The 288,358-nt window shown below is 34.0% G+C and overlaps 4 protein-coding genes across 10 annotated transcripts; 1 reads left to right on the forward strand and 3 right to left on the reverse strand.

Moving 5' to 3' along the window:
* Positions 1 to 6,203: 6,203 nt before the first annotated feature.
* LMBRD2 (LMBR1 domain containing 2) lies at positions 6,204 to 73,315 on the reverse strand. Of its 2 annotated transcripts, none has more exons than XM_051989861.1 (18): positions 73,054 to 73,315; positions 53,981 to 54,210; positions 53,682 to 53,776; positions 52,799 to 52,894; positions 51,578 to 51,745; positions 49,933 to 50,143; positions 37,139 to 37,213; positions 33,260 to 33,373; positions 32,786 to 32,969; positions 31,287 to 31,468; positions 30,462 to 30,595; positions 28,962 to 29,067; positions 26,065 to 26,162; positions 23,405 to 23,508; positions 16,960 to 17,006; positions 14,291 to 14,396; positions 13,306 to 13,432; positions 6,204 to 11,616 (listed from the first exon to the last, which is right to left on the reverse strand). In XM_051989861.1, the coding sequence occupies exons 2-18, from the start codon at positions 54,152 to 54,154 to the stop codon at positions 11,556 to 11,558; spliced, it is 2,082 nt and encodes a 693-aa protein (XP_051845821.1). In that variant the 5' UTR covers positions 54,155 to 54,210; positions 73,054 to 73,315; the 3' UTR covers positions 6,204 to 11,555. The 2 variants fall into 2 exon arrangements, with proteins under 2 accessions (XP_051845821.1, XP_051845812.1); XM_051989852.1 differs by having other exon boundaries at positions 13,306 to 13,435; positions 73,054 to 73,314.
* A 173-nt stretch (positions 73,316 to 73,488) lies between these two features.
* Positions 73,489 to 99,355, forward strand: SKP2 (S-phase kinase associated protein 2). The gene is made up of 10 exons (XM_051989872.1): positions 73,489 to 73,754; positions 74,263 to 74,522; positions 86,686 to 86,797; positions 88,423 to 88,566; positions 90,420 to 90,554; positions 91,368 to 91,466; positions 93,081 to 93,211; positions 95,012 to 95,063; positions 95,215 to 95,322; positions 97,339 to 99,355. Exons 1-10 carry the CDS (start codon positions 73,747 to 73,749, stop codon positions 97,550 to 97,552), a joined length of 1,263 nt encoding a protein of 420 aa, XP_051845832.1. The 5' UTR covers positions 73,489 to 73,746; the 3' UTR covers positions 97,553 to 99,355.
* Positions 99,356 to 103,063: 3,708 nt separating this feature from the next.
* Positions 103,064 to 161,583, reverse strand: NADK2 (NAD kinase 2, mitochondrial). 6 transcript variants are annotated; one of them, XM_051989885.1, is made up of 13 exons: positions 161,157 to 161,579; positions 149,080 to 149,168; positions 148,125 to 148,213; positions 147,036 to 147,117; positions 136,616 to 136,699; positions 135,166 to 135,302; positions 128,346 to 128,435; positions 126,051 to 126,129; positions 123,007 to 123,150; positions 111,591 to 111,646; positions 111,457 to 111,510; positions 108,045 to 108,168; positions 103,064 to 106,226 (listed from the first exon to the last, which is right to left on the reverse strand). In XM_051989885.1, exons 1-13 carry the CDS (start codon positions 161,490 to 161,492, stop codon positions 106,088 to 106,090), a joined length of 1,503 nt encoding a protein of 500 aa, XP_051845845.1. In that variant the 5' UTR covers positions 161,493 to 161,579; the 3' UTR covers positions 103,064 to 106,087. The 6 variants fall into 6 exon arrangements, with proteins under 6 accessions (XP_051845845.1, XP_051845884.1, XP_051845854.1 ...); XM_051989924.1 differs by lacking the exon at positions 128,346 to 128,435 and adding an exon at positions 124,594 to 124,659 and having other exon boundaries at positions 123,007 to 123,102; positions 161,157 to 161,578; XM_051989894.1 differs by having other exon boundaries at positions 123,007 to 123,102; positions 161,157 to 161,578.
* A 16,936-nt stretch (positions 161,584 to 178,519) lies between these two features.
* Positions 178,520 to 238,287, reverse strand: RANBP3L (RAN binding protein 3 like). Its single transcript, XM_051989937.1, has 16 exons — positions 238,207 to 238,287; positions 237,676 to 237,892; positions 217,283 to 217,341; positions 216,613 to 216,649; positions 215,990 to 216,061; positions 215,418 to 215,492; positions 209,364 to 209,435; positions 208,680 to 208,825; positions 206,327 to 206,430; positions 204,933 to 205,017; positions 202,963 to 203,065; positions 202,394 to 202,518; positions 199,284 to 199,404; positions 190,350 to 190,492; positions 182,350 to 182,539; positions 178,520 to 179,195 (listed from the first exon to the last, which is right to left on the reverse strand). Exons 2-16 carry the CDS (start codon positions 237,806 to 237,808, stop codon positions 179,152 to 179,154), a joined length of 1,509 nt encoding a protein of 502 aa, XP_051845897.1. The 5' UTR covers positions 237,809 to 237,892; positions 238,207 to 238,287; the 3' UTR covers positions 178,520 to 179,151.
* Positions 238,288 to 288,358: the final 50,071 nt, after the last annotated feature.

Below are 288,358 nucleotides of genomic sequence, written 5' to 3' on the forward strand. Positions count from 1 at the left end.
TACATTCTAATTGTGGAAATCTAATCCAGAAACAAAAGAATATAAGTTAATAACAACAAACTCAATTTAAATTTCCCTAGAAAATTGCTATACAAGCATATGTCCTTAGATAAGAGAATTCAAAGCCATCATCAACTTTAAAAGAAATACTTAATTGCCAACTAAGAGGTGATGGGAAATAGGAGGGGACAAACACCTGCAAATTTTATTATAGTTCTATTTGTTATTATAAAGTTTCAAGTCACAATTAAGGCTATAGTTTAAAGCTATACTTCCATGAGAGTGCCTTCAGTTAATTCCACATGATCCCTCTCTTATTTATTAATCTTTGAAGACCTCTCACACCATTCTGGATACATTTCCTCAACCATCTTATTCTCTGTCTCCAATCTCTCTGGACCTGGCTTGTCCTTTTTCTTTACTGGGGTCCATCCTTGTCTAACTGGATTTCCCTCTCCAGGTTGCTCAATCTTTCTTCTGTGGAAATCCTACTTGTATCTACAAGTCCAAATGCTCCCAACAAAACCTATTTATGTTCTAAATTTTCTTTTGTTTTCTGCTGTGCACTTTTTTCTTCTCCCTCCTTTCATGTATAAATTGGACTAGATAGCTATAGTTCCAAAATTGTTTCATCTGTGAAATTAGATGTGAATTTAGTTTCCACAAGTATAAAAATTAAATTGAAGGAGATATGTGGGACAATGTGACCCCGGACCAAAAATGACTACTCAGATCTCTCAAAGTGAAGATTGGAAGTTTTGTTGGATTCTCTTGAGAAGCAGGCAGTCCATTTCCTGAGAACTGAGAGAGGAGGCTGATTTTACAGAGATTAGAAGTGATTAAATAATAGACCATAGGAATCCATGACCCCATCCCCTTATCTACCTAATTTTCACTGCCTGCTCAATGTTTGTTGAAGTGGAAATAGCAAAGGTTTGCTAAATTCTAGTCAAGCTGATATAGTTGACTTATTGCAAGTGTGTTTGCCTAAATTAATTGCAGTCAGCTTGTTACAATATTTGCAAATGCTTTCTTGAGCTGATATGAACACTATATTGTAATGTTTGTACAGTTTCATTTTCCCAAACCCATCAGACTTTCATAAACGAAAATTTAGGTTATAGGTTCAATTTACCTTAGTTAATGGTTTTATGAGAAACCACATAATCCCTCACAATAAGGAGATTTATTTAGAAGTAAGTAATCCATTAAACCAGAGCAAAGATTTTCTTGATTACTTGAGCTAATAACTGAGGAGATTCAATCTGTATTACTTCAGGTAAGAAATCAACAAATAGAGATAGTCTGTTTGGAGATTTCTCTTATCTCCAGGCCATTAAATAAGTAGTCAGGTTCTTCTCTAAGCAGTTGAGTAAAAGTCAAGGGGTGACCTCAGGCATTTTCTGCTGGAAAAGTAAATCCTTGCTCTTCTTCCCAGAGCCTTGGTGCTGAGTCTTGAATTACCCAAAGTTATTATTCTGAGAAGTTCTCGGTTTCTTTTTTCACTCAGAGGGAAACTTAAATTAGAAAATTGAAACCTAAGGAATTGGAATCTAGGACCCACCAGGACATCAAAGAATTTATTCAGGGGTAGAGATTTTAGATTTGTACTGGATGCCTCTGGATTTTGCCCCCTAACCTTCCTTGGGTTAGATTCCAAAAGAATGTAAGGATGGAAGCTCCTTGGGAGCAAGGACTAGCTTTTGTAATCAGGGGTGGTGGTTTTAGATTTGAAAAGAATCCTAGAGACTTTTCCATCTAACCCTATAAGGTTATCTTTCTCTATAAGAATGTAAGCTCCTTGGGGGCAGGATTACTTTGTGATGAGGGGTACCTATTTATATTCTGGAGAATCAAAAAAGGGGTTTGTGCCTCAGAATAGTAAATAAAACAGTACTAACCTAATCAACTTAGGCACCCATTTTTGCAAGAATACATCTTTCCTACATTCATCAGTCAATAAAGCTCTTGGGAAGATATTTTGTTTCATACACTTTTAAATATCAAAATTCAAAAGAAAAAGAAAGAAAAACTGACTATATTAGGGGTAGTTTCACAAAAGCTATAATCAGTTATGAGTGTTTAAATTTCTGTCCTTCCAAATGTGTTTGAAATATAATCAAATGTTGTGAATGTTTCACATTGCTTTAAGTGTATATTCCTTACGTTTGCTGCTCAATTCTTCATACACTTATCAAATCTATTTCTTTTCCACTTTACTCTGTAACATCTTTCTTATTCTGTTGAATATTCTGTTGACCTTATTCTGTTAGAAAAAGAATAAAAGATTTCAATATTCCATTAAGACCTCAACACTTTCAGTAATAAAAATCTTTCCTATTATTTTGTTGCATCACTTAAGAGTAGCTCACAAGAAGCCTGATTATTATTAAGGATAAAAAAGTATTAAGGTGAGAAATAACAGTTTAGTACCAATTTTTTTTTCTGTATCATAATTATCTGTGTAATTGTCCTCTTTATTAAACTGTAAACTCATTTTGAATAGAGCTGTGGAGTTCATACCTTAGAAACCCCAGCACCTAGCACAGAGCCCTAAAAATAATAGCTCCACATTAGTTGAAATGAATTGAATCTTAATGATCCCCATCTACCTTTGTGATTTTAGCCATGTTGATTACTGCTATTTTCAAAGTTCAAATTATGGGATGACCATTACTAAAATATATGAAGTTCCAAACTAGTTTTATTCAGAACTGATATGAAAAGATGTGGTAAGTGGGAAGGAAAAGTCATGGAAATCGTTAGCACAAACCTAACATAGAAGTTGTAGGTGCACAGATGTTGTGATTTTGTGAGAGAAGGTGTCATGGACTCACTAAAATAAGAGTGAATATAATGTTCATTCTAGTTTCTATTTTGATGAATCCTTGGCTCCTTGCCAATTTAGAAAGATAAATAACCACTTATTCTGTAATAATTCAATAAAAACGATCACACACAAACTGTGCTTTAGAAAAATGACATACACCATCAAAAAAATTTGGCACACAGTTTACTGGTTATATTATGAAAACTAGTTCAAAATGGTTGCACCAAAGTTACCTACAGTCATATGAAAAATGTTCTAAATCCCTATTAACTAGAGAAATGCAATTTAAAACAACTCTAAGATATCACCTCATACCTCTCGAATTAGCTAGTATGACAAAAAAAAAAAAAAGAAAAATGATAAATGTTGGAGAGGATTTGGGAAAATTGGGACATTAAATGTATTATTGGTATTGTGAACTGATCCAACCATTCTGGAAAACAATTTGGAATCATGCCCCAAAGACTATAATATGGTGCATACACTTTGATCCAGCAAAACTACTAATAGGTCTATATACCAAAGAAAGTATCTCCTCCCCTCACCTTTTCCCTCCCCCTCCCCCAAAAAAAGGAAATGGATTTATTTGTAGAAAAATAATTATAGCAGTTCTTTCTGTGGTAGCTAAGAATCAGGAAGCAAAGGGATTGAGGAATGGCTAAACAAGTTGTCGTATGTTGTGATGGAATGTTATTGTGCTATGAGAAGTGACAAAGCAGCATAGTTTTGAATCCCCATGAAAGATCATCTGACTCCAGAATTTGTACTCATCCCATTACTGCTATTCCATCATTGTCTTGGGGATGGCACTCCTGTTCAGCAAAAAGCTCCATGTAAATAAAACACTCTGCTCACCACAAACTTCCCCCTTATATTAGAAATGGACCCTGCAGATCTCTAAATGTGTGGAGCCTGCAGTTCAATGCATTATTGTACAATACAGTTCATCTTCTGAGGATACTGAAGTACCAAAAAAACTCTTTACTCCAGAGAGTAACATTAAATGGTCATCTATCCCAAGAAGAATTTATAGAACTCAAAAAAGAGGACTTTAAAAATCAAATGAGACTGAGAAGGGAAAAAAAGATCAATTCAGAAAAAACAAGAGATCCAGAGTCTTAAAGAAGAAAATGACTCAAAATTAGAATTGGTCAAGGGGAAGCTAGTGAAATTACAAAAGACCAAGAAATAATAAAACAAAATATAAATAGAAGAGAATGTGAAACATTTAAAAAAAAATCTGGAAAACAGATCGAGAAAATAAAGAATACTTGGACCATCTAAAAGCTATGACAAAAAAAGAACTTTTGACACACTAATACTAGAAATAAAGAAAACTGTCCTAGAGTGATAGAATATGAAGAGAAAATAGAAATAGAAAAAATCCACCCATCATAAACTTCTAAGAGATCCTTCAAGGAAAATATATCATTGCTAGATTTCAAAACTCCCAGATCAAAGAGAAAATTTTACAAGCAACAACATTATCAATACCAACAATAAACCAATTAAAATATGCTCGAACTACAATAAGAATTGCAAAAGATTTATCAGTGGCTACAATAAGAGACTGTAAGTCCTGGAATACTACTTATCAACAAAAGAACTAGGGTTGTGACCAAAAACAATACACCCAGCAAAATTATCATACTGAATGAAAAAAAAAAAAAAAAAAAGAGCATTCAACAGTCAGATTTTTAGGATTTTGTCTCAAACTTGAATTCAATAGAAAAATTTGACATATAAGAGGCCACAGCAAAAATTAATTTCAAGGGATTCAATAAGGACAAATTGTTTTATATGGGGAAATATAAGCCACATATCTAAAATTGACATTAGTAATTAGGTAGTTCAAAAGAAAGATTGGGCTAGAGTTGAAAATGATGTGACTCTAAAAATCAAAGTTGTCTAGGAAAAGGTAAGAAAAAAGTAATTATATTATACAAATGAGGTATCAAGCAATAACCAACACAGAGTAATTAGATGGTGGAGGAAGCTGAAAACCTACTCACATGGGAAATGAGTAAAAGGGAAATGTACATACATACATATGTGTGCGTATCTACATGTACACATACATACAAGAAGAGCATAGCATTTCAAAATCTACAAAGAAATAAGGGGAAGAGGAAATGGGATTAGGTGGGATTATAAAAGGGTGTATAAATCAATGGGAGTGGGATAAAGTGTGTAGATTAACAACAAAGGAATAAAGAGGGAAGGAAAGGGATCATAGGATAAAATGGAGTACAGAAGGGTGTTTAGATTAACCAGAGAAGGAAAAGGTATATATATTAATAGAAATGGGATAAAGGGAGGAAAAGACAGAGGAAAATACGGAGGAAAATAAAAGAGGAATCCACAGTGGGGGTAGGGGCTCATAGGGATGTTAAGTAATAGCAAGGCAAGTCAACAGGTAGAAGTATAAGGGTTAGCTGGGATAGGAAATGAGATATATACACTTTAATAACAATGATCAAGAGTAGAATGATTAGATGTAGGGATAATAATCACTTATCTTAGACAAAATCAAACAAAGATGAAATTAAGAGAAATCTAGATAGCTATATTGTCCTACATGTACTACATATATGTGTTCATGCACATGTGTGTATATACATTATATATGTGTGTGTGTGTGTGTGTGTGTGTATATAAATATGTATACATGAATACATCACTATTCAACTGTTGCCTGTTAAGGGCAGAGGGAGAAGGGAAAAAAAGAAAACTTACAAGGAAGAAATGTGAAGAAGGACAGTTAAGTATACAATGTCTTCTATTAATCATATATGCTTTCTTTAAATGGAAATTTATTGTTACATGTTTTGAATTCTCAGATGTTCTGCTGGGCACATGATAAATTTTTTTTTTGTCTTTTTCTATTTTGTCTTTTCCTTATTTTGCATAAAAGTTTTAAATAAACACATTTTAAAAAAGAAAAATATAGATGGAGATAAATATTCATTGTCACCTGGGATTCAAAGGAACTTGGGGAATGTAAAATCAGTCTAAAAGGATATCTACCCCAAATAGGAATTCTCTCTGGAATACCATGGACCTCTTCTGGCAGTTCTAATATCTATTTTTTTTTTAATTACCACATTGTTTTCTAGAAACCTAAGAAACAATAAGAAGTTAAGAGGTTTCATCTCCCTAAATTTGGTTTGGATTTTGATCTTCTTATGATTATTCTTTTTTAGGAGTTAGTATTTGTATAGTCCAACAAAAAAAAAAATCATGAGGGAAATGTAGAAAACCAACTCTGTCAGCATAAAAGCACAACTCATGTGTGCTCTAAAAGAAAACACAAATAGAAAAGCACATTAATATTTAGTAAAATTTGTTGAGATTCAAGTTGCACAGCACTTACTAATTTTAGAAATGTTATTTTATTTCGTGCAAGTCTACAATTGCCTACATTTTAACAACTGATCAAATATACATTCTTTTAAAAAAATCATTACATCACCAATAATTTAACATAGTACAGAAAAAATAAAATTGATTTTATTGTGTCATAACCAAAATGGAAGGCTATTATGCAGAGATAAGGCAAAAGATTTGCTAGACTGCTAATAAATAGCACTTCTACAGCCTTTTCTAAATACATAATTGAATACATACTAAAGTTTTACAGCACAGAAATTGTACAAATAGTTAAAACTTCCAACCAACAAATTTTCAGATGATATGAAATTAGTCAAACAAAAGGAGTCAAACAAAAATGGGAGAAAGTCTTTTCACTAAAATTTCATGTAGTAATTAATGACTGACTGAAAATAACATTGGCATCATGCACATACATCACTATTAACTCACTGACAAAATATGTGCTCAGACTCATCAGTTAATTTACAAATTGGAAGAAGTTAATTATACTTGATTTTCATATGAACAACTTAAAATGGAAAAAGTACCACCAACATAATTGATTCAACACATTAGATTTCCAGCTTATTTTGGTAAACCTAAAATGGATAGAAGAAATGGGGGAGGTGTAATTTAATAATCTAATAAGCAAGAGAGAAAATTAGTATCAGAACACTACTGTATGGAAGGAATCATATGACTTCAAAATTTCATTTGAAAGCAACAAAATACTGTTTTCACAAAAATTGAATAGAAAAATTACAGCCAGGAATAAGAGCATCAATGTGAGAGCATTTTTATCATTATATAATTTATAAATGTAAATCTGACTGCAGGAAACTAAAAGGCAATTCTATACATCCCCAGACTTTAAATGTGAAGCATTTTGCTTGAACTTTCTAATCAGAAAAATCCCATTACACTTTTCAGCATGGTCAGAAGCAGATTCATTGTTTTACCAATAAATAATCATCATAAAAATCTATAACCTAATATGCTAAATGTCAAAGACATTGGCTAGTATCATACTGACAAATATTGAACTTTAGATGGCTACAGTTATAGGCTCAATTGCACATGTCAATTCTGCAAAAGTAAAACACTACCAAAAAAAAAAATAAAAAAGTAAAGCCCTTCTAACCACATGCCAAAAACATCAAGTTTTACTTTATCAAGTCACTGAATAAAAAAGAATTTCCAAGATAAATATATTAGCTATTTAACCTAAGAATTTTATTGAAAATAAATGTGTTCTTTTAGAATGAGATAAAACATGGCAGTGTTCCTTATCTTTCTTTTTATCAATAAACTACACATATCCTGAAAACAAAATAAAAATCCTGACATCTAAATTAACAAATTCTCTGGCAACAAATTTTTCTGAGTATGGAAAGAGAAAGAAAAGTTCAAGTCTCCTTAGCACTGACTTACTGGGAGTACTGGAATAATCTCAGGTGCCAATCACTCAAGGATATACCAGAACTCAGATACTTCTGAAGAGAGGGTCAACTTTCCAAGACTAATACTACCCATCAAAATAGCACAGAAGACCTACTCAATATGGGGTGTATTATAGTCAATCACTTGGCTAGAGATAATTCCAGTAGAGGCAGAATTACTCTTCATTCTGGGACCATTAGGAGGGGAAACAGCAATTAGTTGCAGACAGGGAAACTGAGCTCTGAAGTGTGTTTGCTTAAATCACAGATGATTTTATTTTGGGTAATGAAATTTCTGTTTAAGAAGAGAGTATCATTAGAAAGCATTCTTTTTGCAAATAGGAACATTATGATTGTAATCTAGGCTCAATATCATTACCCATATATTACCAGTCATTCTCTTTATTTGCAAGCGTAGCAACATAATAAATAATCATATTATATAAATAATATAATTTAACAATTGGATTTTATGGTAGTAACCTAGTAGTTTGAAGAAATTGACATTAAAGTACCTAAATAACATTCATTTTAGTCATCTAGCACAATGTCTCCCAATAATGTAATGTATCACTGCTATTTCAAGTAGTGGAACTGAAAGCTGGAACCCAGTTTTGTTGTTGTTGTTATTGTTGTTGTTGTTGTTTATTTGTTTGTTTTACAATCTTCAATGTTCTGAACATAGTTTCTATAACAATCATCGCTAAGCAAACTGGACAAAGATATATAAAGTTAAAAAAAATACTGTCAGTAGAGTTTTTAAAAATGATATTACAGGGAAAGCCTTAGAAAACCAATCATTCCTTAACCTCTGAAATTTAATAAAATATAATCTATTACTACGAAGATCATTTAAGTAGGATTTAGGGATTTAAGATCTCTTAAATTCTGATAAGAAGGCTTTTGCCTCTTCCAGCCACTTTCTAAATCTGAAGCATAATTAAATAAAAATCAGAAACTATTTAACAGTTTGAATTACATTATAGCAGAATAGTTTAAAAATATTTTCTTCAATATATTAGCTTTTCAAGAACTTTCCATTATGGTGCAATAAAATGAGGAAGAACAAACAATTTTTCCATTTGTAATCAATTTAATTAGCAAAAATAACTGAGATTTTGGTATTGACAATTTGACTAAATACATCAAATTACATGTAATTCAAATATTTATTATCAGAATTTAGTTCTATGCTTTATTTTTCCTAATTTTCCTAACTAAAATGGGAAATTCTTTGTCAAAAGAAACCCTTGAAAAGCTTAAATTTAGCTTTAATTACTGATGTTTATTAAGTGCCTTTTTAAAAGTAATCCAAGAGGAGGTATTCATTTAGTGATGGAATTCCAAGTAATAATTAGGACTAAGTCTTCAAGGAAGTGGAAATAAGATCTTCTAGCCCTATTACTTTGATTTAAAAATAAAGAAACAGAGGCTTCGGAATGCTAAGTCAGTAAACAAGCATTGATTATGACTCAGGTCTGTTGTTTGATGTCTTACAGCTAGTTAGCAGGCAGAACTGGGAGTAGGTCTCCTAACTGCCAGCCCAGTTGTCTTAATCTCTTGCTTTAAGGTTTCACAGTGATGTCCCTTTGACCCATAAATATTACATAGAAAAGATGATATAGTGGGGGAAAAACCAATGGCCTAGGTTTTTTTTTTTTCCCTTTAGCAAAGTGATACATAGTAACTTTAATGTTGTTTATGAAAACAACAAATCTATTACTTCCTAGCATGGGTATTATTAATTATTAGCCTAATATCCTACATCACTGACTACTCTGGGATATTGTCATTATTGACTTCATTACAATACAGAGTATTACTATCAGTGAGTCATGCTTTACACATCTGCCCCACATATAAAAAGCATAACTATAATAATAATGTTCTGAAGTAAATACCATTAGGCCATAAACTCCTTGAGACAGTTAATTCTATTTGTAAAACTTCAAATTACCTAGTACCATGGGTTTTCTGAATTTTCTCTCTTCCCTATCTACATTGCTATAGGGGAATTCATGATAAAACCTGATAAGAAATATCACTGCATTGAAGGGAAAATTTCCAAAGTAAAGCCATACGATACAAAGCATTTGCAATAATCACCAAATTATTTTCATAGGAAAAAAAAAATCACATTATACCTAAGAGTCTTGCCGGAGAGATAAGTTTATTTCCATACTAGAGTAAGGAAATAAGAGTCCACTTTTTAAAGAACATTTTTTTTCCATCCAATACTTTCAAGCATAACTTGTAATGATGATAATGATAAAAGGACAATTCTGGTTCTTTGATTCAAATTATTATAAACATTAATTTAATACCCTCACAGTATCCTTGCGAGGTAGGTAGATAGAAATATCTTCATTATATAAATGAAGAAAACCGAGGCACTGAGAGGTTCCATTTTGCCCAAGGAAAATCCATAGTGGCACTACATTCAGTACCAAAGCATCATTATGTCCTGCTTACTGATCTATGAACAAATACACTTTACAAAGGGAAGAACGTGACTCAAAAAAGAGTAAAACCTTCAATGTAGTAGGGCAAATCTTCCCACTGGCATTCAGTTTGAATGTACTCAATTTCATTGTTTTTAGAATCAGACTAAAAAGAAGTAGCTAACAGGGTTAGCCATAATCTTTTGAGTAATTGCATTACATTAAATTTTTAAAATTACATAATATTATTATTAGTTTTTAAACCTTCAGCTCCTTTGAAATATGATGACCTGGGGGAAATTCAGTTTTCTAAAAATATATATCCTACTAAATTGTGTAAGTGGAAAATATTTCAAGGATTTCATTCATTCACATTCACTTTTCAAAATAAAGATGGTGATTTAAAAATTAACAACTTTGGCTCAACCATGAAACCAAAACAAATTATTTTTTAAATTATCATATTTAACCAATAAATTATTTACAATCTATTTTGGTTTGACACGTTTCATAAACCACAATGTAAGTACTAATCTACAGTAGCTTTTGTATTAGTATTTTTTTTTCCTTTGAATGGAAAAAGCATGTGTCTTTTGTAAAAGCTGTACTGATATATACAGGCACAATGAAAAATCTCAGATCTCTTTTTCATGTTCTTTGGATATCAAAAATATTTGTCATTAATTAATGCACATAATTTTCTTGGACAGAAAGCTCAGTAGTTAATTAAGAATACAAAAAAATACTTAATTGGAAAATTTTAAACTCATCTCCATCAAATTAAAGCTATACCAAAAAAAAAAAAAAATACAAAGACTTCCACCTACTATCAAAATCTTAAAAAGACCTCTTGGTCATCACACATGCTAAAAAAATACTAATATTGCCAATTGAAATATCTTAATAATACATGCAAAACTCTGCACATCATGGAAAAGCATTGTTTTAAGACACAAGTTCTGTGAATGTAATCAATACTTGATTTCTCCATTCAATTACATATCCTTGAAAAATGCTAATAGAATATTTTCTTTTTAAGTTTCAAAACATATGTCACAAATGAGAAGAGAATTGTAGTGTACTTGATGTCTTATAGATTACTTATTAATTTTTGAATAACTTTCAGGAAAAAAAGATTCATTTCAACCACCCTGAAACACACAAATATTTTTGCATGGACTAATTTTTAATTTGAATCAAATGGACATTTCCATTATCCAATCTGAGAGAACACATAAAAAGTTGTATCATATGCAATAAATCCCATGAGACTATGGTACTCTACTACCTGATGAGAAATAAATTATTATACAAATTATAAGTTCTATATTGTTTTTTTACCCAAACTTGACTATTTTTCCACAATTGAAAACAAGTTCTGAGGGTACACCAATGTTACAAATACTTTAAACAAGAAATGACTTAGATACGAAGACTTTCAAAAATTAGTTGTCACTTAAATATTTTCAAGCTTTAGACATCATCAAATATTTTGCTTCGAGACATTGACAGATACCTTCCACCAGGTTGATACCTAAAAAAAAAACAACAAAAAAAGAGTTTACTGAAAGGTTTTAAGAAGTCATGTTTGGAAAAAAAAAATCAAGGAAATATAAACAGGAAAGAGTACCTATAATTTAACATTTCGTACACTACATTATGCAACTCACAAGCTTCTGAAAATTGATGACATTGGTCTCATTGTTCTTGAGACAATAATCTATCTCTAGATTTTACTTTCACTAGCTTATTCTCCCCATGAGATGCTCTCCCTCCTCACTTTTCAGTCTTCACTCAAGTCTCACATCGAGTCTTACTCTATTAAAAGCTTTAAGTCCTCCTTAATCTTAGTGTTTTCCCTCTTATGTTAACCATCCCCTCCCATTTATCCTGTTTGTACAGAGTTGTTTGAACGTAGTTTGCACTAGTACACTGTGCGTTCCTAAGAAGATGGGAACAATTTATTTGTGCCTTTCTTTGTATCTCCCAATTGTATTGTTAACAATGACATGTAGTTAGGTTTTCAAAAAATGTTAGCTGATTATTATGCTGACATAAGGCCTATGTGACAAAATGATCCATCAACAATTATTTAATTAGTTATATAATAGTATAACCCATTATAAAGCATCATGACAGATGGTAATATATCAAGGAATATAACATAGTTTTTGCCTTCAAAGAGTTTGTGATCTATATGAAAGATTAGAGAATAAATATAAGAAAAGTTAAATAATAATAAAAGACAATTCCATTAAAAATTTTATAAAGGAATACATGAGTTGTATTGTAAAATGGAACTGCAATGGGAATGATGGGAAGCAGTGAGATGGAATCAACAGAAGAATTACCATCAGACCTCATGTAAAGAGAAGTCAACTGACTTTCTCCAGTTTCTGTGTAACCACGTGCAAATTCCTTTACTTTCTCATGGCTCAATTTGTTTATCTTTAAATTGGAATGGCTGCAAGACTCTCTGAAGATTATCTAAGATAACCTAAATTGGAGCAGTAATTTCCTCTAAAACAGAGGCATCAAAGTCTAAACCATGTCACAATGATAACTCATAGTAATAGGAGAACACTTCTCAGTGAAAAAGGGTTTAATTACATTGTTTTATCTGTTTAACAAGGTAAGCATGTGCATAATACATTTCAGAAAGTTCAAAGTATATTTCTTGATTGAACAAAAGGTGGAATGAATCTAAAATTTTTCAGTGACTCTGAGGTAGTGCCTTTTCCACTTCATATAAATTTGATAAAAATAGTTACTAAAGCCCCACCTCCCCAAAGTCCCTTCCTTTCCCTTTCTAACCTAATTGTACTACCAAAAATTCATTTTAAAAAGGAAACAAACTCATCTTTATTTTAACTGTTAAATCCACAAAAATTAAACTTTTTTGACAAGGGTAAAGTATAGATGTAAAAAATTTTCAATGTCTTTATTTATAAATAGTAAAATTTGGTTATGTTTATAAAGTTATTTAAATTTGTTTAAATTCAAAACTATTTTTGCGCAATTCCAAGTAACATTTCAAAAATAATTTTAAAAGTAGTAGTTATTGAGTACTGATATGCTGTGATTTCCTTGATCACTCTCAAAAATATAACTATTTGGGGGATATTATAGAAAATCCAATTAAGTCAATCTAGTTAAATTAGAAGGTTAATAAAATCCTTTGAAATGGATAAATACTATAGTCAAAAGATAGGAGCAAACTCACCTTCCTGATTCAGATTCAAGAGGATCATCAGTGAAGGTTTCTGCATTAAAATCCAGAGGTTCTGCATCTTGGAGTAATTCAATTCTATCTCTTTCAGTCCGATTATTAGATCTTGTATATTTAGAAACTGCTGTAAAAGGAAGTAAAAAGGGAAAAAGAATTCACATTATTATTTCTTTTACATTAATGATTTTTTGTTTGTGAGGATAGAGTAGTAAAGTCACAATGGGCTTAAATTTTGAATCAGAGAACAATATTGTAACAAAAAAATACTACAACAGCATAGTACCTTAAAACCAGAATAAGAATATAAAGTCTCAGATGCTAAAGACAGTCTGCCCACCCAGCTGATTTTAAGCAATTGTATGGAGTTGTCTGAATGTAGTTTGCACTAATAGACTGTAAGTTCAGCCTGATACAACCTGACTGAACTTGGGCTTTTTTGGCTTGACCTTAAAAAAATCATGATGAGAAATCAGAATAGAATCTTAGTGAAAAACACATAGTACAAAGGAAATCATTCTGGATACTTAACAGGTAATCCAAACAAAGGAAGAGATTTTTAGAATAGTCAATTAGGCCACTAACACAGATCAAAATTAGCTACATTTATTTTTCATTTAAATAATTCATTAATTAGATTATTTTACGGGGGCACAATGTTAATTAATTAGTCTTTTCAAAAGCATGCAATTGGCCAGAGAAAAAGAAATGAAGCAAACCCCAAACAGATTAATCATGAGAATAAAGTGACCTGATAGGTTAGGAAAGTTGCAGACTTTATGAATGTAAGCCAAAACACTGACATTCTATGGTTTCTGATCATTCTTCCTAATGCTTCTCCTACTCTGTAGTACAGTTCCCCAAATTTATAATAAAGAGTTCTCAAATGCTCCTTCCAACTCTTTGCCCAGATCAATTCTTAAGCTCAAGATTGGCAAAGAACATTTTGTACTTCCCCAAATCAAATGCAACGAACACTTACATCTATTGGTATTGGTTTCTGAGTAGTTTGACTCCTTTGGGTCAGTATGAACATTTCTATTCCTAGTGGATTCTTCTCGATTGTTTCCATAACGCTCTTTCCATTCCTTGAAAAGAAACATACAACTATAGCAAAAATAACTCAATGAAATATATATGAATAAAAATTAATTTTGTTTCATCAAAAGTGTAATTAACTAAAAATATATAAAGATAGCAAGAGAGGCATTTGGTCTGTCCTTTGAGGCTAAGTGTATATTATGTGTCAAGTATTAAAAATACCAAGAAAGACAAAAACAGTGTTGGCCCTGAAGGAACTTAACATTCTCAAGGGATAAAATCTATCAACAGATAAACACAAGACACATATGGGGAAGTTGGACAGTAACCAGAAGAACAGGCATTGGCAACTTGGAAAAGTATCCTATAAATGGTGCCATAGGAAGCCAGGAACTCTGAGAGAGGTTCTAGAGGAAAACAGTCTGGGCACACATGTAGACAGTGCAAGGGCTGAGTCAGACTGAATACAGAATTCATGGAGAGAATTAAGACACAAAACTAGAAATATAGGAAAGGTCTAGCTTATAAAAAGCTTTTAATGCCAAATAAAGGATTTTATTTTTAATTCTGAAGGAAACAGGAAACCCGAGCGTCTACTGAGTCCAGGAGTGACATGGCCACACTTAAGATTTAGGAAAATCACTTTAAGGGAATGGACTAGAACAGGGGGAAATCAGAGAAAGGGATAGCAATTAGAAGGCCATGAGAGCCTGGGACGTTAGAAACAACAAAATTTTGCAACTGACTGGATCTCAAAGATGAGAATTAAGGATGACAATGAGCATATGAACTACTTTCAACATTCATGGGGAAGTCTAGAAGAGGGAAGGATTTTGTGGTCAAGACAATGGATTCAATTTTGGACATTTTCAGTTTGAGATACTTACAGGACTGGAGTATAGAAGAGAATGGGGCATTAGGAAGAGATATACATCTCTTGACATCTTCGGCATAGAGAAGATAAGGGAACTAACAAACGCTGATTAAAGTCACCAAATGAAATAGTAAAGAATGAGAAAAGGACCTAAAACAAAGCCTTAGGGACATCCACTGTTATGGATGAAGACGAAGATGAAGATCTAGCAAGAGAATGGGGCATTAGGAAGAGATATACATCTCTTGACATCTTCAGCATAGAGAAGATAAGGGAACTAACAAACGCTGATTAAAGTCACCAAATGAAATAGTAAAGAATGAGAAAAGGACCTAAAACAAAGCCTTAGGGACATCCACTGTTATGGATGAAGACGAAGATGAAGATCTAGCAAAGGAGAATGAGGAATGATCCACCAGACAAGAGGAGAAACCAGAAGAAAATAGCATCATGAAAACTTGAAGAGAAGGGACTATTAAACAGAAAAGGGTATTAACAATGTCAAAGGCTGAAGAAAAGTAAAGGATGAGGAGTGAAAAAAGGCCAAGTAACTCTAATAGTTTAGTTAGTGCTCACTTAATGTGTGGACTGTTCTGAAGACCTCCTTGCCCTCTCTGAAGATCTGTGGCCCTGACATCAGAAGCAAGACTGTCTATATAAGCAAGAGAGGGAGTACTAGCCTTCATAGACAGAGAGACTTCACATACCAGGAATTCTCTGTGTCAAGGAAATCACATTGTTCCTTCCTTAATTTCTTCCCCCTCCTCACAAAGAACTAGCATAATGCTTTAAGCCTATATTGTTACTTCAAGTATTATTTGTTTTGATTTCAGTAAATGAAAATAACTTATCCTTACAAAGAAGGATAGTTTTTAAAGTATTTTTCAGCTGTTTTCTCATATCGTACAACTCCTGTTTTCCAAAAAAAAATCCAAGAAAATATATACACCACTTACTATATGCTTATCTATTTAGGTTACGAGACATTACTTAAAGACTAAATGAAAACTTAAGATTGATGAGGTAATGAAAATAAAATTACCTTTTAAGAAAATCATTATATTAATATATAATTATATTTTAAAAATATATTAAAATTATTTTTCCTAGAAAAATTAAGGCACTTAGAAATACAAAGTCACATGGCACTGAGAACAACCTTCATCTGCATAAAAAAATCCTTTTAATTGGGCACTAATTAGAACTTTAGTGAAAGAAGGATTAAAGAGCAATATAATTCAACCTGCAAATCAGATCAAGAATAATTTTCACACATTTCCTGAGAGCTTGGTGTGCAGCCTTACATATGAAAAGAAGTTTTATTACTTATGGAGATAGCCATTACTGGACAAGTCTAAGCACTTATGAAATTCTGAAATTTGCTTGCATTTTTGTACCCATATGTCCTAATTCTCCCTAAACAATGCTTTGAGCATTGATAGCATAACTATCACTTTTTCTCTAAGTCTTCTCTCTAACAAGTGTATATCTTTAGGAAATATATGTCTGTATATGTGTTTATTTTAAATATTTTAAATGCTGGTTTAATAGATCTATCCCATAATAGTTTTTAACCTGTTTATATGTACAGGTAATTTTTAAAAATCATATTTAATGATTTTTAAAAACAAATCAGTTTTTATTAATATGTACCATCTTTCCTGCTTGGTCAAATGAACACAATCTTACTGTGCCTTTCATTTAATACTTTCTAAAATAGTCAATATTATACTTACTCTTCTTCGATTTTCACCTTCTTCTTGTCTTTGTCTTTTTCTCTTCTCTAGAAAGAGAAAAGTGCCAAGTTTAGAATAATGGGATTTAATTAGGACTAATTAGAAAATGTAAAGGCATTAATAAACCTGTGGTTTAAATCTTCTTTTAAAGAAAGGAAAATAAAATTCTTCACTAAATAGTACAGACTACCTACTCCAACTTCTCACTTGAATGTGATTATCTTAATATTTTTTCTGACATCTATGACAAATAGCCATCTAGCCTCTGTTTACTTTTCTCTAGCAAGAGATTAACTTACATTCTTCTTAACAGATAAACAGGAGACAAACAATCCAACATAACAGCACAGTATTAAATAACTCCATAATTCCAAATAATGGGACAAAGACTCTACTAAACACAAATTATTGGAAAAAGACTAGAGAGCAGTTTGGTTGAAATAAGGGTCAAACTAACACCTTTACCACAATTAAATTTCTATTTATTTCCAATCAGATACTCAACTTAAAAAGAAAAGGTAAATTAAAAAGTAACATTACATAACAAAAGGAACTATCTTGTATAAGTAACAAAAAATAGAAATGATAAATAGATCACTTCAGTTGTAAGAGGAAAAAAATTAAAATCAATGCTATTAAAATAAGAAGTGGCCTTTAATTAGGGAAATTTTCCATAAAAAAACTCTCCAGTAGGGGTGTGATAAACAAGATATATAGGAAAACAATAATAAATATATGAGTACAAATGTTATTTTCTTTTTTTATTATTATTATTTTCTTTTATTTTTATTTATTTATTTTATTTTATTTAATTTTATAATAACTTTATATTGACAGAATTCATGCCAGGGTAATTTTTTTTACAACATTATCCCTTGCACTCGCTTCTGTGCCGATTTTTCCCCTCCCTTCCTCTACTCCCTCCCCTAGATGGCAAGCAGTCCTATATATGTTAGATATGTTGCAGTATATTCTAGATACAATATATGTTTGCAGAACTGAACAGTTCTCTTGTTGCACAGGGAGAATTGGATTCAGAAGGTAAAAATAACCCGGGAAGAAAAACAAAAATGCAAATAGTTCACATTCGTTTCCCAGTGTTCTTTCTTTGGGTGTAGCTGCTTCTGTCCATCATTTATCAATTGAAACTCAGTTAGGTCTCTTTGTCAAGAAATCCATTTCCATCAGAATACATCCTCATACAATATCGTTGTTGAAGTGTATAATGATCTCCTGGTTCTGCTCATTTCACTTAGCATCAGATCATGTAAGTCTCGCCAGTCCTCTCTGTATTCATCCTGCTGGTCATTTCTTACAGAACAATAATGTTCCATAACATTCATATACCACAATTTACCTAGCTATTCTTCAATTTATGGGCATCCATTCAATTTCCAGCTTCTAGCCACTACAAATAGGGCTGCCACAAACATTTTGGCACAAAAAGGTCCCTTTCCCTTCTTTAATATCTCTTTGGGCTATAAGCCCAGTAGTAGCACTGCTGGATCAAAGGGTATGCACAGTTTGATAACTTTTTGGGCATAATTCCAGATTGCTCTCCAGAATGGTTGGATTCGATCACAACTCCACCAACAATGCATCAGTGTCCCAATTTTCCCGCATCCCCTCCAACATTCATCATTATTTTTTCCTGTCATCTTAGCCAATCTGACAGGTGTGTAGTGGTATCTCAGAGTTGTCTTAATTTGCATTTCTCTGATCAATAACGATTTGGAACACTCTTTCATATGAGTGGTAATAGTTTCAATTTCATCATCTGAAAATTGTCTGTTCATATCCTTTGACCATTTATCAATTGGAAAATGGCTTGATTTCTTATAAATTAGAGTCAGTTCTCTATATATTTTGGAAATGAGGCCTTTATCAGAACCTTTAACTGTGAAGATATTTTCCCAGTTTGTTGCTTCCCTTTTAATCTTGTTTGCATTAGTTTTGTTTGTACAAAGGCTTTTTAATTTGATGTAATCAAAATTTTCTATTTTGTGATCAGTAATGGTCTCTAGTTCATCTTTGGTCACAAATTTCTTTCTCCTCCACAAGTCTGAGAGATAAACTATCCTATGTTCCTCTAATTTATTTATAATCTCGTTCTTTATGCCTAGGTCATGGACCCATTTTGATCTTATCTTCGTATATGGTGTTAAGTGTGGGTCCATGCCTAATTTCTGCCATACTAATTTCCAATTATCCCAGCAGTTTTTATCAAATAATGAATTCTTATCCCAAAAGTTAGGATCTTTGGGTTTGTCAAACACTAGATTGCTATAGTTGACTATTCTGTCTTGTGAACCTAACCTTTTCCACTGATCAACTAATCTATTTCTTAGCCAATACCAAATGGTTTTAGTGACTGCTGCTTTATAATATAATTTTAGATCAGGTACAGCTAGGCCACCTTCATTTGATTTTTTTTTTCATTAATTCCCTTGAGATTCTCGACTTTTTATTGTTCCATATGAATTTTGTTGTTATTTTTTCTAGATCATTAAAATATTTTCTTGGAAGTCTGATTGGTATAGCACTAAATAAATAGATTAGTTTAGGGAACAAATGTTATTTTCTAACAAATGTAATTAAAGGATGTGAACAAGGACTTTTAAAAAACCCAACCTATCAAAAACACAGACAAAAGTTCCAAATTGCTAATAAAAGAAATGCAATAAACAACTCTGAATTTTCATCTCACACACAGAGATGACACAACATATAAAAATGTCCATGGTTCAGGGAAGAGAGGCCCATGAACGCACTCAGTCAATATATATTTTATACAATGCCTACTACTTGCCAGGCACTAAGCTAATCTTTTAGGGAGACAAAAAGAAGCAAAAGATAGTGCCTACCCCCAAGAAGCTCATAATCTAATAGGAGAGACAATTAACAAATAACTTATGTACAAAAAAATACATATAAAAAGGAAATAATAAACAGATAAAAGACACTAGAATTAAAAAGAATTAAGAAAGACTTCCCGTAAGAAATGTAAATAGAAATTAGGAGAAGAGTAACATGGTTAGACCTGTTTTAGGAAAATCATTAGGTGGTTGAATGGAGTCTGGGGAGAAACTTGAAGCAGGAAAACCTGCCAGCAAGTTACTGAATAGTTCAGGCATGAGGTAATGTTGTCCCATGCTACTGCGGTATCAGCATCAGAGAGAAGGCAGTATATTTAAGAGATGTGGCAAAGGGAAATCAACAGGACTTCGCAGAAAAAAAAAAAAAAAAAGGACTTCCTCTGGATACAGGGGAAGAGAAATAGTGAGGAACTGAGGATTACCCCTAAGTTGTGAGCCTGAGGGACTGGTAGGATGTTAGGGCTCTACCATCCTGGGGAATAACAGAGAAGATTAGAGGTGGGGAGGGTATCAGAGTTAAGATAGTAAGTTCCATTTTGAATATGTTGAGTTTAAAATTAGATAGTATGATTTAAATAAGGATCCAGGAAGAAAGATCACAAAGGAGAGGAGAAAGAATATCAAAGAGAAAGGATGGATCAATAGCATCAAAAGCTGCAGAGGGGATGAGGAGAATGAGGACTGAGGAAAGTCACTAGATTTGGCAATCTGTAGATCATTGATAACTCTGGAGAGAGCAGTTTCAGTGGAATGCTGATTGGAAGTAAGGGACTAGGAAAAACAGTGAGAGCAGAGAAGGTAGAGGGACCTATTGTAGATGATCTTTTTAAGGAGTTCAATCACCAAGGACAAAGAAGCTGTAGGATAACAGGAAGTAGAGATGAAAGGATCAAGAGATTTTTTGAAGATAGGGTACACAAAGACATGCTAGTAGACAATAGGGAAGGAGTCAGTAGAAAGAAATTGAAAATAAGTGGTTCAGAATGGGGATGACAGAGAGGACAATCTACTGGAAGAAATGATGTGGGATGCAACTACCTGTGCAGGTAGAAGCCTTAGCCTTGGTAAGGAAAGCATCTTATCATGTAAGACAAGAGTGAAGGTGAAGATAGGGACAGAAGGCATCTGAATGATAGATGAGTTCATGATAAATAGTTTCAATTTTTTTCTGGAAAACATGAGGCAAGGTTCTCAGAAAAGAGGATCAGATGAGAGGGAATCATGAAAGATTTGAAAAAAGATGAAAAGCTTTGGAAGAGTGACTATGGAGGGAACAATTGCATGATTTCTTCTGCCTCTATTCAGCAGCACATATATAGAACAAGTATATAGTTGAACTGGTTTGTCAAGAGTCAAGGTGAGGGAAAGAGCAGAGAGTAATTAGTACAAGAGGAATTAAAGGTCACAGTGTGGATGAAGAACATGGTTTTGTAAGAAAAAACAAGAGAGATGGAAAGCCAATAGATTTTTGTCAGATATGGAGTTTTCAGAATTCTCGAATGTAGAAATAGTGCATTTGTGAATGACAGCATGATCAAAATTATGAACCACTTCTATGTGTGGCTAAGATAGAGCAGAGATGGTCACAGTAAGTATGCTGAGGAAGTAAATAGTTAGGCTATTTGAGGAAGAGTCAAAATGTATGTCAAAATCCCCAAATGTGAAGGCAAGAGCTGAGGAGGAAAGAAAAAAATGTGATCCAGGTACTGAATTCAATGAGAAGAGGAATGTACTGGGGGTCTCCAGAGAATAGCTACTAGGATTCTGATTGTCTGGTAGATAGGAATTGTATCAAAAGAGGAGAAGTTGCTCAGTGATTGAAGTAAGGGGAAAACTGAAAATGGCAAAGGAGAGCAAGAAATATTTTATTGTGCTCCACCAATGACCCAAGGATAATGAGCAAAAGTGTACCCAATATTTGAAAGAGATATCAGGAAGTCTACTGAGAGAGGGGAATCACATTTTAGCAAGTTAGAAGATGGAAGGAGTAAGAAAAGAAGAGATTTAGGATGAAAAGAAGTTGCTTTTTTTTTAATGGAACAAACATTACAGAGCAAATCCTGGAAGGTGTGGAAAGAATTTGGACTTGTGGATTTAAGGGTTGAGGGAACAGTAATAAAAAATTGGGAGGCAGGCAATAGGAAATTGAGTTTGGATGATGACCTAAAACAATGTCTAAGGTATTTTTAGGGAATATTCATTATTGTGTGGTAAGCCTCTTCCCAGAAGAGGCTAGCAACAAATGAAGAACAGAAAGTCAAGATGGAAGGTCACATTTCATTACTTTTCTTCCTTCAGAAGGCTAGAGATTAGGCAGGAAAATGCTCAGGAGGAGATAGAAGTCAAATTTGAATCCTGTAAGAAATGGAACTCCCATTGACTTTCCTCCTTCTTTTCCTTCAATGTATAGGAAAAGCAGGAGGTGGAAAGTCTGAGATTAAAGGGAAGGTGACTCCTTTGCAACAGAAATAGGAGATCATGTGTGCTAACACAGATGGAACTATCACTGCTAGCTTCTAGTAGCTTTCCCTCAGGGAGCACAAGAAGCAGAAAATGAACTTTTGCATAACATTCCTGAGATAAGAATCTCCTTGGTGATTTCTTTTCTTGCTTGTAGCTTTTACTTACTTCTGAAAACTGCTTTTTAATCTACTTAAATTATGCATTTATGTGTATATGTGTGAGTGTGTTTTTGTATATACTGTTATTAAAGATGATGATTATTTGAACCACTGGGCTTTGAGTGGTTCATTGCAACAACTGATGAACCATGACTAAGGGAGGATCTTTCCATCTCTCCCATGCAGCCTAAACTTTTTAGAAGAGCTCTCTCCACTTATTAAAATATGAGCTCCTGGAGAACAGGGACTTTTTGCTTTTCTACTTGATATTATATTCTTAGCACTTAGGATAATTCACATAGTAAGCAATTAATGTTTTTTAATTCTTTCATCTACATGCATGAATGTGATTATGCACATATATGTCAGAATGCATATAGGTTTAAAGCTGTGTGTGTGTGTTTGTTGGGTATCCCAAAAGTTGTAATGCAGTAAGGTTCTAAATAAATGTGAACTATCATTGCTTTAATAGTTAATTAATGTTTATAATACAATAAATGTTTGTTAAAGTTGATTAGGTACTAAAACAAATATTCTGACAAAAAAGATTTATTAAATAGTAAAATGAAAAGTGTACCCCCAATTCATCTGCTAGGGTCTGTTTGTTCCTGCATCACTGAATTTGATGTTTTTTTTTTTTTAAGATACATTTAACTATAACAGATGAATGTTTGTTTCCAGTAATGCACAATAATTTACGCTACAGTATTTCTTATAGATAAATTTGTAATGTAGCAGTATTGTGATAAGCTTTTTTTAAAAAATGTGTAAACTTCAGTGCTTGGAATATGTTGTATTCTCTACTCCTCTAAGATGTAAATAAGAATGAGTACAGCTTTTAGAAAATACAACCAAATATATTCACATATAATATCAAATATTGACTAAGATATGGACTAAAAGTTAACTTTCAGCATTTTTCTTTTACTTATTTTAAAAATGTCTTACCTCGTCTAATTAACTCTTTTCCTTCATCAACCAAGTCTGATGTCATATCATTATCTCCCATGAATTGTTGGAAACCTAGCAGATTCAGACAACGTGTTCCTAAACTGGAAAAAAGGGAAGAGAAAAGAGAATAAAACATATATTAAATTTACACTATGTTGTAATCACATCTTAGTGGAGGTTGAGCTTTAAAGTTATCAGATAAGGACAGAAAGAAAATGTCCTGTAGTAAAAAACACCCTTGAAAAAATTTAAAATCATCCACAAAGTACTGTTTATAAAAAGGGAGATTTGGGAAGAGGCTAAGGAGACAATCTGTATCAAGAGCAAATAGAATTGCACTGAATAAATGAGGTAAATTTTATATTTAAATAACTGAATGTAAATTTTATTTTTTTCTATCCGGCTAAGTTATTGGCCTCAGGATCTCTCAAACAGAAGAAAAAACTCCTGAAAGGGCTTCATGCAAAAATATGATTACATTGTTAATTGTTCATGATTCATCAATGAAACAAAAACAGATACAAGGAAATGGAGCAAAGGCCTTCATAAATATCTCATCCAAGTATTTTAATAAAGCTTCCATTGAGGTACTATATACTCAATATATTATAAAGTCAGATAAATGTCACTACCTATAAGATACTGGGGGAGAGTTAGTTCATCTCTTTAAGACTTTTGTAAAATGAAGAGATAAAATTAGATAATTAAGGTTCCCTACAACTCTAAATATGTAATCCTGAATCCAAAAGGAATAAGAACCATTCATTAAATACAAGCAATTTGTTCAATTCTGTAAAAGCCAAACATAAGGTCAATAGCTAAGTCACAAAATGCACTAGAGTGCAGATAACAAAAATATTTGAAATATGCAAATATTTTCAGTTTTCTTATTTTTTTCTGAGAGAATTAAGGAAAATAATCCATTTTAAAATCTTCCATATATTTTTTATAGTTACAAAGTCTCCAATATTAATATAGCACTTTGCTTTCGAAATGGTTATACCAGTTCACAAATTTACCAATGATATAGAGTGCCTACTATCCTCTAACACCTACAACACTGATTACTGCAATTTTTTGTGAGGCCTCACATCTTCAAAGTTGGCAGAAATAACAAAAAAAATTTCATTATTTTCATTTGCATTTCTCTTATTATTAGTGATTAAAGCATTCTTGTGTGTGTTTATGAATGTTTTATAGTTTTCCTTTTGAGAACTGCTTGTTCATATCCTTTGGTTATCTATTGGGGAATGGCTGTATCTATAGATCCCCATTTTTACCTCTTTCTGTTGTTGCTATATCTCAGATACTGAATCCTTAATAAATAAATTTATATAAACTGTACCCTTATAACCACTTCTCTTAACCTACATGCATAATGTCTGTGTGGAAACATAAGTTTATGTCTTCTTGGGAAAAGAATACAATTCCTATCCATAAATGTGAGAAGCTCTTCTAATTTCTCTTTTTTAAACTTCTAATGATGTTTCTCTTCTAAAAATTTTTTATAACATCATTAACACTAAGATTGTTTATATATTTAGAAATTATTGTAGAATAATTGTAGAAGCAGCCCTTTCCATGGTGACAAAGAATTAGAAATTTGGGAGATGCCCATCAATTAGAATATGGCTGACCAAATCATGGTATATGAGTGGGATGGGATACTTTTGTTCTGTAAGAAATCATAAGCAGGATGCTTTTAGAAAAATCTGGAAATGTCTTACTTGACTTGATTCAAAGCAAAGTGAGCAGAGACAGAAGAATAACTGTAATGACTTAATCTCAGTAATATAATTCCAAAGGATTTATGATTTAAAATGTAATCTACCTCAAGAGAAAATTAGGAGTCTGAATATAGGTTGAAGCATATCTTTTTTTTTTTTTTTTTACTTTATTTAAAATTGCCTTTTCAAGGAGGGGAGAGAGGAGAAAAGGGAGAGAATTTAGAACTCAAATTTTTTTTTTTAATATCAAAATTTTTGTTTACAAGTAATTGAGGAAAAAAAAAACTTACGATTTAACCACATTTTCCAGTTTCCAAATGGCAGAATTGTTGACCCTCTATACCTAGAAATCTGCTTGAATCTACTTAAGAAACTTCCTGTCACCTTTCTCTATATCACTTATCACTTATAACACTGTGAACTGTATTGTCAAAAACAGAAACCAAACAATACTTTATTAATCAGCAATCTCAAGACTAGTATGTACATTTATAAAAAGAAGTTGTACATAGGAGGTATTTCACATCCTTTTTGTAAAATCTACCATTATCAGAAACACATATAAGAAGCTAGAATATAACTTTTCCTGACCTAATCCTATAATGCTCTCATAGTTTGCATCCCAATGGTTGAGAAATGAAACTAGGAGATGGGAAAAGTAGGGTAAAAAAAAAAAATCTTATTTGTAAAAAACAGAACTATTGCTAGCAAGGCTATTACTATATATTCCTCTCTCCTGTAAAGTTAGGCAGGTTCTTTTAAACAATAGAACTAGTTAGCTGCTTGAAGATGTGCTTGGAGATGACCAAAAGACATCACTTTGACATCACAGTAGATCTAATGAATATCTTAAGTGCCAAGAAAGTGAGTATCCAGTTTAGGGTGAGGACATAAGGAGGAAAATCAATGTTCATGCTTTAAGTATCTTACCTAAAATAAGTAGCAATACAGAGAATAACAACCAACATAGGATAGTAAATATAGAATCCATCAGCAATAAAAGATAATACTTTCATGGAACCCATAATCTGAAATAAAAGAAAAAATTTAATTTGATTTTTCCCTTTTATATTAAAATTAAATTCTATATTGATTGCCAGCCAAATTACAACAATAAATTTGCTTTTCAATAGGAAGAAACACAACACTAAGACCACAGATTTAGAATATGAAGGAACTCAGAGGTAAACAAAATCCAACTTCCTCTACGGTATTCAGAGAATATTATACAGGTTCTTAAATGGCAGAATTGAGATTTAAATTCAAGTCTTTGACTCCAATTTGGAGGGTTTTTTTTTTTTCAATTATATTAAGTTTCATTCTTATTAATGTGTCTGTCTATATAAACTTAGATTCCCTATTCAAATATTTACAGCAGTGTCAATATCAGCTATAACAATAACTATGTTCACATGTGGTTTCTTAATAGGAGCTGAGGGTGGGGAAAAGGGAAAGAATCTGAAACTCAAAAGTTTAAAAAAAAAAAATAATAGTTTTAAATATAACTGGGGACTAATTTATAAGAAATCAAGCCATTCTCCAACTGATAAATGGTCAAAGGATATGAAAAGACAATTCTCAGACGAAGAAATTGAAACTATTTATAGACATATGAAAATATGCTCCAAATCATTATTAATCAGAGAAATGCAAATTAAGACAACTCTGAGATACCATTACACACCTGTCAGATTGGCTAGAATGACAGGGAAAGATAATGCAGAATGTTGGAGGGGATGTGGGAAAACAGGGACACTGATACATTGTTGGTGGAATTGTGAACACATCCAGCCATTCTGGAGAGCAATTTGGAACTATGTTCAAAAAATTATCAAACTGTGTCTCTACTGGGCTTATACCCCAAAGAGATACTAAAGAAGGGAAAGGGACCTGTATGTGCCAAAATGTTTGTGGCAGCCCTGTTTGTAGTGGCTAGAAGCTGGAAAATGAATGGATGCCCATCAATTGGAGAATGGTTGAGTAAATTGTGGTATATGAATGTTATGGACTATTATTGTTCTGTAAGAAATGACCAGCAGGTTGAATACAGAGAGAACTGGCGAGACTTGCATGAACTGATGCTAAGTGAAATGAGCAGACCCAGGAGATCATTATATACCTCAATAACGATACTGTTTGAGGATGTATTCTGATGGAAGTGGATCTCTTTGATAAAGAGAGCTAATTTAGTTTCAATTGATCAAGGATGGACAGAAGCAGCTACACCCAAAGAAAGAACATTGGGAAATGAATATAAACTGCTTGCATTTTTGTTTTTCTTCCTGGTTTATTTATACCTTCTGAATCCAATTCTCCTGTGCAATAAGAAAACTGTACGGTTCTGCACACATATATTGTATCAAGGATATACTGTAACCTATTTAACATGTAAAGGACCACTTGCCATCTGGGGGAGGGGATGGAGTGAGTGCAAGGGATAATGTTGTAAAAAATTACCCTGGCATGGGTTCTGTCAATAAAAAGTTATTTAAAAAAAATAAAATAAAATCTACCTATTAAATAAAAAAAAGAAAGAAAAGATATAATGGGAAATATTTTTTTTTTATTTTTTTAATATATAAATTTTATTTTATTTAATAATAACTTCGCATTGACAGAATCCATGCCAGGATAATTTCTACACGACATTATCCCTTGCAATCACTTATGTTTCGTTTTTTCCCCTCCCTCCCTCCTCCCCCCCCCCCCCCCAGGATGGCAAGCAGTCCTATATATGCTAAACATGTTGCAGTATATCCTAGATACAATACATATTTGCAGAACCGAACAGTTCTCTTGTTGCACAGGGAGAATTGGATTCAGAAGGTAAAAATAACTCGGGAAGAAAATCAAAAATGCAAATAGTTCACATTCATTTCTATAATGGGAAATATTAAATAAATAAATATGAGATTTAAAAAATAACCTCATAGCAGACAAGAAAAATAAATATTATTCTGAGATAATCAGAACACTAGACCTGTTAGCATGACAAATAAGAAAATGAAGCAAGATTATAGGTGGAGTTGTTTTCTGAGTGAGTCTTACAGATAGCATTAACTAAGAACCTTTACTGGCATATAGCAGACTAGCTGCAAAACACAGATATTTGGGAGAATATCTCAATGAGGAGTGAGATTTAAGACTGGAGAGGATTATAGCCACAGTTATCCAAGTATTTCCTTTGTTTGTGTATATGTTTTTCTGTTATGATGATTTAGTGATTAAAAATAAAAATAATAATAACAACCCTGTAGAAGAGTGATTGTAGTGTATATTTACTGCACCTTGTATCCTATGAGTATGCTTCCTACTAACCCAGATATCTCCTTTACATCAGGCTTATATAGGCATGTTTATTATGAGATTGTAATTCAGAGGCAGTGAAAGATTTCTTATTCTGGGAAAGCACTCTAAGACTCCTTCCCACCCTCTAAAGAGTAACCCCAAGTAGAGAAACATAAATAATTAAAACTATAAGTTAGATGTTTTACTATTCAGTGTTATAGCAAGGGCTACTTGCTTCAGAGGTCAAACAACTAAATTAAAAATCAAACTAAAATGTTAAAAATTAATATATATTTTAGAATTAAAAATTTTAATCACTGGCTCACAATCATTAACTATGTAAACTTAAAGAGAAATGCTTAGTTAAAATCATAATTTCTGAACAAGAAACCACAAGGATAAGTTTCTGCTTATCACTACACAAGAAATAAATTCTAGCAGAGCTCCTCATATAAGCCATTAGTCAAGGATGTCTTTCTGAATATTATATTACAGTTCTTTTAACTGAATATGTAGTAGGATATATTCCATTTACTCACTGATGTATAAGCAGTTGGTTGAGTATCCTGGTGAGAGATTGTTGAATCCATGTGTGTCAAGCCCAAAAAATTTAGACACAAAGGAGGAGTCAAACGACAGAATAACCTGTAGTAACAAAGAGCTTTTAGACAAAGTAAAAACATAGCAGATTCCTTTTTTTTTTTTTTTTGAGCACCAATCATAGATCAACAATTGTTTATTAGATTTTTAAATTAGATATTCTACAGACATTTCAAACTCCATATGTTCTAAACCAAACTTATCATCTTATCTTCCTCCATTCATCACCCTTCTAAAATTTCTTATTTCTCCTTGCAACAGCACTTTCTAGTCTCCCAAGTTCTCAATCTTTTTTTTTTTTTAAATAGATTTTTATTTACAAACATATGCACATGAAACCTTCTATTCCAACTTTTCTCCTCTTTCCCCGCACCTCCTCCCCTAGATAGCAGGCAGTCCAATACAAAACACAGCAGATTCTTAAAAATAGAATTACAATTAGGCAAACAAATCTTAATCACTTAAAAGTAATTTATTGACAAAAGTGTCTATATGTGTTTATTCTAGATTTTGAACATTATTTTGAAAGTCAGTAGTCACAATTTTCAAAGGCTTGCTTGCTTCTGCTAGTGCTTCTTGTACTAGCTGAGATGTGCAGATGGGGCACTGCAGAGAGGGAGGTGTAGGTTCAGGAATGTAACCTTGTACTCGCCAATTCGCCTGTCTACACCTCTTTGCAGCAACACCCACTGAAATATATTCACAGGGTCACTTGTGTTGAATGCACAAAAACTACTTTGGTCATTTTTTAAAGGGATACAATAACTACAACATCCAGATGCAGATCAAGAAAGAAATAATATCAGTTTTTCAGTTCTGATCTCTCTATCTTCTTTCTAAGTTTAAGTCTTTCCTAATCTCCATCTTTTTTTGTATGCCTAAGAAATATCAACTAATAGAAATTTCATGGTGGCAAAGATTAGAGTTCATCTAGTTTAATTTCTTAGCCCTTAAATATCTTACAGATATTTTTCTTTTTTGACAAGTAATCACTTGGTCTTTTGTTGAACACTGCTAAGTAATGGGAAACTTGCCATCTCCTACAGTGGATTATTCCATTTGGGTCTTACTGTCTTATTTTCCATCTGTATCTAGGCATAGTTCAAGGTAAAGATCATCAATCCTCAGTTTAAGTCAACAAACATTTATCAAATACTAACAATATTGATATTTTAGTCTTTGAGAAAACAAGTCATTCAAATTAGTACCTCAATTCAGAACAAATTCAATCTCAGGCAGTGACGTGATATTTTTTGTACTATGCATTTAATTTTGTCTTATCATCACTATCAATAAGAATTTCTCTACCAACAAATTCATCTTCATACTACTTCACTTATTTGTAGGGTATCCCAGACAATAACATATTGGGAAGATTTATACAACAATATGTATAATGGGGATATTTTTGTGGTGATTTGTAATCACCATATACTTACATGCCACTAAAGAGAAGACTGTAAGCATCAGTCTGGTGATGTGATGCTAAATAATAATAGTTAAATACACGAATCCTGAAGACAGTAGAATAAACACAGATACTTAAGAAGAAGATGGAAAGAAAACATGCAATCTGAAAGCAAAAGAAAAATTATTGTATTTATAAACTGACTTATACAATCACAATATTAAGTAACTTTTGCCTAATCATCTCCAGCACAATTTGTAGGTTTCATAATGTTTTTTGTTGGGAAGAACTATGTCAAAACAAAATATCAACAAAAAACATGGACTTAATAGTTCATATACTACACAATAAAATACACAATATATATGTCACCCATGAATTAGATTAAAAGTATTCTCTGTATTAGATTTAAAAATCAGCATAGAGATATTACTAGGAAATTAAAATTACAAAGGGAACACATTTCAATCAGTTAATATCTATTTATAATCATAACACTTTGCATTTAGCCACCAAAGCAAAAGAAGGTTCCTGTTTCCTTGGTGATTCCTCATATAAACATTAGCTCAAAATGTAGAAATACTCAAGTAAATTTTAGCTTAAATATTTTTATGTTCTCTGCAGACTACTATGATTATTTTAGATTACTTATAACTTATTTTCAAATAACATATTAAAAGTTTTCTTGTCTTTCATTATTATTTGATAAAAGGAAAAATGAATGAATAAAAATTTATTTAAAAGATTGCACAGTTATTGTGAGGAAAGTGCTTAGCAAACTATCAAATGCTACATAAACAAGTTACTATTATATACTTATATGCACTAGAATATAACAGACAGATGTCAAACTCACTTCAATATATATATAATTGTATGTTCTTTCTGCCAGCTGTATGAAGACTGCAAATAGGGATAAGACAGGCTTAGTGCTAAAGAATGTACATTCTGACCACACGACAATCACAGAGAAGATAGCCAAAACAACAGCAAGAATTCTATAAAACCAGGGCCTCAAGAGACATTCCCAATACCATTCTGGAAAACAAAAGAAAAATAAAAGATTAAAAGAATTCATAAAAAGACAAAGAAAAAGGTAAATTAAAATGTTTTTAAGCTTTTATAAAATGTTTTATAATACAGGCTACAAAGATCATAGAGGGGCAGAACAAGGAGGCAGAGCTCTCTTATTTGCTAAAGAGGCCATAGCACAATACAACCACCTTAGCCTCAAGGAGAGTTATGTATTCAAAAAATGCGCCCTTAGATGGAGACTAATTATAGTAGAAAAGAAAGGATGACTAATTAAATTAATGAGGAAAAGGGAAATTTCCTTCCTGCCCAAAATAATCAAAAGTGAGAAGGCCTAGATTTTATGAATCCTACAGTCACATGGCATTAATAATTTATAAAGTTTTATGTGAGATTATAAATGATATATAGTAAAATAATACAGCATATGAAACTAAAATGTCCCTGAAATGTATTCATCATGAGACAGATGATTAAACTAGATTGCTGTTGTAGTAAATACAAGACAGCAAGATATGAATTTGTTTTGAATGACAAAGAAAAATTTATTTAAGTTTACACCATTTGGTTAAATACCTAAAACTCAAGAAATTATAGGTGAGAAAATTATTTTCTGATTATATAGTTTTGATTTTCATTTTCCAAATTATGACAGCATTCTTTTTTTAAAATCATCTAATACTAAAGTTCACTTCTCAGCCAGAAATGCCGCTGCCCTCTCTTCTCCCCCCCCTCCCCCAGAGGCATTTATCTATGTGGGTGTGACAGTGGGATTGGCAAGAGGCTTATAGAATTGAGGTTAGGGGAAGGGGGTGTGTAGTAGCATACACAGAGCAAGAACAAAAAACATTATGTATGAAAATTGGAATCTATGACTAAAAAAGATAAATGAGCAAATGGCACCTTAGCATGCACAAACTAAAAAGGGTTACACATTAAACACTCTTTTGTGCAGCTTAAAATAAGAACAAAGAAAACCCTCCAAACTGGTAGAATCAATTGTCTCAAGTTTTAATTACTGAAACTATAGCTAATATGGCAAAAAGAAAAAGTCTAGGCTATCTAGGAATATTTTCAAATACAGAGTTAAATATGTAATGCAGAATTGTGAAGATTACTATATTAAATGAAAAATACTATAGTAGTTGTGAAGGGTTTTTTTTTTTGGCTTAACACTGATAATTACTTATAGCACAAATGGAAATAAATGTTAAAAAGAAATAATTATAAAATATATACATAATTAAGAATAATAAATATATAAGAACAGGAAAAAAGGGAGTTAATATTAATTAACTTAGAAATTTATAGTTTAGCACATACCAATTGTTGGACTGTAGAAATACTGGATAAATCTGTTTTCTGGCTCTTGTGGTTGAAAAGTATGAACAAACTGGCGGGTAGCACTGGTTTCATTTTTGGCCACATCTTCAAGATAAAATGCTTGTTCCAAAAGAATTCGCCACTGTACTTGTGTACGACGATGTCTCTGAACTGAATAAATGACCTAGGTTAAGAGAACATGGAGTAACCAGTTAAACCTAAGGCACTTTAATCATGTGGAATGTTTAATACAAAAATTGTTAGGAAGGTTATAAAATAAATGATCTTGTTTGAAGACAGAATGCAGATGGTATCTAAGCAAATCTTGGAGAATAATATATAACCAGTGAAATGTACAAAAGACAAGAGCATAATCTAATCAAACTTATGAATCACACTTAACTAAAAATTCTACATTTGTGGGCAATAGCTATAATCTTTAATAAATGAAATAGTTAAAATAATTTCTTTTACCTGCTTATGAAGTTTAACCAAACTTTTTTCACTTGGGTAAGTATTATGTTTTTCATCAAAGTCTTCATAGTCATCCATATTTCTGCCCATTTTTTCTTGGTATTCTGTAGGACACTATTAGGAAGATATATAAATATATACATACATTTTTAAATAATGAGTACTTTTAAACATACAGAAAATAAGTTTCTCAACTTAATGAAAACATCTCCATTTTTCATCATAGCTAACTTTCTTAAAACTTTTGTTTTGTGATTGGCATTTTGGATTCAATTCAATAACAATAAACTTTTATTATACACTTATTTTGTATCAAACACTGTGCTAAGTATGGAGGATATATTGAAAAGGTATCAGCTTCTGCTTTCAAGTTCCCCATTTATTCTACTATTGAAAGATCTGACAAGTAGAACACAAAGTATAAAAGACAAGGTTGAAAGAATGGGGACAAAGGAGAAATATTCAAGACAAAGAAAATCTAGAATGAACACTTTTACCTAGTGAGGGAAAAAGGAGAATTGGGGAGGTTTCATGGAGGACAGAGTCACTTGCAGTGAGTCTTAAAGAAAGAGATAGATTATGAAATAAGAGAATGCATTTCAAGTACAGTGAAAGTTTTGTACAACTAAATGGAAGCAAGAGGTAATGGACAAAAAAATTAAGTAGTCTAATTGGAAACACTGATGAGGAATATTTAATAAGGGCTAAAAAGACAGACTGGTGTCAAAATATATCCTAAAAGCTGGATTTAAATGTATTAGGATAGATGTGAATTAAAATGAATGGAAAGGAAAGAATGAAGATATTATAAAAACTGAAAGAGGGATAAGTAGCTGAAACAGAATTATGGCAGTGTGAGTAGAAAAAAAAGAACATGAGCAAGTTGTTGAGGTGGAATCAGCAGTACTTGGCAAATGATTGGAGTGGAAGAGGAAAAGGGAAGAATGAAAAATGAGTGATAGTTTGAACCTGAATGATGAAAATGTAGGGAGAAGGGAGATGACGAGTAGTAGGGGCATCTTGAATTCAAAATGTCAGCTGAGCACTTGGGCAGAGATCCTGTCTCTGATGTCAGAGATCTGGGGCTGGAATTCAGAGACAATTTAGATCCATATATATAGATTTGAGAGCTGTCTGTAGAGAAGTAAATAACCACCATGGGAATAGACAAGATCATTAGGGAAGACAGTGAACAGAGAAAACAACGTAGGACAAAAATCTACATAGGAGTTTAGAAAAAGTCAATGAATTAGCAAAGGGGAAGCCAAAAGGTATAAGTTAAATATGGAGAGGGCAGCTAGATGGTGTAGTGGATAAAACATTGACCCTGGAGTCAAGGGAAGCCAAGTTGAAATCTGGCTTCAGATACTTAACACTTACTAGTTGTGTGATTCTGCACAAGTCACTTAAAACCCCAAATGCCTCTCAAAAAAACTAAATCAAAAACCCAAAAAGAAATCTAATCCATAAAACTCAAAATATCTTGGGAGGTTTTAGTGAACAAAATTTACATTTATTTGAGCAGAGAACCCACAGATAAGGGTATGATACCTTATGTGGACAGAGGGAAGGGAAGAGAATGAAGAAAGGAAGGAAAATAGGAAGGAGGAAGAAAGGAAGGGTGAAAAGGAGGAATGGAGGGAGGAAGAAAGGAAAAGAGGGAAAAAGGAAAGGAGGGTAGAGAAGTTAGATAGGAGAAATGGCTAGTCAAATTCTATAGAAAAAAAGTCAAGGCATATGAGGACTAAGAAAAAGGGCATGAACTTTAGTAATCGAGAGGCTACTGCTGACCTCTGAAAGAAGTCTGTGCTTTAGAACAGCAGAACCTGAAAAAAAGAATGAAAAGGATGTGGAAGTAGAAGCAATGACTATGGAAGATTGTCCAGGATCACAAGACCACAGATTTAGAGCTGAAGGGGACTCCAAGCTCATCCAGGCCAAACCCTTTCATTTTACCAGTAAGCAAACTAGAATTCAAAGGGGTCAAAGTAACAAGCCCAAAGGCATAGAAGAGGAGCAGATTAAAACCAGCTTCTATGACTCCAAATCTATTATTAATAATGAAAGAAAGAGACATTTGGAAAAACAGTGAAGGTTTGTAGGCTTCGTGGAAGATTTTTTAAAGAAGATAAGCATATCTATACACTGAGGAAATAACAAAATAGTGAAAGAATGAACAAATAAGAAGTGAATGAAGATGAAAAGAAGTGAGGGGTAATAATAGGAATGTGCCTGAAAAAAAAAAAAAGAAGAGCTTAGATTCTAGGATGTCTCTTGGCAGCCTCTTCCCCTGCAGTTGAAACAAAGCAGAGCATAGAAGTAGAGATGTAAAGAAGTTTTGGTGGGCAAGAGAGGATAAAAGGAGATGGTCTCAAAATGTAGATCAATAAAACAGGAGCTAGGGAAGAATCGAGAAATGGCTGCTGTGGGATTTCTAAGGAATAATCAATCAGAATGAATACAAGGACTGGGAAAGGTCTCCCCCACAAGGTGGGCTTTTAGCTGAATCTTGAAGGAAGAGAAAAAAGCTAAGAGGTAATTGATGAGACCAAGTCTTCCAGGAATGAAGTATAGCCAGAGATGGAGCTGTCCAGAGATGGTCGAGGAAAGAACACATAAGCCAGTGTAAAAGAATCACAAAACACTTCTAAGAAAATATAAAAAGACAGAGGTGAGAAGAATGACAAGCACATTTCTAATGCATGTAAAGAGTTTTAAGGTTTAAAAAACTGGTAAAATTATTATTTTTAAAAATCCCACTATATTCTACACTCAGAATACCACCCCCCATATAGATTTAATACCACAATTATGACCTTATACATGTTTCAAAGTTTGGAGATTTTAAAAATCCTTATTAACAAAGCTAATATTAGGGTTCTAAAAAGTAGGTACATGATGAACTCATCAATAACTAAAATTTAGGCATGTGAACAAATCTAACACATTGATTATTTAATCATGAGCATCCAAGGTGTGCTACTTCTAAACGGTTCATTTCAACCAATAGTAGAGTAATGTAGAAGATCAATTAATCCATCAATTTAAGTAACCATGGAGATGTATTCAACAGAACTGACAAAAATACCAGAGTCTTAAGATACTTATAAAAAAGAAAATGGCTAGAGTTAAGCCATGTTACAATCTTTCACCTTTACCAAAGTCAAGATAACTGTATAAGTAGCAAGACAGAGAGCTTAGAACATGGAGGGGAAAAGGGAGGATGTTCCTAAATAAATACACTGGAGATAAGTTTAACAAAATCTTCAGATAATTCAATTTTTAGAAATACCTAGACATACTTGCTCAATACTGAAACATCACAGTAGTACTTACTATTTTTTCATTTATTTCGAGCTATATGCTTCTACAAGCAATGTGAGATGACAAATGTTGAAAAATCAAATACTAATTAGAGGCATTTTGTTTTTAAAGAGAAGAAGTATTTTAACTGTAAGACAATTGCTACTCACATGTAGCAGGATATATTATCACTTTGGTTATGGCATCCCCTTTATTGCTTATAAAAGTAATGTGAAAATGTTTTGTGTAGAGCATGTTATAACAAAAGAAAACAATTTCACATAAAAACAACTAACAAGAAATTCAAGTAAGTGAAATTCTTTCCAAAATTATTAAAAGAAAAAGAATACCTTTTTATGTTATCTAGTTACCTATGCTTAAGATTGGCTATCTAAAATCACAATCATGTGATTAAAACATTTTAATTAAATTAAAACAAATTAACAATTAAAATAACCCAAATTTTTGAAAAATCTTGAAAAAATTATGACTACTTCCAAAAATGAAGAATCTTAAAATATATATATCAAGATAGAAAATAAATAAATAAAACTGCTATGATAATAATTTAATTACCTTTTTTAATATTGTATCAACACATTTCCTCAAAGGGTGGTTATACTTGATGCTTTCATTCACTTTTCGAACCTCCTGTAAAACAATAAAAATCCAAATATTTCAATTTCTTTAGAATAGTAGGTTAAACTTCAAAGGCAGATAAAACATAGATTATATATGCACAAATTACTTCTCAGGTCAAAATTTCTTAGTTTTTTTAAATTACTATGCTTATTTTGGACACTATGTTTTGAAGCCTAAGTTTGCATCAACTTTTTATACTATAATAGAAAAAGTTCCTTTCACTGAATATCATTATTGATTAAAAAGAGACCAAAAATGAAAACCAACAAGATTTTTTTAATACGCAAGCCTCTTATACCTCCATATTTTATTTTCATCATCTTCCATATCAGGATCAAACAAAAGCTTAGAAAAGTTTGTAATTGCCACAACTAGACCACAAAGACAAATATACAATAAAAAAAGGCTACAACATTTTCAGGGAACCTTTGAACTGCCACCATTCTCAATTTTTAACTGTATTCCCTAAATCATTGTATTATTAGGTAACTTCAAATATCCAGAAGATGTCTAAGAATATTTCAAGAATATATGTTTTTTAATCTGAATAATAAAAATAAAGTCCATGCACTAAAAAGCAAACATCTCACTAAAAAGACTTTTCAAAAATGTCTGGAGAAGTTTTGAAAGATCAGCTTGTTTCAGTATAGGAAATAAAATACTTCTGTGTTTTAGCATTAATGGATAACTGATAATCTTGCTTGATAAACAGTATGAACTACTTCCATCAAGTAACTTAAGAAAATTTATGATCCCATTTCTTGACAACAGGACACTCTGCTCTTTGTTAACCTAGTTTTCATGCCTGGAAATCTATAAAAGCTAGAGACCACTTCATATACAAGACAAATTTATTCAGCTGTCTTCCAAAAAAAAAGTCTTGTATAAAATTCTTGTTTATACCAGCATGTTTTTAGAAATGGAAAATTAGCAAGAGCTATGCTTCAGAAGTCAGAACTTCCTAATATAAAGCATAATTTCCTCAACCTCAATGAGCTCTAACTATATTCTAACTCACTGATTCTTCAGGATCATCATGTCCAGTACATTGATATCATCTGAAACATTTCCAAAATCCTGTACTGTTAAGGAAATTTCAATTTCTGCCCTTCCATCTCTCTCACTCAAAAATTTTCTTTCTCCTACTCAAAAGTTTGCTCACTATTATATTGATGTATGAACTTTGTTCTTCCCTCATTTTTTGCTTTATAAAGCCTCAATCTTATAATCACCTACTTCCAGAATGTCCTTTCACTCTTAAATTCCTTGCCCACTTGTCCTCTCTCCAATCTTCAATTAATTTTTATTACCACCTTCTATCCTAGAAGATATCATGAAACTAAGTTAACTAGGATCATGAAAAATAAATATTATCTATCCTAACAAGTAGACCTTTACTAGCGTAAGGTTTATGTATGTGTTTTTTATTCTCTTGGATCTTTGTTACAAGGTTAATGTATGTGTTTTTATTTACCCAAAGGGTAAGAAGGCAGGGAGTGGGAGAGAGGAAAAAGTTTGAAAATTATAAAAAAAAAAAAATTAAAGAGCAGCTTATACTTGTTGCTTATATTATCTCAAAACCTCTTGTAATCTAGGTATCAAATCCCAGCAGTTTACAGAAACAATTACCTCCAAAACATCTTATCATTAAGTCCAACTCTTCCCCACTTCCATCTTCTGAGGATTCTACAAATAGATCAGTGCACCAACATTTTTATTCTTAATATTCTTCTCTCCCTTAATGTCTAATAACTTTTTAGGAGAATGTCTGGGGTTATCTAAGTATACCATCATATCATCAGCAAAGAGTGATAATTTGGTTTCCTCATTGCCTATTCTTATTCCTTTAATCTCTTTCTCAACTCTTATTGCCAAAGCTAGCATTTCTAATACAATATTAAATAGTGACAGTGATAGTGGGCAATCTTGTTTCACTCCTGATCTTATTGGGAATGGTTGCAGTTTGTCCCCATTACATATGATGCTTACTGATGGTTTTAAATAGACGCTACTGATTATTTTAAGGAAAAGTCCATTTATTCCTATACTCTCAAGTGTTTTTAATAGGAATGGATGTTGGATTTTATCAAATGCTTTTTCTACATCTATTGAGATGATCATATAGTTTTTGTTAATTTGGTTAATATTCTCCCTTAACTTCTTGGCCAGTGCACCTTCCACTTCTCTTCCTATGACTCTAATCACTTCTTTTCTTACTCTTTTGCTGGCTTCTTAACTTTTTCTCACCCTTTTAAAAATTATTATTTATGTAAGTGTTAGTATCTTGTCCTTTATTTCATCTTCCTCCATGATCTCATTGGTTCTCATGCTTCAAGTACCATTTTTATGCAGAGTCCATTCTTTAATCTTAAAACATTATCTACTCTTCTAGTCTCAGCTCCCACTATTTCACAAGAATCCACTTCAGCTATGATTAAGCCATTTCCTTTATGTACAATACTATTGCTTCTATACCTACTTATCCTAACTCATCTTTCAAAACACAGCTGAAGTATTACCTTTCCATATCTTCCCTAGGCACCATCGTTGAAAATGATCCCTGTTTCTTTGATTCCTGATGCATATCTATAAAACAATGATCTCTATTTAACACGTATGTATTACATATCTTTTAAGTATTTCACATCTTGTATGTATTACACGTTTCCCTTTCAGTGTCTTGTCCACCTTCATATCTGGCACAAAGAGTAGTCAAATATTTCTTGTATGTTGTTTAAAATAAATTATATCTTCTAGTCTTCAACTATGAATTACACATGTATCTAAAAAACTTTATAAGATACTGATTTCTCATTATAAACATACTCTGGTAGATATACAAGCATGAACAATATAAAAATTGAATGTTTTGATGATTCCATGATTTACAGGTATCCATTCTCACTGTATTTACTGGTATAGACTACAAACTATAACTGTCTTACTACAGAGGTACATTTTTTAATGAATGAGTTTACTTCTATATCTGGCCAGGTCTAGTCATCACTCCTAAAATATTATAGCTTACATAATCCCATTTTTTCCCCCATTGTCCAAAAGGGTTTGCAATGAGATTTCTTTAAAAAGTAGCAAAGAATTATCTTTTCTTTTTAAGTCATTCTTCATACAATAATCAAAGTAATCTTCCTAAGGCCCTGATTTGACGTGGTCACTTCTCAAAATTTCCTGAGTACTCCTCTACTCTCCATCAGAAACTACCATAGGTTGGTGATTAAGGGTCTCTATGACATGTAGCCAAATATCTATTCCAGTCTCATTTCTTCTACATTAGCATGCTTCACATATTCTATGTTTTAGAGAAAATGGAACATATTGCTTCCTGCATTTGAAATTTCATATTTGTCCTACATATATAAACTCAAACTCATAATCCATGTCTGGATTATATTTCCTTCTCAGTTCTTCAGGACTCTACGAGCCTCCCTAATAGCTGGGATTGCAGAGATCTATTACCACGCCATGCCATTATCTACATTTTCCATTGTTTCCATCTCCCCTTACTTTCTAGTAGAGCCATCTTTTGTAACAATGAATAAAAAAAAGGATTGGGGGAGAGAGGGAAGAAAGGAGGAGAGAAAGTGGTTCAGCTAAACTAACCAATATATCAAGAAAATATAACACTTCATGAAGTGTCCATAATCCTCTCACCTCAATGAAGAAACAGAAATAGGTGCCTTTTCATATTTCTTCTCTGGATACTTATAATTTTGCTATATTCAATTTTCAACAACTTAGATTTCAAAAAGACCAGTACAGAAGATGAAAATAGGGACAAATCATGAAGAGAATAAGATCTTACCAAAGTGTAGAAAAATTCAGTTGAGAGTGTCAAGTGTTTAAGTTTTTAAAAAAGCCAAGGTTGTTGAAGAAAGTTTAAGACAACAAAAAAGTATTTGTTAGCTAATTTAAAGAAAAATAGAAGCTCAAAGTAAATGGTTAAAGAAAGCAAGCACACTGCTGTCAATTCTTATTTTATTTTAGCTTTCTGTCAAGAAAGACCTTTGGACTAAAAAAAAAACACCAAGTAATAAAGAGTTGATACTCAAGGTAAGAGCCTACAACTGACCTGCCTTTAATAAAGCAAGTCATAAAGACTAAATGAATTATATATCCCAAATTACTAAAAGAATTGGTAGATGATCCTGATGCATCAATCAATGAATTCTGAGAGATCACTGAGGGGACAGAGCCAAAATAGCAAACAGTGTAGAAGGTTCCCCTCTGGAAATTCTTGCAAACAAATTTAAAACATGCATCAGACTAAATCTGGATGGAGAAACCCAGAAAGAATGAATTAGGCCTTTGTTTAGCACAGGTAATCACAGGGAGACAGAGAAGAAAGTCTGCACACACTGTATTGTGCCAAGGACACAGGTGCATTGAGCACTCCAGTTTTCAGAAGGAGATTATATACTGGGGCAAAAGAGGACCCCAGACCCATACCAGGTAACTGTAATGAGGATAGATGCTAACTGGCAGCTTTGCTGCCCAGTACTCAGTTCTAAGGCAAAATGGAAGGAGATTCAGGGATGGTGCTCCCAAGTAATGAAGCATGAGGTGGTACACCAACAAAAGAAAGAAGTTTGGAAGTTGACAGTAACAATGATGATGAAATTTAGAACCCAAGCTCATATTAGGTGAGGTTCTCCTTTCCAGCATTTGGCTCATCCTACAGAAAAATACCTAAGTCGGAAATCTCAGGGGAATCTACAATTATGCTACTCTGAACAAAAAGAAATTTCCATTTGGCTAATGAGGTGGAGTCCAACAGCATCTATTTTTTTTTTTAATCATAGCTTTTTATTTACAAGAAATATGCGTGGGTAATTTTTCAGCATTGACAATTGCAAAACCTTTTGTTCCAATATTTCCCCTCCTTTCCTCTCCCCACTCCCCCAGATGGCAGGTAGACCATTACATGTTAAATATGTTAAATACAATATATGTATACATATCCATATAGTTATTTTGTTGCACAAGAAGAATCGGACTTTGAAATAAGGTAAAATCAATCTGAGAAGGAATTCAAAAATTCAAGTGGACAAAAACAGAGGGATTGGAAATGCTATGTGGTGATTCACACTCATTTCCCAGAGTTCCTTCACTGGGTGTAACTGGTTCTATTCATTATTGAACAAATGGAACTGATTTGGTTCATCTTATCGTTGAAGAGAGCCACGTCCATCAGAATTGATCATCATATAGTACTGTTGTTGAAATATATAATGATCTCTTGGTCCTACTCATGTCACTGAGCATCAGTTCATGTAAGTCTCTCCAGGACTTTCTGAAATCATTCTACTGGTCGTTTCTTTTCTTTTTTTATTTTTATTATTATTTTTAAAAATAATTATAACTTTTTATTGACAGAACCCATGTCAGGGTAATTTTTTACAACACTATCCCTGGCACTCACTTCTGTTCAGATTTTTCCTCTCCATCCCTTCACCCCCTCCCCCCAGATGGCAAGCGGTCCTATACATGTTAAATATGTCACAGTATATGCTAGATACAACATATGTGTGCAGAACCAAACAGTTCTCTTGTTGCACAGGGAGAATTGGATTCAGAAGGTATAAATAACCCGGGAAGAAAAACAAAAATGTAAAGAGTTTACACTCATTCCCCAGTGTTCTTTCTTTGGGTGTAACTGCTTCTGTTCTTCATTGATCAATTGAAATGGAGTAAGATCTTCTCTTTGTCAAAGATACATCCTCATACAGTATCGTTGTTGAAGTGTATAATGATCTCGTGGTTCTGCTCATTTCACTTAGCATCAGTTCATGTAAGTCTCTCCAAGACTCTCTGTATTCACCCTGCTGGTCATTTCTTACAGAACAATAATGTTCCATAACATTCATATACCACAATTTACCCAACCATTCTCCAATTGATGGGCATCCATTCATTTTCCAGCTTCTAGCCACTAAAAAGAGGGCTACCACAAACATTTTGGCACATACAGGTCCCTTTCCTTTCTTTTAAGATCTCTTTGGGATATAAGCCCTAGTAACACTGCTGGATCAAAGAGTATGCACAGTTTGATAATTTATTGAGCATAGTTCCAAATTGCTCTCCAGAATGGCTGGATATATTCATAATTCCACCAACAATTTATCAGTGTCCCAGTTTTCCCACATCCCCTCCAACATTCTACATTATCTTTCCCTGTCATTGTAGCCAGTCTGACAGGTATGTAGTGGTATCTCAGAGTTGTCTTAATTTGCATTTCTTTGATTAATAATGACTTGGAGCATCTTTTCATATGGTTAGAAATAGTTTCAATTTCTTTGTCTGAGAATTGTCTGTTCATATCCTTTGACCATTTATCAATTGGAGAATGGCTTGATTTCTTATAAATTAGAGTAAATTCTCTATATATTTTGGAAGTGAGGCCTTTATCAGAACCTTTGACTGTAAAAATATTTTCCTAGTTTATTGCTTCCCTTCTAATCTTGTCTGCATTAGTTTGTTTGTACTAAAGCTTTTCAATTTGATATAATCAAATTTTTTTATTTTGTGATCAATAATGATCTCTAATTCTTCTTTGGTCACAAATTCCTTCCTCCTCCACAGGTCTGAGAGGTAAACTATCCTATGTTCTTCTAATTTATTTATAATCTCATTCTTTATGCCTAGATCATGAACCCATTTTGATCTTATCTTGGTGTACGGTGTTAGTGTAGACAATGCCTAGTTTCTGCCATGCTAATTTCCAATTTTCCCAGCAGTTTCTGTCAAACAGTGAATTCTTATCCCAAAAGCTGGGGCTTTTAGGTTTGTCAAACACTGTATTATTAAGGTTATCGGCTATTTTGTCCTTTGAACCTAATTTATTCCACTGATCAACTAGTCTATTTCTTAGCCAATTCCAAATGGTTTTGGTGACCACTGCTTTATAATATAGTTTTAGATCTGGTACTGCTAGGCCACCTTCATTTGATTTTTTTTTTCATTAGTTCCCTTGAAAGTCTTGACCTTTTGTTCTTCCAGATGAATTTTGTTGTTATTTTTTCTAGGTCATTAAAATAGGTTTTTTGGAGTCTGAATGGTATAGCACTAAATAAATAGATTAGGTTAGGTAGTATTGTCATCTTTATTATATTTGCTCAACTTATCCAAGAACACTTAATATTTTTCCAATTGGTTAGATCTGACTTTATTTGTGTGGAAAGTTTTTTGTAATTTCAGCAGCATCTATTATTGCTCAGACTCAAACACAGAGTAGGAATTTGCAAAGTTCAGATTAGGGTAAGGCAGTAATCATGGTTTTGACCTTTATAGGAACTCTTTGGAAGCCACTAATGAAAAGTGAGCAGGAGGCCAATTAGATGACATCTAAGAGTTCTATTATACTCTAATTTTAAAAAATTAATGTTATTTTCCTTAATTACATGTAAAACAATTTTTTTTACATTTGTTTTTAAAACTTTTAAGTTCCATATGCTCTCCCTTCCTCCCCAAGACCTCAATGAGAAGGCATATGCAAAGTTATGCGACCATTTCCATTAAAGTCATATTGCAAAAGTAAACATAAGAGCTCCCTACCAAAAAAACAACCCCTCAAGGAAAATAAAAGAAAAAAAAAAAGGTATGCTTTAATCTGTCTTCAGAAACAATTAGTTCTTTCTCTAGGGATGGATAGCATTTTTCAATTTCAGTCCTTCAGAGTAGTTTTAAATCATTGTATTGCTGAGAAAAGCAAGGTCATTCCCAAGTGATGATGCACAGCACTGCTATTATTTTTTACATAGTACATTTCACTTTGTTTGAGATCATAGAGGAATTTCCAGGTTTTCTGAGAGGATACACTTCATCATTTCCCAGAGAACAATAGTATTCCATCATAATCACATACCACAATTTATTCAGCTATTCCCCAATTGATGAGTATCCCCTTATGCTTCTCCTGAGACCTACACTTGAAAATCAAATTTTCTATTCAATTCTGATCTTAACATGGATGCTTGAAAGATCTCTATTTCACTGAATATCCACCTTTCCCCCTAAAGGATTATACTCAGTTTTATTGGGCAAGTAATCCTAGCTCCTTTGCTCTTTGGAATATCATATTATAAGCACCCCAATCCTTTAAGGTAGAAGCTGCTAAATATTGTGTTATCCTGACTGTGGTTCCACTATACTTGAATTGTTTCTTTCTGGATGCTTACAATATTTTCTCCTTGACCTAGGAGTCCCAGGATTTGGCTATAATATTCCTTGTGATCTTGGGATTTCTTGCAGGAGGTGATTGATGGATTTTTTCAATTTCTATTTTATCCTATAGTTCTAAAATATCAGGACAGTTTTCCTTGATAATTTCTTGAAAGATGATGTCTAGGCTGGCTCTTTTTTTGATCATGGCTTTCAAGTAGACCAATAATTTTTAAGGTATTTCTCCAGGATTTATTTTCTAGCTCAGTTTTTAAAAATTTTAAAATATATATATATATGTGTGTGTGTGTGTGTGTGTGTGTGTGTGTGTGTGTGTGTATTTAATAGAGCTCTTTATTTTTCAAAATACACTCAAAGATTTTTCAAAAGTCACTCTTGAAAAATAATGTTCTAAATTTTTCTCCCTCCCTCCTTCCCCAGACAGCAAGTAATCTAAATATAGGTTTAAACATATGCAATTCTTCTAAACGTATTTCCAGATTTATCATTCTGCACAAGAAAAATCAGATAAAAAGGGGGAAAAATGAGAAAGAAAAAAACAAGCAAGCACAACAAAGGAGAACACACTATGTTGTAATCTATATTCAGTCTCCAAAAGTCCTCTGAATGCAGATGCCTCTCTGCATCACAAGTCTACTGGAATTGGCCTGAATCACCTTATTGTTGAAAACAGCCAAATCTATCATATTTGATTATCTAGCTGAGTTGGTTTTCCAATGAGATTGTTAACAATTTTCTACTTTTTCATTTTTTTGGTTTCATTTTATTGTTTTTTGATTTCGCATCAACTTCCATTTGCTCAAATTTAATTTTTAAGGAATTATTTTCCTCAGTGAGCTTTTGTATTTCCCTTTCCCATTTGGCCAATTTTTTAAAAAATCATTCTTCTCCTCATTAGCTTTTTGTATTTCCTTTTGCATCATTCTCATTTCTCTTCCCAATTTCTTCTCTACCTTTCTTACTTGATAGTCAAAATCACTTTTAGGCTTTTCCACGGCCTGAGAAGACCAATTCTTATTTTTCTTGGAAGCTTTGGATATAGGAGCTTTGACTTTGTTATCTTCTTCTGAGTGTATTTTGATCTTTCTTGTCACCATAGTAACTTTCTATGGTCAGAATCCTTTTCTGTTGTTTGCTCATTGTCCCAGCCTATTATTTGGCTTTTAAGTCTTTGTTAAAGTAAGGCACTGCTTCCAGGGTGGAGGGCATAATGTCCCAAACTTCAAGAGTTTTGTGCAGCTGTTCTCAGAGATCCTTCTATGGACCTGTTTTCAATTTTTCCAAGGTGTCATGATCCAAGAAGAAGTATATTTGAGTCACCACAAGCTCTTTTTTCAGCCCTGGAATTATGAGGAAGGTTTCTGCTCTACTGTGGTTCTAGTGTGCTAATACAATAGAATCCTTTCTCACTGCAAGTAGAGACCTCCTTCTGACTAGTTTGACCATCTTACCATCTATGGGATAAGACCTCTGGAAAGTGCTACCACCACTGCCACCACCTCTGCTGTTGCCATTGTTGCCACTGCCGATTCAGCGGCTCCCAAAGCCCCCTCCTGGTTTGCTGGTTTCCCAAGACTCTCTCATCCTAGTGAGACAAATCTTTCCTGCTGCCCTTCGAAGTTGTCTTTGATGTCTCTATGATGAGAAGTATGGAAATCACCAGTGGTGCCATTAATTCAGAGGCCCCAATAACTGTTCTGATTTACTAAAACTAGGGCTGGCTAGTGCAGCTTACAATAGGACTGCACTAGACTCCTCTTGGTAAAACAGACCTTTCCTGCTGACCTTCTAAGTTGTCTTAGGCTGGAAAATCGTTCCATTCTGACACTGAAATTTGTGAGTTCTGATGCTTTAAAATTGTTTATTCATTATTTAAAAGAATTTGGAGAAGTCTGGGGGAGAGTTCAGATGAGTCCCTGCCTTTATTCTATCATCTTGGCTCTCCTCCCAATGCTTTGATCTTAAGAAAAGAATGGTAAGAGAAGGAAAGAGGAACACATGGGGCAATAGGGAAAAAAAAGTTAGGGAAAAATCATATCATATAAAAAGAGTGGCACAAGTAGACATCTATACAAAGAAGGAAGAGAGAGTTGGAGGAAGCAGCTGACACTTGGATCTCATGCTCTACATCAGAAGAGGGAACAAACACACACAGAGACACACATGCACATACACACACACACACACACACACACACACAGTTGAAAAGAGAAAGTTTACTCAAAAGAGAAATGGAAAAGGAGAGAAAAGGTGAGGAACAATTAGAAGAAGGGTAGATTAAGGGAGAGATTAGTCCTAAGTAAAATAAATTCTAAGGATATTTAAAAATACTATATGTAGCTTTTTTTGAGGTTGCAAAGAATGGAAATCTGAGAGAGTGGGTACATTACAGAGTATACAAATATGACACAATATTATTGTACTGAAATCTTATCAGTATAAGTACCAACCACACAGAATTCCAGAGGACTAAAGATCAGATTGCCTGACATGGCAAGTATAAGATAGAAGATCACTAGCCCCCACAATTAGTGCATTTTTTAAAATGTAGATTGCAAGATAAATACTGTCATGTTAGCATTGTAACATGACAGACAAGAACGCTAATGGAATCAGGTTACATTAAGAAAGACAGAATCTGCCACCTTCACTAGAGGTCTCATCAAGAAAAAGCTGACTAACTGAACTACATTAGATATAACTTCCCTTTTAGTTGATTCTTTGAACTCAATGAAACTATTACCTCAATCATCTCTTGACATTGTCTTATGTAAATGAAACTTATCAGAGCATTAACTTTCCTATTTGCTGACTCTAAGTATAAAGTTCACTAAAACTCCCTAACCTTAGTAGTTCACTGCCAAATTAAACGAAATTGAATCCATTTTGTTTAATAATACAACAGCCTTGTAAAACAGGTAATCCAAGGAAAGCACTACATAAATCATTTTACACTACAAAAATGTGAATAACTGCTTAATACTAGTGATTTTTGCTTAATACCAGATATTTGCAAACTGTGCAAACCTATCTGAGAATATGCAAAATTTTAAGTGAAAAAATAAAGCCAGAAAAATAAATGCTATATATATGAACAGGCTTCAGTATATTATTGTCTATGACTTGCAGGCAAGAAGTAGCATTAATTAGACAAAGCACCATGGAAAACCCCCCAACAATTTTGATAAGATTTTGCACTAACAAAACAAATGTAATTAAAATTAAAAGGGAAAGAGTTATTTAACTGGGTAAAATTCCTTGCTGCAAGTTTCTTTGATAAAGCTCTCACTTTCCAAGGTGAGTATGAGGTATGTATGATTTAAATTATAAGAACCAAAGCCACTTGTCAACAAACAAAAGGTCCAAAGATACAAACAAGCAGTTTTCAAAGGAAAACTTCTTCAAATCACTAAATAATCAGAAAAACTAAAATTAAAACAATTCTTGGCAAAGAAAACAAAAAAAGGGAAAATGTTGCTCTGGGAAAACAGGCACATTTGACATACTATTGTTGGAGCTGTAGTCATACTTGAAAACGATTTGGAATTCTGCCCCCCAAAATCACTGAACTGCATATTCTTTGGGCCCAGTGAGTGATACTACTAGGCCTATAACCCAAAGAGATTAAAGAAAGAGGAAAGGTACTTTTATATATGTATATAAAAATATGACAACTCTTTTGGTAGTGGCAAAGAATAGGAAATTAAGGAGAATATGCAACATTTGAGGAGTTGCAGAGGAGTAAGATGGTTTCAGAGAAACACATGAGAAGATTTTTAAACCAGAATAAATTTATAAAAACACCCAGGAAAGATATAAGAACTCTGATCTATTACTCAATAACCAGCCATAACTCCAGAGAACAGATGATGAAAAAATGCTCTTGAAAGAGAGGTAATAGACCTAAAATGTAGGTTTTGGACATGATTAACGTAATTTGTTTTGCCGGACTACATATGTCTCCCAATATTTGGAAAGGGGAAGGTGGGAAAGATATAAATAAAAAAACTATTAATTGAAATAAAACAAAATTGAAGTTCAAAAAAATTCAAGAAATATATGGGCTGTAATACTCAATAACATGTATTATCTTAATTATCTGATATCTTTCAGATTTTTGTGAGGAGCAAATAGAGCAAGTGTGTTTTGTAAATCTTAAAGCACTACATAAATATCACGATTTTCATAATTATCTACCAACACAGCATTGGACAAATCATCTTTAAAATGTCTGATATGAGCTTTTTTTTTTCTATACCTTTTCTTATCTTCAAATTTTCTTCAATTATAAGGATGAGCTTTCCATTAGAGAGAATTTATTGGTTGTGTTGTCTGATAAAATTCAGTGGCCAACATGAAAATATAACTAGAGAGCCAGGGAAAAGGTATCTTGAAAGATTTCCCACCACCTAATTTTCAGAATTCTAAATTCCCCAGCATATAAATTCAAAAGAGCCTGACATACTAAAAGCAATTTTCTCAATGTTTTCACAGACAAAAATGCTTACTACGATTCAAGAGTATCTACTTACTTCCATTATATCCTCTAAATTCTCTTCGGCATCTGCTTTCTCAGTCATCAGTTTGGCAGCCTTGAAATATGTCTTCATAAGTAGGTACCCTCTCTTAGCTCCATTCCAATGGGACCTAGGAATTTCCACCAAGCCATACCCCAACAATAAAACAAGGAGAAACAGGCCCCACGTATTGGCAGCAGCTATCCCAATTGTTTGAAGTTGATTCCTAAGAAAAAGAAATCATGACCAAATAATTATTTCTATAATTTCACTACTTGACTATGACAGATGAATGAATTAACATATATTTGAACAACACTCAAACATAGGTTTGAATACCACCTATGCTAGAACTTGCTCCCTCTTTCAAAAAAAGGTTGTTTCTTTATCTCAGACTGCTTCTAATTATCTAAAGTATTTTTTTTAAACATTGAACCGAAAACACCATTTGTCTGAGATCTATATTTTTTCTATTTTTGGCAACAAAGCTAATGTGAGAATATATTTTACGTGATTTCATACTGTATGATTGGTATCAAATTGCTCATCATGTCACAGCTCAATGGATGAGGGAAGGGCTGAAGGGAGGAGGAGAATTTGGAACTCAAAATGTGAAAAAAAATTTTTTTAAAGCAATTCAACAAACATTTATGTTATCTAATCTCAATTGGACTCTTACTGCAGAAAAGCAATCATTTTACTCCATAATTCATTCATTATTCCACTTTCTACACTGGCTATTTCAAATCTTGTGTTCTGCTCAAGCCTTAAACAGCAGCCTTACCTTAAACTCTCTACAGAGGACTTTTCTATATATTCTATTGAAAAAAAGTTTACATTATATGCTATAAGATCTTATTTCTCCCCTTCTCATCTTCCATTGCTCAGACATCTTTCCCATGATCTCTTCTTTTTTCTCCCCTCTCAGATATAAAGAGGTTGCTCTTATACTTACCAAGGCCAATTACTCTCCATGCACCTTTGATCAAACCTCCTTCCTTCTCTTAAAGATTTCCCCTATTATAATCCTCATTCTCTCTCTCTCTTATCTTCAATTTCTCCCTATCTCCTTAGTTCCTTCCCTGCTACCTATAAATATAATCATATCTCATCCATTCTCCAAAAACCTTCACTTAATTCTATCATCTCAAGTTATTATCCCATCTTTCTCTTCCTTTTCTGGGTTAATTAAACTCCTTGAGAAAGTCACTATTTTAAAGAACCTTTACTTCCTTTGCTCTTAACCTCTTCTAATTCTTCTGCAAGAAGGTTCCAAACATCATTCAAGTGAATGGACATGTCTATTTTAGACTAATTTGACTGAAGAACTTTTATAACACCAAAGCATATTTGTAAATTAACATTAATGTGATTTAAATGTAAAGGACTTAACTTTTCCAGTTAACAACTAGGAAAATGAACCTAATAATTTAAAAAGCACAGTTAAAAACATGAGTTTTAAGATGAAATATATGTTTTAAATTAACAACATATTCTACATAGACTTCTCTTTTATAAATCACTGAAAAGTACAATTTTGTATTTTTTCCTATGAAATCTGTATTTATCTGATGCATAGAACACAAGGAAGTTTGGGGGGAAAAAGAAACAAAAACCTAAGAATACTTTTATTTCTTTTCTTAATAAGTGGTATTCTTACCATTCTAAGTGCAAATTTGGATTTACAGCCACGTAAATTAAAAATGCTCCAAAAATCAGCAAATAAGTGCCATAATAAATTGCATTCTCAATCAGTGCTGTTTTGATCTTTCCAGTAATGGAAAATCCTCCTGATCTTGCATATGATTGCATAAAAGGTAACAGGATCCTAAAATAAAAGGGGGAAAAAAAATAAAGAGTACAATATTACTTAATTTCATCTACTGGATCAGTTTGTTACTATAATAAAATAATTATCATATTCTCAAATTAAGAATATAAGAGCATATCTAGAAGGCTTTACACCCTTGTCTCTGCCAATACTAGCTCTATGACCTTGAGCAAGTCAGTTAATTTCCTCATTTTTAAATGTGAAAATTCCTATCTAGCCTACCTATCTCACATCTCATATCTGAAGACTAAATAAGATTAAATAAAAGCAAATATAATGTGATCAACTGAAAATGACAAAGTATCATATGAAAGTAAGATATTATTATATGTGAACAAGAACAACTCCCCAAAAAACAAAAACAATAATGGGATGGCATAACTATACTGGCCAATAGAATGTTTTTTGGAGAAAATGTACTTAATATATTCCATGTTTCATTTTTTTTTGAGTATTTTTAATTAATAGCAGATATGTAATTTTGCTTACATACTATGCTTATGCTTACGTACTAATCTGTATTTCAACACATTTAAGGCCTTAGAAATAATATAATTCCTATCATAAAATGTTACTTTAACAATAAATGCTACACATAAGAAGAGGCAATGCAGAATAACATAAAGATCCACCATTAGAGTTGGGATGATCTGGATTCCACTTAACCTCTGATTATGTACTAGTTTAGTGACGAGCAAGTGACTCAACTTCTTATCCTTTTGGTAATTCCATTAAAGCTTTAAGTTAAAGAACTAAGTTACATATCTGTATAAGCAGGAGTTTACACACTGCTAGTTCCCCACACCACCAAAGTAATAGATCTAGCACTCCAAAAAGAAAAACTGAGACACATTTGGATGCTAGGATGGAGTAGCAGCTACAATCATCACTGTGCTCAAATCAAAAATAATAAACTGGAAAATACTAGGCACATACCTAATAAAGAGATAATTTCTGCCATGCTATTAGCACTTGGCTAAATCCTAAAAAGGAAAATTTTATTGAATATTGGAGAGGAAGAAGACAAAAGTAAAAACATTCATCACCTACCATGTTAAAAACTGTGATGTCCAATATACAACACGCCAGAAAATTGGCATGATTCCGTCAGGGATATAGCTCCATGGCTTGAAACACGGATGTTTTCTGTTTTAATGACACCGTCACACACCACCCCCAGGGCCCAAACAAAACAGTTAAAAGCTGCTCTTAACTTAAGCCATAAATTTCATTTTATGTTAATAAAAATAGAATTTCCTACTATAAATTCTATTATAGGAACATTTCACAATCTTGCTTTAAGTGATTTCTTTAACACACTGGCTTCATATTCAATGACAGTGGCTGAAAGCTGACTAAAAATAGCACAAAAACAAAGCTTTTTGTTCTAGAAAAGAATAGAGTTTCAACCTGAAGTGCCTGCCTAATTTTAATATTAGTTTTTAGAATGATGCTTTTGAAAAGTATTACTTATAAACTTTTAAAAAGAGCCTCATGGTCAGAATACTGGAGACAATGGTGAAGTAGCTTTAAAATATTGAGTTTAGGTACTTTTTAATAAATAAAACTATTTTTAAAAATACACAGATATATTTTTTGGACTAAAAAAATATAAATTGTTTCATTTGGAAGTTTTCTAGAAATCCAATTAATTTGTTTATAATGCCCTGGTTCACTCTGAAATTGTGTATTCATTCCACTTCTTTTCAATTTATTACATTCAGTTTCAGTAGGTGTTCAGTGCAAACAGAATAACTAATATACTGAATGGACAAGTATCTAATGCAAAATAGTACCTGGCACACTCAAATAAAAAACATATCTATAGCTCTCTTTATGGAGAAAAACAACTTTTACTATGAAAAAAGTTAGATGACATGATAATGTTTAAAATGGGTAAGCCATTTTTAAATTTAAAATTAAAAAGTATTACCCTGTAACAGGAGCAGCTGTAGAGTAAGATCCAGTTATATTGTTATTTTCTGAAGGGCTAGAGTTGGCAGCTTGTTTGCATCGGTTGTATATCGTCTAAAATATTGAAAATACATTTGAAAAAAATGAGGACAAGTTATACAAATCTGCTTATATTTTAGAAAATAATCAAATTCAAAATATTTCATTAAAACTTATGTAAAACATCACACAATTTAGCTGAGTTTTTTAATATGTATATCTTAAATAGATTTGTCAAAGTGTATAAAACTGAGACACAAGGAAAATGTTTACTCTTACCGTACTGACATCCAACGGCAGGATGAAGACTATGAGAAAGCAGAGATACCAAGCAAGTAGTGTTGCAACAATTACAAGTCTATGCTGTTTCTTAAAGTCTCCATATCGATGAAGTATTAATAAAGCCAGAAAAAAGACAAAAACAATCTCAAGTCCCAAAGCTGCACCGCTCATTATTATATGCTCCCTCGGGTCAAGCAAAGCTATTCATCTGAAGATAATGACCATAACTGTAAAAAAAGGAGGGAAACAAAGGGCAATATCAGCATATAAAATATTATTCTTAAAGTCTCCATATCAATGAAGTATTAATAAAGCCAGAAAAAAGACAAAAACAATCTCAAGTCCCAAAGCTGCACTGCTCATTATTATATGCTCCCTCGGGTCAAGCAAAGCTACTCATTTGAAGATAATGACCATAACTGTAAAAAAAAGGAGGGAAACAAAGGGCAATATCAGCATATAAAATATTATTCTTAATTATCAGCTCTTACTTTTAAGAACATTGAAAAATGTTTTAATATTTTCATTTTTAAGAATATTAATGCAAAATAGAGCCCAGCAGCCTTCCTGATAGAACTGAGACCTTTACTGTTTTAAAACCTAAAAAAAGAAAATCATTTCAATATTTGTTTGCCCAGGAAAATTCAAAACAATATCATTTTGATAGACCAATTTCATCTAAATTCCAATGATGAATTACAAACTTTAAAATAAAATGCAAAGTATCTAATCTATACTTGATAAATGATTAAGTTTTTCCTCTCAACTACTACATTCTAATGCCAATCCCTCAATTATTTAGGTTAAAGGTTTGGCAAAGTACTTTTCACCCATTATCTCATTTGGTCCTCAAAGGAAGCCTATAAGATAGATAGTAAATAATCTTATTTTTTGAAAGCAGAAGGGAACAGTGGAAAGAATGTTGGATTTGGGAGGCAAGAGAGCCCTGAGTCTGAATTCTATCTCCCATACTTATTTTGTGGAATCCACTAAATCACTTAAGGTCTCTGAGCTTCAGTTTGCTCATCCGCAAAAAAAAATTTCACAAACTACATCTGTAATAGTTACTACTACAGGGTTGTGAGAATCAACAAGATAAAGTAGTGAAAACTTTTCAATGCTATGTAAAGCCACCTATTATTAAAAACATGCCATTTAATATGTGACTGAGCCATTACCCAAAAGATGCATAGACAAAAGACAATAATTTTCAAAAACAAAAACAAACCCTACAAATTATTAACAATCATATGAAAGATTATTTCTGATCATCAATAAAAACAACTGTGAAGTTTCATTTCACACTTAGCAAAGGAGCAAAGATGATAAAAGGGGAAATAGCCTATATGATGGAGACAGAAAGACTAATATGCTGTTGTAGAACTATGCACTGGTTCAGCCACTCTGAAAACTAATTTGGAATTACACTAAGAAATTCTTGCAACATAACATTTTTCCTTTTTGTTGTTTTTTTGCTTTCAGTTTGTTTTCTTTTTCATTTTTCTTCCTTTTTGATCTGATTTTTCTTGTGCAGTATGATAATTGTAGAAATATGTATACATACATATATAACATGTTTTTTTAAACATACTTAACATGTATTAGATTATCAGCCATCTAGGGGAGAAGGTGGGAAGGGGAGAAAATTTGGAACACAAGGTTTCGCAAGGGTCAATAATGAAAAATTACCCATGTATGTGTTTTGTAAATAAAATGCTTTAATTGGGAAAAAACAAAAAAACAAAAAACCTTCCGCATGGATAATTTCTTCCCCTTTTCCCCCTCACCTCCTCCACTTGATGGATATCCAATATCTGTTAATCCAATATATGTTAAACATTTTAAAATATTTGCTAAATCCAATATATGTATACATATTTATACAGTTATCTTGCTACACAAGAAAAATTGGATCAAGAAGGAAAAAAAATTGGGAAAGAAACCAGAATGCAAGCAAACAACAACAAAAAGAGTGAAAACATGCATATGTTTTAAAAAGAAAAAGCTTTAATTAAAAAAAAGGAAAAAAAGGACAAAAGTCACAAATAAAACTTGAATATAAAAACTATAAATAAAATTCATCTTAATACCATCTGACTAAAACATTAGGGAATCAAATATTTTTTCAAACTAGATATAATCATAAATACTTCCAACTGAAAAATGTTTTAGTTTTTCTTAGCTTGGTTCTGCCATAGTCTAAACATATAAATCTCTTCTCTTTAAACTTACCACCTGTCAAAATGCATCAATTATTTTATGTCTGGGTGAAGATCAGCCAGGTACTGAATTTCTTTAGGAAAAAATAAAAGTCTTATGACCCAGAAGCTGATAAACAACAGCAAAAAAGGATAGAGGACAAGGTAATAAAAAGGATCTATCACACCTGAAAGAATGAGATACTTGCCAAGAACTGGCTGTTGATAGTCCTAAAGTACCAGTGGAAAACAAGGACAATAATGATGATTGCTGGCTCAATGTGTTAGGGAGTGGTAAGGACTGGAGAGGATGGCAAGGGGTGAATTATCTTCTAGAAAGCCAGTTTTCTGTAAATTACAAAATGGAAAGTGAAAAATGAGGAGATCTAGAATGATGGGAAACTGATGATGGAAAATAAATTCAGTGTTTCTGGGAGTGAGGAGACTGATGGTTGGGGAGGGTGTCGAGTTAAGCCGGACAGAGAAAGTAGGTCAAAGGGGACTTCTCCACTGACAGAAACTCTGAATCAGAGGGACTGAGAACCCAGATATAAACATCTGTGAGATAGTCATAGGCCAGGATAAATTGACCAGAGCTTGGATGATAAGTAAGTAGCTGGGAAAGTAAAGTACTGAAAACTCCAATAATCACTTGTCTATCTCTCTCCACAATTCTTGTACGGGAGTCATAAGGATCGCTGGTAATATCTATCAGAATATATGGTATCAAGGCCTCATTCTGTTTGAGGTAGCCTCTTTACTCTTCTGAACCACACCACACCTCTCCTAGATATCTAAGACAGTAGCAGTGGTGGAAAGGATGATGGCCTTTCTTCTCTCCTCTGACTGTGGCCCTTACTTCTTGGATTATAAAGAGGAGGAGGAAGGGAGGAAAGGAGAAATACTGATTACACAGTTTCTATCTCCAGGGAAGGTAGAATAGGCACCACTTCTATAGTTCCCTATGGTATATGGGAAACCTAAGTGAATGAAGTCTCTAATTCCAGATGACTCACAGCTATTTCACTATTCCATCTCTCTCCATCACAATCCCTGTAAAAAGCTGGGGATGGGGCAAGTATGCTTTCTCTTTCCTAAGGAGCAGTGACCCTCCCAACAATTTCTTCTAGAGGTTGGGTTCTTCTTAGGGTCACAGAAGCCATTCCTTGCCACTTATGGTTTTCTTTGGGGCAGAATTCTCAGACAGAAGAACTCAGGTTATTTTTTAATAGTATTTTATTTTTCCAAATATATTGCAAAGAGTTTTCAACATTTACTTTTGCAAAACCTTGTGTTCCAAATGTTTCTTCTCTCTCCCTCCTGCTCTGCTCCCCAAGATACCAAGAAATTTGATAAAGGTTAAACATGTAATTCTTCTAAACATATTTCCATACTCATTATGCTGCACAAGAAAAATCAGATCAAAAGAGAAAAAAATGAGAAAAAACAAGCAAACAAACAACAACAACAAAAGATGAAAATGCTATGCTTTGATACACATTCAATCTCTACAATTCTTCTCTGTTTGTGGATGACACTTTCCATCACAAGTCTATTTTGGCATTTCCTTGAATCATCTCATGGTTGAAAACAGCCAAGTCCCATAGACCTACATCTCACAACCCGCACCAAAATAAGATCAAAATGGGTATATGATGGGGGCATAAAGAATGATACCATAAACAAATTAGGAGAACAAGGGATAATTTACCTAATGGATCTTTGGAAAAGGGAGGAATTTATGACCAAAGAAGAACTAGAGAACATTATAAAAGACAAAATGGACAACTTTGATTACATTAAAGTTTTTGCACAAACAAAACGAAAAGGAAAAAAATCAAAAGCAAGTAAAAAGCAGGGAAAATTTTTTTTACAGCCAGAGTTTCTGGTAAAGGTCTCACTTCTAAAATATATAAAGAACAGTGTCAAATATATAATAGAGGTCATTCACCAATTGATACAGGAGGAATTTTTTTCAGATAATGAAATTAAGGTTATCTTATAGTCAGATGAAAAAATGCTCTGAATCTAAAAAAACCTATTTTTTAATTAAAGCTTTTTATTTTCAAAACATATCCATGGATAATTTTCAACATTCACCCTTGCAAAACCTTGTGCAAAAATCAAGTGCCTTTGAATTTTTCCCCTCCCTTTCCTTCACTTCCTCCCCTAGACAGCAAATAATTCAATATATGTTAAACATGTGCAATTCTTCTATACATATTACCACAATTATCATGCTGCATAATAAAGATCAAAAAGGAAAACAATGAGAAAGAAACAAAATGCAAGCAAACAACAACAAAAAGAGTGAAAATGCTTTGCTGTGATCCACCCTTACTTCCCATAGTCCTCCCCTCTGGGTATAGATGGCTCTCTTCATCACAAGACCAATGGAACTGGCCTGAATCATCTCATTGTTGAAAAGAGCCACTCCATCAGAATTGATCATCATAGAATCTTGCTGTTGCCATATACAATGATCTCCTGGTTCTGCTCACTTCATTAAGCATCAATTCATGTAAATCTCTCCAGGCCTTTCTGAAATAATCCTGCTGATCATTTCTTATAGAACAATAATATTCTATAACATTCATATACCATAACTTATTCAGCCATTCCCCACCTGCCCATCAGGCAGCCTGATGGGCAGCCATTCAGGTTCCAGTTTCTTGCCACTACAAAAAGGGTTGAGTCCTTTCCTTCCTTTATGATCTCTTTGTGATACAGACCCAATAGAAACACTGCTGGATCAAAGGGTATGTACAGTTTGACAGCCCTTTGGGTATAGTTCCACACTGCTCTCCAGAAGAGTTAGATCAGTTCACAACTCCACCAATAATATAGTATCCCAGTTTTCCCATAACCTCGCCAACATTCGTCATTATCTTTTCCTATTTCTTTCCAACATTCATCTTAGCCAATCTGAGAGGTATATAGTGGTACCTCAGAGTTGTCTGTCTTAGTATTTCTTTGATCAATATTGACTTAGAGCATCTTTTCATATAAATAGAAATGGTTTCAATTTCTTCATCTGAAAATTGTTCATTTCCATTGACCATTTACCAATTGGAGAATGGCTTGAATTCTTATAAATTTGAGTCAATTTTCTATATATTTTAGAAATGAGATTCTTATCAGAATCCTTGAAGGTAAAAATAAGATGACATATAAGAATATAATAATATTCTTCAATATTCAATATTCAATAAAAATGATGAACAAGCTGATTTTAGAAACGCCTAGAAACAGGAGTCCTTAAACTATGGCCCATGGGCATAGGGGACTGAGGACATTTATCCCCCTCACTCAGGGCTATGAAGTTTCTTTATTTAAAGGCCTACAAAACAAAGATTTTGTTTTTACTATAGTCTGGCCCTCAAACAGTCTGAGGGACAGTGAACTGGCCCCCATTTAAAAATTTGAGGACCCCTGCCTAGAAAGATTTACATGAACTGATGCCGAGTGAAAATAAGCAGAACCAAGAATATATTTTATACAATAATGGCAAGAATGTATGATGAAAGACTTGGTTCTTCTCAGTGGTTCAGTGATCCAAGGCAATCACAATAGACTGGATAGAAAAAGGCATTTGCATCCAGAAAAAGAACTATGGAGATTGAATATAAACCAACACATGCTATGCTCACTTCTTTTTTCTGTCTCCCCCTCCCCCCCATGGTTTTTTTCCCTTTGTTCTGATTTTTCTCTTCCAAGATGACTCATAAATTATTGAGTATGAAAAATAAATTTTTTAAAAAAAGAACCAACTCCATCACTGTTAATCATCATATCGTTTTGTTACTGTGTAAACTGTTCTCTTGTTTCTATTTACTTCATTTATCCATCCATGTAAGTTTTTCTAGGCTTTTCTGAAATCAGCCTGTTCATCATTTCTTATAAAACAATCCATTACTATATATATATATATATATATATATAATATATATATATATATATAGCCCTAGTAGTCTTTCTAGACTGCTGGATCAAAGGGTATGCACAATTTTATAGTCCTTTGAGTATAAAATCTCAGTAATTTTGAAAAAAGTATTCTATAAACTCCCAAAGCAGAAGTAAATGGGAGTTTCTGTATTTCTGACCAAATCCAGGAACTTCTTCAAAGTTTGGTCAACTTTCATTGCTACACTGTGAATAATGAAGAAAACAAAAAGGAAGAAAGAGTACAGTATCATTTCTCTCTCCCTGAGCTATACAAACAAGAGTTTGATTCTGACAAATTAACTGAATCCAAGAAAAGGAATGTCACAAAGGTAAATACTGCTAAATAGCAAAGGAAAAATAATAACTGATGGAAGTTAACTGCATTAGGTACAGACAAGTCCTAGCACTAGAATAATAATTGGCAACCCCTAGGAGAAAATAAGACCAGAAAATTGTTTGCCGAGATGATCTCTGAGCAGCTAGGTAGTATGGTGAATAGAGTGTAGGACAGGGAGCCAAGGAAGATTCATCTTCCTAAGTTAAAAACTATTTTTTATATTTACTAGCTATGTGATTCTGGGTAAGTTATTTAACCTTGCTTGCCTCAGCTCCTCATGAGCTGAAGAAAGAAATGGCAAAGTACTTCAATGTCTATGCCAAGAAAACCCAAAATGGGGTCAGTAAGAGTTGGGTAAGACTAAAACAACTGAAGAATAACAACAAAAATCCCTATGATTCCTTCACTCCTTTATCAATTCTATATGCCTATGGATAGAGAATGAAAATACCTGTAGAAGAAGATTCAGACATAAATGTGTGTTCCATAATAGAGCACAGATCGTTTTCCCTAACTGAATTTGCATTGTTACTGAAGGAAAATCCAATTAAAGAGATTTAAAATTCAAGCCTTTAGAAAATTTTTATTTATGTATTACTCCTGAGCTCAAGAAGCAAGGTAGTTCCCCATTTTGCCCTTAGTCTAAAATAAAAACTCCTTTGTTTAATACTTTTTAAGTCTTTCACAATTAAGCTCCATCTTATCCTTCAAAGTGGCTTTCTCCCATCTCCATTGCTTAGAAGAGGATACTCCTCTCTGATTTCCAGGCTCTTTTCTATCTCAGTTCCCTTGCAAGCACAAACCAAGAGCCTTTCTAATTTATCCAACAATAAAACATTTCATCTCAGAATACCCCCTCTCAGAACCCTCATCTCAGAAATTACTTTGAATTTCCTTATCTGTTGGCATACTATAGTACAGCAGATATAGCACTAATTGGAAATAAGGAAAACCTGCTTCATATACTAACTAGTTCAAAGACTTGGACAGGAGTCCTCAAACTACGGCAGCAGGCCATATGCAGCAGCTGAGGACATTTATCCCCCTCACTCAGAGCTATGAAGTTCATTTAAAGGCCCACAAAACAAAGTTTTTGTTTTTACTATAGTCCGCCCTCCAATAGTCTGAAGGACAGTGAACTGGCCCCTATTTAAAAAGTTTGCGGACCCCTGAGTCTTAGGATATGATCTTCAATTTTTCTTAATCTCTTTAGATAACAGCACCTAAGAAAGGTAGATGGAGGATTATGCTTCCTCCCTGGAGTCAGGAAGTTATTTAGTTGTGTGCACTCTTAGTAATTCCATGGACAGCGAGCTTTTTATAATAACAAGAACAATGACATGAAGGAGGTACCTAGGTGGGGATAACATAATGGAGGGAGGTTACTGACATTCTAATGATATCTAAAATAGATCAACCTTTATCTTGTCAAACATTAAGAAGGAATGTCTATAAAACCTTTATTTCAAACATTAAGAGGGAAAGGTTATATAACCTAAGGCAGAATAACTACATAGGACAATTGGAGAAACTGGGTCACGACATTAAAAGGAACTTTGGCATAACAATTATCATCATTATAAATACAATTTGTACTCCCAAAGGCCTCCAAAAATGACAGTTATCCAGGTCATGGTTATGACCAATTGTTTAGGTTTCATCTCATGTTTGAGATGAAACTCAGCTTTGCTCCTCTCCTCTTCTCTTTCTGTTCCAATACAAAGATCGCATGTTCATGTTCATATTCAATGTTTTCATCTCATTCTCTGCCATTATCTTCTCCTTTTAATTTCAATCTTTCCCAACATCAGTCTCTTCCAACTATCTTCTCATTTTGTGATCAAAGCTTTAGTTTTGACCTTCCAGTAAACAGCCTGAAACAATTTCTTTAAGGATCAACTGATTTGATTTCTTTACTCAAAAAACCTTTAGAACCATAATTCTAAAGTATTGGTTATGTGGCATTCAATTTTCCTTATAATCCAACTATCACGGTCATGCATTACTACTGAAAAAAAAAAAAAAAAACTACTGTGCATCTTTCACTGTACAGATCTTTGTCAGCAAGGAAATGTCTCTGCTTTTTAGTATGTTGTCCAGATTTGCCATAGCTTTCCTTCCTGAAGTAAGCATCTCTTGTGGTTGCTTACAGAGATTTTTGAGTCCAACAATATTAAATCTTTTTCCTCTATTTCCCAAGAAGTAATAGGCCTAGTTACCAAGATCTTAATTTTTTATTTTTATGTTACGCTTCAAATCACTTTAACTTTCCTCTTTTACGGCCATCCAGAGGCTTCTTAATTCTTTTTTTCTTTCTGCCATCAGAGTAGAGTCATCTGTACATCTGAGATTGCAGATTATTTCCCCCAGAAAAGTTAATTCCACTTTTGATTTATTCAGCCTGGTATTTCACATGTTGCATTCTCCATATAAGATAAATAAATAAAGTGACAATATACAGGTTATACAGCTTTGTTATATTCCTTTTCCAATCTTAAACCAATCATTGTTCCACATTCAGTTCTAACTGTTGCTACTTGGCCCACATACAGATTCCTCAGAAGACAAGTAAGATGATCTTGGTACTTCTATCTTTGAGGACTTGCTACTTTTTGTTATGATCCATACAGTCAAAGTCATTAGTGTAGTCAATGAAACAGAAGTAGACGTTTTTTTCTACAACTACCCTGCTTTCTCCACAATTCAGCAAATATTTAGCAATTTGGTTTTTAGTTCTTCTACCTCTTTGTAAACCAGAGTGCTCTTGCAGTAACTCTTAGTTCACATATTGCTGAAGCCAGATTTGCAGACTCTTAAGCATAACTTTATTGGCACATAAAATGAATGCAATTATGAGGTAATTTGAATATTCCTTGGGATTGCCCTTCTTTAGGACTGAGACTTATATCGCTCTTTTCTAACTCAGTGTTATTTGGCCTAAATGCCACAAACTACATCTTCAAGAAAATAACAATTAAAGGTAGTATACACAATGATTTAGCAAAGGGTCATCACTCTAGCCATTCTGGAGAATGATTTGGAACTATACTCAAAAAGTTATTAAACTGTGCATACCCTTTGATCCAGCAGTGTTACTATTGGGCTTATATCCCAAAGAGATTTTAAAGAAGGGAAAGGGATCTGTATGTGCAAGAATGTTTGTGGCAGCCCTCTTTGTAGTGGCCAGAAATTGGAAACTGAGTGGATGCCCATCAATGGGAGAATGGCTGAATAAGTTATGGTATATAAATGTTATGGAATATTATTGTTCTGTAAGAAATGAGCAGCAGGATGATTTCAGAAAGGCCTAGAGAGACTTACATGAACTGATGCTGAGTGAAACAAGCAGGACCAGGAGATCATTATACTTTAACAACAATACTATATGATGATCAATTCTGATGGACGTGGCTCTCTTCAACAATGAGTTAAACCAAATCGATTCCAATAGAGAAGTAATGAATTGAACCAGCTACAACCAGCACAAGAACTCTGGGAGATGATTATGAGCCATACAATTTCCAATCCCTCTATTTTTGTCTGCCTGCATTTTTGATTTCCTTCACAGGCTAATTGTACATTTTTTTATTTCAAAGTCCGATTCTTTTTGTACAGCAAATAACTGTATGGACATGTATACGTACATATTGTGTTTAACTTATACTCTAATATATTTAACATGTAATGGTCAACCTGCCGTCAGGGAGAAGGGGTCAGGGGAAAGAAGGGAAAAGTTGGAATAAAAGGTTTTGCAATTGTCAATGCTGAAAAATTACCCATGCATTTATCTTGTAAATAATAAAAAAAAAAAAAAAGAAAGAAAAAAAAAAAAAAGGGTCATCACATTCATACTTTCACTCACTACTGTTCTTTGTACTTGAAAAGGACCCAAAACGAAATTAAGATGTCAGGGTCAATATACAGTATGCCCAAATGTATATGATCAAATCAACATGAGCTTGGAAGGCTCTACCACATACTGGAACTATTTGTGTACTTCACGTTTCTTTTGAGCTACTACAATTTTTTTTGTGGTCATAAGATTACACAATATCTTCTTTGATTTGAGAATGGCCCTGTGTCAGTCTCTCCCACATATCATAATCAATATAAAAGTTCTTCAGGGACACCTTGAAACTGTCATTGTATCCTCCTTTTTATTCTGTGTGAGTACTCTTCTTGTTTTGAGTTTTTGAGGCTAACATATATTTGACTTTTGAACATGGCCAGTCCACTGAAGTTGCACTCTGTTGTAGTGTTTGAATGGTTGGCAGTTCAGCTCAAGAAAGAACTTCAGTGTCCAAGTATTTTATCTCTTGCCAGGTGATCTTCAGAATCTTCTTACAACAATTCTAATTAATTTCAATTTAATAGCCAGAAAAAATATTTTTTCAACCAGAATTAGGAACAAAGAAGAAGAACAAATGTAAAAGTAAGGAAATGATCAACTCAGGATGATCCTTTGGAATAAAAATGAATTAGATAATGATTTTTCATTTTCATTTGACTCATGGTTCTCCAAACAAAAAACACTGCCACTAAATAAAATGCAGATACAGCAAAACTGAACAGAATATAAACAGTAAAATAAATATTTAGGTAAATAATTTTAAATTGTTTCATTAGAGATTTAGAATAATTCTCCAAACAATAAACACTGCCACTAAATAAAATGCAGATACAGCAAAACTGAACAGAATATAAACAATAAAATAAATATTTAGGTAAATAATTTTAAATTGTTTCATTAGAGATTTAGAATGTCAGCTATATCTGTGTACAGTACAAAATTGAATTTTAAGTGTTTATACTGGAAATCTACATAGTTAAAAGGGCCAGTGGTGAGAAAATTAGAACAATGGAGATTAGGGTAAAAGAATGGAAACATTTAGACTATCTGTACAGCACTAGAAATACCATCTAATTCAGTGGGGAATAAAGTCAACCTTATTGTTTTATGATAAAATTTCATAACCACCCATACAAATTCCCTCTGTAACAACTCCAGTGAGGGGGAGTTGCCTACATCATTTTCTGTTTACACAGGCTTCTCTTTATATACAACCAAAATCTGCTTCTCTACAATTTCCATCTATTGTTCTGTTCCAGTTCTGTCCTCTGAGATCGAGCAAAATAAACCTAAATTCTTAATATGAGAGTACTCCTTCAAATATGTGAGGATAGCTAGAATGTTCATATTGATTTCTCTTTTTTAGGTGTAATATCTTCTTTCCTTCAATTGATCCTCAAATGGAACAATTTCAAATCACACTCATCCCTTTGAGCATACTTAACGAGCTTATTGCTATGTTCCATAATGTCCACCACCAGGACTGGAAAAGCAGTCCAACCAGAGCAGACCATCCTTTTTTCTTGATAATATGCTTCTTTGAAATATAAAATCATGTTGATTTTATGGGAGGGGATTAAATGTCAAACTATGGAATCTATAGTCTACTAAAATCATCTTTCTCTCAAATCTGTTTTCTAGCCAGGTCTCTCCCAACAAAAGATTAAAAGTTTAAGGTTTCTAACATGGTAGTTACTTGCTTATTGTTAAACTAATATTACTACATATATATGCATACGCATTTTGAGCCCTCATCTTATATTGCAGGTTTCTAGAAAATCAGTTTGAGGCCATTTAGATCAAAGATATTAATTGAATCTTACTTCAACTGGTTATTGAAATTTGTCTCTCAAGTTAAATACTGAGAATTAGCAGTCATGTCAGAAAAATTACATATTCATGAATTAGGTAATTTTAAAATCATTTCTTAAATATTTCCAATATATCAGGCACTCTGTTAAGGACTGGCTATAAAGACAAAAAAAGAAAGTATGCAAGGATATTACATGTACATAAGTACACTTATATAGGGTATAAACAGATACATGTAAGGGAATAAATACTGTGTCAGTTATTGCTAAGCAATTCATAAAAAATTATTTCATTTGATTCTTACAAGCCCACAAAACAGGTGTTATTAATACCCTCATTTTACATTTGAGAAAACTAAAGCAGAAAGAGCTTAAATGACTTGCCTAGGTTTACATATCTGCTGAGTATCTAAGACAAATTTGAACTCAAGGCCCTAATCATAGGACTAAAGCTCTCTCCACTGCAGCAGCTTAACTGCTTATATAAAATAAATACATTTTCAATCATGCTTAAATTTAATCCTAGTTTTTTTTTCCTATTAAATTACAGCTAAGAATTTAAGGAAATGTTAAGACTAATATACCAAAATATCACTGTAGCAAAATTACTTGTATAGTTAAATTATTTCCATTTTCTTATCTCAAGTATTTGTTATATGAAAAGGGAAAAAAGATAGTCATACTTCTCAAGTTTATTTTTTTTAACTTAAATGTTAAGCCTTTACATGTTTATTGATTTTTTTTTTTTTTTAAACAGAATGTTTTCTTGTACTTTCCCCCTTCCTCTTCCAGAGAGCCATCCTCATAGCAGATATTCCTTAAGGGAAAAAAATAGAAAAAAAATTTCAATAAAATTTAACAACAGAGCAAAAAAGCCTTGCCTTGAATTAAAAATTCCTAACATTACTTCTAATCCTTTGTTTCTCTTAGCTTAGACTTCTCATTTACCTTACTCCAAAAAATGAACTCCCAGATATCACAGCCTTGAAACTGCTTTTGCCAAATTTTACTTATAAAGCCTACCAAGTTTGCAAGTTTAGTCATTTCTGTAGCTCTGCTACTAAAGAAACTGTGTTCATCTTCATAAAAATGAAACCAATATGCTTCTTTTATTTGGCTCTAGATGTTTATCCATATTTTTTCTTTTGTATACCATCAAGATGCTCCTGGAACCTCATTTAAAAGCATTACTAATCTCTTGCTCTAAACCATCTGTAGAAATGATATGTGGTGAGAGTAAGCAATTCAGATTCTTATCTGCTCCAACTCCCTTATTTTACAGAATGGGAAATATTTTCAGAAAAGTGAAGTAATTTTATCAGGATCACATAGAAGGATCAACCAAGGACCAGGAATACTACAAAACATATTCAATCAGAATTATCAAGCACAAGAAGAGAAAGAGAATACTTATTAAATGCTTACTATAGGCCAGACACTATACTAAATGTTTTACAATTTATAAGTATTATTTCATTTGACCTTCACAAAAAACATTTTACTGTTGAAGAACCTAAGGAAGAAGTTAAGTAACTAGACCAAGATCACACAGCTAATAAGCATGTGAGGCCAAATTTGAACTCTGGTCAATCTAAGTAGACCCAGCATTTCCCACACTGCCCTAACAGCTGCCCTGTGCTAACTGTTGACATCCAAAGCAAAAATAAGAAAGCTTCTAACCCAAAGGAAAGGAATGGGATGAGTATATTACATGTCCACAGCTATGGGCACCATAGAATTTACTTATGTACAGTGATAGCACAAGGTGGGAATCAAAAATCTAGGTATTGGTATGGGCTTCCACATGGAGGTAACATTTGATTTGAGGCAAAGGAGAAGAGGGAAAGCACACGGGCTAGTTTGTGTCAAAAGTACAGTCAGGACGTCATTCTGGGAGGCAGCTTAGTTCAGAGGGACAGCTAAGGTCATAGGATGATTTTGGGGAAGAAACAGAGACTAAGGGGAAAAAATTACTTTAGAAGTTTGACAAGTAATCATCTAAATCAGAGATGTGAAATCTACCCAAGCACCAGCAATAATTCCTAAACCAGATTAAAATCTAATTGAAAAATAGTTATCAAAATAAGTAAAACATAACACAACACTTTAAAATTAAGTCAATATGTGGCTTGAAGGAATACTTAAGTATAGATTACTGGCCCCCTTTTCTATTTGCATTTAATACCACAGCTAAATCATTGCCTTGTTTCAAAGATAGATCAGTGGCACTTTCAAAATAGCTTTAAATCTTTCTTGCTTTTAATGTGATCCATTTGGGATTTTCTTGCAAAAATACTACAGTGATTTACCATTTTCTTCGGCAACTCATTTTATAGATGAGGAAACTGAGGCTAACAGGGTTTAAGTGACTTGCCCAGAGTTACCCAGCTAGTAAGTGTGTGAGGCTGTATTTGACCTCAGGAAGATGAATCTGCCCGACATCAGGCCTGGTACTCTACTCACAGAGCCAAGTAGAGTTCCTCCCTATCTATAAAGGTGAAAAGGCATATGGTTGGAGAACCAGAAAGAATTAGGTTCAAGTCCATCTTCTGACATACAGTAGCTGTACAATCCTGGGCAAGAATCTTTTTCCTAGGAAACTAAAGCTACAAATTTCAGAATAGCTGTTAATGTGTATTGATAGACAAAATTCCCTATTTCATCAAAATCAAAGCTCCAAGTATATAATTGCAATAATAATAATTATAATTGAGAATTTGAAACCTATTGTTATTGTCTAAATAATTTCTCTCTAAAAGTCTTATAAACAAGATTTACAAGGAACTAATTCAAATTTATAAGAATAAGAGCCATTCTAGCTAAATGGTCAAAGGATATAAACAGGAAGTTTTCAAAGTAAGAAATGTAAGTGACCATCAACTATATGTAAAAACCAAACCAAACCAAACAAAACAAACAAAAAAAACTCTATATTAGTAATAACTAGAGAAATGCAAATTAAAGCAACTTCAAGTTTCAAACCAGCTCACCAGAGTAGCAGGTAACAAAAGAGAAAAATTACAAATGTTGGAGGGGCTATGGGAAAACAGGCATAGTAATGCATTGTTGGAGGAACTATGATTTAATTGGCCATTCTGGAAAGTAATTTTAAATTCTGTTCCCGAAATTATGAAAATGTACATTCTTATTAACCCAGCTAAACCATTACTAGGTCTATACTCCAGGAAAATTAAAGAAAGAGAAAAAAAAGAGCTATATGTACAAAAATATTTATAGCAGCATTTTTTATGGGAACTCCAAAACATAAACTTTACCAAATTGGAAACTACTCCAATTGGAAGGTTATCTTCCCATTGAAGAATGGTTTATGAAAATGTGGTGTTCAAAAGTAAACTGAACATTACTTAGCCAAAATAAAATGTTTTTAAAGGGGGCAGTTCCAGAAAGACTTGGGAAAAAAATCATGGAGTATATAGAGACAACTAGGAAAACAATTTTCCTAATATCAAAAATTGTACAGTTAAAACAACTTGGGAAAACTTTAGATTTCTAATCAACACAATGATAAACCATAAGTCCAGAAAATGATGAAAATATGATTTTTTTGACAATGACAAATCAAAATACAGAAGACATGTATTTTCAGACACACAGAGAATTTGTTTTATAAGTAATAAAATTGTTTTAATGAGGGCTTCCATTTATTAGGTTTCCTTTTTTCCCCTTAATTTGATTTAAGGTTTGGGAGAGATAGATAATACAGGAAAAAATGGCATTTTATAACAAAAATTAACTAAAAGAACTCTCCAATTTATTTCTTTTGTTACTACTTCATAATTAAAAAAAAAAAAACACAACTGATTAGTAACCTTCACTTGAAAGCTCTTCATATACTTTAAGATAAACATTAAATAATTACTATTTGTTTCATCCATCAACTGCCTAAAAAATTGCTAAAATACTGGGGAGCTCCAGAAGCTAAAGAAGTTTCAAAAAACCCAAACTAGAGTACCTAAGAAAAAAGATAAAATAGTAACCTATGTATTAGAATGTTAAGATAAAAGAATTCAGAAGTCTAAAGAACACTATTAAACTTTCAAGAAATCCTAAACTTTCTGAATTAGTTGAAGATTAACTGCTTAAAGTGGCTATGGTGAACATCATGTGAGAATAAAGTAGAAAGCCAAAGGACAGCCAATTTTAATTAAATATGCTCTTTGTAGGGTACATAACTATTTTATCCTTTAAACAATCAAATAAGTTCTACCTACTTTGAAAATTTAATTTTTAACAAAAAGTAAGAGACTCTTTCCAGAATATTCTGCTTAGGCAGGCACCCCAAATTTAAGATTATACAACATAGTGACCGGCCATTTATCTACAAGCTAAACAAATTATATCAATACCTTTGCCTCTTTATGTAAAAACCAAGAGAGAATTTAAAAGAATTATATCCTAGTATTAATAGAGATGATATCACCATGACATTATCAAAGCTAATGGGAAAAGGGTAAATGGTGAAAGTATATAGAATTCTGTACATGTAAACTTTTGAAACCAATACAGATGCTTGGAGAACTGGACATAAAGTGAATTGAGCAGGGTCAGTCCAATATAAATCAGCACCAATCTGTTTTCTTGACAGCTTTCTCTACCCACAATCTCAGCCTCACAGCAGTGCCATTATTTCTATTTAAATGAATTCTTATTATATTTGATTTTTTGATATTATTATACTATCCATATTCCTTTTAATTCATTCTACTTGTGGTCAGCTGTGATTGCCTGTTGGAATCTTTACAAACAGATTCTTATTCTGTTACATTTGTGCTCAGCCTTGCTTCCAGATATTGGTTTAACTGTTTTTGCCTCAAAGTACCTTACACTTTACATATTCCGATAGAATGAATTCCAAGAAAGACTAGTCTTATTTACTGCCACTTTGAATTCTATTTCAAGGTTCCAAGGGGTAGGCAGACCCAGGCACAAAAGCATTAAATGTAATTTGCATACTATTAACTCACTCCTTGAGGATACAAATGAATATTTTTACAACAATCCCATTATAGAAATAAGAATTATATCTCTGCCTAAATACAAAGTATTAAAGAAGTTAGATTAAATACAAAAAGCCCAAAAATTTATCAAGAATCTGTATTACTCAGATGGTAAATCAAAGTCAGGAACAATTAAAGCTTGTGGAAACCATCTACTGAAAAGTGATAGGCTGATAGCTCTGAGTTCAAAATGGATAAAAGGTATTATGGTTTTAGGTAACAATAACTTAAATAAATTGAAAAAAGTTAGGACAAAGGGTCAGGACTCAATATAATGCATAATAAATTAACCCAGGAAGCATTGGTTTATCAATGTAATAATGCTAACACTGCAGTCTGCAACACACCTGTTCCACTATTTCGGGACTTTGTTCTCTAAAGCCGTCATTCAAGGTGTTTAGAAGTTCTCTACTTATCTGTACATCAGCATTCCTATTAAGTGAGAGAAGTTTTAGGGTCTGAATAAGAGACAGAAGGCACACAAGATGTTTCTAATCATAAAATTACAACAACATAAAAATACTAAAAGAAAAAAATTCTATACTTTTTAAATAGCAAAAAGAAAACCTGGAATCAAAGATGGATAACACAGTTTTACAGAATCCCATCCTTACTTCAAGATTTTAAGACCACGAAAATTTGATTAATAATCAAACATCAGGGCAAAGAAAGAGGAGGAGGAAACGGATAAAGAAAAAGAAATTAATTGGCACTTAGTTTGGACATGTATTTTGTAGGACCCAAATAAACTTTTCCTGGAGAAGAACTGAATTACATTTAAATGCTCATTCCCCCAGTAGAGTGAAGGAGTAGTTAAATCTTCCGGAATAACCCCCCAAACCCCCAAACCCATAAACAAAAAAAGGGGGGGTTAGGAGTAAGGGGATAGTTTCATGAAAATAAAGTTAATTGCATGAGCAAATAAAGATAATCTACTTAATATAACCACTTTTAGTTTAATCAACTATGCAGAGTTAAACTAAACTTGGTGTTTGTTACCTAGCTTAAAATAAAAATAGCTAACTCAACAAGTATTGGTCATCAATATAATTTACAAATAATCATTCACAATTCCTTTTTTCCCCTATCATCACACCAATAATTTATTTTCTCGGTTACAGGCAAAATAATGGCCTCAGGGATCAAAAATTTTCTAAAAATAAAAGCGATGACCCCTCCCCCAAACACCCATCCATCCACATCCGCTTTAGAAACATTTTTATCAAAAAGAAGTAAATATGCCGGAGCAAGGAGTTTTAATTCCACGAAAAGCTTTTTCAGCTTTCCATTTTTCCGGGGAAAACCAGAAAAGTAACCCAAAGCTTAAGGGTGAAAGCCGCATTTTGGCCGGGGAAGGAGAGGAAGCAAAACCCATAAAACCTCTCTCATCAACAGAGCATCCTCCCCGCCCCCTCCACTGGGCGCGCCAGCTGCAGGTGCTCCGACAGCCCAGGAATTCGCTCGGTCATCCAGGAGCTATGCAGACCCCTTCCCAACCCCTCACCATACTGCAAGTGTCGGACTTCGAGCCCGTAAATCTGCAATTTTTGGCGCCATGCCCATGGATGGCAAATGACGCCCCCTCCCCTGACCCAACCCTCCGTCGGCGAGCTCAGGACCCCTCGTTTCTTTCCATCCCCCACCCACTCCCTGCTGCAATGTAGTGATGCTTCCTTAAGAAGGCTCGTCATTCTGGGGAGAAGCATCCTAGTTCTCGCTGCACTCCGTGGAACCGGGGTCCGCCTCCCACCCCTGACCGAGGTTGGGAGCGTCTCGGCCTCCGTCGCCTCCTCCCCAGGAGCCACTACTTCGTTCCCGGGGCACGCAGCGATCACCTCCAGGCCAACATCCCGAGGGCCGGAGGAAGCCCAGACTGAACCGTCCCCTCCAGTTGCTGCCGCCTCCACTCACCGAGGCGACTGTGCTCCCTTCAGCAGGCGCAGCAAGCCTCCGGGATCGCCATCCCCACCTCGGCCCTCATCCACTGCGTGTTCCCGGAGCCCCTGTGTGACAGTCCCGCCTGGGGCTCCGTGAGTCAACGGGCGGAAGGTCCGCGAGTACCCGAGGGAGCCTCCGCCGTCTCGGGGTGAGCACGGAGCGGGAGCGCCGAGGCAGCGCAGGAACACCGGCTGCCTTTAAGCCGGTGACATTTCTCCGCCGGCCCCCTCCTTCCTTTCCGCTTCCTGATGCAGACGTCACTGCTCTCCAGTCCCGGCTGGCATTCCGCCCCGCGAGGGCTTCTGGGTTATCGTAGGCCGGGCGAGGCTGGGGGTGGGAGGAGAGCAACGAAACAGCGCGCGAGAATTACGAAAGTGGAATGAAGGGACTGACGCAGACGGATGATTTGGCAGGAGGAAGGACCAAAGGATGGCTATTTCAAGAACTACGAATCCCAGCAGGCAGTGCTCCTTCCCCGAGGCCGCCTACCAGGGAGAGGGAAAAGGTTCCGCGCGCGGGTTGAATGGAAATACTCGCTTGGGTCTCGATTCTGCTGCTGGGCGTGGTGTTGCGGCTGCTGGTCGGGTACGCGGGAAGTTCGGGGACCCAGAGCTGAGCAATTAATGCAAGGACTTAAATCCCCTACTCTGCTCCGGCTTGCCCATCATGCACAGGTAACCAAACCCATTTGCGTTGTTGAACAGCGGATGTATGGAGAAGGAGAATGTGGATGCTATGCATCTCACCATTATCTTTACTTTTTAACCGTTTCCATTTAATTGCTTTGGGTCATTGTGAGTTTGTGAATGGAGTTTATCGCCTCGTGACTCTGGAAGCTATTATTTGGCTTCACTGCCTGAATGTGGGTGTTAAATGCATGGATGGTTCCCTTTATCCGCCTGTTTCCCTCCCTCCTTCCCTCTTTGGTAACCTAGTCTGTCTGCATGAAAAATGTGTTTTTGATAAATGCACATAAATCCTAACTGCCAGCTTTTGTCTCCCTCTCCCCTTCCCACCCCAATTTTTTAAAAGTCAGCTGTGGTATCCAAGTAAGCAGTATTATCTACATACAAGAGATGGTTTTGCAAGCCCTTATTTGTCGATTTGGCTTGGACGCATCCGGTTTTGGGAATGCTTAGTTAATAGAAAGCCATGAGGATGCAACTTGTCCATTTCCTGCAGGAAACATCTCCAGGAGATTCCCGATTCTAACAGCAATGTTAATATCACCTTCACTTGGGGATGGGATCTTAACAAGACACCAGATTTGCTCTCGGGAATGGGGGTCGCAGTTCTGGAGAAGGAAAAGGTGGACAGTGAAAACATCCCCCAAGAGCTGCTCTTAACTCAAGCTCCGCCGCCAAAAAAGCAGAAGGTGAAAGCGAAGGAAAAGGACTTCGTGATTGCCCGCAGGTCGAGGCAATCCAAAGAAAACAATTCAGGTATGTTTTAGGGCAGAGGTATAAATCTGAAAGACTGAAAAGTCTCCTTATTTTACTGCAGAACTGTTCCAGGAGCTCATAGAAAACTTTTAGGGATGATTATTAAACACCAGGTCATAGTTTCAGAGATGGAAGGGGCCCATCAAGTCCAGGTCTCAAGGCAACACAGGTAAGTATGTGGCAGAATAATTAAATCTTTCCAGATCTATTCTATTTAAGGATTTCAATATTGAGTCATTTAATTATTATATGGTGTGGGGGCAGAGCTAGAAAAAGTTGGGTTCTCTCATTTTTAATCCATACTGGCCTTGTGATATTTGGCTAGTCACAGTACTTCATATACTTGTATTGGTAGAGGGCTGTAGTTTTCTAAATTAATTAAACCACTGTTCCAGGCCCCCCTCAGGTACCCCTCCTCTTATCGACCCCCCCCCCAAAAAAAGATTACTTTAGTCACTGTTTTCAGTCTTGTCCAGGAATATTTAATATTTACATTTTCTTGGCTTGATCTGCTTGAAGATGTAGCTGGTAATTACACATTCCTGCCTTTTCATTAGGTCAGACTGAGCTTCTAGATTTGTGACATGCAGAAGTGAATGAATAAACTATGGAGAAGAGCTTGTAAGATGAAGATCCTACAGGTTTAGGCTTTGGTTTATAGTGTATAATCTTGACCTGTATTTATTCATAGGCCATTTTCCCCATAGTCTTTACAATTGCCATTGGATAAGTATTTGAGCATGAAATTGGCATAAAGTCCATGGTCAGTTAAGGACTATAGGATTATTCCTAGGATAGAGTGCCAGGCAGGAAGTCAGAAAGACTCATCTTCCTGTGTTCAGATCCAGACTCAGACATTAGCTATATGAACCTGGGTAGGTCACTTAGCTATACTTAACTCACTTCCCTCATCTATAACATGAGCTCGAGTAGGAAATGGCAAACCACTCTAGTATCTTTGCCAAGATGGTGCCAAGGTTGCTAAATGGGATCTGAGAAAATAAGATACACTAAAAAAGGCTGAACAGCTACAAAAAACTTAATCCCCAGAGCTAAGAAGCTAAGTAAATGTTCATTGGAATAAGTGTTGACTTTGCTTAAGAAATAGGAAGAGGGCCCAAAAAAGTTGTCCTGATTATGAAGTTCTGACAGAGAAGCTGCCCCTAGTCTGGTTTCCAAGGCTACTGACATTTAGAACTGGCACAAACAATTTTAGGTTATCCCTTAGGAAGAAAGGAATGCCCCAGACCCAGTGTCTATTCTTTTGACATTCTATCAATGTTTAATGGATGTTTGTTTATCCAAGACTGGCTGAAATACAAAAGATGTTATCTTTTGTGGTGGTCAAGCTGTGCAATCTAAGCAAAACACTTAATTTCTGTAAGTGGTTGTACTGGGTAGATTATTAAGGCTCCTCAACCCCAAACCAGCTATAATTGGGAGATAAACTTAGATAAATCTCTAGCTATAGGTAAGTCTTCAAATATGGCATCCTTCATTAAGATTCTTTTGAAAGGAAAATAATAACTAAATTATCCTGGAAAATAACTGCATTCACGTTTTACACAGCACAGATTTAGAGAATTAGAACAATATTGCAGCTTTTAGAAGAGCCTGTCCCTTTCAGAAAATACTGCTGACAAAGTCTCCTAAAGCTTTTTGTTGTTCTGTCTTTTGAGTGGTGTCCAGCTTCATGATCCCATTGTGAGGGGGAAAGGGGAGGTTTCTAGGCAAAATTAGTTTTGCCATTTCTTCTCCAGCTTATTTTACAAATGGGGAAACTGAGGCAAACACAGTTAAGTGGCTTGTCAAGGGTCACATAGCTAAATAAGTGTCTGAGACACTGCATGGCCTTTTATCCACTGTGGCACCACCTAGCTGCCCTTCTCCTGGGGTTTAGTGAGCCTGTTAGAACAATAACCTCCATCTCTCCCTGATTTTTAAAGCAAAAAGGTGGATACTTTTTTTAAGCCGTGATGGAAAGCATTGAACAGTATCACATTGATTCATTATTTATTTCTGGCCTCTCAACTTCTGAGTTCATAACCAACTCCCTTCTCTACTTTTCAACCACACACCTGTTCCTTCCAACCTCAGCTTCTCACAGATTTGTCCAGTTTCAGGATCTTGACCTTTTCTCTTTTTCTACTCCTTTTCATAGGCCTAAAGACAATGATGTATATTGTTATTTTTCAGTCATTTTAATTGTGTCCCACTCTTTATGACCTCATTTGTGATTTTCTTGGCAAAGATACTAGAGTGGTTTGCCCTTTCCTTCTCCAACTCATTTTCCAGATGAAGAAACTGAGGCAAACAGGATTAAGGGACTTGCCCATGGTCACCCAGTTCGTAAGCAGCTGAGGCCAGATTTGAAATCTGGAAGATGAGTCTTCATGATTCCAGACCTGGAATTCTATACACAACTGCCCTCACAGATATTATTAATTCTAACATCAAAACACTAAAAAAAGCTTTCGCTTAACTTCTCTTGCTCCATTTCTTCCCCTTCTCAGTAACACTTTTTGAAGAAGTAACTCATTCCCAAAATATTCCATTTTCTTATCATGCATACTGTCTTGGAGTCTGTTGTCTACTCTGCTGAAAGTATTCTCAAAAGTAACCATTAACCTCCTAATTGCCAAATCCAATAACTTTTTAGTTCTTACCTTTCTTGAAGTCGTTAATATTTCATAGATTCCCTCTTGCATTCTCTTCCTCATCCCTTAAGTTGATATTGTCCAGGGTTCTGAATTTAGCCAGCATTAATTTCTCCCTTAGTGCTCCTCTTAGGATTTCATCTACTACTCTTATCTGGAGATCTCTAGCCCTTACCTTTCTTCTGAATGTTAGCTACTTCAGGAACAACTTGGATCTTCCTCAAGCACTTCAAATCCAACATATACCTTACTGAACTACTTAACATTCCTACAATGGAATGTGTCCCTTGTTCCAGCAGAACTGCTCCCTATGTTCCGTGTTCTTCCTTGTGACTCCTATGTTCTTCCATGCTCCTATACCTATTGAATTTAAACTCCTTTCACTCTAAAATGCCCAACTTGGTTATTTCCATCAATGATACCAATTTTCATTTTGTCTTCTATGTTTAAAACATAGTATCTTTATTCTTTCTTCTCATCTCATGTAGCCAACAAATCTTGGTCCATGAATTTTTTTTTTTTTTAATGACATATACTTCATCATAGAATCTAGAATCAGGAAGTGGGAATGTCTCATATACATCTCTATTTCTTGGGCTGAGATTTAAAGTAGGGAAAAACAACATTAAAACTAGGCAAGTGGGCGGTGCAATGGATAGAGTTAGCCCTGGAGGAAGGCAGGCAGGAAGAACTAAATTCAAGTCCCTCCTCAGACACTTAATAGCTGTGTCAATAGTTTGCCTCAGTTTCCTCATCTGTAAAATGAGCTGGAAAAAGAACATTCCAGTATCTCTGCCAAGAAAACCTCAGATAGGGTCACAAAAAGTCTGATATGACTGAACAACAATCTGGAATAAGGACAGGAGGCAGCATTGTATACTGAAGAATCTTGGGCCAAGTTTATATCCCATCTGTGGCACTTACTATGTGACCCTGGGTAGGTATTAATATCTGGACCTTAGTTTCCTTATCAAATGAAAACCTAGACAGCCTAGAAGAGTCCTTCCAGCTCTAGATGTATATTACTGTCTATTTTGTCTCTACAATATCCTGGTCACCTGATCCCTTTTATCAATTCCCATTGGTATCAGTACAGGAATAAATTATCACCCGACTAGACAAAAGGAATAGCCTCGTAACAGATTATGTCTCCATTTTTAATCTGTCTTGCTGTTTCCAAATGAACCTTGTATCAGTATGGTTATATTCAGATATCATGTATCAAAATGTAAACTCCTTCCTCTCGAATAGAAGATCCTCAAAAATCTAGCCCATTCTACTATTCCAAGAATGTAATGTGTGCCTTGTTATGCCATGTTCTTTCCTATGTCTGGCATGCTCTCCCTTTCTTTACCTGTTGATTATCTACCTCTTAAAAGTATATATTTTTAATTTTTTTCTCCAATTACATGTTAAAATAACTTTTGATTTTTTTTAAAGTTTTGAGTTTCAAATTTTATTTCTTCCTCTTTCCCTGCCCCAGACAGTAAGCAGTGCAATATATACATGTGCAATAACAGATAAAATATTACCATATTATTCATTTTGTACAAGAAGATTCAAATAACAAAAACAAAAAATAGTGAAAAATAGTTTATTTCATTCTTTATTCAGAGAACACCAGTTCTTTCTTTGGAGGTGGATAACATGTTTCGTCATGAGTCCTTTGGAATTTATTTTCTTGGATCATTGTATTACTCAGAATAGATAAATCGTTCACAATTCATCATACAGTTTTGCTATTACAGACTACAGTGTTCTACTACTGCTCACTTCACTTTGCATGAGTTCATGTAAGCCTTTCCTGGTTTCCCTGAAATCCTACTTGTCATCTCATATAGTATAATTTTATTCTATCACTATCATATTCTCCAGCTTAAGCCATTCACCAGTTGAAGGGCATTCCCCTCAATTTCCAGTTTTTTGTCATCACAAAAAGAAGGGTTACAAAATTTTTTTTGGTATAACTAAGTCCTTTCTGCCTTTTTTTGATCTCTTGGGATAGCTTTAGCAGAGGTATTGCTCGATCGTTAGGCACAATTTTATTGTGCTTTGGGCATAGTTCCAAATTGCACACCAGAATGATTGAATCAGTGAATTAGGGTCCCAGTTTTGCCAAATCCCTTTCAACATTTATCATTTTCCTTTTTTGTCATATTAACCAATCTGATAGGTGTGTGGTGGTAGCCCAGAACTGTTTTAATTTACATTTAATTTACAATTTTTTAGTTCGTAGTGGTTTAGAGCATTTTTTTTCTATAATGACTATAGATAACTTTGATTTGTCTGAAAACTACCTGTTCATATCCTTTGACCATTTGTCAATTAGGGGATAACTTGTATTTTTATAAGTTTCTCTCCATATTTGAGAAATGAAGTCTGTGTAAGAGATATTTGTTGCAAAATTTTCCCCCAGTTTTCTGCTTTCCTTCTAATCTGAGTTGTATTTTGTTTGAATAAAAAACTTTTTAATTTGATATAACCAAAATTAATCTACCTTATATATTGTAATTTTTCTAATAATATCAAATATTTAGCACAAAAAGCTTCCTAATAACTCGGGGAGGGTAGTACTACTACATGTATTTTTAGCCTTACTTTACAAATGAAGAAACTGAGTTTCAGGGAGTTTGAGTGTCTTGTAAGTGATCAGGTAGTAAGTGGTGGGAATGAGATGTGAGTCCACCTCTGCTCCCAAGTCCTACCACTCACCTTGCTAAGCTGTTTCTCAAAGAAATGATTTCCCCGCAAATAAAGATAAAGTGTTCGAACAAGAAAATTGAAAAGCAATAAATTCTCATTTGGTCTTCTTCCCTGGTTGTTTTCTAGGGGTAGTAGAAGAGGAAAAAACCATTGTAGAAGAGATGATGTACCAGACAATTAAAATGGAAAGATGCGGAGCAGGGATGGTACATTGATATATGGGAAAACATTTTGTAAGAATGTTATTTATGGGTAATTTGTGCAAGAAGCTTTGGCTTTATTACCAGGGATACTTCCTTAGGAGAACAGATGTGGGGGAATGAGAGAAGAGAGCATAGTCTACCAAGAACATGGAGCCATAAAAATCTTAGTATCTCTCTAGCTGAAAGGGTTCCAAGAAGTTAAAGAAATCTTGTATCAAGAAGATCCTCAATAATTGATCTTTTAGCCTAGTGCCATGGAAGTCCATTGGTCATTGAAAAAGACCTACATTTGGAGACAGGACAACCCATATTGGAATCCAGGCCCTTCCCCTTAATACCTGTGTGACCAGCAGCACCTCTTTAGGGGATCTCAGTTTGCTCATCTGTAAAGAGGCTATTTCTAGCTTCACTTTAATGATTCTATAGGTCTTCAGAGATGAACAACTTGCTACCTACTGAGGCAGCCCATTCTACTTTAAGTTATCTGGTCACTAGGAAATATTTTCATTTATGAAACACAGATCTATCACTTAAAACTTCCATCCATTGCCCTAATATTACCTTCTGGAAACAGTTAATAAACACCTACTATGGGCCAGGCTCTGTGCTATGTGCTGGGGATACATAAATCGTCAAAAGATATTCCCTACCCTCAAAGAGTTCCCAATCAAAGGAACAGACAACATGCAAAAAAGTACAAACAAGCTATATATGGGGTTGATAAGAAATAATTAAGAGAGAGGAAGTGCCGCAATTCAACAAGTCTTCTCATTGTTCACGGACAGTCTTAAAAATGCTAAATAGACGCTTCATCTGTCCATCCAGTCTTATTTTTCCTTCTTCACTCTAAACATCCCTTGCTTCTTCTAGTTGTTCTCATGGAACAGTTCTTTGTTTTTTACTCCTCTTAGCATCCTCTCTGGACATAATCCAGCTTCAGTTTGAGTTTAAAATATAATGCCAGACTTTTTTAAAGCAGCTGCCTTGAAGGAGCTTTTCTGGCCACTATGTCCTAAGCTGGCAGTTTGTTAAAAACTCCAGACCCTTTACAGATGATTCTTCATTCTGTATAGGTACAGTTGCCCATTGAACCTTAGAGTAGGACTTCAGGGTAAATTTCATCTTATTAGACTTTGCCCATCATTCTGGCCCAGAGTTTCTTAATTTTTGTGTGTGTTGATCAAGTGAAGCTGGAGACCCTTTCTCAGAATAAATATATAATATGTAATAATAAAATACACAGATTTAGTTTAAAAAATTATATTGAAATAAAGATAGGATTCCCTCTCTCAAAATGTGATAGTTGGGTGGCACAGTAGATAGAGTACTAGGACTCGAATCAGAAAGCGCAGAGTTCAAATCCAGCCTCATACACTTACCAGCTGGTACTCGTGTCTGCTTTATAGCCTACTCAAATAATTTCTTCCTACCTCTTCTCTTTCTTCCTTCCCTCTCATTTTTCATTCCTTCCTCCTCCTTTCTCTTTTTCCTTTCCTCCCTCCCTCCCTCATGGTCCCCCTCCCTTTTTCTTTCTCTTCCTCCTCTTCTTTTCTTTTCCCCCTCCCTTCCTTTCTAGTTTATGGACTGCCTGAAAATCCATGGACCCCAGATTGAGATCTTTACTCTCCCAATCTCATCATTCAAAAAAGCTAACCCTGTGTCATGAGGGAATATCAGAGCAGGACTATATTGGATGCATCCTTGAGCTCAGTGAGGGAGAACTCCCCTGGAACACTTGAAAAGTCAAGGCACTACTTCCAGCGTGTCAGCATCAGCAATACAGGGAGTTTCTTTTTTTCCCATGGATGAGTTTATAAGTAAATATGAAGATATATTCCATTCCATATTACAAATGAGGAAACTCCTGTACATCAGTCATTTGCTCTTGCATAATGAGGACTGCCCCAGTGGAGGATGCATTGCTAATTGCCCCCATAGGTTTCTATATTGGGTGAAAAGAGCATGGAGCTGAGCCATTTTACCTTTTTTTGCAGGCTTTCCACCAGCCTCAGTTTAAAGAGGATGAGTCATGTGGAACTCCAAGGAAGTGCTTAAATACCTCGAGCTAGGAGGAAGCTCAGGCCATCTATTCCAACCCCTTTACAGATGAGGAAACAGACTTGAGAGATTAAGGAAAATGCCTTATATCACACTGATTGTCAGCATTAGAAATTGCATTCAAACCCCGGTGCACTGAAGTAATTTTCACAAACTACTTCTCATCTTTGATTTAGTGTATAAAAATTATATGTTTTTAAAAAACAGACAGTCCCCTACCAAGACATCTTTAGGACAAATTATGTGTTTGAAGCACTCCATCTTGGAGAATTATTCCCCCACCCCCTTCTGGCAAGTGAAACAATTCAAAGCTTGGGCCTCCCAGCTGAGTCATACCTGTGGGAGACTTATTTCATCATGTGTTTATAATCCTGACTACACCCCCCTGACCTTATATAGGAGATGACCAAAAAGGGAATTGTGCCATTTATTTGTCAAGATGGCTAACCTGTCGCTGTGGCTATTTAAACTACCCAGAAATTCAGCCCTCTCTGGAATGGAATTCTCACCACACTATTTTTCCCCATTCTTATCCACTTTGACCAGAAAGGAAAAAAGTGGGAAAGGTAGGGAGGAACCAGATTTTTAAAGGGTTTTAAATGCCAGTTAGGAATTCAGGAGGGAGACAGTAGCTATTTTGGTCCAGGCCAGCCCCCTCATTTTACAGATGAGAAAACAGATTTCAAGTAATGAAGTGATTGTCCAATATCACACAGCTTATAGGTGTAAGAGCTAGGATTCCAATCCAAGTTCTGATTCCAGTGTTTGTTCCATTTCAAGGTATTCTTTAATAGAAACATGATATCATGTGGCGCACTGTTAGACACTAAGGAGCCATTTCTCTGGGATAAGATCAAGAAAGGACATTATTTACTTAACGTACAGAAAGAACTGTACCTACCTAGGATCAGAAACCTTAAAGCACAGCAAGTAACGAGCTGGGATGTCTTTTCTCTGTACATCTTGAGTGGAAAGGCAAGCTCCTTCCAGACTAATTTTATTTCCATTTTTATTAATTTTATTATCTTTATGAGTAAGCATAAACTACTTCCTCTGAACAAACTTTGCCCAAAGTAGCTAGACTTGAGGGATAAGATTTAGGCAGGTATGTGAAATTGAACTTTCTTATGTTATAAGTAGAGTTGGCAATAGCTTCTTAACAAATTCATCTTATTTGGCCTGAGCATTTTATTCATAGAAGATTAAAAGCTAGATGGGACCTTTCAAACCTCTTGTTTTAAAGATGACCCAGATAAGGGAAAAGTGATGGTCACAGGTCTTGTTAGTATTCTTAGATTGCTTATGCTCAGGAAATTGACTTCATGTACTCTTTAAAAGGGCTGGCTGAGATAGAGCAAAAAAAATATTTCATTTTCCTTCCTCATCCTCCTTTCTCCTTCACTCCCCCTCCCCAGTAAGTGATCTGTAAGCATAGGAATTGATTGTTATAAATTTGACATTAAGTCTTGCCTCCTTCCTTAAGTAGAAATTATTAAGGTTGCCAATATGTTAAGTAAACTGGGCAATTAATTTTTCACTTTTCCAAAACATTCCTTCTCCTATAAATCAAATATTAAGTGCTTACATTATGAGTCTGGCTACAAAGAATAGAAGGATCTTATGTTCTAGTCAATGCTTGGAAATAATTAGGTACATAAAAGATACATGCAGAATAGATGAAAGATGAGTTTAGCGGCTCTAGTCGCTGGGAGCTGGGGAGGAGGAGAGGTAAAGGACAAGAAAGGTACCCTGCAGAAGGTGGCATTTAAGCTAAGTCTTGAAAGAAGCTATATATTTTAAGAGATGTAGGGTAGGGAGTCTTCTAGGTCCAAGGAACAGCCAGTGTTAACACAGGTAGAATGTGATGTACAAGAAACAATACTTTATCAGTACATTTATGGAAAGGAGGAGGGCAAAAGAAGTTGAAACTTTCTGTGTAATCACTTAAAACAACCTGCCTTATCAAGATAATGAGTTCCACATCCTTGAATTTCTTCAAACTAAATCTGGTGTGACTTAGGATGACTAGGATGTGTTGGGGAGGAAAGGGCAGAATTTGTGGGATTAGATAAGCTTTGAATTCTTTTTCAACTTCAAAATTATACTTTTTCCTGAAATATTCTGAATAATAGTGGAATTTTCCCCCCTGTTGAAATTCTTGACAGCCCAGTCAAATGTTTTGCAGCCAGAGACATGTTCCAAATAGTGTACGTGGGTTCCATAAAAACAGCAACAGAGATACTGAAATTTGTAGCCAAGTATTGAAGCTATTTATCATGTCATACAGTTCTTTCTGAGGTAGAAGCTAGTCTCAGAACATGACTGCCAGTAGAAGCCTGAAGATGTGTATGTTTCTAGTTTTTGAAGTAAGGCATATTTTTGTGGAATATCTATATAATTAGCCCAAGAGAGTCCTGGAATTTACAAAAGATTTACCAAGTTCTTATTCTATCTATTTCACATAGATTCACACATATCACATGGGTATGAATATGCACAAACTTAGACACAACATACATGTTACCATGTTTAATTAACACTTGCATGGTAACTCCCCTAAGGTGGATAATGGGGTGGGGAAGTAAAAAGGGTACCTTTGTAAACCTTAGAGGGTTATGTAAATCTAAGTTGTGTCTATTTTATATATTTATATGTCACCTGGACGAATCATTGCAACACATTTATTTCACCCAAAATGGATTGTGTTGTGTTCTCTTACTAGATCATATCAAGTTTATTTCTCATCAAGCCTCCACAATAAACAAATTACTCATCTTTGAAAAAATCAAAGCAAATAATTATTTCCAAGGCTGTTGAAATTGTGTTTTGGAGATATTTCTTTGGTCTTTGCCACTCCACATTTGTCAGCCTTCCATTTTATTATTGTGGGTGGAGGTTCTGTCTTATGTCCTTGTTCTCCTATGAAACCCATATCATATGACAAGAAGTTATAGCTGTAGTAGGAGTAAGCAAAAAACTGTTCACATAGTTTCAAAACTGAATAGAAAAATGTGTTGCAGAAGGTTGGGAGGTGGAAGGGGAGATCAATGGAATCAGCTTAACCCTGTGTCTTAGTAAAGTCCAGTAGCATTTCATTATCTCTAGGATAAACTATAATTTTGGGGGGAGGAGAGCTTTTTAAAAACAAGTTCTTCATGTATTGTAAGAGGAAATGCAGGCTAGGGTGTTTTTTTTGTTTGTTTTTTTCTGTTTTAGACTGAAGTTAATATTCTGCAGCATCATGAGAAATATAACAGTACAAAGTACATTGTATGTGTGAGCTAATAATTGATAAGTGCCCCATAAATAATTAATGCTTTATTGATTTTAGAATTCTTTGGCCATTCATGACTTGTTTCCTCTCCTCCCCCATCTTTCTGGCCTCCCTACACTTCACATTATTATTACTACAATTTTCCCCTTTCTTTCCCCACCCCCTGAACACACCCAGAGACTGGATCAGTGACACTGGCTGCTTCTCATATAAAACACTCCATCTCCCAACTCTGGGCATTTTCATTCACTGTCTCCTAATTCTGGAATGTCTTTCCTATTCATCTCCCAACTCTTTGGAGAGCTTCCCTGATCACCCTAAATTCTAGTGTATTCCCTCTCTTGAGTATTTCTAGTTTATCTAGTATTATAGCTTGTTTGTACATAATTGTTTGCATTTTATCTCCTCCTCCCTTAGCCTCTGAGCTTCTTGAGAGTGGGAACTCTCTTTTACCTTTCTTTGTTTGTCTTTCTTTGGATTATTGATTGACAATTGTCACAGCTTAAGGTGAACTCTTCAATACTCTGAGCCTCAGTCTGTTTTAAAAAAATATATACACACATATATACATATTAATATAGATTCACTTACACAGCTCCCTGACATGTGGGCTCTACTATCTTTCTAGCCTCATTATATAATCTGTCTTTCTAGTCTCATTATATAAGCATTCTGCTTTGTGCCCATACAGCCGAACTAACCTTCTCAGTCTACTTCCTTCTACAATACTTGTCTCTGATCTGCATTCTTTGACCATCCCCAATGCTTTGAAAGCACTTCTTCAATTCCTTTAAAACTGGCTAAAGTGCTCATTTGAAAATTAAGACTTTCCTTATCCTCTTCTCCCAGGCGGCTATGACCTCCCTTTTGAAACTTGTATTTATTTCAATAGTCTGTATTTATTTCATATTTATACCTACGTAGATATAGATATGTGTGTGTATTTAATATTTTCTCCAAAAAAGTAAACCTTTCTTGAGGGATAGAGGCTCTTCCATTTTTTTATAATTTAGTCCCATCCCCTTTACAAATAAGGAAACTGAGTTCCAAGGAAGCAGAATGACTTTCTTCTGATCGCCCTTATATTAATTGGCAAATCCTAGATTCAAGCCTAATTCATCTGACTCCAAATCCAGTGCCCTTTCTACTCCCTCCACATATACTTTTTTTTAATATTGTGCCAAAAGAATTTGATAGTTTTCTATTACCTACATGTGCAAATCAGAATTTTGAGGAAACAAACCTGCTCTGTTTCTGTTTTATTCAAGGAATTTCTTGGGATATGCTTCCAGACGAATTGCTCCTCGGAATCTTTTCTTATTTATCTCTGCCCGACCTTGTAAGAGTCTCCGGGATTTGTAAGAGGTGGCATCGCCTCTCGTGAGTATTTTACTGCTTTGCTTCTTTGCTTTCAGTATTTGCTGATTGGTTTCAAAAATTCAATAATACAATTCATCAGACTGGTGAGCTGATGATCAATGGTTATCAATAATCTGTGCTTTCTAAAGCCAAGAAAAGGAAGATAGGTGATCTCTTGAGCCACTGTACACTGTTTTTGTGCCTTTTTTTTTTTTTAACTCTCAGCTTACATGTAAGCTTTCTTTTGTTCCCAGATCTGTTAATATTCACAGTGTTCTTGTCTCATAGCCTGAGCCATCTGCTACTAGTGTTTTTTTTCACCAATCCTTGCAGCCAGAAATGACAGAAATCCTAGAGCTAGCCTTGCTCTGATCTTGGGCTCTTCTGTCTTATTTGCTTTACTCCATAAGAATAGTTTTCAAAAAAAAAAAAAAAATCACAGGACAATCAGCTTTGGAAGAGACCCTCAGTGGTCATATAAAAATTTCATTTTTCAGTTATTTTTATTTCTGGCTGTTTTCTCTAATTTTTTTCTTAAAGAGGCTCCCTCCAAAGGGAATATGTGCACTTCTGAAAGTCAGTGGGAGCTGCTTTTTCCATACAAATGCTAAGTATAGGCCTGAGAACACAGGGAAGCTACTTACCCAGGGCTTCTAAAAAGAACCCTGCTCTTGAGATGGGCAGTTGTGGATTTGTTTCTCTGCTAGCCAAGTGAATAAAGTATCCAGTTGGCTGGTTATGTGAATACTCAGGCTAGAGTTGTTCCTGAATTCTACCTGCCACCTTATGGTTACAAGGTTGTTGTGTTTTTTTTTTTTGTTGTTGTTGTTGTTTTTTATGAGTTTGTGAAAAGATAATTAAAAACAGAAAGGTAGAAAAAAGAATAAGTACTAATCACTGGGTTGCAAAATTTTTATTTCCTAATTTGAAATATTGACCTGAAATGTGGTAACTGGACAAAACTGAAGAACCATTTGAAGTAAATAAGTTCATCTCCTTGGGAAAGGCTGATGGCAACTATTAATGGAGTTTCAAAAGCTGAAGTCCCAAATCTTTTGCATCTTCTTCTCAGAACCTAAAATGACCAGTTCTAAGAAAAGTGATCCCTCCTAGCATCCAAGGTTCCTGTATTATCAGCCCAACAGTTTTCAGTAAAAACAGAAGAGATCATTTTAGAAAAAATATTCTAATATGAAAAAAAGAATTGAACAGCCTCTTGCAGTAGCCCCGGTATTTAATATATTTAAAAAATCTGACTATAATATGATAAATTACTATTTTTTTTAATTTTAAAGAATTTGAATAATCCCTTAAAATTTGCTATAGAGGTTTTTTTTAAAATAAGTTTTTATTGATAATCTATTTCTTACATTACTGTAGTTATCCCAAGTATCACTTTTCCTCCCAGAAAGCCATCCCATGCTCTAAAATGTTTTGAGATGCCCTTCATGATTATCTTCAACCTCAGCAAGCATTTGAGTGATTATTACTTTTGGAATTTGGGATTTTGGGAAACTTTTCTGCTAATGGACAAATGCAAATCAGACAGAGAAGTCTCAAATCAGACCCAGGGTAGTTCATTTTTTGGCTGAAAGATTTGGTAGATTTTCTAGTGTTTAAATTTCCAAAACAACTCTGTCTTCCAGATTTGATGAATCGCTGTGGCAGACCTTAGACCTAACAGGGAAACATTTACTGCCAGGGGTAATTGGGCAGTTGCTCTCTGTAGGGGTGGTTGCATTTCGTTGCCCAAGATCACATGTGGATGCACCACTGTTTCAAAATCTCAGGTAAGATTGTCCCTGCTAGGGCAGGGGGGGAAGGGAGGGAGATAATAATTATATGATTAACAAAAGGAAATGGTAGATTTTTGGAGCTGGAAGATTCTGCCATCTATTCCAGACTTCACCTGAAGCCTCTACAGCAAGGATGGGAACCTTTTTTTCTGTCAAGGGCCTTTTGGATATTTATAACATCATTCGTAGGCCATATAAAATTATCAGCTTGTAGAATTAAAGCAATGGGATGTTGTATCTAGCTTTTAGCTCGTCGCCTATGATCGCTTAGCAGATGATTTTGTGAGCCTTCTATGGCCCATGAGCAGGACTTTCTCCCGCCCTGCTCAACAGCATCGCTAGCAAGTGATTGTCTTATAGCAGCACAAAGCTCATAACCTCTTGAGTCAGTACTCTCTACTTCTGAACAACTGGAATTATTAACTTCCTACATGATTTTATTGGTTGCAGGTATTCATTCCACTGAAGGAGACTGAGGTCCTCTTCGTACTTAGGGAGACTCAGTAAAGTGATATACTGTGGCCAAAAAAAACCTAATCCCCTACCACTGACCTGAGGGGAGGCTTATCTAGATGTATATTGAATCTCAGGTGGTGGACACATAACTATTATTGGGCCCATACTAAAAGTGAGTCTTTGAACCATGGTGGGGAGCTGTCTTGTGCTAAGAGTACTTGAAAATCAAGTTCTCCTCTGTATGACAAGATGAGGACTTTAGGAGAGAGTTCCTCTTCAGCAAAAATATATTTAGAATTAGTCTAATGCTTCCCAGTGTCAGTGGAATACAAGAGCTAAGACCCTAGGGAACATCTGAGAACCTGACTTCAGCTGTTATTCTTTAATATGTTCATCTCCTAGGCCCACACCTCCCTATCTAATCTCATATTAAGCACATTAAGCCTCAAATGAGTATCCTTTTAATTTTTAGTTACATCTTTAGGACATTGGTTTTGAAGGTGTAAGTAAGTGCCTTCCAACTGACTGCTCATCAGTGATTTGTATGTAGTTTTAGTGAGCTGCTCTAGCTATAGTAGAAGGTTAAGTGTTAAGTTACACAGTTTTATGTCCCACAATAATAAACTTCTCAGTGTCTTCCTTTCTTCAGGGCTGATCTATTATCCATTACCAGTCTCTCAGTCAAAAAACATTAAGAAAGCAATAAGTATTAAGTAAGCTCTGAGATAAAAATACTGCCCTCAGAGAGCTTACAAATCTAATTGGAGGAAACATTCTACAAAAGGAATCCGATAAAAGGAGGGGAGAGGGAGAAAGGAAAGATATCAGTTAGGGTCTTGATGAAGTATCAAGTGGTTGGACCAAGTGGGACATGAAGAGATAAGTATTAGTTAAATGGAAATTTTCCCCCCTCCATTCAGAGTCCCAGGGGTAAAGGGAAACTGATGAAGGAGGAAGCCGATTTTTTAGGATGAGATTTCTGTGGGCATCATTAAGTCTACTCTGCCTCTCATTAGCAGTGTTTATCTTTACTATTAAATCAAATCCACAGTATCTAGTCATATTCATGCATTCATTTAAAAATGTTATCTCAGAAGTCCTTTCAGGTTTACACAATAGTGATAAGAGCTTGGGACTTGGTATCACAAGACCAGGCTATGATACATCCCAGATCTTTGACCTGGGAGGGAGAAGGGGGGACATATAAACTTTCCAACCTCAGTTTCCTTATCTGTAAAGTGATGCTGACAGTGCTTATACCTTTTTCCTCATCCTATTGTGAGGGTCAAGAAAGATCTTGTCTAACAAAATAGCGGGTGGCCAAAGGATGGTAATAATGGAACCTTTGTTCCATTGTTGTTTAAGTAAGGGATTGCCTTGTTTACACACAGGCCACTTCGGGTGCAGCACATGGACCTTTCTAACTGTATAATAGAGGAGGCCGCCCTCCAGAGCATTGTGTCTCGCTGTTGCAAACTACAGAACCTGAGCTTGGAAGGACTGAGGCTTTCAGATGCCATTGTCAGGTGGGTCACCAACCCTAAGTGAGAAACACACCTGCTGCATAATATGGCTGGGGAAGCCAGTGATCCCAGAGCAGATAATGTGGCAGTAATTGGATTTGTTATGCCAATCTCTTCTTAAGCAGCTGTAAATGAAAATGGATTGCTTCAGGAGTGCGAGGGCATCTCCAGCATTGGCAATACTTTAAAAAGTCTGGGAACAAAATGATTTTCCTGCTCTTGCACCCTTATTGAACTGTCCCTAAAACTGCTGTCTGCAGCACATAGAAACTTTTTTTTAAAAGCAGAATTTATTCCATTTAGATCAGCCTTATACACCATCTAATCTTTTTATGGGTTTCTGGCCTTTGATTTGAGTTTGGAGCCCTGTCTTCTGCCTTCTGATCTTAACACATCCTGAAATGTTTCTATTGCTTTTTTTTTTTTTTTTTTTTTTACTCCTTTAATGACATCTTATCCCTTCCTTTTCCCCTATTAATCTATCCTTCCTTTCTATCAGGACCTAGATTAAGATTGGCTTTGTTAAATTTTACCCTATTCTTTCAATTTCTTCATCCTTTAAGCATAGGGTCTGTATAATGCTATCTTACACTTGAGTTACCTTGGAAATCTTCTCTACTTATTTTGTGTATATCGTGTTTCATTTTCTCAAACTGATCTTCCTTTTTTTTTTTTTTTTTTGTCTTGTATATTTAGATTCCTTACCCTCCTTCTTACCCATAACATACATGTACACACACACACACACACACACACACACACACACAGAGTAAATGCTGAATGTTGCTATTTGTATATTTCTGACTTTTCTTTCAGAAATCTGGCTCAGAATTCTGACTTAGTGCGATTAAATCTCTCTGGTTGTTCCGGATTCTCAGCCTCTGCACTGAGGACTCTGCTGAGCAGCTGTACTTGGTAGGAATTGCTTTGTCATAAAGCTGTCAGACTAACTTAAAATATTTGTTCATTTTTTAAAAATTAAGAAAACTTGTTAGGGTTTCAAGTCTATGTGATTGAAAAAATAGCAGATGTGAAATGTAGAATTCAATATTTCAGACTTGTCTTTCTTCTACAATAACTTTTCACTTAAATGGATTGACTTTGCCAAACTAGGGAGATACTACATACCATCAATATAAACCTAAATTTTTATGGTGGTTCAGGTTTATTTTTTAAAATCTGTCTTTTCCCCATGTTTACTAGATCTCAGACATTTGATAGATATTGCTTAGAAAAGGAATGACAGAAGCTTATAGCTTATATAATCACTGATATACTGTATTTCCAATGTGCCTCTTAAAGAGTCTTTGTGGGATTTCAGGATAAAAAAATAATACCCTGATAAACCTATTCAAAATGGATTATTTGGGAGTGAGGTAATTCATTAGGTCTCAGGTGCTGTGTTTAAGAAGCAGTGCCAGGGGGAAAAAAACAACAAAAACTGTTTCCTTGTGAGACCAAATAATTCAGGCTTTGAATTCCAGAATGAGAAACTGAGGTAAAGGTAGATGTATAAGTAACTTTTTCTAACATCATTTTTATACAGAAGAACTATAATGATACAATCAGTTTATGTAACGGTCATGACTGCCTTGGTTTGAAAAAGGGTGTTGGATCACAAATGCCTTACCTTTTTCCTTAAAGCAGGGTTTACTTTTTTATATATTTAAAAACCTTTGTGATTCCACCCTCCTTCAAAAAAAATCAGTTCATAAAACTGACAATAATTTCAGTCATCTGACAATGAATGTAGTGATCTGTATCTGTAGTTCTCTACCTGTCTGCTGAAAGGAGGAAAGAGGTGTTTGTAGTCATATTGTTCTCTAGGACTAAAACTGGGCTTAAAATTAATCAATTTGGCTTCCTGTCAGTGTCATTTTCATTTAGGTTATTGTAGTCATTGCATAGTTCACTTAAAAAAAATTATCAGCTCACCATTAGTAGCATCTTTTCTTCAGAGAATACAATTACTTAAAAAAAAAAAAAAATCCTCCATCATTTTTTCAACCATTGGGTGTGGGGAGCAATAGGGATAAATTTTTCTTTCCCAGAATGTAAAAGTAGTTGGTGGTTATATATAAGAGTTCACTGGATTTAAATTTTCAAGTATTTCAAGGACTGTGGCAGGGAGGTGGCACGGGTAGGGTGCTGCACCTGGAGTCAGGAAGATCTGAATTCGTATCTTGTTTCAGATACTTCCTAGCTGTGTGACTCTGGTTGATTAAATTAACCCTAATTATCTCAGTTCGTTTGCAAAATGAGCTGGAGAACGAAATGGAAAACCATTCCAGTATCTTTGCAAAAAAAAAAAAAACAAAAAAAAACAAATGGGGTCACAAAGAGCTGGATAGGACTGAAATGACTGAACATTTTTGTCATTGTCCTGAACAATGCTGACCTCTCCTGTTAGAATCAGGTGAGTTGGCCTGATTTGGGGACTGTTTTACCATGCAAAGAATCCTTTCCTTGGAACCTATTCTCAGTTACTGTCTGTCTCAGACCCATCTGTGATTTCTGTCTTTTCCACAGCTTGGATGAGTTGAACCTTTCCTGGTGTTCTGATTTCACAGCAGAACACATCCAAGTTGCTGTCAGCTCTGTTACAGAAAATGTGACACAATTGAATCTCAGTGGGTATCGACAGAATCTGCAGAGATCAGGTAAATGAGAAGGAACCATCTAGTTTTAAGTGAGCAAAGTTAAGTTGCCAAATGCACTTGAGGAAGACCTTACTTTCCCTTCTCCTGACATTCCTACACATAGCCAGAATTTTTTTTTAAGTGAGTTAATTTTTCCTGGAACACACATGAGAATTAGCACCAGTTATACCCTAAGATCATTACCATTTATTTTCAGGTGCCCCTATATTTAGACATAAGAAAATTTGTTTCATCTGCTTAGAGGAAGAAGTCAGTTCTTGATTTTTCTTCCTTACCCAAAGTAATACTCTTCCATATCTTGTATTACACCTATCCTATCCATTCAGCTTGTATCCCATTTCTTCCATGCCCCATATATCAGAAGAAAAAAAATCAAAGCACATCATTATCCCTTTATAAAAGGGGGGCAAAGTGCCCTATATCTGGGACTCTTAATCAGTTTTTTGGGAAAGAACGGAGTTAACTGATGACAATAAACGTTCTGGACAAAATATTGAAAAGTCCTGTTTGTTAGAAACCCTCTGGATTATTTCAGAAATACTAGGCAGAAAACATTTCCCAAGCAGGTTTTCTTAATAATCTGGAACATGCAAGGACATACTTAATTTCAGTATGAAGTATCAGTATTGTAGTCCCAAATGTTTGACAGCCATAAAAGAAGGGAATGAGACCCAGACGGGCCCATATGATCTCTAAGTATTAGGGGAAATGAGGGTAAAGCTTATTGATCACCCAAAGGAAGCTGAAACACAAGAAAGCAGATTAACAGTAGCTCTTAGATAATAATGAAACTCCAAATTTTGTGTTACATAAGGTGTTTTGTTTTGCTTTGAAGAAAGGAATTTTTTAGAAAAAACCACCTTACCCTGAACTCTGTAGGTTCCTACTGCATTATGATGATGTGAGGCACATGGAAGTAGGAGTCAAGAGCTCGGGATTTTAGCAAATGGCTTTGCCTTTTACCTGCTCCATGATCTTGGGGAAGTCAATTCCCTTCTCCTTCAGAAGGAGAGGCTGAATTAGATCAGAAGTAGCATATTTATTGACTTGAATTATTTATATTGTATTTTTATTTATTTTGTTAAACATTTTCCATTTGTATTTTAATCTGGGTTAGGGAGCATTATGAAATCTTGTAGGCCAATGCTGCTTGCTAGTTTTACATCTTAATTAACTGATTTCCAAGCACCAACTTTCTATTTGATCCTTCTGCAAAATGGTTGCTACAAGGTATTAGAGGAAATGTGGGTGATATACATGTTTAATCAAGTGTTTCACTTAATAACTTCTAAATGAGAGATTTTATTGAGGGTAAAGAAAGGGAATAGATTGTTTTACCTCAAAACAAAAAATATATGACTAACAAATTTTGAATAAAATTTGTCCTGAACAGGTTATTTTTCTAGATTCTGAAACTAACTGGGGGGATGTAATTAGGGTTTTTTTTTTTTTTTCATAAAATTTCTTTTCATATCACGACCAAGTATCAACATTGGTAAAAAAAAAACTTGCTGCTTCTTTTACTTTTTTATATTGAAGGTGCTTTTGCTTCCAATGGTTGATGTTCCACAAACTAATTTCTATTTTAGATGCTAGGTAGAATTTTGGTCTTGTTTCCTGGTCTTATCACTGAGGTCTAAATGGGGCTATTTCAATTTTTCTTCTAAAATCAATTAATAGGAATAAAATCTTTGAGTCTATTGTTTGGAATGCCCCATTTGGAATTTTTTTTTTCCCAGAGAAAGGCAGCTGGTATAGATTTATGTTTAATTGCCTATATCTTTTTTTTTTTCTTTTTAGATGTGACAATATTAGTTGGAAGGTGTCCTAATCTGGTCCATTTAGACTTAAGGTATGAATCTTTGTTAAGTTTGTCATAGAAAGATGGAATTATCTTGGGGAAAGGGAAGAAGGATGACTTAAGGGAAGAAGTAGCTACCAGAAAGATTTCTTAGGTGATAAGAGAAAATTATTTTGGTTACCATCTTTTCACCCTCTTTTAGTGACAGTGTCCTGCTGAAGTCTGATTGTTTCCAGGAATTTCATCAGCTCATCTACCTCCAACATCTGTCACTCAGCCGATGTTATGAAATAGTGCCAGCAACCTTACTGTAAGTGCTTCCTTCTTATAAAGCTTTTTTAATGATCATTTGATTAAACAATATTCACCAGTCATCATCATTAATAGCAAAGTATCAAAACTGGCAGTAACCAAAGGCTGGTGAAACTTAGAACCAACCGAAGATTGTTGAATTTTGAAAATGTCTCAGGAGAAACCAGAAATGTATCAACAGGCTGAAGGAAGTCAACTGGGCTAAGACAGCTTTTCCTATTTATTTTCATTCTAAGTGACAGATACCTAACCATTTACCAGAAGCTTATAGGAAGAATAGAAACACTGGAGTTGAAAGACCTGTGTTCAAATTCACCCTCTACCTTTGTACAGCCACTCCACGTGGTACCGGGGTAGTGCATGAGATCTGATTAGTGAGAAGACCTTTTCCACCCAAATGGGGTCATGGAGAGTTGGGCACAACTGAAAAAAACTCAATACTGATTCTCTGCAATAACTTTTTATTGTAAATGCCCCAAACAAAAAAAGGAACTTTTATCTCTCTGCCTTCTCTAGTTGTGTTCCAAAACAAATGTTTTCTTTTTTTCAGACTTTGTACAGGGCATGTACCTTCAAACAAATAAGATACTAGAGATAATGAATGCCTAGCCCTATCAGTGTTGATATTTGGCAACCAGTCACCCTTTTCTATAAATCAAGATTTCAGTGACAGTAAGGAAATTGTTTGCCCTGTTTTCATTTTCACCTAAATCTATTTCCCCATGGAGGAAAAATGAGTTAAGAGAAAAAAAGGGGTTGGGAATGCTTTCTGTAACATGGTATTGGCTAATGATAAGCACTGATAACTACTTCCTTTCAACTATCTATTCCTGACTGGGAATGCAATGTTTTTAAGTCTGGGATAAGCTCAGTTTTAAGATATGCTCGTTTTGTCAGATTGGCTAAATTTGATAGTTAATTGTACTTTGTGAAGATGCCATTTCCTTTTAAAATCGGAAGCTCAGTTCATAAAGTTCACACATACACCATGTAGGCCATGCTAAGTAATGCTTAGTGTAATGCTAAGGCTTTACAGATTACATCTGAGCTCCTATTTGTACAGGAGCTCCTGTTTGTACAAACAGCTCCTATTTGTACCAAAAAAAATTAATTTCCTTTTGCTTTCACATAATAAACATTGCCTCTTCTCTCTGATTCTTTGACTGCCCAACTCAGAGATGGAGAAATGAAGTGAAGTGGACAAGAATAGACTCTAAATAAATATAAACTTAAGCCATTATATAACATCAGATTAGCAGCTAGTGTGCTGCTAAGAGAAATTCACATTGTAGTTGAAAATTGTAGTTCAAGCTATTGTTTTTCACTCATAACTTTGAAGAAATATTTGCCCACTAATTTATCTTCTGCAAAATTTCAGCAAAGTTGTCATTTTTTTCTGGTATCTTTGTTCTTAGCATCTAGCAGGGTATCCTGCATGAAATAATTCAATTCAATAATTACACACTAATAATTACATAGTACAAGGTGCAAGATGGTGTTAACAAAAAAGCAACACAACCCATGCTTTCTAGAAGCTTACATTCTATTGGATTTGGAGATATACAAAGACAATCCTAAACATATAAGCATGTGTGTTACATTTTGGAGGAGAGAATAGAAATCATTAACCTGAACGTGTAGGATCTGTGTTTTGTTTTGTACTTTTAAATCTGAAGAGAAGTTAACTAGAGATAATTATGGTCATCTGCTAATTTTCTTGTCTTTCAAACATTTTTCATTGGAGCAGCTTTCTCTATGGAACACATCACACGTTCATACAATAACATTCATTCAACAAAGCAGACATGTCACTTTTCATATAGTGATTATCTTGTCCTGCTTAAGTAATAGTACAAGGCAACAAATTTGCTACTATTTTTGTATTATTTTTCCTCCCTTATTTCTTGGGTTGGCTAGGGGTTGTGATAGATCACATAAAAACTTGTATTATTTGATAAGGAAACTATCATGTGGATTTATCTAGTCTAAAAGTTGTATACATTTCCCTTTCCAGTGAACTTGGAGATATCCCCTCATTGAAGACACTACAAGTTTTTGGAATTATAACAGAAAACTCCCTTCCTGTGCTAAAGGAAGCACTTCCACATCTGAAGATCAATTGTTCTCATTTTACCACCATTGCCAGGCCAACAGTGGGCAATAAAAAGAACCCAGAAATCTGGGGCATCAGATGTCGCCTGATGATGCCCAGTCCTAATAGCCACTGATATTTTCTTTATAAAGTGACTTCTATTTCCAGAAGAACAGACAAAAAGGCCCCGTTGCTTGGGGCTTCTCAATTATTTTTCTTCTGAGGAATTATACCTTTTGCCTTAACAACTGTTGGCTTGAAGTTCATTTAACAAAGGACTGCTTCAAGTCATTCACTCAAAAATCCAGGAGTGTTTTGCACTGGGAACACAACTTTTGTCAATGCCCTTTAAAAGTTTGTCTGCAGCACCATGACACCAAGTATTTATGAGTTTAAGGAAACAGATCTTTACTTAATAGTAAACGGTGGTTCAAGGTAAGTACTTCAAACCACCTTTCACATTCACTGTCAAAAAAATCTTCAGAGTGCAATCAATGCTAAGTGAATAATTTTATAGAAACTATTGCAGCAATTATACATGCTTTTTCCATTTTATTTCTGTCTTATATAGAATGGATTGGATGAACCCCAAATCACTTTTTTCTGAACTGAGTACAGAATAGAGCACTAGAATTTCTTGCTGTCTTAGGCTGGGGGAAAATCCCAACTTTGCTTTGGATGCTAATCACCGAAACTTGAGGTAATAAGAATCATGGGAAGGGAAAGCCCCACAAAAGTATTTCAAGAGCCTGGGTGGGGGGAAAAGTGTTGTTTTTAGCCCAAAGAGTAAAGTATATTTCAACTTGGTGATGGAATTTGCACCAAAAATGTTTGGGAACCTCATAAGGGAGAGCAAGTGACAGCTAGTACCTATGACTAATGAACTCAAAATCTTCTTGGACCAATTATACAAGGTTTCCTTAATGGTGTGAAGTTTTTCTAGATTCTAAAATTAGCTCTGGGAATATAATTAGGTGTTGCTTTTTTATATAAAATCTCTTATCATGACGAAGTATCAATATTGGTAAAGACTTTTGTCTCATTCACTTTTTAAAGTTGAAGGTGCTAATAACCCCTTCGATAGCTCAGCTGGTAGAGCGGAGGACTGTAGAAAGTAAAGTTGAAGGTGCTTTTGCTTCTAATGGTTGATGTTCCACAAACTAATTTCTATTTTAGGTGCTATTCTTCCTTGTCAGAGGTCTAAAAAGGGCTATTTTACCTTTTTTTTCTAGAATCAAGTAGGATTAGGAAGAAATAAATCTTTGCATCTATTGTATGGAATGCCGCATTTGAAAGAGTTTTTTTTGGGGGGGCCCATCTCTTTCTGGTTGCATTTTTAATTACCATGGAGCACTATGAAACTTCTACACTTTTATAAAAAAGGAGTAATTTCTTGACTCAGGGCAGTCTAGGAGCAGGAACCCCAACTTGAAAGCAATGATTGTACTTGTGGGGGAGCAGTTTTGACTTTTTCTATTAATGGATCATCCAGAAAAAAAAAATTATTCATATTCTTACAGTAAGAGTCAACAAATCATTTCACTTCTTCCCATCAATCAAGGAAAAACTATTTTGTTTCTATGAGTGACTTAAAAAAATCAAGCTGGGATTAATATGTTAAGTCTGCCTTAGGTTGAACTGCATCTCCACCAAGAACACTGGCAGCTGTTAAGACTACAGGAAAGAATACTTTGGTCTGGTGTTTTACAGAGACGGTTGCTCTGCTAGCCTGTTTTATGTGCTGTTACTAAGTAGTAACTATACCTTGAAAAGTTGTTTACAAAATAGCCATAAAAGATCCAGAGCATGTCTGGTGGAAGTTGAACCTCTGGATATACATCCTTTGATACTCAAGTCCGGATATAAGCTATCTTGCCAAGATTTTAGTGACTTATATTTTTGTTTTTGTTTTGTTTTTTATTAAAAATTTAAAAAAAAACTCTACACAAATGACTCATTCTTTATGCATTTTAAAACCCAAATAGTGAAAAATAACAAGGGCAGCATGTGTGAGTAAATATGTAATAGTAATTTTAAAATAGTACCAACAGAGATTAGTGGACTAAATTTAAACAGCATACCTTGCTTATATATACTTCCTTAGACTCCATCTTAACAGTCTTGCCCAGTATGGTTACTATACAAAAAACTGTCTATACGCCTCACTTTTGAATCAACAGATTTAATTTTGGGGGATAGCCCTGGCACATAGAGCTATAGTGTCTTCCCTCAATATATGTTATTTTTTCTGCACTTTGTAACTAGGCCAAACACCCAGGGGAAAGATCCCTGAAAGTCTCCTTTAAGTCTTCTGTCAGCCTAGAAGGCAGGCAACAAGCATTACAAAGTAGCTACTATGTGCCAGGCATTTTACAAATATCTCATTTGATCCTCATCACAAGTCTGAAGTAGGTGCTATTGTAACTATTTTACAGTTGAGGAAATAGGCAGAAGTGACTTTATCAGTCGCCCAACTAGTATGTCTGACGCTGGATTGGAATTCAAGTTTTTCTGACCAGGCCTGATGCTGTAAGCATTATGCAACACTAGCTGCTTCATTGGGTGGGATGATGGAAGGAATGCCTCTCTCTTGATTTCAACGTAATCAGTTTAGTTTGTAATGTTATGTATTTTATTCATTTGTAGGATTCATCATATTGCTAAAGAGGAGTCCATCATTATATAAAAAAGTTAACATTCCTTGGGCTAGAATGATGGGCAAGATCAAACATTTAGGAGTTGACCTTTTTTGTATCATAGAACCCTCTGATTTTAAGGTCTAGTGGAGCTTATGGACCCCCGGACCCCCTCTCTCTGAATTAAATTTAAGTACAAAATACAAAGGAAATCAATTATATTCAACTAAAAAAATTTTTTTTCAATTCTATATAAGAACATCTATTCTAATGTACCCTCTCTCCCCCTAGGTCCCTAAGCTTCCCAGAGCTAAAGTAAATCTCAAGACATTCCCTATCCAAAGTAGGAATACTTAGGGACCCCTAAGAGCCTCTCTAAATCTCAACTCCATCTTATTCTAATTTTTTTCATTTACATTTCCCAAGTACCTATTCTGTGAATCTTCTCTTCCAATAAGAAGCAGAGTCGTAAGATCCCTCAAAGACTATCCTGTTCTATGATATTGACAGGATTATGCAATCTTTGTCTATTTTAAAACTTACAGTGAGGAGGAAACCCACTACTTATGGCAGCCCACTCTTTTGGAATTTTGTTTTATTCCCCTACTTTAAGCCTAGAATTTCCTTGTCAATCTAGTTGTGAACCAGCAGAAAAAAACTAATTCCTCTTCCCTAGGATAGCCTTTTATATACCCAAATATGGCTATCATTTCATTTCTCCTAGAATGAGCATCTTTTTTCTTTAGTTCACTTTCATAAGACATGGCCTCCAGACAGTCAATATGCAGTTATTAAGTACTTACTGTGGTCCAGGAACCATGCTAAGCACAGGTATGTGTTTATCGTCACAAGTGTGAAGGTAAAGTCTTGTGAAGATAAGTCAGCAGTGAATTCAGAAAGCCAACCATTTTGGCTGCCCATCAGGACAATCCTTCTTGTCAAGGTGCTTCCAAAATGTGGCACCTTGAACTGAGCCCAGTACTCCCAAAAGTTCCCTGACCAGGACATAAGAAAAAGGAAGCTGTCACCTCCTTTACTTAGCATCACTTCTTAATGCTCTAGAAAAACATGGCTGCCATGTCACAAAGTTGACTTCTTTTGAGCTGCTTGTCAACAAAGCATTTATAGGCACAAAACCTAATTTTCATCAACTTTTTGGGCATTCCATCCGCATCCTCGTATAGTTAACTTATGATCTTACTTTTATTTCTATTACTTTTCACATTAAATTCAGCTTATGAATCTACCACATCAAGATTTTTTTATTTTTTAAAAATTTTAACCATCCTAGATAACCTTCAAATTTACCTGATTTGATAAGCAATCATGAAAGGTAGAAAAACAAACACCAAAAAACACTAATTGAGTACAGATTCCTGGATCATTGTAAGAGACCTTCAAGTTGATATCAACTCATTAATTACCACTCTTTGTTTTTGATCTTTTAATTAGTCAAAATGCATTTAATCATATGATGGTTTAGCTTATATCTCCATCTCATTCATAAGGATAGACTGACATGCTGAAATCCATGCTAAAAATTCTACTCTGACTTAAAACTGACTTAAAACTACTTCACTACTTTCAGAGGATATCTTTTCTCATATCTCTGAGCCTCTGTGTATTTTTCCTAGCACCACACTCAATCATCCTTTTATACAATAACTTAATATTCTATTAAACTTCAATGGTTCCCTAATGGTTCTCAGATAAATATAAATTTAACTTTTCAAATCCTTCCTTAGTTTCCAGTCTTCTTATATACTATTACCCTCTAAAAAATTTACCATCAATTATATAGTCTTTTTGTGCCTCACAGACAATACTTCATGTCCTGTCCCTTTGCCTTTGTAGTGTCTGCCTCTCATTCTTGGGATGCAGTTCTTCTTCAACTCCATCTCACAGACTTTCTCTATTCTTTTAAAATAACTCAAGTACTTTCTTCCAAACTGCCTTTTTTTATGTATTCCCTATGTTCTGTGTTCATTTACATGTATACTAACACATAATACTTGTACATATGTAAATGTACATACACAACTAGGAAATACCCAGAAAAATGGCAAAGTCATTGACACTGTTATTTGGTTCAAATCAGAAACAAAATTATTTTTATCAATGGGAAAAACATTGGTGTTGTATTACCATCTATTTTGCACACTTAGAGGACAGTGAAAATGTGCTATCTGACTTGCAGTTGAAATCTCATGTTGTCCACATTCCATTAGAATGTGAATTCCTTGAGAACAATGGCTGTATCTACTTTATCTACATAAAGGTAAGATTTGGCACATAGGGCATGCTTTTCACATTCATTCATTCTTTCTCTTCTTAGAATATCAGAAAATTTTCATCTAATATGTATATCCCCAACCCTTTTCATATAATAGGAACCTAATAAATGTCTGACTTCCTGATCACTCCATCTGAAAATGATCTTTCCCTCCTTTGAATGCCTATAGCATTTAAGATATTACCTTACTCTGTATTCACTTGTTTAGATAATTTACAACTCTAATTCTATATTCCTATATTTGACTGACTAAAAAGAAAGATGACAATTCTTTAAGTTCTACATAAAACTGCTACTTTTGTCACATCGCAGACTGCTTTTTTATTTTATAAAACTATCAAAAGTGCTCATTAAAAGCTGAACAGAAACAGTCAATTTTCAAAAGCATTATCATGAAAAGAGAATACAGATCAATTAATATGTTTCTGATGACCTACTTTCATTAACATTAAAAAAGATTTATATTCTTTGGTCACATGTTAATGACTTAATATGCATTTTGAAAGTTGGGCTACTTAAGTGCCAGAAAAATCAAAGCAAATTTTAATAAAGAACTTATTTTTCAAACAAGATGCTCTGGTAAAAGATTTTATGAAATAAATGAAAACAAGAATGAAAATGCTTAGGTTAATTTTATCTAGATGTAATTGTCAAATGTTAAAAACTGATGATGAGAAATCTATTTGAAATATAAAAATTATGAAAATACATAGGCAAATACTATATCATTTTATATTTAATACACACAATTACCAACATTCCATAGTCTTCTCCCCACCACCCTCCATAAAAGCAAAGGATATAATTTCACTTTGGCAAAATCATGTGCCCAGACTGATAGTTTCTGCACTGGCAAACTAAATCAATATGTGATTATTCACTGTGTCACATTAAAAGCAGAAGACATAATTCCCTGCTCTTAAAGAGCTTACAATCTAATGATATGAAAAAGGGACAACTTCAGATATATTATTTTTCTATATATCAATGTATATGTGAAAAAGTATGTCATGAGATTTTTTTTCTCCCAAGTTTTCAATTTTCAAATATGGAGTTAGAACTTAAGCATTTACTAAAATATAAATTTCCAAGGCATTTTTAAGGAAATGTTCTTTTCTCTAATACCCTTTTATTAGTGTCAGTAAAAATGTCCATTTGACATTTTAAGCTAGCTGTTTATAAAGATGCATTTTTAAAGTTGTTTTGTCTTACCTTCCTTAAAAAAGCTAAAAAAGAAAAAAGTCTTCTCACTTTATAGGACCCTTGTTTTATGTATACATAATTATATGTAAGTACAAATGTATGTATGTATGTACACACACACACACACGACTCACTTTTTTCTACTATTCTTTCAATTAATGCATTTGTTAATTATTATAAAATGAGCAGAAGGAACCCAATATTAATATATAGTATTTTGAACAGAAGGTTAGGTGACTGCATTGATGGAAGAAAAGATATTTTCTAAGATATTCTTAAGATCATGTCTTGGCTACCACGATACCCTTAATATACTAGTACAGAGAAATGTGTGATTAAAGTAATATGAAGTTATTAAACTTTACATTTTTGTTTGACAGGTGATAAAAATGGTAGTAAATTGAATAATATATACAACTTTGTAAAAATTAAATCACCAAGCTATTTCTGTGTGAAGAAATGCTTACATGACAGAACCAATCATTTCTACTTGGGCCAAATGCTTGTTTCAAAATTTTAAATATAAATTAACAAAATCTTTTAGTCTTTTAAGAGGGGCTGAATAATCCTTTATTATATCTAGATCATTAAGTTAATTTTATTCAAATTTAGTTTTTCATAATGTTCAAATTGCTACTTTCATATTAAACAGACAAATTTTAGTTATTTTATCTTCCTGTTCCCTCCCTATACTACCTCTCTCCTGCCGCATATAAATCACTGAAGATAATCTTACCAAAGCACATCTTTTACACTGACTACTTCCTACCCATATACAAGCAAGTCCATTTTTACCACTTTTCAAGCAGATCAGATTTTCTTGAGCTACTAGAAATTGATATTTTCTCCAAAAAGCCATCTTAAGCTCATAATGGAAACTTTAAATTGTCAAGGGAAACTTTACAGGACAAAATATTAAGTTAGGCATTTATAAAAACAATTTAAGTAGAATAGAAACTAAAGGCTTGAATTCTTTAAACAAATCAGGTCTAGTCCTAAAAGTGTTTGGGTTTTTTTCCTTAGATGAAAAAGAGCAGCAAAATAAAATTGACATTACTCACCTAATACAGACATGCTATCTTAATTTTGTTATTCTCACTGTTAGATAGTACAAAACTTTGCCTCCCTCTAACTTGGTGAGTAAAAACATGCATTGCATTGCATAGAAAAACATTTTAGTTCACTTGTATTTTTAATTACTATTTTTATTCACAAATTATTTTACTTCTAATTGCTACAAAAAAGTTTTTATTGAAACTTTTCCCACATGAATAATATGTTAATAATAGTGGGAGTACTGGAAGAATACGACTTGCTAATAAGGTGAAAATTAAAAAGTAGTTTGCATTTTTATTCATAAATTTTCATCTAATTCATAACATGAGGGGAAAAGGAGGTAAAATTATAACAGAACTCATCAACACAGGTATGTAAAGCTTGAAGCAAATTAGATGAAAACTTAAGAAAATAAAATTATAGCCAAGGCATTCAAAAGAGAATGAATACAAATGTTTCACTCATTTTTATGTTGACTTTTTTTCAGATACCATGCCCAACAGTAGATTCAAACAGTAAATGGTTTTTCTTAAGGTTAAAGTAAATTCAAATTATGCAGATATAAGCTTCATTTTATTATCACATCATCATCATCATCATCAAATTGTAAAAATGGAAGGATTATCAATGATCACATTTTAAAATCTGATTCATTATCAAGATAATTCTTGAGAAGTTATAAAGTTTGCTTTGTTATAGCAGCATGATTTTTTTTCAGATAAATGCATTTCAATCACAAGTGAACAGTATAACCCAAATCAAATAATAAATGAAAGGTTCATGTAAAGTTTTTAAAAGATGAGAGGAAACATGGGGCAGAAAAGGAAATAGGTTTAAATTTCACATTGGCCTTAAATCACTGAAGATGAAAAAATAAGGCATTATCATCACTATGTTCTGAAATTATAAAATTCTTAAAAGTATATATATAAAAAACATTCACCTATTTCAAATAGGTCAATGTCAGGATTTATAAAAATTATCTATAATCATCATCAGAACAATAAATCTGAACATTCAAGTTGCTTTTCTGTTAAAAAAAAAAAATCATGAGTTACAAGTAAGTTTGGTTTGAACAATCCTCAAATACTATTGGAAGGAGTTGGGGATGAGGGAAGAGGTGAAGGGACCCTATTATAGTTAAATCACACCCTATACATTTAATCTTTTATTTGAACCTACCTCTTTAAAAGTATTGCCACTTAAAAAAACATCTGTAGGTTAAATAGCTGGCACGAATTTTAAGATCTCCATGTAATTTTAGTCCATCAGTTTTCTTAGGCAATAAATACTTTTTTCTCAACATAGAAGTTCTCTCAAGACCTCCCAAATTTCAGAGCTGGCTTTGTTCCAAATTATAAGGAACAGCCATCAACAATTTTTTTTTTTTTTAAATGCAGTGCTATGACAACGCAGTCTGTTTCTGCAATTAAAGTATTTTTCTTGGGGGTGATCAGAATTTATTGTCCACTGAGTAAGTCCTTCATTGCTCTAGCAGCACAGTTCGAAGTTCATCATCTCTATTGACCATTATTGAAGCTATTGCTCCATCATTAAACTCAAAGGAAGTTCCTCCATCTATAACCATACAGGCATCCCAACATCGAGAACGAACACATACCCTGCAAAGTAAAGACACACATTATTGTTAACATTGGGAATAATTTTCTACAAAACAGTAAGTAAATCAAAACCCCTATCATTTTAGCAATTTGGTCATTTTGAGGCTACATAGATTAAATGTAATTGTAACATCACTAAACCCAAACTTCCAAATTAATTTTTCAAGGTCTATAAAGTTATATGAACTATCACTGAGTTCACAGGAAGTTTTGGTGGATGTACTTTATTAATGAAAGAACAAAACTTAAGATACTTGCAAAAGTAAAATGAGTTTTCATGAAAGAATATTTATAAGACCACTATATTTTCATGCTTACAAGACAGCAATATCATGAACTTAAAATATAGCCTACCAAAATTAACTCACAGATGACTAAAATATATTGTGAATGATTTATTGACCTGTAACTGTACATATATAAAGAAAACTTACAAAGTCTAAATAAAAGTGTTAAGCTAATTTTTTTCTCAATAAGGGAATGGTGAGAGGCAACGTGATGCAGCAGACCACAGTCAGGAATATGTAAATTAAATGACTAATTTTGACCAGTGACTATAAGGCCCTGGGCATAATAACTTAATCTTTCTCTGTTAAATGTCACACTTACATAATTTTTTTGCAAAACAGTAGTTGATCTGTATTATTAGGGAATTTCTTTACAGACAAATAGGTAATTACTAGAAAAGCATGAATTTTTTTTCCAAATAATTGAAATTTTCTTTCAACAATAACTTTACTTTTCTAATCTGAGAAAGCTAATATAAATTAGTTTCTAAAATAAGCCATTCATTTCTCTTTTTAATTCTAAAATAAATTTATAAGAAACATCTAGTAATTTTTAAAACTACTGTTCACTTTGGGGGGGGGGGAAGTGAAAGGAACTGAGACTAATTACTTTAATCTACTTCAAATAAATTTCTATAAAAAATAAGGTATCAATTTCTACTCGAATTTTTCTCAACTGCCGTGTTTTTAAGCTTCCATTGCCTTGTTAAACTAATAATGTTAAACAAAAACCAAAACTACCCAAATGTCATGGGCTGAGGCTTGAGTTGATGCACTGAGGTCCCAAGCACATGAGGCTAAATAGTAATTGGACCATACTCTATTAATATATAAGCTTGGAGAAAGAATGGCCTCCGCCTACTCTTTGTGCAAGTCCTGATGTGTTGTATAGGAAATGACGATTCTGGTGGGTGGAGGCAGGGGAGTGAAAAAGGAAGGAGAGGAGAGCTCAGATCTCTCTCTCTCTGCTTGCTTTTGCCATTGCAACGACTTTTCTGTTTGTTTCTCATCTTCTTTTTGCTGTGCTTTTTTTTTGCTGTGGCAGTTGGGGTTAAGTGACTTGCCCATGGTCAAGTGGGCAATTAAGTGTCTGAGGCTGGATTTGAACTCAGGTCCTCCTAACTTCAGGTCTGGTGCTCTACTCACTGAGCTATCTCCTCCCCTTCCTTTTTCACTCCCCTGCCTCCACCCACCAGAATCGTCATTTCCTATACAACACATCAGGACTTGCACAAAGAATAGGCGGAGGCCATTCTTTCTCCAAGCTTATATATTAATAGAGTATGGTCCAATTATTATTTAGCCTCATGTGCTTTGGACCTCAGTGGATCAACTCAAGCCTCAGCCCATTACACCCAAATCTTCAAATTCTCTGAAATCAGAGTATCTTTAAAGCCAATCTCTTACTACATTTGTCCAACAGGTTGTTTTTCCACTGTTAACTACAGATGAGTGAATTTAATGAAGAGCAATTCATATCAGTACTTAAAAGGGAAGAAAACAGTCATTAGTGAAACCTTACAAAACTTACTTTGAAGAGAAACAACGCTGACGACTACTTGAGAATATACGATTTACTATAGGTTCTCGAATGCTGAAAAGCATCTTTGGTTCTTCCGGACTATACAATAAAGATTCATTATATTCATTTGTTACTGAAAACAAAGAAATAAAAATAAGCATAACAAGTTTCAATGATATATGAAAAAATATAGTAGCACTTTTTCTAGTAGCTAAAAATTGGAAACTAAGGGGATATCCATGTGGAGAATACCTAAACAAATTAGGATACAAGAATATAAGTGTAGCCTAAGACAATAAAAACCATAAGAAGTACAGCCTTATTGTACCATAAGAAATAATAGAATGGAAAACTGAAAAGATTGCTAAGAATTGATATAGAGCAAAGCTAATATAATTCTAAGAAAAATGTATACAATGAAAACAAAAAACAGAGTAGTGGTTTTCAAAATACTGTGCAGGTATCCTCTGAGGAAATCCATGAGGCCAAATTTATTTTTAGAATAATAGGACAATTTAATTTCTAATAGTGGGTTCTAATTACAGAACCCACTGGATAAATAAATCCTCTTCAGGAGGTATTCAATAATTCTTTTCCCCAACATAACATAGATTTTTTATTACTCTGGATGAATATTACATTTTAAGGATTGCATCCCCCGAGGAGATCAGTATAGAGGAGAACTCTATATCCTTAACTATAAGCACCCCGTTGTCCTTGATTCATGTAAAACTTTCCAGAGTTCTGGTCCTCTACATCCCTCAATGCATTTTTTTTCCCAGTAGCCACCTTTCTGTTAATCTCATCAAATACTCTGCTTACAGTTGAAGACACAACTCATTGTTTTCCATCAAGCTGCCCCGCTTTTCTGCCAAGTGCAGGACTAGGTTTTGTTGGGCTCTATGAAGTGCCAACACCATCACCTGTTTTAGCTAATTGTAACGATCATTTTGCTGATTAAGGAGTGAATAGCGGACAGATGCCTCTAGCTCATTTCAGACACCATTTCCATGCTAATAGTCACAGTCACAGACACAGCAATAGGTGAAACAATAGGTATTCAGTGACTCTTCCTGGATCTTTCTAACTAGCATAGTAGGAGCTTTGCTGGCCTCAGAGAACACATCCCAGATTTTCCTTTTCATCTTCTCATTAATAATAAAACTGTGGCCAACTCTTCCAGTCACCCATTTTAGGTTTAGAAGCTGCTACTCCATGTTCCTTCACTGACTCAAATGGACTGCCCCATAACTGATTAGGTAGCTCCAGGTGACACTTTATGGGCTGCTATGTATGAGATCTCCAGAAGCACGGTGAATACCAAACAGACAGACTCAGATAGCTCTAGTTTAAAATGGAAAGAAACTTGGCATCAGCCCTCCATCTTCTCCTGCTCCTGATTTCTGCCCTGTCCTACCAGCTCCTTAACAAGACCACCAGACAAGAGACATTCTGAAGGGCATTAGAAAACATAGACACCTAAAACAGCCCTATGACATGATGATAATGGATCTAACTGAATTTTTTCTCATGTCTCATGAGCATAAGGTACTAGTGAAAATGTAGGTCATGTTGGTAGATGCTGTGGAGGATTTTGCATGACTAAATTCGGTCTTATCTTTGATTTTACAAATGTGTATATATATTTTCATACCTGAATCCTCCCCTGATCTTGCTCTGACTTTGAGGACCCTTTACAAGAAAGCAAGCTGTCAGAGAAAGGCCTTACTGCCTGTCAAATTTGTGGTACGTGAGGAATATACATTGAAGTAATATTGAAGATCTCAACCTTTCCTTTTTCCTGCAGCTACAACTGAACATGCCCAATGATGGCACAGACAGGCCTCATCCTTGAGATGCTCTACCTATTCTGGACAATAAATTTGTGTTTTGCAAGATCTTAGTAAACTCTTCATCCATCCTTTTCACCACAGTTAGAATACAATTACAACCACAAAGTTAGATAGACTTTTATTTTCTCCCAGGATATTCTCTCCAACAAAGATATTAGGATTTACAACCAAGACTTCTATCAATTCACTGATGCAATCTAAGCTTTTCTGCTTCATCTCTGGCTTCAGGTATGTGAGGCTGCAGTCATAAAGGGAAGTAATGATGCTGAATTTAACTTAAACAATTATTTCTTCCTATAAATTATTTTCTCCTGAGATCTGAACCAGCAGTGGCAGGAATTCAATCTGGGCTCACAATCAGTTCCTTTCTTGCCACAAGTGCACAAGATCTCATTCAGCTTCTTGATCACCATTGCATGGTTAATTGCTATTCCCTTAGTAAATATTTTAGGCTTAATAAGTGGTACCCCTCCTTAAGCCTTCTCCCAATCCCCACCTTCATTATCTTCCTCCTCCTCATCTAAGCACTTGGGTTTTCAATCATGCTTTTTCTTAGTTTTCTTCTCTTAATTCTTCCCTACAGTCTTTTTATCGAAGGTATATTTTTCATCCTTCTTCTCTGAGTCAGAGTTTAAGGAAGTAGAATCTGAACTCCAGTCATCCAAATCCTCATCTTGAAAGACTTTAGGACAATAATAAACCATAAATCCAAAAGAATGAATATGAAACATGACATTCGCCTCCTGACAGAATGGTCTGAACTTAAGAGGCATATTTTCAGATATAGCCAACATAGGAATTAGGTTTTCTGTATAATGAAACTATGTATTGAGGAGTATTATTTTTTATTTTTATTTTTGTTTTTATTATTATTATTTTTTTACTGTTCACAATGGAGGAGGGAAGGTTATAAGGGACAGATTAATAATTTTTTTTAAAAACTAAGTATTCATATTTCCCACTGCTTAACACTTTAAGTATACATCAATACATTATAAGGATTTTATATATATGTATATGTGTGTGTGTGTGTATACACACACACACACACACACACACTTACAGATAATGAAATATATCATTTTAGAAGATTTAAGTTACAAATAAACTAAAAGTCAATGGAAAAAAACAAACAGAAAATGTGTGTAGGATGTAATAAGTTGCCAATGACAACTTGTGCTTATTTTGTGGTCATACATGAATAAAAAAAGAATTGGGTCATTCATAGACAGGAAAACAGAAATATAAAATGAACAGTCAGAGTGGTACTACAAGATCAAGAGAAAACCTTCTCTGAAGGCCTGAGTATTGTATACTTGGTAGATCCTTTAAATATGACTTAGAAGGAAATGTGGACAAGAATTATAAGGGTGAAAGAGATTGGGGGATGGGTGGGAAAGTTAAAATGTTCATGAGTGAAAAGGGTATACACATTCTTAAATCTATAGTTTTATTCAAGTGACCAATATGTTAAAGTATTAATATTCTTGGCTACTAAGTATAGCATTATTTAGAACTACATCAAGCAAAACTCATCAAGTGAATGATTGGCATTATTTTTCACTAACCTTTCTCAACTAATTCCTTACTCAATGGAAAATCCAAATTTGCTTGTTCTTTAGCTGTTAGAAGAAAAAAACACTTGAATTAAATAAAATTCTTTTTAAAAATACTAGTATAAAGTAGTCATTGTGTTACTTACCAATTTTTAAAACGTCTTCTACAGCTTGTGTTGCAACCCTGTTAATATTATATGACCTAGAAACAAAATCATATTTTTTTGTTGCTTTACTTAAAATATACAAGTTCTAGAAACAGCTAAATTTTTGTAAATCTAATTTATTCTATTAGCACTAACAAATACGAGAGGGCTTTTAAAAAAATTTTAGCCAAAACTTGTGTTCTTGTGCATAAATAATTCAACATGGAACTGTAATAAACACAATAATGAGGTTCAAGGCAAAATTAAAGTCCTAAATATAAGCTTCACTTTATTACCAACATCTTAAGAAAACATTCAGACTCCAGAATTTTTCCTAAGAGTATAGTGGGCTCATATGGCAATTCTGAGGAATGAGAATATTGGAATGATTTATAAATGTCCAACAACTAAAAGCTAAATAATGCTTTTCTCTGAATAATTATGATACAAGGAAGGGGATAGACTTTTAAATTATCTCTCAAAGCTAAAATAGAAAAAAAAAAAAAACCCTACATGAGGTACAATAATATGCTTAAAAATAAGCAATTTGCTATGTCATACTATAATTTAACATATATTGTTATATTTTGGGAAACAAATCTAACCTGAAATAAAACTCATACACAAATTCAATTCAAAGACATGGATTCTACTGTGCAGCATTATATATCTGCATTCTATCCATTTAGTATCTCCTAATAATATAAATCTTACATCTATTCTTAAAATTAGGAATTTGTGAACTTTTTTTAATCAGTAATTTTACTTCAAGATAATTGGTTCCTTTACAATCCTATATATTTTATGCATTTAGAAACATTCTGAAAAGGAGCCCAAAAACTTCAGTAAAACCCTACTTAACTAATGTAAGAAAAGCAGCCTATTATTACAAGTTCTAATGCTCTAGCCCTTCTACCAAAATCGTGTAAAAAAATGTCAAGAGAATTTAAGTGTCTGAGAGCTTTAAATAACAATGTAAACATGTAATATAGAAATATGGCAGATTTTAGGATGATTCCAGGAATCCCAGAACAGGGGGAAGAATTATGGTTCAATCATGTCCAATTCTTAGGAACGCCATTGATCACAGCACACTAAGTCTTTTTATCTTTAAAAGTCTGGCCACTACATGTGCAAAAATGTTTGAAGCAGCCCTTTTAATAAGGGCAAGAAATTGGAACTGAGTGGATACCCAGCAGTTGGGGAATGGCTAAATAAGTTATGGTATATAAATGTTATGGAATATTGTTGTTCTATAAGAAACGAGCAGCAGGATGATTTCAGAAAGGCCTGGAGAAACTTATATGAACTAATGTTAAGTGAAGTGAGTAGAAACCAAGAGAACACTGTACGCAGCAAGATTATATTTCTATTAGAATGTTAGATGTGGCTCTTTTCTTTTTTTTTTTTTTTTTAATTTTTATTTTTTAATTTTTTTTTATAATAACTTTTTATTGACCGAACCCATGCCAGGGTAATTTTTTACAACATTATCCCTTGCACTCACTTCTGTTCCAATTTTTTCCCTCCCTCCCTCCACCCCCTTCCCCAGATGGCAAGCAGTCCTATATATGTTAAATATGTCGCAGTATATCCTAGATACAATATATGTGTGTAGAACCAAAGAGTTCTCTTGTTGCACAGGGAGAATTGGATTCAGAAGGTAGAAATAACCCAGGAAAAAAAGCAAAAATGCAAACAGTTTACATTCGTTTCCCAGTGTTCTTTCTTTGGGTGTAGCTGCTTCTGTACATCATTGATCAATTGAAACTGAGTTAGGTCTCTTTGTCAAAAAAATCCACTTCCATCAGAATACATCTTCGTACAGTATCATTGTTGAAATATATAATGATCTCCTGGTTCTGCTCATTTCACTTAGCATCAGTTCATGTAGGTCTCTTCCAAACCTCTCTGTATTCATCCTGTTGGTCATTTCTTACAGAACAATAATATTCCATAACATTCATATAAGATGTGGCTCTTTTCAACAGCAAGGTGATTCAGGCCAGTTCCAATGAACTTGTGATGGATAGAACCATCTATACCCAGTGAGAGGCTGTGGAAACAGTATGAATCATAACAGTTTTTTCGCTTTTTTTTTGTTGTCTGCTTGCTTTTTTTTTTTTTTTCTCTTTCTCATTTTTTTCCTTTTTGATCTGATTTTTCTTGTATAGCATAATTGTGGAAATATATATATAGAAGAATTTCACATGTTTAACATATATTCGATTACTTGTCTAAGGGAGGGAATGAGGAAAAGGGAGGGAGAAAAAAATTGGAACACAAAGTTTCACAAGTGTGAATGTTAATAACTATGCATATATTTTGAAAAAATGTTTTAAAAATACTTTAAAAATGAGAAAATTTTAAAAAACAAAAAGGCAAATATCAAGGATACAAAGATAAAAATAAAACACAGAAAAAAAGCGAAAAAAAAAAAAAAAAAAAAAAAGGAAGGCTGTCCAAGTTCATTGTTTCCAAGATATTATCTATCCATCTCATCTTCTACAATCCCCTTTTCTTTTTGCCTTTAATCAGAGTCTTTTCCAGGGAGTCTTCTCATTATGAGAACAAAATATTTCAGCTTCAGCTTCAGTATTTGACCTTCCAGTTTCTTTAATTTCAATTTCTTTAAGGATTGATTTTATTTCCTTGCTGTCTAAGGGACTTTCAAAAATAGTCTTCAGGATCACAATTTGGAAGTGTCAGTTCGGTGGTGGTACTTGTCTCTTTTTATAGTCCAACTCATGTCCATACATTACTATTGAAAAAACTAGATAAGAGATTTGACTAGAGAATTTTGTCAGCAGTCATCAATGTTTCTGCTTTTTAATATGCTGTCCAGATTTACCACAGCTTTCCTTCCAAGGAGCAAACATCTTTCAATTTTGTGGCTAGTCATCATCTGCAGTGATCTTTGAGTCTAGGAATACTAAATCTGACACCATTTCCATTTCTTCTCTCTCAATTTTCAAGAAAGTGATGGGATCAGTGGTCAAGTTTTTAGTTTTTAGTTGTTTTTTTTTTTTTTTAGTTTGTTTTTAATGTTAAGCTTCAAGCCAGCTTTTACACTTTCCTTTTTCACTTTCTTTAAAGACTTCCTAATTGCTCTTCACTTTCTGCCATTAGAGTGATTATCATTTGCATATCTGGCTCTGTTGATATTTATCACTGTTGATAATTCCAGCTTTTAAATCATCAGTCTGAAATTTCACATGATGTACTCTGCACATAAGTTTAAGATATAGCCTTGTCTTATTCCTTTTTCAATATAAATCAATCAATTGTTCCATGTTTGGTTCTGTTGTCTCTTGGCCCACATATAGGACCCATAGGAGACAAGTAAGATGTCCTGATATTCCAATTTCTTTGAAGATTTGCTATATTTTAGTATGATCCACACAAAAGATTTAATGTAGTCAATGAAGCAGAAGTAGATGCTTTTCTACAACTTCTCTTCTTTCTCCATAATAAAATGGATGTTGGCAACTTGGTTTCTAGTTCCTCTGTCTCTTTGAAAACCAGCTTGCTCTTCTAGTAAATCTCAGTTCACATATTGCTGAAGCTTAATTTGAAAAATCTTAAGCATAACCTTGCTGGCATGAGTGCAATTATTTGGTAATTTAAACATTCCTGAACATTCCAGGAGTACCTGAAACATTTCTACTTTAGCAACTTCTGGATTCTAAAATATTAGAAAGCTACAAAGCCAGACCAACTGAACAGAACCATAGAATTTCAAAGTTGGAAGAGACCTCAGTAGCCACATAATTCAATTCAATTCAAACCCCAAAGAAATTCTGGCTATAATTACCTGATAAGTAGTCATCCAACTTTCTGCTTAAAACCTCAAAGGAACAGGAAACCATCACCTTCTAAGGCAGTACATTCTACTTTTGAACAACTTTTAACTGTTAGGAAATAATTTTGCCTCTTCTATCCATTACTCCTAATTCTGGTAAATATCTGAGAAAGGATGTGAACTTAGGTCTTCCTGATTTAAAGCTCAGCACCCTACCTACTGCACTACCTAGCTGCACCCTCATTACTTAACTGCCCCACAGATGGATTACTCCTCCCTTTTCCCTAAAATCTATCTCTAATGCAGTTCAAGATCACATGAGCTTCTCTGACTGCCATATCACCTTGGTGAATCATATACTAAATATGCAGTCTGCCAAAAATGCCAGATCTTTTTCAAACTTCTATCCAATTATGTCTGCCCTTTTTTTTTTTTTAAGTCCAAGCATAAGATCTTGCATTTATCCTTACTGAAAATCATCTTAATAGATTTGAACCAATGCACTTGCCTAATGGTGTCTACATTTTTAAATACAATACAGGATTTGGCCCATGGACAGTTTGTCCATTCCTTCAGTAAGCATGTTAAGATCTTTTAGGATACTAAGAATGTTAGCAATTTCTCCCAGATTTGTGTTATCTAAAAATATGATTAATGACAACTTTGCATTTATTCAGGTTAATACTAAAAGTATTAAGTATATCAAGACAGTTTCCTGGGGCACAATCCTGGAGACCTCCTAACCAACTGACTTTCAATATTAACAATTACTCTTCAAGTCTAATAACCATCCAACCAATTCTAAATTCATATATTCAGGTTGCCTGGACTATTCCTCTCCATTTTTTCCACAAGAATTTCACTAGATAAACCAAATATATAGCATTCACCTAATCTATCAAATTAGTAAGACAAAAGGAAAAAAATAATTTACTTTTAAATTTCATCTTTGTACTGGCATCTTTTATTTTTATATCACCTTTTTTCTCAATATTTCCCTTTTTTAATTCTAAAAGGGCCATCTTTTCTAACAAGGAGGGGAGGAAAACCTACTCAACAAAACTAATCAACACATCAACCAAGATTACCATTATATACATTGTTTCTGTACTTCTACCAAGAAAGAAGAGATGTATGTTCTCATATAACTCTTTTGGTGGTTATAACCAGAAAATTCCATTTCAATTTTCTGTCATTGTAATTTCCATTGATCTTGTTATAATTTGCATATAGTGTTTTCCTGATTCTGCCTTGATTCTCTTTGTAAAATTTCACAAATCTTCCCACACTTTTTTGTATCGTTCATATTCAACATTATTTCAGAGTTGTCATATTCTCTTACAATCTTGTACCACAACTTATTTGTCTATCACCCAATTGATAAGACATCGATCTCCTTTGTTGCTATGATAAAAAGTTCTATAACCTTTGGTCTCCTTATGTCACCCAAGTTAGAAGTAGAATAGTCATTCAAAGGCCTATTCCCCCTGCTGGTCAACACAGAAGCTTGCTCTGTCTCTAACCTAGGCCAGTTTGTTCCTCCTTAGATTAGCAAGGTAGCTACTTACTTCTGTGGGCTCACCATATTAGTATAAATGTACAACTGGCTTTGATCCTAGTTCAGAATTCCCAAGTACCAATGATCAGCCAGCTTCAGCGTCCCAGCAGTAAAGATTTTAAGTGTAAATCACTACACTTAGCCCCATCAACTATTCCTGATAATCATAGCCTAGCTTTCAGCAATCACCACTTTTCTAACATTTACTTCTTTAATGACCTCTTTTGGAATCTTTATCTTCCTTCAAAACTCAGCTCAGAACCACCCACTTTCTCTGTCTCTATGAAATTTTCCCACAGTAGATACTCTCATTCTTAGAATTCTTAAAAAGAGGACATAAAGTCTATGAAGGTGTACTATTTCATTTTTATCCTATTTCAACATCTAGCATGATTAAGCTTAATCTTAGAACTATATCCATTTGCACCATTTTATAACTTTTCATATAAATTTAAAACAGTTATGCCTAAAAATCACTAATCAAGAAAATGACCAGATTTTCATCACTGGTGATAAGAATTTGTGTTATTTCCTCAGGCTTATTTTAGTTTAATAGAAAAAAATATTGAAGCAATGAGTATGGCATATATTTGTTTTTCAAATTCTATGTTTATAAAATGGTAATGTCTACTTATCAGTTCATAAGTCTTCACCTATTTCTCTCAAATTCTTAATTCTCTTTCTTATGGTGCAACCATATTCTATTACATTCATATACCACAATTTATTTAACTATTTGTCTTTGGACACCTACTTTATTTTCAAATCTTTTATACTATAAAAAATGCTAAGAATATTTTTATGTAGACAGAATCTTCTGTCTGACTTTCTTATGCTTTATGTTACTACTTTATGTAAGAGGCATTTCTGAAGAATTTGACAAAATCAGATTTATGTAAGTAAAATGAAATATACAAAAAAGCATCCTACTGCAAATCATTTTTTTAAAATTAAAGGCTAATATCTCCCAGCCCAATTTATCTTTTGTGCCTGCCTGTATTAAGCTCCAGTTATGTGCCAGGCACTATGCTAGGGCTTGGGGGTAAAAATTAAATGATCTCTTGGCCTCAAAAAGTTTACATTTCACACATACACATACCCACACCCATGTGTATCTTAAGAAATAAGCAATTTTGGGGCAAAAGTATTACTTAAAGCTTGAGAGAAGCAGGAAAGGTTTCAAGTTGAAGGTGGGACATGAGTTATGCTTTGAAGAAATCTAAAGATTCTATGAGGCAAAAATAAAAAGGAAGTGAATTCCAAACATCACCTATGCAAAACTAAAAATGCAGGGAATGAAATACCGTGTACAATGGCAATTAGCAGATAGATTTGCTTGGAACAGAGAATGCATAAAAATGAAAAATAGGTGGGAGTCAGGAAAGGATTTTATATTTTATCTTAGAGGACAGTTTTAATGAAGATTTGAATGGGGGTTACATGAACTGGTCAGCAATGTTTTGGCCATAAAATGATAGCAGCTGTGTGGAAAATGGATTAGAAGGGAGAGATGGGAACTAGGGAGCTCAATCAGGAAACTGCTGTAATACTTCAGAAGAGAAGTGATGAAGCCATCAATTGGGATAGATTCCACAGATAAGAGACAGAGATGCAAGGTATTTTGGAGGAAGGAAAACAAGATTTGACTAACAAACATATCTGAGAGAGAAAGAGTCAAGAATGATTCCAAGATTATCAACAGATAAAACTGTGATGTTTGGAAAGAAGGATACAGAGATAAAAAGAATGGATTTCATATTGGATGGCTTGAGTTTGAGATGACAAAAGAACATGCAGGTAGACAAGTCCAACAGACAGCTGATTAATTTGGCATTGAATTTCCTGAGAAATTTAGGAGTCACATACAGAGAAATAATTTGAGCCAATGAGAGAAAGAGAGGGGGAAGGAGAGGGAAAGGAAGAGGGAGAGAATATGTAGAGAATATGTAGAGAGAGAGACAAAGACAAAGAGAGAAAATGTCTCCGGTAATATCCATAGTGCATGTGGATAAGCATGATGATTCAGCAAGGACACTGAAGAGCAATTAGAGAAGTATGAAAGAAAATCAAAAAAGAATAATGTTACAGAAACTAAGAGAAACAAGAATATCCAGAAGGATGTAGCTGACAGTGTAAAAAGATGCAGGATCAATTAAAAAAAATTACTAAGAAAAGGTCACTAGATTCTGAGTTAAGAGATTACCAAGTAACCTTAGAGAGAGCAGTTTCACTATGCTAGTAGAGTTAGGAAATGAAGAATGGGAAGTTAGGAAATGAAGCCAATGAATTTAAAGACAGATATAGAGAATATAAAGAATCTGACTATAAGACATAGTAAGAACTCTCTTCTTTGGAACTATTATAGCACTTGTTTATATTGCTCACTTGACAATTACATACTCTGTAATATCAGTTATGAAAGATTATTTATTTTATCTTATTGTTCTGCTTTCCATGAATTTATATTTTGCATCAACCTAAGTATAAAATTCTTGAAGGCAGGGAATATATTATATTTCTCTGTTAATAGGCTCTCACCTCCCCAGCAGCAAATGGAGCACAAAACAGACTATCGTCTCCTCAAGAATGTAAACTCTGTCTCCAAGTGCTTTGGATTTACAAGAACTCAGGACTCCACACCATTGCACACAGATGAATGTTAAAATTTTCTTGATAGCTTCCTTTTATCTGTTATCTTCCCCTCATCTCCATTAGGATGTAAGAACTCTGAAGATAAGGATTGTTTGGTTTGCTTGTATTTGTAGCCCCAACACTTAGCATAGAACCTGGCACATATTAAGTGCTTCATAAATAAGGTAGCTACTTATCTTAAGAAATATTTTTTTGAATACTGCTATTGCTCAAATCACAATTGCTCAGAATATTGAAAAAAGGCTTTTACAGTATGTTTGGGGAAAATACTTTGTCTCCTAATCTGTTTTTACTACCTGTTACAGATAATTAATGATAATCACAACACCATATGGGAAACAGGGAGAAATGGGGGAAGCATAAAATAAGAGCTATGTGGTATTTTCTGTACTTTTTATATTATTGGTTTATGCTGCTTTTGCCTTTTAATTCTTTTCAGGGAAACACCAACCACCAATCTTTTTTTAGAAACAACTACAAAGCATTTCCCTATAAATTAAACTTGATAATGAGTTTGTCTCTTTTGATTCCATGCTTAGAGCCAGACCATTTCTGAAGAGAATTAGTGAACATCTACATTAGAGGAAACACTTTTTCACAGTCCTCAGTGTCTCTGGAAGGCAGCACTTGCTTAAAAGACAAGAGATGCCTCTTTACTTTAAATCACAAGAGTGCTTTTACTTAAATCACAGAGACACTTCATGAGATACTGTATTGATGTGCTCTCAAAGGTCTTTCCCAATCTTATCAATCCATGAGTTTATGAATGTTATCAGATACTTACAAATTCATTTCACATAATTGATTTTTACACTGAAATTTGGTGACTGTGTTATAGTCAAATTTCTTTTTAATGGAGGTGGAGAATGATATATCAAAGGAGGAAAACAAGGGGCCAGTAAAGTATATACTTAGCTAATTCATTTGTCTTCACAAATTATTTTAAATTGTCAGCAAGATTGAAGATCAAAAATATTCAAAGAAATAGTATCCTAGAATTTTAAATTTAATATATTTTGCTATAAGTTTCAAAAGTCAAATGTAGAAACTACATGACTCATACTCATCAAAAGTCTATTAAGCCAAAAAAGGGCTTAACTGCACCAACATCATGCTGATTGTGCCAAGCCATTATCAACTGATATGATAAAAGTTTTCTCTCAGAATCCAAGGAGCCAAGGAACATGCCAATAAGTATACTCACTAATGATTCGAACAGGCTTCTTTATTAGGAACATATGTGCCATCTCTGTTTGCAGCCACCCCTGGGGATATCAGCCCTCCTGAAATCCGAGATACATGGCAGCACAGATGTTACCAGAGTTTATACCAACTGGGAAAGTAGCCTAAGCATCCATAAGGACCCAAGCCCTAAAGTTGTGACCACCCTCCAAAACAATTGCTACCTTCACCCTGTTTATTAGTCACATTACCTAGGAAAATCTTGTTAAGAATGGAATAATTAAAAAATCTCTAAATGGTAGCAGTGTGTCACATAGTTCACAAAGACCTTCAAAAGTCTATGTTATTAATGATGTCTTTTGGATCAACTCAAAATGAGTGCAACAATGTCATAATAAAATATTGAGATACCTTATCAGGGTGATCCTAATTTATTATATGCAGTCACAGAAACGTCAAGATGTCTCGTATGTCCATTTACTCTTTTATTCCATGATCAATCAACCAACCACTATTTATTTTCTACCAACAAGCATTTTTAAAGATTCTCTTTTATGCAAAACACTGACTAAGAGTACTAAGGAAACAAATACAAGAAACAAAACAATTTCAATAGATCTTAACTGATCTATATATATATAGACAAATATATATAAAGTAGTTAAATTCTAGGTAGTTTGAGAGGAAAGCAATTGAAAGGAACAAGAAAAACTTCTAGCATGTAGTAATTGAGTTAAGTCTTGAAGGAAGAGAGGAATTCTATGAGAACCAAGAAAGGAAGGAGTACATTCCAAGCATCTGGACTGGCAATACAAAGAGAAGGGAGATGAAGAATTGTGTGTAAGGCAGAGAAGATAGTTTGGTTAGATCATAGAGTGTGGCAGAAGTAATGTACACCCAGGATGAAAAGACAGATTGAGGTTAGGTGATGAAGGACTTTAAAACTTAATCAAGAAACTTATATTTTATCAAAGAAGCAATAGGGTGCCACTGAGTGTATTGAAAAGAGCAGTGACTTGATATCATTGTACAATAATTTGCTTAAGATGGGAAGGGATGGAATCAAAAGCACATGTCCTCAGTATTTATGCATGCTATGTAATTTGTCCTTCTATTACTCTTAGCTGTTCTTCAGTATGTTTTTATGCTTAATTATTACCAAAAGGTTACATCTAATTTCAAATAATCAGAGAATTTTAATGTGAAAAGGGATCTCGGAAGACATCTATTTCAATTCATACTCACACAATAATCTGTTCTCTTTCTATATATATATAGGTAGCCATCTAGGTTTTTTTCCCTAAAAGGTCCCTAAGTGAAGAAAAACCTACTAAGGCAGCCCAACCCATTCTGCAATAATCTGTTATGTTGTTTTTCCTTTGTGCAATAAGTCTTTGCTCTGCCATCTGGGGACAAGCAGAATGAATCACATCTTTTATATGATAGCCCTCTTAAATTCTTAAAGTATTTACCATGTCTTTCATGAGTTCTCTTTTCCTCAAACTTAATATTCTCAGCTTTTGTATATAATTATCACAAAGCATGTTAGAGTATTGCTATTCTGACTGTATTCCACTGGAAATGGTCCAGTTTGTAGTACCAATGTGCTACCACTTTTCCCATTTCTGTTACATTTCTTCAAAGCAATTACTTTGGTACAAAGTACATAGTACTGACTCTGAGCTTCAACAATAATGCAAGAAGTAGAAGCAGATCTTCTGAGATCCCTCTACTACTATGGCAAGGATTTTTCACCTGAGGTCCTTTAACTTTTTGAAAAAATATTTTAAGAACTCTAATTCAATATAATTGATTTCCTTTGTAATCTTATGTATTTTATTTTGTATTTAAAAACATGCTTCTGAGAAGAGCTCCAAAAATTTCATCAGAGAAAAGATGTCTATCCAAAGAAGTCTATCAAACAAAATATGTTAAGAACTCATGTTCTCTAGGCAATATGGATTACAGGATCCAGAGTTGGAACAGACCTTAGAAATCATATATGCCAATATTCACTTTAAATACTAGAATACTAAGACTCCAAAAGAGGAAGTATCAGGTCCAAAGTCACACAGATCACTTCTTAGGAGGGGCAAAAATGTTAATAATAGATTTTTTCTTTTTTTCTCAGAACCTTAAGAATCCCTAATATAAGACATCCAAATGAATTGAGGTACTTAACGACCATTAACAACTTAAAAGCAAAATATCTAGTTACTCACCAGGCTTTTGATCCTGTTCCAGTACACAAATTGAGTCCTGAACTCTTCTGTTTTTCCCAGGGACCATCATCAATTGATATTTCATAGTAGGAGGCCCTATGAATTGAAAACGTAAAACTGGGTTTGCAGGATTTATAGTTCACCCTAAGTAAAACAGAACACAGCCCTCTATTAGAACCACTGAATTCTAAATAAGTTAATTCTAAATAAGGTAAAGGTATGCCATGACACTGACTGTGACACTAATTCAATTTTTGTTTTAAAAAATTAAATTATCTCCCACCTTGTCTAGCTCAATGTTCCCTTTTTTTTTTTTTTTGCAATCACTTATTTCTAATGGAAGATTCTTCATGTAATTTTTGGAGATAATTTTATTTCCTATTCTCAGGACATCTAGTAAAATAACTGACTTCGTTACTAAAAAGATTAAACTTTTAAGTGGATTTCATTTCTCCAAGGAAATGAATATTTATTAAATACTGCATCTAGCAGTCCTTGAATTAAGTTAAATGAGAACTGCTTACATCTTAAGTGATTTACTACATTTTCCTTTAAACTAGAAAAAACAATAATATTTGGTTACAGTCCAAAGAAAATCTCAACTACTTAAACAAATTTAACAATGTAGCATTAGGTAAAGCTGGCAATGAAAATAGCATTTGCTCTTAATAGATGTATTATAATTTACAAATCTAGAATCAAATGAGTTACCTTTGCCATAAAAAAGTGAAAGTGAAACTTTTTAAATGAAATGCATTTTTGAATGATTTCCAACTGTTTGAAAATTTCTGAAAGATGACATTATTAGTTGCACTGGATATTATGCCTGGCAGAGAAAAGTAATCATCTTAGCAGAAGTTAAGAAAAAAACCTTTGTAGGTGTAGCTTTTTAATCAATTAAACACATATATCACATTGGTGCAAAGGAAAGAACAATCTTTCAATACAAACTTTTTCATCATTTCTGGAAGGGCTCAATTTGGGTCAATATCTCACATATCCTTAATTCTTCTTACAAAAAATATAAGATTCTGCTCTCCTCATATTTTTTTTTTAAATCATAAATCTGTTTGATCTCTGTAGAAAATGGAGAGTGAGGGTGGCACAGGTGGCACAATTTACTACAAACAAGGCCAGCATAAGCAGTAGTAATAGCTGTCACAATACTGAAAATAGAGAGAAATAGGATTAAAGGAATGTTTGAGATATGAGGTGCAAAAAGAAGAGAAAGTGATGCAATACACCAAAAGCATCTAGAACTAAAATGGAGACCACCAGCACAAGCCAAAATGTCTTGACATAATAGGAAATTTAAGGGAATGGGGGAAGTAGAAGAAATTAAAGTAGATGGGAAAGAATTTATTTAAAAAGGTGAGAAGGTGGATTGGGACACAGCAAGACAACACAAGAGAATGGTGATAGATTAGAGTCTGGGGAGGGCGGAGACTAAGAATAAGAGAAAAGGGTACAGGGGATAATAGAGATTATATCAGGAAAATTAATGTCATTATCACATGCAGGAGTATAACAGGTTAGTCAATCCTCGGAATTTTGTTCCAAGAAAATGATTTCTTAAAAAAAACTCACAGTCCCTTAAGAGTGGTTATACCTCTTCTTACACTGTCCACAGCGACAGTCCAAGAATGAGACATTCTAGGTTAGGACAAATGGAAAAAAATGGGCTTTGGGGGCTTTAGGGGTTAAGTTCCTCACTTTAAACATACTTTATATGCTTATCAATAAGACATAATTATTAAGAATATATAGCACTTTGAAAATATAAAATACAGAGCAACCTCACTATAATATGGTCAGCATCTGGGTCAATCAGACATTTTGTGGAATAAAAATCCTTTAGATAACCAAAACCTCTTGAATGGGGTTGAAGATTGAACTAACACACACTAAATTTTACTCAAATGAATGGCATCACAAATCAATAGGCTATAATCTTACAAAGTACAGTGCATAAAACGTCTATAATTGCAGGCTTTTATTTAATAATGGGAATGATAAGCAAAGAAGAAAAGAATCCAAAAAAGCAACCTGAATCAAAAGAAGGAAGTGATACTAGATGATTCCTTTCAGGGATAATAACCTATGACATTATGAAGGAAAAAGGAGTCTGGATAGCACAAAAGAATTTAAAGGAGGAACTTTCTTCAAACTTCAAAGTTTTCTCTTCTCTTAAATACAGAAACCAGCTTTATCATTAAATAGAAAAAAGAATTTTCTCATTTTATTATTGCCAGGATACAAAAATATACATTACTGATTATATTTCATTTTAAATTCATTAAGCCTTATCAACATTTATCTTCATCCAATAATTTCCCTACTATTCTGAAATATACAGATCAAACCCATTAAAAACACAAAAGAAGATATCCAAATTTACTAGGTTGGCATTCTGTTCCATACATTACTTCCTGAGGTAAGTGGACATATAGTCTGAAAAAAAATTTTTTTCTCACTGCAAATATCAATTGTAACAAGATTTGACCTGCAGCAAATTACAGATTTTATATAATTATTGGAGAACTCAAATATGTACCAAGAGGAGCTATAAATCGAGTTCCTAGTGATTGCTAGGAAGGCAAATAATCATCCAAAGAGATAGCTGTAAGTCTCTATCTCCAACTCCTTGCAGTAAAATTAGTAAAAGGAAAAGAAATTATACATGTACTGGAAGTGCCATCAACAGCCAAATCAATTTTATATTTTATATATCCATATATTTCCTCAGAACAATAATGTTCCCCTGGTATTTTCTAAATCTGTTATGAAAACCTGAAGAATCAAAGTCTGAAAGCAACCAAAATAGAGGAATAAATTTGAAAGAAAGAAGAGGATGAAAAAATACAAAATTAAAATGAAATTAAAATATATATTCCATGCAAAAACATTAATTTACCAATTAAAACAAAGGGTAAAAAGGAGGATTAAAAAGTTTCAAATGTATGTTTTGAAAATTTAATGAATTTCCAAAGAACTATGTAACAAATATAAAAATGACAAAATTAAGAGCAGAAATTTTAACATACCTGGATGACAGACTTTCCCCAATGAAGACTTCATTTAGTGCTCTTACTGGCAAAAGGTATGGCCCAGAAACCTCAGCTCCTGCAGGCAATGAAATATAAATGGCCAAGATATTTGCTAATATTAACTACATATGTATGTATATATGAATGTATGTGTATAGATACATACAGGAATGTTTTAACATGAAATTTTTATTTAATACAATTATTCCCTATTATTTTAAATTCTGGAAATATGTACTTTAAATACATATCAATTAAATAAATTTCTCCTGAGATCAAATTCAAAATACCAGCCTTTCTCTAATAAGGTAAATTACACACATACCCACATCCTCTATCTTCAGTATGTCTTTACCAACTTTTTAATACTGATATCTGACTGAAGTCCTAGTAACCATATTTGTTAAGACATTTTATTACAGCAGCTGACAAGTGAAAACATTTTACTTTCACAAGCAAAGTAAGCACAGCTCGCCCTAAAAACATATTTGAAAGTTCAGACTTATAGAAAGGTAGTAATGTTATTAAAACAACTCTTCAATTTACCATTAAATCTTATTTTAAATCATTTTATGATATTTATAATTCTATGATAAATTCCCCTCACAAACATCATCTAAATTATAAAAATTCTCTCCACACAACTTTTAGGGAATGCACAGATATATCAAGACACACATATTATTTAACACCAACCAATGTATCTATGTTAAGATAAAAAGACATAAATTTACCATTTTCAGCACCACATAAAAGACATTCAAACATTTCACTATATTATTTTTCAGATGCACATATAAAAACAAATCTTTACCATATAAAGAGCAAAGCATTTTGAATTTTGAAAAATTCTGTCAAAATCTCCATACTTAGAGCACATTATCCATAGATCTATTTTCTTTTATCTTAACATGTCACTAAAATAAGTAAAGCCTCCACCAAACTCAAGAACATTCTTTGGATCAAAGATTTAGGAATTTGAAAAGATTGAGAAGTCATCTAGGCCAACCCCCTCATTCTAGATTGAGGCTCATGGGTTTAAGTGACACATTCACACAAGTAACAAGTGGCAAAGCCAAGATTCAATCCCAGTTTCAATAACAACAACAAAAAAAATCCTCCTTTACTAAAAATAATACAAAAAAAAACACAAAAGGCAAAAGATATCAAAAAGCAATATTACATTCCAAGCTTTCTTTTTTCTCCTAAACACAATCATAAAAAGTCATGTGAAGCAACAAATCCTATCAATAGAAAAATCATGAAGATCAACTCAAATGTTACTCTTTTCAAAGATCAATATCTGATTCTCCTGGAAATGAACAAATTTGCTTATATATTTCTGGTTATACTTATCTATTGTTGTATTTACTATTTAACTAACTGTATATAAAAGACGCTTCCAAAACATGCACATGCCTTGCTTAATAACTTTTATATTATTTTCTGAAAAAAAAAAGCTGCATGTATTTTGTATATCATATCTTCCTACTAAACCATAAATTCTATGACAGACAAGAACTTCATTTTTTTCAAAATTTATCTTATCCTGCCGTAGGCAAGAAACTTGTCACAAAAAGGCTTAATTCAAAATAATTTATTAAGTACTTACTAAATTCAAAGTACTCCACATGCTGGGCACTGAGATTTGAAGACAAAATAAACAATAGCCCCTGCCTTCAAGGAGCTTATATTCAATATAATGAATTGATTTGATCTAAAGATACTTCTTTACTATCAAGTTTAGAATGTTGGAAGGATATCATAAGTATATGTAGACAATTCTTGTATTTCCCTACTCAAAGATCCATTCAATTCATTTATACTACTTTCTTGCTACAATTATCTACTAACTTCCAGATACATTCTGACTTTAACATTTGGTTCAATCTTCTCTATCCCAGTTTCATACAATTAACATCAAAGACTTTTTAAAGTTCACACTGATAACCCTCCTACCAATCAAATCTCTCAACTCTTTTAATGTCATCAACTCCAACAACCTTTCCATTGCAGCGCAATCACCCGTAGCCTATAACCACCAGAACTGTATCACTTCCAGAGTAAATGACCATGAATAATCAACAGCCTATCTTCTACCTCTTCTATTAATCAGCTACCTTTAATTTTTTCTTATAGTGACCTTTAATCTCTCAAAATATTTTTCCTGTTATTCCAATCTAGCTCTCCTACTCTAGTTTGCTTTTCCTCAAAACTCTATGAAGCTTTTACCCCATATTTTTCATTTTAGTATCTCACTAACTACTCCCTAGAATCCCTTGTCCCACTGACCTTCTACTGTTCTCGAGCTGCGAATCCTCATTCCTGGGTAACCCCCACCATCCGATTTCTGTGTTCCTGCTCCAGGGATGTTGAGTATTGCTAGAGAAAGTCACAAAATTAAACTGATTTCACCCACTACAAATTTATATCACATAACCTCCACTAGGCCCTCACTACTATACAACAAACCTTTACCCTACTGTGTTTATTTTATCACAGTCAAAGGAGTAAATAAATAGAAATCTAGGAAAGAAGTGATTTGGGTTGAATAGTACATTCAAATAATGTAACAGTAGTAATGTTTACGTGGAGAAAATTCTCTGAAAAATGTGTTCAACTAGAGAAAAGAGAAAAGATTAAGGAAAAATCTTGAAGAGACTGTAAAATCTTGACATGAATTCACTACTAGGAAGTAATTTGTTTGTTTGTTTGTTTGTTTGTTTTAAAAAGAGGTTTATGAGATATGGTGGTGAATATTATTGATTGTATAATGAGAATAAACATTCAAAGATGAACATAACCAGAACTATGAATGAATGACAATCAATGAGGAACAACTCCTGGGAATCTTAGCATTAACATCACTACTCTAATATAGGAAGGTCCAGAGAACTTTGAAATTCCACTTGGTTACAACATCTAACTCTCCTACTTTCTTTATAAAACAAAGCTTACTATTTTTATATTACTGCTTGGTACCTCAATTCATTTCTCTTCTTGTACCAACAAAATACAAAGATCTATGACATAACAAAACTATTTATATTTTAAACTAATACATTTTAATAGATAGAACTCATCACTGATTATAGGAGTGATTCTCAAATTAGCTAAGTAAATTCAAAATATCAACGTGTTAAAATAAAGTTCTAAATTAATATGAAATGAAAAGTAAAATGAGAAAGATGGATTACAACTAAAACATCAAACTGTTTTAGAAAATATAGATGGAGGGATAGCCATTAACAGATAATTATAATTTCCTAAATTTTAACCTATATAAATATGTTGCCACAGTGATGAGATGAAAGGGCCCAGAAATTAGCCTCATTTGGAAAATAATTTATTTTACTAAATAGAGAATATGAACTCATTTTTACTGAGGAGGATGGTAAAAGGAATAGGCAGTATTGCTTTAAAAACAATTAGTAGTGGCAGGAACAAATTTATAGAAAGTTTGACCACAAACTTAAATGAGAAAAAAATCAACCAAAGAGAAGTGATGATGAAATTTGAAGGAGAATAACACAAAGCTAAAACTGGAAAAGATCTATGACTTTTGTAACAAATTGCTTTTGACATCAAGGTCATTGGCGCAACCATATTTGAAATCTATCAGTCCTATCTATTTTACATCAGGCATTAAAAATTAAGAAATAAGATGGAAAAAATAGCCTAAGTCAAATAACACAATTCTGAGAGCATGGGAATCAATTCTCAAGGAATCTGACAGAAGGATACTCAAACAGAAAAAATCTTGAATCTCATCAGAAACTACTGGTTTTATGATTCCCTAATCCCCAAACATGACCTTTGTTGAGATTAAGTAGGGACATTTTTATTATTAACATTCATTTGTCAATATAAACCTTAATATATGTAGTTTTTTTTATAGTTTTTCTATAGTTTTATAGAGTCATTATGCATGAGAAAATGTCAATTTTTCCATTTAGTACGAATGAGAAAAAGCCTAAGATTCTGCAAACAAAAGGTAAAACAAACTTGTCTGTCCACTACAAGGCCATGCAAAGAAACTCACAGCCTTCTCAAACACAAACTTAGGATAACTGACAGTATCAGCCATCAATTTATTCCAATAACAATCAGGCTCATACCCTCTTCCCAACTCTCATAAATTCCTCACAGTAGATATTCCAAATCATCTTTTCTTTCCTTAAACTTTGTAGCTAATGATCTTGGCTGAGACTATAGTCATTTTTTGACATAAGCTACCTCACACTCCTTCTTCCATATCACAGTATCTCATTGTTTTCTCCCATCAATCAGCTTATTCCCTCTTAATCTATGAGGATGAGGTAGACCTAACTGCTTGTCACTTGTGACTATTTCATCCCCTCCCATTTACTCAATCATTCTATTCAGGAATCCCTCCTCTTTCATACACATTCAGCCTATGGCCAGGCAGCAAGCTGTCCCAAACCATTCTCAAATAAAGAATTACAAACTATTAGCAATTATAACAAAGACTGCTTCATATAATAAAAAAATACAAAACAACTCTGAGGCTTCACTTCATACTCCAAAAATTGGCAAAGATCATTTCTACAATAAAGGAGCTTTAAGAAAACCAACATAATGCACTACTGGCAGATGTATAAATTAATCCAACCAAAGAAATGTGGAATTTTGTTACCCTCCCCCCCAAAAAAAAGATATTTAAATGCTCTGTGTTATAAACCAGAGACTCACACCACTAGGTATACATATACCCCAAATTAAGTCTGGGGCACAGCTAACAAGAAAATGGAAACCAAGTTCATACCCAATGATTGGGAAATGGTTAAAGAAATTGAAATCCATAAGCATAATAGAATAGTATTATACTGTAAGAATAACAAATATAAAGAATTCAGAGAATTATTGGAACTGTTATATAGTAAAGAAAGCAGAACCAGAAAAATACACACAATGACCACAGTAATGTAAAGGGAATGATCACTAAAATTAAACTGAATGTTGCACAATTAAAATGACCAACAGAAGATTTAACAAAGTGTAGCTTTCTCACTTCACTATAGAAGAGAAGGACTTTGAGGTATGCTGTTAGACTCAACTAATGTGCTGAATGATTTGGCAGAACTTTTTTTTCCTCTTTTAAAAAAATTTGCACATGGGATGCTTGTTGGATAAAGAGGCAGAAGGGATATGTAAATATATAGATTGATATATAAATACACACACACACACACATATATATATATATTCACATGTTTTTAATGAAAGTGATGTAAACACATAATATACTATAAAAGTACCACTTGTGGGATTCAAATATTACAGTCCTGGATGTGGTATAGCCATATTCCCCATCCAATTATAGGAAAAGTTCTCAAAGAGAAAAATGAAAAGATATTTACAAAGATAAAATTCACTAAAGCAATAGACAGAAAACTTTAAGGCATTAAAACAAAGAAAGTAAAAGCAGCATGATAAGGTCAAGGGAACACAGGGAAGAAATCTGTATGAGAGGTGACAACTGTGAAAATATAGAAGGATGACTACCAAGATAGAGGAAAGGAAGAAAAAAATACCAAAAGCACAGAAAAAAGTTTAGACATAATACCCAAAAGGATGGCTAAAAAACATCAAAAAGGTACCAACATATGTCTACTTCCATCCGTATGAAAATATACAAAGGTGTAATGAATAGAGAACTGGCCAGAAATCAGAAAAATCTGAGTTCAAGTTTCATCTGTACCACTTATTGTGTTAATGATCTTGGGAAAGTCTCAACCTCTCAGTGTTCTAAACAACCCAGATTCAAAATTTCAAAAAGATGCTGAGCTCCACTGGTAGAGTCCAAAAACTCAATATATCAGTAAAGTAACAGGTCCAAATCCTAATACTATGAGATTAAAAGATGCAAGTTCCTTGGGGACAAGGTCTTCTTTATTAAAGGCATTCTATAAACATTTGTGTAAAAAAGTTTAAAGAATTTTTTTAAAATTTTAAAGAGAATCCCCTATATACATATCAACAAAGAGGATAATAGTAGAGAACAGTAGACTTTTGTAAACAACATTCTATAGCAGATCATATCTTTACCATTACATAATTGTCTGAAAAATAAGAGATAAAGATTCCCCAGTGTTCATAGTTTGATTTTTTAAGTGCATTTGATTTGGTCAAGCTAAATGCCCAGTTAATAAACTATTCCAACAAGTTAACTCTCAAGATTCCTTGAAAGGCATAAATATCCTTGTTAATGACCTGAAAGTCAATAAACAGAAAGAAATTTATAAAACAAGGAGATATTTTCAACAAAAGTGCTTTTCCCTTTGATGGAGGAGAGCCAGCCAAGTGCAAGTTTAAGAGGGGATCTCTATGGATGGTAAGATATTATTCACTTTTTTTTTTTTATTTGTGGATGACACAGTGTTAGAAGTATTACTGAGTTTCCTAAAAAGCACAAATTATGACTGGCAGACCTTTTTCACTCTCAGATTTCTGGAACAGATAAGACAAAGAGACAATGAGCTAGGCTCAAAATTAAGCAAGAAAAGAGTAGGCTAGATTGCCCCTAAAAAATTGAAAAGCTCTTTTAATGATCCAAACTTCTTCCAGAAACACTCTTTAAAAAAAAATACCAATGTTCTACTAATGTTATTATATACCTAGGAGACATGAAATATAGCCTGAAAAAAACCTGAAAATGAATATTACACATAGGGTAATCAAGGCACAAATGATAGATATGAATAGGCTACAATGTATTAGGAAGAACTTTGGAGTAGTAAAGGCTATAATCAGGGGAAAACATAATCAAAAAAGAAGATGAATTGGTTTTATAGTGAGAGTGAAAAACAGAAAAAAGATCTAGTGGTGAAACTGTGGGAAGGACAAAGGCAAAGAGACATAGAGATCTGAAATGTTTCATGGCTGTTCATTATCACTGAAGGGCATATCGAAATTGATGAGATCAGAGATTTATTTGAGTATGTTTAAGAGACAATAAAAAGAAAATTAAACCATCTCCCTGTATCTAATTTAGAATGGCATGGCTCAATCTTCTAAAACGTCTCCACTGGATTTATGCCTTTCAAATGCCCCACTCTCCCCTTTCCCTTGCCAATATATATCTTTTTAGCAGTTATTTTATCTTTTTTTTTTTTTAATAAAAGGGTGGAACAATACCTTTCAAGTGTTAAACACCTGTTACTATATAGCCTGAGAGCCATTGTAGCAAAAATATTTTCCTGAAAATAGTACACAGGCTTACTTTAAATTTTACCTCTTACCATGTCTCTAGATTTGTAACAGCGATAAAATTACAGCGGAAAAATATAAGTATAAAACTATTTGCCATAGGATGACTGAAGATTATCTATAATTCTATTAGTGTTAGTTTTCTTTAACTAGAAAGAGAAAATAAATTTGGGGTGGAGACACTTCAAAACATTTGTAATAAAATGAATTAACACATATAATCTAGAAGATAAGTACATATAAACCCAATGAGATTTTTATTTCAAAGGAGTTACATGCCATGCAGATGGTAGGGAAAAAGAAAAAGCTTTTATATATTTAAAGGTTTATCAACTAAGTCTAGCCTCAATGTCTTTTGATGTTACACAAGTGATACTATATCATCCCAGTCTATTATACTACAATTTGAGGTCCCACAGTCCCTCCTAATTGCAAAAGATTCAAATGTACAGCCCAGCAATAGCTTAGCTAAAATTCAGTGAAGGAAATAAAAGATTGTATTTTATGTAGACTCAATTCATTACAAGTCTTATTATGTGTCAGGCACATATGCTAGTTACTGGGAATATCAAGCTAGAAATAAAACAGACCCTTCCCTTTAAATAACTAACATTTTCTGGCAGGTGCTTACATGCTTACATTTTGATCAAATGTCAGTAAAATGCTAGATTATATGCTGCCTCCAAATCATCATTCAATTAAACAAACATTTACAAAACATTTGCAATTTAGAAGGCATGTGTACTAGATGGCAGAGACAAAAGACAAAAAAAACCCAAACTATCCTTGAGTTCAAGAAATTAATTTCTACTGGAGGGATACTGATCTTATGCAGATAAATATAAGGTAATCTGAAAAGGGAAAGCATTCTAAAAAGTAGAAGGGTTTAGGGAAGATATAACATTTGAACTTATCCTTCAAGGAAAAAAATTCCAAGAGATAAGTTGAAGAGGTAGTACAATTCCAGAACAAAAAAAAAATGATGCTGGTACAAATGTATGGGGAACAGAAGACAACACAAGTTTGAGATATAATTATTAGTGTAGTTAATGTATCATAATACATAATACATAATGCAGAATGTATCAATTGGAGCAATGTGAAATATTACTGGAAAGAAAAGATGGAATTAGAATGTCCTAAGCTACAAATTCTAGGCTTAAGAGTATACATTTTATCCTAAATGCAGCAGGCAACTCTGAGCAAAGGACAGATAGTCAAGACATGCTTATGGGGGAAAGAAAAAAAAAAAAAACTTTGGCAATTGTGTTAAAGATGGATTGGAGAGAGAAAAGAACGGAAACGAAGTCTGAGTGGAGAAACAGTTATAGATAACTATAGAGAAGTCTATAATGAAGAAGAGAGTCTAGAATAACTCAAGTTATGAACTGGATTAAAGATAGTCGTGCTTTCTTTCTTTCTTTTTTTAAGAGGTATGATTTCTTTTTTTTTTTTTTTTTTTTTTTTGCTGAGGCAATTGGGGTTAAATGACTTGCCGAGGGTCACACAGCTAGGAAGTGTTAAATGTCTGAGACCAAATTTGAACTCAAGTCCTCCTGAGTTCAGGGCTGATGCTCTATCCACTGTGCCACCTAGATACCCCTTATGCTTTCAATAGAAATCTTGAGAGATGGGTTAAATAGGCTGAGGTAAAAGGGCTATTTGTAAAAGTGTAAATAAGTGATGCAATGAAATATATGTGATGATAGATTCTCCCACTTTGTTCTTTTAATAGTTTTAAGTACTTCATTCAAGTAATAAAGTATCTCAAAATAGACAAATATACAAAATAATTGATCTAATCTCAAAATTTAAAAAAAAAAGCCACTGTAACCTTACATAAAGTATAATATTAACAACTTCTCTAATTCCATTAACATACTTTGATCACAGATTCTTGTACTGTTGAGAGCCTTGCTATGTTGATCCAAACTCAGCTGTTGTTCATGGAGATCTACAGGAATTGGATTTATTCCAGTTCCTTCAAGGTATAACCTGATTCGCTGCCTCCATAGCCACCTTGAAGAGGAAAAAAAAAGTAATTTCAGAGTGGCATACATGAACATAACAAAATTTATATATTAAAACAATAACATCAAATATACAAATCAATGATATGAGTTTTTTATACCTGGAAAAAAAAACTGAACAAAATCAAGAGATTACCTATTTAAGGCAGGGTCTCTCTTAAAGGAAGAAATGAATTACATCTGTTTCTCTTTGAAAATCCTAAATAGATTTATTAAGGAAAGGTCTAGGAAATCTATTCAAAAATCTATTGTTACCTCATTAACTACACAATGTTTTCCTGAACTCCAGTTGTAAGAGAGCTAACAATATGCTACATTTTAAATAGTAATATAAATGAAATTTGTATTTAATTAACTCTCTCTCAAGTTTACATCCCAATTCTTTAATACCAATGTTAAGAACAGATACAAGAAGTGCATAAGCACATACTTTGTAAATTTAATTACTTTAACAAGCCTTCTTTTTAGGTATAAATTATTTTAGAAAGGTACCCAAACTCTTTGGAGGGACAAAAACATCATTCGTCACATCCAAGCAATAATTAAAATAATGCCAACTAGTAAAATTAAATTTAGTGTAGCTTTATAAGTACTTTAGGGAATAATTTCCTCAGTGAATAAGAAAAATATAAATTTCAAGACTAACCTGGTCACTTTCAAATAAACTTAAGTCAAGTGATCTCGACATATCTAGCTCTCTAGTAACTTTATAAGTGTAACCTATTGTCATTACTACCACTACTTACTAAAGTGGAAGGGAAAAATACGATTTAATCCTCCTAGAAGTATTTGAAAAGTCAAGGTGAGAGATGAAGAACAGCACTAGAATTAGTTTTTAAAAAACCCTATTATTCTTATTGATAAGAGCAAATTGAAGCAAAAGAAAATGGGATCACAGAAAAATAAGAAACGCAATTCTAGCCAATAATTTCAACTACATAACCTTTATAAACTACTACAAACATATAATAAAGTGCATTAAGTAAAGAACCAATTTCTTTAAATGCAGGGAAACTATTGTCAGCAATTGCGTTATAATCCCACATCAAGTATTTGCTATGGCCATAATTTAAATTAGTTCTAAATGGAGGTTAGGGAAGGCAAATTGTACCTACTTTACTATAGTGATTCAACTAGTCAGTTACCTTTTTAATGACTAATTTGAAAATATAATTAATATATCAAGTTATCTAATTCATGTTCAGCAGTTTTAAAAGACTTATATTTATATAATTTCTGGTTATAAAATTTTATCTCAAGAGCATTTCTTTATAAATGTAAAGAGTAACAAGATAATCCTACCTGAACTCACCACGATAAAGCTTCTGTAGTGCTTCTGGAAATGAGTGTGTATATCGCACAGGCAGACATAAATGACCCTCAGACCTTTGTTTTATAGATTTAACAGGGTTGGAAAGATGAAAAAGAGAAATCTTTCATTTATAAGGATATAACATACTTATATTAAGTTGTATTTTATCTTATAAGATAAACTCTTATTTTCCATAAAATAATGGCAAATCAATTTAAGATTAAAATCTACATTTAACATAATCTATAAATATAATATACAGTACATAATATACAATAATATTTAATGTCTATATTGAATTAAAATTGAAGATGAAAGTTGTTATTAAAAAGACTGTACCCTTAAAGAATTCATATTAACTATACATTATTTAAAAATAATGGAGAACCAAAACTAAGAATACTTTTTTTTTTTGAGATTGCATTTCCAGTCTAGGTGAAATAGGGAGACCCAATGTCCTTGGGCAGGCCTGACCCTACTGATAATTGACACAGAAATTATGACTTGCTCCATTTTCAACCTGGACTATTTTCATTTAGTTAATTCTCAGGGCCCTCCATATGGTCCTGGAATTAATGTGAATTTTCATTAGCTCTAACCTTACTATAGCTCAGAACTCCCAAGTTTAAGTCATCTATCAGCTTCAGTAACCCTGGAGCAAGAAATATTAGCATTCAATACCTCACCTACCTTCAAAAAGAAAATTTTGTAAAGGATAAGAAAATATGAATCAGTGCAATAGTGGTCCCAATATAAAACAAGACAATTGTTTGTACCAGAAGCAAAAGAACTGAGGTATGATTCTGAACAAATTTAAAACCTCTAAAAAGTTAATTCACGATTAAACTGGTTGCTGTGGGCAAAGATAAGCTCTATGAAGAAAACAAAAACATGAAAGAATTTAAAATTTTTCTTACCATTCCAAATGTAATATAATTAGTAAGCAGAAAACTACTCTATATAAACTTCCTGGAATTATACTAGTGGTTATCTTGTAATGGGCTGAGGCTCGAGTTGATACACTGAGGTCCCAAGCACGTGAGACTATAAATAGTAATTGGACCATACTCTATTAATATATATATTTGGAGAAAGAATAGTCCCCGCCCACTCTTCATGCAAGTCCTGATGTGTTCTATAGGAAATGACGATTTTGGTGGGTGGAGGCAGGGGAGTGGAAAGGGAACTGGAAAGAGAGACTGCTGGCTGTTTTCTACACACAGTTGATTGCACTGCTATCACGACCCCCCCCCCTTCACCTCCGATCCTCCTTTCACCTGCAATCCCCCTTCACCTCTGCTAGCTGGCTTCCTGTCGCAGCTGCCCATACTGCTATCACAATCCCCCTTCACCTCAAAAAGAATAAAGATTGAAGATTTTCCCCTTAACCTGAATTCCTGACTCTGGCTGATTTTAAATACGTGGTCATCACAGTATCTATGTTACATTAGTTACCTCCTTTTAAATAATTAGGAAAATTTTCAGATAATGAATCATGATAATGAGAAAGAACAGATTCTACTTAGGAGCTCCCTAAAAATTGTAGATTGAGTCTGAAAATGAGATACAATCACAAAGCCTTTAAAGAAGTTGTATTTATTCACAACACAAGGCTTTACAAGCGCTAATGTTGAAGAATTGTTCATGCATATGTTTTGAAAAATAAAAAGCTTTAACAAAAAAAAAAAAAGTTGTATTTATAAAATCAAACAAAAATCCCACTTTTTCTGTTCCCAACAAAGAGAGCCTAAGATACTATTTAACCATCCAGTCTTTCTTAGGCTTTCCCAACAGTGCATTTCCTGCTCTCTACCAGGATACATACAACCTATTAAAACTTTAAACTCCATAAAGACTTCAACTTTCTATTTTTCTATTAAAGTACTCTTCAAAAACTTTTTCTCAGTTTAACAATACTAGACATGACTCTCAAAGTCAGAGTAAGTTCTATCACTATCACTGTCTGTGACTTAACTTCTCTGGCTATGAGTACTATTTCTGTAAAGGAAGGAAATAAGATCAGCCTCTGGGAAGGAAATAAGATGAAAATAAGATCCCATCTAGCTCTAAACTCTGAAGTTATTTCACTTCAATCAGTCAATTAGCATTTATTCCATACTATTAATAGGCTTGACTATAGAATAAAGGTCAGAAATCAGTCTCTTTTCTCAATGAACTAAAAGTCTAATAGGGGAGACAACATGTAAACTACTATGCTGTGACAAAGGAAGCCAGGAAACTGGAGACAAAGATGAGGGGGGAGAGAGAGTTTTAGAACTGGGAGACAGAAGTGAAAATGCTCAGTCAAAAAATAAGGTTGTACCACATGTGCAAAAAATGTTTGTAGCAGTTCTTTTTGTAGTGGCAAAGAACTGAAAATTGAGGGATGCCCATCAGTAGAAGAATGCCTGAAGAAGTTATGGTATATGAATGTTATGGAATATTATTGTTTTATAAGAAATGATGAACAGACTCATTTCAGAAAAATCTAGAAAGACTTAAATGAACCGATTCTGAGTGAACTGAGCAATACCAAGAGAACATTGTACAGAACAACAAGATTATGTGATGATCAACTGTGATGGTCTTGGCTCTTCTCAACAATGAGGTGATTCAAGGCAAATCCAATAGACGTGGGATGGAAAAATTCCAGTCACGTTCAGAGAGAATTATAGAGACTGAATGTGGATCAAAGCATAGTAATTTCACCTTTTTTGTTTTTGTCACTTTTTTTTCATGGTTTTTTCTCTTTCAATCTTATTATTCTTGCACAACATGACAAATATGAAAATATTTTAAAATTTAAAAGAATTGTTTAAAAGAATTGTACATATTCAATCTACACCAGATTGCTTGCTGTCTGGAAAGAGGGGAGAGTAAGGGAAGGAGGGAGAAAAATCTAGAACACAAAGTCTTAAAAAATGAATGTTGAAATCTTTACATGTATTTGGAAAATACTATTGAAAATTTTAAAAATTGAAATGGGATCACAAAGGAGGAAAAGCAAGGGGGCCAGTATTAATACAAAGAGGAGGGTAAAGTATAAGAAGACTGGAAAAGTAAAAAGGGGTTGGGTAAAGAAAGACTTTAAAAGAAGATTTTATATTTGTTTGTGGAGATAAGAGGGAGCCACTGAAATTTATTGAATGAGTAGTAATATGATAGGCCTATATTTTTGGAATATCAATTTGACCACTGAGTGAAATGGAAAGAAATTTGAATAGGGAAAACCAAATAGCAGGTAATTTCAATAGCCCAGGCAGTAGATATTCTTTATAGAACACATGTGGTTTTAACATCAATCTCTGATTCTGTTCCATCTCTGAAACTGTAATGTTGAACACAAATTACTATTTTTTTGCCACATTTGCTAAATTATTTATACTCCTGACCCTCTACTGTTACTTTTTCCATCTGCTGTCTTTGTTACATTACATACTCCTTTCCTGTACTAAAAGGGAAACATTCATTACTATTTTTATTATGTCACAAGCCTCAAAGCTCAAGAACTTGTCAAAATTTATTTTAAAAAAATTTGAATTTAAACAAAAATTTTAAAATTACATATACATTGTGGAATAGAAAGAGGATTGTAAACACAACAGCAAATTTCTATAATAGCTTGTTTTCTTTTTATGTATAAAATAAATTCATCATGCAGCTTTCAAAGCTGACCTGCTTATCTACAATTTGTTCTGATTCTTCTGGTCTGGGGTTGTTGAGTTTTGTTTTTTTTTTTTTTGGAGTGGGGGGGAGGAAAAAGAAGGCTCTCCCTAAACCTACTCTTCTACCTCTTTTAAAAATTGAAAAAAAAGAACTACAGTAAATACACACTAAAAACAAATCTCCACTTTGTTATGCCAAAAACTATTATGCCTCATTTTGCATCTTAAACCACTTACCAAGAGGGAGGTAACATATTTCATCATCATTTCTCTTGAACTGTGGTTGGACATTACAACCAAAGTCTTTTAGTATCATATCTCAATCTTGTAATCATCAAATTATTCTCCTGGTTCTGCTCACTTCACTCTGAATCAATTTATATAAGTCTTCCCAAATTTCTCTGAAACAATCTCTGTTGTCATTTCTTATTGTACAATATTCCCTTACATTATGTATAACTATAATGCACTCAGTCATTCTATAACTAATGGGTATTCTATTTAATTTCTAGTTTTTTGCAACCATGAAAGGAGAAGCTCTAATTATTTTGTATATATGGCTCCTTTTCTTCTTTATTTGTTCTTACGGGGGTATAAATGTAGTGTTGGTATTGCTGGAGCACAAGTTTGCACAATTTAATGGTGTTGGAAGAACAGTTCCAAATTGCTTTCAAGAAAGGCTAGACCAATTCACATCTTCAGCTAGAATGGTTCTTCATAGTTTTCAATAAACTAAAGACTATGCATTCTAGACTATCCTACTATGTCTAATTGTTTCTATATGCATCTATTCCATTCCACTGACCAACTTTTTGATTTTGTGAATCAAATTGCCTGCTAAGTCTCCCTGACTCAAATATTTTTGATAATTGTTTTGAATATGCAATTTGAGATTTAGTCCCATTAGACTCCCATGTTTCTCACTTTCCCCCCACTACTTCCTAAGAATCTTTTAGTTTCTCTTTTGTTTCTCCCAATAGATTCTTTAATCTTTATGCTATGATAATTCTTGAGGCAGGTGGGTGATGCAATGGATAGAGTACCAGGTCTGAAGTCTGCAAGATCTGAGTTAAATTCCATCCCTAAACATTTACTATGTGACCCTGGGCAAGTCACTTAACCCTGTTTGCCTCAGTTTCATCTGTAAAACAAACTGGAAAAAGAAATGGCAAACCACTCTAGTATCTTTTCTGAGAAAATCTCACAGGTAAGTTCATGAAGTCACAAATGATAGAACCCTACTGAACAATAACAAAGAAAATGGCTTTGTTAGTTTGATATGACACTGGATAAGCTAAATAAAGTAAGCAGTTTTGGCAGTTACATTACATGGCATAGGCTACCAATGAAAAATGAATACTTATCAATTTAGATTTATCAACAATGTTTTAGTTGTATTTATATAGTTCTTTTGTCGTCCTATTAGGTAGACTAGAGTATTTTACATATTCTCCGGTTAATAGGAATAGAATTACTATTTTTTCTTGCTGATATTTTTTTTCACAGCACACTTAAATATGGAATATTTCTATGGGTTTATTTTATATCTTATAACTCTGCTGAAAGCTCCTGTTTCAATTAATTTCACTTATTTTTTAATTGAACATCTAGTTACCCAAATAAATCAAATCTGTAAAAATTTGCTCCTTTTCCTCTTAACTTCAATTTCTTTCTCATCTTATAGCTCTAGCTAAAACTTCTAGCACCATATTTATAGAAATAATCTTGATATGCTTGCTTTACTCCTGGTATGAGCAAAGTATGGTATGAGGTGCTGGACCCTTTGGAACAACTTCAATTGGTCCTCCTAAACTCCAGGGCCAATGCTCTACTTATTGCATCACCTACCTGTCCCAATAGTTTCTAATAAAACTTTTTTCCTTTTCTTCTTATTCATTTATTACAATTTTACTTTCCATTTTTAATACTGGCAATTTGGTTTTTCTTATTTTTGACTTTCAGGATTTCTATCTTGGTGTTTAATTGGAGCTTTTTGATTTCTTGGTTTTCTAGGGATTTAAAAAAAAAAAACAAAAACGTATGCCTTCTTCTTTGATCTCTCTTTTATTGACCAAAGTATTTTGAAATATACAATTTCCCTTAACAACTACTTTGGTTGCACACTTTCCCCCTCCCTCTCTTTCCCCAAAGAATATATTTTGTCTTATTTTCCTTTGCTTTGAGGATCTTACCTGTTGTTTCTGTGATTTGTTCTTTGACCAAAAATCCCTTAAGATTATTTGGTCTTTAAATAAATTTTAATCCTTTAATTCTTTCTTCAATATCCCTTTATCCATATAATATCAATGTACTGTGATCAGTAAGAGATTTGGTCGTTTTTCTGTACTTGTTTGTGAGGTTCTGATGTTCTAATGTCAACTTTTGTAACAATGTCATATGAAGAAACACACATACAAACTGTTCCATTCCTGTTCAGTTATCAACAGAGATCAGATCTTTTTTTTTTTTCTTTTAAGGTCCTTGGCTTCTTTTTTGTTTCTTCTAGAATTATCTAGGTCATAAAGAAGTATATGCCAACATCTGTAACTATAATAATTTTATTGTCTAAGTCTCTAAGTAACTCAAACTTTTTCTTTTAAATATTTATATGCTATGCCATGATATGTATTATAGCCTGATATTAATTCATTAATGTCTTTAAGCACAATGTAATTTGATTACTCCCTTTAAATTTTGTCTATTTTTGCTCTTGCCTTGTCAAAGATTGTGATCACTACCTTACTTTAAGATCAGCATAAGCAAAATGAATTTTGTTCCATCTCCTTATTGTGAACTTGTGGTTCACTACATTTCAATTATATTTCCTGTAAACAGCACACGGTTGAATTCTGCTTTCTAATACATTCTGGTTTCTTTCATTTTGTGATTTTACCGCATTCACAGTTAATGCAGTTAATTGTGTATATCTACCATCATATTCTTTTAAATTTCATCTCTCTGCCACTGTTTCTTCATTTTATATAGGAAAATAAGTGATAACAAAATATTTGAAAAACACTAGTTATCCATTCTTGATGTAGTCAGCTTCCCCTTTTTTGTTCCTCTTCTATTCTGTAGATCTCAGAGATTCTACCCTCTTTTCTTCTAAGCTCTCCTTCATGACTAATCCTTTTCTTTATCTATTCTACCTTTTATCTAATGGATTTTTACATTAATTTCTGTGTGTCTGTGTTTTACATGTGTATGTAAATCATTTGATTTTTTTATTGGACTTATTAATATGATCTATTATGTTTAGAGTGCTCCTAATATTAATCAACTCTATGTACAGGGTATAACTCCAACACGGTCATAGCAAATAAACTTTTCTTCTCTTATTGAATTCTCTCTATGATCACTGATGACACCAGGAATCTGGGCAGACTTTTTTTTCCTCTCAGCTGTTAGAATATAAATACTTCATCTTTGCGCATTCCTAATTAATCAAGCATCTTTACCTATGTTTTTCTTAACGCCTTAACATTTCAAAATTTCTACTCAGCTCTGATCCTCTCAATGATTAAAGATCATTAAAGATGCATTTTTTTTCTTTGTAAGATTATACTCTTTCTGGGTGATCTATTCTCAGTTATAAGTTCATATTTTTGGTGTCTTTTGGGATATAGTGTTTCCAAGCTCTCTTCTTCTTCAGGATGATATCCAGCAAAACCCTGTATGAACCTGATTATTGCTACTCAGCATATAAATATTTTCCTTCTGGCTATTTGCAGTAGTTTTCTTTGATCTAGAACCTCTGGATTTTGACTGACATTTCTAGATATTTTCATTTTAGGTTTCTTTTATGATGTGACTGGTGGATTTGTTCTATTTTTTCCATTGCTTTCTATTTCTAATAAAGTTAAACAGTATTTATTTATGATTTCTTGAATTACTGCATATGGATTCTTTATTATGGCTATCAGATATTCCAATGATTCAATCTTTTTTTTCTTCTCAACCTGATCTTTCAAATTAGTTATTTTATTATGAAGTACTTTATACTTTCTCCTATTTTGTTTTAAGGTCTTTTGACTTTAATATTTCATCTTGTCTTACTGAACTATTAACTTATTTATTCTAATTTTTCAGGCAAACAATCTATTACTTGAGTAAGGTTTTAACCTTTATACAAAAAAACTATTAATTCTCCCAAGTCTTTCCTCAAAAACTCATTTTCCTAAAATCTTTTCCTCTAGACTTCTCACTTAATTTGTAATATTTTAAAATTCTTCCTTCATTTCTTTCACGAATTCTAGTTGACTCTGGTGCCAAACTACATTTTCCCTTAAGGCTTTTTTGTGAATGCTAAAGAGTTAATTTTTGCTTCAGAATTTGTGTATTGTATAGTCCTGATAAAGTCTTTTGTGTACTTTTTTTTTTTTTTTTAATCAGTGTGTTTTTTATGTAGTCTTTTTCATCAGGGATTTTTTTGTTACTCTTTTGAACTTTCAATCTTATTTTTAGAATTGAGACTTTATGTTAGGGCAAGACTATATACTTCTGAAGGGAATGTTGGGGACTTGTTTGTTCCTGATCTATTTTATATGAAATACTACTACTTTCTCCCCAAAATTAAGTGTTGTCTTGTTCAAGGATCTCAGAACTGGCTCAAGCCTGCAAACTCGCACCATTCCCTAAATAGTCTGATCTAAGGCACAGTCTCATTATTGCCTTCCATTCTGAGCTCTGCATATTTCTCATCTCTGAATGAATAGACAGCTGCTGGTCTTAGGCTCAGTCAACTAATCGGAAAACTGTGAAATTTCAGAACTGCAGGCTCGCCCCCACCCCCCAACTCCTGGCTTCCTGCCCTGCTTACTCAATTTTAGGATTCAAGCCTCAGTCTATGGGCCAAATCTGGATTCTACTGTGGTCAGAACAACAGAGCTATCATATCACCTGTGTTCCACAATCCTTGCCATGGTACACAGTTGCAGGCCCCAATATTTATTCTTCCTCAATCTTACCTTCTGATAACAGCAATGTAGCTCTAGGCTCATCACTAATCTATGCTGTTACATAGCCATTGGCTAAAGCCCTTGTCTGGGTTGGAACGCCCTAGAACCCTACTTCTCAATCAGAATATTACAGTTTCTAGCTTATCTCTACTCCTGTTTTCTACCAGAGCCCTACGCTCAAAATGGGGAAGTGACCAGTCAAGAAGGCTTTTGAAGAACCTTCTAGCAGGCTGAAAATAGGATGGAACCTGTGGCTCTATCCTCAGGCAGGGAGCAGGAAAAAAAATATTAAGTTGAATGAATTGTTACATTAATTAAACTTGGCTGCCCTACATCAGATAACCTGTGTCTGCATTTGAATTGAAAAATCAGTTATGTGTTAAGGCAAACAAGAAATCACATAAGTGATGTCTGAATTTCATGGATTTTATATAATCCTCTCACTGCAAGAGTTAGGCATCTTTTCATTAAGGGCAATAATCAATGAGGTTTTTGTTAAATAAGTAATTAACACCCATAACAGCTCATTTAAACATATATTTACATAGCACTGTTCTAGTTTTACACACATGATACTTTACATGTATAAAATGCTTTCCCAAAATATCCTGAACACAGACATATATATGAATATACATCTTTCCTACATAACCATTTGTCTTCACTAAAATAAACTATGAGTATTAGTTCCAGCTTGTATTTTTTCTTTATTTTTTTATCCCATTCTACTGTGCTTTCTTTGTTGCCAAGTGACTTATACACACCCAAGTGAGTCCACTGAATATTCAGAAATGGAGCTAAATTATAGCAGAAAGAACTGAAGCTGAAATTTTGAAGATTATGAGACACCACAATTTGTTTCTAAGAAAGATTAAGCATAGCAAGTAGCTTAAGAGAACAATGGTTTAGCTACCTTTCTGCCTGAAAGGAGGAGATAAAATGTATAACCTCTTATGGGTCCTTCTGAATTTTCCATATGTAAAACCAGATTAAAAGGGATATCATTGTTGCTATGGTACACTACTTCCAGACATCTCCTGAGTTTACACAAATTAGTAATAGTTTTCTGATTGAGATTTTCATAAATTTGTGGGGGAAATTACCATTTAAAAAATCACTTCAAGAATCATTTTAATGTTGTAAATATAAACACAAATGTAAAATACTTCCACAGGTATAAGAACAAGCACTCAAATTACCTGCTTAATAAGCAAATCAAATTTCCAAAGAAGTTGGATTTATGGTATACTCATACAGAGAAAATATAGCCTGTCTGGTTGAGATCATGGTACTGTTTTCTCTATCTGAGTCAAAAGGCTTCTTGTCAAGGAGAAAGGAATCAGCAAATTCACCACAACAGAATTCTCTAACACTCAGCTAATTCAAAGACTATTCTCCAAAGTAATGCAAAATCCAAAAAGGATTTCTACTATGGTAACTCTTTCCTCAGGGATGATTCTCTCTACCACTCAACCCAATTAGAACTAAATCTTCTTCCCATGAATGAGTTGATTATTACTCTGAACCAGCCGAATGAAAGGGAACTACATTAGAGGGAATGCCCAACTCTGTGCAAGATCTACCACTCACAGACAACAGACAATCCAAGTGATTTTAGCTCCCAGTCCCAAGCCAACTTACAAAATACTAGTTTGGAACAGGTAATAAAAGAATGATCAAAAGGGATAACATATGTATATGATTCAGCATGAATTGACAAAATTTTCTTATGTAGCAATTTTCATTCATTTTTCAAAAGGAATTGATTTCCCTACATTTTTCCTTACCGTTCTGGATCAGTGTTTACTCCAATAACTGGTTTAAACCTGTCCAAGACCTTACTGGCTGCCAGTAGCATTGTGCCATCACCTAGAAACATGACAGGCAAAAATTAATCTTACCCATTTGTGTTATAACTATTTGCTGATGTCAAAAATCAGAGTCTATTTTCTCTTTTGTATCCCTTACCCATTCCTCCCCAACATATGTTTTATCTCCTTATCTTCCAACGTGTTATCATTTTAAAGTGTCTCATTTTATCTTCACAACAACCCTGGGAGGTAGGTCTATTATTATCTCCATTTTAAAAACATGGAAACGGAAGCAAAGAGATGCTGAGTGAATTGCCCAGTATCACACAACTAGTAAATGTTTGAAGTTGAATAGGAAAAGCAGGTCTTCCTGATTCCAGGTACAACGCTCTATCCTTTGCACCATTTAGCTGAAGGTACTACCTTGTATGAGAGACAATAGGGAAGTCAGCATTACTGGATCACAGAATACATGGGAGGAACTAAAATATGAGAAGATTAGAAAGGAAAGTAGGAACCAAGTTGTAATGAACTATAAAAAGCCAGAAAAATCCTGGAAATAACAGAAAACCACTGAATTTGAGGGAGGGTTATAGTGACACAATCAGAATTGGGCTTTGAGAAGGTTACTTTGGCAGCTAAATAAAAAATGGAGTAGAGTTGGTTATATATGTGTGCCCTTTTTGTCTGTGTTCTTTTTTTGAGTGGGAAAGAGGAAAGTTGTGCAATTTTTTCAAATTAATTTTACAAAAGAATTATTTTTACATCTTAAGTTTGTTTTTTAAAAGAAAAAGCTAATATAAATCCTAATTACCTCTTGCAATACATCTGACTCACACCCTATATGGAATACTTTCACTTTTTGAATAAACACATACCAACATAATAAAAATGCAAAATTCTCCATAAGGCATCTAAGTTTTAGCTTTGAATTATTGAGAATTCATAATGATCTCATCTAGTCCTGAGAACTCTATTATATAAGGATATGATATATTTTAAAATACGTTTAGCAAATAAATGTTTCTATGTCCCTCCACCTTGCTTATTATCTTATAAGATTACCTCCAGCAGCTATAATAGCATCTGCCCATCGTACAGTCTCTTCATCATATTCTCGTCTCTTCACTAAACGAACTTCAATTCCTTCCTTTCTAAGAGGTATAAGAAAGTTGAATGTAAGAAAAAAAATCTTGGTACAATTATTTTGTATTTCACATTTCATATTGTCCAGGAAAAAACACAAATTAATAAGACTGAAAAATCATCTTTTAACTATTAATATTAACTAAGGTCAACTTCCATTAACAAACAAAAAACACAAACTTATAAAATGCCAAAATTGATAATTTGATTTCATTTTAATTCTCATCATTCTGACTGAAGTATTAAAGGGAAATCAACAAAAGGCATCCAATTAAGAGGAGAAAAAAAAAAAGTATAAAACTTGAACAGAAATTCTTAAATTTCAATATGGAATGCTGTTATGCTGCTGTTTCAAACAAAATGCAACCTCATTTAGCTATATTACTAAATTCTAAATTTCCTGTGATTTTTTTCACCAGTTACATTCACATCCAATAGATTACTTAGGATGTTATATGACCATAATGGTATAGTTATTTATCACCATAAACTTTGTTTTAAGGAATCTTCTTCCTTCTTAGTTTATAGATTACTTAAAAGGAAAAAAAAAATTGAACCATTACTTTTTAATATTTATGAAGGATACCATTAATGATACTAATTTTTTTTCAAAGTTCACAGATCTAGTCTTTGAATTTCCAGTTGCCACCTGTATTATAACTCCTCTGATTGCTGACTGGACTAGGCTTAGCATTATGTAGTGAAAAGAGTACTATACTAGATTTAAAATCAGAATACTTGGGTTCAAATTCTTTAACTCCCTGGGTGATGGATATGCCCCTTAACTTCTCTGAGACCCAGGTTTGGCAATTTAATAGCCCAAAGTTTGGAAGTTTATGAGCCAAAAGGTTATCCTAGTTTTTAGAAGTCTTACCGTAAACTGTCCAGAATATGCTCCACATTCCTGGTATGAATATGATGCCGTTCAAGTAATCCATTGTAGCTGGATCCTTTTAGTGCAAGCTATAGGGAAAATAAAATTACCCATTTTAGTAATAGGAAAAAATGTCTAAAAAACAATCTAGATACAATAGAGAACTTTTTATTAATAGGAATAAAGCCAAATTCATCTGAGGGACAGTGAGACTAGAATTTATGACTAGATTTAATGTATTAATTTGCTTTTAATAAAAAGTTGACATTTCCACCTGCAACTCTGAACAACAACAAAATTTGATAACTAAGATAAACATGGTTACCTGAACTCTAAAATTACTTTGTCTATTTTCTTGCTTACTTCTCCCCTCCCATCTCTGTTGTTGTCATTTAGGTTCCTAAAGTCACTGACAAGTGCATATTATGAAAAGTACATTAAACTGACTTAACTGAAGGTCAAAGATAAATTTCTCAAGCAATATTTAAATGTCTTTGTTTCGTATCGATTTCTCATTTGTGTGTATATTTCTTATTTTGCTAAGCCACAAACATAATTTATGAAACTAGAAACAATTTAAATCAAAACATATGATTGGTTCTACCTCAACTAAATAAGACATAAAAATATTTATTTCAATAAGCTTTGTCCCATTTTCTATTAATCCAGGAACAGTCTGACTTCTATTTTTTAAACTTTAAAAAAGTGATCGAGTGAAACGTACTTCTTTTCTTTAAAGTTTTAAGGTACCATATACAGGTGTATTATTTATATATTATAATACTTTATACTATACCATTAATAATTATTCAAACCCATTTTCAGGTTATTTTAAGATTCAAAATGGTATTAGTTCTGAGGATAAATGATTCAAAGAATAAAGCTAAATGGGACTTCTGAGATCACTTCATTCAATCCCTTGATTTTTTTCATAAAGTAATGAATACTAATAAGTTTTTTTATTATAACTTTTTATTTACAAGATATATGCATGGACAATTTTTCAGCATTGATAATTGCAAAACCTTTTGTTCCAATTCTTTCCCCCCACCCCCTCCCCCAGATGACCAATACATGTTAAATAAGTTAAAGATGAATACGTTTAAGTTAAAAAGACTTGACCATAGTTGGACAAGAAAAGCAAGCAGCAGCAGAAGCAAGATCAAATGCATTATTTTGTTTCAAATTTACAGCTATCCCTAAAACCTAAAGTTTGAAAGACAACTTTTACCATGCATCAATTGTAGTAAGACTCATTTTATTAATATGTTTACCTAATATCATGAGCATCTTCTGAATTTTCAAATATTCCCCAATCCTATTTCCTGCTTTCCAATTCCTGTCACAATTTGCTTAATAACAAAACATCACTTTTTTCCCAGTCATTTGATTGATGTCATCAAGCTTGTTAAAGCCATCAGAATTAAATGTCTTTAACACTGTCTTGCAAATGAAGGCAGATTTTTCAGGAAGAAACAGGTGCTTTTTAGCAGTACACAGGCCATGACTCATCAGATGAGTCATAAAAATGAATAATGAACAGGTATTACTTGACATTTATATAGTGCTTTTAAATTTTATAAGGCATATTACATATACTACCTCATTAGAGCATTACAAGAAGCCTGGGAAGAATCTCTATTTCAAAGATAAAAAAATTAAAATTTAGGGAGATTAAACAGACTTCCTGTAGCTATTCAACTAGTAATTGTATGAAGTAATATTTCAATCAGTCTCTTTTGACTCCTAATCTAGTGCTTTTCCCAAAAAAATATCCCATATCTAGCATAGTGTTTAGTTTTAGGTCAGGCTGATATTTTCCTGTAACTGGATACACTTAGCAAGAATGGATTTACTAATGAATCCTCAAGTTCTTTCCAATACTGAAATTCTTTACTATGACCAAGAACATAGAAGAAAATGTAGGTTGAATTTTGTGATTGAGAAATCACTTCTTATTTTACAGAGAAAAATAAAAAGAAATCATCTAGTATGAAAGATAACCAAGTCTATGTGGTAAAAATTTCTGCAAAAACAACATAGTAATGGCCAAACTGTTACTATATATGCCTAATTGTAGAATTGTGAATTAACTGTGCCCTAAATCTGCTAAACTTTCACCTTTAATGGATCAACCAACATTTACTAAGTGCTTACTATGTCCTAGGCACTGTATTTTATAAAGGCTGGATTAAAATTTTTCAAAGGAAGAGTAACAATGAAGATGCAGACACTAAAGAAAATAATTAAGATAGATGACAGCAAACTACCACCTTACACTATCCAAGTTAATGCCTTCCTTACTTAACACAGATAATAAACTGACTACATTTCTTTGTATCATGATGCTCCTTTGACACTATCCCAATATGAATATAATTTTTTTTTAAATCAGAGAATTACTGATAGAATTAAACCAAGTAACATTTGGGGCAATGAATGAATACTAAATGAACAAGCAATAGGAAATACAAAAATATTCAGCAAATCAATTATTAGTAAATTTATATGAATATACACTGAGCTCCCACCATTTGACCATTAGGTTTATGATAAAATGTACTTACTACTTATATAAGTAAAGAAATAGGCTAAAGGTAACTAAAGGAATGATTTGTAAATATGTCATTAAATAACTAACTACAGGACTTCCAAAAAGTCACCTTGAATCTCCACCTTATTTTCTATATATATAAGTGGAGGAGGGAAAAAGTCAGAGCAATATGTTGTACTTTTTAGGTTATTATGAAGAAAAAGTTGAGGACATATGTCAAAAAATGAAAGTAATACATGATCTAGGAATAGCATAATGTATTTTCAATGTAGGCAAAAAATAAGATCTGGCTATCTATTACCCTATCAAAACTTTGAGTTGTCCAGAACCCCTTGACAATAAAGTGTGATATAGAACAAAATGTTTTGAATAACTAAAAAGAGACTCTCTAAGCACAAATGCACTTTTTTAAAAATTTTAACTGATTTTTGACTGGAATTTCTACTTCTCTTTCTGACAGGGCTTATACTAAATATAATTTAACATTGATTTTTAAACTCTGAGTTAGCAGAGAGTCTGTAACCTTAGACAAATGACACAGACTTCTCTAATTAAATTCCAGTTTCATCATCTGGAAAATGGTGTTAATTATACTATCTACTTACCTCAAAGGGCCATTTTGAAGAATCATCAACCTCAATTATGCTATGCTTTTTAAAAGTTCTCATATTTAATTACTTTGTGATCAGATTAGAAGCCATCAATTCTTGTTTTTATTTATGTAAACATTACATATAAGTATATGTACACACATGTATATATATTCACATGTTTTTTTTTTTTAAATCTCCATTTCCTAATAGCAACTCTAATTGCTCCAACTCACTAATTTCTAGTTTCTAATCTGCCCTGGGCTCATAACCTACACCATCAGACTTTTTAGAGTTGTGCATAAATTAAAAGTAAACAAATGGAATGAGAGATTAACTGGTTCCTTTAAGAAGAAAATATACAAGCTTTAAAAGCATGAACCTTGACATCTTTATTGTAAGGTCTTCTTTACTGATTTCTGTTCTTGTTTATTATGTTTCAGATAGGATAGCTTAATTGTCCATAAAGGTAAGTTACACCATAGATATAGATACTACTATTATGAGAGTGAAAAGTGAGATTTATGAAAAATATTTGGAAGAACCAAAGTATAAAAACAAGTCAAATATCTGAATTATAAAATCAACAGGGAAATAAGACAGGGATAATAAGATTTGCTATTAACATAAACTTATTGTATTTTCACATCACCTCAAAATCCAGAAAGTTAATTCACACAATAATTATTTCAAAAATTCTCATTTCCCAACCAAATTTTCTTCTAGTTTAAAGTGAGTGATTTTCACAAGATTATTTGAAAAAATTCAAAGTCTTAAGTTAACCACTTGTTTTCTCCTTAAATGATTGTTGATTATCTAAGGTCTATAATCTGAAAATATTTTAAACAAGATATTGTAAGATAAGATTCTCAAAACTATATTCTTGATTTTTTTAAAAGGAAAAAAAAATCATTTGCTGAAAGGTACTCAGAATTTTATAAGATCTTAAATCACTTAATTTCAGCTGTTCAAATAGATTTCAAAACCAAAAACAATTGGTTAAGAAAATATATTTTTCAAGAGTGTAAAAACTTAGCTGAAGTATTACTCTGAAAATAACTAAAATTATAAATAATGAAGGTCTGATATGACCTTCATATATGCAGATTTTTTTGCAGTTGTAGAATCAATAACCAAAAAAAAAGAGACATTATCAAGGAAGTAATGTCCAAAATACTCCAAAATCTTGTTTCCTTTAACAAACTATCTTTTGTTCCTCCAAGAAAACTATCTATTTTATTACTCAAATAGTAACATGCAGAATTGAACATTAATGTCTTTGTAAGTATTATGAAAGCAGCAAATAGATATCCTGAGAACATAAAATGCCAAGTACTTAGTTCCCAGAACATAAGGAGAACTCATATATTTTATGGATGGTAACACCAATGGTCATGAAGATAGTAATGACTAAACTACTGCCTGAGTAGATGTTAAATAATTAGATGCTCATTTTAAATTTAATAAATTACTAAATGATGCAATAAATGGTACTTTTTTTTAGTAACATAAAAGTCAATGGATCTTTTACGTCATATTTAGTTTAATCTAAGTAGCAAGGTACTCAGCTAGAATGAACAAGCTCAGTGTACTAAATTCTAAGAAAAGACAGCTATTTTATTTTCCAATTGTCATTCCTTTCAATTAGACCTACCTGGAAAGGAAAGAAGAAAATAAATATTGCAATGGGTAATGTACCAAAATGAATTTTTTTCTTCATTATCAGTTTAAATCGGGGTCCTCAAACTACAACCTGCGGGTCAGATGCAGCAGCTGAGGACAATTATCCCCCTCACCCAGGACTATGAAGTTTCTTTATTTAAAGGCCCACAAAACAAAGTTTTTGTTTTTACTATAGTCCGGCCCTCCAACAGTCTGAGGGACAGTGAACTGGCCCCCTATTTAAAAAGTTTGAGGAACCCTGTTTTAAATGCTTAAATCTGCACTTCCCTTCTACATGCTCAATAGAATTCAAGCATCATTCTTGGCTGCCATGGTATTCAAACAATGCAGAAATTCCACAAGAAAGGTTCTCATGAGCCTATGAGATAAATCAGCAAAGGTGAACAAAATGAGAAATCGAGAGACTGTATGCTGCACTGAGGAAGGAATTATCTACATGGAAGAGACCTTGGATCCCCTGAAGTAACATTCCTTTTGTGAATGAGATGTTTCTAGGTCAAGATTTATTCTAACATATGGAACTGATTTCAGTTTTTCCCCTACTTTAAAGAGCTTACTACTTACTATGACTGGGAAGGGGCAACTTAGTTGGCATTAAGGCTGCCAAGTTTGTTGGGTGGATTCAAAAAAGGAGAAACAAAACCAAAGACATAAATTGTTCATAAAACCATTTCTCAAAAGTATTGCATTTTCCCCTTGAAAAGAAATATGTTATTTACCAATTTCTTTCCTTTAATTTTTAGTAGGAAAGCAACACTTATTTTGAAGCTTAATTGTATGAAAATTAAAAGGCTCCCAAACTTCATCGAGAACCTTCTCTTTACTGACTGTTGGCATAAAATAGTCAATCCTTTACATTCTAGAGGTTATACTGGCCTTCAAGAATCACAAATTTATTGTAATGTAAAGAAAAAGAGAAGGGAAAGAGTACTAGAGAAAGGAAGGAGGAGACCTGATAGAAGGGAGGGCAGATTGGGGGAAGTAAAAGTCAGAAGCAAAACACTTGAGATTTAGAGTAAAAACAGAGAGAATAGGACAAACAGGAGAAAAATGGGATAGAGGTAAATATGTAGTTGGCAATTATTGCTGTGAAAAAAATTACAGCAAGTTTCTCTTATAAAGATCTTATGTATATACATGCATATAATATGTATAAAGGAGTCACATTTATAGAAATAAAAATCATTCCTCAATTGATAGTCAAAGGATATGAACAGGCAGTTTCCAAAGTAATACTAGCTAGCTATACTCCTAAAAAAGCTCTAATCACTAATCAATTAGAAAACTGCAAATTAAAACAACTCTAATCTGCCACTACATACCTATGATGAGATTGTCTAATATGATAGAAAAAGGAAAATGACAAATGGTGAAGGGAATACAGAAAAATTAAAACACTGATGTACTGTTGGTGAAGGTATATACTGATGACCATTCTGGAGAGCAATTCTGGAACTATGCCTCCAAGAGCTATAAAATCATGCATACCCTTTCCCAAGCAATCCACTACTAGGTCTATATCCCAAAGAGATTTAAAAAAAAAAAAAAAGGATCTATATATATGCAAAAATAATTATAGCAGTTCTTTTGATGTTACAAAGAAGTGGAAATTAAGGGAATTTCCATCAATTGGGGAATGGTTGAACAAATAGTTGTATATAACTGTGATGCAATACTACTAAAGAAATACCAAGCAGGATGCTCTCCAAAAAAAAAAAAAAAAAAAAAAAACAATCTGGACTCACATGAACTGATGCAAAGTGAAATGAGCAGAACCAGGAGAACACTGTACACAGTAAAAACAATATTGTATGACGATCCATTAAGTAAGCTACCCTCAGCAATACAATGATCCAAGACAATTCTGAAGTACTTATGATGAAAGATGAAATCCATTTCCAAAGAAAGAACTGGTACAGCATGAATGCAGATCAAAAGTACTTTTTTTTTCCTTGGGGGGCTTTTTGGTCTGTTTTTTCTTTCACAACATGAATTACACAGAAATGCATCTTGTAAGACTGCACATGTTATAACCTATGTCAAAGTTTGCCTTCTCAATGGGGAGGGGCAATGAGGAAGAGAAGGGAGAGAATCTGGAACTCAACATTAAAAAAAAAAAAAAAGAATGTTAAAATTATTTTTACAAGAAACTGAGAAAAACTTAAATTGTTTTAAATCACCAATTAAAATGCAGACAGATGTCTGCAGGAGGGAGCAATGTCTTAAATTTAACAAACACAATGGTAAGGACTAAATACAAGATCTAGAGAAATATGGAAACAAAATCTTAAATAGTCCAAAAGACAAGATGACACACAAGATTTAGAAAGAATGTTAATGATAAGAGATGCAACAATGATAGTCAATATTACCTACTCCTAGGCTGGTTCTATATGGAAGCTAAACACAAATGCATTCATCACATAGCGTAATACAATAGTGAGAAGCTCCAGAAATGGAGCCTCAATATATCTATTCTGTAGCACTAGGAACAGAAGACAACAAAAATGGGCTTTGAACCTAGGTCCAAAGAACACAAGTTTCCATGTTACTACCCAAGGAAATGGCAGTAATCATCATGTCTAATGAATGGGAGCACTCTACTAATAAAACAATAGCTAAATGATTATTAAATCATTTAATCTACTAAACTCATTTTAGGAATACATAATCAAATATTCTAATTCTGAAATGAGACTTTCTTCAGCTTCACAAGAATTTAAATCAAGTTCAACATTAAAGATTGATCATGGGAAATAATTGCCAAGTACCTTGATCAAAAAATCTACTTTATACCCATAATCATAACAATATATGTATGTAATCGATGTAACAGATGAGGACTGATCTACAAAAGTCTCAATAAAAAAAAAAAAAAGCATTACTTTCCTTGGACCATTATGCTCCTACACTGCTTACCAAAAGAAATCTTTCAATATGCTTTAATCAAGTTTTTCACAATTGTGGTTAACAGGATCCCCAGTTTAAGAACCAACATTCAAGGTAACAATGCATATCAGATAAAGGACAGCTTTATTTCATGCTAAACAACAACAAAAAAAAAAAATACAGAAGGCAAAAAAGGACTCACAAGAACCCATAAATAAAGAAAATACAAAAACTTTGGTTAAAGTATATGAAGGAAATCAAGCTTCACAAAAATATGTAGTTTGAAAAGGGAAGAGTATTTCAACAGGCAAATGACATCTTAGTTTTATTACGAAAACAGTTTTCTCCTTGAGAACCATCAGAAAGAATCTTAGGGTTCTCCAGACTATACTTTGAGAATCACTGATATAAACAAAGGTTCACTTCCCATTAAATTCAAACAGATCAAGAGAACTTTCATGATCAACTACTCTTAAATAAACAAATTATAATAATGGTTTCATTAAGATATGACTGCATCCTTTACTTGAATGATCTATATTCACAACACAAATCAATAATAATTCTGAAAAAACAGCAGAATTAAAATAAGGCAACTTGGCTATACAACAAAGTCAAATACATCAAATTAGATTTCTACAATCTAAATTGACATACTCTTCCATTTCAAGGGGCCTTTGGAAATTAAACAGTAGAGATCTAGAGAAAATCATGCTCATTTGCCCAGTGATTTTTAAAAAAAAGAAAAGAGTGAAGGAGAGGTCTGAGCTATATATAGCTATGAGGAAGGAGAAAGATGAATGTACAACAGAGAATAATAATCTAACATTTATACAGCATTTTGTTTACAGAACATTTTCCTCACAATAATTTTAAAGCAGATATTTTACAGATAGAAAGTAAGACTAGGAAAAATTATGCAATTTGTCAGTCACAAAATGAGTAACTACATGCAACCCAAAACTTCTATGTTTTTGCTAGGAATAAAAATCTTAGCTCATAGTAATCCATAACTACTAGGTTAAGAAATCTGTTAATTTTCTTTTTTTGTTTATTTTAACCCTCTTATTTTTATTTCCACGTAGTTCCTAACAGCAAAAATTCTTAGGATGTCTTTTTAAAACAAGCTTTATTTCAAAGACAGAAGAGTAATAGAGATCTTCAGGAAAGCTCTGCACTGACCACAAGTACTCAGATGGGAAAGTGCTAGTTAATCAGCATAGAAAATAAACAAATCACCCTAGTGATAAAAAAAAAAAAAAAAAAAAAAAACAACAAAAACCCCACAAACTACCGGAAGCCATCCCTATTTCACATTAATTAAAAAAAAAAAACAAAAAAAAAAAAAACTTGGAAGAGATCTCACAACATCTAATAGTACTTCTCTCCTCCTCCTCCCCATTGGAATTTTTAGAAATTATATGTATGTATGCATGTATGTATGTATGTGTGTATGTGTATTATACCAGTCATTTCTCAAAGTTATTTAAGTTCCATACCCATACCAACAGCAATATAATTAAGCCAAAAGTTACTTGGCCATTCCCTCCAGAGAACAGAGACAGAGAACCACCCACAGCTGGGATTCACTCCAATACTGTTCTCTTCCCCAATGCCTTTATCTTAATCAGACAGTACATTTTCTTCTATAGTACTATAATCTAATTTTTCTTCTCATTCAATACATACTTTGCCCAGTCCTGATCTCTAGCCAGGAATCATTCCAAACCAACTGAATTGTATTACTGATTTTATTAGGTATTCTATACTAAATAAGATGGGAGACTGAGAATTAGTACAAAAAGCTGGTAATTTAACATGAACAACCAAAACTGACTACCTGAAAGTTGATTTATTTTGTAGCCCCAAAATCTTATGTATCTTTTTGACACAAATTTTGCCCATTAAAGCAGTTTCTTCAGTTCTCTTATTCCTATAAATTTCTTCTTAAAAGTACCTACCAGGAAGGGACAGCTAGGTGATACAGTGGATAAAGGACTAGCCCTGAAGTCAGGAGGACCTGAGTTCAAATGTGGCCTCAGACACTTAACACTTCCTAGCTGTGTGATCCTGGGCAAGTCACTTAATTGCTTCAGCAAAAAATTTAAAAATTAAAAAAAAAGTACCTACCAGGTACTCTTATTTTTATTTATTTATTTATTTATTTTTTGCTGAGGCAATTGAGTTTAAGTGACTTGCCTAGGGTCACACAGCTAGGAAGTGTTAAGTGTCTGAGGCCACATTTGAACCTGAGTCCTCCTGATCTCAGAGTTGCTGTTCTATCTACTGCCCCATGTAATCATATTTTTAAAGAAAACAGTTTCTCTAAATTTTAAAGTGTTATTAGATGTTCAGGTAATTCTCACTCAGAAAACTAGAGTTATATTTATGCAGTTTAGCAGAGGCAATGGTTTCTTTGGATTGTTCAGAAGGAATACAATTGTGTGATATGAGACAACTTCAACAAAAGCAGAATTTAACAATTCCGGAAAATATTTCATATCTACATCTTCCCTCGTCCAAAAACAAGGCCAAAGATACAGTGGAAGAACACTGGATTTGGACATAGAGGGCCAAAATTGAAATCCCCACATTCGTAACATATCACCTAAGGCAAGTCTTAGTTAACCTCAATGGGCTTTAATTTGATTCTCTGGAAAATGAGAGACAGTTGAATTAGTTGCCCTTGGAGAACAGTTCCAGCTCTATATCTGACCTTAATATCCATTATCACTTCTTTGGGGTCTCTTTGCTTTCTTCAAGACAAATATGGAAATTAATCCAATTCTGCTATGGCCTTCAAAGGGCATATTTTCTACCAATTATTTCCTTTAAGTGATGAGGAAGAGAAAGTGTGTCAATCTTTAATATTTGAGGAAAATAGCAATCATTGAAACATAATTCCCTTTATCATACTTTCCCTAAGATACAATATCTTACTGTTATAAAGCACTAACTAAAGTGGCAATAAAAGCACGCAAATTTGGAAAGCTATATAAGAGGCGGGATAATGAAGCAAATGTTTAGGTGCTATCAAAACAAAATTCCATCAACCTTAACCAAGTTGGCAAGGAAAACAATTTCATCAAAGAGTAAGTAGGTACTTTATTACTAGTATTTTAAATTAATGGATAAAATACTTTCCTTAACACTAAAAATGTCCTTCAAAAAGTGACTTCAAAATTTTTTTCTATAAAAATAACTTTCCATAAAAAAATTTTAAAAAGCTTCTCCCCCCAAAAAAACCCTACAAATTTGATGTGTATCATTTAACAATAATGACCTAGAGATACTCTAGGAATAGTTTTAGTTACTGTGCTTAACATTGAATATAACAAACATTAAGTGCTTACTATGTTGTCTGGCACTATGCTAAGTGAAGAGAGCACAAAGAGGAAAAAACATCCTCCTTCTCAAGTGAGATTCTAATAGAAATAACATGCAAGACAAATACAGAGTAAATGGGAAGTAATCTGAGAAAGTAAACTAAGAAAGAGGGGAGGTCTTAGAAAAGCTCCTTGATGTAATGTAGGATTTGAGGGAGTTGGGAAGGATAATGTTCTATCTCTTAATAAATTGAGATTTTATTTTTATATTTGAAGCTCTTATAATTCTATTTGTTATCTAACTTTCCTGCACTTTGGCCCTTTCCTTTGAATGTATTAATATTCCAAACACTTTTTTTTCCCTTTTGCAATACAAAAAAAAGAACTCTAATGACAGGTGCCTTAAAAGCAGACGGCCGGAATTTGTCTGGAACTTGCGTTCCAGTTTAAGCAAAAAAAAAAAATAATAATAATAAATGACTCTCTCTGGCCAGGACTGGAAAACAGACCAGCAAAAGGGGGTGTGTCTGCTTCACACAATCAACACAGACTGAGCCACCACGTGAGGAGTCCCACGGGCCAATTTTCACGCGGATAGAGAAAAAGAATAGAGATCTAACTCTAGCCTTCTTTGAGGTTGGAATTTGAATGCACTTTTCGAGAAATTCTGCTGTTCACCGTCCCGAAGCAAAATAGAATAATCAATGCTGAATAATAACAATAACACTTCAAAGTTTGCTAAACATGCCTAGTATCTCCGCCTAGGAGACCACCTCCTACGATCCTAGGTTCTAACACTAAGATATATTAGACCACATATTTCTCCTCTCCCAACACACACACTCAGAATAAGCCTCTTTCCAATACAAGTGCTGAGGCTCGAAAGGCAGCGTGCACGAGGAGGAAGAGCGGGATGGGTGGATGAGCTGATGGGTAGCCGAGGTGCTGAAGCGGCCCGGGTTTTCCTCCGGCAGGCGCGGAGTCCAGGCGGGTCTAGGGTGGGAAGGAGCGGGGTGTGGAGGCCCAGGAGCTCACCAGCTGCTTCAAGTCATCCTCTGAGAGCTCCGCGTAGCGGTACCGCTGCTGCTCGAACTCGTAGCGAGTGGTCTTGGCTACGACCACGACCCGGGCCGGGCGGAACCCGCCTGCAGGGTAGCCCCCGCTGCCACCGCTGCCGCCCTCCAGCTCGCGGGCTTGGCCGTGACGCCCGTGCCCCAGTTGCCGCCGGCCCCCACCTCCAACGCTCCCGAGCCGGGGCGCAGCGCTCTTCGCCGGAACTCCCCTCAACGGACAGCGCTGCGCCGTTGCGGCCGCCCGGCTCCCCACCACGCAACGGCAGCTGCACAGCAGGAAGCCTCGGTAGCAAGTCATTGTCTGTCCGCTCGCCGGGAGCTGAGGAGCCGTTGGCGTCCCCTCCCCCCACGGCGGGAGCCCAGCCGGGGCGTGCGCTAGTCCCCGGAGCCCCAGCCACCGCCGCCACCGCTACCTCCAGCTTCGCTCTGGCTGAGGAGGGGTTAAATGCGGGAGGTAGCTGGGGGGGTGGGGGAACGTGCCCGGCCCTGAACCCCGGGGGAGGAGGAGACGTGCCGCGACGTGACCGGGGGCGGGGAGAGGTAGGAGGAGGTGGAAGGAAGCCCAGTGTGCCCGAGCTTCGGCAAGAGGGTGTCAGGCCGTTTGTTTGTTTGTAGGGGCCTCGGCTACGCCTGCGCCGAGTGCTCCTTATCGCGGCACCCTTCTGGACGCACTGGCCGCCACGCCCCTTCTCCGCTCCACCCTCCCAGCCAATCTAATACCGCCGGGGCTCCCTCCCACCCCGCCGAGCTGGAGCGGGAAAGGGGATTGGCCAGGAGCCTGGAGGTGGGACCGTCTGGCTGGAGAGCTCGGAGAGCCCGCCCAAAGGAATCCAGCTGAAACTGGTCTGGGGGAGGAAGGCGTGGCTGCAGTTGTAAGAGAGGAGAAAACCGTGTGGCAGTCGTTCCTGGACTCCATGGCACCCTGTTCTGGACGTTGTGTTTTACTACCTTGGTTTTTGATTTCCATTCTTTGACATTGGGTTCATAATATTTTGACATTGTCTTTATTATATTATCACATCAGATATCAATTTAACAACCTAACCATTTTTAAAAGGTTATAACCTTGATTATAAACCTACACAATTTCAAATTGGCTGAATTTAGGTGAGTTTGATGAGGTTTAGATTTAGGGAACCAAAATGAGATTAGGGTTTCTGGTGATCAGGGAATTAAATGATAACGTCTAGTGGCAGATTCGGGGTTCAGGGAACCAAATGGAGAGGTTTGGCTCCCCTGCAACCCCTTGAGATTGGGTGCAAGGGTAGGGAGTTTGGGGGATTCCCTTCTGGCTGCTCGGAGGTTCTCTGTAAAAGAATTTACAGACCCAAAAACCTAGATTGATAAAAGGGTTTATTGTGGGGATTGGAAGTAAGGTTAGAAATCCTGACAGAGAGGCATAAAGTCTGGTTAGGGGAATAAGTGAGGATAAAGAGAGGATGACACTGGAAAGAGTATTCCAGTAGACAGAGGTATCCCAAGCATGGCAAAGCATGTCATGTTTGGAAGCTGTGCCAAGAGGGTTTTAGTTTGGCTCTTTTATGATGGGAACTTTGGCTACCCTGCTGAAGGGGCTTATGGGTGGAGTCCCAAGTGGCTTATGACTGGGTTTCAGCTTAAGCTGGAATTTGAATTGAATTCAATGAGTTTCAGGACTGAGCCAACCCCACCCAGATAACAAGGATGAAACTGTTTGTCTCTCTGGACAGGATCCCTCACTGAGGCAGAGTTGAAGGAGATTTTCTCCTTCAAGGATTTTCAGAATTTCGGGGTCCTCCCTTCAAGTTCTCAAGTAGTAAACTTTGGTTTACTACATCTGCGTTGGTTGTGTGTTGGCCAGGATGGCTAACTTTGGAAGAGAGCCACGTCCAGCTCAGTCTGATGCCTTATGGTTGGAACTAATTAGAGATCCAGAATAGTGACCTGAATGCTGAACTTAAATGCAAACACCAGCCCTGATACTGATTTGTGTGTGCTGGAGTGGAGGAGTGGGGAGAGGAAAAGGAGGAAAGTCACTGAACATCTGAGCATCCAAAAAATATGAAGCCCATGTGAGAGTATATACAGAATGTAGGTCACGGATAGCTGACCTTAGAAATCATCTTCCTTGAAACTGACTTGGATGATTCCAGATTAGTCCAGCATTTACTTTGAAGGCAGAGGAGCCCGGTTCAAATTCTTATTATCTGTGAGCTAGTTCACCTATTGTTCAGGAGGAATCAAAATCAGGCTTCCTTAGGCTAGTGCATATCGATTCTGCATACTGGTCACTTCCAAGAAAATGATGATCCACACCAAAGGGCTTATTGCTTTGGAATGATGTAAAAAATCCTGGCATCTTCTGATCCCATTCATCTGATGTGTGCTCAATAAAAAAGAGGAGGGGAATGAGAAGATACTGCATCAAACCCAATTACTTGGAAAACAAGGAAGAGTGGGCCACTTGGTGGATTTTAAAAAGATTGACTGTACTCTGGCTCCCTTTGTCCGACGAGTGTTGAACTTCTTTGGAAGGATTTGAGGTAAATCTTAAAATTTAAAATCTCATTTAACATAATCATCTTTTCCACTGTTCCCCAAGGATTAAGAAAGGACATTTTCAAATAAACCCTTATGTGCAAGTCCTGGGATCCCTTCCAGCCCATCTCATTTTAAGAATTCATAGAATGCATACTCCATCATACATAGATATAGCTAAGATTTGGAAGAGATGGTAAAGGTGCTCTTCTATCACAGGTTGGTCCCCTTGAGAAGTAGATGTTAACAGTTTAGACCAAGGGTCCTCAAACTTTTTAAAAAGAGGGCCAGTTCACTGTCCCTCAGACTGTTGGAGGGCCGGACTATAGTTAAAAACAAAAACTATGAACAAATTCCTATGCACGCTGCATATATCTTATTTTGAAGTGAAGAAACAAAACGAGAACAAATACAATATATAAAATTAAGTAAAGTTAAATCAACAAACTTACCAGTATTTCAATAGGAACTATGGGCCTGTTTTTGGCCAATGAGATGGTCAATGTCTGGTTCCATATTTGTCACTGCTAGTTGTAACAAATGATGCAAGTGTGCATCCTTTAGTTTTGATTTGGTTGGAGATTTCAAATGTTTCATTCTAGAAAAAGTTTGTTCACAGACATAAGTGCTGCCAAAGATGGTTGCCATTTTGAGTGCATGGTTCCTGAGATGAGGATATGTCTCAGAGGGGAGAGATGCATAGAAATTATGAAGGCTGCTTAACTTGAATGCATCTTTCAGAGAGTCACAGTTCTGCAGTTCAGCCGGTTCCATTTGGTAAATTGTATCCACATTTTCAACATCAATAGAAAATGGGTGACAGAAAAGCTGTATATCCTGTTCGTGGAGATGAAGCTCTTTAAATCTAAATTGGAACTCCTTTTGCAATTTTTCCAGTGAACCTACACACGTTTTGTTTGGGAATGCAATCGGCGGTTTTCCTGTAAATTAAATAATACTTGAAATGCTTGATTTTCACAAACCAACAATTATTCAAGCATCTTTAAACACTAAAACTTTTGCACATTTCCACGGAAGTAATATGACTCCTTCAATACCCCAGAATTAAAAATAACAAATGGAAATAATACATGTGTATGGAACAAAATCCAGAACTTAGCTAACAATTAGAAAACCACATCATTTTGATTTGGTCAGCATTAGACATTTTGAATCCAGCGTAAGAAGTGCAGATACTCATTGTTGTCAAAAAATTAAGCCATATTGTTTCCCTAAATGTTTTGCACACAATCGTACCAACACAGTCCATTGTACTTTAGATTGGCTCCAATTGTTAGCAGGTTTTTCTTATTACTAAGCCTAAATTTTCCTCATTGTTCCTAGTTCTGACCTGTAAGGCCAAAAAGAGCCAGGATAATTCCTATGCTAGGGGACACTCCTTCAAATACTCTAAGGTAATTATCATATCCTTCCTAAATCTCTTCACCAGATTAAACATCTGACTGATAATTATATGGTATGATCTCCAGGCCTTTTATCATCCTGATGGTACTCTGGATGTTCCATAGCTTAGCAATATCCTTTCTAAAATGTGATACCTAGAACTAGAAAGATCTAAGCAGGTCAGAGTGTGTATGGATGTGTGTGTACATCAGAATGTGTATGTGTATGGTTGTATGTATATAATTTAGAGAATAGGATTATCACCTATCCAATCCAGGATGCTGTGTCTAAATGTAGCCAAAGATTGCATTTTAGGTGCCATATCATACTATTGATTCACATTGGGCTTGCAGGACCACTAAAATCCTTAAACCTTTTTCTGAATTGCTTTGAATCCAATCTCCCCCATTTTGTAGTCGGGAGTACAAAACTTTACATTTATCTCTGTCTTCCTAGGTTGGGCCCAGTGTTCTCATGTGATTTTTCATCTAGTTCTTCCTAGGAGCAGCTAGCTGGAACAGTGCATAGTTGGAGTGCAGAGTCTAGAATTAGGAAGATTCATCTGAATTCAAATCTGACCTTAAACACTTATTAGCTAGGTGACCCTGGGCAAATAATTTAATCCTATTTGTCTCCATATCTCATTTATAAAATGAACTGGGGAAGGCAATGGTAAAACAGTTTCTTTGCCAAGAACACCCCACTGGGATCACGAAATGTCAGACATGACTGAAAAACAAATGAACAACATCTTTCCCAATTTCATACCATCTACAAATTTGAAAATTCTACTATGTATGCCTTTTTTGAAATCTTTGATAAAAATGTCAGCCATGATAAGATCCCTAAAACTCTGTAGTAGAAACCAATAACTATTTTTGGGGTCTTATTCAACTCAGAATATGACAAAAGATTTTGTCAAATATATAGCTGTCATACAGGTAAAATATCAATGGCAGTATTTCCCTAATATAAAGAGTTTAAAATCCTGCTTAAAAAAAGAAAAGACTAGTTTGGCATAATCTCAGTAAAGCCAAATCTGTAACATTTTTAGTTACAAACTAGATGGAATTCCCTTTTCCCCCTATAAGTTACTTTGTATATCTTTTGTATTTATTCTATGTATATTTTGTATACTCTTTTCCTCCCCTCCCCATCCCATTCCCAAATAAAATTTGATCTCTGACAACTAGGATTGTTTTGTTTTTTTTTTAATCTTTATATTCCAGACACCATGCACAGTGTGCGTCACACTGTGGATCAAAGGGGAAGTTGGTGGTGACAAAACACTGTGGGGAGATAGAAAAGTGCTGTATGTCATATAATGAAATCCAGGTCTTCTGAGTCAGGGCAGTAAGTTAGAGATGTGAAGACACTCTCAAAAATTATCCAGGACCTTTTGGTTATAGTTTATGACAAAGATTTCACAAAAGCAATGATTTTTTACATAGGCAATATGGAAGAAAAAAATAGTAACAAATATTAGGCAATTCTCAGCACCTAAATGATCAATATATAGCTGGCTTAAGTTACTATTCAGGGACATGTAAAATGAACACAGTAACAAAATTTATATTGTTTTCTAATATATCTTGCGCAGGAGATTGGATTACAATATTTTATTGATATTCTCTTAATATCCACAATTCAATTTCTGTTTGTATTACATTATTTTGTATCATTTCCATCCACTACCTTGAAGCAGGATATAAATATAAATTTTTGGTGTTTATTAATTGAAATATCATTACTGTTTACTGTCATTACTGTTTCAACTTGGGTTACATGGTACATATAGTAAGCATATAGTTAATATGTAGGGTAAATTTGAGGATCCGAAGAAAACATATTCCCAGCATTTCTGGCTCATCTAAAGTTGAAGCTAAACTAAATTATAATTCTAGTCCAATACTCTAGTGGATCTGTCTCTACACTTCTTATACTTATGGAGATCATCACTCATCCATGTCTGTCTCCCTTGTTCAACTACTACTTAAATTCCCTTGTATGTTCAGTACAGAGGCCCCAGCCAACATACTAAGGAACTTCCCCTCAGTTGAGGATTACCAAAAAATGAGAGACTCCCTTGGTCTGTGAGCGGACTGCAACATATTTTACAAATAAGGAATGACCAAAGAGGAGTGTAAAGCACTATTATCAAAGAAATGTGATTTAAAGAGATGGAAAAGTCACATAATGAAAACAAAGGATGACTGATAGGCAAACTATCTATTCCACTGTGATGTAAAGAAAATTTAATTAAATTATAAATAGGTGAAATAAATTTAATGGAAATATAAGTGAGGTAAAGAACAACAGAAGGGAGATGTCCTACATGGAGTTTAGAAAGAGAAGAACCAATCTAAGAAAATAGAGGAAAATATGAAAAGAAAGTCAATTTGAAATAGAGAATAATTTAAAGAAAATAATTCCTTGAAACTAGAATTGGGCAAGGGAATCTAATTCTGTTCTAAGACCAAGGAATCATAAAAGAAATTCAAAAAAATGAAAAAATAGAAGAGAAAATCAAACATCTCATCAGAAAAACAACTGATCTGGAGAACAGATTGAAGAGAAAATAACATAATAGTCGGACAGTATGAAAAATAATTTTAAAAATCTTGAAATAATAAAAGAAATTATCAAGGAAAATTGCCATGAAGTTCTAGAACAAAGTAGAAATAGAAAAAAAAATCTAGCAATCATTATGTGAAAGAGATCCCAGGAGGAAAACTTTCAGGAATATTACAGCCAAGTTTCAAAGCTCCCAGGTTAAGGAGAAAATATTGGAAGCAATAAGGGAAAAAACAGTTTAAATAGCATGAAGCTACAATAAGAATCACATTATACCTAGCAACTATTATTTTGAAGGACCATAGATTTTGGAATACTGTACTCTTAAAAAGCAAAAGAGTTGGTGTTCCAATTAAGGGAACCTTACACAGTAAAGATTAAGTATGATCCTGAATTGGAAAAAAAAAAAAAGGACAATTAACAAACTGAAAGACTTTCAGGGTTTTATAACAAAAACCCCAGAACTTAAGGAAAAATTTGACATATAACATCCAAGAGAAATATAAAGTTAACATTAAATACCAATTATAAATGGGCATTATTAAGGTCAAATTATTTAATTCCTATATGTGTAAATATTAGCAGTTCTCTTTATGATTGTCCATTATTTGAGTAATTTGGAAAAAAGACAGGATAAACTGAGTATGAGAGTGTGATTCTAAAAAAAATAAAACTGTAGGAAGAGATAAAAAGGAACAATTATGCAAATGAAGCATATAAAGAAAAAAATGATATGGAAGAAACTAGTGGGCTAGGAAAGGTAGATAATGTTGGAACCTTTCTGTCATCAGAAAAAGGTTAAAGAGGAAACTATACACGTGTATGCATATGTATGCATGTATTTATGTATAAAATTATGTATAATTTTAAATTCAGAAAGAAATAAGAGAGCAAGGAGATAGGGTGGGAAAAGAGGATAAAGGAGGAACTTTTAGAAAGTTAGGTAAATTATGGAATAAAAGGGCAAGGTAATAGGTAGAAATAAAGCAGAAGAGTGAGGAGAGATAGGGTAATAAAGTGAGGATAGGAAAAATAGAGAGAAATATATAATAATTACTTGTAGCTTAGAATGTGAATGGGATGAATTTATCCATCAAATGGAAATATATAGTTGACTAAAAATTTGAATTCAATATGTTGCTTTCAGGAGACATTGTGAAAATAAGATACACATAAAGATAAATAAAGGGCAGGAAAAGAATTTGCTATGTAAAAAATTCAGGGATAATAATCATGATCTTAGACAAAGTTAAAGTTAAAATAGATTTAGTCAAAAGTGATAATATGGAAAACTGTGTCAGCAACATGATTCGATATTGCTTTAGGCCATTTAAAATACATAGCATAAAAAAATCCGAGTATGTACCTGCCAAAACAGATACAATATGAATAAATACAAAACACCTTTTATAATAAACTCAGATATAAATAATTGAAGTAATATTTATTCTTCATGGGTAGATTAAAGCCAATATAATTTTTTAAATGACAATTTTACATAACTAACCTATTTATTCAATGTTATGCCAATAAAATTACTAAAAAAAATTTTTTTTACTGAGAATAAATGACAAAGTTCATTTGGAAGAGCAAAAAGTCAGGAACTTCAAAGAAACCAGGGGGAAAAGATTAGATTTCATAATTCAGACTCTTAACCATACTATAAAATGAGAGCATTGTTGAAGTATAAGATGAATAATTTTTATTTGAATTAAATTTTTCTTACATATATAAAATTTATGCAACCAAGAATAGAAGTGCAGAAAATTGAGGAAAAACTTTCATAGACAGTTTCTCAGAGAGAATGTCATTGAGGTGGAATATTGTTGTGATGTAGGAAGCGGTGAGCGGGTTGATTTAGAAAAACATGAAAAGACTTGCACATATGAAGGAAGAAACCAGCCACATGACTGATAGAAACATGACAGATAGAAATAAGAATAGTATAGTCTTACATATATGTGCATATGTATATAGATATCTATGTATATGTATTTATGTCCAAGTTTAATTGGAACCTTTTTTGAAGATAGAGGCATGGGAAAGGAAAAAAAGAACAAAGTGAAAAGAATACAGCAGAAAATAAAGGAAAACCAACAAAGAAGCAAAGAAAAGCTGGGCAACTTTGAAAACAATATGTAATATATATTATCTAGGTTTTCTTGAAATGGAAATTTTTTGTTTTATATCACATTTTTTCATGTCTGATATATACATGGCAAGGCTTTTTGTTTTCTTTTCTCATTTTGTATTTAAAGTTACAATATTTTTTTAAGAGAAGAACCAAAGTACAAGTATGTTCCTAACAGAACATAGAATATTGTCTAAGAGAAAAAATTGAATTTGATTAATACAAATATAGGAAGACGCTGTCATTTCACAACATCATAGTACATTATAACTAAACCCAATATAACATTGCAAACCCTAACAATTCACTCATTTATTCACTCACAAATCTTTGTTACTGTGAAACAGTGTAACTGTCTCCTATAGTATTATTTCATCTAGCTATGTCTTCATAGGGCTAATTATTAACAATAGACTTGGTATATTCCAGTTCTTTGAAAGGTGTAGCCTCTATAGTAGAACAATAATGATAATATATCCGAATCTGCCACAGAATCATATATCTGTAAGAGTAAAAACTACCTTTGCCTCATTTTCATGCTCACCAAGCAAGCTTTTTGTGGCTAATTCTGGTTCCCCAATTCCTGAATTTAGGAGGATGTGTTTGTATGCATATATATATATGAAAGTCATCTAATTCAGAGAGAAATAAGAGAGTGGGGTAGGGTGAGAGGAGAGGATAAAGGAGGAACTTTTAGAAGAGTGGATAAATTAAGGAATAAGATTTTTAAAGAGGACTAATAACATCATGAATGATATCTTGATTTGTATGTGAATTGGATTTAAATGAAAAGTGATTAGTGATTAGTTTTACTCTCTCTTCCAAAGTCATCAAAGTCCAGTAGCAAGACAAAAGTCAAGACCATTGGCAATGGCCCAGGATATAGGGATGACTTAAAAATAACTTCAGATAACAAAACTCAGTCACTGAAAAGGAATATCATCTATTAAAAATTTTTAAAATTAAAAAATTAAGATATCCTTTTGATATCTTAACTAGGTTTATGCATAAACTAGGTTTTTATGCATAAATCACCCCAGAGGGAATTTACTCAAGGATGAATTAATGAAGTTAAGGTCCTTGACCTGCAAATGAAACTTGTATTTAAAGTGTATAATTTATCAAGTTTTACCATTTTGTGAGGCCTTACTTAGCAAAGCAATTAACTGCCTGACCTTTCTTTTATATACGACTTCAAGTGTAGTTTTTGGCACTCCAGAGAGAATGGAATTTGGGAAAATTTAAATTCTATTCCCTTTTTTGTTTATTCTATCCCAAATGGGGAAAAGAATTGAAGAATTGTCCATCTTTTGCTATGCAAATAGTAGGTATTTTCAGTGCTCCAATTATTTTTAGTAGCTATCACAGAATCCTTTTTTATTATTGTAAATTTAACAAGCCACATTAAATACAACTAAAGTTTGATACATAATTCTTTGCAAATATTGTAACTAAAATTAGAAAAAATAATCCCTGCTTCATATTAATATCACCCTAAGTATAACAGTCTCAGATGAGTAGATTATCTAGTTAATTATACTCAGTTAAGTTTTTATTGTTAATTGTTTTGTCACCATCATCCAGAATATTCCTAACTCACAAGTCTTTACCATTCAAGCAGCCCATGCTTAGAGGATATAAAAATATCTACAATTTTAATTCCAGGTTAAGTAAAGCACAATTAGAAAGATAAATGAGGGGGGTGGGGGGAAGTTCCATTATAACACATATATAAACATCAAAATAGAAGAATGGAGTGGTGAGCTAGTAATCCAAAGCTCATACACCAGTCACAGTCATTTTCTTTATTCCTGGCCACTCATAATCTTACGGTTTTTTTATCATACACCTCTGAACAGGTTTGTTTATTTGTCACACAGTTCACAGCAGAGCAGAAACAACCCATTAGAAGGAGTTAAGCTATTAGAGGCAGGCACAATTACAAATGGAAAAATGACACTTGACAGCTGATAGTTTGACATTGAGGGAGGAGACAGGACAATGTTAAAGCAGAGAGCTTTATTACTCCATAGCACAATAATCTTCAGGATATAACCTTGAGTTATTATAAAAATGTTAAGTTCTGCTCAGCATCCCCTATAGTGCATTTTATAAAGCTTTCCATTAAAAAAAGTTTGACATCCATAAGAGTAAGATTCCATCTCTAATTCTATGATCCAGATCTCTAGAAAATTCAGTTTTATAAAACACTCCATTTCCTTTGAGGTGATTGTACAATGCTTTGTATATAGGAGGTACTCAGAAATATTTGCTGAATTGAATTAAGGTGCCAGACACATGAAACATTACTGTAGTACATCCCAGGAATAGGTAATTTTCCATCGTTCTGCTTTTGTTGTTACATTGCCTTGTACTCTATGGGTACCTTTCCAGCCACCCATAACTCCACAGAGCTTGCTTTGCCCTTATCTTAGCATCTTCCCTCCACTCTTTTTAGCCCCACATAGCTTCCTGATGTCCTAGGACAACGCCACCCAAGGTTAAACCCCTGTGTACCTTAATCTATCTGAAATCATTCCTCAGTGATCATATTCATCCTGTCTCAGTGATTCTGAGCTTTGGGTTGCCATTGTTCAGTTTTCTCTATTCCCCACTGACTTACTTGATTCTGATATTTTTCTACTATGGAGACTACATCTTCCAAAGAATTGGAATATACCAAGTCTGTTGCTTATAATTAGCCCTGTGAAGACATAGTTAGGTGAAGTACCTTATTTCTATACTTTTACTCTCCCATTCTAAAGTCACTGTGCTCTGGAATGCCTACTCCATAAATAAAAAAAAAAAAATCTAGCTTTCATCTTAAGCCTTTTCCTTTCTCAATCATGTCATCTTCTTGCACTCCCTTCTGATGTCACAGTTTCCCTGGATTCTGTTTCCTGCATTGCTCATACTTTTACTCTTACTTTCATTTGTTATTAGTTGTAGTAGGATCAGAATCCCAAGATAAGGTTATTCCTTGCTCTTCATTGCTACTTCTAGGCTTTCCTACCAACATCACTTAGTACTCTTTCCCTTTGAAGATCATTCAATACATTTTTAACCCAATCAAGATTCTGGTAGCTATTATCTGTAGCCTTCTAAGACATTATTCTTTTTTTTCTCAATGAATTCAATACCCAGCTTATTATATCTCTCTGTGTCTGAGTTTGTGTCTGTTTCTCTCTCCTTTCTACATATGTGTGTATATATGTACATATGCAAGTATCTATATAACATACATATATGGACATGAACCTATTATATATATGTATATAAAATTCTCAACTCTTATTTCAATTTATTCCTTTCCTGTTATCTATTCCTCTACCCCACACAGAGAATGGTCAATCTTATCATGATCCATAAATGTCTAAATTTATGAATTTTGAAATTTATCTGATTAAAATTCTACCTATCATAATTTATCTTATCATAATTCTAGTCCTCTCTATCAGACTTACAAGTCAAAACCCATTTTTTGTCATCATTATGGCCTCCAAATTCTTTACCATTCAATTCTTTTGTAGGGTTTTTTTTGGTGTGTGTTTTTTTTGGCAAGACAATTGAAATTAAGTGACTTGCCCAGGATCACAGAGCTAGTGTTAAGTGTCTGAGATTGGGTTTGAACCCAGTTCTTCCTGACTCCAGGATTCTATCCACTGAGTCATCTAGTAGCACTTAACCTCTCAATCCTTTCATCCATGTATGGCTACATCCTTTTCTCTTCCATATATTGACTCCTTGATGAATAGTTCACCTTTTTACTCTCTTTTCTGGAATTCCTTGTTCCTTTGTCTTATCAAGATTCAGATCTACCAAACCCAGTCTTAGATTATTCTTATCATCCATTTTCTTTGCTTTTTCTTATATGGTGCTGAAAGAAACTAGGGATCAGAAAACAATATTGACTGAGCCCACTGTAAATTTATTTTACAGAATCTAAAAGGGGCCCCAAAACTGCAAGACAAATCTGTTTTATAACTCCCTAATAATCTCACCATCTCACTTACCACAATGGCTTTTCTAAATCTTTTCATCTCTCCTTAAACCTTTTATAAAGCTCACAACATTATCATCCTCAACTCCCATACCCTATCTTGCCAAATCTGTAATCTCTGCCTTTGTAATATATCTTGAATATAGCCATTTTTCTCCTTAGACACTAAAATGACCTTGGTTCAGACTCCATCTCACCACTCTCATAGTTAGTACCTTGTCTCATATTTCACTGGGGAAAAAAAAAAGTGAAACTGCTAAGAGTCCCTCTTTTCCCCTGTTCCTCATCTCACATCCCTCAGAGATCTTCTATTAGTATCTCCTTCTTCATCCCTATATCACATGAAGATAAAGCCCTTCCTCCTAAAACAAACCTCTTTATATGTGCAAGTGATTCAGTTCCATCCCATACTTTCCAGCAAATATCTCTCATCATTTCTATACTCATTAGTCTTCAATATCTTCCTTTATATTGACTTCTTCTCCATTACCCACAAGCACAACCATATTTTCTCCATCCTCAAAAAGTCCATCCATTTCTCCCAACATTTTTAGTTAACTCCTCATCATTTGTAATAAGTGCCTTCATTTCCTTCCCGTTTTACTCTTTTAACTCTTTGCAGTCTGACTTCTAATCTTTTCATTGACTAAAACTTCTTTTTCCAAAATTGCTAATAATCTTTTTGTCAAGTCTAAAGGCCTATCCTTATTCTTTTTAATCTCTCTATACAGTCTTGGATTGTTCTCCTCTGATTCTTCCCCTATTTGTCTGATTACTACTGTCTCTCTTGTTGACTCATCATCAAAATCACCCAAGCTCACAACTTAATCATCCTCAACTCTGCATTTATAATTATCAAAGATGTAACTTGATTTTAAATGATAAACATAATAATAAAACAATGGATTTGTGATAAAAATATTGCTTATGAAACAATGGATTGAAAACATTGACTCAGTTTCAGATAAATAATTTCCCTCTCTACCTTTAATATCCAAACTCTACATTCAAATCAAAAAACTTTCTGTCATATACAGAATACAACTGAAATGGTTAAAATCTTCATGTTTCTGCTGTTAACACCCACAAGATTTAGAACAATAATTGGTTTTCTGCAATAAAAGTGCAAAGTCATTCTCCTGCAAAGTTTTAGCGCAATTTTTTTTCCTTTCCATAATGATCCTTTTCTAATCTATTGAAGTTTCCATCCTAAGTCTTACTTCTATTTTTTGTGATGTACAGCAAAGATACAAGAAAATAATGGAAGCAAAGGATGGATTTGATAGTATTCTGCTTTGGGGGACAATAGGGAGTTGTTTCATTTCTTTTTTTTTTTTTTTGTATTTCTTATAATGAAGAAATGACTAAAGGGACAAAAAAATTGGGCCAAAAAAATAAGATTATTATTTTAAAAAACCTAACACTTTCATTTCAAAAGTAATCAAAATTAGAGTGTCCCCAATATTCTCTTATTGGAATCTTTACAAATTGCTAACTCATTTGAGTTGATAGAGTATTGATCTGATCTTAAAAGAAGATGTTTTGGGCCAGAACCTGAAACAAGGTACTAAGTAGAACTAATTGATACAATGCTTGTGTTTGCACCTTTACTCATTGGAGTTCACACATTTGGGAAATTTCAGATGAGATATCTGAATTCACACCTCCCTTGAAGATCTTAGGGCAAGAGAACACTATGGGAGAAAACCCATAATCCCATTCTCTCAGAAGAGTCATATATAAGCCAGTGAAGAGTGATTCATTCCAGAATATTTTCCACTTGGCTGGCTGGTGGCAGAAGAAGAATTTTCAGAGGAAGAAGCTACAAGTCGAGAGTTCAGTGAAGATTGAGAAGGCTCTCTCAGAAGCAAGACAGATTCAACTTGGTACTGGCTCTGGAGGCTGAAGAAAGCAGAGGCAGAGGCTGAAGGACAAAACCTTTGGATTTGGAGACATTCGGAGGGAGCTCTTGGAACCAAGCAGAAAGAGAGCCTCAACTAACCAGGCTACTTTGGAAGGAGAAAATAAACGTTTGCATTTTTACCAGCAGGCTGCATTTGGGGTAATTATTGATCTGAACTGATACTAAAACTGCCTCCAAGAAAACCTCCCCCGAGAAACCTGCTCTCTCCCCCAGAGAGAACTATTCTACTTATTTTAAAAGAAGAAGATCACCACATTCTCTTATGAACATTTATACAAATCTGACATCTAAAATCCCATAGATATAAAAAATTCATTGTTTTTAATTGTTCTATCAGTATGCTTTTCAGTTTATGGTTCTCCTGTATTTCTTTTCTTTTATCTTCTACAATTCTTTCCCCACTTCTCTTTCTTTTTCTTCTCTTTCATTTCATTTCTAGTGATTAATCTCTCCCTAACCCTATCATTGTGTATTTATTGGTAAATAACCTGTATTTATATATCAGTAAATCTATTGTACTTCCCTAGTCAAAAGATAAGCTTCTTCAGGGTAGACTGTTTCACCTTTGCATTTGTATCCCCAGAATTTAGCACAGAGATTGGAATAAAGCAAGTGCTTAAATGCTTATTGACTGATTGTGATTTCCTTAGAAACATAGGACAACCTTTAGCGAGATTTTCTCAAAATATGCTTCATGGTCTCCTAATGACTTGAAAAGGAAAACCCATGCATCTATTCAGTCATATAATCAGATAGGAATGAATAGATAGGAATCCAGAATTTAGACTTAGAAGCCCTAAATTCAAATCTCTACTCAGATTTATTAGCTATATGACCATGGGCAAGACACCTCAATTCTCTGAACTCCAGTTTCCTCAACTATATAATATAGTGATAACTGTACTAGACTAGACAACAACTCTCTTATAGGGTTGTTTAAAGATCAATTAGAATCATGCATATTAAAGCTGCTAGAAAAGTATAGAAATTCTTCTTATGAATATGAGTATAATGAGTCATCAGGGGCAGTGGATACAATGCTTGGTTTGCTAACAAAAACTGTTTGACTTGCTACATAAATCTAAGCCCCCATTTCCTCATCTGTGAAATAGTATTTGTAACATCCATCTCATCATATTTTTGTGATTCACAAGTAAGAAACTCTGAAAGTCTTAAGAACTCTGATCAATACGATAAGAAATCATGTGATGACTAGGCTATCTCCTAAGCAAGAGGTAATAGATTCAAGTTGTAGGATGAAACAAAAATTTTTGGTCATAGCCAATGTGGGAATTTATTTTGCTTGATTATACATATTCATTATAAGATTTTTTTTCCAACAGAAGAATAGGATGGAGAGAAAGTAAATACTTATTAATTGAAAAATAAATAATATTTAAAAACAAAAAGGAAAATATATGCAAAATATTTTGCAAACAGTAAACTGCTATATAAATTCCTGTTTATGTAAGGAAGTCTATTAAGTGCTGAAGGGAACCTAAATTTGAATTTTAAAAGAGATTCTATTGTTAAAGAGCTTATAGTCTATAGTAGAGGAAACTAATGTCTGCACCAAATAATTATTACTAAGGTTATATAAGAGATACAAACAAAATGCTACAAGAAACCAAAGGTAGGAGAAATTTTTTCTATTTAGGACAGACTTTATGGGGATAAGGTAGCATTTAAATCTCAAAGGATCAGTAGGATTTCAATAGGAAAATTGATGGAATGGCATTTCAGGAACAAAAATCAGCATAAATCAGGGCATAGTTATGGGAAAGCAAAAAATAGAACTGGAAGAACAGCAGCTGTTGCAACTTGAAAGGAAGATATATAAGGGAGAAGAGTGGAAGATAAACCTAGAATAGAAAATAATACTAGAATAGACCATCCTAAATACCTACATCTAAGAATTATTTAAGTGTAGAAGAGAATAAAGTCCTTTGAACCAATAACTTGCTAAATTAGCCTACCAAAGTTCCAGTAACTTCTAAAAATGTCTCGTTCCCAGAGAAAAACTGAAAAATCTGACTTTTAAATAGTTGTAATATAACAAAATCAGCCTGTAGTTGGGATTCCTTGTTAATTTGATGAAGCTTACAGATCCCTTCTCAGAATGGTTTAAATGTATAAATACATTTATTTATAAATAAATATAGGATAAGGAAACCAAAAGAAGAGAGAGAGAGAGAGAGAGAGAGAGAGAGAGAGAGAGAGAGTGTGTGTGTGTGTGTTTTGTATTTCCCATTCCAGGTCTCAGATCTCCCAAAATCTATATATGGAGGCCTAAGGAACACAGGTAGAGATCTCGTGGCTTATATAATAATGTGACTAAATTTTAAATTCCAAAAATAACACTTCATGTATATGTCATCTGTAATCCAATATAAAATCCTCTATACTATACTATAAACACTATAAAATCATTCCAATGCTCCTTTAGCACAAAACATTCTTTTAACTCTTCTTTGGTTTCAGAGTGTTTTTTTGTTGTTGTTATTGTTGGTGGTGGTATCTTTAATGGTAGCAAACTATCTTTTGAGGGTAGAGTTAATTTTTAGAAATTTCAAAAAGTTATCTAAATTCAAATCTGACTTTGAAGAACATGCCTCATTTAGATAAGTTTTTCATGTATTAAAACAAAAGTATCATAACTTTATAATTAAATGATTCTAAGGCAAATAATTAAATTTCATTAAAATAGCTTAAAAGAATAACAATTAAAAAGGAAATAACATTTTTGAGACTTTGATACTATTAACACATATATTTAAATATTTTTGTTTAAAAAGCTCATTGTTACTATAAACATACACATTTGAAATTTTATTAAGTCATATAGCCAAGTGGAAAATATAGAACATTTTTGCCAAGGGTAAAAATTGTTTAATGACTTAGATCATACTTACAATAGTATTTTTCAAAAGAACAATTCTTAAAGTATATGAAATATACATATATATGAAATATATATATATTGAGGTGTATATAATATATACATATATATTATGGAGAGATAATACATAATGGAGAAAAATATTTGAGTTAGACATTTATTAGCTCTAATAATTTATAGTTTTAATTATTCTATCCATCAATATGATGAATAATACTGATTAGTTATATTCTGAAATAATGTCTCTGAAAATGATGTGTTTGAAGCTTTCATAAATTCTGGTAATTTTTCTTCAGATTCAGATTACTATTATAAAGTAGTAGGAATATTATTATTATTACAATCCACAAGTTGGAATGTATTAAGCAGACCAAATTCTAATCTTCTTGAAAACCAATTTTTAAAAAACCTTTCAATGAATATATGTTTTTTCACTTGAAGGTACATTGAAATGGTCGAGGATTTTCAATGGTTTTTCTGTAGCTGTAATCAGGACCATAGGTGGCTATCATGAGCAGGCAACTGGTGATCTGTGGTTCCATCTAGAAGTATCTGAAGTATAATTATATAATAAATGGTTATTATAATATGAACAATATTTTAACATAACATTTAACACAATTAAAATTGAATCTAAAGAATGTTGTGGTGAGGAAAGGAAAAAATATAATCTCCATACTTACAGGTAATAAAGATGATTCTCATCTCAGAAAAAGCATCTCAAAAATAAGACTGAACCAAATTTCTTGAAAACAGGTGACAGAATTTATTTATTTTTCTAAGTGTGTGTGGGAGGGATGGGGGGGGGTAATTGGGGTTAAGTGAGTTGCCAAGGGTCACACAGTTAGTAAATGATAAGAGTTTAGTGTCTGAGGCCAGATATGAATTCAGGTCCTCCTGACTTCAGGACTGCTGAATCATTTAGTTGCCCCTATTTATTTTTTGGTTGGGAGGAGCACAACCTGTGATTTTATCATTATGGGGAACTGTATAAAGAAACAGGTCAGTAATTCTTTGATAAGCTTTAGTTTTAGAAAACTGTTCAAAGCACTGAGATATTAAATGACTTATCCAGGGTCACATAATTATGTGTCAGAGACTAAAATTGAAATTGAACCTAAGGGTCTTTCCACTCTCATACATCTCTAGTTTACTATGCTTCTGACAAGTAGCAGATTTTTTAAAAAGTGGATATAAAAATAGATTAATGTTAATAATCTTAATTCTATACAAAGATACACCTCAATTGTGGTAGCCATGTGGTGTAATGAATAGCATGCCAGACCTGGAATAAGGAATAGTCCTCTTCCTAAATTTAATCTGGTGTCAGACACATGCTAACTGTGTGACGTGAGCAAATTTGCTTCAGGGGAAAGAAATTGTAAAGCACTTCAGTATCTTTGCCAAGAGAATTCCAACCTCATGTTTGCAAAGAGTTGAACATGACTGAAAATGACAGCAACAACAACATAGTAAAAGAAAATCTGAGAAAAGAACTATAAATGACTATCTGTATAAGGGATGTCCCAAAAGTCTTGGTGCAATAAAGTTTACTAAAGAACACTTAGTAAAATACCTAATGTTGGCCATTAAAATTCTTTCACTAGTTCATAAAATGTTCACTTTCCCCTTTCACAAACCATAAGTTGAAAAAGTCACTGAAGGCACTAACAATTTTTTAGAGAAAAGAATTTTTAAAATATTGCCATTTGTTTCATTTATCTCAGGATTTTAGTTCTTTTTACACATTTTCTTTTACTATGTAGTCAGATTAATTATTGAGAGATATCTTTTTTATGGAACTAAGATTGATAATTTATTAACATTAACTCACTTTTACATCTACTTTGAAAAATTACATGCACGTATAGTTCATTACTTCTACAACTACTCATTACAGGATGGAACTTAATTGGAGCTGGGTTGGTTCTTTAAGCTATCAAAGCTCAAAACTGTAATAATATTTTGGGACACTGTATGATGCCTCTAGAAATGATATTGAACTAGGATGTTGTCAAAATGGTTGATGTTTACTGGATTATTTCTTTTCTCTTAATTTTTTATTTATAAAATTTTATCTAAATGTATTTTGAACTTTCCTAGCCTGCCCATTCCATAAAATAGATTACTACTCTTGATAGAAATTGAATTGTATGCAGTTGTAAAATTAATTGAACGAATGTTTATTGAACTGAAATGAATTGAATATAAATTTCATAAACATACAAACAATGATAATGAGAAACATCAGTCATTAGTTCTTTGGTTAAAACAAACAAATTACAAGTTTGAGTTTTCATACTTTTTTCTTTTGCCCCTTTAAAAATCTAGAGGTTTTTATAATATTACTGGAAGACATGGCACCCAAAAAGGATAATAAAGAGAAGATATAATTTCAACTTTACTTCTAAAAGTCATGCTCTCTGCACTCATGCCTTATGCTAAATTTTAAAATTTTGTATAGTTAAAATAAAATTCTGATTCAAAATGACAAAACTGAAACCTGAACACTTGTTAGTACATGTGGCAAGAGTGAGAGATGATAGGTAAACAGAGGGCTCTACTGGCACCCTTCTCATTTCAGAAGAAAGTGAATACATGTTTCAGCAGACTAAGTAGAGACTCTGTGGTACTTAGAGAAAATACAGGCAGGGATAAGTTTGCATTCTGAGTCTTTGGTGGAAACAACTGAATCACAGAAATCACAAGTCCATTTGAATATATGAGAAGATGATTACACAATCTCTAAATAGCAACAATGTTGGTTGTTATAACAAGTTGGATCTTCCTAAAATGTTACTGTTACATATGCTAGAAAATCTACTACAAAACTATTCCATAAAATGTTAATGAACTGTTCATTTCAACCTGCCTATTGTTCCTAAGCTCACACTCTTGAACTCAGCATTGTAGAAGCACTTGTGTTATTACACCTAAACATCTATTTGTTGTTTACTCATTTTTAATATTGCAATATGTCTCAGTCCCTAAATATAAACAGGGCATCTAGGTGGCGCCATGGTGCCCAAAGTGTTGGGCCAGGAGTGAGGAAGACTGCTCTTCCTGAATTCAAATCTAGCTTTAGACACTTACTAGCTGTATGATCCTGGATATGTCATTTAACTTTGTTTGCTTCAGTTTCCTCATCTATAAAATAGAAGGAAATGGCAAACCTCTCCAATAGTTTTGCCAAGAAAACTTCAAATGGGATCATGAAGAATCAGACATCACTAAAAAATGAATAAATAACAAGAAGAAATAAAGAGTGATTTTTGCATCTAACATCTATGTTTATATGCAATTAATCTCATAAACAAATTTATATTGAGTCTTTTTAAAGGAAACAAATAGGATGTTCATAAATACCAGCCAAACTTGAATAATGGCCCCATTCTCGTCTTCTCTACATCCTTCTCTGCCATATATATCCTACTCATCTGTCTTTGTCTTTCAATCTGTCTCTGTCTCCTCTTTCTTTGTCTTTCTCTGTCTCTTTCTCTCTAAAGCTCTATAGATACACACACATATGCAAAATAAAGTGGAAAAATCAAGAAATGTGAAGTTTTAAGTAAAAATTATCTGAAAACACTAACTATAATTTATAGTTTGTGTACCAATAATCTGTAGGTGAAGATATGATTAGTCTTTGGAAAAATCCTAGAAGAAACTGTTTTTTTAGGATATAGGGGGATGAAAATAAACTTACTTGACCGATCTGTGGTGATTTTAAGCATATCATCATCTTCATCACAACTATCACAGCTTAATAATTGGATGACTGTTTCTGACTCAGTTTCAATTTCATTTACATCTAATTCCTGCTTATAAAATGTTCTTAGTGCAACAAGACGATGATGTATTGCTGCATAAAGGCATCCAATATCTTTGGCACTTGCCTGCACACACAAAAAAAATTGTTAAGAATAGTCATAGATTAGTATTTTTGAACATAGATCACAGATTTCATCATCAAATTAGGTTCAATAATTTAAATATTCCAACCAGTTGATTGAAAAACAGGTTACTGGAAAGCAGATCATGAAGGCAAAGGATATAACAATGGTTCCTATGTTTTCATATGTCTATGGGTTCCTTTTAAAATAATTTTCAATTCTTATTAATATGATTATTTGGCTTATCTTCTTTGAAGAAAAAATAGTTATTTAGTATGTGGAATGAGAAGATAATACACTTCCCTCATTCAAATGTTGAAAACACATATTGAATTGAATTCCCTTCTATAATAAAGAGTTGTAAGAAGGTAATGGTACATGCACATACATAACATTAAGAAAACAAAATTGAATGATTTTTTAAAAATTTTATTTGAATTTAGAATTGGTTCTGTAGATGGCTACAGGAATTTTTGTGGAGTAAAAGGAACTTATGATTTGATCCCCATAAAGAAATTTAAATGTCACCCTTAAAGACCAACATAAAGATAAAAAGAATATTTTTAAAGGGGAAAGCAGACAAATTAATAAAAGCATTTTAAAATAAAATATTTGTTAAATCAATTTTAGGATATCTTTTTGGTGATTTATAGAGAGGAATTATGAGACTTTATATGTCCTAAATAGTGCCTAGAACATTTATAAATTGCAAGCAATGTTAGCTGATAACAAGGCCAGTTTGGGAGTTGAGATAGAGAAAAAATTTTCCAATGTCCCCACTCTTTTTAAAGGAGTCAAGATCTTCTATTCTTCAGGAATCAACTAAAATTTTTCTTTGACCATTCAAAAACATCACAGATTTCATCAGCAAATTAGGTTCAATAATTTAAATATTCCAACCAGTTGATTGGAAAACAGGTTACTGGAGAGCAGATCATGAAGGCAAAGGGTATAACAATGGTTCCTATGTTTTCAAAGGACTCTGGTTGGACACTTTGACATTCTCTCAAAACACTGCCTTTTTCAAGGACAAAATCTGATTACTGGGCATTCCCTCAGATTCCTGTATCCTTTCACCTCACAAGAACAATATAGGAACACTTTTTTGTGTTGCTTTTAAATTAGTATGATAATAACTATACATGGTATAATATTTTATAGTTTTCAAAGCATTTTCCTATTCATTATCATAGGGGAAATCTTTCCTCTATGGTGGGTTCAATGATCTGAAATTTGTATAAGTAGGTCACAATTTTTTAATATATTTACTATTAATAATCTATCAAAACATGTTAATATAATACCAAACAGGATCTGGTACAAAACAATGGTTGCTGCAGGCAGGTGGTTAAGTGCTATAATCCTATTCTTTCATGTTCATTAGCTACATTAGACAAAACTTTGTTTTTTCCCTAAAAATCTCAGACTACACTCTGGAATCAGAAGAGTATATGGCTATGTTCTAACTGATAAATACCTAGACATTATCTCATTTAATCATCATAACAAGCCTATAATACAGTCATGGTAGATATTTTGCTCATTTTGAAGATGAGGAAACTATCATATCATATACCAAATGACAGAAATAAAAGTAGAATCTGGATTTTTAAAAAAATCTAATTCAATTCTTTTGCCATAATTTAATTCTGTATTTTCTTTAATCTTTCTAAAGACCTTTGATTTCATCAGTAATAATAAATCTATCATTGATCTAAATCAGAACATATCTATGCCCTAGAAGACTATCAATTGAATTTAGTTATATAGATATCTAAGTTTCCTATTCTGTAGAATGAACCTGGATTAGATACTATGAATAAGGAATTGTCAAAATGATGACTCATTAATATACACATAAAATTATAATACAATTCAGAATGCAATAGGTCCTTTGCAGAAGTTAAAGCAAAAGGGAAAAGAGAATAGGGATAGATAAGTTCTAACTTGGAGAATCAGGGAAAGCCACTTGTTTTGTGGCATCTGATGAAGATCTTAAGAGGGCTTGAAAAGGCAGAATTATAGAAGAATTTCCTTCAGTCTATCTGCAAAAGAAAGGATAGTAAGAGATCAAGAAATGTCTAATGGTCCAGGATATGGGATAGAGTGTGCAAAGGTTAGTACAAAACAAGTCTGACAAGAGAGATTGGAGCCAGATCTTAAAAGGGCTTTTCATACCATTCTAAATTTTATTCTGTTGTTTGCTTGTAATTCTGTAGACAATGGAAAAGTGTTGAAAATCTTCGTGCAAGGCGGTGACATGCTCAGCCTTGAATATTGGGAAGATTACTTTGGCACTAACATGAAGGATGGATTGAAGAGGACAAAACTAATGAAAGAGAAACAAGTTAGGAGATTTCAAAATAGGGTAGGCAAAAGGTAATGGAAATGAAATATATTACCTTTGACCCAGCAATATCACTAATAGATCTGTATCTCAAAAAGATTAAAGAAAAAGGGAAAAGATTTAAACAAAAATGTTTATAGCAGCTCTTTTTGTGGCAGCAAAGAATTGGAAACTGAAAGAATGTCCATAAATTGGAGAATAGTTTACCAAATTGTGATATATGATTGTAATAGAATGCTATTGGGCTGTAAGAAATGAAGAGAAGGATGGTTTCAGAAAAATCTGGGAAGACATATGAATTAATGTAAAGTGAAGTGAGCAAAGCAGGAGAACATTATACACAATAATAGCAACTATGTAAGAATTATCAATTGTGAAAGATTTAGCTACTCTGATCAAAACAATGAATCAAGACAATTCAGAAGGACTTAAGACAAAAAATTATCTATCTTCAGAGACAAAAATGATGAATTTTCAGTACAGACTAAAGCATTTTTTAAACTTTTTTTTCTTGTATTTTGTTGTTCTCTGTGTTTTGTTTCGCAACATGGCTAATGTGAAAATATATGTATGATCAACATCAGATTGCTTGTTTTTTTATGGAGAGGAGAGGAATGCTTAAAGGCTAATTGACTGACACAAGATTTTAAATATAATTTACTGGAAAGATGGCAGTGCCATAAACAGAGAAAGAAAATAGAAGAGAAATATTTTGGAGGGAAGATGAGTCAGTAGTCAGTTTTGATTGTGTTGGATTTGAAATGCTATAGGATAACCATCTAGAAATGTCAGTTGCCACATTTCTAAATTCATAGTATCTCTCTTATATGTCCCCTTCTTTTCATTTATTTACCACTCTACTTCAAACCCTCATCACCGGTTGTTTATACTGTTGCAATTGCATTCCAGTTGATTTCTGTGCCTAAACTCTCTTCCCATTTTAAACCATTGTCAACATAACTCCCAAAATGATTTTCTGAGGCAAAGTGAAGATGGCAGATTAAAGACAGAAAGGAATGGTTGCTGAATATTGAGTGTGGAACAAGTTCTGAAAGTGTAGCTTTGTTGCTTTCAGCTCAGGGGCTGAAGTGATTCAGTTATAGCTTTTATCCCAGCATATAAGTCTGCAGTGGAATAACTAAGGCAGGTGTTTCCCAGACCAAAGGGAAGTCTGCAATTTAGTTGTTTTGAAACTGTAGAATCTCCAAATGGGCTATGACTGAGTTCAGTAATAGTCTCCTGAAACTCATCTACAAATAAGCCAACAAACTCAAATCTGGGTTATACTTGCCAAGCTCAGAAAATGAGGGCAGTGAACAGACCTCTCCCCAGAATACACCATTTTGGGAACACTGAAAATTTGCAGACCCCCAGACTGAGCTATGAAATCAGCAGGACATAAAAGGACATAAATTCATATTAGACATCCTCCTCAAAAAGTGAGAGAAGCTCAGTACTAATATGAAGTCCAAGATCAAGAAGTAAAGAGTTTCAACACACAAACACAGAAGATAATTACTTGTAAACATCTACAAGAAAAGCCTCAAAGAAAAATTCAAATTGAACACAAGTCCAAATAGGAACTTTTAAAAGCATATTTAAAAAGAGTTTAAAAGGAGCAAAAAAAAGTTTTTAAACCAAATGAAAATTATAGAGGAAAAGGGGAAAGAAATGAGAGTTATGAAAGAAAGATATGAAAAGGGAATCAATAGCTTGGTAAAAAGCAGTACAAAACCTTAAGAAAATTAACTCCTTGAAAATTAGAATTGGCCAAGTAGAAGCTAATGACTCCATGAGACATCGAGAAATAATAAAACAAAATCAATGACTGAAAAAATGGAATAAAATGTGAAATATCTCAGAAAAATAATAACACCTGACATGGAAAACAGTAAATTTAAGAATTGTCACATTATCTAAAAATATGAACAAAAAAGAGCCTGGATATTATATTTCAAGAATTCTTGAAAGAAAACTTCAAAGATATCTTAGAATTACAAAGTAAAGCAAAAATTGAAAGACTCCATTAATCACCTTCTCAAGAAACCTCAAAATGAAATCTCCCAGGACTATAATGGTCAAATTCCAGAACTCCCCGGTAAAGGGGAAAATACTGTAAGCAGCCAGAAGCAAAGAGCTCAAGTACTATGGAGCCATAGTAAGGATCATATAAGATTTAGCAGGTACCACTACAATGGAACAGAATATTCCAGAAGGGAAAGGATCTAGGATTACAATCAAGAATAACTTATCCACTGAAACCGAGTAGAAACCTACAGAGGAAAATATAGATCTTTACTGAAAAAGAGGACATTTTAGCATTCCTGGTGAAAAGACCACAGCTGAGTAAAAATTTGACATTCAAATACAGGACTTAAGAGAAGCATTAGGAAGTTTAAAATGAGTGATAAATCATAAGTAATGAATGAAGATTAACTGTTTACACTATTTTATGAGGAGATGATATATGTAACCTTTTAGAACTTTATCATTTTTTAAAATAGCTTTTTATTGGCAGAACATATGCACAGGTAATTTTTCAACATTGTCCCTTGCAATCACTTCTGTTCCAACTTTTCCCTTCCTCCCCTCCATCTCCTCCCCTAGATGGCAGGCAGTCTCATACATGTTAAACATATTAAAGTATATCTTAAATACAAAATATGTGTACATATTTATACAGTTCTCTTGTTGCACAAGAAAAAACAGATTTAGAAAGGTAAAAATAACCTGGAAAGAAAAACTAAAATGCAAGCAGTCCACATTCATTTCCCAGTAGAACTTTATCATTAATAATAAGTTGTAGAACTGTGAATAGAGCAAGAGTTCGTGACTAAAGAGATAGAGAAGTTCACAGAAAGTAAACTAGACAATTTTGATTATATAAAATTATAAAGTTCTTTTACAAATAAAACCAATGCAACCAAAATGAGAAGAAAAGCAGAAAACTTGGGCGAAGGCAGAGAGTAACCTTTGCAACAAGTTTTTCTTTTCTGATAAAGAACTCATTTCTAAGCTGAAGAATAACTGAGTCAAAATATTGTTGTTAGTCATTTTTCAGTTATGTTTGACTTTTCATGACCCCATTAGATTTTTTCTTAGCAAAGATGCTGAAGTAAAGATGAATCTCCCTGACTCCAGGCTCAGCACTTTATCCATTGAACCTTCTATCAGCCACAATGAGTCAAATATAACTTCCTCAAATTACATCTAAGAACATTTGTTGTCAGGGAAGTTGAATGACTTAGCCAAGGTCACATAGGCAGTAAATAGCAGAGCCAGGATCTGAAATCTAATCCTATGAATCTAAGTTTAGCATTTAAGGCTGATATAAGGAGAGACAGAGAGAAAATCTAGGAGAGTTATACAGTTTTAGAATTTACTATGTTTACCCACAGAGGCAGTGTGGTATACAGGGAATGAACACTGATTATGGAATCAAATCCAGTCATGTCACTTAACCTTGCTTGGCTTTTAAATTTCCTTATCTGTAATTTGAGGGTATGGAACTAGATCAAACTTTCTTAAACAGTGAGTCACAACACTTTATGGGTTGCATAACTATTTTATGCAATCCATAAATGCAGGGATTATGAAAAATTTGGCAACAGTAAAAAGGTATCAAAATTCTACCAATATTTAATTCTTCATGTAAAAATAAACAAGTACATTCATCACTCCATTTAGTATTAAATTTGATTTCATCTTTAATAAATGGTAAAAATATATGTACAACAAAGAATTGTTTTGAACTAAATTTCTTTTTTGATTTATTATCAGTAAATATTTGATTTGTATGCCTATTTTACATACCTATATATCTGGGATTGCATAAAATTTCTTGTACAAAAAGGGATCATGAGTGGAAAAAGTTTAAGACTCCCTGGACTAAATGACTTCTAATATTACTTTCAGTTCGAGTTCTATGATTCTCTGAGCAAAACCAGAATGTGAAAATCAAATTGACTCCTTCAATTAATATAAACATAGATGTAGATATAATGACTATAGGTGTAGATTTTGATATATCTATCACTATATGTATGTGTTATATAGATATGTTATAAAGTATAGCATCTGTGTACAGATATACTTTATATATATTATATGTACAATGAATAGAGTACTGGGCTTGAAATCAAGAAGACTTATCTTGCTAAGAAAATCCCAAATGGGATCATGAGGAGTCATACAGGACTGAAATAACTGAACAACAACAAACAATATTATATGCTCACACACAGAAGGATCTCTTATACACACATATGTAGAGAGATAGTTACCCATAATGTCTAGCACAATATTTTATAGTGATCATGTTTTAATGTCCAAAACTAAACTTGTCTTCTCTCTCCTCTTTAACCTGCTTTTCCATCTGACATCATGAATTTTCAGTGATACCATTTACTCAGTCTCCTCTATTCAATATCTTGGGGATATAACAGTGCAGCCTGCTTGCCTTCCTTAAATTTACATGTGTGTGTATTTAAGTAATTGAAAGTGGTTCAGTTGCTGGCTTCATTAGTCAAATAATTTGATAAAAATGTGGCAAGATCTAAATATTACATTTCCGATAGCTATCAATAACCCAGGAAAAGAGTACCAACAAATGATTGACAGCTGTAATATTAAAATAAAGTCTAGGTTAGCGTTTAGACATCACAGGTTTACTATTTAAAAGTATAAAGAATAGTCTGAAAACCTAGTAATAGCTTTAGGGATAGGGTTGGAGGAGAGACATCAGAACTATGATTTCCCTGATAGGAATAAGTTTGAGAAGATTCCTTCTATCAAAGCAGAATGGACACCTTATCTTGCATTTCAGATTCTTGGAGTAGATTAAAGACACTGAGTAAATTGTGATAATTTCAGTGTCACCCAATGACCAAAATCAAAACTTTGATTAGGGCTTCCTGACTCTGAAAGAAACTAATTTGTCCTTTTACTCTGGCCATTTTCTGACCTACTATTTACTGTTATTCTACCTTACAAAGTAGACCTGGAAGAAATAATGCTTGCATGGGCTAAGCTGCTTAATTCTGTAAGGTGAAACTTTTTTTCATCCTTGCCATTTTTCCATCCTCTTCTCCCTTCAACCTCTTGCTCTGAAAACTGTAACAAAATCAACACAATTATTGCCCCCTTGAAAGGGCATGCAATCTATTGCCCACCATTTTGGGGACTTTTTAGACCATAACTCCATTCCTTGACTTCACTTCCCCAAAATGGATGATCTCTCATTAGAGTGTCAGCTCTGTAAGTTATTTCATTCACTCATCTATTCTCTTTCCTATGGTAATGCTACATTGGTACTCCTCATATAGTTAATATAAAAAAAAAAAAGTCAAGTCACTTGCTCACTGCAATGGATGAGATTATATACCATTTACATTAAATCCATATTAAGACCATAAGATAATCATGTTTATTTAAAAAAAAAACAGAAGCAATCTCCAAACTTCTTACCTGAATTAAAAATATTTTGATGGAGCAATCATCTAAATCTGTGGCAGTGATGCGTAGATTTTTGTGGCTTGCTCTTTGTATCTCCATTTGTGCCCAGAGTTTGCTGTTGAGAATCAGCCTTAGATTGCCTTGATTTCGCATAACTAAAACAGGAATTTATATGTGTTAAGGGCTGCAGAACAAAAATTAATTCATCATTCTTACTAGGATTTGTTACCTTTTGAAGAATAGCAAATAGAAAAAAAAATTTCTTTTCAGATTTTTTATTTGGAATTGAAGCCTTTTTTCCCAAATTGGATTAGGATTGGATTCAATTTTATAATAAACTGAATAAACCTTTTTTTTAAAGAATTCAATGCCATGAATTTAATATAAAAATATATTAAGTAAGTACTGGGAAGGGAGGCACAAAATTCATAAAATCTTTAGCAATGACCAGTATCTGCAGGATCCTGTTTTACTCTGGGAGGAAGGACCTGCCAGTGCTTTTGTTTTTCTAAACCAGGGTAAAGGACAAAAATTCCCATCCTTAGAACTTTGGTTATACTGATTTGCCTGCTTGATTTCGATTCTACTTCCTCTCTTTCTCTTTGTACAAGGCTTCAGTCCTGAACCTAGACCATGCTTCTATACTTGAATCCCTGCAATTTTGTCTCTATCCTTTAAATACTATCTTTCTCAGACATATGCTCTAATTATGCTTTTTTCCATCTTTTCCTGAATGGCCCAGGCCTCTCAGTACAATAATCTTTCTAGGCCTTTGCTTCATTGCACCTTGCATAGACCTCTTAAAATTGAGCTTGACCCACCTACCTAATCCTAAACTTCATCTATGCTCTTCAGTTTGGTCTGATGTCAAGGAAAATGACCCAACTACTCTCTATAACTTTTTTATATATATTCTTTTATGTAAACTGACTCTTCAGCTATGATCTTTTCTTTTTTCTTTTTTTTGCAGTTTAAAATATTTTATTTATTTTATTCATAAAGATGTACATATATACACATGAAAATACTATGTGTATATGAAGGTTCTATATAATCTAAAAGAGTGAATTCTGATGTATTATAAACCTAATTTTCCAATGTATTTTTATTTGCATGATATTCTTCATGTTATCGGCTAATTTGGCTTCTAGTTCTGAACTCATTCAAAGCCTCAGTATTTATCATTATGTATTCTATTCTTATCTCGTGTGTGTGGAATTTATGATTATGGCCAGTGGCTATCTTATTTTTCTCCTGCAAAGACATCATGGACAAGATTCATGGCTCCAGTCAATTGTCAAGAAGGTTCCCTGAAACGAGAGCCACCTATACCATCTTGGTGTTGGTTTTTACCTATGTTTTCTTCTATTCATTTAGTTCCATTTTCGGGTTTTATGTCTTTCATTTTTATAGACATTCTCAGTGGTTAATGCTCCCCACAGCTTTCTTGGATACTAGTTACCAAGCCATCAGCCCATTTGTGCTTATCAGTTCTGATCCCCAAATTCTCCATTTTTTTTGGAATACCCTATAAAATGGTAAAAGTGGGCACCCAGAACAAAAATGTCTTGTTGCCACTCATTGGCCTGATGTATACTATAAAAAGTAAAACAAAGGTCTGGCAATTAATCTATTGAATTCCAGTTGAGCAACTAAACAGTCAGATCTAAGAAATAGACAGATGAGGAAAAAGTGAATCTGCCTTCTAAGAGCCTGAGCTCTTACCATATTACCATGGTCATTTGTTTTGTTTTTGAGGCAAGCAGGTTAAATAACTTGTCTAGGTTCACACAGCTAGTTATGTGTCTGAGTTCAGATTTGAACTCAAGTCATCTCCATTCCAGAGCTGATACTGTATACACTGTGCTACCCAGCTGTCTCTATTTTATTTTAAACGCTTGTTTGTTTTTTGGAGGGAGACTCTTAATTATCTAGGTCATTTCTATAACATAATTACATGTAAGCAGCTAAGTGGCAGAATGCTGAGCCTGGAGTCAAGAAAACTATAATATTCTTTAAAATGCAATCTTTTCTGGGAGCAGTTTCTTGTGGGGCTCTGGAGGCAGCCTTAGTTTCAGTTCAGTGTAATCAACCAAATGTAGCCAGGAGTTGTTAAAGTCCAAATCCTTTATTATCTCCTTCACTTGGGGTTCTGCTAGTTTTTCTTAGAAAACTTCTATAGTCTTGGTTCGGAGAGCTTAAGCTGCCTTCTCTGGCTTCTGAATCTCCTCAACTGAATCCTGGTGGAGGCTCCGAGAGCTTCAGTGGGCTTGTCCTTTCTGGCCCTGAGACCTCTTCCTTATATGCCCCACACTGAGTATACACCAATCTATATCACCAGAAAACCATTATTTGTTGTAGGATTAAATCAATGCTAAACTAGATTTAACTATTATCTCCTCAATTCCACTTAGTACCTTGTTTCAAATTCTGGCCCATAACATCTCCTTGTAGGATCAGATCAATCATACTGAGCCATGCTAAAATAAATGATTATTGTCTCTATCAATTCCACTTAGTACCTTATAAGAATCCTAACAAAAACCCAAGTTCAAGTTTGACCTCAGACACTTATTATCTATGAAATGGTATTTTAGGCAAGTAACTAAACTTCTGTTTGTCTCAGTTTCCTCAACTGTAAAATGTGAATATTAATAGCATCTCCCTCACAGGGTTGTTGTGAGAATCAAATACGATAATTATTGTAAAGCATTTAACACAGTCCCAGCACACAAGAGGTCCTATAGAAATGCTTCTTTCATTCCATTTACTTCTCCCTAGAATTAATTCACTATATCACCCTGTGCTATATCTTCAGGAAAAGTTAACCATTATAATCATAACTAGGAATTTAGATTGGCTGAAGAAGATAGAAATCAGAGGAATGAGAAGATTCAGAACCTACAAGGTCAAGGTGTTAGAAGGGGCAGAAGTTGGGGTAGAAAAAAAGATTATAAGAATTGAAGTTATTGAAAAAGAAGGACAAATGTTTCATACATGACAAAAATGCAAATCCATACAGATTAGAGTGAGTTTTAGAAGTAGAAGAAAGGTGATTAATGAATAATTGAGGTCCAGACAGGGTCTGAAAGTTCCAATAGGGAGCAAGGAGTGTTAGAGCTTCTCCTCCTAGTCTTATCAGAGAGAGACAGAGACCAAGAGAGAGAAAAGGAGCAGGAAGTTTTGAAAAGATACGAATAGATGAAGTGGCTTCAGAAAAAAAAAAACTGATTTTGCTGAGTATTAGAAGATGAAGGGTGGTGATAGAAAAAGATCTAGGAGAAGGAGAGTTTAATAATGGGAGATGAGCTCCCAATGGGGGGAGGGAGTAGAAATGGAAATATGGGGAACATGGAAAGATTTCAGAGTTTTGATTAATATATTGATCAGTTGTAACTTCAGAGAACTCACAGTGAAGCATGGCAAGAGGCTATCTATTTCTTTCCACAGAGTAAGAAAGAAGAGTTGATATATAATTTTTTCCATCAATAACACATATAAAAAAGAAAAAATAAAGGAAGGAAAAATAGAGGAGGCTGGGAACTAGAGAGGACATGTTCTGAGCTTATCTCTAGAGGGAATTTTGATGGCTAAAACATACAATATTTGTTACTGTCATATCTTCTTCCACATGATCTTGGATATCCTTATAATATAGGATACAAATCTTCAAGCCACATAGCAAGTTAAGGGAGATCTACTTTAGGGGGGAAGTCAAGTCCTAGGGGAGAGGCAAAATGGCAAAAGGATCCTAGGAAAGTTGGACTGACTGCTCTGTTGTAGGAGAAGAACTACTTCCTCATGTCTTAATTATCAATGCTAGAGACATAGACCTGGATGTCCCATGCCAATTTTATACTGTTGACATCACACCAACTGCCATAGCCAATTCTGACTATGACAGTTGGTGTGATGTCAACAGTATAAAAATAGGATTAGATAGGCAGAAAGTATATATTTGCAAAGAAAACAGAGGGAGGAGGAAGAAGATAAAGAAGAAGAAAAGAAGGAGGAAGAGAAGGAACTAGAAAAAGAACCAGAAGAACAAGAAGAATAATACAAGGAACAACAACAACAATAACAATAAAAATAAAATAATAATAGAAAAAAAAAGAGGGAAAAGAAGAAGCAGAAAGTATAATGTTTTTAATTACTTTCATTTCCTTTTCTAAGATATTAGGAATTTGGAACTGTTAAAATTTTGAAAGTCTTGTTTTTAGGTGCTACTTTGAAAAAAAATAATAAAGCCATTGATCAAGAGGTGAGAAAGACTTCAGAGGCTATCTGGTCCAACCTCTTTGCTTCAGAGATGAGAACCAAGGCTGGGGAGGTTAAGTGACTTGTCCCAGGATCACACAGGAAGCAAATATCAGAAGCAGGGATTTGAATCCCTGTTCTGTGGTTCTTTAGCCAGAATTCTTTCCACTCTACCAGAGACAAAATGATTTATTTTTTTAGTCTAAGTAAATATATGCTCAACACATGTTTTACTTCATATGATTATGGATTCAAAGAAGGAAAGGAACTGAGAAGCTGTTGAGGCCAATTTATTCATTTAATAACTAAGAAAAATGAGGCAGAGAGGTCAAGGAAATTGTTTGACATCATACAACTAATAAGTCTTTGAGGCAGGAGGCCGATTTTCTGTTTTCCCATTCTGCCTCTCATCATTGTTGTTTAAACTTATTTAATTCTGCTCCCCAACTGATAAATTATCAAAGGATAAAAACAAGCAGTTTTCAGAAGAAGATATCCAAACTATTGATAACCATATTCTGAAATGCTTTAAGTCATTAATAATTAGAGAAATGTCAATTAAAACAACTCTGAGGTTCTGTCTCACACCCTTCAGTTTGGCAAAGTTGACCCAAAAAAGAAAATGACAAATGCTGTAAGAAAACAGGTATATTAATACATGATTGATAGACCTGTGAACAGATCTAATCATTCTAGAAAGCAATTGAATTAAGTTTCCCAAAATATGAAATCATCTTTACCTACCCTTTGACCCAGTTATATGAACACTAGGCCTCTATGACAAACAGATCAAAGAAAAAAGGAAAAGAATTCACATATCCAAAAATATTTATAACAACTCTTTGTGGTAGTACAGAATTGGAGACTAAGGATGTCTATCAGTTAGGAAAAGGGCTAAATGAGCTAGAGCATATACAAATGATAAAATGCTATTGTGTTGTAAGAGATGATGAAAGAGGATGGTTTCAAAGAAACATTAAAAGACTTGTGTAAATTGATACAAAGTAAGGTAAATCAGAGAAAGAACAATTTATATAAAGCAGCAATAATGTAACGGCAAACAAATCTGAAAGATTAAGGAATTCTGATTAGCACAATGACTAATAACAATTTCAGAGTATTCAAGATTAATACTTTCCTTTTGGTAAGAGATGATTAATTCAGAGTGCAGAGTTTTCTCTCTCTGCCACCCCATATATACATATGTATGTATATATCTAAACATAAATATTTGGACATGGGCAATGTGGGAATTTGTTTTGCTTCACTAGACAAGTTTCTAACAGGGGCTTTGTTTTATGTTGCATTCTCAGTTGGGGGACAAGATGGAAGGGAGAGAATTTGAATCAGAAAATAAAATAAAATTTAATTTAAAAACAAAATTATTTAACCATGCCTGTTGATGGTCTTTTCCCTTTTTATACATATCCCTGACAGTAGGTACTTCTACATCACAAGGTGTTATACAAATATATAGTCCTGAAGATCATTCAGTAAATACTTTTGAATGTGTGGCTTTCTATCTCAGACAAATATACTGACATTTTTGAATTTAGAATCAGTATTGTAAAGTCTTATTTCTGGTACTGCCTTTTGCAGCTATGTTAACCACTATGGCATTTTGCTTCTCTTTTCTCTGTCCCCTGTTGTGCTGCTCTGGAATTCCAGGAAGCAAAGGAATTCTAACAGCCGCCTCGATTCTTACTCTGGAAAAATTGAGTCAACAAAACATGTTCTGGCAATATAAACAAAGAGGCTCAATGTAGCTGTAATTTCTCTGAAGGCTTATGCCTGTGACCGAAATTATAGTATTTGAATATGTTGCCTGAGGAGATCATAGTAAGGGTCAAATTTCCCCTACCAGGTCATTTATTCTTCAGCACAGCTTAACTGAATGTTGAATACACACTAGAAAAAATACTTAACCACTGGAAAGAGTCCCCACCTACCCAAACCCACTTAATTTTTTTCTTTTCCTTTAAGGTGAACCCCAAATGCAATGACGTTGTTCACAATTATATCTTCTTTCACAAATATTTTTCATGGTAGAATATGAACTTTTCCACAAAGTCTTATGTTGCTGCCTCATGACATAGATGTGATTATGGATTCTGGAAAAATTATAAGACATTGTGAAATAAGCTCTGGCTGATTTTACCAAGGAAGTTCTCCATCTGCTGTAGGCAATGTCCCAGAAAGAGAATATATTTATAATAAGAGTTTATCTAGCTCAATATAGAGAAGCATATCACCAGAAAGCCAACTACCAGTTAGCTAATATTTTGGCTTTGATAAGCCATGAAACAGATAAAGAAGAGTATTCAATCCAATAAAATTTCCATCTTTTTGTCTTGACAGTAGTAGAGTTGAGAAAAATGGAAGGGGTAGAATAGTTAATGGAGAGCAGACTAACTCTTAGACTATCTACAAATACTAACTTAATTCTTGGAATCCTTTATATTGATTTTCATTCAATGATCTTATTTAAGGAACTAACAACCATATTAATATTTCAAAATAAATGAAAGCATTTCTCAGATATATAGAGACCTGAATCAAATGTATAAAAATAAGAGCCATTTCTCAACTGGTAAATGATCAAAAGATATGGACAATTTTCAGCTGAAGTAATCAATGCTATCTATAGCCATATGAAAAAATACTCTCAGTATTGATTGGAGAAATGAAAATTACAACAATTCTGGGATACCAATTCATACTTATTAGATTGACCAATAGAACATAAAGGGAAAATGACAACTGGAGAAGGAGATGTGAGAAAAAATGAGACATTAATGGATTATTGAGTTGTGGCTTGATTCAAACATTCTGTAGAAAAATTTGGAACTATGCCCAAAGAGCTATATAATCTTGCATACTTTTTGACCTAGCAATATCACTAGTAGATCTATGTCCCAAAAGACATAAAAAACAAAATAGAAAAGGACCTATATGAACAAAAATATTTATAGCAGCTCTTTTGGGGGCAGAGAATTGAAAATTGAAGGGATGCCTATCAATTGGGGAATGGCTGAACAAATTGTGATATATGCTTATGATATAAAACCATTGCACTATAAGAAATGATGAGCAGTATGTAGTCAGAAAAACCTGAAAAAAAGAATGAATGCAAAGTGAAATGTACTATGTACAAAATAACAGCAATATTGTAAGATGATCAGTTATGAAGGACAGTTATTTTCAGCAATAAAATGTTTCAAAATAACTCTAAAGTACTTTTGATGAAAAATATTATTCATCCTCAGAGAAAGAATTGATGATAGTTGAATACAGATTTTTATCTTTATGTTTCTTAAGTTTTTTCTGTTCCTCCCTCCCTCCCTCTCTCTCTTCCTCTCCTTCTCTCTCTCTCTCTTCTCTCTCTCTCTCTTTCTCCCTCTCTCTCTGTCTCCCCCTCCAAATCTTTTGTTTCTTTCTTACTATCTATTACCATTTATACTTTAACCCAACTAATGGGTTGTGCTTGCTTCTGCCAGTCTTAGTACCATTCTTCCAACATTCCACTGAGTTTCATAGCAGTTTTACCTTTATTTTCTATTTTATTTGTAACTTCATAGGATCATAGATTTAGAGTAGGAAGAGACCTTCTAGATCATCTATTCCAACTCCTTTACTTCACAGATGAAGAAACCATCTATCTCATATATGTATGGATTCATAATCATGCTATATATATATATATATTTATATATATATATAATTATACCTCTGATGCATACCTTGTAAATCTTATTCAGACAACTGTTAATTTTGTCCATGTCCCCCCGGTCATATTTTGCACTGCCATGCTAAACACAGTTACTTGACTTCAATGATTTAATTTTCTTTAAGTAGCTGGAGAAATTAGTAACAACTGTAGGCCTAGCTGTCTGCACTATAATTTGGATAACCTTAGAGTCTAATAATTTAAAAAATACAGCTAAATAAAATATCTTATAGGTTCTCTACAAAGAGGATAATAAAGGACTTGTTAAAAATTATTCCTATCTTGTAACCAGATGGAACAACTTATTTCAAAGGATATTTGGTTATCTCATTTTGTAATGCTTACAGTGGGCATAAGCAAAAAGATCATAAAGAAAGCAATTTCAGCTGAATTGCTAACATCAAAGCCAAATAATATCACAAAAATAAAAATGACTAATGGGCAGGAAATTATTTCTTACCACTATAGAAATCATTTAAGAATCAATAATCTATATACAGTAAGATAATCAACAATTTAGAGATATGGTCAAAATTAATATGAAACTAGATGAGAAGGATAATCTAATCTAGTTTCTGATATTTATGTGAACATGTATGAACCTGAGCAAGTCCACTTGACCTTTGCTTGCCTTAGTTTCCTCACCTTTAAAATGGGAATAATACTAAGACCTACTTTTCAGGGTTGTTGTCGGGATCAAATGAAATAATATCTGTAAAGCATTTTTTAACCTTAAAGTATTTACATAAATGCTAGTTATTATTATTGTCATTAAGATATGCTATTCACACATATCCTATTCATATAAACATCTCAGACATACTTCTTAAATAAAGTGAAATCTACATATATTAAAATTTGTATCTCTAAGAAATGTATCAGCCTCTGAGTTATATATGTCCAAAATCCTATTGGCCCAGATAAACATGATTTAGTTAACAAATAAATTTAATTTTCCTTACTCAGCCTTGACTGTAGCATCCCAGAGTTATTGTTTGCTGTGTCATTAAGTCTCAACATTCCTCTGCCTTTTTCAGTCCAAGATTGTGTTATTTTTTTAAATATAAAGAGTTTACAGTTGATCTAAATGAAAAATAAAAACAAAGACAACTTGTCATACCAGTAGATTTGCTTTCAATCAAATATCCTATATAAATCCAATTTTACATGATCTCAATATAATAAAAGCTGGGATCTATGACAACCAGGAATGAAATTTAAGATGTCCTATAATAAAGAGCAAATGATATATCTTAAGAGTAGCCCACCCACTCCAATCTACTATTTAAACTAAATGTCAGAAAGTCCTGGAAACGGAAGAGAAGAAGAAAGGGAAAGGAGAGAGTCCTAGGAGAAGCAGACTTTGGGATTTGAAAACATTTTCATGTTGCATTAAATTTTATTTCATATCCTTGAATTTAAAACCATAAAACTTTTGTGCAAATATGCATAAATAATAATCAAATTAAAGTATGCAACATGGGTCAACTTTGTCAAAGTAAAAAAAACAAAAAACAGCCAACAGTGGAAAGAGTGCCAGGAATCAGAAAGACCTTCAAATGTGACTTTAGACATTTGCTAACTGTTTGACCCTGGACATGTTACTAAAACTCCGTTTATCTTAGTTCCCTCATCTATAAAATGAGGATAATAATGGCATATACCTTCCCCAGTTGTGGTGAGCAACAATAAGATAATAATTGGAAAGCACATAGTAAAGGGCATATAAATGTTTATTATTTTTTTTAATTAAAGTTTTTTATTTTTGAAACATATACACAATTTTCAGCATTTACCCTTGCAAAACCTTGTGTTGCATTTTTTTTTCTCTCTCCCTTCTCCCTCACCCTCTCCCTTAGATGGCAAGTAATCCAATATATGTTAAACATGGGCAATTCTTCTATGTGTATTTCCATAGTTAATATGCTGCCCCCCCCCACAAAAAAAAATCAGATCAAAAGGGGAAAAAATGAGAAAGAAAACAAAATGTATGCAAACAACAACAACAAAAGTGAAAATACTACATTTTGATCCACACTCAGTTCCCACAGTTCTTTCTCTGGGTGTAGACGGCTCTCTTCATGACAAGACCATTGGAACTGGCCTGAATCATCTCTCTACTGAAAAGAGCCACATCCATCAGAATTGATCATTGTATAATCTTGCTGTTGCCGTGTACAATATTCTCCTGGTTCTAGTCACTTCATTCAGCATCAGTTCATGTAAGTCTCTCCAGGCCTCTCTGAAATTATCCTGCTCATCATTTTTTATAGAAAAATAATATTCCATAACATTCATATACCACAACTTATTCAGCTACTCTCCAACTGATGGGCATCCACTCAGTTTCCAGTTCCTTGCCACTACAAAAAAAAGCTGCGATATTCATATCATTATTTCATTATCTGATACTGATAAGGAAAAAGCTAATTTGATTAGCTTTTCAGTTTCCAGTTCCTTGCCACTACCAAAAAAGCTGCGATATTCATATCATTATTTCATTATCTGATACTGATAAAGAAAAAGCTAATTTGATTCGCTTTTCGGTTTCCAGTTCCTTGCCACAACAAAAAAAAGCTGCTACAAAGATTTTTGCACATGTAGGGCCTTTTCCCTTTATTATGATCTCTTTGGGATACAAGCCCAGTAGAGACCCTGCTGGATCCAAGGGCATACACAGTTTGATAGCCCTTTGGACACAGTTCCATATTGTTCTCTCGAGTGGTTGGATCAGTTCACAACTCCACCAACAATGTATTAGTGTTCCAGTTTTCCTACATCTCTTCCAACATTCATCATTATCTTTTCTTGTCATTTTAGCCAATCTGAGAGATGTGTAGTGGTTCCTCAAAGCTGTCTTAATTTGCATTTCTTTGATCAATAGTGAGTTAGAGCATTTTTTTCAAATGACTAGAAATAGTTTTAATTTCTTCATCTGAAAATTATCTGTTCATATCAATTGACCATTTATCAATTGGAGAATGACTTGTATTCTTATAAATTTGAGTCAATTTTCTATATATTTTAGAAATGAAACTTTTATCAGATTTTTTTCCATTTTACTGCTTCCCTTCTAATCTTGTCTGCATTGGTTTTGTTTGTACAAAAACATCTTGCCTTAAAACAATCAAAATTATCCATTTTGCATTCCATAATATACTTTAGTTCTTCTTTGACTACAAATTTTTTCCTTTTCCATAGATCTGAGAAATGAACTATCCTTTGTTCTTTTAATTGGTCTTTATGGCTAAATCATGAACCCACTTGAACCTTATCTTAGTATAGAATCAACGCCTAACTTCTGCCATACTAATTTCTAATTTTCCCAGCAATTTTTGTCAAACAATGAGTTCTTATCCCAGAAGCTGGGATTTATCAAACACTAGATTATTATAGTTATTGACTGACTAGTATATCTTGTGAACTTAACCTATTCCACTGATTGACTACTCTATTTCTTAGCCAGTACCAAATGGTTTTGGTGATTGCTATTTTATAATATAATTTTAGGTCTGGTACAGCTAGACCACCTTTATTTGCAATAAATATTTATTATTAACAATATTACCATCATAATATCAATAATTGTATTTATTGATAATTTTATTATATTATAATATTATTATTGGTTCCTATATTCTTATCTTGGATGTAAGTCATCTTTTCAATTGCATTTTATAATATTTATAAAATATAGATATATTTCTTTCACAACTATATAATTATAGCATTAACTATAAAAATAGCTACAATTGATTATTTTCTTTTGTTTTCATTTTTATGTCCTAAGTCTTATATCAGTTTAAATCACTGATATATTTGAGTATATGAAAGGTAGGACCTATTGTAATATAAAATGCTAGAGTATCTTTTCCCTTTAGAAACTAATAGAAACTAATTGTGAACAAGCCCTTTTCCTTTAAGAAGCAAAAATCCAAGTAAAATGTTATTTTGATCTAGTTCAAAGTCAATATCAATTCACAAGATTTTTCAAGGAAAGATACTGTCATCCTTCATCTTCAAAGATGACCCTCCTAATGATTATCAGGCATAGGGATGTTGACAAACTGACCTTTAACACATTATGTTCTTCTTCTTCTCCTGTTATAACTTCAATTTTCTCCAGTATACATTTTGGTGATGGCTTGGGGAAGAATGCAGCTGCTGATTCTTTCAGAGTTGTGTTTTTACAAAAGTCTAGATCCAAGAGAAAATGAAAATACATCAATCTTCACATTGTGATTAAATGCCATTCTTAGAAGATGTCTTTTGTTGATATAAATTAACATAAGTATTTTTTGGCTATCAATAACCTTTGTTTCCATAATAATCTTACTGCTATGAATTAAGCTCAAAGACTACTTGAGTTTCTAAATAAAATCTTCTTACATGACATTAATTCAAATGAAGTTCAAATTATATGACATTTAACAATTCAAAAGGGTTAAATATTAATTTTGTTTATTTTCTATGTATATTATTTTAAAAATATTTTACATCATATGTGTGTACTATAATATATTGAATATATCTAATTTGATTCTAAAATGAGTTTTTATTAATAATACTCATGTATATGTAATTTCACCACAGACAAAATGTAGAAAAGAGAGAAGAAAAACAGAAAAAAGGAATTCTTACTTGTACATGAAAAGTGGAGGGAAAATGATAGAGTAGAAGAGAATGGCTTTTCCTTATTATACATATCCTTTTCTTGGTGAAGCTCAATGGATTTTTGTGGACTCTAGAAAACAAGATACATTCCTTAATGCAGTCCTTTAGATACACTGATTCAAAAGTTTTTGTTTTTGTAAGTGCGTATGTGCATGCACACACACGCAACATGTGCAACAATTTCTAATCAAATTAGCTTTTTCCTTATCAGTAACAGATAATGAAATAATGATATGAATATTGTTCCTAATTAGTAAACATTTATTAAACAATTTGTACTCTTGATTCCATCTCTTACAGTCTCCTCTGGAAGCTTCAACCATTCCTTCTTTATATCATTTGCTACCTCTTCTCATTTACTTGTTCTTTCTCTAGTGCCTACAAATATGCAACAAGACTTCTCGATAATGAAATAATAATGAAACAATAATGAAAATCTCTCCATTTGACTCTGTCATCTTCTCTAAATCTCATCCTATATCTTTTTCCCCATACCAACCAAAATCTTTGCAAGTATTACCTATGCTCTTGTGTCTCTTTCCTATTGTTTTCCTTGCCCCTGAACTCCTTTCAGTCTGACTGCCAAATTCTTCACTGAAATGACTCTTTCCAAAGTTATCTACAATCTCTTAACTCTTGTTCTATTTCAAGATTTTTTTTTGATATTTATTCAAGAAATGGATTCTTTCCCCCTTTTCTCTCTTTAAAAATTCCTTTCTTCCTTTCAGGACCAACTTGGGTACTGTTTCCTACAGGAAGTTTCCTCCATTTTTATGCCCAAGTGAAAGATACCTCTTTTTACTTAAATTCCCCTTTTAGCCTAAACCTCATACCTTCATACTTGTCTTACTTTTCCTCGTATAGTAGTTGTAGTTTTTGTATCCACACCTCCCTTGTCATTGTTAGCTTATTGTTGCCCCACAAGTGTCTTACGGTTAATAATCTGTGATTTCTTAGGACCAAGACTCTCTGTTCTTATTGTTATTGTTTAATCATTTGGTCACGCCTGAATCTTTATGACCCTGTGGACCACAGTTTGCCAATACTGTCCATGTTTTTTTTTGTTTTGTTTTTTGTTTTGTTTTTTTTTTTTTTTAGCAAAGGTACTGGAGTAATTTGTCATTTCCTTTGTCAAGTCCCTCCACCCACTCAGTATGTAACTTAGAACTTATTTTTTAAAAGTTGCTGAAGGCTTAAACAAATTAAGTGACTTACTCCTGGTCCCACAGTTAGTGTCTGGTCTTGTATATAACTGACATTTAATAAGTATTTTATAAAATTGAATATGAAATTTTAAACTGAATCACTTATCAAAACTTCATGTATTCCAATACAATACCTGTACAAGAGGTACTTAATAAAATTGGAACTACTTCTGTTTTTCTGATTTTATACTCCAGGAATAAGTCACTTACATGTACTCAACCTAAGTTTTCTATCCCTCACATTTCAATGGCAATTATAATGGTTTTCATTTCTGTTCTTCAATAGAGCATTATTTTGTGAGGATTCATTAACAAATGGTTAAAAAGCACTTTGCTGATGTATAGTGCCATTGAAATATGTTAAATACCAATTCTATTACCAATTGAGCATATCTAAGTGTCTTTAGTCCTACTGAGATTTATTCCTCCCCCCCAAAATTGTGTCTTGATTAACACATGCCAAAGCATTTATATAACAGTATTACAAATGTAATATATTGTAATTATGCTGTTCTTTCCTCTAAGGTTTCTAAGCTATTATCCTAATAACTAGAATATGTTTCCCATGAGGTTCCTTTTGTACAAAGGGGAAAAAAGCATATCATTTCAACCAAGAGAGCTAAAAAAGTATATTAGAATTTAGCTATTGTTTTGATGATGTTGCTATTAGAAGCTCTAAAATGAAAATTTTCTTATAAGTGATTATTGAATTTTCTGACTATAAAATCTTACCAAAACTCTCTCATTCATGTTTTCTCCAAAAATGAAATCAGAACTATGGCTTTGTAAAGAATGTCTGTCTTCATTTGGTTGACGTCTGAGGAAAGAAATATTTTTTTTAAGTACTAGTTTTCAAAATGTGATGATGTTGACCATTCAAAATAGTTTTTGGAAAAAAGATGAAAGGACTAGATGACAATAGAAATTAGAACTGAAAACAATCTTGTGTTACAAATTCAAAACATACTATAGTTAATTTTGGATGTTAGGTTATGATGGAAGGGTGACAGAAGGCAATTGTTGTGGATATTTTGAAGACTCTCACCTCTTCATTCTCTCCTCCCTATTTAGCTTTCTTCATTTCTACCCCTGGGAAGCAGCATTGTTTTCTACAAAATCCCCCTAAATCTAAAGTAAAGAGCTCTGATAAGTTAATAATGCTTGATAGAAATTTTGCCTAACATATTATCTCTAGAAGGAATTCTTTGTTTTAAAAAATACCTGTAGAGATAGGGTGCCAAAAGGATTAAATTTCTGAAAGTAGGATTTCAGCACCTGGACCAGGGGAAATTTTTGAACTGGAGTGGATGGAGGGAAGGAAAGACGTTTCTTCAAATCATTCCTGTAGATACTAACAATAATCTATATTCATATAGCAGAAGGGTTTCTTAAAAACATTGTGAAGTAGGTAATGTAAATATTATTCCCATTTTACAAATAAGAAAACACAGTGAGTTGTCCAGTCACATAAGCACAATAATGATAATCATTGTACCTCATGCTTGTACAACACTGAAAAGTTTACACAGTACTTACACATAATTCTTGCAACATGTGAGTTAGGTATGTTTAAAATATGATCCAATTTTACAGATGAGAAATCTCAGAGAGCTTAAGTAACTTGTATCTGGTCACATTACTAGACCAAGGTCTCCTGCCATAGCATACCTATAGCTCAGTGAAATCTCTAGCTTGATTTACTCTGTCTTGACATCAAGCATTTCATCAGATAATACAGAAAAAAATTATTGTTTCCTTTTCCATCTCCTTTTCTCTGCCAGTGTTTTGTGAAAGTAAGACAAAAATAAGGAAGCAGGAAAGAAAAAGAGAGTTTGATAACTTGGATAATCTGCTCACAAATACATCAAAATGTGAGTATTGTTTTTTGGCAGCTCAAAGTCCAAAGTCCAAACTAAGTCAAAACAAAATAAAAAGGATAGCATGAAATCCTCAATATCGTTTCTTAAGCATATGAAACACACACACACATAGATATAATGTAGTAATCTTAACAATTTATCTTTGTAATCTGAATTATTTTCTTGAAGAGTTAAAAAAAAAACAAGGGAAATTAGGGCAAAAACATCAGAAAATGTTATTTAAATTGCTCTGTCCTATTAACTTACTTTATTGGGGTAGGACTTAAAAGAGTTGAGCCAGTAGATGATTTGACTAAGGGTTGAGTACTTGTTGAATTCTCACTTGCCATGTGAGAATTCTCTTCAGAAAACTGAAAGAAAAAAGATACTACTCAGAAAAAAAAGATCATGTCAATTCTACTTCAGAAAGGGAACTAGAAACTAGAAATTTTAACTAAAATTTTAATTTTTAAAAACTTTTTGACTGTTTAATGATCAAGTTGGGCCAAAAATGTCATGTACCCTAGTCAATTAACTAGGGAAAAGATTGAAAATTAAAGAAACCTCTTTGAACTTTTAATTTTTAAACTGATTGATTAACAGAAGTTAATTTTTATGCCTGAATCAGTGATGCTACATCTCTAGACTATAAGATCAAGGTATTGACCTTTATTTCACAAGAAAAAAATGCATGAATAAATGAATCCATTCACAAAAGCATTTATTAAACACTTAATAAATATAAAGTACACTGTTAAGTGCTGGGTCTACAAATAGACAAGCAAGAGTGTTTTTGTTCTCAGAGATTCGCATTCTAGTGGAGGTGACAACACATATGAGACCTTAATTGTGTAAGATATTTTATGAATGCAAAGCAGGTTGTAAAACATATTTTTAGTGTCATTTCTACTGATAAAACATACTGGTTTTCATGTTGAACTATCTGACCATGCCAAGGACTTTGGTGGTTAGAGCTTTCTTTTCTAAGTCTTCAGTAACTGTGACTACAGCATCCATGTAAGTAGTGAGTAGATTGCTTCTCCACATGCTCATAAAAATTGCTTTTTTTATGTGAGGGCAGGAGTAGAAGCAGGAACTGTGATCTGGATGGTGTTCTACAGCTAGGGCTCTTGATTTTACATATCCATTGATAGAAGTTGGTCAAAAGTTTGTGTTGTGGAGGAAGGTAAATCCTTCATAGTGATGGCTTCCCTCAATGAGGGTCCTGGGTTGTCTCTACTGATGTCTGAGAAAAAGTGATCATTTTGGTAGTGGTGGTGATTTAACTAGTGTGACATGTGTGGGCTCATGAATCTCCCTCCGGGTCCCTTCCTGCTTCAGCTATGAAAACTTTCCTGCTCTGTAGCATCAACATTTGCAGCATCTTATTACTTTGCTTTTTTAATTAGTTAATTCTAATGTGTGAAGATATACATGTGGATATATTTATGTAAAATCATTTAAATTTGAACAGAAAGGTTCTGTAAATCACGAAATTCACACAAATACCACCCCCAACCTCCCCTCAATTCTCAAAAAAAAAAATGAAGTCCAAATAAGTCAAGTGATTTGCCAAAGTCCAAAGCTAGCACTCTGTCAGAAGTAAGATTAATCAAGTTAACTGAATTTTCATTGAATTAATAAAATTGACTGGTTTTGTTTTGATACTAATACTCTCATAGTGTTGCTCTCCGTGAATGATTAAAAACTCATTTATTAAGTTCTTATTTTATGTAAAACATTGTTGTAATGAGGTTACTTAATCAATCCTCCATAGTTTAAATGGAAACAGATTTCTTGACTTCTGTTAAAGCTCTAATCTGGCTTCTTCTTACTTTTTAATGTTCTTACACCTTATTATTTTTTGAACTCTGAGATTTAGCACACATCACTCTGTCTCCCAACTGTACATTTTCCCTTACTGTCCTCCAGACTTAAAATGTTCTCCCTTCCCATCTCTGCCTCTTAGCTTGCCTCAAGTCCCAGCTAAAATCTCAACTTCTACAAGAAGTCTTTCCCTGATACCCTTGAATGCTAATATTTCCCTCTGAGATCATCTGCAATTTTCTTATATATACACATATAATATATATTATTTGAACATTGTTATTTACATATTGTTTTCCCATTAGATTGTGAGATTTTAAAAACAATGACTATCTTTTGCCTATCCTTGTATCTTAGCACTTAGCACAGAGCCTGGCACACATTAAGTGTGGATTCAAAGTGGATTCAGAGAACCCAAAGACAAAATTGTGAGTTAAAGTAAGGTAAAATTTATCTTTAAAAACCCATTCTCAGGAGCATACTTCTCTTAGAATGCCCCCACTTGCTTCTTAAGGTTCACTTCATTCCAACTGTGACAATTTATTCCTGGAATGCCTTGCTTTGATATTTCCTTACCTCTTTCTACCATTGCTTCAAAGCTTTTCCTACATGACAAAGAGTGGGAAAAGGACAAACTAATTCTTTCCACAATGCAAACTAGCTAATATATTTTCAATAGAAACAGATAGCATTATTTGGACACAATTAAGATATCTACAAAAAGATCCTTGCGGTAATCAATTTAATTCAACTTAACATACATTTATTCTCTCACATAGCTTATTTTTCTTACCTCACTTTTTGCTTTTTCATTAGTCTTGTAAAATTGCACAACCTTGGGATGCCCAAACGCATTCCATTCTGCACATCTCTGAGACTGAGGTGGTGGCAAAATGGCAGGTCTTAGAATGGGATATTGTTGACTAGGCTCCCAAGGGCCTTAATAATAAAGAACAAAAGGGTAAGCATAGTCTTGAGACAAAATGTACCCACCTATTTGGGGCTAGTAAAAGGCACTATCTAAAACTCAAAACAAAACAAAAAAAAGACCTCCAGTATAAAGGATTAGCAATTTATTCCATGACAAATACACTTGACAACATGAATCAGCAAGAATTGTCTTTGATGATGTTTCACTAAGATACAGTCAATGAAAATCTTCAAAGCACATTAAGCTATAATGATGGCTACACAAAAAAGGTGTTTGTGTGTGTGTGTGTGTGTGTGTGTGTGTGTGTGTGTGTGTGTGTAGATAATGGACAGAGATCTAGTTATAGAGTTAGGAAGACCCATTTTAAGTTTGATCCACACTATCTGCATGACCAAGGCAAAGTAACTTACCCTTTCAGTGCCCCAGTTAACTCTCTAAACTAAATTATAATCTTCTAGAAATAAAAATATTTGACATAAGAGAATTTCTCTATGATGATCAACTCATAAGTCTCAACCAAATAATAAAGCTAAAGTGGCTACATACCTTTTTCTGTCCTTTTGAAGTCAACATTCCATTGTAAAGCAGTTGTAGTCATGAAAACATTATTTTTCTTAACTGTAAAATAAATATTTAAAGCATTTTTAAATTTCTTTGATGACATATAATCTATTATGCACATAATCTTAAACCATGTTGTTGCTATTCAGTTATTTTTTTCAGTTGTATATGACTCTTATTTGGGATTTTCTTGGCACAGATACTGGGCTAATTTGTCTTTCTCCTCCTCATTTTACAGATCAAGAAACTGAGGCAAATAGGGATTAAGTGACTTACTCAGGATCACATAACTAGTAAATGTCTGAGGCCAGATTTTAATTTATGAAGATGAATTTTCTTGTCTTCAGGGCCAGGACTCTATCCACTGTGCCATCTAGCTGCCCTAACTTTAAATCATACCATCAGCCCAGGGAACACATATTCACGGCTATTTATTCTTTTTAGCTCCAGGAAAAAAGCATTGGATTTGGAGCCAGAAATTGGGCTGGAAACTTAGTTCTGTATGTCATTTCCCTTTTCTAGATGCCATTTCCTCAGCCATGAGACAAGGAAGCAAGTTGGACTGTGGTCTCTGAGGAGGCCTGTAGGTCTAGATCTGTAGCTAGTACTATAACCTGAAAATGAATTTCCAAATGCAATATATGGGACAGCTTGGTGTGGTGGAAAGAATACTAGACTTGGATGTTAAGCTTTGAATTCTGCCTCTGACATTTAACTAACTGAGTGACCATTTAAATGATTGAAATCCAGTTTCTTCATTTGCAATATAGGATGATAGTAATAATAGATACCTCTTCTAAAGTGCTTTAAAGTTTGCAAAACACCTTACAAATGTTATCTCATAACAACTCTTGGAGGTAAGTGCTATTATTATCCACAGTATACAGATGAGGAAACTAAAACAGGAATATTTAAGTATCCTTTCTACTTTCACACAAACACTATCCACTTCACCACCTAATTGCTTCTAATGCTTTTAAGTACTCACTATACATAGGTATTATGAGGAACAAAAGTGATAATATATGTAAAACATTCTGTGCACCTTAATATATTATATTGTTATTATCCAGTCACTTCAGTCTTGATTTTTGTGACCCTATTTGAGGTTTTCTTGTCCAGGATAATAGAGCAGTTTACCATACCTTCTCCAGCTTATCTTACAGATTAAGAAACTGAGGGATCCAGGGTTAAATGATTTTCCCAGCTCACACAGCTAGTTACTATAGAAGATTTGAAGTCAGGAAAGTGAGTCTTCCTGACTTCAGGCTCAGCTCTCTATGTACTACACTTCCTAGCTTGCCTCACTATAAGGCTTATTATTTTTAGCACTTTCTCTGTAACCCCTTTTGATTTCTTTTTATTTTATATCCTATTCCCCTTAGAAGATAAGCTACTTGAGAGCAGATATTGTTTCTTTTTGGTTTGATTGTTTTTGTATTTTTTATCTCCTAGCAAAGAGCTCATTGATCTTCATTTTTTCTTTTTCTTTTTATATAATAATAGTCACTATGGATGCTGTTTCTGCTTGGTTTCATTTTATTTTATAAAAATCCTTATAAAATTTCTATAATCCTTTTTTCTAATAGCATCATGGAATTCCCTTAAACAGATTATTTAAAACTTTTTTTTAATCTGTGAGAATATGATTTATTTGCTACTTTCTGCATTCGGGAGGAAGGAGTCCAGTTGTCCTGTGGAAAACCCATCAATAGATGTCGCTATTGGCATTGAAAGAACAAATAGGAAGCCTGACTGTTGCTTAGACTTGTTGCCACCTGAGATAAAGCTAAAAAGTTGGTAGATAATTGCAAACATATTCTCTTCTGCAAGAGGGGAGATACAAAAAGTGGTATCTCAAGAAAAATCCTAGATTATGAGGAATCTGATCTAAATGGACAACTAAGTCTCTTTAATAATGTGAATAGCAAGACCATTGGTATGCAATGATCATTGAATACACAGAAATTGATGTTTTTTTTTTTTTTTTTTTTTTTTTTTTTTTATCTTATCATACACTGGCAATTCCCAAGCCTGCAATATGCCCCCTCCTTTTTTTGCTTCCTGCTTTCTTCCCTATTTCTTTAAAAGTCCCAGTTAAAAATCCTACCTTCTATAAGAAATCTTTCTTGATCCCTCTCAATGTCAGTGTCTTCCCTTGATTATTCAATTTATCCTGTGTGTAGCTCTATATATTGTTTTTATATTATATATTATTTATTGTTTCATGAGGTCTCCCCCATTAGAGTGTGAGCTCTTTAAAAACAGGGTCTGTCTTTTGTCTTTATATCTGCAGAGCCTGCTCATAATAGGTTCTTAATATATACTAATTGATTAATTGATTGATAATACTTTGATGAATAACACTGATAACAAATAGAACTCATGTTATGTGGAAGATGGATTAGAGAGGGGAAATATGAGGCAGAGAAGTCAGTTAGGAAGTTGTTTCAGTAGTCTGGATGAGGTAATGATGGATTTAGGTGCTGACTGGGTAGGGGATTATAGAGGGATTTGTTAACCAGTTAGAAATGTAGGGTAAAGAAAAGTGAAGAATTGAGAATGACTCCGAGGCTGTGAATCTGGGTAACTAAAAGAAAAAGAGGCAAGTTTTTTTGGAGGAGAATATTGAGGTTTGAAATTCTCCTTTCCTTCTAAATTCAGGTCAAATATTTTCTACATTAGGTTTGTCCTGAGCCCTTTCAGCTATGAGTATTTTCACTCCCTTTAAAATCACTTTATGTTCTGTGTACACACACACACACACACACACACACACACACACACACACACACACTTTTTCCCTAGGGAATGTAAACTTCTTGACTTCATTACCAAGCCAGTAACTGGCCTATAGTTGGTAAATATCTACTTGCTTGCTTGATAGTAACAATAAATACAATATTTAAGATTGACAAAGTATATTGCACATATTATCTCACTGGATCTTCCCAACTCTGTAATGTATGCACAAGTGTTATCCCCATTTTACAGATAAGGAAATTGAGAAACTGAAAATCAAACAGGTTAAGTGATTTGCCCTTATTCACTTAGCTAATAAGCATTGGAAACTCAGTTTAGGCTCCACATTTCCCAACTCCAAGACTAGCATACTATCCACTATATCAGATTATTTTAAGAGATTTCATCAAGAGATGGACTCTTTCCATTGGTGCAAAATACACACAGACTTTCTCATGTTTTTTAATTCTTGGTGGCAAAGTAGGTAGAATGTTGGAGTCAAGAAAGCCTGAGTTCAAATTCCATTTCAGACTCCAGGGATAATGCTCTATCCACTGCACCGTCCAACTACCTCCCCCTCCCCCCGCCTCCAGGGTTGTTGTGAGGAATAAATGTGATTATATTTATAAAGTGCTTCACACTATGCTTGGTTCATGGTAGACACTATATAAATACTTATTCCTTTTCTTTCCTCTCTTCCTTCCTGCTATAAATCTTACACAAAGGATCTATCCAATACACTGGAGGCTTTCAGAATCTATTGTTATAGTTATGAATAATATTATAGCCTTTTAAATCTCCAAAAAGTATGTACATTATATTGCTTTTGTTATTTTCACTCCACAGGTGAAAAATGTGAGCAATATCAAAAGCACTCTGTAGGTCAATAATTCTCAAAGTTTTGATTCCAGGATTCCATTAAACACTTAAAAATTTGTGAAGATCCCAAAGAGTTTTTGTTTATGTGGGTGATATCTATTGATACCATATTAGAAATTAAAACATAAATTTTAAAAATATTTGTTATTACATTAAAATAACAACAAATCCATTATATGTAAACATAAATAATATATTTTGATGAAAAATAACTATATTTTCAAATAAGTGAGAAGAGTAGTTTTACATATTTTTGCAAATCTATTTAATGTCTGGATTAATAGAAAACAAGATTGTCATATCTACTATTTACCAATCTATCAAGATATGTTGTTTTAGTTGAAGTAAATGAAGAAAATACATTCTCATATAGCTATGGAATTGGAAAAGGGAGGTGATTTTATTAGACAAATACATTTAATAGTATTATGAAGATAATTTCTGTTTAGTACAACTAAAAGAAATATTACTAAACCTACTAGAATTACTATCTTTACTACTAATGACACTAGTTCTTCCCCTAATACTAATATCTTTCTGTAAGTTTGTACCTTGCTAATCTGATAATAGGCAGTGTAGGATTGTAAAAAGAGTGTATGGCTGGAAAGAAAAACCTTTGCATAAATCTTCATTCTGACACTTTTTAGATATGCATCTGGGCAAAGCATTTAATCTCTCTGAGCCAGTATCCCTGTATGTAAATGGAAATAATATTTGTACTACCTACATTATAATGTTGTTGTAAGGATGAATGGATTGCTTTGTAAAGTTTGAGTTATTACTTAGATTAATATTCCTTTAAATAGGTAAAATTCTGTCTCATTGGTATCTACTAGCATATTATTAGTGATCAGTAATAGCAATAGGGTCATGAAGAATAGGGATTTCACTTGGTTTTTACTACATTATAGTTCCTAGTATTGATTCATTCATATTTTTAAAACAGAGAACATGTTTTTTCTTATTTGACAAGGTTGGGTTTTGTAGTGTGTGTCAAATAGAGAAGACTGTATTTTAATTAGGAGAGCTAGTACAGTATAGTAGATAGAATGCTAAGCCTGGAATCAGAAAGACTCATCTTCCTGAATTCAAATCTGGCCTCAGACAATAGCTGTGTGACCCTGGACAAATCACTTAACCCTATTTGCCTTAGTTTCCTTATCTATAAAATGAGCTGGAAAAGGAAATGGCAAACCACTCCAGTATCTTTGCCAAGAAAACCACAAATGGAGTCATGAAGAGCCAGACACTACTGAAAAATGACTGAACATCAAAAATATTTTTAAAGCAACAGTTGTTATTACTATTTGACAGTAGTAAAACCTTAGGATACTGTGACTCTAAAATCATAGATTTGTACCTGGAAGGAACCTCAGAAGCTACCTACTCCAACTCTCTCATTTTACAAATGAGAAAAATGAAGTCTACGAGGTTAAGTAATTTGCCTATTTTATAAAATTATATCTTAGGAAAACACTAGATCTGGAATTTGAATCCATTTTCTCAGAGGCCAGAGTTCACAGTAATAATTTAAATGAAATTAGCAACATCTCAATATTATAAATATTTTATTTGAAATATTTTAGCCACATATTATATTCAAGATATTGTCCTAGTCTCTGGAGACATGAAGCCAAAAATCAAATGGTCCCTATATTCAGAGAGCTAATGAGATAAAGCTTACTGAGATAAAGGGATGTATCAAATATTCTGATTCAGTTTGGTATGGTTCAATTTAAAAATAATTTACTAAATTCCTACTATCCTCAGGGACAGACAGGGGTACAAAAACAAATGGATGAGCAAGTTCAAGGTAATTGAAGGCAGAGTGAGAATGTTATGCACCTGGGAGAATCAGGAAAAGCATCTGGTGGTGAGCCATGAAGGAGAGTAAGCCTACCTATAAGTAATGGTTAAGGGAGAAAACATTCCAGGCTTGACAAAAACTCTGCATGAAGGAATATGGAATGCAGACAAACGATTTTAATGAATCAATTTAACATAAATTCAGAATAAATGGAAGAATACTGTTTAAGTAAGTAAAAAATTCCAGATTGCTATTTATAAGTACAGTTTAATTACTATTGGATAGTGCACACATTATCAATTAACAAGTGAGTACTAATAAGTAAAACAGATTTATAGTACATAAAACTGCATAGTGATTATGTCCTTAATAAATTATAGATTTTTGTTAAAATGATATATAATCTGTTTAAATTAGTACAGGCTGAATTGACAGTGTTTTGCTGTGTATAACATTCCAATTTGACTTCTTAATTTGATAAATTTGTCAAAGACAAACATACTTAAATATTTTGCTAGATGAAAATGGAAGAGGTGAGAGTGAGACAATGCTTTCTATTTAGGTTAGACTCTCACCTGAGAGGTGAGATTAGAAACTTCAAAAGTTTTTACCTGGCTGGGAAGGGGGAAATGTAGGAAGGACAGTGAAGGAAGATGATCTCATTCGTTTTTGGGAGGGTGTTGATTCTGAAAAGATATTTCAAAATAAGTTAATTGGAATATTGTGAGGTGATTTTTTAGAGGAAAATATATATAATTTTTTTCAAGCAGTCAAGAAGATATAACAAGAAAATGAATACACTTCTTTTGATGTAGAATAAAATGTCATTACTAAATGGTCAACTTAAAGGAAGTTATTCTAACTAGAAATATTGTGTGTGTGTGTGTGTGTGTGTGTGTGTGTGTGTGTGTGTCTGTGTTTCTTATGGAATGTGAATTGGAAGAGGTGGGGCATTATGCATGTAGAACATTGCAAATACTACAATATATCAATTGATATGTTGGTTAGCTTTGCTGAATTGCTTTTGTCTCTATTTTTGATTGTGAGTCATGACTTAATTGGGGAATGGAGGCAGAGGGATAGGTTTATAAACAAACATGATGTAAAAAAAAGAAAAAAAAATAACAATAAAAACCAAAAACTCTTGGGAAAGAAAATGAACTAGTAGAAGTAAAAACCCTACCTTGCATGGCATCTGCCGTGTGGAAAGTGAAAGACGAAGATCGGACACGCTTTCTTGAAAAGCCAGAGAATCCTGGGAGAAATGCAAGGTGAAGAAGCAAACTCAGAGAAACTTTTCTTCATAAAATCAAAGTCTCCTTAACCATGCTGTGGATTAGATACTAAGCATCACTTGTTTTATAAACATTGTTCAATAGTGCTGTTACTCAAGCATGCCAAAGAGATACTTTAGGTATAACTAAATAGTATAATAAGGATGGCAACAGCCAGCACATTAAAAACCACAAGCTTATCAATAATAGCTGTAGAAGGTTCATTATGAAATGGTCTCAGCTTCAACAAAAAAATGTCATGATGAACGCGACAAGGAAAGGAAACAGACATGTCTGCAGGTACTGCATTAACAAGGCAGTATGGAAGTAGCATTATAAAGTTGTCAGAATCTCATATCTGCCACCTTTCCATGTTCAAATGCACAGGAAAAAAATGTGATATCATCTTTAAACACAAATGACAGCATCATAAATAGATAATGATTCATTATTAATATGATAGAAATGCACCAATATATTATATTTTCTCTATACTGAGATTGTTTTAGAAGTTCAGAATGCAACTTATTACCATGTTCTACTTTGTCAACAGTGTCTTCAGCTGGCCTCTGGAAAAAAACAAAGATGCCTGTGAGAACTGGACTTTTGCTTTTTTCTGTTTTAGATGTGAATCTTTTCACTACAGAAGAGAATTCTCCAAAAAAAAATATACATTGAATTTAAAGTAAAATATAGTACTAAGAAAATACAGTTCTTTGCTGTTTCTTCCTCTCTCATCACCCCTCCCTCCCACAGGTTACGTGAGTGATAGGCTACAAGGTTAGGCATTTGTGTGCAAACTGTGAATTAATTATCCAAAGGATCCCTCATGGCCCTCTCCAAACAACAAACAATAACAATTTTAAAATGATATTATTCCTGGTTAATAATAATGTTTCTCAAAGTAGATGATTTGAATGTGATTTTCAGAGAGATGATAACATTAAGCACTCTTTGAAATCACTGAAATGTATCTAAGGATCTTTTATGTCAGTTTAAAAAAGAATACTGAAGAGATGAAGAACAAATCTAAAAGTAAGTAGTATCTCTTAAAAAGAATTTCTTAGGCATATTTCTTTGGTAGGGAAATAGACCAGCAGAAAGGGAAGGTAGAAGTTGAAAGGGAGGAAAAAGATGGTAAGAGGAATGGAAAGAAAGAAAGGAACACTAAAGAGAAGGAAAATATTTTATCAGGAGTTTACCTTAAAAGCCTGATTTCTGTCTTCAAAAACAAATATTGGCTGAGCAATAAATTTTTTTTCTGGAAAAGAAAAAGAATATTTGAAATCCTTTTAAAATTAAATTAAAATTCTTTTTAACAACCAAAAACATTTAAAGAAATATTTGCATATAAGTCTTTCTAACTTCTCCCCCTCCAAAAAGACCTTCAGAATTGTGGAATGTTAAAGCAGAAGAGGAAAACTAAGGTTCAGAAAGTTACAACGACTTGCCTTAATTGTCATCTGTCTGATTAATGACTGAATCAGCAATGGAATCCAAGTGTTTGCTCCCTGTTTTGCTAATGATCATGAAGTTACTTGTGTAACCAAGTCACGTAGGATCTCTCAGCCTCCATTTCCACAAGTGTACAAGAGGCTACTAATAATATTTGCACTACACTCCTCACAGGGTGGTTAAAGGATCTAAGTGAGGTAAAATGTTTTGATTTCCTCAAGCAATTTTTATGTAAAACGCTATGAAAACAGGATTTATTATTGTTCCTTCATATTTTTATTGATAAGGCAACATGTTGTGTACAAAGTCTCAAACCTTCCCTACATCTCACTGCCCTTTAATTTATAATACTGTTTTTTTTTTTTTGTTTGTTTGATTGTTTTTATATATTAGACATAGTTTCCCCTGATGTATTATTTAGGAAGCCACTCCCAATCAAACTTAGTCATTCCTAGGAGAACTAATAGGAATTTCATTTGCATGTATCTAGAAAATGAGAACCCCAGGGGCTGGCTGGGGTTTCAGGAGATTTGCAAAAGCTGAGGGTGTGTTCATGATCCCGTCCTTCAGCCAGGCAGGGTAAAAGAGGGATCTGGAGAAGGAAAGAGAGTGCATGCCCAAACTGGAGTTAAAGCAAGAGCCCAGAGTCTTCTAGTTCCAGCCTGGAGGCACTCATTTGGCATAATCCCAAGGGCCTTGGGCAAGGCAGCCCTGTTTTAGCTACCCAGCAAGGGGGAAAGACAGTCAGTCACCCCGTTGTTTTCCTGGACTGGATGAAACCAGGCAGGTCCAGCCTCAGGCAGAACTGCTCAAGATGAGGTGTCAGCTGAGGTGGAACTGAGTGACAACTCCTGCAGAGGTGCCCTTGTTGCCAAATGGGTCACCTCTAATTGCTGCCAGGACTGGAATAATCTGCCCTGGCTATAGACTTGGCATTTTCTCCTCCCTCCGTTCCCTCCTCATAATTTCTCATTTCTCTGCCTCTCATCCTGGCCTCTTTGCCTTTGTTTCTCTTCTTCCCTTAGTCTTCCTTTCCTTGTGCCCCGTCTTTTCTTCCAGCACAGATTTAGAGATATAAGGGGAAAAGGTTATCTAGGCCTTCCTTTTCATTTTACAGATTAGAAAAACTGAATCCCAGAGAAAGTAAGCAATTTACTGAAGACTGCCTACATAATAAAATGGCCCAATTTGAATTCAAGCCTTAGTCCCTTCAAACAGATCAGATATCATGATTGGAGTTAATATGGAATGAAGTCAAGGACCACAAGGAAAACTATGGAAGAATTGGCTAGTTATAATATAAGAAATATTGATTTTTAAAGCAAATATTATGATTTTTACCTAAGGCTATTGATTTCCTCTTTCATGTAACAAATCACTTTACATTTCTGTGTTATATTTAAAATCTAATTTATAATTGTGGTTGGGATTTTTCTGATGATAGGAAGAAACTTATTGAACATAGAACAGCTTGAGGGTCTTTAAATATTAGGAACAGAGCTCATCTTACATTTCTCTGAAGTAACTATGATATTTATTTCCAGCAAAAATCTAGTCTGAGAGGAGGATTATGTCAAGTGAATTGGTCATGGCTCCACAATCAGCTGATAGGGATTTAGAACATAAATCTTTTTGTCTGTATACTTGAGTGTATGTACACATGCTGAGTGAAATTATTTTGAGCCAATAGATGACTCGCATATAGTCTCTGGCATCTTAACATCAGGCAACACATTAAGGGAATTCTAGTATTAGATGTTCTCACTAGCACAGTGAAACTATGGAAGAATTCATTTTTCAGAGACAAAGTGATAAGCCACTTCTGGAGTTGTTGGCAGTAAAAGAAGGGAACACTTATAAATGTTTGGTATTAAGGGCTATTCCTAGCCCCATTGAAGTGCTATTTTCTTAAGTGATATAAGAGAAAATATACCCTAGAAACTATAATCTTTTATTTAGTTTATATGTTGCATACCAATTCTCATCACCATCTGAAATGTTTAGTAGTCTTTAGAGTGATCAAAATATATCTTTTCAGAAGTAAAGCTGGTTTATTTCTCATCCTCCCTGCCCCCTTCTATTAATGTGTAAATTGTAGAGTGAGAAGGCTAATACATAGGGGTGAACTCTGTGGAGAAGACACTGGGCCTCTTGTAAGATATGATGTCAGGTATTAGATGTGCTTGGCTCCCCAGTTTGGGGCATGTGCAAATTTCCTAATTGATTCTGGTCGGTTATCCACTTGTTAAGACAACAAACTATTGATTGGGATATTAGCAAAAGGCACTAGTTAACTAGGATTTTCCTCTCAGTTGGTCTCTTTCCTGCCTAGTTCCAGGATGGTTGAGGGAGGCAATTGTGTAAGGAGAGAGGCTCTGACTTCTCATCTGTGGCTGACATGTACCTCATAAAAGAGGTCTCTACTCTTCCCCTCTTTGTATTTGTTCAATCTTGTTTTACATGAAGTAGATTGGAGATGGCTATGACTTTATGAGTGACCAAAGCTTTTATCTGGAAGCTAGAGCCTTAAGTAACTTGCTTGACCTAGGCCCAAAATGGCATAAAGGCAGATTTATTCATCCCTTGGCCATGTAACATTTGGAAGTGAATTTGGGAGTGGAGGTGTCAAATGCAATGTAGAAGCTATATTAATTCTGAGCTCACTTTCCCCAGGGACTAAGGCAGTAGAGAGGAGAGTATGCTCCTAGGTAGTGGGTGGAAAATATGTATGCTTCTTTTCTTGACTTATCTTCAAAGTATATAGTCTTTTGTAAAATCTAATTGATGTTAATTGGTTAAAAAACTGGTTCTAATTGATGTTAATTGGTTTTTAAAAAAACTGGTTCTAATAACTGGTGTGTAACAGTGGGGAAAAATAAATCACAAAGGAAGAAAGTAACTCGTAACTCCTAACTCCTCAAGGGCACTCCACAATTACCACAGGGAGGTAAAACTGGAGGTGTAAGACCTGAGTGCTACGAGGAATGATATGTCAAATTGTGACACAGCCAGACATATTATATCTTCCACATTAGGAATTGTATCAGTCCCTTCTCAACCTAAAAGCTATATGTTAATGAAGAAATGGGGTGTGTGAGGGAGGGAATGTGAGAAATAAAAAAGCTTAAATATTTTCTTCTGAATTTATTTCTTCTGATAACTCAAAAGCTCACTAAATAGTTTCAGGAAGTGACGAGAGTTGATATTCTTACAGGCTTATTGACAGGCTAAATTAAAAATTTTTAAAGTCTAATTGTGTCCAAATGTGTCCAATAAAAATTCCAGATATACATGCAGAATTTTAAAATATCTATTCAGATCAGTTCAGCAAATTAATATTAAGTACTTAGGCTAAGCAGAGCATTGTCATATACATACATCTGCTTCTCTCTCTCTCTCTCTCTCTCTCTCTCTCTCTCTCTCTCTCTCTCTCTCTCTCTCTCCCTGTATATATATACATAAATACAAATGTGTGTGTATATGCATATATGTGCAAAATTTTGGCATGATAGTATCATAGGCTTAGAGCTACAAAAGAGCTCAAAAGTCATCTAACCTATCCCCCTCATTTTATGGAGAGAGGGTAAGTGACTAATTCAGTCACACAGCAAGTGTCCAAGTAAAAATTCTCACCCAAGTCTTTTTGACTAAAATCTAGTTTTCTATCTACTATTCCATGTGACTTTCTAGTCTCTTTCCTCAGTCTTACTCCTCTCCCCCTTTCCTTTTCTTTGCTCCCTGCATAGAATAATAGAATTGAGCTAGGAGGAAGGTTATCTAGTCCAAAGTCATTTTGCTGATTAAGAAACTGAAATGCAGAAGATGAAGGGGAAATACATAAGGTTATACATGTAATAGATGGTGGAGCCTAGAATGAAGAATAATAAGGAACTAGTCCCTAAAGATTTGGTCTCCTTTCTTTTCCTTTTCTTTTAGTAGCACTTAGTATTTATATAGCATTCAAAATTTGCAAAGTACTTTGTGTAATTATCTCAGTTAAGACCTACAACAGTCCTGTGAGGTCACTTCAAGTATTATTATCTCCATTTTATAAATGAGAAAACAGAGGTAAAAAAGTTTGCCCTATTATTTGTTATTTGCTCATTGTCACACTTCTGTAATTGCGAGAGGCAGTATTTGAATTCAGGTTCAGGTTTCTAGCTTCTAAGTCCTGCATTTTGGTCAATATTTCCTAACATATTTATCTCACTAAGCTCTGAAAAGTGGTCACATAGGGAAAAGCAGAGACTATACTCAATCTAGGTCTTCTTACTCCAAAATTTGGGCTCCTTTTACTACACTGCGCTCTCCCATACACATTATTTGTGTAAGTCTGAAAAGAAAATTCTTCTCCTTGATAGGAAAGTCTAACCTAATATTTATGTTTAGCCAAGAAGACAAAAATCAGGAATTTAACTTACTGCAGTAGCATCAAAGATATATGCAGGCCACAGCAAAAAATGGGTGTGGCCATGGTCATTGGCTAAGAACTGCAGCTGGGCTAAACTGAGTTTGAAATTGTAAAAATCTATCTGTGGGGTCCCTCAAATCCCACTTCTTTCAAGAAATCTTTTTAGGATCATTCCAGTCTGATAGCCCTAAATTGAACCTTTTCTGTCTTCTGTTCCCAATTGCTTGAATGTTAATGTAACTCCCTGAGGCAGACATTATCCTTTCTCTTTCCCCACAGAATCAATGTGGTGAGCATAGAGGAAATGTTCAATAATTACTTATTCATTGATTGAGTGAACTATTTATAGCAGGAGCATGGTGGTAGTGAGAGCTCCTTGTTCTACAAAAGGCACTGGCCAAATGCTAAGGGATCTGGGATCAACCAGAACAAGACAGAGCACATCCCATTCTCCCCAACGTAGTAAATAATAGGGCTTTTTCTAACTTAACTCCCTATTACCTTTAGCTCCAAATAAAAATCTTCTGTTAGTATTCAAAGCTCTTGCAATATGGTCCCTCCTACCTTTTCAGCATCTCTTTCTTCCGCAGTGTCTGGGATCCCAAAACACCAACTTCCTTTTTATTCCACACCCAGGACACCTCCCAACTCTACTCTGTATGATTGAGTATCCCCTATGCTAGAACACTCTTCCTCCTCACCTCTACCTCCTGGCTTCCTTTAATTATCAGCTATGAGAAGCCTTTCCTGACCCCCTTCATATTAGTGTTTTCCCTTTAGGGAAAAATGGGAATGTCTGTGTGTGTGTGTGTGTGTGTGTGTGTGTGTGTGTGTATACATATATATATATGTATATGTACATACTTATCATACTTTGTAAATATATCATTATGCTTAACATATGCTTATTTCCATGTAGCAAGTATGTACTATGTGATAACATAATAAATGTTTATATATACATGTTTCTTTTCACTTGGTTTGAAGAAGAAAAAAAAAGAGAACTAAATGCAACAAGAAGAGATAATAAAATGACCTAGATATTCTTAGGATTTGTTCTAAAAGAGAATAAGTGAGATTTGCAAAAGCTAGGGAGATCTTAAGGGGAGAGTGAAGTATGAGACCTCTTATCTGGTAAGAATCTCCTGTAATCCATTTTGCTTATTCCCTAGAATTCGTGTGTTTTGGACGAAGGAATAATAATTGCATAGTCATGTGGTAGGAGAAAGAAAAGACATTAAAGTCAGGGGTCCTCATAAAGAAAAGGAGCAGAACTGAAGGAACAGAAGAAAGTACAGCAATAGGAAAAACATATCTCCCTAATGAAGTGGTGGGAAGACTGAGCCTGATTTTGGTCTATGAGCGAACCAATGGCTTTGCTGTTCAAGTGAGCAGGAAGTCTACTCTCTTCACTTAATTTTGAAGTTAAAGAAACAGAAGGTATGAGGATTATGCTTTCCTAAAGGATTTTGCATTCTTGGTTTCCTTTAATTTTGTGACTTTAGCTTAAAAAACAAAACAAAACAATGGGTCCATATAAATCTCATTCTCTCCCTGTCTGGCTGTCTCTGTCTGTCTCTGTCCCTCTGTCCCCCTCTATCTCTCCGTGTATCTGTCAGTCTCTCTGTTGTCTGTCAGTCTGTGTCTCTGTGTGAGTGTCTTTCTGTGTCTCTTTCTGTGTCTGTCTATCTGCTTCTCTGGGTTTGTCTGTCTGCATCTCTGTGTTTGTGTCTATGTCTCTCTTTATGTATGTCTGTCTGCCTTTGTGTGTGCGTCTCTCTGTGTCTGTCTGTGTCTCTATATCTGTCTTTGTGATTGTCTGCCTGTCTGTCTCTGTGCTTGTCTGTCTGTCTGAATCTGTGTGTGTGTCTCTCCACAAATGTCTTGCAACCTCTTCCAAAATGACTTATTCCTTAGTATCTGGAAAGTTTCCTCCTCAGCAAACTGAAAGAAATGTACTAGTTTATATAAAAAAACATTTCATGAGCTTGGAATATGAAGCTGGAAAATATGAATCTATAAACGTCTATTTTATTCGAAGAATTTCTACAGTAAAAAAAAATAATAAAAGTCTTGGTGTTCTCTGCTTAGGGATAAGGGATTATGGAATCGGCACCATGCTTTTTTTTTTCAGTACAGTGTCAAACATATTAAAAATCTGGACAAAATTCCTTACAGTCTTTTCAAGAAATGAAAAAGGAGAGCAATAAAAATCTTCATGTCAAATTTTCAAAGATACTTCCAGAAAGAGCACCCGGTAGTTAGTACTTGGCAGTAGGAAGGTGGGGTGGGAATGGAGGGTGGAGCAGGGAGGGAAGGAAAAAAGCCTCTCTATACTGAGTTCATGAAGTAACCACAAGCATAAGGTATTCTTCATCTGAAATTCATAACCATATATGGAGGAGCTATGGAAATGTACAAATAAGAAGCATAAATTATAAATTAGCGACCAGACTATAAAATATTTCCACATAGAAATAGTTCACAGTAATTCCCACAGAGTAATATTCTTTAAGCTGACACGACATTCTTGGTTATGTTTTTATGCAAGTCTACCTTAAAGATATCATTCTTAAAAGGCTCCACATAACCAGGAGTCCAGTAGTAAAGAGGCCATTTGTTAAGGGAAATATACAGGGGTAGTTTCCAAGACTATAATGCACCTTTAGATCCAGGAGCTAGGGACATATGGGAACTATTCCAGTGAGCTGGGAGGAACGTGCTGTATTATTTTCCTGCCTCAGATATACTCTTGAATGTACTATTTAATTTAACAAACATTTGTTAAGCATCTACTATGTACAACATGATTAACAGTATGGTAGACTATCCTTGGAATGGAGGCCAAATTCTTCCTCTGGTATCTACTGACCATATATCCCTTTCTGTATAACCTCTCAGCACTGACATTTAAATTTCTCAGACTTTACATTGTATAAAAGTGGCCCGTCTGCACGGAAAGAAGAGATACCCTCACCAAAAACTCCCTACAGCTAAGAAGTCTTAGGTATGGGCCAAACACACAGGACACAAAATGAAAAATAAAAAGCCTCTCCCTTTAAGAGACTTAGAACTTAATAGAATAATATAATGTACACATTAAAAAAGTGAAAGGTAAAATGGGTTAGAGAAAAAGAGAAATACCCCAAAAATTCAATAAGGAAATTTAGGAAATAGGACCTTTCAGAAGAAGTCAGGGGAGAGAGTACAGGAGAGAACACCTAAACTGAGTCTTAAAAGAAGGGAAGAATTATAACTAGTAGGGATTAGGAAGGAGGGCATAATAGTCATGGGAGATAGCCTCGGTGATGGTGGGAGAATTCAGGATAAGATCTGGAACAACTAGTAGTTTATGGAGTAATGAAGGAGAGTAGTATGTAATAAGGCTGGAAAGGTTCTTCTTGGAACCTCTAGTTCCTCCAAGCATAGCTAAAGTGCCTTCTCTTACCAGAGGGCTTTCCTGATTCTCCCAGTCATCAATCTTAGTCCTAGCCCCAGTCTATCCCCTCTAACTATCCCATATTTCTCTTCTCTTTCATGGCTAAAACTCCTTAAAGCTTTCTATAATCAGTGATTCTATTTCCTTTTTTTTTTTTTTTTTCATTTCGCTCTTAATTCTATAATTTAGCTCCTGACTTCATCATTCAAATAGAACAGCTCTAAGACTACCCATACTCTATTAAATGCCAGATCTAATGAACTTCTCATATTCTTTGATCTCTCTTAGGTCTATAGCAGAGGAGATTTCTCTTCTTGTTTCCCTTTTTCTCTAGGTTTTGGTGAGACTGCTTTCTTTTCACTTATCTGTCTGGTCACCTCTTCTCAATCTCTTTTTGATTCTCCAGCCAAATTGCCTCTTCTTGGGGCATCTCCCAAGACTTTATTTTTGGCCCTCTTCTTTCCTTGTTCTACAATATTTCACTAGGTGATTTCATTAGATTCCATGGATTTAATTACCATCTCTATGCTGATGATTTTTCAGGTTTGCTTATTCTGTCCTATCTCTTTTTTAATCTCCATTCTCCCATCTTCAATTATCGATCAAACATTTCAAACTGGATGTCTCAGAGACATATTAAATTAACTATGTCTAAAATTGAACTCATTATTTTTCTTCCTAATCTCCTCCCCCTCTTAATTTCTTGTTACTATCAGGAATACTGTCAATCTACCAGTTACCTACCACAATCTAGGTTATTCCTCAACTCCTCACTCTCTCTCACTTACTTACCTACCATGTTGAATCAGTTGTCAAATTCTGTTGTTTCTACATTAGTAGCATCTCTAGTATATACCACTTTCTTATGATATTTGATGGAAGTCCTCATCACTCCCAGCCTGAACTATTGTAATACTTTGCTAGTTGGTCTCAATTCTCTGCCCACTCCAATTCATCCTCCATTCAGCTATCAGAATGATTTAAAACACAATTCTGGACACTTTACACCTCATTCCATCCCCAACCCCCACCTCTGCCCAAACACACACATTCAATAAAATCCCTATTATTACCAGGATCAAAAATAAAATCCTATTTGGTTTTTAAAGACTTAACTAATCTGCTCCCGCCTACCTTTCCAATTTTCTTATACTTTACTTTCTCCAAGAACTCTATTATTCCTTGATACTGATCTTCTTGTTGTTTCTCACACAAGACACTCAATTTTCCAACTCTGTGTTGTTTTTATTTTACTGGCTATCCCTGTAATGTTCTTCTTCACCTCTGTTTTCTGTCTTCCTTCAAATATCAATTAAAATTCATTTAAAAATCAAGACATCATCCTCCTGATGTCAATGATCCTCTTTGAGAATCCTACCTTTTGAAAGAAATTTTTCTCAGTCCCTCTTAACATACTAGTGTCTTCTGAGATTATCTCCAATTTAGCCTGTATCTATATTGCTTGTATGTGGTTGTTTGCAAACTGTCTCCCCCATTACATTACATTTTGACTCCTTGAGAGTAGGATATATTTTTGTTCTTTGTATTCCCCAAATACTGTGCATGGCACATAGTAAGCTCTTAATAAATGCTTGTTAACTTGACTAACAACTTTCTTGAAGTAATGTATGTATATTTATAGATGCTCATACCCCATTATCAAATGAAATGATATATAAATTGCTTTGCAAATCTTGAATCTGTATGCAAATATGATCTATTGTTTGTTATATTAGCTTTGCATTACTTATACTGTCAATCATCAAAACAAATATTTTATCTCTCTGTAGGTTTTCTATAGGATTTTATATCATTTACACCTGATAGACACTGAAATGTATCCATTTTTTCCTATTTCAGAGCCTTTGGGGAAAAAGCTGATTGAGCTATTACCACAAAATCTAATTTGTTTTCCCTTTGCACAGGTCTACCTGTCTGCAAATACTGCATCATTTCATCCATTTACCTTTCTTTTGCAGATTCTATTAGATTTTCGTATTTTGATTTTGTAAAGGCTTTTTCAGAGTGTATCCACTGGGCAAACTCTGAGGAATCTCAGTGATTTAACAGCCTGACACTTTCATTTTTTAGTTTTAAAATGTAAGTATATACCTCAGCCTTTCAGAAGAATGTATTGTTCTTTTAAGAGCTTAGTCATTATTTTCCCTTATGTCCACGTGTTAGTTTGTCTAGAAACTGAAAATATTTTGAATAGAGTTACTTGAAATATTTGACTATCTGAAAATATTGACTGAGTAATCCTTCAAGATGCTACTGATGCAGCAGAAATCCAGAAGTGGAGAGCATCTAGATCAGGAATGCTTCAAAGAAATATTTGTGTTTTCTTTATCAGAACCCTTATTTAAAATGTCTGCTACTCTAATATGTATTTACCATATGCCAGGGACTGTTCTAAGCACTAGCTATAAAAAAGTAAAAAAAATAATTTAAAATGCTTCTTTTTAATAAGCAATATAATTTTTGAATCATTTTCTCTTTTCCTTCCAATTCTCAAAATTTCCAATTAGTTCTTACTCTTCTCTATCCTGAAGCTTTTGAATAGGTAGGTGCAACATGGGCTAATGAATTCTCTCAAGCCAAGGAACCTGCTACCTGTGTGATTCTGAGCAAGTAACTTCTGAGTTACTTGTTCACCTCTATGGGCCTCAGTTTCCTATACTTATAGTACAAAACTAAGGAATTCAAAAAATGACTTTTAACGTCCTTTCTAGCTCTAAAACCAGGGTTTAGAGCTGTGCTTAAACCTGTGCTTCTGTGAACTGGTTTTTGGAAATTTATATATATATATAAAATTTTTTCCCAATATAATTGGTTTCTTTTATAATCTTATTTTTATTTTATGCACTTAAAAATACTTATTCTGAGAAGGGATCCCTAGATTTCTCCAGACTTCCAAAGGGTCCACACACAAAGAAATGTTAAGAAAACTTGGTCTAAATTTATGATTGTCTACATAGAAGGAAGCAAACTAGAGTAGAAAATAACTGGATGAAATTCATATCAAAGAAGATTTTCAGTCCTCCCTAGAGTAAAAAAAAATCTATCTTGCTTCATTTGAAAGTATAACTCATCCTTTGCGATCAGGAACTGAAATGATATGATACTGCAGATATTTCCCAAGTTTTCCAACCTTATTTTTTTAAGAAATAATTTTGAGAAAAGAATAACTTCTAAATGTATATGCATATATGCATATATGTATATGTGTGTTTGTATACATACATACAAACTTAGCTTAAATATTTTATTCATAATTCTAAAAATATCTAAATATCTAAAAATATCAAACTCTATTCCAATTTTCCAAGGATCATTTTTATTTTTTGGAAAGGAAGCAGAACTCTTGGGAAAACAAAGTATTTCTCCTCCTTGGTATTTCCCCCCCCAACCAATTCTTTTTCTTCCTCCTATGTTTTTACTTCACTTAAAAAAATAAACTACAAAAAAAGAAGGCTGGTCCAAATAAGCCCCCACAGGTGTTAAAGTGTTAAATAACAGAACTGAGATTTAGTTTCAGGGTCTGTACATCCAAATCTTGCACTGTTTCAGGAGACTAGATCCTAATAATTCATGGAAGAAGTGGAGCCAAAATGGTGGAGTAAAGACAGGGACTCAGCTGAACTCTCCCCCAAACTCTTCCTAAATACTTTTAAATAATGACTAAACAAATTCTAGAGTGGCAGAACTCAGAAAAATGTAGACTAAGAATTCAAAGGTCTGAGATTTCATCAGTGCAAGTGCTCCTTGTACAAGCACAGACTACAAACTCTTCATTACTTAATAAGCAATCTTTAGTGAAGAATTCACCTCTCTCTGATCAAACTGAAGAGAATCCTATCTAAACTCAGGCTGGCCAAGGGACAACAGACACCAAGTTGACATTACTGGAAATGCCTTTCCATCCTGGGAAAGACTTCAGAGAGTTTAAGATTTCACAGAGCTTATGTATCACTGGCTTTATTTTAGTGATTCCTGGGTCAATGCCATATCATCACGAAACCGTCTGCTTGGGATTTAGGTGGAGTTTATGATATGACTGAAGAAAGTTTTATGCCATTACTGAATTCAAATTTATGAACTTAATACTTAACATCTATAAAGTGACTGAGAGACAATTTGTTATAATGCAAAATTAATTCCAAAGTTAGGAAGAACTGGATTATAATCCTGCTATTGACACATACTAGTTTAATGATTCCAGGGAAATCACAACTTCAGTAACCCAGGCAACTCTAAGACTATAAATTGTGAAGGAGGCACCAATTTACACTGGTAGAAATTTTCCTCATTAGAAGTTTCCTATACCAATGAACTTACACATCCAGAAAAAAAACAAGCAGGGTGGAGATTGCTTATCAAAGTAGAAAAAAATTTAAGGTGTGTAATCTAATAGAGTGCTATTTTATTCACATATTTCCAGATGTATAGCCTGGGGTTTCTTTTCTCTACAAGAGCTTTTGAATTGGGTAGTCTTAATCTTGTGTGTGTGTGTGTGTGTGTGTGTGTGTGTGTATGTGTGTGTGTTATGTGTGTGTTGGACTCCCTTTGCTGTTAGACAAAACCTATAGATTATCTCAGAATCATGTTTCTAAGTGCATAACACAAAAATTCATAGAAATACAGAGGGAACCAATTATGTTGAAATACATCTCAGAATCATGTTTTTAAGTGAATAACACAAAAATTCATAAAAGTACAGAGGGAACCAATTATATTGAAATACAATTATCCATCTATCTATCAAATCAGGAACTTCACAGATTCTATATCAAGAACTCCTTTATATAAATTCTTCCTTCTTTCTTGACTCCATCAAAATTCTTACTCTCAGGATCTGCATTCAGACAAATGAGAACTTTTTTTTACAATAGTAACTTTATTTTCAACTCATTTGTTTTCCTTTATTAGCAAAAATACAAGAATATTTCAACTAACACATTCCTTGGCAATGAAAGCTCCTTTATGACAAAATTAGCTATGTTATTAAATAAAGTTTTCATCAATCATATGAAGATGAGTTGGCAACCATTGTGTGGCTCAACCACAACATTCCTATTGAGATGCAGCAAAAATATCCCCCTATGATTCCTATTTAAACCATTGGTGGCTTACAGTCACATATAGGTAAAATAGTGGAAGGAGAGAAGATTAGCTATTTCTGATCTTATAAATCATATCCTTTCTTTTCCCTTTTCTTCCCAAATCACCTCTCTTCCCAAATGCAGTTTATGAGCTCAATGACCTGCATTTTCTAACAAAATTGTCCCCATCCTCAAAACAGGAAAGGTTCTGACTTCAATCACAGAGACTGGTCATACAGGGGGGTCAGAGGTCTTTCCCTGCTAGGTGGCCTTCTGTTCCTCTGGGTAGATAGAGGATGGGTTGATCCAGACAGGACTTTTGCTTGGGGTTGAGTGAGGAACCCAGGTACTGCCAAAATTTTCTATTAAGAGGTAAGGACCCTTCCTTTCTAATTTAAGCAACAAGCATTTATTAGGCACCTACTATGTGCCAAGTTTTGCACTAAGCTCTCCTCCCCCGCAAAAAAATACCACAACAGTAACAATAACAAAACCAGTTCTTGCTCTCAAGGAATTAATAGCCTAATAGGAGAAATGGTATGCAAACAATTACATTGAAGGTGTGTGTATTTAGCCAACTCTTGAAGCAAATGAGGATGTAAAAGATGAAGAGAAAGTATAACAGGCAAGGGAGGCATCCAGTGAAAGAAAATGTCCAGAAAACTCCAAACTTCAATCTTATTCTTCCCCTCTATTAATTTTTTTGTGTCATAGGTCCCTCTGCTCATCTGGGGAAGCCTTGTGAAACTCTTCTTGTAATAATGGATTTAAATACATACACACATATATGTATATATTTATGATGGAAATTGATTATATTAAAAGTACAATTATCAAAATGTAAAAAAATTAAATTCATAGACACCAGGTTAACAATCATTAATCTCGCTCAAGATACCAAGATGTGTATTTTGTGTTTTTCAGCATACTATACACCATTTTGTTAGTATTTAATGAGCTTTTCATAATCTTCTACTCCTCCTCCTTCTGATGGCTTGAAAGGACTATTAAGTAATTTAAGTGTCTCAACAGGGAAGTTTCTAACAAAGAAATATTTTATTGAAACACATTCATTTTGTTAATAAGGATACCAGTGTACTATCTTTCTGACTTTGTTTGGATATGGTGTTAGATTTAATGATAACTTTCATGAAATAACAACTCAGGTGTAAAACTTCATTTGTTGAAATGTTGATTAAAATTGCACATATAATTGTTAATGATTTACAGTAATAGTTGACACATAAACTAGAAATCCCTGTCTCCCCCCTCCCAGTGCAACTAATCCAAAGAGAATCATAATTTTAAAAACTCTATCCACTCATGGTTTTGTATACTTTTCTGTCCTTTGTTACAAAAACCCAACTACCATAGATCATTCTCCCTTCTGAAGCCACAGTCAGCTCTGTGATAATTTCAGTGAGCTGTTATTTTTTGCATTCCATCTCTACTTCTCTAACAGGAATAGATTTCTTTAATTAAGGTAATACTGCTGACTCAGAATCAGCAGATTCAATATTTCAATTCCAGTAGTGATAGTAGAAATATAAAAGTCCAATCCCTTTTGAGATTAAAGATATGCATTTGCAAGGTATCTGACAATGGTTAGGCATGTAACCTATAGCTGTGTGGAAGATCAAGGCCACTATCCTACATGGGTGATAAATCCATGACTTTTACTTTACAGCATGAATAAAGACCAACTGAGCCACAGATAAAGTGCTGTAATGCAATTTTTCAAATATGCGTTTTGCAAATGAGGAAATTGAGAACTGGGAGATGCTGTAACTTGCCCAACATCATGCAAGTCATAAGCAGGCAACAAATGAAATTAAGATAGTCATTAACCTTATTTCTACTTAAAGATTTTACTTCATAATCCCCAACATTAAAAAAAAATGATCATCTTTTCAGGTGGTTATCTACAGAGGTGGAGATTTTCTGATTCAAATCATTTGCTAAGACAATCACAAGTCATGAGCTAAAAGCTAGGTACTACAATCTCCCATTGCTTGAGTTCTATATGTTGATAATTTTGTATAGCTTGCAAATAATGCTGTAAATATCCTAATAGCTTTTGTTAGAAAAAAGGTTCCCTACCTCTGATTTAAAGGATATTGCAGCCAATTAATAAACATTTATTAGAGGCATCCTATATGCAAGACCTTAGGAACCTACATTCTATAGGGGAAGACAAATAGAATAAAGAATAAAGTAGAATAATAAAATAAAGTAACTTTGTGAGAGAAGCATTAACTAGTGGTGATGATGTAATAGGAAGGGATATATGTAGAAGATCAGACATCCAAATATTCTGCTGCATATTCTAATACTTCAATTTTAGAAAATACAATGAGGCATAAAAATATTACAATGTCCTGTGAAAGTGATTAGGTTATGAGAACATACTTTAAGGATCATAAACCATATAAAAATTTGGGTAAGCTTCATATAAAAACATGTATTACTTGTCCAAAACCTCTTGGATTCAAACGCTGCTCTTGGAAAAATCTTTCTGCTTTTCCTAGTACTTCAGTCCTTTAGCTATTTTAAATGAATTTCACTCATGTGGCCAGTCACATTTCTTCCCCAAATCACTAAAACCTTGTGGGAAAATATAAAAGAAATAGTAGTCTCTGTTCTTGAGACAGTAAAAATATATTTTGTGTTGTATCACTTAAATTCTAAATGAATTTAACAGCAAAATGGGCACCCACTAAGGTTTCAGCCCCTTAATTTATTTATATTCATAATGTAAGAGTCTAGTTTAGAATCTGTCAAAACCTGAACGTGACCAAAACCAGAGGCTAGAAGAGGAATGCATGGAAAGCCAGAGAGAATAACATTGATTGAGAATAGAATGGTCTTTCTTTATTCCACATTTGTCTTAGTACTTGATGTCAAATTTCTCAAGAGGCAGCATTATACAATGGGAAGTCGGATTTGTCAGAGGAACAAAGTTCAGATCCAGCTCTGCTACTTATGAGTACCAGTTTTGGCAAATCACTTACCCTCTCTGAATCTCAGTCTCCTCAAATAAAAATGAGGAGGTTGTACCCCAACTTCTTAAACTATGGATCATGATCTATGTGGGGTTTCATAACTAATGTAAGAATCACAAAATTATGATTTATTATCAGCAAATGTTTGATTTGTATAACTATTTTAAATGCCTATTTGCCCAGAGTCACATAAAAATTCCTCAGGTGAAAAGGGGTCAAAAGTAAAAAAAGTCTGCTCTAGACAATCTCTGTGGTCAACAATCAGGCTGGGAAAGCTTTCTGGAACTGGGCAACCATCTGAATATAGTGAATTTAGAGCTGACCTTGGAGCACCAAAGAGAATTAAGTGGGAATTCCCATATTTCTGTGATTGGCTTCTGAATCTGTTTAAAACAATCATGGCACTAGTGAGAAGAACCAAGTGTTCAGCACTTGGTAGGGGTAGGAGATTGCCTTTATTTTTACAAGGTCTACAACTAGAGTCATGGGACCTATAGAAGGACAGACAGAGAATATGTTAACATCTGCAGAAAAGTACTTGTAAGAAACTGAAAATCAGCAATAGGGAGCTGAATGATTATTTTATATGATTTCTATGTCTATGGCATGTCCCCCCCCACACCAAATTAAAACACTTATTAAGCATCTATTATCTATTAAGCATAAGGCATTGTTCTAGGAATTCAAAGACAAAAACAATCTTTTCAAGAGGCTTATATTCTGGGGGAAGAGGTGTGAGGTGGAATGAGTAGTGAATTCATTTTAATCATGAAGGATGTACAAACTGTGTATGGCAGAAAATGCTAGATTTGGAGTCAAAAGACTCCTCTGGATTTGAATCCCAAAACTGTTTGGTTCTTGTGAAAATTTCAATCTCCTCAATAAAGTGGAGGTATTGAATTAGATGATCCCTAAAAGAACTAATTATAAATCTATGATCTATGTTACACAACAAACAGCCCAAAAACATGTGTGAGAGAATAGAGAAGCATATCCATGCCATTTCTCTAAAGCAAATTGCTACACTGGATGGAATGGCAAGGAAAAAAATATATACATACACACATACATATGTGTGTGTGTGTGTGTGTGTGTGTGTGTGTGTGTGTGTGTGTGTGTCTGGTTCTTCTAGACATGTTCTCTGAGAAGTGAAGGTCAATGAAATTATAGCCTTTAAGCTAGCGAAGGGAGAGAAATTTAATTAGGGCAGGTCAGATACCATTTCCTCCAAAATATGTCAGCATTATCAGGTACTAATGACTGGACATTCCATAGGGACCTGCTGAACTTTGCAGATTAGCAACCTAAAAGTCCAGCATTAAGGAAAAACCAAATCTGTGGTGAGGAATGATCCCTTATGAACTTTAGGTCAAGGACTGGAATGCAGCTTATCAACATAATAAATGGTTTACTCAATGTCACTGGCCTTTCCAGACATCCAAGAGATAACTCTGCCCCTTATGGTTGCTCTACAAAACACTCTCGAATTCTGAGTGATGTTTTTCCTCCCATTTGTTTATTTTGGTCTACCTGAGAATCTGAAGGATTATGGTTTAAAAGGGCAGGTATTCTGAAGCTCATTTGCAAAAGTCCTTGGTTATTGGTGGTTGTCACAAGGCTCTAGTAAAGACCACAGAAAAGAGAATACATTTCTTCCAAATGATTGAGTCTCGTGGATATTTTGAGATGTGGGTCACCATAAGTTTGGCTCTAGGCTATAATGATTGGGGCTGGCATTGGGTTTAGGAGTGGTCACTCTAAAAGTAAATTTACCCTACAAGAGGAGGTTTTTACAGTGATAAGTTTTTCTTTCTGAAATTATAGTATATATCAGTACATACGCTGATGTAGCAGGTTTAAAGTCTCTTTAATTCCCCGAAACAGTTGGGTCTGCTGATATTGTCGTATTATATTTCCACTCTTATTTAATACTTATTAGATTATTACCCATAGTGAGAGATGGTAATATTAAAAAAAAAGAGTAACAGCTATAATTTTTATGGCATTTTTGAAATTTCCAAAGTACTTTACAATCTCATTTTAATCTATACAATAATAATCTTGTGTAAATGCTATTACTATCCCCATTATACAGACAGGAAAACTGAGAGGGGAGTGACTTACCCAGTTCACAGCTAGTAGTTCAAGGTAGGTTTTGAAGCCAAGTCATTCTGATTCCAAATCCAATATGTTATGTTACTTGGCTGCAAATCATGGTACTGGCTCTCTAAGCCCCTTGCCTATGAATAAGGCAAAGGGGTCTGATATACATAACATATAAGTAGCATAAATGTCAACATGTAGGTACCCTTTTGATAATCTCATACCTATTCTGTTCAATATTTGCCAAAAACTAAGGGATATGTCTATATGACACTTCTATCCCCCTGCAAAGTGGGAAAAAAAAAAAGCAATTCAGTAAAACAAAGAAGTTAAAAAAAAGAGAAAGGAAGATAGAGAAAATGAAAGAAAACTTCTAATATAGTCAATATGTTTCCCATATCCATTTACAGATAATACAAAATAATTAAGGGGAATTTAGAAATATTTGAAGCATCTCCCTAATTTGGGGGAGATGATATCATCCTCATAAAATGTTCATTGGCACCCAATTTTAAGCCCCTTTAATCTAACCCATCCTTCATGTAAGCTACTAGACTAATCATCCTTATGCACAGGTATAGATATGTCTTTTCATAGTTTAAAAAATTCAGTATTCTCCTATTGCTAACCTAGTCAAGTTCAGACTTCTTTGCCTGACAGCCAAATTCCTTCACCATTAGGAAACATCCTTTTCACTATGATATCATTCTTTACCTGTCATGCACTCTGTGCTTCAGTTAAATCATTTATCTTCTATTCTTTTCCACTTGTATGTCTTTTCTCAACTTATTCTCTATGCCTATAAAGTGTTCTCTTTCCCCAACTCTTAATCTGTTTTGATATTACCCACACATTAATACCCAAACCAAATATTACCTCTTCCAGGAAGTCTTCTGTCATCACCCAAACAATCATGGATTTTCCCCCTTTGATCTTATAAAGTATTTAGCTGCTCTGTAATGCTCATATATATTGTTTTATATCACATATTAAATTATATCATATATTATTTTTATCATATATACATATGTAGCACATTTTTCTACTACAAGATAGGTTCTGTGAGGGCAAGGATATTGCACTTTAGAACTTTTGTATGTTACCTAGTACCTAGCACAGCACTCTGCAACTGGTAATTGCTTGACAAATATTTGTTGAATTGAATCTTTTCATTTTAGTCACTTTGTGCTGCAGTGGGATGAAGTATGGGATTTTGAGTCAGAAGATCTATGCTTGAAGACATAGACTATGACCACTTTTATGTGATTTAGATTATGAAGCTTTTGGGGGATCAGTTTCCTCACTTGTAAAATGAGGGATTAGGATATTATAACCTCTAGGGTCTTGTCTAAGTCTAAGCTTATAATTCAACCTGTGATCTGTCATGAATGAGACAACTCAATCAAGATGTTCAGATGAGAATGGCCAAGATGGTGGGATCATTTACTGGTGTCCAGTGGACCTATAACATAGATCATATTGTATTTTTCTGTTTAAACTTACTCTTGGATCATAAAAAATCAGTAAAAAAAAAAAAAAAAAAAACTTTTTTTGGGTTTCTTCACATAATGAATAAATCAGGAAGCAAGCCTAAAGCTCAGATTATACTCTAAATAGTAGGACATAGCTGCCAGTCACCAACTGGCATGACATGCTGACATGAAGCTAATCTGAGCCAAATTAATCCCAATAGTCAAACTTGATTGCATGAAATTTTTAGAAATATACAAACTATATTATCTCCCTGCCTCTCATCCCCCACCCAGATAACTGACATTGGTTGTCATTTTAAGTACAGAAATATCAATTTATTGAAGGACTTAAGAACAAAAATTGCCACTAGAAGGAGTTTGAGTTATTGATGATCTTCACTTGTCCTCTTAAAAAGTGAGCATTTAATGCACATTAGTTCTCCTTGATGCCCTACCATTTTTCACATTTTCAGAGTTCAAAAATTACCCATACTTAAAAGACAAGAGCTTCCTTTCCCTTTCCCCCATATTCACTTTCTGCTGCCCGGGGATTGCCAGGGACTGGGAGGTCACCGCATAATTAATACTGGTATTATGTGTCCAAAACTTACCTTGACAGTAGCCTGCCTTTCTTTTCAAGTCACACTCACAGGAACTGCCCAACTGGGCGTTGTTGCTTTTTCCATGCAAAGCACAAGAAGTATTGGTGATTTGGCTCATGGTCTGAGGCATTTCCTGGGACATCTCCTTCCCTAGGATAGTCACCAATAAATAATCTGTTCTTCACCAGACGTAGACAGCCAAGACTGATATTAACACACGGAGAACCTGCATATGTGGAAAATATTTATTCCTTCAGCAGAAAGTTTTCAAAGTTTTCCTAGTTTTTTTTTTTTTTTTTAATCAATCTCTATATATCTACCTATGAAAAACAAAACTTCACTTAAGCTGTTTGGAATACAGAGACTCATTCTTTTAATCTTAAGTAAACCGGAGTGTTTTTTCTGTAGTTTGAAATTCCCCCGAGAACTTGCTTTCCACCTGTACATGAAATCTGCCCTTTTTCTCTGGCTTTCTCCTGCTCCACTGGACATATACCTGAGACAACCAAAGCAAATCGCTATGAAAAATACAACACTAACTTAAGCAAACAAATCGAAGTACGAAGCAGCTAGAACCCGGAGACAGCTACTCTGAGCTCAGTCAAGCGATTTCTAAGCAAGGTCTGGAGTTGCGAGCTGTGACAGCTGAAGGGATCCAGTTTAACCGAGGCTAGAGGTGGGCGGGGCTCAAGTAGGGTGAGGGTGATTAACTCCCAGAGGCGGCCAATAAATGACTGAGTCCTTCGAAGAAGCTAGGACCAAAGAGGTCTCATCCGGGAAACTGCGTAGTCTTTTAATTGTAGAATTGTCAGACTTTTTCTGGGCAAGACAATGTTAGGAGATCAAATCAGTGATGTGTATCAGGGGTGCGAGTATGTAGGTGAAAGCACTTTGTATAAAGACCCTCTCTAGCAGTTGTTGTTTTTTATCTTCCCCACCCCCACCCCGAGTTTAGTTGTGCTTCTGAAACTTTCAATTTCGGAAACACTGTAGGAAGACCCCGCCGGGCTTCAGGAGAGGTCCCGCCAGGTCTGGTTCGCTATGGCTTGTTTTTCAAGGTTTCTAGTTCTAGTTCTGTCGTTAGAAAAGTAAACACCCCCATCTTTGACCTGTTCCCCCAATCATGCGCACAAAGAAAGTATCTCCGTGGAGAGCAAAGCTTAGATTTTGGCTCCCTACGTTTTTAAGTACTCCCTAAATTTCTCTGGGTTCTTTTAAGTACTTTTTACCTTTGAAGTAATTTTCCCTGCTATCGCTTTCATTGCCCATTGAAAACACAAATTTTCGAAAGCAATACTTGCACATCACTGTCTGCATCTGCCAAACGAGAAAGTTGAACTGAGTAGCCTCGGGGGCCCTTCCAACTCTCGATCCACAGATCTTATTTATTATCCTTTGACCACAAGGTAGAGGAGCTGCGCTTCAGATCTGGAGAGTACACATCAGTGCTGAGAATAAATAACGGTTGGGACTCGGAGCCAAATGTTAAAAGCAGTAATGTAGTGGACTCTTCTTTTGTTGGGGAGAGGGGAGTGGGAGGTCAAGTCAAGAAGCATTTAAAAGGGCCTGCAATGTGCCAGGCACTGTGCGAAGGGCAGAGGGATGCTAAAGAAAGGGGGCTTTGAAGAGAGGATTGTTCAGCTATAGCTTTTGATTGAGCTATATTTCTATGCACGGGTGGAAATTCTAGGTGGGTTAGTTGTTGTTGTTTATTTTGCAAGCAAATGCTCATGCCTCCCAGACTTTGCACAGATTGAGAGAGTCTGGAAATTTCTCCCTCTTCATTATTATTATTATTTTTTGGCCAGACCAAATTTTACCTATCCTTTTAAAAAATCTTATTCAAGCTTCAGGATGCCTGTCTTGACCTCTTCTCCATTTCTCCAGACATAGTACTGGATTTTGTTGTCACCAAGCATTTTATTATTTTTAAAAGAACGCTCTCATATACATATTTTTATTTAACTTTTTATGCCACTCGTTGTCACTTTCCAATCAACAGCTCTCCCCCGCCCCAATCTTTTTTTTTTTTTTTTCTTTCTTGAGATGGGCGGGGGAGGGAAAGAGAGTTCAGACTTGTGATTTTATCACGGTAGAAGATCTTAAGTGTGGGCACAACTTCCACTGAGGCAGACCTCCATCCCCTCCCCCCCAATAAGTTCTAGTCTTTGACAATGGCACGGGGACACTTGGTTATGGTCACACAGCTAATCACACAGCTATCTTGTCAGACAGCACCTACGTATAAATCCTATTTCTTAGATTTCTCTATTATAACTAAGAAAGAAAATCAAAATCTGCTGATCTAGAGATCCCATCTAACAATGCATTTAACATTTTGTCTATCATCTTTCTGCTGAGAGATCAATGCATTTCAAGGAAAACAAATTTAGAGTTGAAAACAATCTTTAAAGTCAACTAATCCAATCCTTTCATATCATAGAAGAGGAAACTGAGGCTCAAAGAAATTACGTAATTTGCCCAAAGTCAAACAGGTAATAAAAATGTTAGAATCAAGACTTCAAACATTTCCACTGTTCTATACTTACATCTTCTATCCTCTCAGATCATCATACTTAATCTTATTTCTGATTTCTTTTAATGATGTTTTTATCAATATTATTGTAGACATTGTAAATTGGTTTGTTTTCTTCTGTATCAGTTCATATAAGTTTTCTCTTGTTTCTCTGAGTTCCTCCTTTTCCTGACTTTTTATAACAGTATACTATTCCATTATATATATGGTCTATATGTCTATCTATCTATCTTTCTATCTAGATAGTTCAATCATTCTCCAATCGATAAGGCACTCATTTAGTTTTCAGTTTTGTACCATATTAATGTATTTGTGTAATACTGAATAACCTTCTGTAATTATGTTTATTACCAAGCCCACTACTAGAATATAAGCTCCTTCAGGATAGGGACTATCTTATCTAAACTTTGTTTCTCCTTCAGGGCAAGGCAAAAAGCTCTATACTAGAAGACATATTTATTTACAAAAGTATTTCTCTAGCACAGAACATTCTATCACTTGGCTTCTTTAGCTCATTTGTCTTAAGGAAAAAATTCTTTTTGGAATGAAGAAGGGGTGGGTGGAAATGAAGAACTTTAAGACTAATTCAGGAAATAGATTAATGAAAATTCTCACTGATTTTTTCCCCCTATTTTGACATGGGATGATTTCATCATTGTGGATAATTTCTGTGGTGAAATGTGCTCTAACATATAAAGACAGATCAACAACTGTCTGTAACTTGTAGAACTAGAGAGTTATCTCAGGGCATGGAGAGATTAAATGACTTGCCTATGATCACACAATAGTATATCAGTAAATGTTTTATATGTTATTTAATATTTCTGTAATTCTGACTCAGTGTGAGAGTCCCTCAATGGCCAAAGATAGATGATTATAGATTAAAAAAAATTAACTGATGAAAAGGAGTTAGTCACAGTATTTTCATGATGAATCTTATAATCATGGTACTAACTGGAGTTTTATTTCATGTCAATCAGTGTCATCTGTATTATTGCAAGCCACAAATAATACTCATTTTTCTTCCTATTGACAACTGTAAACATCAAGATGTTTTGAAGATATTAGCCAAACTAGGAAGCATATTAAATACATCAAAAACTCTAACCATTCCATGAAACTGCGAGATAAGCCTTGACAGGAAAGTTTTAGAATGTAGATTCTGTGAAGTTATATAGGCCTTTGAAAATTTTGAAGTTGAAAAAAGACGTTTTATGTCCTTAGCATTGTCAGCCTTCAAAATCAATACTTTTCTTTCTTGTGATTATGTTCCATGACTTTCCTCTAGGACTTTGCTCTCATCACCTGTCTCTGCCTTTATTCTCTGTATATCAGAGCACCAAATCTGACTGATTCTCCAGGGAGACTGTCACATAGTTAAGCATCACTTCCCTTTATATGTCTCAGTTTTCCTTACAAATGATGCACAAATTTGAAACTAGTTAAAAAGAAAGAAAAGGAATGACTTACTATAGAATGGAAACTGGATTAGAGGACAAATTCTACTCATAGTTCTGATAGTTACTGAATGATTTTGAGCAAGTCATTATCTAGGCTTTTCTTATTTATTAAATGGAAGTGATAATACTTGTCCTATTTTAAAAGGATTCTTGAAAACCATATGGATTTGGGAAAATGGAAGTGCTTTGAAAAGTATAATAAATATAAAGACATGCTGAACTATTGATAATCAAAAGTCAAGATATACAAGGAAGCAGAAGAGCATTTTGTTTTTCTTTTTTTAAAATTATCTTTTTTGTTTTTTATCTTACCTCCATTTAATTTCCAAATATATTCTTTTTTCCTCCCCTCTCCAGAGAGTAATCCTTTATAACAAAGGAAAGAAAGACACAGAAAGAAATTAATTTAGTAAAACTAACAAATATTTCAACACCAGTCATTTTCAATGTATATTCAATGATTTACACCCCTGGTATGCTACTTCTGTAATGAGGGGTTAAAAGTATACTTTCCCTTTGGGTGAGCCAAGCTTTATCATTAAATTATATAATTTTTAGTTTTATTTTCAAAATTCTTTCCATTTATATTGTTGCAGTTATTTAGTATATTGCTTTTTGCATTTACTTCACTTGGCATCTGTTCATCTGTCTTTTCATGTTTTTCTGTATCCCAGAAGTGGAACTTTCACAGAGTATATTAGAATTTTATAAAAGATCACCTTATAACAAATGATATGAATAAGTAGTTTTCAGATGACAAAATCAAAGCTATTTATAATCACATGAAAAATGTTCTAAATCACTATTGATTAGAGAAATGAAATTTAAAACAACTCTGAGGTACCATTCAGATAGGCTAATATGACAAAAACGAAAAATGACAAATGTTGAAGGGGATGTGGCAAAATTGGGACACTAAGGTATTGTTGGGTTTGTGAACTGATCCAATAATTCTGGAGAGCACCCAAAATATTATAAAACTGAAGCTTTATACAACTTTGTAAAAAAAAGTTTATAAAATTTACCTTTGACCCAGAAATATCACTAAGTCTATATTTCAAAGAGATTTTAAAAAGGAAAAGTATCTATATGTACAAAAATTTTTATAGTAGTTCTTTTTGTGGTGGCAAAGAATTGGAAATTGAGGGAATAGCCATCAATTAGAAATGGCAAAACAAATTGGAGTATATGTTTGGGAAAATACTATTGTGCTCTAAGAAATGATGAACAGGATGTTTTCAGAAAAATTGACTTTTTCTGAAGTAAAAGATTTACTTGAAGATTTACATGAATGGATGTAAAGTGAACAAAACAGGATATCATTGTATATAGTAATATTGTAATGATGATCAAGTATGAATAATTTATTCTCAGCAACACAATGATTCAAGACAATTCTGAAAGATCTACTTGTAGAACAAGAATCTAAATGGAGATTGAAACATTTTATGTTTTATAAAAATAGCTTTTTATTTTTTAGAATACATGTAAAGATAGTTTTCAACATTCATCCTTGTAAAACCTTGTGTTCTAAATTTTTTCTCCCTCCCTCCCACCCCCCTATAGCAAGTAATCCAATATGGGTTAAACATGTGCATTTCTTCTACTCATATTTCCACATTTATCATGCTTCACAAAAAAAAAATTTGATTAAAAAGGGAAAAATGAGAAAGAAAAAAAGAAACAAGCAAAAAAAGATGAAAATACTATACTTTGATCCATATTCAGTTCCCACAGTCTTCTGGGTGTTATCAGCTCTCTCTATCACAAGGCTATTGGAATTAGCCTGAATTATCTCATTGTTGAAAAGAACCAAGTCTATTACATTTGATCATCAGATAATCTTGTTATTGCTATGTACAATTCTCTTGGTTCTACTCACTTCACTTAACATCAGTTCATGTAAGTCTCTTACAGAACAATAATATTCTATAACATTCATATACTATAATTTATTCAGCCATTCTCCAACTGATGGACATCCATTCAGTTTCTAGTTCCTTGCCACTATAAAAAGGGCTACTACAAACATTTTTGCACATGTGGGTCCTTTTCTCTTTTTTTATGCTCTCTCTGGGATACAGACTCAGTAGAGATTGCTGGATCAAAGGGTATGCACAGTTTGATAGCCCTTTGGGATTGAATCATTAAAAAAAAACTTTGGGGGAGGTCACATTTTCTTTCACAAGAAGTCTAATATGGAAATATATTTTGCACAACTGTTTGTATATAAGCAATATCAAATTGCTTGCTTTCTCTTGGAAAGTGGGGTGGAGTGGGGGAAGGAGAGAGAGAATTTGGAATTAAAAAATATTTTTTTAAAATAATGTTAAAATTATTCTCATACATAAATTGGACAAAAATAAAATATTTGGAAAAAAGAAATCACCTTAATGACTTATCCAATGTCACCTACCTAGTTAGCTGTTAATTCTAGTACAGAATCCACTTTTCCCTAATTCCTAATTCTGAGTTCTTTCCGTGAAGTCATTTTCTTCTAGAAGAAGCCTAAAGAGAGAAAGAAATACAATTAAAATTCTAATCTATCAATAGGAGACATTTGAGGATGCTTTTTAAATTCTGGAACAAACAAGCTTGAACTTATACACCCTGAAACTTTCTAGATTGCTCTATTGATCCATTTAACCTATTAACCTTCAAAAAGATGGGGGAGTCAATACTAAAAGATACAGTGACTTACAATGATGGGTTATCAAACATTCTTGCTCATATACTCTTCTTGTGAGTACTCTAACATGTAAAGTCATAGTAATAACCACATTATTCATCCAGCTGTTTTGAGCCTGCTCCTTAATAGGTCCCTTTGTTTGAGCTTCAGTAAATGAAATCTTGGTATACTGACATCTGCTCAGACTAATTAAATGTCAGTCAGATCATGGGCTCTTTTGCTTCTTGCCAGACCAAAGTTTTAGCCGAAAGAAGGAACTGGTGTATTTGTGCCATATTCCCACTCTGCAAAGCCAGAAGCTATTGCCACTTTGCACTACACAAATGTAAAAAACTTCAAGGCCAATTGCAGCTGGATTTAGATCTGCTCATCATTTCATTTCTCACTTGTCAGGTGTACCTCCAAAAGATACTGCATGCAATTGTGCTTTATTCATCTATACATATTAAAATGGGAAATACTGTGGTGCAGGAGTTTAGAAAACTGGTCCAGAAGGAGTTTCCTATGAAAAATTTGATATACTTTTGGCATTTTCCTATGCGATGTGATTAGTGTGGTGATGTGATCATTTTAATCCCACAAATGGCATGATAAAATCAGGAAGTAACTAAGGGGAAACAGCTGACATTTCTACTGTTTTAAGGGTTGCAAAATACTTTTTTAAATGTTAATTTCTTTCAATTAACAAGCTACCATTTCCCCCTTCAATGAAAAAGTAAAACAAAATCCTTGTAACAAATATGTATAATTAGGGGAAACCATTTTCCTTTGTTGCAATATGCAAAAAAAGTATGTTTCATTCTACCTTTTGAGTTTATCATCTCATTGTCAGGAGGTGGATAACCTATTTATTTCAAGAAGGCAGCCAAGTAGTGGAGTAGATAAAATTTCAGACCTAGAGTCAGAAAGGCCTCCTTTCCTGAGTTCAAATCTTGGCTTCAGATACTTATTAGTTGTGCAATCCTGGGCAAATCAGTTAACATTGTTGGTATCAGTTTCCTCATCTATAAAATGAGTTGGAGAAGAAAATAGCCAACTACTCCATTATCTTTGACAAGAAAACCCCAAATAAGGCCACAAAAAGTGAGATACTATTGAACAAAACAAAGCCTATTTCATCACAAGTCCCCCAGAATTATTTTGAATTCCTGCATTTACTGGAGTTAAGTCTTTAAAAGGCTTAAAAGTTGTTTACCTAGACAATGTTGTTATTGTTGTATAAAATTTTTGTCTGGACCTACTCAGTTTATGCTGCAACAATTTATGTATTTTTTACAGATTTCTTTGAAACTATCAGTTTCATTCCAATAGCATTCTAATATCATTCATAATGTTCCATTATATCATATACTCTAATTTGTTCAGTCATTCCACAATTGATAAACATCCTTTAGTTTCCAGTTCTCCATTACTATAAAAAGCTGTTACAAATATTTTTCTATATGTTGGATCTTTGCATCTTTTAAAAATTTTATTTGGTAGTATAAACTTAGTAATGATATCACAGGATCAAGGGATATGCAAAGTTTATTAATTTAGGAAGCCTAATTTTAAATTGTTTTTCTAAATGTATCAATTCATAACTAAGTATTAATGTATCCATTTTCTCACAGCCCCTGTAATATGTGTCAGAGATGAAACTCAGAATTGCTTTGATTTATATTTCTTTATTTGAGATATAATTTTTCCCTCATATGATTATAGATAGCTTTTTTTAATAGTTATTTTTCTTTGAGAACTGCTTGTTCAAATTCTTTGTCCATTTATCAATTAGGGAATGGATCTTATTCTTATTTGAAATTTGAAGCAATTCCTCATACGGTTCAGAAAAGAGACAAAAGCTAAAATTTCTGATTTTTTGTCAAGTACAACTTTGCAAAGAGAAGAATCTGAGCTGCTTGAGATGTTTTAGTAGTAAGTCATAATGTTACCCACAATTGTTGTTCAGTTGTGTCCAGCCCTTTGTGTCCCTTTTTGGGGTTTTCTTGGTGAAGATCAATTGGAATGTTTTGCCATTTCTCTCTCAAGCTCATTTTGCAGATGGGGAAACTGAGGCAGACAAGGTTAAATGACTTGCCCAGAGTCACACAGTTAGTAATTGTCTGAGTCGAGATTCTAACTCCTTTTCCTGATTTCAGGCCAGGACTCAGTTTTGCAACTGTCAGGAGAAATGTAAGTAGAAATTATCCAGTTTCCAAGGTAATATATTTGGTTGGAACTCCCTCAAATACTATCATTATGTACTCATTCAATTCCAATAATTTTCTCAGTGAAGAATATCATAATTATCAAAAGCCTCAGGGTAATGATTTTGTATTTCAGTGAGATTAACATTTTTGTCCTTTTGAATAACACTGATCAATTTATTTACAGTTTTTAGATTTTAAAATGTCTCCCATTTTTCTTGAATCTATTGAACCTACAGTAGTTGGTTCCAGATTCTTAGAAAAATTTGTATTCAAGGCAGAGCACAGCCCTTGTATCAATGACACAGATTTAAATGGCCTAGGCTGCCCCCTGGAGGTCCAAGAAATCTTAATTCATTGTAGAAATAGGGTTCCAGTAAAATGGAAATCCACTTCTTTGGGGTTTCAACTGGCAAAACAAAATATCGATTACACATTTGAGGATTTATGATGTGACTATCTGTTTATGAGAAGTTAAACATGACAAAATAATTATCTTTCCTGAACTTTGATAAATGCAAAATTCTAGTGTTTTATTATTCAGTTATTTGACTGAATAATCCCATTTATTCATGATCCCATTTAGTTTTAGTTTTTTGGGTTTTTTTTTTTGGCAGAGATACTGGTATGATTTGCCATTTTCTTCTTCAGCTAATTTTACAGATGAGGAAACTGAGGCAGACAGGATTAAATGACTTGTCCAGGATACAAATAGTAAGTATCTAAACCAAGATTTGAAGTTAGGGAGGTGAGCTTTTCTGACTCCTGGACTAGCACTCTAGCCACAGCCCCACCAGCTGCCTAGCAGGGAGAATTGTGATTTAAAGGAAAGAACACTAGATTTATAATTAAAAGTCTCCAGATTAAATCTAGGTTTTATCATTGGGTAAATCACTTTACCTTTCTGGAATCTGGTTTCCTCATCTGTAAAATGAGGTGTTTGTGCTAGTTATTTCCAAGGTTCTTTGTACTACTATAAATCTATCTAAAGTATATTACTCAGGGGCTTCCATCTGTATCAAGAGAGAATGTGTATCCAGTGAAGTCACTGACCCGTATTTTCACTGAGGTGTTTTAGTCAAAAGAACAATAGCTCTAATAAACCCTAATCGGCAAAGATACTCTGAACACAATGGTAGCAAGGACAGCCAGAGATAATCTCTTTCCATAGGGTCCACCACATGAATGGAAATGGATAGTCAGAGTTTTTATACTAAAAACAAACAAAAAAAAACTTGTTAAAGTTTTGGAAAGGCCTCAGTCACTGTATCAGAAGGGATGACCACTTTTGATGTTAACCATGTTCAAAGTAAATTGCATGGTAGATAGGGTTATTTCTAAAGTAAAGTTAAGTAATTTATACCAGATTAAATTGTTCTTAAGTCATTTGTTCATGGACAGTTGTTATTCAATGATTTTAGTTGTTGTTCATGATCCCATTTGGGAATTTCTTGGCCAAGATATTGGAGCATTTTGCCTTTTCCTTCTCCAGCTCATTTTATAGAATAGGAAACTGAGGCAAACAGGATTAAATGATTTGCCCAGGATTATATAGCTAGTAAGTATCTGAGGCCAGATTTGGAGTAAGATCTTCCTGACTACAGATCTGATCTCTATCCACTTTGGCAATCTGATTGAATTAATTTCTTCCTTTGCATTGTTTTCATAAAGAGTTTATGAATATATACAACTTTTGACTTATTAGAAACACAACAATATTCAATATATCTATGTGAAAGAATATATTGATAACTTTTCATTTATCTACATTTAATTCACTCTAGACCATCATTCTAAACTTATCAAAACTCATTCTGATACTTAGTATGTAAACTGTTCCTACCAGATTTGAATCTTCTGCAAGTTTGATGAACATTATGGATATGTTCCATATACCCATCCAAGGAATTAATACAAATGTTAAATAATAAGGAGTGAATGAACAGAGCTTTCAGTTACTTTCCTAGTATTTTCTTTCAAGTTATCATCAACCTATAAGGAAGCATTTAGATCTGGGCATTCAATCAGATTTAAACCTATATATTTCCATTTTGTCCACAAAGATAGCATGAAAGACTTTCTCAGATGCTTCTGAAATTTAAGTTTATGTCTACAGTATTTGCCAGATCTCTCTACTAATATAGTATAGTATCAAAAAGAGAAATGAAGATAGTTTCACAACTTGTTTTGATGAAACCACATGGATTCTTTGTGGTCATTGCTTCTCTTTTAAAATGTTCACAAGACATTCTTTTAATAATGCTTCTTAAAATTTTCCCAGAAATCAAACTAAATGGCTTATAATTTGCAGATCTTCTATCCTTAAAAAATCATTTTGGTTTTTTTCAAATTTCCAGTCAACAGTAGAGAGGGAGGGGAAGAAGAAAAGTACTGTGATTCTCAAACATTATTTCCCTTAGGATCATTTAGTTATAGTTTAATTTTTGTCTTCTTTTGCAACCATGGTGCCTGGCATATGCCAAATACCAAGTGAATGTTTGCTATTAGGCTGTTTATTTCATTGGTTAAAATTTATATGTAAAAACTAATATTTTATTGTAATGTGCACAATTTTTTCACTGTGCCTGTACACTTAACCTATCATATTGCATGGTTTAGAAAGAATTTTGTTGTTTCCCCCTAATTTTTATGCATGTTTGGCTATAATCGATTTCTATTGAAGTATAATATGACATTACTCAATAAATGACAAATATGTTTAAGGGGAGAACTTAAAGTAGTGATTTTAACCTGTTGTTTATGTACTTGCTTTTTAAAGATATCTTGGTAACTTTATTGCAATCTGATTGATTTCCTTTGTATTTTATGAATTTAAAAACACCATTCTGAAAATGATCTCACAGGCTTCCTCTGGCTGTCAGAGGCCCAGGACTCCAAAAGGGTAAAAAACTTTTACCCTAAGTAATTTTAATTAATAGTTATTCTTTAAACATAACAGATTATATATTTTCACTCTTTAGTCTAAAAAGCTAAAGTGTATCTTTAAAAATTAGATAATTTATTCATATCAAAAAAATTTTTAATTTTATTTCAATTTATTTTTTGATAAAATTTTATAGTCAAATTTTAGTGAGCAGATAGGTGGTGAACACAGACTATAGCAAAAGATGTCTAAATATTATGATTTTTCACTTTAAAATTTGAGTTTGACTCTAGAAGTAGTTAAAAACATTTATAATATGATAGTCTACCATTTGTATAACAATGACTAAAATTCACTTTATCACAGAATGGCATTTAGCTTTATACTGGTTTGAAAATATTCCAATAACTTAATTCTCCTATACTCAGTATTTTTGTAATCTCTCCTTAGAAATCTCTAGAATTTCTATACTAATTATGGAGACTGAATTCAAATAAAATTTTAAAAGTATGTATTTTATATATTTGAATATATATTTATATTAAGTTACATATCTTTACATATAAATAAAGATATATATCTTCATATACTTTTAATATAATCATCCAGGAAATAGTGATAATGGGTAAAATCAAATTCATTTTGAGGTTTGAAAAAATAAAAATCAGGGCATTTGCTTCTGTTCTGGCAACTATTCCCATTTTCCATAATCTTTCAAAGAATGCTGACAGCATCTCAGTTATCACATCTTTTAGTTCTTCCAGTATCCTGAAATTTATCCAGGCTTATTATGTTGAATTCATTGAAAACAGCTCAGTGCTCTTTTAGTGTCTTCTCATTTATTTTAGATTTCAACTTCTTGCTTAGCCAATTTTTTTTTGTTCCATACTTGTCCATCACAAGATCTTTCTCCTTGGTGGAAAATAATATGAGTAAATTAGTTCTGCCTTTTCTCTGTGGACTATAATCAGTGCTCCATCCAGCTCAAGGAACAACCCTCTCACTTCTGATAATCTTTTTACCTCTAACAGAGAAAACAAATAAAAAATCTCTTTTGTTCTATAGTGTTCATTCCCAGTCTTCTTCATTATAAATCTTAGCTCTTTTAATACTACTTTTGCAAAATTTTTCATTTACCTTTTAGTATCTGCTCTTGTTTCTGTCTTCTCTACATGTCAGTACTTCTTTGTTTTCATGTTATTTATAATGTGATCATCCCTCCCATTGTTGCAATTTATTTGTGTCTTATTATCTGTGCAACTTTGGTCCATATTCTCCCACAATCTTCTAGAGGGGGTCTATCCTTATTCTAGGACCTATTGGGGTTCTCAAACTTTTAAAATAGGGGTCCAGTTCACTGTTCCTCAGACTGTTGGAGGGCCAGACTATAGTAAAAACAAAAACTTTTTTTGTGGGCCTTTAAATAAAGAAACTTCATAGCCCTGGGTGAGGGGGATAAACGTCCTCAGCTGCTGTATCTGGCTCCCCGGCCGTAGTTTGAGAACCCCGGTAGACTTTTTAACCTTACATAGATACCAGCATTTGGATTGTCAATCTATTTTCCCTTACTCTTACTATGAATGACTTCCTTCTTTTCTGATTATGTCTCTATATAGCCTATTTTTGCCAGCTATTTCCCTTTCCCTTTCCCTATGGGTCACTTACCATTTTGCCTCTTTGGACACTGTGGTATTTCATGATTCATAATCATAGAGCATCTGTAGAAGAATGTTGATAGAAGATTGGTTATTGATATTGCTATTTTGGTTACATGGAGAAGCTTGGGAATTCTCTTGATGAATCCTCTATAATTTCCCAAATACAACCCGTACCATTTTCATTCATTTAATCTATTGTGGTCTAAGTTTCTTTTATGTGTCAAATGAGGACATTTCTAATGTCCTTTTAGATGTCCTCTTACATTGTTTTCAAGTTTCTGTTGCATTGGTAACCCCTTAATCTGACTTGTTCTTTCTGCATCCTTTACTGCTTTTTGCTGCCATCTGCTGATATATATATTCCTGCCCCCCCCTTCCCAGGTTTTTTTAGTTTTGTAGGTGTATGTGTATGTGTATTGTCTTTGTTTTTTTTTAAACTCATAGACCCAGGGGTATGAGCTTTTTTTAGTGATTTGGAACCAGATCTACACATTAAGTCTCTTTTTGAACTCTGATTTTGCCTATGCTTTTCTTCTCTGATCTTCACCTGATATTTGACTCCAGGTCCTAAAATTTCTTTCAGCTCCTTCACATTCTAGTTATACTAATCATGATCCATATAAACATTCCTTGGAAGCAAGACTGAAAGGGACTACTTTTATCTTAAGTTCTATTAATGTGAAAAATCTGCCTTTCTAAGCCTAGTACCACTGGACTTCAGAAGAAACAATAGAAGCAATAGAAGAATTCAACCTAAATCTGTCCATACAGTGATTCCTAAACTTTTGTTCTCAGTACTTTTATACTATTAAAATCATTGAGGATCTGTCCAAAGAGTTTTTGTTTATGTGAATTATATTTATATTTACCAAATTAGAAATAAAAAACCAAATTTGAATTTGTAGACCCTTTGAAAAGATTTCAGACACTCCCCCCCCCCCCAGGCTTCACTAGACCACACTTTGAGAGCCACCTCTTTATGGCATCATTGACAAATTGTCATCTTGTTGTAGCTTGAAAACATTTAATTAGAGGGGACTCTCTCAAATTTCCATTGCAGCCCATTGTACTTTTATGTAGTTGGGTTGCCAGAAAATTTTTCCTTATACTGATTTAAGGCCTGCCATTCTGGAACTTGTACCTATTGCTTTTAGTTCTGCCTAATGGGACAAAGAAGAGCTAGTCCAGTCCCTTTGCTATATGATAATCCTTTAAAGACTGCTTTTTTGTTTTTGTACCCCAGAAGTTAGTGGCGTATATAGTACGCACTAAATAAATAAATGCTTGTTGACTGATTTGATTCCATCTCTCTGCCCCTTCCCCAATCTCACAAGTCTTTTTCCCCTAAGCTATTTCCATTTTCCAAAGACCATTCTGCTGTAGCACGTACATCAGTCCTTTCTCTATCATGATCCCCTTCCTTTTTATATGTTTTAATTGATTAATCTCCTTGCTAAAATATGGTACACAGAACTGAATATTATAGTATACATATCTCTATGGCAGAGTAGAGCAGAACTTTTGCCTGCTTTGTTTTGGAAAGTATGTGACCTAAGATGATATTTGCTTCATTTGGATGCCATATCATATTGTTTACTCATTTCAAGTTTAAAATTCAATAGTATTCAGACTACATCAAAACAAATTTTTGTCTAGCCATCCTTCTTTTATGCTGTCCTGGTAAAGTTCGGTTTTGACTAGTTGCATAGATTTTTCCACCTTTCCCTAATGAATTTCACCTCATTGAATTTGTCCTATTGTTCAAATCTATAAAGAACTTTTTGAATCTTGTTTCTACAATCCAGCATGTAAACCGGACCTCCCAGGTTCATGCCATGGGAAAATTTAACAAGCATGTCATCTATTCTTTGATTCACATAATTGATTAAAATGTTGGACAAGGCTAAGTACAGTACTCTCTGGTACATTACGCTAGATATTTCCAAATCAACATTGCTCCATTAATGACTATTCTCTGCCATCAATCACCCTTAATCCACCCAATTGTACTGTCATAGGATTTAGAAAAATATCCTATTAGGAGCAGAGGCTCTTTGTGATATCCACTGAAGATAATGATAGCAAAAAAAATTTCCCTTTTAAAATTAGCAAGAATGTCATTCTCAGCTGGGATATTTCCCATTGTAAGATGAAAAGAAATTGATACTATTGAGTGATTAGAAATAAACTACATAGAGGTACCTAGGTGGTACAGTACTGATCCTAGAATTAGGAAGCCCGAAATCAAAATCAAACTTAGATGCTTACTAGCTATGTGACCTTTGGTAAGTCACTTTCCCCTAATTGCCTCAAACAAACAAAAAAAGAAATGAAGTACATAAGCATACATTTAAAACTGTATGCTATGTATTTTTATGAGTTTCTCATAAAGATAAAAGAAAGATAAAAATTTTAGTGGTGGTGTTTTAAATGACTGTACATTTGGCTAATTCTATGTAATATCTTGCCTACTCGCAGTAGGCAGTCTGATATAATGCATAGAAGGTTGAGCTTAGTACCAGGAAGACCTGGATTTAAGTCCTGCTGCTTCTTCCTTTTTTTGAGGCAATCAGGGTTAAATGACTTGCCAAGGATCACACAGCTAATAAGTATCTGAGATAGGATTTGAACTCCTGACTCCAGGGCCAGTACTCTAGTTACTGTACCACCTAAATGCCCCCAAGTCTTGCTTCTGATGCATACCAGCAATAAGCCACTTTAATATCTCAGTTAACTTTTCCAAGATTATAAATTAGAGATTAAGTTCCACTACATCAATGAAAGGAGTTTTCCATACTGGAAATTCCCTAACATAAGTGAAACTCTCTATCTAGACTAGAAAATAATTCATATATACATATTACATGAATTTACAAATTTGTTGTTTATTGCTTCATTTGTATCTTTGTGACCCTATCTGGGGTTTTCTTGGTCAAGATCCTGGAGTATTTTGCCATTTCCCCCTCTGGCTCATTTTATCAATGAGAAAACTGAGGCAAACAGGATTAAGTGTGTTGTCCAAGGTCACACAGCTAGTAAGAATCTCAGGCTCTTGAACTCAGGTCTTCTTAACTCCAACATTCTTAACTATTACACTACCTAGCTGCACAATTTATAAATATGGGCAATAGTTAAGAACAGTAATTTATAAATATACAATATTTATTTCTTTTAAAAAGAAAACTTTGGAAAAACCAAAGATTCAAAACTAATTTGAATTGGTACAAAAGGGCATGTCAGCATTTTGTGTTAAATGCTTCACACTGTTTTAGAAATGTTTTGAGTTCAGCAAATACCCAATGCCATTGTTGCCAAGTATGCTTCCAATCATAATTTTTAAGCCTTTGTTTTGAGGGAAATATTATCTGGTTTATTTATATCAGTTCCTCAAGATCTTGTTTTGTTAGTGCTGTATGATATCCAGGGAGCCTTTCAAAGTGCATTTTGTCTCTTTTTTTCTTCCTCCTTTTGAAACTACAAGTTCCTGAGTGGTTAACTTGGCAAAACTTTTCTTATCTTCACTGTAGGCCATCAACTCTTATGTTATCATAATTCAGTATACTAGAGATCTCCTGCTTTTGAAAATAGATACAAGAATCTTAGACACACTGCTTGATTTTAGAGCTCCGGTTTACACTTTGAAGATCTTTGTAGTTTCATAAAGTTATAAAAAGTAAAATTTCTAAATGTTGCCCAGACAATTATCCTCTTTTTTTGAGAGACTGGCTCTCTGGCACATTGGGTAGAGTACTGGGTCTTGAGTCGGTGATTCTTCATGAGTTCAAATCTGGTTTCAGATACTCGTTAATTGTATCCTTGTGTGATCCTAGGCAATTCACCTAATCCTGTTTGCCTCAGGATTAGGTAATGTAATGTAAAATATGTAATGGTTTTTATGTAAAATATGTAAATTTTGTATATAAAATGTATGTATGTACACATGTACATGTAAATATATGTAAAATAACATGTAAAATATGTATATATGTAATATATTAAAATAAACTGGAGAAAGAAATGGAAAGCCACACTAATATCTTTGCCAAGAAGATCCCAAATGAGATCATGAAGAGTTGAATGTACTGAAAATTGACTGAACAATTCCCTATTTTACCCAGTCTGGAAGTATGGCATCCACTCACTGACTTGTCTCCATACTGATCTGCACTGAAACTTGAGTCTGTTCCTCCTTACTTACAGGGCTTGGTCACTCCTTGGGGCCCAGGGTACTAGATGTAGTTTAGACACCCCGTTAGCTTCAGCTCTGATACAAAATAGAAAGCCTGGATTCATGCCCTCCACTGACCTCAACCTCCCAAATAAACTATGGACTTTCATCATGCTACTCAGCTTTTTTCTTTGAAGTTCACAGAAGACAAACATAAATTGAAAAGGAATGATGATAAATCTTTTTTTTTTTATTTTATTTAGTAATAACTTTGTATTGACAGAATCCATGCCAGGATAATTTTTACACGACATTATCCCTTGCAATCACTTATGTTTCGTTTTTTCCCCTCCTTCCCTCCTCCCCCCCCCAAGATGGCAAGCAGTCCTATATATGTTAAATATGTTGCAGTATATCCTAGATACAATACATATTTGCAGAACCGAACAGTTCTCCCGCTGCACAGGGAGAATTGGATTCAGAAGGTAAAAATAACTCGGGAAGAAAATCAAAAATGCAAATAGTTCACATTCATTTCCCAGTATTCCTTCTTTGGGTGTAGCTGTTTCTGTCCATCATTTCTCCAATGAAACTCAGTTAAGTCTCTTTGTCAGAGAAATCCACTTCCATCAGAATACATCCTCATACAATATCGTTGTCGAAGTGTATAATGATCTCCTGGTTCTGCTCATCTCACTTAGCATCAGTCCATGTAGGTCTCTCCAAGCCTCTCTGTATTCATCCTGCTGGTCATTCCTTACAGAGCAATAATATTCCATAACATTCATATACCACAATTTATCCAGCCATTCTCCAATTGATGGGCATCCATTCATTTTCCAGTTTCTAGCCACTACAAACAGGGCTGCTACAAACATTTTGGCACATACAGGTCCCCTTCCCTTTTTTAGTATCTCTTTGGGGTATAAGCCCAATAGAAACACTGCTGGATCAAAGGGTATGCACAGTTTGATAACTTTTTGGGCATAATTCCAGATCGCTCTCCAGAATGGCTGGATTCGTTCACAACTCCACCAACAATGCATCAGTGTCCCCGTTTTCCCGCATCCCCTCCAACATTCATGAATGATGATAAATCTAAAGATCAGCTTCAAAATGACCTTGATCAGCTTGGAGTCTGGTGAGAAATGACATGAAATTGAGAAACAAATACAGATTTTATTTTACATTTACATATTATACATACATTATATTTTATATATTTATATTATGTTCACATGGCAATGATAATTTTCATTTGTGTCTGACTCTTCATGAGTTCTTTTGGGCTTTTCTTGGCCAAGATACTGCAGGGGTTTGCCACTTCTTTCTCCTGCTCATTTTACAGATGAGGAAACTGAAACAAATGACTTGCCAAGAATCACACAGCAAATAATATCTGAGGCTGGATTTGAATTCAAGAGGAATCTTCCTAACTCCAGGCAGGCACTCTATACAGTGTGCTACTTAGCTGCCCCCAATATTCACAAATAGATCTCTCTTTTTTTTGTCCAAAGCTGACCTTAGAATCTGCCCCAACCCTGTTTTTCCCACTAATTTCACTGTTCCTGTTCAGAGTAGCACCATCTCTCTATTTACTCATGTTCCAAATCTCATAATCCTTTTTTGACTCTCTTCTTTTCCTTATACCTCATCTCCTCTTGTCTTTTTTTTTCCTTGAGATAATTAGAGTTAAATTGTTTTTCCATGTAATTTAATTTAGTAGTGGCTAACTAATGATTTTCCTGAAGTGCAAGTGTGACCACATCACAACTCTCCCACTCAATAAACTCCACTAGTTCTCTGTTGCTTCCAGTGTCAAATACAAAATTGTCTGATGTTTCAGGTCACATGTAATTTAAAATATATATGTATATTAATTTTCACACACAAAAAAAGAAACTCATCCATACTTGTCCATCGCTTAAGCTACAGTTCAACATGACCATCCTGTGCAACTTTCATCCATGCTATCCTAAAAGTTCACCAAAGGGAGTCCACCCAACTGTGCTATCTTAGGATTTGAGCAATTATAGGGAACAAGAAGTCTTTCTTATTTCCTCCACCTGCAATATCTCTTGCATCTATTCCCATCTTTCCACTCCTACTGCAGTCACTGTATTTCAGGTTTTCATCATTTCATATTCAATTTGCCCAACCTAAGTCTTAAATTATCTTCCTGCCTCTAGGCTATTTCCATTGTCCTTGTCCTAGTAAGATTTTTAATCTACCTCTGAACATATCACCTCTATTCAAAAATCTTCAGTGTTCATTATTGCGTGCCAAGCTAAGTGTAAAATTCCAAGCCTAGAATTCAAGGCCTTCCTTAGGCTGGGCTATCTTGGCTATCTTTCAGCCTTAAATCACACATCCTTCCTCTATCTCACATTCCAGTCAAACTGAACTAGTCATTGTCTCCTAAGGACCTTAATTCTCCCTGATTTCTGTGCTTTTGCTATCCTTCTTGATTGGAATAAATTCTTCTATATCATTTTCTGTCGCCAAAATTCTTCTTTGAAAACTAAAATCTTTAAAAGCTAAAGCTGCCTTTCTTATCCCCCTCCAGTTTAAAGTAACATTTTTGTCCTCCATTTGTCAGAACACTTTGTTCAGTGCTCTCCTTTAAATTCTCTAGTTAGCCTAGTACTACAATGATTGTTTTTGCATGCTTAGTCCTTGCTTTAGTTAGTTAGTGTAACCTATCAGAGGACAGGGAATGTTCTGTTTTTTCATCTTTGTATGCTAGCACCTATCATATTTTCTTGACATTTGTTTTTGCTGTTTTGTTGAGTTGTTGTGCTTGACTCTTTGAGGTTTTCTTGGCAAAGATATTGATGTCATTTCCTTCTTCAGCTCATTTTACAGATGAAGAAATTAAGCCAAACTGGATTAAGTGACTTGCTCAGGATAATACAAGCAACATATAGCTGTTGCTTGTTCACTGTTTTTTTTATATTATTATTAAAGCTTTTTATTTTCAAAACATATGCATGGATATTATTCAACATTGACCCTTGCAAACTGTGTGTTCCAATTTTTCCCTCCCTTCTCCTTACCCCCTCCACTAGATGGCAAATAATCCAATTTTTGTTAAACATGGTAGAAATATATGTTAAATCCAATATATACATACATATTTATACAATTATCTTGTTGCACAAGAAAAATCAAATCAAACAGGAAAAAATGAGAAAGTAAAATGCAAGCAAACAACAAAAATGAAAATGCTATGTTATGATCCACACTCAGTTCCCACAGTTCTCTCTCATGTGTAGATAGCTCTCATCATCTCAAGATCATTGGAATTGGCCTGAATCATCTGATTGTTGAAGAGAGCCACGTCCATCAGAATTGATCATCATAAAATCTTGTTTTTGCCATGTATAATGATTTCCAGGTTCTACTCATTTTACTTAGCATGATCATTGTTTTTTGCAATAGATTTTATTTGAACTAAAATGATTAGATCCTGAAAGGTTAGTAGTAATTCATAATGTGAACCAAACTTGCAGTACGCAAGGAAAAGAAATGTCTCTATTGAGAATTAGAATGACTGAATAAGTTTGTGTGTGTGTGTGTGTGTGTGTGTGTGTGTGTGTGTGAAAACAACCCAACAATAACAATTAAAAGTCACCGTGCATCCCAAACTAAGCATGATTTAAAAACATCTTACATCATTTTCATTCCTGAATGATTTATTAGTGAACTATCTCTTGTAACAAAGAATAAAAAAGAGAGGGAGAAAGCAACATATCATCAGGATCTGATGATATATATGTAATATACCACACCCATAATCCTTATTTCTGAGAAAAGAAAAGAAATTTAGCAATAGCACTAGCTTTAAAAAAGTGGTCATAATGTTGTATTGTCAAAAAGAAGAGCAGATATTATGGGGGATGTGAGTTCATCCTCCCTTTCTACATTAGGCTGTTACTTAGGGCACAATATCATGCTCTGGATTTTGCTATTTGACATCAGTATCAAGAGAGTTTAAAGGGACAATCATAAAAGTGATTTTTAAAAATTGGTCCTCGCCAAAAGGCTTAAACAATAGGGGTTTGCTTTTCCTGGAGAAGAACTAAAAGGAGATTTAATCAGGACAGAGTATAGGAAAAAGCTAAACTATAGCATTAGGAATTAGGAACTTGGATTTAAGGAAGAATTTCCTGATCGTGAGAGCTATCAAACACTGAAATGGGACAATGTGGAATGTTTGGGGTCTTTTTGAATACAGCATAGATTTTCTTTCTTTTAAAGAGTTCAGCTTTTTTTCCCCTTGAAGGCAGGGGATGGATTCTAGGGATTCTCTTCCATTCAAATCCCTGCTATTCAAATCCAACAATATTCACCCTCTGTCTCTGATTTATCAGATCCCTTCTTCCATTTCTCTACCTTAAATGAAATTCCTCTTTAAAAAATTTGGGAATTATAGTGCCATAAATAGATGCAGAAATTTGAAAAGAATTGGCAGAAAGTATCTCATCTTCAAAATTTATTCATGCCTTTGATCCTATCAAAACTATCCAAGATGTAAGATCATACTATAGTTACAATCCATCTATCAATAGTAGAGTTGATACAGATATAGTTTGCTTTGGATAATAGGTGTGTCCTTAAAAGCATGTTTTAAATTCAAATAGGAACTAGAATTTTTAAAACATTGAGGAATCTGAATTCTAGAAAAATCCTATAAAGGTACCTTTTGTAAAGAGAAAAAAAATAATCTTTTGGGCAAATAATCCACCAATTTGTTTTTTGTATGAAGCTAAGGAAATCACATATTGGAGTTGACTGATGACAAGACCCACTTCCATGCGAAATTCTTCAAATTGTCACCTTTGTTGAAACAAAATACTCCCTTTATCTTCTAAAAAGCACTACATGGAAAGCTGTTGTTGTTAGTCCTTTTTTCTCAAAGATGATGAGGACATCAGGGAAGTGATGCTGTGACGTGCAAATGAATTGGATTTTAGCGAGGGAGGGCTGTGCAAAATCACCTGCCTCACTTTCCCCTCCAGAGCCATCTCAGTCGAGTGGCCAGATATAGGTCAAGATGATTGAAGATGGCCCTGGATGCAATGGGAGACCTTGGCTTTTTTAAGATAACATCTTCAATAAGTCACAGTTTGACTGTGACTGCACCCATTCAATGATTAAGGCTAAGTAGCAAATGAGGTAAAGAATCTCCTTTTTTCACCTAGTTCAAAAAATCTAAATAAATAAATGAAAGAAGGAATGAATGAATCTGGGAAGAAAAGACTTCAGGGTTTCTTACCAAAGCAGAAATGATTCTTACATCCAATCTGAGTCAATCAGGACCCAAACAATGACCAAATGGGGTGTGGCCATGTGGAAAGCAAACTGAACATAACAGAACAAAGTCCTTGAACACGGTAGATTTAGGTGCTTGATGGATATTTATTGAATGAATGAAAATTAATTTCATACTTCTTTATCCAGTAAATGGCTTAGAGCATCATTGACTTTAAAACCTTTTCTTTTCCCTTCAATTTCTTAGAGAATCATAGACTTTAGGGCTTTTTGCCCTTCTTGGTATCAAGCAAGAAGGTTTAATTTTTCTGGTCTCTGGGTGGACAAAGGGCCTCGGGTCTTCTCCTGTGGGAAGAAGGACATTTTCTTTCATCAGACTGAAACTTTAAGCACATGGTCTTTTGTGTGCTGAGTAGTGCCAACATATCAAATATGTTTAATATGTTTAAAATATGTTTAAAAGTATTTTACATGTATAACCTATATCAGACTGCTATCTTGGGGAGGAGGGAGGCAAGGAAGAAGGGGAAAATATGGAACACAAAATCTTACAAAAATGTATGTTGGAAACTATTTTTACATGTATTTGAAAAAAAAGTACAATTGAGAAGAAAAAACAAGTTGTACCAGCATACCATTGGGATACTTCTATGACCACTATTATCACCTTTACCACCATCTTCCTCTCAAATTATGATGGAGACAACCCAGGACTCTGAGCCAAAGAGCCTTGGAGATAACAGTGTCCCCCAATCACCAGGCCTGCTTCTATCCCAGCCTCTACAGCTATCACTGAGGGGAGAAATTATAGAAATGGAGCTTACCTTCCTCATTATTAACAAGAGACAGAGAGGCTCAAGAGTCCTGGAAGTGGCAACATCCCTCATCCCAAACCACTAGTTCTACTTCCAGGTTAGTGCTCCAAGGCATAATTCAGGAAATAACTCTTGTTAAGAGCCTTATCATCCTCACAAACTGCCAAGCAACTGCTACACACAGTAGCAAGCTAACCCAGGTGAAGAAACATAGCACTGAAAGAGAGGGGGAGAGAAAGGGGGACAGGAAGGGAGAGGGAGGAAGAGGAAAGGAAAAAAGGAGAGAAAGAAAAAGAGAAAGAGATCTGTCCCAGTTAAGTTACACTATATCACTACCACCACCATCTTAGCCATAATGTTTAAATGCTGATAGAGCTCTCTCAGAACTTAGAACCCAAGAGTCTTGGGAATAGCAATATTTCCAAATTGGTACCATCGTACTGGGAAACAAATTGTGGAGATGCAGCCTAAGAACTGGTTTTGCAGGTAATATGGCCACAGCGACTAAACACCCAGAAAAATAAATTTTTGCATCAAGATCCTTAGCATTGTCATATAGATCAAGATCAGAAACTGATTATAACTCTATCAGTCATAATCCAGTCAAGTCAATAAACATTTATTAAGTCTGTCAGGAACAATGTTAAGTGCTGGGGATACAAAAAAAAAAGGCGAGAGAAAGAGAGATAGAGAGAGAGAGAGAGAGAGAGAGAGAGAGAGAGAGAGAGAGAGAGGGAGAGAGAGAGAGAGAGAGAGAGCGCCTGCTTTCAAGGAGTTCCCAATCTATTAGCAGAGACAGCAAGAAAATGAATATGTATGAACAAGCTATTTAGAGGAGAAATAGGAAATAATTAAAAGAGGGGAGATGATAGAATTAAAAGAAAATTTATATTATTTTGTTATATAATTGAAAGGAATAGCAAGCTATACATCATAGATTTGCATAGATTACACAATCGTCTTTTCATGTTATGGAAATGCTTGTTTTATTCCATAAATTAAAAAAAGAAATACATAAATACTATAATAAGTAATAAATGGGAGCTTGGGAAAGACTATCTCCGAAGATAGGATGTTTTATTAAAAGGAACATAGATAAGGCAATAAGTAGAGATAAGGGGAGTATTACAGGTTTGGGGAATAGCCAGAAAAAAATGCCCAGAGTCAACAGATGAAGCAAATGAATGAAACCTATTAAGATATTTTTGAAAGCTTTGATTTTTGTCAAAGAATTGAGTGTGCACTTGTGTGCAGGAAAAAAGGAATGAAAAAATAATCTCTTAGAATAGCTACATTACCTATGGCACTATTACCAGCCAACTAGTCAATTATTATTTTTCTTTTTTAAAAGTTTATTATTAGTTTTTGACATTTACTTTTATAAGATTTTGGTTTCTATTTTTTTCTTCCTCTCTTCCTTCACCCCTTCCCAAGACAGCAATCAATCTGATATAGAGTCATTTGTGTCAAACACTTTTGTAGGATATCTACATGCTTTCTTCTTCAAATCCATAGAAGTCTCTTTTGAATAATCTTTATATTTATTCAGATATTTGGTCCGTATTCACTACTATTTTGATTCTTCAGCCTTTGTCTTTGTTTCCTTAGAGTCCAGTACAATGCCAGTGGACTCAAAGAAGGAGTTTAATAAATGCTTGTCAATTGAATGAAAGACACTGGATATGACTTAGTACTATGGCTCAGAGAGTATGATGAAACAGATCAAGCAGCCACCTGCTAAGGAAGTTGAAAAATGTAATAATACTAATATTAAAATACTAATAAAATGTAATAATAATTAATAGTACTTAATGATGGATACTGGCAAAGTGATCAATTCTTTCTCTTTCATAAGCCAGATGGTTATGGGAATTTAATTTGATGTGGGTTAAAGAAATGCTATCTAAAGCCAAAAGAGAAATGAAAAATCCATGATATATTTTAGAACCTAACTTTAAATACGATGTTTTCCCAGTTCTTCAAAAGATCATTTTGTCAGTGAGCATGCCCTTTCTATCACAGCGAGCGTGCTTTTCTGTTCTTCAGTAGGTTAATCAATTAAGAAGCATTTATTAAAGGTCAAATAGTGGATAAATGTCTTGGAGTTAGAAAGCTCTGAGTTCAAGTGCTATCTCTGATAGGTACTGACCATTATTATTTAACCCTTCAGTGCTCCAGGCTGGGTAAAAAGAAGGTACCCATCTATTTTGATGGAGGGAATTACTCCAAATAGAATCATGAAGCATTGGACATGACTAAAATGGTTGAACAACAACCACAAAAAAATATTTTAAGAAGCTGAGTTGAGTAGTACATTGTAGCATGGAGACAACCAGGGGAAAAGCTAGGAGATAGACTGTTTTTGTCCAGAAGAATGCCAGTTTGGCTAATGGGGCATAATGCACCATAAAGGTGGAATATTAGTCAAAAATCATTTTTAAAAGCTTTTAAATGTGAAACAGAGGACTTTATACATGATTCTATAAGTTAGAGCTTCTTAAAGTTTTTCCACCTGTGACCCTTTTTTGCCTAAGAAATTTTTACACGACTCTGGGTATATATTCCCATATCAAACATTTCCTGATGATAAATCACAATTTCATGGCTCCCACATTCAGTGACAATACCCCCCCATGGGGTCATGATGCACAATTTAAAAAGCTGGGCTATAGGTAATATGCTGCTAGATGATACCATGGCTAGAGAAGGGACCTGGAGTTGGAAGATCTGAATTTATATCTCACCTTGTTCCCTATATTTGTGACCATAGGCAAGCCACTTAACCCATGTTTGCCTCATTTTCCCCAACTACAAAATGGGGATAATATTAGTACCTCCCTCCCAGCATTATTGTGAGGATCAAGTGAGATTATATTTCTCAAGTGTTTAACCCAGTGCCTGGTACACAGTAAACGCTTTAAAAATGCTTGTTTCCTTCCTTCGTTTCACTGGAGTTTGTTGAGCAGGGGTGATAATCAGACCTGGGTTTTTGCAAAATCACTTGACAGCTATGTACAGAGGGAGAAACTTACAAGAAGGTGACCAATAAGCTGAAAAGAATCTAATTCTGGGTGATCAACCTAGAGATGAGTGTCTCCTCATTCTTGGACAACAGACTGTCTCTGGACCTGTATATGACACTTTTCCAGCTTGGAAGAACCTGCTAAAACTTCTGATCTGCTGGTAGAACCTCTGAGAATGAGGATCATCTCTGAGCCATGTTACAGCACGGGTGTCAGCTTTTAATAAATAGGCACCTATAATACATTTTAAAAAGTGTAAGCAAATAACTCCCTATGCTGAGGTCTTACATTCATTTGCAGAGTTTTAAGTGGATTGTGTTAAACCCTGATCAACATAGAACTTGTACTGAAAAATTAAGAATTTGCTCTAACAGTCTCCAGTTGAGGGTCTGAAGAAAGGTCAGTGAATTAAGCTGACATCAACTGGGCCTGGTGCCACCCCCTGCAGCTGCCTTTCCTTCCACTACACAGGATGGGAAACAGAGGGTTCCTCTGGGTTTTGGGAGCAGCACTTAGCTAGCCAATACCAGCAAGATATTTGTTCAGCTCCGTTCCCTTCCTCCCTCCTCTCCACTTCCTCCTTTAACAATAAACAAAGAGCTGCTGCCATAGGAGTTTGTGGCCACTAGGAACTTATCCAATCTTCCCCCTAACTTATGGTAACTGGCAAAAGAAGAAGCCCTTTAGTTCTTGCTACAACCGTTCCAACTAGGGTTCACTGCAGATTTACATTTTCTAAGCTGATCTGCCTGGTGGATTGTGAGCCAGTTCGATGTAGTGGATGGAGTTCTGAACGTGACATCAGTGAGACTAGGGTTCAAATCCTGTCTTCCATACTTAGAATATGCTCCCTCTTTATTTCTACCTTTCATATTCCTGTGTGTTCTTCAGAACTCACCTCAAATGCTCCCTTCTAAGTAGGGTCTTCGTGTATTGTCCCCACCTGTTTATTTCTTTCCCTATAAAGTAATTTTCATTTATTTTACATATATTTAAATATTCTTGTGCATGGTTATGAGTACATAAGTAAATAGTCATGATGCGTACTTTAGAATATAAACTTCATGAGAGCAGAGACTCTTTGATTTTTGTCTTTGTATTCCCAGAGCCAGGGCAACCAGGTAACTCAGTAGATAGTGCTGGGTCTGAAGTAAGGAAGACTCATCATCCTGAATTCAAGTCTGGCCTTAGACATTTCTAACTCTTACCTGAAAAAGTCACTTGACCCTGTTTGTCCCAGTTTCCTCATCTGTAAAATAAGTTGGAGAAGGGAATGGCAAACTACTCAGAACATGGCATTCTATTACCTTCCCTCCCTGTATTTGTACTGTACAAAGATCCTTATGCCTGGGCTACTTTCCTTCTTCACCTCAACCTTCGGAATCCATAGGTCCCTTCGGTTTTTAATAACTATGTATTTGCCTTGATTTTTTTTTTAATTGTAACTTTTTATCCACAGAACCCATGCCTGGATAATTTTTTTTTTGCAACATTATCCCTTGCACTCACTTCTCTTCTGACTTTTCCCTTCCCTCCCTCTACCCACTTCCCTAAAGGACAAGTAGTCTTATACATGTTAAATATATCACAGTATATCCTAGATACAATATATGTGTGCAGAACTGAACAGTTATCTTGTTGCACAGGAAGAATTGGATTCAGAAGGTAAAAATAACTCGGGAAGAAAAACAAAAATGCAAACAATTTACACTCATTTTCCAGAGTTCTTTCTTTGGGTGTAGCTGCTTCTATCATTGATCAACTGGAATTAAAATAGATCTTCTCTTTGTTGAAGAGATCCACTTCCATCAGAATACATCCTCGTACAGTATTGTTGTTGAAGTATATAATTATCTCCAGGTTCTGCTCATTTCACTTAGCATCAGTTCATATAAATCTCTCCAAGCCTCTCTGTACTCATCTTGCTGGTCATTTCTTACAGAACAATAATATTCCATAACATTCATATACCACAATTTACCACCATTCTCCAATTGATGGGCATCCATTTATTTTCCAGTTTCTAGCCACAAACAGGGCAACATTTTTATTTGCCTTGATTTTAATAGACTTTTATTTATCTTGACTTATAATACCTTCATTTCTGTCTCTCTGCTTTTTCCTCCATCATGTCCAGAAGCCTTTTTCACCAAGGAAGATCAATACTTCCCTATAACTTCTTCCTCTGATTGGTCAGTTTCTTCTGGAACTTCCATTTTTAAAAAAGTTAATCAATTAGTTTATTTGATATTTTCCCTAGTAACATTAATATATTTTTTACATTTGTTTTTAAGATTTTTGAATTCTACATTCTCTTTCTTGTCCCCACCCACAATTGAATATGATGCCATCATAATGGGAAGGTTCTAATGAGTTACAAGTATCGTTTTCCCATGCAGGAATGTAAACAGATAAACCTTATTAAGTCCCTTATGATATCATTTTTCTGATTACCTCCTTATACTTCTCCAGAGTCCTGTATTTGAAAATCAAATTTCCCTTTCAGCTCTGGTTTTTTCATCATGAATTCTTGAAAATCCTCTGTTGTGCTGAATATGACATGTGAAGTTATGCAAAATATTTTTACAGAATTCAAGTTGTGAAAGAACTAATCCTAATAAAAATTAAAATCCTCAAGAAAAATTAAGTTTAAAATAGAGAGATGGGAGAGTAATAGAGAATGCTTCAATCTATATATAGCCTTAATCAATTACTTTTCTGGGTATGGATAGGATTTTTATCATAAGTTTTTCAGGGTAGGTATGGCTGATTGTACTACTGAGAATAACAAAGTCGTTTACAGTTGATCATCCTAGTACATTGCTATTACTTTTTACACAGTATATTTGACTTTGTTCATGGAGGACTTTCCAGAATTTTTTTTCTGAGAACATCCTGCTCATTATTTCCCAGAGAAGAATAATATTCCATCAGAGAAATTTGCTTTGAAATTTTTTTTTACAGTTACTATTGCTAATTGTATTTTCCCCCATTTAGTTTCTCTCCTTTTACCCAATATGTCTTCTCACCCACCTTCCTTTCCCATATCCCATTCCCCTCCTATTTTCCTGCAGGGTAAGATAGATTTCTATAACCCTATTGCATATGAATGTTATTTCCTATTTGAGCCAATTCTGATAAGAGTAAGGTTCACTCACTCACTTTCTCCTACCCCTCTTCTCTTCTGCTGTAAAAGCTTTTTCTTACTTCTTTTTTATGGCAGATAATTTGCATCATTCCACTTCTCCCTTTCCCTTTCTCCCAGTACATTTCCCTCTCACCCTTTAATTTCATCATTTAAAAAAGTATTATCCCTTCACATTCAACTCACACTCATGTCTTCTGTCTATATATATTCATTTTAATTGCCATTATAATGGTAATGAGTTACAAGTATCGTTTTCCCATACAGGAATGTAAACAGATAAACCTTATTAAGTCCTTTATGATATCATTTTCCTGATAACCTCCTTATACTTCTCCAGAGTCCTATATTTGAAAATCAAATTTCCCTTTCAGTTCTGGTTTTTTCATCATGAATTCTTGAAAATCCTCTGTTTCACTGAATGAACACATTTTCTACTGTAGGATTATACTTAGTTTTGCTGGGTAGGTGATTTTTGGTTGCAATCCTAGCTCTATTGTTCTTTGGAATATTACATTCCAAACCCTCTGGTTCTTTAATGTAGAAGCTGCTAAATGTTGTGTAATCATGACTGTGGCTCCACTGGAACCTCCATTTTAAGACATGTGCCCAAGACATTGATGTTCACTCCTTTTCTCTGTAGACTATTGTTGACTCTCCAGACTTCTTTCTCTACTATGCCCCTCTTCAAGTACCCTCTCTACCCATATATGGCCACCCCATCCACTCCATTAGAATATAAGCTCCTTGAAGATAGAGACTATCTTTCTTGTAGCTTGTATCTGTATTCCCTGCAGTGCCAAGCATATAATAAGCCCTTAGTAAAGTTTTCTTGACTTGGATTGACTAGTTTAAGGGAATGATCTTCAGCATTGCCATGTTGCCAATTAATTTTGGCTTGATTGAAGAGCTCCAGTGAAAAATGGGGGCTCATGAAAAGTGGTTTTGAATAAATGATTTACCCATATAAGTCAAGTTCTAGGAATTTGAATGTAGCAATAGGATGGATTATACACACAAGAAAGCTGCTATTGCTTACCATGATTGGAACTCCTCTCTAAAAATGCTTCATAGCCTGTTTATTAATTACACAAGAGAGATAATATCTTTGATTTCCCATTATTTTCATTTTTGATCCCAAAAAGTATAGCACAGTTGGATCATTTTTAATAAGACTTGGTTCTTTGTGATTTCAGGCTGTTTAAAAGAAGTAAACACTTCCATTAAGGCTATCCATTGAGGATATTTGAAAGTATATTCCTCTGAATATAGAATAAAATGCCACTGACATCTTTTTCAGTCCTCAAGGTCAATGATTCTGTTTACTTGTAATGCCTTCTTCAAAGAGAAGTCCTCACAATGTCCTGAGCAAAGATAAATATCTTTGAGTCTATATTTGAATAATTTTGGCTACTTAGAGTGACTACTCAAAAGAAGAAAATAATAAATATTATGGAACATTTTTATTGTCAGTGAGTTGATTTCACAGTTACTTCTCATATAATGAAATAAGACTAGTTGTTTGCAGAGATCTTCCCAGAAATAACCCATATTAATCAAGAATTTGAAAATATATTGCTGTTGAGATTCAAGTGTTTCATTAGGAAAAGTCAACATCTTAAGATGTAACTTGTAGGGCTGAGTTCTAGTTTTATTTTATTTTTTTGCTGTGGCAATTGGGGTTAAGCAACTTGTCCAGGGTCACATAGCCAAGAAGTGTTAAGTATCTGAGGTCAAATTTGAACTCAGGTCCTCCTGACTTCAGGACTGGTCCTCTATCCACTGAGCTACCTAGCTGCCCCTATGAGTTCTAGTTTTAGACATTACTACAAGACAGAAGCTTTGAAAAAGTTGAATCAAAAGATAATAATTTTTTATTGTATCTCTGGCTATATCTAGTGAACAGGGTGTTATAACTGGATGATAGACTAATCCAGGAAGTATTGAATAGGGATATTTATGTCCCAGAGGATGTTATGCATCCTTATATATCAGATGAGGAGTTCAACAGACCTAAAGCTATTTCTTAAGACTAATGAAGTCCCTGTATACTGATGTATTCACCAAGTAGTTTCTCAGGTTCTCAACTAGAAAGAGAATGAGCTGGAGAATGATTTGAATCTATGCCCAAAGGCCTATCAAGATGTGCATATCCTTTGATTCAGCAATGTTGCTACTGGGCTTACATCCTAAAGAGATCTTAAAGGAGGGAAAGAGACCCACATGTGCAAAAATGTTTGTGGCAGCCCTCTTTGTAGTGGCCAGAAACTGGAAACTGAATACATGCCCATCAACTGGAGAATGGCTGGATAAATTATGACATATGAAAGTTATGGAATATTATTGTTCTATAAGAAATGACCAACAGGATGATTGTAGAGAGGCTTGGAGAGACTTATATGAATTGATGCTGAGTGAGGTGAGTAGAACCAAAGCAACAACAAGATTATGTGATGATCAACTGTGATGGACATGGCTCTTTTCAACAATAAGTTGATTCAGGCCAATTCCAATAGATTTGTTTTAGAGAGAGCCATCCGCATCCAGAGAGAGAACTATGGGGACTGAATGTTGATCACAACACCCTTTTTTAGTTGTTTGCTTGCTTTTTTTTCTTACTTTTTTTCCTTTTTGATCTGATTTTTTTTTTATGTGCAGCATGATAAATGTAGAAATATATTTAGAAGAATTGTACATGTTTAACTTATACTGGATTACTTGCTGCATAGGGAAGGAAGTCGGGGAAAGGGAGGGAGAACAATTTGGAACATAAAGTTTTGCAGGGATGAATGTTGAAAACTATCAGCATATATTTTGAAAATAAAAGGCTATTATTTAAAAAAGAGAATGGGTTAATTAATTGATATGAGTATTTTGGTTGACTTAATGATTTTATTTATCATAAATTAATAGACTTAAATTCTGATTAATAATTAAGTTTCCTATGAATTTGCCTACTGTGAATTAACTCCGCAGAGCCTGGGAATGTCTGGATGAGTTGATAAAATCAATTTTTTGAGTCTAAAAAGTAAAGAGGTAGTCACTAGGCTGTAGTGTTCCTAGCATGGTAACCAAGATTAGACAGGTCCTGGTGTCCAAACTTTTATATTACTATCTTGCCTAGGGTACCTGCAACATTTATCTTCAAAACAGTCTTTAGAAAACTGCCCAATTCTGAAATATAATCTGGTTCTTTTTGACTTCCTTTAAAGAAGTCCTAGTCAGTTAACCCCAATGACTTTCTATTATTTTTAAAATAAAAGATAAATTCTTCTGTTTAGCTTTTAAAACCCTATACAGTTTAGCCACAAACCATTTTTCCAGCTTCAAGGGATATTACTCTTCCCACAGTATAATCAAGTCACACTGGCCTATTCTCTCTCCTTACACCTACTCAATAGAAGCATTCTCTCCTTTTAAGAGACAGCTGAAGTATGATTTGCATGAAACTTTTCTTAACTTCCCCCAAATGTCAGTGTCTTTCTTCCCAGACTCCTTGTATTTAACTCTGTCTCTGTCCCTCTGTCTCTGTCTCTCCCTGTCTCTGTCTCTCTCTCTCTCTCTCTCTCTGTCTCTCTGTCTCTGTGTCTCTGTCTCTCTCTGTCTCTGTCTGTCTGTCTGTCTGTCTGTCTTTCTCTCTCTCCCTCTTTCTCCTTCTCTCCCTCGCTCCCTCTTCCCCCGCCTTGTTTGTATTTATACAAATGTATTTATTCACTCATATTCATGGTATATACACTTTTATATGTACTTATTATCCCCCCCTTTAGAATGGAACTTATTTATGAGTAGGAATTGTTTCATTATTTCTAGTGGAATACCCAGCACTTAGCCCAGCACTTGGCCCACAGTAAGTGCTTAATAAGTACTTTTTGGTTGATTGATTTCTTCCCCCCACCCCAACTCTAAGGAAAACATGTTAATTTTGATAACAGAGAGATAGCTATATAAAGTATAAGGAATTTTCAAATTGGGTAGGAAAGTTGTCTTTCTGAGGTATATTAGAAAATGAACAGGTAACTGTAGTTCTTTAGTATTTTGAAAAGTCAGTTTAATAACAATCGACACATACATGATACTTTGTATTACATCTCCTATGTTATCTTCTTTTTAATAAATAACAACCTTTTGAGGTAAATTGTATAGATATTATTGTTTCCACTTTGAAGATGAGGAAACTGAGGCTCAAAGAGTAAGTTTAACTCAGAGTCATTTAACTGATAAATATCAGAATCAAGATTCAAAGTAGGTTCTTTGAATTTACATCCAAGGCTCTTTCACTTATACTACTGCTTTGTCCCTGATTGGATGGATTTCCCACTAAAAACTTTTGGCTTTATATTTATCTACCAAATTTCTTTGCAAATTAGGCTACAAATTTCATTTGGAAATAATATCTCTTATATTTTAAAGAAAATACATAAATCCCAAATGAAACATAGTAATTATAGTGATTAACACTTTTGTAGTGACATTTTGTTTTACTGGTATTTTCATCATCATTAATGATCATATTAATTAGTGTCTTTTGCCTATTATGACAATTAATGTGAGAACTTTATGTAGGGTAGTTCTAAATTTAGGGGTTCCCAGCTAGTGTTTTTTTTAAAGAAATACTGAACTGTGAAAATAATTTCATATTTATAATGATAATACTTTTCTATTTTTGACCTAGGTGAAAGGACACTCTTAATAGTCACACTAAGGATTGGATATTCAATTAATATTATATACTGGTGATAAATAGCAAGAGCAAAGGGAGAAAATGTATATGATAGTTTCCCACCACACCAGCAGCTGGCCTGATACCAAACAGAAGAATTCAGTGACAATATTGAGAAATAGCTATGCTTGTTATGACAGATATCATTTTTGTTTAGGGATCTGAGATTGTGAAACAGAGTTTAGTAATTAAGTGAGACAGTTTTCATAAAGTATTGAGTAACCTTTTTTCTTTCTTTGAATTCATCAAATGTTTCTTAAATGCTACTGGGTACAGAACATTGTGCTAGTTTTTGTAATAGATATAAAGCTGAGATAATACACCATCCCTGCCCTTGTGAAATTTTCAGTATACTTGAAGGGATATGACACATTCATAAATAATTATAATATAAAACAGAACACTATGAATTTATAACAGAGATGCAACCAAAGTGATATATCATAAATGAAAGAATAAGGAGAATGGCATTACGTGATTGTGGGGATCAAAGAATGGTTCCCATAGAAGGCTGAATTTGATCTGGGTTTTCAATGATGAGTAGGAATTCATTTGTTAGAGAACAGGGTGTTCCAAGTGGTAGGAAAATAAGAAACAAAGATTGAAGGTGGGAAAGTATTTGTTAGGAATGTCATGTAATATATTTTAGAATGTAAGTTTCTTGAGGTCAGGAACTGTTTGATTTTTGTCTTTGTACCCCAATGCCTGACACTACACTTACTATCTAAGAGACACTTAGTAAATGTCTCTTGCTTAGAAACTTACTGATTGTATTGAATTACCTGGATTGTAGGATGTGTTCATGGAAGGAATATGAGAGGTCTAGAATGGCAAAATGTTGTGTAAAATTTTGAATGTCAAAGAAAGAAATATGAACTTTTCTTAGTAGAAAAGGGAGAACCACTGAAGGATTTAATAAATGGAGTGATATTATTAAATATTTGTACAAGGCAGACATGTTTGAAGACAATGTGATAGATGGTTTGAAATGGATGAGTTATATTAAGAATACCTGGTAGGAAGCTCACAGTAAAGGTTCAGTTGGGAAGTAATGAAGGTCTCTCCCAGGGTGGTGGCAGTAAATAAAAAGGGACATGTATAAGACATTGTAAAAATAGAAATGGTTTTATTTTATAACAGGTTGAATGTAAGAGATAAGAAAGAAGGAAGAAGAGTTGGTGATAACATTAAAGTTTCAAAGTGGAAGAGTTAATAAGTGATGGAGCCACCATCAGAAAAAAATGAAGTTAGAAAAAACAGATTTTTGAAGAAGGAAATAAAGCTCAGTTTTAATTTTTTTTTTTTAGTTTGAGGTCCTAGTGTTACATTCAGGTAGAGAAATTTTGTGGGATGTTGGAGATATGGATCTAGAGTTTGGGAGAAAGGTCAGGGTAGAGGTGCTGATTTGAGTCTTATCTACATAAAAGTAATAGTTGAAATTTTAGAAATGTTTTGATTTTCTATGCTGATGACTCCTAGGTTTCTACTGTGTAATGTCCAAGTATCTTTTCAGGACTCTAGTCCCATATTGCCAGTTATCCTGGTATTTGACACCTCCAACTGAATGTTCCACTATAAAGATGTCTTAGTACCCGACATGTTCAAAGACAGGATTCAGTTATTTTCCCCAAAATCTTTTTCTCCAACATACCTCTTTCTGTCAAGGCCATCACCATTTTTTTAGTCACTCAGTTTTGCTAGTTTGGAGACATTCTTTTCTCCTTATTTCCCTCACCACTCAAATCCAGCTAATCATCAATCCCACACTCATAATCTATCTTGCATCTCTTTCCTTTTCTCTGCTCACACAGCCAGACAGCACCTTGGTTTAGGCCATCATTACCCAGATATCTTATTCTTAATCACGTCTACATAACTGGTAAATTGATGCTTCTAAAATACAAGTGTAAAAAAAGCCTCAGTGACTTCCTTTTGACTGTAAGATTCAAATCAAACTTAAATGTTTTGTTTTTAGAGGCCTTCACAATCTGCTTCTAGCTTGCATTTTTAAGCTTATTATGCTTAAAATTCTTCATGAATTCTATTTTCTAATTAAATTAGCCCACTTGCTGTTTCCCATAAACTTCATTCCACCTTTCTTTTCCAGGTCTTTGTATAGACCATTCCTCATCCTTCCAATGTACTTTCTTCTCATTTCTTACCTCATGAAATTCATGCTTACCTTTAAGTCCCAGCTCACATGTGTCAGTTCACATGTATGCAGCAGCCTATTCTGACTGGTCCCTGAGTGACTCATGCCCTCCTTTCAGAAATTTTTTTATTATTTATTTTACATATGTGATAGGGCACTAATCAGTAAAGGCCCAGTCCTTATAAAACATGGGCAATGTATTCTATCTGGTTTCACAGTACATGGAAGCTTGGGAAATCCATCCTTCTCTACTTCAGAGCACCCCCAAGGATCCAAGCATTGTTTCCTGTAAGCTTACTACACCGTGATGAAAGTGGCTTTTAATTGCTCATTGAGACAGAACCAACAACACTGCAGGGAAGAGAGAGTTCTGTTCATTTCAACTTTCACTGGACTCTCCCATGCCCCTAGTTACATACCCATATAATGGTGATTAGAACTAGCCTATGAGAGTGCAGTCTCCTTAAAGCTCAAATGAGGATTATCTATGTCTATGTCTACAATCTAAATCTATATCTCTCCCTCCCTCTTCCTTTCTTCCTCCTCTTTCTCTTTCCCTTCTTATCTCTCTCTCTCTTTCCCCTCTCTCTTCCTCCTCTTTCCCATTCCTTTTCTCTCTCTTCCTCCTTCCCTCTCTCCTTCTCTCTCTCCCTTCCTCCTCTCTCCCTCCTTCTCTTTCCATCTCTTCCTCCTTTGTCTCTCCCCCCCTCCTTCCCCTCTCTCTTTCTCCCTTCCTGCTCTCTCTCTCTCGATTCATCCATCTCTCTTTCCTCCTATCTCTTTCTCTTTTTCTTCCTCCCTCTCCCTCTCTCTCCCTGTCTTCTCCCTCTCTCACACTTTCTCTCTCTCTCTTTTTCCTTTACTCCTTCCTTCCCTATCTCTCCCTCTTTTTCCTTTCTTCTTTCTCTTTCTCTTCCCCCCTCTTTTCCCCCTCTCTCTTCCCCCCTCTGCCTCCCTCCCTCTGCCTTCCCGCCTCTTTTCATCTATCTATCTATCCATCTATCTATCTATCTATCTATCTATCTACCTACCTATCTCCCTCTCTTTCTCCTTCTCTCCCTCCCTCCCCCCCCCCTCTCTCTCTCTCTCTGTATACTGTAGCTAAGTGACTCAGAAAATAGAACACTAGAGCTGAAGTCAGGAAGATCTGACTTCCAATTCAGCCTCAGTCACTTACCAGCTGTGATCTGGACAAGTCATTTAATATGTTTGCCTTAATCCACTGGAGAAAGAAATGGTAAACGACTCCAGAATATTTTCCTAGAAAATTCCATGGACAGAATGGTCCATGCAGTCATAAAGAGTTGAGCATGTTGCATTTTTGTTTTTCTTCCTGGGTTATTTATACCTTCTGAATCCAATTCTCCCTGTGCAACAAGAGAACTGTTCGGTTCTGCACACATATATTGCATCTAGGATATACTGTAACCTATTTAACATGTAAAGGACTGCTTGTCATCTGGAGGAGGGGGTGGAGGGAGGGAGGGGAAAAATCGGAACAGAAGTGAGTGCAAGGGATAATGTTGTAAAAAGTTACCCTGGCATGGGTTCTGTCAATAAAAAGATATTAAAATTAAATAACTTTAATAATATAGTGTTCGACAAACCCAAAGACACCAGTTTCTGGGATAAGAATGCATTATTTGACAAAAATTGCTGGGAAAATTGGAAATCAGTATGGCAGAAACTAGGCATTGACCCACACTTAACACCGTACACCAAGATAAGGTCAAAATGGGTTCATGATCTAGGCATAAAGAATGAGATGATAAATAAATTGGAAGAGCATAGGATAGTTTACCTCTCAGACCTGTGGAAGAGGGAGGAATTTATGACCAAAGAAGAACTAGAGATCACTATTGACCACGACATAGAAAATTTTGATTATATCAAATTGAAAAATTTTTGTACAAACAAAACAAATGCAAACAAGATTAGAAGGGAAACAATAAACTGGGAAAACATTTTTACAATCAAAGGTTCTGATAAAGGCCTCCTTTCCAAAATATACAGAGAATTGACCCTAATCTATAAGAAATCAAACCATTCTCCAATTGATAAATGGTCAAAAGATATGAACAGACAATTCTCAGATGAAGAAATTGAAACTATTTATAGACATATGAAAATATGTTCCAAATCATTATTAATCAGAGAAATGCAAATTAAGACAACTCTGAGATACCACTACACACCTGTCAGATTGGCTAGAATGACAGGGAAAGATAATGGGGAATGTTGGAGGGGATGTGGGAAAACAGGGACACTGATACATTGTTGGTGGAATTGTGAACACATCCAGCCATTCTGGAGAGCAATTTGGAACTATGCTCAAAAAGTTATCAAACTGTGCATACCCTTTGATCCAGCAGTGTTTCTACTGGGCTTATGCCCCAAAGAGATACTAAAGAAAGGAAAGGGACCTGTATGTGCCAAAATGTTTGTGGCAGCCCTGTTTGTAGTGGCTAGAAGCTGGAAAATGAAAGGATGTCCATCAATTGGAGAATGGTTGAGTAAATTGTGGTATATGAACGTTATGGAATATTATTGTTCTGTAAGGAACGATCAGCAGGATGAATACAGGGAGGACTGGCGAGACTTACATGAACTGATGCTGAGTGAAATGAGCAGAACCAGGAGATCATTATATACCTCAACAACGATACTGTTTGAGGATGTATTCTGATGGAAATGGACCTCTTTGATAAAGAGAGCCTTAATTGATCAAAGATGGACAGAAGCAGCTACACCCAGAGAAAGAACACTGGAAATGAATATAAACTGCTTGCATTTATGTTTTTCTTCCCGGGTTATTTATACCTTCTGAATTCAATTCTCCCTGTGCAACAAGAAAACTGTTTGGTTCTGCACACATATATTGTATCTAGGATATACTGCAACCCATTCAACATGTAAAGGACTCTTGCCATCTAGGGGAAGGGGTGGAGGGAGGGAGGGGAAAAATCGGAACAGAAGTGAATGCAAGGGATAATGCTGTAAAAAATTACCCTGGCATGCGTTCTATCAATAAAAAATTATTTAAAAATTAAAAAAAAAAGTTACCCTGGCATGGGTTCTGTCAATAAAAAGATATTTTTAAAAATATATAAATAAATATAGTAATATATATTATTAATATATATTAATAATATAATAAATATAATGTGTATATAAATAAAAATAATATATAAATAAATAAAATATATTAAAAATATATTTAAAAAAAAAGAGTTGAGCATGCCTGAACAACCACACATACACATGTATATGTATATACATACATATATATATATATATATATATATATATATATATAGTCTAGTTCAGCATATTTCTTGGGGCACATAATAGTTATTTAATATATACTTATTAAATGAATAACTTTGAAGTATAAATATTTATTGAATTATTGAATGGAAGTAATTTCCAGAGGATAGAGTTTAAAGATAGAGGAAGAGAAAAGGGCCAAGGACATAGTATTTTCCCTTCTACTAAGATGATACAAATATACATAGATATATAAATACAAACTATATAAAAATAACTAACATTAGCAATTAACATATGCTGTATACTATATATCTGTTATTAGCTATTTAGTAGAAGTATAATATTTTAAGGTTTATAAAGCATTCCATACATATTATCTCATTTGATTCTTCCAACATCCCTGTGGGATAGGTGCTGTTATTATAACTATTTTGCAGATGAGGAAACTAAGGCATGTAGGGTTGAGTGACTTGATTAGGGTCACACAGCTAGTAAGTTCTGAGGCAAAATTTGAACTCAGGAAGATAAAAGTTCCTAATTCTTTTTTTTCTTCTGGCAATGTTCTCTTTTTTAAAAATTTACTTCTTACTTTAATTTTATCAGAGAAAAGTATATATATAGCTCTTTATTTACAAGTTATATGAATGGGTAATTTTACAGCACTGACAATTGCCAAACCTTTTGTTCCAATTTTTCTCCTCCTTCCCTCCATCCCCTCTCCCAGATGGCAGGTTGACCAATACATGTTAAATATGTTAAAGTATAAATAAAGTATAAATAAAATATAAGTATACATGTCCAAACAGTTATTTTGCTATACAAAAAGAATTGGACTTTGAAATAGTGTACTATTAGCCTGTGAAGGAAATCAAAAATGCAGACAGACAAAAATAGAGGGATTGGGAATTCTATGTAATGGTTCATAGTCATCTTCCAGAGTTCTTTTACTGTTACCAGTGAACCAGTTACACTGGTTCAATTCATTACTTCTCCATTGGAATGATTTGGTTCATCTCATTGTTGAAGAGGATCTTGTCCATCAGAACTGATCATTATATAGTATTGTTGTTAAAGTATATAATGATCTCCTGGTCCTGCTCATTTCACTCAGCATCAGTTCATGTAAGTCTCTCCAGGCCTTTCTGAAATCATCCTGCTGGTCATTTCTTACCGAACAGTAATATTCCGTAATATTCATATACCACAATTTATTCAGCCATTCTCCAATTGATGGGCATCCACTCAGTTTCCAGTTACTAGCCACTACAAAGAGACCTGCCACAAACATTCTTGAACGTACAGGTCCCTTTCCCTTCTTTAAGATTTCTTTGGGATTTAAGCCCAGTAGAAAATGTTCCTGATTCTAAGTCCAGTGCTCTAGCCATTGTTCCACCTAATTGCTTTACCCCCACTACCCAATGTCACATAATAAAAGACAATTTAAAGGAGGGGTTGCCAACAACTCAGGAAGCAGCAAAAGCTTTTTATAAAAGCTGGCATTTGATTGGTGTTTTAAAGGAAGTTTCTAAAAGGCATAGGTGATGAGAGAGAATGAGATAGTCTTGGGGGTCCATTTAGATAAAACTGTGGGGGCAAGAGATGTAAAGTTGTGTTTGTCAAATAGATAGCAGACCAATTTGACTAGAATAGAAAATATGTCAAGACAACTAATATGAATTAAGAATGGAAATGTTGATGGGAACTAAACTGTGAAGGGTTTAATGCAAGGCTGAAGATTTTGTATTTGATCATACTAGCAAAAGAGATCTACTGAATACTTGTAAGTTGAGAGTGACAGCCAGATCTCTGTTTTAGGACCATACATTTGACAGGTGAATAATGGGTATTTTAACAAGAGAAAGATTGGAAACAGGGAGACCACTTAAGAAGTTGTTGAAGTGGGCCCAATGAGAAGGATTTGATAAAGGCCTAACTGTTTCTCCTCTACCTTAAGCACATGGGCTATAATTTAATTTTCTCCATGTATCACTCATCTTTCCAGAAGAAATGCTAATTTTAAAACTTTTTTTTTTAGAAATTTGCATTTGTAGACAATTTTATTATGAGAAGTTTAATCAGAACACTGGGAAAACCTTGTCCTGAGGAAACACATCCAACAGGACTGGAGAGCTACATATGTTAAAAGTAACTGGTAGTTTTCATCAAGAAGCTATTTCTGCTTGCAACCTTGCAAATAATATTTAAGGACACTCACAGACAATTGAATAAAGGATTAAATGAAAAAAAAAAGAAAGGTAGGAATGAAAAGAAGTTTGATTGATGGTTTACCTATATTCCTTACAGGCAAAATGAAAAAGAAAATTGAGATATTATAATGTTGAGACAGAAACTATAAAAAACAAGACTTTATGCAGGAAGTAACTAGTTTTTTTGTTAAGGTCTCCTGGGAAATTGCTCATTTAGATTCTGAACTATTCTTCCCCAAGGAGTATAGAAATTGAATCTTAGGCCACTGAAGAGAACCTATATTAAAAATGAATTCAATTTTTACAGGAACACTATATGAATTCAACTGGGACCATTAGATGAAGATTTGTCATGTTTTATTTTTCCTATTTTCTTCCCCTCCTTGATTTGACTTTTCTCCTCCCATTTCCTTAGTTGGTGTCTATAGAGTGATATAGGCAATATTTCTGTCATTAGTTGATAAGAATGGTGCGGATTGCCAATTGCCCCAATTCAAGCCACAATGCTTAGGAAGAAAATAATATATGCAAGTTTATGGAAATCAAATTTCTTTACTGAAAAATATTACTATTGTAATTATTGTAGAAAAATTCTGGTGTTAAAATGAGTTTCCATGAGTTCAAATGCAATCTCCATCATTTATTACTTATATGAGCTGAGGCAAGTCATTTAACCTCTGTAAAATGTAAGTTTTTGGACTAATAATCTCTCAGGGTCTTTCTAGCTCTATATCTATGAATCTGTGATCCCATTATCATTACAACATGAATCTATACATAATGAATGGATATTTTCTGTGTGATAAGGTAACAGAAGCTTCCCCTGCTCTAATGTAACATAAACTACAATGCTGGAAGTCATACCAAGTCACAAGCTAATTAGTTCAATTCTGTTTGGTTCAATTAACTAAACATTTATTAAGTGCCTACTCTGTGCCAGGAATTGTATTTGCTATTGGTTATATAAATAAATAAGAATAAGGGCAGCTAGCTGGTGCAGTGGATAGAGCACCATACCTGAAGTCAGGAGGACCTGAGTTCAAATTTGGTCTCAGACACTTAATACTTCCTAGCTGTGTGACCCTGGGAAAGTCACTTAACCCAAATTGCCTCAGAAAAAAATATATATCTATACTTTAATGAGCATACATTCTACCATGGGAAATAGCAAAATGTGTATAGAGAATATACATATTAAACACATACAAGATAGATATGTAAGACACACGAATACACCAAATATCTATTTCTATGTATATATAAAGAGTTAGAGACAAGGACTGGACCTGTGATTTAATTGTGATTTAATTGTTTTAGAGAACTCCCCAATAAGTAAATTTCATCTGCCAATGCAGGTTGGCAACTTCTAGTCTTAGAGAGTTGTTAGAGGAAGTTAGAGGATTTGCCCAGGGTAATATGGTTGAGGCAAAGGTGGGGCAGGAAAAGAAGTCTTTGGGTTTCAAGGCCAATTGTCCACTTTGCCAGGGTTCTTAACCTTTTTTCTGTCATGTTTTAAATACTTAAAATAAAACAAATTCAGTTCAAAATATTAAAAATCCCATAAATTCAAGAGCTCCAGTTAATAATCCCTAAATAGTTAAAACTGTCTTTCTACCTCAAGTAAACACTAAATAATTTGTTCCTGGTAGGGGAGAGGGAAGTAGAATCAGGGAGTGCTAACAATTTGGAGGATGGTGAAAAGACATGAAACTAGAACTGAGCCTTAAATGGAGCCAAGGATTCCAAGAGACAGTTGAGGAGGGGATAAATTCCCTCCATTGTATGGGGGACAGCCTGTATAATCAAAGGAAACCGGGGATGGAGTCTGGAAAGTTGGTCAGTTTGAACTGGTACTTGGTGTTGTACCACTCCCTCAGTTTCTTGATTAGCCAAAGTGAAGTTTTCAGCACAGAGATAAGTGCTAAATGTTCTTTTCAGGAAAGTGAAGTTGTATAGAATAATGAACAGTAAAGAACAGCTAAGTGGCCCAGGAGATAGAGCACAAGTCCTGGAATTAGGAAGACTTGAATTTAAAATCAACCTTACACATTTATTAGCTGTGTGATTCTGGGCAAGTCACTCAACCCTGTGATCTCCCTCATCTGCAAGATGAGCTGGAGAAGGAAATAGCAAGCCACTTTAGTGTCTTTGCCAGGAAAATTCCAGATGGGTTCATGAAGAGTCAGTCATGACTGAAATGACTGAAAAACAATAAAAACAATGAAGAAGAAACAGCAGACTCCCTTGGTCCACTCTGTGCCCTGTCCCAGGAAGTTGGAATTAACATTGAAGATCTTACTGCTTTCCATTATTCCATTCCATTATTGCTCTGTGAAAGGAGGAGAGGGAAGAGGCTAAATCTGAAATCATTGGCCACTGAGCTAGGATTGTTCTTCCCAACAGACTTAACAGATCTCAACATCCTTCCTATTCTCTCTCCCTATCTTCAAGGCAGCTCAGAACTCTCTGAGTCTTTCTCTAGAGAGGAAATGGGAAATGCCATGCTCACACATGGCAGCCAAAACAAGTACTGGTCTAGATGAGCTTGAGATAGGATCTCAAAGTTCTAGCTGTCTCTCCTGCTTGTGTTTCTTTCCTGAGCCTAGGTGACTGAGCAACAGTGATAGTGAGATAGACTTTTCCAGTCCTGGAAACAAAATCATAAATTTGAGAGGTTGGGAGCTCTTGGGTTTTAATTGATTCTGGATGAACTTTGAGAAGAAGCCTCAGCAATAAACAGTTCTTGGAATATGAGCAAGTTCTGTTTCCTGACTTGGAAAAAGTGTGGAGGTGAAGGTAAAATTCTAACTCAGCAGTGCTTTAAATTGCTTTGTGTTTTAAGTCTCAACAGTATTTATATTAGTTTATTAAGTTTTTTTTTAACAGTGTACTTGTAAGTTTTTATTAAATTAAGCATTTCTTTTGTGTGAAGGAAATAAATAGCTGTCCTATATCTGATTTATATTGTATAATGAATACTTTTCTATCTCACCATTTGCAGATCTAATCTAGATATGAGACAAATATAATTAAACTTCAGTGATTCTCCTCAAGAATCCAGAGTGAAAAGAGATTCAGAGAATGTGAGAAAAGTGGTTTGACTCCTTTCTGTAGGAGCCAGGCTTCCCTAAAATTTTACCTGATTTTCATGTATATTCCTCTTGTAGACTCTCACCTTCTTTCAAACTTTAGCTCAAACACTGTGACTCCTTCCAGCTTTAATGCCTTCTCCATTACCTCATATTTACTTTGTATTTTTTGTCTTTATTTCTATGAGTACATTTCTTGAAAAGAGAGGTTCTTTCCATTTTGTCTTTAAATTCCTAGTCCTTTGCAGAGTTTGATTCAAAATAGATGCTTTATATGATTGTTGATTGATAATTTGAAGAAATAGTTAGTAGGTTAATTTAATGTGGTGTGCATGAAGGGAAATAATATGAAATAAGTTTGGAAAAGTAAGTTGGAGGCAGATCATCAAGTGCCTTAAATTCCAGACTTGGAAGTATGGATTTTATCTTAGAACAATGGAGAACTGCTGAAGATTTTTTGAGCAGGACAATGACATGGTCAAACTTATGCCTTAGAAAGGTTAATTTGGCAGCTCCATGGTTGAACTCCAACCATGCTGAGGTCATTCTCAGTGAAAATATGAGAAGAGAATAGGCAAATTTCACTAATATTTCTTTCAAGCAGACCACATATTTCCCATAATACAATTGGCCAAAAAGTACAAGTCTCTTCTCTGTTTATATTAGTCAATTACCTCTCAAAAAAACCCAAAACAAAACACATTTGATTTGGCAGTATAAAATGCAGCATCAAAGATCTCTCTTCTTCCTCTGTTAGTTTGGGCAAGTATTTTTCTATTTCATTTAAGTTGTCGAATTTATTGGCATAAAGTTGGGCAAAGTAACTCCTAATTATTGCTCTAATTTCCTCTTCGTTAGTGGCGAGTTCTCCCTTTTCATTTTTAAGACTAACAATTTGATTTTCCTCTTTCCTTTTTTTAATCAGATTTACTAAGGGTTTGTCTATTTTGTTGGTTTTTTCATAGAACCAATTCTTAGTTTTATTAATCAATTCAATAGTTTTTTTACTTTCAATTTTATTGATCTCTCCTTTTATTTTTAGAATTTCAAGTTTAGTGTTTGATTGGGGGTTTCTAATTTGTTCCTTTTCTAGCATTTTTAGTTGCAAACCCAATTCATTGACCTTCTCTTTCTCTATTTTATACAAATAGGCCTCTAGAGATATGAAATTTCCCCTTATTACCGCTTTGGCTGCATCCCATACATTTTGGTATGATGTCTCATTATTATCGTTTTCTTGGGTGAAATTATTAATTATGTCTATGATTTGCTGTTTCACCCAATCATTCTTTAGTATGAGATTATTTAGTTTCCAATTATTTTTTGGTCTACTTCCCCCTGCTTTTTTGTTGAATGTAATTTTCATTGCATCATGGTCTGAAAAGGATGCATTTACTATTTCTGCCTTACTGCATTTGAGTTTGAGGTTTTTATGTCCTAATATATGGTCAATTTTTGTATAGGTTCCATGAACTGCTAAAAAGAAAGTGTATTCCTTTCTGTCTCCATTACATTTTCTCCAGAGATCTATCATATCTAACTTTTCTAGTATTCTATTTACCTCTTTGACTTCTTTCTTATTTATTTTGTGGTTTGATTTATCTAATTCTGAGAGTGCAAGGTTAAGATCTCCCACTATTATAGTTTTACTGTCTATTTCTTCTTGCAGCTCTCTTAATTTCTCTTTTAAGAATTTAGATGCTACACCACTTGGTGCATATATGTTTAATATAGATAGTGCTTCATTATCCATGCTACCCTTTAGCAAGATATAGTGCCCTTCCTCATCTCTTTTAATTAGATCAATTTTTGCTTTAGCTTGATCTGAGATCAGGATGGCTACCCCTGCTTTTTTGACTTCACCTGAAGCATAGTAGATTTTGCTCCAACCTTTTACCTTTAACCTGCATGTATCTCCCCGCTTCAGGTGTGTTTCCTGTAAACAACATATTGTAGGATTCTGGCTTTTAATCCATTCTGCTAACCACTTCCTCTTTATGGGGGAGTTTACCCCATTCACATTTATGGTTAGAATGACCAATTCTGTATTACTTGCCATCTTGTTAACCCCGGTTTATGCTTTTCTCCCTTCTTTCCCCTTTCCCCCCTTTCCAGTATTAAGCTTGTGAGCACCACTTGCTTCTCACAGCTCTCCCTTTTTAGTATCCCTCCCCCGCCTTAGAGTTCCTCCCCCATCTTACCCCTTTCCCTCCCAGTTTCCGTATTCCCTTCTGCTTAGTTTATTCCTTCCCTTTTCACTTTTCCCTTCTCACTTTTCAATGAGGTGGGAGAAGTTTCACCATAGATTGAATATGTCTAAAGATTTTTCACTTAAAGCCAATTCTGAAGGCAGTAAGATACCCACTATATTCACCCCCCTCCATTCTTTCTCTCAGATATAATAGGTTTCCTATGCCTCTTCATGAGATGTACTACCCCCACTTTACCCTTTTTCTGGTACAATGTCCTTTCCACATCAATTTCTAGAACAAGGTATACATGTATTCTTTATACATCTATATAGTAGAAATATAGTTCCCAAGATTAATCTTTACCTTTTTAGATTTCTCTTGAGTTCTATATTTGTAGATCAAACTTTTTGTTAAGTTCTGGCTTTTTCATCAGAAATAGATGAAATTCGCTTACTTCGTTGAATGTCCATCTTCTTCCCTGGAAAAAGAGCATCAAAGATCTCTCATAAGAATCTCTCAAGTACATGTTAATATTATACGAAATTTCCTGACAAATGCAATCACAGAACAAGTCTTCGATATCCCTCTGACTATGGATGGCAATGTATAATTGTCAAAGTGGTTCTCTACTCTCACAGAAGGCATTCTGATAAATATCTTTCCAAAAAGAAGTAGACTTCCATATTGATGTGGACTCTTCCCTATTCTCCCTTTTGTGAATACTATTGTGCTGATTAGATTAAGAACTAGACTAGGAGTCAGTCAACTACAAATACAATTACAACTACAATCAGATCTAGGCCTGACTGTTTTCATATGGCCCATGACTTAAGAATGGTTTTTATATTTTAAAATAAGATTTATTTAAAATTGTATAATTTTAAATTGTAAAAGCACAATTTATTTAACATTTAAGCACAATTTATTTTTTAAATATAAAACCGTTCCTAGCTTACATAATATACAAAAATAAGTGGGGAACCAGATTTGGCTTATGGACTATGGTTTGCTGACCACTAATCCAGACCTTGATATTGAGATCTATAGTTATTTAAAGATCAACCTACTAATTCATATTACAGAGCTCTGTCAACAAGATCCATGATTATTTAAAGAGAATCAACTTAATAATTCATATGGAAAAAACAAATAGCTAAAACATGACTATTAGACAGGTTACATCATGAGGTTGTATGGTCACTCCATTGAATTAGTATATAATTATGCATATTTGAGACAGGAAGTATTGGTCTACTCCACAGAGGGCAGAATAGATTTGTGACACTGTGCAGTGTTTTTAATGATCCCAAGCTTCTTATTGCAGCAAAAATCCACCTTTTCAACAAAAATATTCTCTAGAATATTTTTATAGTACAAATCTTGGAACATCAGAACCTCTGAGGAATTAAAGTTTGGGATGATCCAATGGGCATTGGGAAGATGCATTGGGAGAGGAGAGGCCCAATAAGCTGTAGCTTCTTTCTACTAAGGGATCTATTCTTAAGAAGTGGCATAAGAAATATTGAGGTCATTTATGATTGGTAAATAAAGATCAGGGAAGCTATATGAGCAAAAATAAGAAAGTATAAGTGTTCCATGGGTACTCTCACCATGTAAAACATAAAAAACCTTGGAGGTCTTGCATATTGGATGAATCTTCTATAATCTACAGGGGGAAATTGAACAAGTTAAGAAAACTTGAATGAATTGTGTTCTATACTAATAAAGCACCTGATATGCATGGATTTCAACACCTAAATTGAAAAAAAGACACCCATGAATCTATTGAAGTATTAAAGCTTAAATTTTCAGCATTAAAAACTAATAACGATTACTATTTTAGTGTAATTTTTAAGATTCTGAACTAAAATAGCAAATAAAATTATCATTTCCATATATTGTCGAACAGAAGGAAAGGATTCTACATGAAACTGTGTTTCAATTACGTAAAGGTTGCTTTTATTCTTTTAAGTAAATAATAAATTCAACATGTAGCCTTCAAAGCTGTCCTGCTTAACTGTGATCTCTTCTGGCCTCCCTCTGTTCTCATTTGGTGGTGTTAATTGTGAGGAACCCTATTCCTAGCTGTTATCTCCTTCTTGCTGCTATTTGAAAAAAAAAAAAAGGAAAAACAAAAGATTTGTACTTAAGCAAATATGTGTACTTAAGCAAGATAAATCATGTTGGACACGTCACAAAGTAAGACTTAATTTACATCTTGAGTCCTTCACCTTGGGAAGAAGTATTATATAGAATGCTTCATCATTGGTACTTTTAAATTGTGGTGAGTCATTTCTTTTAAAATATGTTTATTAGTTAAAATTAAAAATATTAGTTAAAATAAAAACATTTATTTTTTCTCTCATTCTCCATTAAGAAAAAAAGAAAAACAAAACTCTTGTGAGAAATATACATGGACAAATGAAAGAACTTTTCACAGTGAACATGTAAAAATCTACATCTCCTCTTGCATTTTAAGTTCATCTTTTCTCTATCAACAAGTAGAGCACATTTTTTATCATTAGTTCTCTGGAACTGTGGTTGGTCATTATATAGATCCTCCAAATCCTTCACTCTTTCAAAGCTGTTTACATTGTGGCTGTTATTGTATAAATTGTTCTGTTGATTGAACAGCCATTTTATATCATTCATATGAGAATTTATAGGTTTTTTTGAAATATCCTCCTTCATTGTTCATTATGGCACAGTAGTGTTCTATTATATTCACATGTTATAATTTGTCCCATTTAATGGGACCTTCTATGAAAAGAGTTACTTACCATAATTAATTTTGCAGATATAGTTCTTTTTTCTCATTATTTTATCGCTTTGATCGAGTAATGCTATTGCTATGTCAAAGGGATATGTAGAGTTTAGTAAATTTTGGAGCATAGTTCAAACTGCTTTCTATAATGGTTGCAACAATTTATAATTCCACCAAAATATACTAGTTAAACCTGTTCTTCTGAAGTCCCTCCAGTACTTGCAAACCTGATAGATATAAATAAGGTGGCATATCACACTTGTTTTAAGTTTCTCTGGTTACTAATCATTTGAAGCAGCTTTTCATATAGTTATTGATAGATTCTATTTTTTTTCTTTGAAAACTGCCTGCTTATATCCTTTCACTATCTATGGGGAAGTAACAGTTACTATTATCTGAGACTTTTCTTTCTCATAAGTTGAGTTTCAGTTGGTGAAGGGGGAGACTGTTCTTAAACTGA

The sequence above is a fragment of the Antechinus flavipes genome, chromosome 1 (assembly GCF_016432865.1).
Source record: "Antechinus flavipes isolate AdamAnt ecotype Samford, QLD, Australia chromosome 1, AdamAnt_v2, whole genome shotgun sequence".
NCBI classification, from domain to species: Eukaryota; Metazoa; Chordata; class Mammalia; order Dasyuromorphia; family Dasyuridae; genus Antechinus; species Antechinus flavipes.

What these genes read in the sequence shown, in the direction of transcription:
- LMBRD2 (XM_051989852.1), bottom strand. Translation starts at nt 54,154, where the DNA reads ATGAGCGGTGCAGCTTTGGGACTTGAGATTGTTTTTGTCTTTTTTCTG. An exon ending in CCAAATTTGCACTTAGAATG is followed by an intron (nt 50,144 to 51,577) that starts GTAAGAATACCA and finishes TCTTTTTCTTAG; the next exon opens with GAATCAACTTCAAACAATTG. An exon ending in AGAAACCAATACCAATAGAT is followed by an intron (nt 13,436 to 14,290) that starts GTAAGTGTTCGT and finishes TTCCTTTTACAG; the next exon opens with CAGTTTCTAAATATACAAGA.
- SKP2 (XM_051989872.1), top strand. An exon ending in ATCCAAAGAAAACAATTCAG is followed by an intron (nt 74,523 to 86,685) that starts GTATGTTTTAGG and finishes GTTTTATTCAAG; the next exon opens with GAATTTCTTGGGATATGCTT. An exon ending in ACAGAATCTGCAGAGATCAG is followed by an intron (nt 93,212 to 95,011) that starts GTAAATGAGAAG and finishes TTTTCTTTTTAG; the next exon opens with ATGTGACAATATTAGTTGGA.
- NADK2 (XM_051989885.1), bottom strand. Translation starts at nt 161,492, where the DNA reads ATGACTTGCTACCGAGGCTTCCTGCTGTGCAGCTGCCGTTGCGTGGTG. An exon ending in CATATTCTGGACAGTTTACG is followed by an intron (nt 148,214 to 149,079) that starts GTAAGACTTCTA and finishes TATACCTCTTAG; the next exon opens with AAAGGAAGGAATTGAAGTTC. An exon ending in GGGGAAAGTCTGTCATCCAG is followed by an intron (nt 123,151 to 126,050) that starts GTATGTTAAAAT and finishes TGTTTTACTTAG; the next exon opens with GGTGAACTATAAATCCTGCA.
- RANBP3L (XM_051989937.1), bottom strand. Translation starts at nt 237,808, where the DNA reads ATGTCCCAGGAAATGCCTCAGACCATGAGCCAAATCACCAATACTTCT. An exon ending in TTAAGTCCTACCCCAATAAA is followed by an intron (nt 205,018 to 206,326) that starts GTAAGTTAATAG and finishes TTCTTTCCTCAG; the next exon opens with ACGTCAACCAAATGAAGACA. An exon ending in AATCACCACAGATCGGTCAA is followed by an intron (nt 179,196 to 182,349) that starts GTAAGTTTATTT and finishes ATTATACTTCAG; the next exon opens with ATACTTCTAGATGGAACCAC.